The following is a 288,358-nucleotide window of genomic DNA, read 5'->3' as shown; positions in this document are numbered from 1 at the left end:
TCCCCTCCCCAACACACACCCCACAGTCTCTTTCTATAATAAAGTCTCCATTTCAGCAGCAATGAAAAAAGCACATACTCAAAATGCTAAGGTGGAAAGCAAAACAACAAAATGCTGGTTCATACTTAAGGCCCTGGGCTTTTGTGTTCCATATGGTTACTGAGCTTACAACATACCAAATACAGATTCTGAAAGATCTTTTTATCCCTCTGTTTTGTGATTTGTGCAGTCAAGCATGAGAAAGAATAAGTAACCAGAACAAAGACCTGACTGGCAAATAGATAGCAATTTGTAATCAGCGAAGAGAATACTTTCCCCAGGTTCCAAGATTACTTTTTTTCTTTTTTTAAACCCTGTATTGCAAGGCAGAGCAAACACAATTGTATAGCACCCAATTATAACCAAGTGAAACCACCATCAAATAAGACCCTGAATCTTGGTTAGACAAAGAAAGTCAATGTACTTAAAAAAAAAAAAAGTGGGGGGTAATCCCAAAAGAATCACTGGGATGTGAAAAGATTGGCAATTATTTTTTAAATACAGGTTTGTGGCTTAAACTTAATCCCATAAATGCCCTGAAGCCTTTAATGCTGCAAATTGTTTGGGGGATTCAGAGGAGTTAATCTCAAAGATAGTGTCATTTCAAAAATCATTAGATAGATCAATTTTTGTTACAGAGAAGCAAATAAAGAAAGAATAAAAACGAAAAAAAAAATTTCAGGCAACAGAAAGGATGATAGACCCAAAGTCATAAGATCTGGAATCTAATCTTAAGTCAACCTCCAAAGACCCTTTATGATCTAAGGCAAGCCAGTTCTCTGTTTTGTTTGTTTGTTTGTTTGTTTCCCATGAATAAAACAAACTGAAGGAGAATGTGCATGCAATCATTCCCTTCCAGCGCTGACATTCAATTTGTTTAAAAGGCCTTTGTATTTACTGGACATGTCTTAGCTTACAAAAACCTCCATAAATTTTGTATCATTTGATCCTCACAACCTTGTAAGATAAGACTTATTATCTCCATTTGCAAATGAGGAAATCAAAGCTCAGGGAGATTAACAAACTGCCCCCAAAACATCTTGCCAGTATGTTGCAAATTCAGATCTTCTCACATCAAAACCACAGTGTTTTTTCAACCACAGTACACTGACCCCCTGATACTATTTTGCCCTAATGTACATAGTATCTCTGAAAGTTTACATAATTATATGACTGGAAAATGACCTTTTCTACTAAAACATAAAGCAGTTTGACTATGAGCCACAACATTTTCATAATTTGGCCCTTTAGCCAAAGACCAACAGGAACATAGCACAGTGGCCCACGTAGGGTTGATGACTCACTGTGGTGAGAGAGAACACATGACAGGGAACTGCAGCATGTCTCAATAAGAAGATGACAGAAAATGCTTGTTACAGGATTTTGGCTTACAGAAGGTGATTTGGGGGAAGCTTTAAGAAAGCAGTGTTTTGGTCTAAATTGGATGCTGTCAGGAAGTAGAGGTAATAGGATGACTAGGCATCTTAATAAATCTTATCTATGGGGAAGCCAGTCAAAAGCAAAGGTAAAGCTGTAACTGGTGAAGAACCAGCGGTCACTCCTATCAGCCAGCACAGGGTAACGTGTAGTCACTTTTTTGTGACTTGCACAGTGTTCACCATTTCTCTATGTTCAGTCATGATTTTGGAGTGGTCTTTTTTTTTTTTTTTTCCATCTTGATCCATCAGAGTCACAGAGGGGCCGGTTTGATGTTGATGTTCTCTGGAAGTGTTTATGTTCGATACAAGCTAAGACTGCCAGGCCAGCTTGTAGCAACACCCGGGCCTAGCTCCTGAATGTCAGAGGCTGCTTTTCTTTTTCTCAAACCCAGTTAACCATTTCAGTGTTTTGCCCTCCAGCTGATGGATGAGGGGAAATTTTCAAAAGAAAAAAAGAAAGATGTTTATTCTTTTTCAGAAGATACTTCTTCATATGGCAGATAGTGTCTTACATAGTCAAAACATAACAGCCTGAGAGAAAATAATCATAATGTAATAATAGAAAAATAAAAATTTAAAATTCTCATATAAATCAAGAAGAAAAAGAAAATAACCTAATTGAAAAAGAGAGTCGATAAAAAGAGGCTATCCAGGGACGCCTGGGTAGCTCAGTTCGTTAAGCGGCTGCCTTCGGCTCAGGTCATGATCCCAGCATCCTGGGATCGAGTCCCACATCGGGCTCCTTGTTCTGTAGGGAGACTGCTTCTCCCTCTGCCACTCTGTCTGCCTGTGCTCGCTTGCGCGCTCTCTCTCTCTCGCTCTCTCTCTCTCTCTCTCTCTCTCTCTGACAAATAAATAAATAAAGTCTTTAAAAAAGAGGCTATCCATAAATTAATAACTACATATGCTTAAGAATGGGCATTCAATGTCACTATTCATAAAGTAAACATAAGTTAAAACAAAGGGACAATTTTCTTCCATAAAATTGACCAAAAAAAAAAAAAAGTGGGAACAGGAAGGACTCCTACACTGTTGGTTAGGAATGTACAAAGTAGAACTACTTTGTAGGATATTTTGGCAAATCCTATTTGGTAAATCCAAACCTTGAAAAGTATATTACATTTTTAGGAGTCTTTTCAACAGAAATGATAACACATATACAAAGACACATAGTTCAAAAATGTTCATTGTAACATGTGTGATAGTGAAATTTAGGTAAGAATCCATATGTATATCAGTAAAGGGATAGCTAAATTTAAAAAATGGTATATCCATACTATAGAGTTCTATGCAGATGATTAAAATAATTAGATGCATCTGTATGACATATTCCAAAAATCCACGGTCATAGAGCAAGAAGTCCAGTTTATAAAATAATAACTAATGTCTCATTTTTTCAAAGTTTTTATGTATGTATAATGTTTGTATATATGTATATGGCTATACATATAATATGTGCATGTACATATTTTTAAATAAATATAAAATTATCTGTAAGTGCACACACCAACTATAAAATATTTCCTCTGAGGACCATGAATGCACCTGAGTTTTGGGAGAATACAGGGTGGGGAGAATAGTGGAAATGCAAATTTTCTGTTTTGCTAATGTCTGTTTTGCTAGAAACATTTATAAGAAAATATAATTTTCATGATAAAAAGTTAAATAATAAAATAATCTCTTAGGAAACATATAGCTGAAATGGCATAACAGAGAATAGGATTATCCTCCTGGCAGAAACAAATAAAAACACTTGGACTATATATATGAAGTTGGTTTTCACATATTGGAGCTGAGGTACAGCAAGACACAAAACCAGTGAAGTGAAGCCCTATTATTATCCTATTTACAGCTTGGAAGGAGAGTTTAGGCTGCATCACAGGCAGGGAGAACTCAAGTGGAAGCTAGTGATCTCCCTGTTAAGAAGACAGAGCTGGGAGTCCAAGGAAAGAAATTCAGCTAGAGTTCTCAGGGCAGAATATAAGAGAGGAGAGACCTGCACAAAACTGTGTAGAGGTCCTCTCAACTCCTTAGCTGAGCACTCATCGGTACATAAATGTAATATAACTACCTGGGGCTGGAGAAAAAATCACATAGAAAAAAGAAGGAACAATTCTTGGAGCTCAACCAGAAGAGGAAACATTTCATATTCCCAAAAGACAGAATATAAAATGTTGTATTGGGGTGCCTGGGTAGCTCAGTTGTTAAGCATCTGCCTTTGACTCAGGTCATGATCCCAGGGTCCTGGGACTGAACCCCACGGAAAGCCTTCTTCTCCCTCTCCCATTGCCCCTGCTAGTGTTCCCTCTCTTTCTGTCTCTCTCTCTCTCTCTCTCTCTGTCAAATAAATAAATAAAATATCTTTTAAAAAAAAGAAAGAAAGAAAACCTTGTATTTCACATGGCATCAGGTAGGATTCTCAGAGGGCCTCTGTAGTGGACAAAAATAAGCCATGTATTAATAGCTAGTCCATTTCTATTTAAAGAAGATTAAAATCAAGCCTCAAAAAAATCAATCTGTTTCCAAATAAATTAAAAGCATTGCAGATTTAAGTTTGAGAATAATTTTAGAGGAAAAAAACTATTTTAGGGGAAAAATATACAAACAAAAAAATCCAACATTATCTGGCATCAAATAAAAAATTACCAAAAATGCAAGAAAGGAATAAAATAGAGCAATAATGAAAAGAAAATCCTTTCAACCGAAACAGACCAGAAAATGGCACATATGATCAAATAAGAAGATAAGAACATTAAAATAGCCATTATAACTACATTCTACTTGTTCAACAAGAGAAAAAATTGAACATGTTACACAGGCATATTAAAAAATACCCAAATTAAGTTTCAGACCTGTAAACTACAGGTCTGAAATGAAAAATATACTGAATGGTATATAGACACTGCAGAAGGAAAAATCCAATGTTATAGGTTGAATTGTGTTTCCCCCATAATCCATGAGTTGAAGTTCCAACTACTATTACCTTAGAATGTGATCTTATTTGGAAATAGGGTCATTACAGATATGATTTCCTAAGATGAAATCATGAGGGTGGGTCTTAACCCAATATGATTGGTATCTTTATAAAAAGGGGAAATTTGGGAGGGAAGATGCAAGATGGCGGAGAAGTAGTAGACTGAGATGATATCAGGTCACAGGCGTTCAGCTAGATGGTTATCAAGTGATTCTGAACACCTACAAACTCAATAGGAGATATATGAGAAGAAAAGTAGCAATTCTAGGAACAGAAAATCGACTACTTTCTGAAAGGTAGGATGTGCAGAGAAGTGAATCCAAAGTGACAGGAAGACAGACCACAGGGGAGGGGCCGACTCCCGGCAAGCAGTGGAGCAGCAGAGCACAAAATCAAAACTTTTAGAAGTCTGCTCCACTAAGGGAAATCGCTCCAGAGGCTAAGTGAGGGTGGAGCCCTTGCAGGGACGGTGTGGTCTCAGGACCTACATGATCACAAAAAGACTGGGGGTGCCTGAGTGTGGCAGAGCACCCAGGTATCAGAGCAGGGAACCCAGCTGCAAAAACAGAGCTGAGGAGTGAGCTCTCAGATTGGGGTTACCTTAAACCATGATCCAAGGCACAATTAGACCATTGCTTTTTGAGCAGGGACCCCACAAGTGACAGATCTGGAGAGACCCCTCCTTCCTCCTCTGGGAGGAATAGTGGGAGAGTGCATGGCAGGAATCTGCTGGGTTTCAAGACTCCAGATGGGGCTGCGCATCAGAGATAGCAATGCTCTATCACAGGCCGAGTGAGCATGGAGCACGGCCAGAGACCAGGGAGATGGGAGGGATTGGCTGCTTTTCTCTGAGGGCACACAGGAGTAGGGCCCTGAGCTCTCGGCTCCTCCAGGCCAGAGACTAGGAGGCCACCATCTTCATTCCTGTCCTCCAGGGCTCTAAGGAAAGCATTCAGGGAACAAAAGCTCCCAAGAGCAAACCCAAGCAGATTGCTTAGCCTGGCCCCTGGCAAGGGCAGTGCAATTCCACCTCAGGCAAAGACATTTGAGACTCACTGCAAAGGCCCCTCCCCCAGAAGATCAGCAAGAACATCCAGCCAAGACCAAGTTCACCCATCAATGAGAACTGTGGAACTCCAGAGCTAGGGGAAAGCAACAGATAGAATTCATGGTTTTTTCCCCATGATCCCTTAGTCTTGTAAAGTTAATTCTTAAAATTCTTTTCTTATTCTATTTTTTTAACTCTTCCTCTTTCCTCTTTTAACGTTTTTTAAGTAGTTTATCTTAATAATACCTTTAAAAAAACCTTTCTAAATCTTCACTGTTATAACCATATTCTATCCCTTCATTGTATATAACCTTAATTTTGGTATACATATAGGTTTTTCTTCTTTAAAATTTTGGGATACAATTTCTTCTAATAGATCAAAATATACCCTAAATCTAGCGCATGGCTTTGTTCTAGTCTCCAGTCTGATCACTCTCCTCTTATTGTTTTTCTTTTTCTAACCAACATATCAATTCCTTTTTTAGAATTTTTTTTAAATTTTCATCTTTACAATCATATTCCTCATTTTACCCTTATTTTTGTATATATGTAAGTTTTTCTTCCTTTAAAATTTTGGGAGGTAGTTTCTTCTAAGAGACCAGAACACACCCAAAATCAAGTGGGTGGCTCTGTTCTAGTCACCAGCCTAGTATATATATATATATATAATTTTTATTTCTTTCCCCGCCCTTTCTCCTTCCCCCGGTTTTGGGTCCTTCTGATTTGGTTAGCATACATTTTTCTGGGGTCTTTGCACCCTTTTAGTATTTTACTCTCTTGTTCATATATTCTTATCTGGATAAAATGACAAGGCAGAACACCTCACCACAAATAAATAATAAATAATAAATAAATAAATAAATAAATAAAAGAACAAGAGGCAGTACTGATGGCTAGGGACTTAATCAATATGGACATTGGTAACATGTCAGAACTAGAGTTCAGAATGATGATTCTCAAGGTGCTAGCTGGGCCCGAAAAGGGCATAGAAGATATTAGAGAAATCCTGTCTGGAGAAATAAAATAACTAAAATCTAACCAAGTTGAAATTAAAAACGCTATTAATGAGGAGCAATCCAAAATGGAGGTTCTTACTGCAAAGATAAATGAGGCAGAAGAGAGAATTAGTGATGTAGAAGATGAAAGGATGGAGAATAAAGAAGCTAAGCAAAAGAGAGACAAACAACTACTGGACCAGGAGGGGAGAATTCAAGAGATAAGTGATACCATAAGATGAAACGATATTAGAATAATTGGGATTCCAGAAGAAGAAGAAAGAGGGAGAGGGGCAGAAGGTATATTGGAGCAAACTATCGTAGAGAATTTCCCTAATATGGCAAATGGAACAAGCATCAAAATCCAGGAGGTAAAGAGAACCCCTCTCAAAATCAAAATAGGTCCACACCCCGTCATCTAATAGTTAAACTTACAAGTCCTAGTGACAAAGAGAAAATCCTGAAAGCCACTCGGGAAAAGAAGTCTATAACATACAATGGTAAAAATATTAGATTGGCAGCAAACTTATTCACAGAGACCTGGCAGACCAGAAAGGACTGGCATGATATATTTGGAGCACTAAATGAGAAACATATGCAGCCAAGAATACTATATCCAGCTAGGCTATCATTGAAAATAGAAGGAGAGATAAAAAGCCTCCAGGTCAAACAAAACTAAAAGAATTTTGCAAACACCATATCAGCCTTATAGGAAATGTTGAAAGGGGTCCTCTAAGCAAAGAGAGAGCCTGAAAGTAACAGACCAGAAAGGAACAGAGACAATATACAGTAACAGTCACCTTACAAGCAATACAATGGCACTAAATTCATATCTTTCAATAGTTACCCTGAAAGTAAATAGGCTAAATGCCCCAATCAGAAGACACAGTGTATCAGAATGGATCAAAAAAACAAGACCCATCAATATGTTGTCTACAAGAAATTCATTTTAGACCCGAAGACACCTCCAGATTCAAAGTGAAAGGGTGGGAAACAGCTTACTGTGCTAATGGACATCAAAAGAAAGCTGGGGTGGCAATCCTTAGATAAGATAAATTATATTTTAAACCAAAAACTATAATAAGAGATGAGGAAGGACACTATATCATACTCAAAGGGACTGTCCAACAAGAAGATCTAACAATTTTGAATATCTATACCCCTAACATGAGAGCAGCCAACTACATAAACCAATTAATATCAAGGTCAAAGAAACACATCAACAATAATACAATAATAGTAGGGGACTTTAACACTCCCTTCACTGAAATGGATAGATCATCCAAGCAAAAGATCAACAAGGAAATAAAGGCCTTCAGTGACACACTGGACCAGATGGACATCACAGATATATTCAGAACAGTTCATCCCAAAGCAACAGAATACACATTCTTCTCTAGTGCACATGGAACATTCTCCAGAATAGATCACATCCTGGGCCGCAAATCAGGTCTCAACCTGAATGTCCAGAATACCCAAACTATGGAAAGAACCTAGAAGTCCAACAGATGAATGGATAAAGAAGATGTGATACACACACACACACACACACACACACACACACACACACACACACAAAATGGAATACTATGCAGTGATCAAAAGAAAGGAAATCTTGCCATTTGCAATGACGTGGATAGACCCAGAGGGTATTATGCTGAGTGAAATCAGTCAACCAGAGAAAGATAATTATAATATGATCTCTCTGATATGAGGAATATGAGAGCCAGGGCAGGGGGTTTGAGGGGTAGGGAAGGAAAAAAATGAAACAAGATGGGATTAGGAGGGAGACAAACCATAAGAGACTCTTAATCTCACAAAACAAACCGTTGGTTGCTGGGGGGAGGGAGGGGAGGGAGAGGGTGGTTGGGTTATGGACATTGGGGAGGGTATGTGATATGGTGAGTGCTGTGAAATGTATAAGCCTGACAATCCACAGACCTGTACCCCTGGGGCAAATAATACATTATATGTTAATAAAAATTATCAATTTTAAAAAGGGGGAAATTTGGACATAGAAACTACATACAAGGAGAATACTATGTGAAGATGAAGGAGGTGATTAAAGTGATGTTTTCACGAGCCAAAGAATGCCACAGATTGCCAGAAAATCACCAGAATCTGGTTGAGAGGCATGGGAAAATTCCTTTCTTACAATTCTTAGAAGGATACAACTCTGCTAATGCCCTGATATTAAAATTATAGCCTCCAGAACAATAAATTTCTCTTAAGTCACTCAGTGTGTGGTAACTTTATTATGGCTACTGTCGCAAACTAAAACTACCCAGCAGCCTTAAAGACATTGGAATGATAACTATCCAAATTTATGCAAGGAAGAAACACTAACTAAAGAAAGTTAGAATACCTACATTCATATCATATATAGATTTTAGAGGCAAGAATATCACCAGGCAGAATAAGGGAAATTATAAACTTTCCAGTTTATAAACTTCCAATTTTCTAAGGCACAAATCACTAAAGGAACATGAAAATTCAAATATTTAGGCAACCAAAGTAATAGATCTTCAAAGTCCACAATGTAAGAAACAAATAAACCTGCAAGGAGAAATAGAAAAATTCATAATTGTCATTAGATATTTCAAAATCCTTCTTCCAATAATTGATAACAAAAACAGAAAATCAATAAAATACATAAATTGAAACAATATCAAACTACCACACTTATTTTACTTTCACAGAACACTTATCCCAAAACAGCATAACACAGTCTTTTCAAGTCCACACAAAACACTTACCAAGTCAGAACTATATACACTGTCATAAGATGAGTCTGAAGAAATGTTAAATGATTCAAATAATACAAGGCATGTTCTCTAATCACCATGGAATTAAATTAGGAATCAATATCAAAAAATGTCTAGGAAATTCCCAATTAACTGAATTCTAGATAACACATTTCTAAGGAGCATATGGGTCAAGAAAGTAATGAAAGGAAATTAGAAAGCATTTCAAACTGAATAGGAATGAAAACAAAATCTTATCAAAATTTGGGGAATGCAGCTTTAGCGATTTTTAGCGGTAAATATGTAGTACAAAAATTCCTATACTAAAAAAAGAAAAATGGTTTCAATGCAATGACCAAAGCTTCTACATTTAGAAACTAAGAAAAAGAGAAAATTAAATTCAAACTAAGCAGAATAAAAAAAAAAACCACTGAAACAGAAATAAATAAAATAGAAAGCAAAAATATTAAAAATCAGTTGAACAGAAGTTCTTTTAAGAGATCAATATAACTGATACACTTCTAGCCAAACCAATCTGGAGAAAAATACATACTAGGAACGAAGGAGATGGCATCACTAAAGGTTCCATAGATTTAATCAGATAATAATTGAATGTTATGAACAACTTTATGCCAATAAATTCAGCAACTTAAAAGAAGTTATAAATACCTTGAAAACACAAGCTACCCAAGCTCACACAAAAAAATAGATAATCTAAAAAGTACTATATTTATAAAAAGAAATGCAAGTTTTAGATAAAAACTTCACAGGAAGAAAATTCCTAACCCAGAAACTTCTAATGAGAATTCTAACAAATATCTAAAGAAGAAATGATACCAATTCAACACAAAGTCATTCACAAAATTAATAGGAGAGAATGCTTCCTCATTGTGTAAGTCCACCATAACCTTGATACAAAAGACTATTACAAGAATAGTTCAGACAAATGTCCTCCATGAACAAAGATTCAAAAAGTTATACACAACTGCTCTCCACACCTGGGATAGTTCATAGTTTTGGGGGTGCAGGGAGTGTTGGCAGAGTCAAGGGGGTCTGGGGCCCACCGCTGAGAGGATCACTGGGGGCATGCACTGCCTGTGCGAGGCTGTGGTTTTCAGTGGCACTTACAGAGGGGAAGACTGTATGTTCTGGACAATTCAGAGAGGAGCAGACTGTGGTTTCTCTCCTCTGGGGCAGAGGTCTGGGTGTGGACCTTTTCCTTTGTCTTGACCCGCCCAAAAGATGCAAAAAGTCACCAGAGAACAAAAGCCCAAAAAAACTGGTCTCCACAGAGCCCAGTCCCTTCATAGGGGCAAGGCAACTCTGCCCAAGCAGGATGGAATGAATAACAATGCATCAGGCCCCTTCCCGAGAAGACAAACAGGAAGAGCAAGAGGACAATAATCCGAGGGCCCCCGTAAAACTGTAAAAACCCAGCACTGGAGGAAAACAGTATATTAAGCTCCTGGTGTTGCCTCATGGCCTGTGTGTTTCTTAGATACAACTTTTCTCTCCTTTTAAAATTCTTTCTTGCATTTCTTCTGGTTTTTTTTTAACCTACTTATCATTTCAACTAGATGTTTAATAAAACATATTCCATAGTAACTTTTTAACTTAACTTTTTCACATATATACTTTTTTCTTTTTATATATATATGGATATAAGCTTCAATGTAGTCCTTTTTCCCCTATTCAATACTGCCTTTATATATATACCAGATTTATGTATATATATATACATATATACATATATGTATATACATATATGTATATATGTATATATATATACACACACACACACACACACATACACATATATTACCTTTATATATACCAGATTTAGTTTCTCTGTATCTCTGGGAAGTAGTGTTCTCTAACAAAGGAACAAAATACAGCCAGGAAGAACTAAAATACCCTACCTTGCCCACATCGAGGGATTATAGCCACCCTCCCTTCACCCTCCCATTTTATTATTTTTTTGTGGGAATTTTTGTTTGTTTCTTTGTTTTTGTTTTTGTACTTTATAAATCTTATTCTTGGGTTTCATTTTGACTGGGTGTTTTGTTTTGTTTTGTTTTGTTGATGGTGGCTTCTGATTGCTCCAAACTTTCCCAGGGTGCACCTAGCCTGGATTATGGCTTATATTTTCAGCTGTACATCCCCTCAATCACAACTAAACAGAATGACTAGGAGAAGGAACTGCCAACAAAGAAAAGACCCAGAGACAATGGCCTCTCCATCAGACCTAATTGATTTAAGCAAGATGTCCGAAATAGACTTCAAGGTAATAGTTATGAAGACAACAGCTAGGCTGGAGAAAACTACTAATGGTAACATAGATTCTCTAAGGGCAGAAATGAGAGCTGCTGCTCTGGCAGAACTTAAAAATGCTATCAACGACATCCAATCTAATCTAAACACTCTAACAGCTAGGGTAAATGAGGCAGAAGAACAAATTAGTGATCTAGAAGACAAAATGATAGAAAAGAAGGAAGAGGAGGAGGCCTGGAACAAACAGCTTAAAATCCATGAAAACAGAATTATAGAAACAAATGTTGTCATGAAAGATTCCAATGTCAGAATTGTTGGGATGCGTGAGGGGGTGGAAAGAGAAAGCAGACTAGAAGATATATTTGAGCAAATCATAGTTGAAAACTTCCCTAATCTAGGGAATGAAACAAGTATTCATGTCTTAGAGGGAGAGAGAACACCCCTAAGATCAAGGAGAACAGACCAACCCCCAGGCAGCATGTAAGAGTGAAACTTGGGAGTCTTAAAACCAGAGAAAACATCTTAAGAACAGCTAGGACAAAGAGATTCCTTATGTACAGAGGGAGGAACATATGTCAGAGGAATACTGTCAGACCTGCCCACAGAAACCTGGCAAGCCAGAAAAGGATGGCAAGACATATTCAGGGTACCAAATGAGAAGAACTTGCAGCCAAGAATACTTTATCTAGCAAGGCTGTCATTTAGAATGGATGGAGAGAGAAAGAGCCTCCAAGACTGGCAAAAACTGAAAGAATATGTGACCACCAAGCCAGCCCTCCAAGAAATATTAAGGGGGGGGTTTCTATAAAAGGTGAAAGACGTTAAGAGTGATATAGAACAGAAATACACAGAGACAATCTATAGAAACAAGGACTTCATGGGCAACATGATGACAATAAAATCATATTTCTCAATAATCACTCATAACAAAAATGGCCTAAATGCTCCCATAAGACAGCACAGGGTTGCAGATTAGATAAAAAGACAGGACCCATCCATATGCTTTCTATAACTCATTTTGAACCTAAAGATGCATCCAAACTGAAAGTGAAGGGATGGAAAACCATCTTTCATGCCAATGGGCCTCAAAAGAAAGCTGGGGTAGCAAATCTCATATCATACAAATTAGATTTTAAGCTAAAGACTGTAGTCAGAGACACAGAAGAACAGAACATCATTCTTAAAGGGTCTATCCATCAAGAAGATCTAACAATTGTAAATATTTATGTCCCTAACATGGGAGCAGCCAACTACATAAGCCAAATATTAATCAAAATAAAGAGACCTATTGATAAGAATATGTTAACTGTAGGGGATCTTAACATGCTACTCTCAGCAATAGACAGGTCATCTAAGCAGAAAATCAACAAAGAAACAAGAGCTTTGAATGACACACTGGACCAGATGGACCTCATAGGTACATACAGAACATTCCACCCTAAGACAACAGAGTACTCCTTCTTGTGCGCACATGAAACTTTCTTCAGAATATACTGGGTCACAAATCAGGTCTCAATTGATATCAAAAGATTGAGATTATTCCCTGAATATTCTCAGATCACAATGTTTTGCAACTGGAACTCAATCACAAGAAAAAGTTTGGAAGAAATTCAAAAACTTGGAAGCTAAAGACATGTTCGGGTCAACCAAGAAATCAAAGAATTTAAACAATTCATAGAAACCAATGAGAATGAAGACACATCAGTCCAAAACCTATGTGGTACTGCAAGGGTGGTCCTAAGGGGGAAATACATAGCCATTTAAGCCTCACTAAAAAAAATCACACACACACACACACAAATCAGAAAAATCCTGAATACAAAAAATATCTTTACACATTAAAGATCCGGAGGATCAACAAAAAATTAAGCCTAACCCACACACGAGAAGGGAAATAATTAAATTAGAGCAGAGATCAATGAGCTAGAAATTAGAAATGCAGTAGTACACATCAATGAAAATAGAAGTTTGTTCTTTGAAAGAATTAATAAGATCAACAAACTACTAGCCAGACTTAGCAAAAGAAAAGAGAAAGGGCCCAAATTAATAAAATTATGAATGAAAGGGGAGAAATCATGACTAACACCAAGGAAATAGAATAAATTATCAGAAATTCTTATCAACAGCAATATGTCAATAAATAATAAGGAACCTGGAAGAAATGGATGCATTCCTGGAAATCTGTAAACTACCAAGACTGAAACAGAAAGAAATTGACAACCTGAATAGGCCAATACCAGTAATGAGATTGAAGCAGTGATCAAAAACCTTCCCAGGGCCTGATGGATTCCCTGGGGAATTCAACCAAACATTAAAGAAGAAATAATACCTGTTCTCCTGAGGCTGTTTCAAAAAATAGAAACAGAAGGAAAACTTCCAGACTCATTCTATGAGGCCAGAATTACCTTGATGCCCAACCAGGCAAAGACCCCACCAAATGGAGAATTTCATACTAATATCCCTGATGAATATATACACTTTCAATGCCATCCTGATCAAAATACCAATGGCATTTTTCAAAGTCCTGGAACAAACAATCCTAAAATTTGTATGGAACCAGAAAAGACCCCAAATAGCCAAGGAAATGGTGAAAAAGAAAAACAAAGCTGGGGGCATTATGTTGCCTGCCTTCAAGCTATATTACAAAGCTGTGATCACCAAGACAGCATGATACTGGCACAAAACAGACACATAGACCAATGGAACAGAATAGAGAGCCCAGATATGGACTTTGAACTCTATGGTGAACTAATCTTCAACAAAGCAGGAAAAAATATCCAATGGAAAAAAAGTCTTGTCAAAAAATGGTGCTGGGAAAATTGGACAACCATGTACAGAAGAATGAAACTCAACCATTCTCTTCACCACACATAAAGATAAATTCAAAATGGATAAAATACCTCAATATGAGACAAGAATCCATCAAAATCCTAGAGAAGGACATAAGCAGTAACTTCTTTGACACTGACCACAGAAAATTCTTCTAAGACATGTCTCTAAAGGCAAGGGAAACAAAAACAAAAATGAACTACTGGGACTTCAACAAAATAAAAAGTTTCTTCACAGCAAAGCAAACAGTCAAAAGTAAAAGGCAACCTGTGGAATGGGAGAAGATATTTGCAAATGACATAACAGATAAAGGGTTGATGATATCAAAGAACTCTAACTTCCCAAACTCAACACCCAAGAAAAAAACAATCCATCAAGAAATGGGCAGAAGACATGAACAGATACTTTTCCAGAGAAGACATACAAATAGCTAACAGACACATCATCATTGCTCATCAGGGAAATTCAAATCAAAACCACACTGAGATACCACCTTACACCAGTTAGAATGGTAAAAATTGACAAGGCAAGAAACAGCAAATGTTGGAGAAGTTGTGGAGAAAGGGGAACCCTCTTACATTGTTGGTGGTAATGCAAGCTGGTATAGCCACTTTGGAAGACAGTGTGGAGGTTCCTCAAAAAGTTAAAAATAGAGCTACTCTATGACCTGGTATTTACACTACTGGGTATTTACCCCAAAGATACAGATATAGTGCAAAGAAGGGCCATATGCACCCCAATGTTCATTTCAGCAATGTCCACAATCACCAAACTGTGGAAAGAGACAAGATTCCCTTCAACAGATGAATGGATAAAGAAGACGTGGTCCATATATACAATGGAATATTACTTAGCCTTTGGAAAGGATGAATACCCAACTTAGGCATCAGCATGGATGGGACTGGACGAGATTATGCTGAGTGAAATAAGTCAAACAGAGAAAGTCAATTATCATATGGTTTCACTTATATGTGGAACATAAGGAATAGCATGAAGGACACTAGGAGAAGGAAGGGAAAAATGAAGGGGGGAAATTGGAGGGGAAGGCCAACCATGAGAGACTATGGACTCTGAGAAACAAACTGAGAGCCTCAGAAGGGAGTGGGGTAAGGGGATGGATTAGCCCAGTAATGGGTATTAAGAAGGAAATGTACTGCATGGAGCACAATAAGCAACAATGAATCATGGAACACTACATCAAAAACTAACGATATACTGTATGGTGACTAATGTAACATAATAAAATATAATAAATAAAAATATTGTGATACTGGCATAATTATAGAAATACAGATCAGTGAAACAGAATTGTAAGTATAGAAAGTACAAAATTGCAAGTACAATTTTATATTATTTGTGGTCAATTGATTTTCAGCTGAGAGAATTCAATGGAGAAAAAATTGTTTGTTTTTTAATAAATAGCACTGGGAGAACTAGATATCCACATGCTAAGGAATAAAGATGGACCCCCTACCTCATACCACAGATAAATTAACTCAAGTTGGACCACAGACCTAAATGTCAGAGCTTAAAGCTATACGATTCCTTTTTTTTTTTCAAGATTTTATTTATTTATTTGACAGAGAAAGTGAGAGAGGGAACACAAGCAGGAGGAGGGACAGAGAGAGAGGGAGAAGCAGGTTCCCCACTGAACAAGGAGCCCAATGTGGGGCTCAATCCCAGGACCCTGGGTTCATGACCTGCATTCAAGGCAGATGAATGCTTAATGACTGAGCCACCCAGGCACCCCAAAGCTATATAATTCTTAGAAGAAAATGTATAAGTAAGTCTTTGTGAATTTGAGTTAGGAAAAGCCTTCTTACATGTGACATCAAAGACACAAGCAACAAAAGAGAAAATAGATCTACTGAGCTTCATCAGAACCTTACATATGAAACCTAAAGCATAAATGACAAAAGAAAAAATATATTAGTTAAATTTTATCAAAGTTTTAAAAATTTGTGCTTTGATGGATACCATTAAGAAAGTAAAAATATAAATCATTGAATGGAAGAAATATTTGTAAATAATACATCTAATAAAGATTCAGAGTCAGGGGGCGCCTGGGTGGCTCAGTGGTTTAAGCCTCTGTCTTCAGCTCGGGTCATGATCTCAGGGTCCTGGGATCGAGCCCCACATCGGGCTCTCTGCTCAGCAGGGAGCCTGCTTCTCCCCTCTCTCTGCTTGCTGCTCTGCCTACTTCTGATTTCTTGCTCTGTCAAATAAATAAATAAAATCTTTAAAAAAAAAAGACTCAGAGTCAGACTATAAAAAGAATTATTACAACAATAAAAAACAAATAACCCAATTAAAAATCGACAGAGAATCTGTAAAGTCATTTCTCTAAAAAAGATATATAAATAGTTAATATGCACACAAAAAGTTGCTCAACATCATTAGTCATTAGGAAAATGCAAATCAAAAGCACAATGAAATACCACTTCACATCCACTATGATGGCTATTTTTTTAAAAGCAGACAATAACAAGTTTAATGAGGATATGGGGAATTTGGAACCCTCAAACATTGTTTATGAGAATTTTTGCCAGTCTTCAAAATATTTAACATAGAGCTACTATATGACCTAGCAATTTTAGTTCAAATATATACCTCACAGTATTTATAACATATATCCACATAAGAACGTGGACAGGAATGTCCATTGTATCATTATTCACAAGATCCAAGAAGTGAAAACAATCTAATGTCCTGAGCCAATGAACAGATAAACAAAGCAGGGTAAATCTATATAATGGAATATTATTCCTCCATAAAAAGGAATGAATTACTGATGCTACAACTGGATGAACCTTGAAAGCATTCTGCTAAGCCAAAAAGTCCAAACACAAAAGCCCACACATTGTATGAATCAATTTATAAAATGGAATAGGCCAGTCTGTACAGATAAAAAGTAGATTGGTGATTGCCAGGGGCTGGGGAAAGAAGCAATGGGGAGTGACTTCTGATAAGGTTGTTTTTTAAGATGATAAAAATGTTCTGGAATGAGATTGTGGTTATGGTTACATAACTTTGTGAATATACTAAAAATACTTTAGTGTACACTTCACAGTGTGAGCTTCATGGTATGTTAATCATACCTGAATAAAGCTGTTATTTTAAAAATAGCCAACAACAGATGTTTAAAAAATGTGGTATATCCATATAATAGAATACTACTCATTAATTAAAAGGGATGCTATTAATAAACACAAAAACATTAGTGAATCTCAAAATAATCACCCAAACTGAAAAACTCAGACAGAAACAAATACATATTGTGTCCTTGCATTTATGTAAATTTCTGGAAAATAGAAACTATTCTATAGTGCTACAGTGACAGCCAACCTGTGGTTGCTTGGGGACAGCATGAGGGCAGGAAAGAGTGAAGAAAGGAATGACAAAGGAATCACCTCACAAGGAATCTTTTGAAGGTAACAAATGTGCTCACTTTATTGATTGTGGTGATGTTTTCATTGCTATACACATTTTTTCAAAATGTCTTAAATCATACACTTAAAATATGCATATGTCAAGTATATATGTCAAGTATGTATTCCAAGTATACTTTAAAAAGCTGTAAAAAGGATACCAGATATAAACTAGATATGAATCTGTATCTTGTGCTGAGTAGATAATAATCTATACAATGTCACTATTTCAAAACTCTTCAGTGGCTTTCCTTTATCTTTAGAATCAAATCTGAATTTCTTACGTGTCCTATACTGCACACACATTATCCCAGAACTTGGTAGCTCTCCGACATCCTCTGCTACTCTCTCCAGTTTACCCTGCTCCAGAAACACCAGTCTTTGGCTGTTCCTTTGACATTTCAAGGTCTTTTATACTATTGCACTTGTTATTTCTTCCACCTAGGACACATACTCCCAGGTATTTACTTACGTCATTCCTTATGTCACTCAAATATCTCCTCCTTGTAGAGGTATTCTCTACACCAATTCCTTCTTCCAACTCTCTACTTCCTTTATCTTAATCAAAGAACTACCTAAAATTATATATTTGTTTATGATTGGTAAGCTCTATCAGGACAGAGACGTTTGGTTGGTTTTATTCACCTCTGAATTACTCAGTGCCTGGAAGGGTACTGCACAAATGGGAATCTCTCAATAAACACCTGTTGAAATGACACTATGAATAAATGTTGGTTGACTTAATATGTCAAAAATGTAAAGAAATAAAATATTAGGTTTTAAGGCAAGAAAATTTTCATATTAGAACTTCATACAAGAAATGCAGAGTGAGTTTGAGAGATATTGTGGCCAACAAGAGAGGGGAAACTTGAAAGTTTGAAACTCAGATTGGTAAAATCCAAAGATTCTGAAGATTAGAAGTGTGTCTTTTGCGCCAGTATTTTATGGCTTTAAGGGTATGTGAATATTTCCCTTAGGAAATAAGGAGTGGAAAAGTGATATAATAATTAGATATATCCCATACATATAATTATTGTATGTAATTACTGGTATATCTTAATTTATTCTTTGGTATACCTAGCTTCCACCCATTCCCCATTGATTTACTTCTGAGTTCCCAGTACACTAGATAGTTGAATAGTTCTGATCTGTTTGTTTAAATATGAGTTTCTTCATTTAATGTAATATACTATATGCATTCTTGCTGAATTTATGTTCAATTTAACAATAATTTCTTTGTCTACCTCTTTATAAAGTAATCAATATTTTGAGAAAAACATAATTAAGATATTTGTGTCAACTACTGAAATTAACTATTCTAAGTATTGCTAACTGGGTCACATCATCCTCTCCAAAAAGGGCTTGAAATCACAGGCACAATTAAGCACAATTTTTTTCATTTCTGCAATGCTGTGTATTGTTGGCATTCACTGGATTCTCTTACAAAGAAATTATTGAGAGAAATTAGAATTATTAATTGCGTTAAAATATGTATACTTTTAGACAGATACTTGTACCCAGAGACTACATGGAAAGAAACAAAAAACAAAAACACTTAAAACCAGTAAATTTTCAAAAAAATAAAAACAGTAGGTCTTCTGAAGCATAGTAAAACATATTCTAAGCATAAATAAAAAATAAACTCCTCCCCAAGAATCCTAGGAAGGTAGTATTTTAAAAATTCTTGTAAATAAATTATATCTTCACTAATATCTTCATTTATACCAGTAGGCTATAACAAAGTCCCCTTTCAAGTCTACATTGCATTAAAGAAATGAAACAATTCAGCCTGTGTTTTTTAATCCCTGTGATATATTTACAAATAGGTTTGAAGATGCTTCCCAGATGTTTCTCATGTGATTTTTTTTTTTCAGACTCAGAAAGCAAATGAGAGTTTTCACAGAAAACTTGGTGTTTCTTTTTAATAAGTTGGTAGCTGATTGTGATTGTGCAGGTGTGTGAATAAATTTCAAGAGGCTCCCAGCATTCCTTGAGGCTAGTCCTTCAGGGGATATATTGTAATGTACAAGAACAGGGCTGGGCCTCTGACTCCCTTTGCAATACCAAAAACTGAAAGTACCTGATCTGCCCATAGCCAGCCACACAAGGCCTTAAACTTAAAAAAAAAAAAAAGATTCTAAAATGATCCAACTGTGATTGCTATTTTTGTCAGAACCAAAGCAATTCTCAGAAAGTTTTGTCCTCTAAATTCTAATAGGCGATGTTTCTCATAGACAAAGCCCTAGAATTTTGTTTCATTTTATGAAGCTTGAGTAGAGATTCACAAAGCATCCACACAAAGCTGTTTCAATATTTTGGAAGAATGTGAGTTATATTATAAAAGATATATTAAATTCAAGATAGTTTTTGAGGAGTGAAGGGTCTTACCTCACTTGATTCCAGTTACCTCATTTTATAGATTTTACATACAAGAGGAGGGAAATGACATCTGGAGATTCATCTGCCAAATAGTGAGGAAACAACAGTAGAAACCAGGTCTCCTGTGCACAATCCCAGTACTACACATCAATGCCCTGATCTTTCCACTATATTCCTCCATCTACTTTTGAATTCAAAGTAGAAAAAAATAATACCAAAGTGTCTTAAGGTTTGGGTGCTATTGTAAATGGAATTGAATCTCTAATTTCCCTTTCTACAGTTTCATTGTTAGTAACTGATTTCTGTGCATTGATTTTATATCCTGTCACATTACTGAATTGCTGTATGAGTTCTAGTAATTTGGGGGTGGAGTCTTTTGGGTTTTCCACATACAGTTTCATGTCATCTGCAAAGAGAGAGAGTTTGACTTCTTTTTTGCCAGTCTGAATGCCTTTTATTTCTTTTGTTGTCTGACTGCTGTTGCTAGGACGTCTAGTACTATGTTGAACAACAGTGGTGAGAATGGACATCCCTGCCATGTTCTTGATCTTAAGGGAAAGGCTCTCAGCTTTTCCCCATTGAGAAAGGGTTTTTCAGAGATGGATTTTATGAAGTTGAGGGGAAAAAACAAAGTAGAAAAAAAGAGCTGATATGTATCCTAAATATTTTCTTGATTTTTTAATTAATTATTCAATTTAAGCCTAGAAAGAGTATAAGAATGGGCATTTTATTTTATAGCTAATAACACAAAAACATATATATTTTTTCTTAAGTAGAAAGGCAGAAACCGGATTGACAAGTCTGGTGCACAGTATCATTTTCAAGCATATCCCTGATGAAAAAAATATTGAAAGGAACATAAACAACACTGACTGTTACATGAAGCATATGACAAGTTGGTAAATGCTTTTGATCCTTCTGGCAGGAAAGAAAAATGGAGTAGATGACCTCTATAAAATTGTAGAAATATACCCACTCCCCTCCACCCTGGGAATCTGCTTTCTGCATTCAAACAGAAAAGGAAAGCAAAATAAAGTAAGCAACTCATCCATGTATAGCTAAGCTGAAAATATGTAGTATATGGTGCTGTCGTTGCAAGTGTCAAGTGTGAAGTCAGTCACCACAAGAAGAGAGCCAGCTAACTGAATCGGGGAGAAAAATGGAATGAGGGAGATGTCTTGAATAGCACGGTGGGCTATGAATTATAATAAACTAAGTGAGTTTATGTGCAGGTTTACAGAGACAAACATAAGGTCCTGGACTGGGGAACTGGGCTCTAAAACTCAACTCTGTAAGATGGAAAGCAGTGCCTTATCATTAGTCCATTCAATTAAGACTTGATTTTAGTTGATAGTTAATATCAATCAATTGGAAATTTAAAAAAATCTAACATGGTCTTAGGTGCATACACTGAAATATGATAGCAATAATTGGAGAAATTCTAGTTCCACTATGTTCAGTGCAGTCTTAGGTAAATTACTGAACTTGCATGGGCCTCAGTTTCCTCATTAGTCAAATGAAGGGGAAAAGCCCAACACCTGGTATTGTTGTAAGGATTAAATGAATTGATAGATGTAAAATGCTTGGCACAGTACTTGACACTCAATAAAGGTCAATTTCCATTATTGTAAGCATCATTATTCATAATTATCATTATTACTTAGTAAATTCTAAGGTATTAAATCCAGCGACACATGTTTAGTGTGTTCCAATAAAGCTTTATATCTAGAAATGAAAATTTGAATGTCATGTAAATTTTACTTGTCATGAATACATTTTGTTTTCAACCACTTAAAAATGTATAAAAACATTCTTAACTTGTGTGCCATATAGAAACAGGTCTAAATTTGGTCTGCAGGACTTAACATGCCTCTCCCTGAGTTAAGAGAAAAATGTTTGGTTTTCAGAACTTTCTAGATTTTGGAGTTGTGAATGAGAAATTGTGGACCTGAAGCCCCCCCCATTTTAGGGTCATCCTCAGGATGGAAATTGCTGCCTTTAACTAAATGCCAAGTAAATACTACTGCTGGTGTAAAACATTACTATGTGGGGAATGGTGGCCTGTTGTTATTTTGGTGGCTGTTTCCTGGCACGTGTCTGGGGCTAAGCCTTGAGTCCTGCCCTCGAAAGGAGCAGCAGCCACTCTCCTTGACCTAATGAATCCAGAAATGTGCCTGTCTCTTTCCCTGTTCTCAACCTCCTAAGCCTGAGGCTCCCACCCACAAGACAAAAAGTTTTCATGTTGGAAGAGAATGCTTAGTCCAGTGACATATTTTTTATTCACAGGTGACATGGATAAACTAAGAATTGTTCAACAGAAAATAGCCAAGAAGGTGAGGGGTGGGGGTAAACCCTTAAAAACACATCAAACGAGGATCATATGGGAACTATATTTAACATGGAGAAAAGATGACTTGAAGTACTATAGAAACTGTCACCATATATCAGAAAGGCTGTCATGGGGAATAGGAGGCAGAATTGTTCTCTGAATCTAAGACAGTGGATAGAAATTACAGGGAGACAATATCTGGTTTAGTACAAGAAAGACTGTTCCAATTAACAGAACCATACACTAATGGAATGGGCTACCCCAAGGGGCACATTTCAGCGTTAGTTAAATGCTTGTTTAGCTAGGATTTTGAAGACAGAGTTTTCACATCATGTGGTTGGGTAGGACTGAAAGACAGCTAAAATTCCATTTTTTCCTGACATGAGGTTCTGTAATTCCATGTCAGTTCTCCAAGTACACTTCGGTAGACAAGCCAGTCCAATGATATCTAACCCAAAAAGGAAGAAGGTTCTCATTATCACACCACTATTAGCACTCTACAGTTTAACACTGAGATCATGTCCATCCAGATTAACTGCATAGCCAAATACTTGGACCCGCAGAATGTGCCAATCTGTGAGAAAATCACAAATATATATTAAAAAGAACCTGCTCAATATCCCCCCAAATCACAGAAAAATGCATATAAAATAATAATTCAGTTGTTAACTTTTTAAAATTGTAATGATATTAAGGGCTGGCAGGGGATGTGGTAAAATAGGAGCCCTCATGCACTGCTGAAAAGCTATAAATTGGAATTCTTGGTATTTCAGAACACTCACACAAAGCAAATATAGACAGGGTTGTCCACTGTAGCTTTGTCTGTCATAATGAAAAACTATGAACTATCCATCTATATGTTAGGGATAAATAAAATATGGTAGACTGATAGCATAGACAAATTGAAAATAAAGTAGATCTATATGCACTGACTTGGTAAATCTATGAGACTCAGTCAAATGATAAAAGTAAGTTACACAACAATGCATACAACATGAGAAAATTTAAGTTAAAAATATACATAAGGACACAAAGCAAACCAAATTGTACTACAGAAACATCCATATTTTTGTTACATGCATAGAAAAATTCCTAAAGGATAAAAACTAAATTGATGGGAAAGGAAGAGGAATTAGCTCAGTGATCAAAGGTACTTTAGTTTAATATGCAATGTTTGGAATGTTGACAATGGGAATTTTTCATGGTTTCTTTATTTAATTAAAAATAAATACATAGGGGCGCCTGGGTGGCTCAGTGGGTTAAAGCCTCTGCCTTTGGCTCCGGTCATGATCCCAGGATCCTGGGATCGAGCCCTACATCGGGCTCTCTGCTGAGCAGGGAGCCTGCTTCCTCCTCTCTCTCTGCTTGCCTCTCTGCCTACTTGTGATCTGTATCTGTCTATATATATATATATATATATATATATATATATATATAGAGAGAGAGAGAGAGAGAGAGAGGAAAGTAAGCAAAAACTAGGGCTGGTGAGGAACTAGACATCATTGATCCAGCTACATCATTTTAAAAATGAAGAAAACAGAGGCTTAGAATAGCTAAGCAATTTGATAAAGTCCTACAGGTATTTAAAGATAGAGCCAGAATTACAGAACATTTGTGTAATAAGAAAACAAAGGCTTTGAGTCAAGAAGCCTAGATCTGGGTCCTAACTCTACACACATAGATATATGACCTTGGGGAGTACACTCAGTTTCCTCTTCTGTACACTGGGGGTTGTTTATTCAGAATTCATTCAGTTGCAAGGAACAGAAGCCCAACTGTCTCAGATAAAGGAAATATGTCATATTAAATATAGAAGAATGGAACAGACCTCAGGCAGGACTGCATTCAGGTATGCAAAGCATGTCTTCAAGACTTCTCTCCTTCCTCCAATGTTACTAATTACGTGTTTGTTTATTCTCCCCCACTGTAGAACCACATGGTTCTTGTGGAATGGTCACTCAGGATACTTTGCATCCTTCTAGATACTGGAGATGGGTTTTTACCCAAGAAAAAGAATTGCTGTAACAAAAAAATGGTAGGAAATTTTTGATAGGTATAAATAACAGCAAAATTAAGTGTTCTTAGCCACCTCATACTATTGATGGGAGAAGCCAATAAGAAAACTTAAGAGATGGTATTGCACACACCATATGATGTTATGCAAACAAGAAGGGTTATTAAATCATGTGTCTAAACTCCTAGCAGTCTGTAATTTCCACTCTTCCATGTCGTATCTTCATTTTAAAATTTTGGTAAGTGATCATTATTGATTTCCCACAATGGTCCTCTTCTTCCCCAATGTCTGTGTCTCATGTACAGTACTTTGTCAGTGTTCCATAATGGCCACTGTATTTCTATTAAAATAGTCAGAAAACATTCAGTATAAAGTGTTCCTATTTCAAAGCTTTGGAAGTGGAGGAGGGAAGGCTATGTAAATTTAGTAGCTATGAGCAACAACGCTGAGAGAAGTTGCTAGACTGCGATTTTATTTCTAAAATAACAATGCAGAGAGCACTCTTAAAGCTGTATCTTCTCCTGTCTTTGCTGCTCCTGCGATTAGAGAGGCCACGTCCTTTATAACTTCACAACAGTAGCATTATAGCCTTACACTGTCTGGAGGAAATGTCTGAATAAACATCAGCATATGCAATAGACACAAATGTCTTGCAACTTCTCTGGAAAGAAAGCCCATGAAGACCTAAAAGTTTTGCTTTCCCTTTCCCCCGTGTGAACTACACAGTAGTGAAGTTTTCAAGCATTCATCTAGATTTTTTAAATCATCTCTTTCTTATTGATATTCCTCAGATCTTTACATTTTTAAGGGAACATAAAGAGCCCTAAACTAATGCCCCTCTATAAACATGACAACTCTTGAAAGTCTCAAATCTATCATGTTCTTCAGGCACGTTCTAGCATTGTAAAATGTCAGTCCCCGTCACTATTAGGACAGCATGTTGAAAATATAACAACAGGGGTGCCAGTGTGGCTCATTTGGTTGAGTGTCAGACTCTTGATTTCAGTTGAGGTCATGATCTCAAGGTCCTGAGATCTGGCACCCACCCCCTGCCCCGAAAACATGGGGTCCATGCTTAGTGGGGAGTCAGCTTGAGGTTCTCTCTCCTTCTCCCTGTGCCCCCCACCATGCTCTGTCTCTCTGTCTCTCTCTCAAGTAAATAAATAAATCTATAAAAAATATATAACAACAAATAAATAGTTCAAAAGAAAGAAACCAGAATGAAAGAAGGTCCAAAGCTAACATGTTAACTTTATTTTTTTAAAGATTTTATTTATTTGACAGAGAGAGATAGATCACAAGTAGGCAGAGTTGCAGGCAGAGAGAGGGGAAGGAGGCTTCCCGCCGAGCAGAGAGCCTGATGCAGGGCTCGATCCTAAGACCCTGAGATCATGACCTGAGCTAAAGGCAGAGGCTTAACCCACTGAGCCACCCAGGGGCCCCTAACATGTTAACTTTAATTTCTCAGCCTCATTTCCCATTTCTTCCCCTCCCAAGTTAAAAATAACTTTCTAGTACTTATCTGGTTGGTCAAAACTGGCTATAACAGGAATGAGAAAAATTTGCAGTCTTGTACCCTACAAAGCTCATTTATCCCCATAGTAAGATTCAGTGAACTAGTGAGGCAGAGGTTACTGCTTCTACTTTGAGATAAGGAAATTGAGGCTCGTACAGATGAAGTCACAGGGATAGTAAATACGAGGGCCAGAACTTGGATCCCACTTTAGTAATTTCTGCATGACACCACCACACCATTGAACAAACATGAGTATCCATTGTGCACAAAACATGGAGAAGAAAATGGTATAAGTATATGAAAATTGCCATATATTCCTCAGCACCTCAGGGGACACAGTTTAAATAGCAGAAAGTTCTGAAAATGAGCAATAAAGGAAACCTTATTTACCACACTATGTCCAGTACATATTAGGTGCTCAATAAATATTTATGAAGTGTATGAATAAACTAATGAATGAAAGATCGCATGAAGCTCAAGGTGACAAATACAAAATATTACAGTCTCAAGTACCTAAGTGCTTGGGACACTGTTATTCTTCAAAGTCTTCCTTAAAACGGACTGTGCAGTATGAAACTTAAGAAGTTTAGACCTGGTGTCTCACAGAATGCCACTTAAGATCTTTTAGACCTTGGGGAAGTTAGTGCAGCTCTTGAACATTAATTAATTCCTCCATCTGAAACATATGTTATGCTGTCAGAAACTAATAATAGGCTCAAAGTGTTATCATGATGATAAAATGAAAGAAGACATATAAAATGACTAGCATATAGTAAAAATACAATATAGGGTATATTTTATTTTTATTATCATATCTTCCAATATTCCCTTTCTTGAAACATCCTTAGATAAGTAAACAGTTGAGGTGACCGAATGATCAGAATACCGTGCCTTCTCAATTCCAGAGCAAAATAAACAAAAATCCATGACCAAAAACCCAACACAGATTTGCACTTGGATCTAACAAACCAGTTCTACTGGTGTAGGAGGGGGGACACCTGACTGGCATCAGCCACCATTCCTGAAGGAGACAGAATCATCATAACAAAATGTTTTATGTCAAAGGAGTCAAACACTTCTTGGAGGAAAAGTTTGACAGAAACTGGGGATATTTAGCTTGGAGATGAGAAGACTGCTATGTGGGAGTGGAGAGACATTGGGGTAGACAGAACAGACATGTGAGCTCTTCTCAAGTGCTTATTAAGGGGAAAGGGACCTAAAATTGTTCATGATTACCCCCAAGGAGGGCAGATCTAAGTGATGGCTTCATGGAGGAAAAGTTAGATTCATAAAATACGATAAGACTGAATTTTAAGCAGACATATTAGAGAAAGTAAAGGCTGGAAGGGAGGACAAAGTGGCCCACAAAGACAACATAAAAAAATGTTAGATGTCCTTTGAATAGTGTTGTGTTATTAGAAGGCAGGTGCACTAGGCTGAAATGAGAGCTGGGAGCCAGCCTGGGTCAGATTTTGGTGTAACACAGGCAGTAATAGGAACGTGGGACTTCCACAAACTAATTTATGCAACCAAAGTTAGGTGCTGCTTGAATGAAGAAAAGTTATAAAAACACAATAAATAGAAGTCAACATCTATACTCTGTCTTGTCTTAATTTGGGGAGTGAGGCTAAGGTGGGCAGGAGGTGTGGTAAGGCCTCTGATAGCAGCTTGAATAAGAAATAGCTTAATGATAATTATGATGCCAAACAGCACTTCGCAGGTTTCTGCATATTCACATATATCTTCTCATTCAGCCTACAGCAAAATGGTTACATTGTAAATATTATTTAACATTAAATGTAATTGCTTCACAAATCTGTTTTTATTAAGCAATCCATAACAACAATTCAGTTATTCTCTTTCACTGCTCCATTAATCCTTCACTTCCTCACCCGGAGAGCAGAGAGGTAAAAGTTTTTTCTACACATTGCCAAACCTTATCTGAGCATCTCTGTCCTTGAGAATAGGTGCATCATGAAAGCACCTGTAGAAAATTAACAGCTTTAGAAAACTGCAGGGGAAATAAAATCTGAGGGAGAGATAAGATAGTCTCCTAATACTGAGGAACATGTAATAAGCCAAATCAATAATCCTCATTAATCAATGAGAAAGGACAGATGCCAGTTGAAAGGCAGCAGGAAAAGTTGTTTTTAAAATGGCTTTCGGCGGAGGAGGAGTCAAGATGGCGGAGAAGTAGCAGGCTGAGACTACATCAGCTAGCCGGAGATCAGCTAGATAGCTTATCTAAAGATTGCAAACACCTGAAAATCCATCGGCAGGTCGAAGAGAAGAAGAACAGCAATTCTGGAAACAGAAAAACAACCACTTTCTGAAAGGTAGGACCGGCGGAGACGTGAATCCAAAGCGACGGGAAGACAGACCCCGGGGGGAGGGGCCGGCTCCCGGCAAGCGGTGGAGCAACGGCGCACAAAATCAGGACTTTTAAGTCTGTTCCGCTGAGGGACATCGCTCCAGAGGCTAAACCAGGAAGAAGCCCACGCGGGGTCAGTGTGGCCTCAGGTCCCACAGGGTCACAGAAGGATCGGGGGTGTCTGAGTGTCGCAGAGCTTGTGGGTATTGGAACCGGAAAGCCGGCTGCAGAGACAGAGCCGACAGTAAGCTCACAGCTCGGGGTTACCTTGAACAGGTCGCAGGCTCGGTGAGCTCGGAGCGCGGCCGGAGGTCAGGCAGACGGAGTAACTGGGCGCTGTTCTCTGAGGGCGCACTGAGGAGTGGGGCCCCGGGCTCTCGGCTCCTCCGGCCGGAGACCAGGAGGCCGCCATTTGTATTCCGGTCCTCCGGAACTCTACGGAAAGCGCTCAGGGAACAAAAGCTCCTGAAAGCAAACCCGAGCGGATTACTCAGCCCGGCCCCTGGTAAGGGCGATGCAATTCCGCCTGGGGCAAAGACACTTGAGAATCACTACAACAGGCCCCTCCCCCAGAAGATCAACAAGAAATCCAGCCGAGACCAAGTTCACCTACCAAGGAGTGCTGTTTCAATACCAAGGAGAGCAGCAGAATTCCAGAGGAGGAGAAAGCAAAGCATGGAACTCATGGCTTTTTCCCTGTGATTTTTTTAGTCTTGCAGTTAATTTAATTTTTTTCTTTTTCATTTTTTGTTTTTTTTCTCGCCTTCTGGTTAAATTTTTTTTTAACTTTTACCTTTTTCTTTTTTAACGTATTTAAATAGTTTATCTAATATATATATATTTTCTTTTTTATGTTTTTCTTATTTGTTTTCTTTTCTTTTAATTCTTTTCTTTTTTTTTCTTTCTTCCTTTTTGAACCTCTTTTTATCCCCTTTCTCCCCCCTCATGATTTGGGATCTCTTCTAATTTGGTTAAAGCATATTTTCCTGGGGTTGTTGCCACCCTTTTAGTATTTTACTTGCTCCTTCATATACTCTTAACTGGACAAAATGACAAGACGGAAAAATTCAACACAAAAAAAAGAACAAGAGGCAGTACCGAAGGCTAGGGACCTAATCAATACAGACATTGGTAATATGTCAGATCTAGAGTTCAGAATGACAATTCTCAAGGTTCTAGCCGGGCTCGAAAAAGGCATGGAAGATATTAGAGAAAACCTCTCGAGAGATATAAAAGCCCTTTCTGGAGAAATAAAAGAACTCAAATCTAACCAAGTTGAAATCAAAAAAGCTATTAATGAGGTGCAATCAAAAATGGAGGCTCTCACTGCTAGGATAAATGAGGCAGAAGAAAGAATTAGTGATATAGAAGACCAAATGACAGAGAATAAAGAAGCTGAGCAAAAGAGGGACAAACAGCTACTGGACCACGAGGGGAGAATTCGAGAGATAAGTGACACCGTAAGACAAAACAACATTAGAATAATTGGGATTCCAGAAGAAGAAGAAAGAGAGAGGGGAGCAGAAGGTATACTGGAGAGAATTATTGGGGAGAATTTCCCCAATATGGCAAAGGGAACGAGCATCAAAACTCAGGAGGTTCAGAGAACGCCCCTCAAAATCAATAAGAATAGGCCCACACCCCATCAACTAATAGTAAAATTTACAAGTCTCAGTGACAAAGAGAAAATCCAGAAAGCAGCCCGGGAAAAGAAGTCTATAACATACAATGGTAAAAATATTAGATTGGCAGCTGACTTATCCACAGAGATCTGGCAGGCCAGAAAGAGCTGGCATGATATTTTCGAGCACTAAACGAGAAAAACATGCAGCCAAGAATACTATATCCAGCTAGGCTATCATTGAAAGTAGAAGGAGAGATTAAAAGCTTCCAGGACAAACAAAAACTGAAAGAATTTGCAAAGGACAAACAAAAACTGAAAGAATTTGCAAAGACCAAACCAGCTCTACAGGAAATATTGAAAGGGGTCCTCTAAGCAAAGAGAGAGCCTACAAGTGGTAGATCAGAAAGGAACAGAGACCATATACAGTAACAGTCACCTTACAGGCAATACAATGGCACGAAATTCATATCTCTCAGTAGTTACCCTGAATGTTAATGGGCTAAATGCCCCTGTCAAAAGACACAGGGTATCAGAATGGATAAAAAAACAAAACCGATCTATATGTTGCCTCCAAGAAACTCATTTTAAGCCCGAAGACACCTCCAGATTTAAAGTGAGGGGGTGGAAAAGAATTTACCATGCTAATGGACATCAGAAGAAAGCAGGAGTGGCAATCCTTATATCAGATCAATTAGATTTTAAGCCAAAGACTATAATAAGAGATGAGGAAGGACACTATATCATACTCAAAGGGTCTGTCCAACAAGAAGATCTAACAATTTTAAATATCTATGCCCCCAACGTGGGAGCAGCCAACTATATAAACCAATTAATAACAAAATCAAAGAAACACATCAACAATAATACAATAATAGTAGGGGACTTTAACACTCCCCTCACTGAAATGAACAGATCATCCAAGCAAAAGATCAGCAAGGAAATAAAGGCCTTAAACAACACACTGGACCAGATGGACATCACAGATATATTCAGAACATTTCATCCCAAAGCAACAGAATACACATTCTTCTCTAGTGCACATGGAACATTCTCCAGAATAGATCACATCCTCGGTCCTAAATCAGGACTCAACCGGTATCAAAAGATTGGGATCATTCCCTGCATATTTTCAGACCACAATGCTCTAAAGCTAGAACTCAACCACAAAAGGAAGTTTGGAAAGAACCCAAATACATGGAGACTAAACAGCATCCTTCTAAAGAATGAATGGGTCAACCGGGAAATTAAAGAAGAATTGAAAAAAATCATGGAAACAAATGATAATGAAAATACAACGGTTCAAAATCTGTGGGACACAACAAAGGCAGTCCTGAGAGGAAAATATATAGTGGTACAAGCCTTTCTCAAGAAACAAGAAAGGTCTCAGGTACACAACCTAACCCTACACCTAAAGGAGCTGGAGAAAGAACAAGAAAGAAACCCTAAGCCCAGCAGGAGAAGAGAAATCATAAAGATCAGAGCAGAAATCAATGAAATAGAAACCAAAAAAACAATAGAACAAATCAACGAAACTAGGAGCTGGTTCTTTGAAAGAATTAATAAAATTGATAAACCCCTGGCCCGACTTATCAAAAAGAAAAGAGAAAGGACCCAAATAAATAAAATCATGAATGAAAGAGGAGAGATCACAACTAACACCAAAGAAATACAAACTATTATAAGAACATACTATGAGCAACTCTACGCCAATAAATTTGACAATCTGGAAGAAATGGATGCATTCCTAGAAACATATAAACTACCACAACTGAACCAGGAAGAAATAGAAAGCCTGAACAGACCCATAACCAGTAAGGAGATTGAAACAGTCATTAAAAATCTCCAAACAAACAAAAGCCCAGGGCCAGACGGCTTCCCGGGGGAATTCTACCAAACATTTAAAGAAGAACTAATTCCTATTCTCCTGAAACTGTTCCAAAAAATAGAAATGGAAGGAAAACTTCCAAACTCATTTTATGAGGCCAGCATCACCTTGATCCCAAAACCAGACAAGGATCCCATCAAAAAAGAGAGCTACAGACCGATATCCTTGATGAACACAGATGCAAAAATACTCAACAAAATACTAGCCAATAGGATTCAACAGTACATTAAAAGGATTATTCACCACGACCAAGTGGGATTTATTCCAGGGCTGCAAGGTTGGTTCAACATCCGCAAATCGGTCAATGTGATACAATACATCAATAAAAGAAAGAACAAGAACCATATGATACTCTCAATAGATGCTGAAAAAGCATTTGACAAAGTACAGCATCCCTTCCTGATCAAAACTCTTCAACGTGTAGGGATAGAGGGCACATACCTCAATATCATCAAAGCCATCTATGAAAAACCCACCGCAAATATCATTCTCAATGGAGAAAAACTGAAAGCTTTTCCGCTAAGGTCAGGAACACGGCAGGGATGTCCATTATCACCACTGCTATTCAACATAGTACTAGAGGTCCTAGCCTCAGCAATCAGACAACAAAAGGGAATTAAAGGCATCCAAATCGGCAAAGAAGAAGTCAAATTATCACTCTTTGCAGATGATATGATACTATATGTGGAAAACCCAAAAGACTCCACTCCAAAACTGCTAGAACTTGTACAGGAATTCAGTAAAGTGTCAGGATATAAAATCAATGCACAGAAATCATTTGCATTTCTCTACACCAACAGCAAGACAGAAGAAAGAGAAATTAAGGAGTCCATCCCATTTACAATTGCACCCAAAACCATAAGATACCTAGGAATAAACCTAACCAAAGAGGCACATAATCTATACTCAGAAAACTATAAAGTACTCATGAAAGAAATTGAGGAAGACACAAAGAAATGGAAAAATGTTCCATGCTCCTGGATTGGAAGAATAAATATTGTGAAAATGTCTATGCTACCTAAAGCAATCTACACATTTAATGCAATTCCTATCAAAGTACCATCCATCTTTTTCAAAGAAATGGAACAAATAATGCTAAAATTTATATGGAACCAGAAAAGACCTCGAATAGCCAAAGGGATATTGAAAAAGAAAGCCAACGTTGGTGGCATCACAATTCCGGACTTCAAGCTCTATTACAAAGCTGTCATCATCAAGACAGCATGGTACTGGCACAAAAACAGACACATAGATCAATGGAACAGAATAGAGAGCCCAGAAATAGACCCTCAACTCTACAGTCAACTAATCTTCGACAAAGCAGGAAAGAATGTCCAATGGAAAAAAGACATCCTCTTCAATAAATGGTGCTGGGAAAACTGGACAGCCACATGCAGAAAAATGAAATTGGACCATTTCCTTACACCACACACAAAAATAGACTCAAAATGAATGAAGGACCTCAATGTGCGAAAGGAATCCATCAAAATCCTTGAGGAGAACACAGGCAGCAACCTCTTCGACTTCAGCCGCAGGAACACCTTCCTAGGAACAACGCCAAAGGCAAGGGAAGCAAGGGCAAAATGAACTATTGGGATTTCATCAAGATCAAAATCTTTTGCACAGCAAAGGAAACAGTTAACAAAATCAAAAGACAACTGACAGAATGGGAGAAGATATTTGCAAATGACATATCAGATAAAGGACTAGTGTCCAGAATCTATAAAGAACTTAGCAAACTCAACACCCAAAGAACAAATAATCCAATCAAGAAATGGGCAGAGGACATGAACAGACATTTCTGCAAAGAAGACATCCAGATGGCCAACAGACACATGAAAAAGTGCTCCATATCACTCGGCATCAGGGAAATATAAATCAAAAGCACAATGAGATATCACCTCACACCAGTCAGAATGGCTAAAATAAACAAGTCAGGAAATGACAGATGCTGGCGAGGATGCGGAGAAAGGGGAACCCTCCTACACTGTTGGTGGGAATGCAAGCTGGTGCAGCCACTCTGGAAAACAGCATGGAGGTTCCTCAAAAAGTTGAAAATAGAACTGCCCTATGACCCAGCAATTGCACTATTGGGTATTTACCCTAAGGATACAAACGTAGTGATCCAAAGGGGCACATGCACCCGAATGTTTATAGCAGCAATGTCCACAATAGCCAAACTATGGAAAGAACCTAGATATCCATCAACAGATGAATGGATAAAGAAGAGGTGGTATATATACACAATGGAATACTATGCAGCCATCAAAAGAAATGAAATCTTGCCATTTGCGACAACATGGATGGAACTAGAGCGTATCATGCTTAGCAAAATAAGTCAAACAGAGAAAGACAACTATCATATGATCTCCCTGATTTGAGGAAGTGGTGATGCAACATGGGGGCTTAAGTGGGTAGGAGAAGAATAAATGAAACAAGATGGGATTGGGAGGGAGACAAACCATAAGTGACTCTTAATCTCACAAAACAAACTGAGGGCTGCTGGGGGGAGGGGGGGTTGGGAGAAGTGGGTGGGATTATGGACTTTGGGGAGGGTATGTGCTTTGGTGAGTGCTGTGAAGTGTGTAAACCTGGTGATTCACAGACCTGTACCCCTGGGGATAAAAATATATGTTTATAAAAAAAAATTAAAAAAAATAAAATAAAATGGCTTTCAAATTTACTTCACTTCATAAAGATGTTCATGAAATTAAGAGAAACAGGGGCTATATATGACACCCAATGAGAAGAACAAATTTTTTTTTAAAGCATTTTTGTGGTAAGAAAAATCTCAGATTTCTCATGCTCTAGAGATTTCTTTCTCAAAGTCATTCTCTTGGCCTATAAAGAATTTATTTTGGTAATAGTAAATTTTCATTTGAAATGCAAATCAGATACCTATTAGTCCTCAAGATTCCAACTTGGAATCTTGCACCAGACATCATTATACCAAATGTATAGATCAGTCATTACTGTATTCTTTATAGGCAAATATCAAATAGAATATGAAAACCTGGGGCGCCTGGGTGGCTCAGTGGGTTAAAGCCTCTGCCTTCAGCTCAGGTCATGATCCCAGGGTCCTGGGATCGAGCCCCACATTGGGCTCTCTGCTTGACGGGGAGCCTGCTTCCCCCTCTCTCTCTGCCTGCATGCCTCTCTGCCTACTTGTGATCTTTCTCTCTGTCAAACAAACAAATAAAATATTTTTTAAAAATATGAAAACTCCCTGATGTCAGTGAAACATCTTGAGATTATGACCAGAAATATCTGCAAGTCCACTCTGTGGCTTTATTTGTCTCAGCACATATTTGTTGAAGTCAAAGGAGATACTAAGGGAGTGGCCTCTGCTTAGTACCAAATACAACACAGAGATGAATAATTCATGTGTCCATCCCTTGAGGAGTACTATGAAGTGAAATGGGCACATACTGAGAACCGGTATACCACGGTGAGTTTCATAATGAGGGTACAACATATTCATATCTGTCAAATGCTACATGAGGGCAAAGTCAAACTATAAACCAATAATTACAAAGTTCATGAAAATGTCAGCAAGAAATAGTGTGCTAATAAATATAGAATGTCAAATTAGCAAAGAAAAAACATATGCAGGGGTTGAAGTAAAGCATGGATGCTTCTAAATTTTAGCACTGACATCGAACTTAATTTGGGAAATGAAATGACTGACTTTCTTAATAATGACATCAACCATAGAGTTGTTAGTTTTAGAAAATGCAAAAAGACAAATGTCACACAATTACTGGGATAGCTGTTACGCACATTTCCAAAATATAAAATAGAATTATCTTTGCTTTCAGTCATGGATCATTTGTCTAATGAGGATCATCATGAAAGTTGGGTCGCTGTCACATCATATGCACTAGCAAGAGAACCAAAAGAATACTAGGACAGTCTAAGGACAGAGTTTCTGAAACAGAAACCTAAGGTAGATATAGTAACTGACAATTACCCAGAAAATACATCTTGTCATTTAAGCCTTATTTGATTTTTTTGGATATCACTTTAATACCCTCAGTAACTGTTACACCCATTTCACTTGAACCATGAGAGTCTGGAGTCTTAAGTTCCAATCCAGGCTCAGACATCTAATAGCTATGTGAACTCTGGAAAAGGAACTTTATTTCTCAGAGCCTCATTTGCCTTATATTTAATTATTTTATGTATATTTTGTAGTTCCTTTGTTCCTTTATTCCTCTCTTGCTGCCTTAGTTTGTGAATTGAATGGTTTTCAGACTGGTATGCTTAGATTCACTTCTGGTTATCTTTCGTAAACCTATTGCTGGTTTTTGCTTTGTGGTTACCATGTGGCTTACCTAAAAGTTCTTCTTACAATTTACAGTTGACCCACGAACAACACGGTTTAAACTTATTTAATCTTCACAACTCTGTTGATATTATAGATACATTTGTAAATGAAGAGATTAAAGTTCACAGAAGTAAAGGGACTTGGAAAAAAATCATAGTGCTATCAAGTAGTGGGGCCAGGACTTGAAAAGACAGCTGTCTAAATATAATACCCAAGCTCCTAAATTCTACACTAGTGTTTCTCAAAGTGTTATACAAGAAATGACCATGAATATCAGAATCTATGGTGAGGAATGAGAATGGGGTCGCAAGAAAAATTTTTTTTTTTTAGGAAAAGAAAGCCTAGAAGAAAATCCACATTACCCTAGGTGAAATGATGAGTTTCTAGACACAAACCAAAAGCATAATCCATGAAAGAAAAAAATCGATAAGTTGGATTTTATTAAAATTTAAACCTTATGCTTGTAAACAATACCATTAAAGCCATAGAAAGATAAGTCATAGGCTGAAAAAAAATATTTACAAAACAGCTACCTGATAATATATATAGGATAAGGGACTTCTGTCCAAAATACATAATGAACTATTAAACCTTAATAATAAGAAATGAGCTAATTAAAAATGGACTAAATATCACAATACATCACCAAAGAAAATAAGCACATGAAAATTCTCAACATCATTTTGCATTAGGGAAATGCAAATTACGATGAGATACTACTATACATCCACTAGGATGTATAAAACCTAAACACAATACCAACAGCTGATGAGGAACATTTATTCATCGGTATAAATGCAAAATGGTACTTGGAAGACAGTTTGGAAGTATCTTACAAAGCTAAACATAGTTTTACCATATGATCTAGCAATTGTGCTCCCAAGTATTTTACTCAGTTGATTTGAAAACCTATATTCATTTTTTTTTGTTTTTTTGTTATTTGTTTTTTGTTTTTTTAATTTTTTATTTTTTATAAACATACATTTTTATCCCCAGGGGTACAGGTCTGTGAATCACCAGGTTTACACACTTCACAGCACTCACCAAAGCACATACCCTCCCCAATGTCCATAACCCCACCCCCCTTCTCCCAACCCCCCTCCCCCCAGCAGCCCTCAGTTTGTTTTGTGAGATTAAGAGTCACTTATGGTTTGTCTCCCTCCCCATCCCATCTTGTTTCATTTCTTCTTCTCCTACCCACTTAAGAAAAAAAAGAAAACCTATGTTCACAGAAAAACCTGAATGTAAATGTTCATGGTAGCTGTATTCAGTCACTCAAAACTAGAAGCAACCAAAATGCCCCTGAATGGGTGAATAGAGTTTTAAAAACTACGGTATTTTTATGCAGTGAAATGTCATTCTGTAATAAAAAGAAATGAGCTACCAGGCCATGAAAAGACATGGAGAAACCTTGAAAGCATACTAGTAGGTGAAAAAAGTCAGTAGGAATGACTACATGCTGTATGATTCAAATTATATGCCATTCTGAAAAAAAAAACAAAACTATAGGGACAATAAAAAAGATCAGTAGCCAGAGGTTTGCAGGGCATGGGACCGGGGGAAGAAGGTATAATGGCTGAAGCATAGAGGATTTTTTTTTAAAGATTTTATTTTATTCATTTGACAGAGTCAGACACAGCAAGAGAGGGAACACAAGCAAGGGAATTGGAAGAAGGAGATGCAGGCCTCCCACCAAGCAGAGAGCCCAATGCGGGACTCAATCCCAGGACCCTGGGATCATGACCTGAGCTGAAGGCAGACACTTAATGAATGAGCCACCCAGGCGCTCCAAAGCACAGAGGATTTTTTAGGTGGTGAAAGTATTCTGTATGATACTGTATTTGTGGATTCAGGACACTATACATTTATCAAAAACCTATATAATTTCACAACACGAAGAGTATATCTTAATGTATGCATATTTTAGAAGTCATTTATGAAGTTTTAAATCCCAGAATGGAATATAGGGTGTGACAACTTCCGATTTTTTTTTAATTTTATTTATTTATTTGCCAGAGAGCGCACAGCAGGGGAAGAGGCAGGCAGAAGGAGAAGCAGACTCCTGACTGAGCAGGGAGCCTGACATGGGACTCAATCCCTAGGACCCCGGGATCATGACCTGAGCCAAAGGCAAATGCTTAACCAAATGAGCCACCCAAGCATCTCCCCATTCTTTAAGTGTGGGCTGTATGTAGTGACTTCCTACCAAGGAGGTCAGGATGGAAAAGTGGAAAGAGGGATAACTTTACAGTGGAGAAAAAGATGAACGCTACCTCTGCCATGTGATCAAGATGAATGTAAATCATGATAATTCATGTTGATAGTGTATACCCTCGATAGGAAGTGATGACAATGGTGATTAACCTCTGTAGTCTTCTTCTCCCAAACCCAGAGCTCCAGTCCAATCATGAGAAAAAAATCAGAAGAATTCTATTACACAGGTTTCCTAAAATGTATTTGACTAGTACTCCTCAAAACTGTCAAGGTCACAAAAAACATGAGAAGTCTGACAAATTGTTATGGGCAGGAAGAGGCTAAGGAAATATAACAACTAAATGTAATGTAGTACCCTGGATGGGCCCCTGGAACAGAAAAAAGCAAGGTAAAAACAAAGGAAATCTGAATAAAGTATGGCATTTAGTTAATAATAATGTATCAATATCAGCTCATTTACTGTGAAAAATGTACCATACTAATGTCCAATGTTAATAACAGAGGAAATGAAACTGGGTGTATTTTATAAAGAACTCTTGTGTTTTTTCTTCACAGGTTTTCTGTAAATCAAAATGATTCTAAAATTAAACATTATTTTTAAAAAAATATCCCCAAGGTCTAACCCAGACAGCTGAAACAGTTTTCGGAGTGTGAACTGGAAATCTGCATGCTAACAATTGCTCCTAGAAGAGTCTTATGGATATTGAAATTTGAAAACCACCACACACAATTCATGTGTACCTCCCAGGGATGATGGCCAACAAATGTAAATGCAAACTTCCACATTTTTTGTGAAGAAATGATACACATTAGAAGAAAGGGAGAGAACTGGCTGGGGCTTTCACTTGCCAAGAAGTCAGTCAGAAAGCTGAGGCAAAACTGTGCCTGGATGTGTTGTGTCCAGAGAGTAAACGTTCACTACACTATATTCCATATGCACTAGAGCAAAATCGGCCTACTACATCTCGCTCTTCTGGTGCGACATCTTTAGGATGGGGCTATCAAAGCGTAAACCAGAAGTTCTTAATCTGGAATCTTCACATATACTTCAAGAGGATCATCAAAAAACCTGAAAATTTCTGCAAATTTAATGGTTATGTCCATACATTCACTTTATTTAGGGAGAAAGTCCTTACATTTCCTTGCTCTCCAAAGGATTCTCTATTTCCATGAGAGTTAACAACCACTGGTCTACTGCACGTCCTGCATAGTGCAATCAAGACAGCGGCTATTGAGAAATCTTTCTTTGATCAGCAATAGGAGGCATGCTCCAGTGTTCCACCTTTGTGGAAATTCTAGGTAATATCCAGGACCATCAAGTCCACACTAGATATTCCTCTGCCATTATAGACAGTTAATATGTTTATAACAGAAATTTAAAAATATATCATTCAGGAAAACTCATCTGTCAAAAAATTTTCACTTTTTAAAAAAAATGCAATACATTATTTGATTATGAAAAAAACATTCATTTAGTATTTCATTGAATTTGCTAGGTCCTTATAGACATAATTATTCCTAATTTCCCAGAAAGTTAATATAAATAATTATGGGGTTCTGGGATTTGTTTTGCACTTTCAGAGCTAGACGGATACCACAGATGCTGGTGGGAATGTAAATTGGCAAACCCTTTAAAAAGCAACTTGAGGGACGCCTGGGTGGCTCAGTTGGTTGGACGACTGCCTTCGGCTCAGGTCATGATCCCGGAGTCCTGGGATCGAGTCCCGCATCAGGCTCCCAGCTCCACGGGGAGTCTGCTTCTCTCTCTGACCTTCTCCTCACTCATGTTCTCTCTCACTGTCTCTCTCTCAAATAAATAAATAAAATCTTAAAAAAAAAAAAAAGCAACTTGACAGTCGGCATCAAGAGCCTGAAAACAAACAGATTTCTCTGCTGGGAATCTATCATATGGGCTCGATATGTTTATCACAACATTATTGGCTACTATTAAAAAAACAGAAAAGAAAAGTAATTTCAATTCATTTAATTGGAAAGTATTTACAAAAACTGACAAATCCACTTGATGAAAACATATGCAGTCATTAAAATGTTTATGAAGCATTTAAAAGCATTAGGATTAAAAAGGCAGATCTAGGGTGCCTGAGTGGTTCAGATGGTTGGGCATCTGCATTTGGCTCAGCTCATGATCGCAGGGTCCTGCGATCAAGCCCCACATTGCATCGGGCTCTCTTCTCAGCAGGGAGTCTGCTTCAACCTCTTTCTCCCCTGCTTGTGCTCTCTCACTCTCTCTGTCAAATAAATAATTTTCTTTTAAAAGGCAGATCTGAAGATAGACATAATACATCATTATGACTAGGTAAAAGATACCTAAAAAATACTAAAAGGGTATATACCAAGAATATTTATAAGAGTTGTCATTTTAGTTTTGTGTACATTCCAAAATGTTCTAGAGTCAGCATGTTATCATCACTGAAGTTAAATACAATGTGTGTCTGATTTGCTGCCTTCCTCCAGCAGTAACACCACAATAATGGAAAGCCCAAGAGCTTACCAGAAGATATCACTGAGAAGGTATTTTACTGGTATTGCTGATTGCATAAAACTTAATAGACAAACCACCACTGAGCCCCTTTAGTATCATGGGGAAAATGTGGAGAAAAATGTGGTCTTGACCGTTCTGCTGAATTTTATTCTTAGTGTTCCCCAATCTCAACTGGTTTAGCATTTTGTCAAACAGACTAACAGTAAGAAGATAAAGTGCCCAGACAGATTCAGTTTATTACCTACACAGAGAGCAAAAGCAGGAGCAACATGGTGTCAGCTTCATGCATCACTTGACTTACAGAATGACAGCAAATCAAAGTGGCCAGATGGAAGACCACATGAGCAGTAGGTTGCTCAGTTGCTGGGGAGCCCATCTAGACTTCAGCTAAGTGGTCTGATAGAATGCAGCTGTACTCTGAGAAGAGTGACTGGAACCTTCTGTGCCTCACCAAAACCAGGGAGGCAGATGAGAAACTGCCTCCTACTAGCCTCTCACAAGATAAGGGGTCAAATGAGAAATGCCTCGTGACATCTCTTCAGAAGGCTGCCAGTTTTGCCATGTTTCTGCCTTAGTTCCAGGGCATTCCACCAAGACTTAGGCCAGTCTGTGTTTGAGCCTCGCCTATACGGCCCATGTGGAGGCACGCAAGGTTGTCAGAGGACCAATGTGGGTCTACCCTACACAGTTGTCCTATCCTCTTCCACTCTTAAAAGTATCCTGGTTTGGTGGTGAATCATGAGAGGCTATGGACTCTGAAAAACAATCTGAGGGTTTTGAAGTGGCGGGGGGTGGGAGGTTGGGGTACCAGGTGGTGGGTATTAGAGAGGGCACGGATTGCATGGAGCACTGGGTGTGGTGCAAAAACAATGAATACTGTTATATTGAAAATAAATAAATTTAATTAAAAAAATAAATAAATAAAACTGGACTTAAAAAAGTATCCTGGTTTGGACATTAAGTTATATGGTCACCCTACATACCTAAAGATGACAATCACCCACACTTTCCATGACATACAAAACATTACCCATATAGTCAAACTTATTTATAGGTTTAGAGTTAGAACAAATGGAAGCATAAACACCCACCTCCAATTTATTCGATGTGCTTTTAGAACTTAACAATAATGATTCTGAGGATTACGTACAACAGCTGGACAAGATTAAGCAGAGCAAAAAAAAGGGGGTGACTCACATAGTAATATGCATTATAAAGCCACAATAATTAAACAGTTTAATACTGATAAAGGATTAGGTAGATGAAAAATTGGAAGAGAAGGAAGAAATCAAGAAAGAAAGCTATGTTTCCATGTTTCCATCCAAGAGGACATCATGAAACTGGCATGACAAACAGGTGGCAGAATGGCTTCCTTAAATAAGTGGTATTGAAACAAATGGCTAAGTATTTGAAAAGAAGGAGATTAGGTTTTCTGTCTCACACCAAATATCAAATACATTTTAAGACGATCAGAGAGATAAATGTAAAAAGTCAAATGACAGAAGAACTAGAAAAGATAGACTGGGTAAATACTGATCTATACGAGACAAAGACAACATAATAGAGGGGAAAAAACTACAAGGCTCAGCGCTGCAAATATGAAAAACACTATGTCAGCATAATAATAGTGCCCAATCCATAGCATTATTATTCCCATTTGTCAAATGAGAGAACTGAGAAAGTTTAAATTACCATAATCATAGTACCATGGCACTAGTTTGAGGTATAACAATGTCTCTTAGTAGATAGTGCGCGCTGATTTCCCCATGAGCAGAGGTCCTACCTTCTCCAGGAATACCCAAGTATCTAAATGCATGCTTCTCTGTGAACTTAATTAATAACCATAGGTGACTGAGGTATTAACTAAAATTCCAGGAAGATTTGATGCATCCAAATGTAGCCCAAAGAGAATCTATAGGAAAAAGAAGCAATAAGCATGTGTAGACTGTTACTGGCTCAAAGATATGTTATGACCTAAACTCAAAGCAAGGGAATTATTTCTAGTCTTGATCTTACATCGCTCATCTCACTGCTACTACTGCCATAACTAATTACAAGGAGAAAGTTTGGCAACAACGCAGTTAACTAGACAATCTGGGAGGAAAATTTACCTTTGTGAAATTTAAGTGTACTATCTGATATTGCTCCTTTGTGAAATTTAAGTGTATTATTTGATATTACTCTTTTGTAAAGACGAGTAAGTGAATCTCAAAGCAAAACACGATGGCTTTGAAGAAGTTGCCAGACTATCTCAAGATGATATTCACAAACCACTTACTTCTAAGCAGTGAAACGTGAGCAACATAGGGATGAAGACGTAGAATATTATTATGTTGCCTAACAAGAAAACCAGGTATGCAAGTGCTGATTGCCTCTTTATCATAAAGTACAGTGTCAAAATACTTTTTAAAACTCTTAGGGGTCCAGGTCCTTCTCATTGAAACGTCTCTGCCTTTAAGACACTTAGAAATATGAAGCCGACATGCCATAAAGGCCTTTAAAGAGCAGCTGATACAACCTCTTTATTTTACAGACAGAAGACTAAGGTCAAGGTCATCCTTTCCACTGAGGAAAAGATGAACACAACATTACAACACTGGCAAAACAAAATGTGAACAGGAAATTCCTCCAAAAAGAAACAATAAGAGAAAATAAACACATAAAAAGATATATAATGTCACTAGTAACCAAGAAATCAAAGTTAAAATAACAGACAATATTTAACGTTTACTATGCATGTTTTATCTGCTAGGTACTAATTGTTTATTTAATCCTCACGCTGACATATGAAATAGGTACTATTTTTATCCACATTTATACATGATCCTTGAGCCTTGTTTACATGGCCTGTGGGGAGACATGCAGGGTCACCAGCGCACCAGCAAGGAGCTGCTCGCTCACACACTTGTCCTGCCTCCTTTCATTCTCCAAAATATTCTGATTTGGATCCTCTCCATCCTCCTGTTTTCAACCTCTAAATGAATGAGTGACCTATGGCTTTAAATATCTTCATGTTTCAAGTTAAGCCATCCTCAAAGAGAACTTTCCTAACCACCCAATATAAGAGTATATCATCTTATTATTGTTTATCAAAGCACCCTATCTATTCCTTCATAGCATTAACAACATTCTATAATTATCTGTTTAATTTTTTATTATCTGCTCCCTGTTTCTTATTGAAGGGTGAGCTCTTTCACAGGACCGAAAATATCTCAGCTGTCTATCACAGCGCATATCACACACAGTATGACAAACAGTAGCAGCTTAAAATAACTTTCTCAGGCATTTTCAATGCCTCCATACTATTTATTGTATCATAGGTGGACTGTAGGAATTTGCACTTAAAAAAAAAACAAGCATCCCAGTGATTCTGATGCAGATACCTTGCAAATCACCCTTTGAGAAACACAGACAAAAGATATTGAATTTTCAAAATAAATATTTCTTTATTCATTCAAAATGTATCAAGGGGCTACAATATGTCAGACATTATGCTAGGTACTGAGCCAAAAAATCTTTCAATAATTCCAAATGAAGGTTGGAAAAGGAAATAAGCCTCACTAATACAAAGGAGGAAAATACCCTAAATCATATAAAGCAGATAAGACAATGGGATAAAGTAAGCAGCCCAGAAGGACATGGAGAAGTTTGGTTAAGACTTTGGTTTTACTGATAACGTAATGTCTAGCCGAACTGCGAGAAATGAGCTTTCGTATTTATGTTTCATAGCACATTTCATGAACTTTCCTAAGTAATGTTTATGCTTTGGGAAGTTTCTTTGGACACTGAGCAATTGTAATACCATGTGTCCTTCAAAATACATGCTTTCAGACTTTATAGGATGCAGAAAAATCATGTTGATGTAAAGCAAGCAACTTGTAAAAACTCTTATGTCATGGAGTGATATTTGGATGTTTTATGCTTTAGTGTGCCCCCTCTTACTTCCTCACATAGGTAGTGCTAAGAGGCTTTTTTTAGGTAAAGAAAACTCAAACTATAAAATTTATATCCAAATTGAAGTCATTGAAACAAATGGATTTTTAATATAAAAACTTGGAAGGCATCACAGTCAGAAAAAGGCAATTACAGGACTTGACTTCTATCCATGGTTCCCAACATCTTCTTCCTTTGAATTCTAAAAAATCTCAAGAGTTTTTTATTTTTCATGATTCACTCTTCCATGATGGAATTTTGAGCTATGAATATAATTTGATCATTCACTCAACAAATTCTCATGGGACCCAAATACATGCCAGGTCCTGTCTTAGGAGGTAGGCAGACAATGGCAAACAAAACAGACAAAAATTATGCCCTCGTGGAGCTTCTATTTGAGTATGTGTGATATAGTAAGTAAAGCATAATTTTTGTCAGATGATGATAAGTGCTGTGTGGAAAAGCAAGGGATATAAGAAGCGATTGCTGGTGGTGCCATTCAAATTTTAAACAGCATGGTGGGGGAAGACCTGAGAAGGTGACTTCTGAGTGGAGTCCTGAAAGAAGTCAGGGAGAGAGAAACACAGCTGTCTGGGTAGAGTCCATTCTAGATGCAGTGAAGCAAGTGGAAATGCATCCTGGTGGAGGCCATGTCTGGCATGCTCAAGGAAAAGCAAGGAGGCCAGTGTTGGATAAGTCAAGGGGAGAGTCATAGGAGGCGTTAAGGAGGTAAGCAGGAGTAAGATCATGAGGACCTTATGGAAGGATTTTGGCCTAGTGGAAAGAGGAACTGCTAGCAGATTTTGAGAAGAGAAGTAATATAATCCTTCAGAAATATAACTGTGGCTACAATGTTAAAACAGTCAAATGCAGAAGTGGAGAGTTAAATTAGAAAGATACAGCTAAAATCCAATCTCAAAACTGTATATTGGACCAGAGCCATAATAATGGGAGTGTTGAATAATGAATACAGAGAGGGTCCAAGGATGGATCTCTGGAGCCATCCAGAGTTTGCTAGAGCTTTATTGTCTCACAGTTTTTGGAGGCAAGTAGTCCAAGATCAAGGAGCTTGCAGGTTTGGTTTCTTCTAAAGCCTCGCTCCTTGGCTTGCCGCCTCTTACTGTGTGTCTTTCTTCTGTGCCCATGTGCAGCTGGGTCTCTCTGTGTGTCTTAATTTGCCTTTCTTATAAAGACACCAGTCCTACTGGATTAGAGCCCACCTCGGTGACCTCATTTTAACTTAAATACCTCTGTAAAGACCCTATCTCCAAATAAGGTTACACTTTGAAGTACTAAGGTTTAGGACTTCTACATATGAATTTGGGAAGGACACAATTCAGTCTACAACTGTAACCTTATAAAACTCAATTGTGCATGGGATGGTAAGATTGAAAGCCTTGAAGAACAAACTGAAGAAGAACCAAAGACAATGACTCTACACTACTCTTTCTCAAGGGCTCTCACTGTAAAAGGGAGGGAGAAAAGGGACAGGGGCACCTGGGCAGCTCACTCAGTTAAATGTCTATCTCCAGCTCAGGTCATGATCCGGGAGTCCTCGGATCCAGGCCTGCATCAGGCCCCCTGCTCAGTGGGGAGTCTGCTTCTTCCTCTCTCTCTGCCTGCTGGTCCCCCCACTGCTGTGTGCTCTCTCTCTTAAAAATAAATAAATAAAGTCTTTTTTAAAAAAAAGAAAGAAAAGAAAAAAGAAAAGGGGCAGCAGCCAGAGGGGAAAATGCAACGAAGAGAGCTATTTTTTTTTTGTTGTTTTATTAGGATGAGAGAAAGATTGGTAGGTTATGTTCATAGAAAGATCCAGGGAAAAATTAATGGTACAGGAAAGGGAGAAGAGAATTGCAGGAGAACTATCCTACAGCTGGTGAGCAGGAATGGGATTAAGTGCAATGATTTTAGCTGTTCATACCAAGATTTCATCTCTGGTAGCAGAAAAGAAGGCTGAATACATGGGCGTAGAAGTTGGTTGGTAGGAAGATGTGGTGATAGCTTGAGAAAAATTTCTTCTGCTTATTTCTGTTTTCACAGTTGAACAGGAAGCAAGTGGAGGGGGTGAATATTTGAGTTCTGAAAAGGGAGAATGCATGAAATAGTCATTGAGAGTGCTAATGGAATTGGCAAAGATAGCATAATTGCCAGGCAGCGTTAAGGACCCTCTTGAGGCTGGTGATCTTGAATTTAAAGTAAGACCACTTAGCAATCACAGTTTGATTTAACTGGGCTGGGGACTTTGTCAAATGAGTGTGATTAATAAGAGAAGGGCAAGGGAGTTTAACATAGTAATGAACAATGGGCTCTGAGCCCAATGTGGAAGGAAGTAAGGATATGTTTGTGGGGGGGGGGATGATTGGAAAAAAATTAGTAGAGTCATTATTTTGAAGGCCTGAGTGAGGTAAAATAATTGTAATCAGGTACCAGAGGGAGTGAACTGGTAGTCAAGTGGGATGCTTAACACTGAGGTTATGGAGGCGTTGCAGTTATTAATAATGACAAGATAATTTATGCCCATGGGAAAAGTGGCAAACTTGGTGATGAAAATAAAACTAAAAAAAAAAAAGTCATAGAGCTGAGAATCCAGGGTTTTCAAAGGAACCTATACATGGGTATTGAAGTCACCAAGAATTGAAACAGGAACAGTATTGATAAGGGTGACAGTGCACGAGGTCAAACATCTTCAATGACTGAAGAGCAAACTAGAAGTCAGTAGATGACTGTAATCAGGAGGGGTATATTAGTCAGGGTTCTCCAGGGAAACAGAATCAATAAGATTTAAAGAGATTTATTATAAGGAATTGGCTTGCACAATTATGAAGGCTGTCAAGTACCAAGATCTACAGGCAGCAAACTGGAGATCCAGGGGAGATCATGATGCAGTGCTAGTCCAAGTCCAAAGGCCTGAGCACCCAGAGAGCTGAAGGTGTAATCCCGGGGTCAAAGGCCAGCAAGAGCCAGTCAGTTTAAGTCCAAAGGCAGAAAAAAACAAAAACATAAACAACAACAACAAGAAAAACAATGTCCTAGCTCAAAGACAGTTAGGCAGAAGGAAATCTGTCCTATTTAAGGGAGGTCAGCCTTTCTGTTCTATTCAGGCCTTCAGCTGATTGGTGAGACATACCCACATTAGGAAAAGCAATCTGCTTTGCGCAGGCTATCAATTTTAATGTTAACTCATCTAAAAACACCTTTACAGACACAGCCAGAATAATGTTTGACCAAATATCTGGGCACCCTTTGGTCCAGTCAAGTTGACACATAAAATTAACCATCAAAAGGAGTAACAGGAGATCTATAATCTCATGACATAAGATTCCACGCTGTGAGGAGGAAGAAGAGAGATTAGTAGGTCATCAGCAAGGAGGAACAAAGAAAATACCTATCCTGACTCCAGGATCAACAACAGTTGGGTTGTGTTAGAGAAAAAAAAATCAACCATTTAAAAAAGCCACCATGACAGCCATTAGGGTAGAGCCAGATTTCAGTTAAAATAAGGAGGTTAAGGAACTATTCACAGACATTATTGAGGATAGGATTTTACTGAACATTAACCCTGATTTCCAGAGGGCATAGGAGCTGAGAAGTGGGGTAAAAGTGAAGATGTACAAGGCAAATATGGCGATCAGGAGACCTGGGATACCTGTGGGACTGACACACAAAGATAAAAGGGCAAGATGAAATTAGTCCTCACAGCTTCACAACAAAGCAGTGGTGGGGGAACCCTGTTCACAGCTGGCCAAAGAGGAAGGGTGGTGGTTTAGTCTGAGAGCAGGCCTGTTCAGCTTTATTCTGTTCTTCATGTTTTCCCCCCAGTATGGTGATTTCTTCACTTAATGCTTAATTTTTTGCTGTGGACTTTTATGAAACTATCCAGCAACTGATGAACTTTCATGAAGGGCCTATGCTTTATGCGATAAACTGCCATGCTGCCTAGAATGTAAGTCCCTTGAAGACAGGGCCTCCACAGTGAACAGTCGCTCTGAAACTAGTTTATTCTATAGCATCTTTCAATTTTTCTCTCAGTGATTTCATGCTGGCTGATTCAAGTCCATAGGTCTAATCCTGCCACACCACTTCAGCATTTCCTGGTCTATTCAATTTATCTGACCTATCCATCTCCTCAGGCCTTTGAGAGAGCTCCAACAATCCCATCTCCTCCAGGAAAGCAAAACTGGGAGAAAGGGGTCAAAGACCCTGGTGCAACTTAGTCTAACCATGGAAATCCATTACTCACTGCAGTAAGCCAAATAGTACCCCACCCATACCCACCCCCCACCAAAAAGCATGCTTACATTCTAATTCCTGGAAACTGTGAAGGTTGCTTTACTTAGAAAATGGATATTTGCAGATGTAGTAATCAAGTTACGGATCCTTAGAGGAGGAAACCATTTTGGCTTATCCTGCTGATCCCTAATTCCAATGACGTGTTCTTGTTAAGAGTAAGGCTGAGGGAAATTTGACAGAGGGAGGAGGAGGAGGCAATGTGATTACAGAGGCAGAGATCAGCATGATAGAACCACAAGCCATCAGAAACTGGAAAAGGAAAACAAAACAAAACAAAACCATCTCTCCCCTAGAGCCTCTAGAGGTGGCCTTGCAGCCCTGCATACACCTTGATTTCAGACTTTTGGATTCAGAAACTGAAAGAGAACAAAATTATGCTGCTTTAAGTTACTAAGTTTGTAGTAATTTGTTAACAGTAGCCACTGATCCTTCAAATGCCAGCCCTCCCGTATATACTCACTACTCTATTACATGATATATTCATTGGATACAGCTGATTATTCATACAGACTCATGGTGTGGTGGTGCCTTTGGGATCATGAAGACTTGACTTTGAATCCTGGCTTGGGTACTCACTAGTCATAAAATCTGGGCAAGTCCTTATAACTCACTGAGCCTCAATTTCCTGTTAAAGAAGAATAATCCTATTTCTGAAAGATTGCAATAAAAGAGATAATGATACATTGTGCTTGGCAGAGTCTGACATACTGTACGCATTCAGAGATGTTATCAGGCTCAGTACTCCATGGGGCCACATCAGGGATGCCTAACAATAAAACGTCCAAAGGACTGATAACCATATCTACTTGAGCAAGTCCACCCAAGACACAACACACACCTCATTTCTTGCAAACTGTCACCATGTACACTTCCCTTCATCACTATTTCTTAACAAAAGCAAGAACCCAGGGATTCTAAATTCTAATCTCAGTTCTGAGGTAGGTTTATGACTATAATCCTAGGTACTTCCGACAGTCTTTTCCTCAGTTGTGGTGTCTACAAAATGACTTACTATGTCTCCCGAGATACACAAAAATCTATAAACAAATAAAATACCATAAACATTTTCATCCTTGATATGAACTGTCGTCATTGGACCATTAACTACAGTGACATTGGACCTCTATTCAAATAGAGAATAAGAGAATAAATTATCCCAGGGATTTGAAAGCTACTTTAGCAGGAGTTGAAGCACTGTATCAGCAAAACTAAAGCCATACATTGTCTGTTTTCCTGACATCTCTGCATGAGAATCCCTCCCATACTGGAGATGTATGGCCAGAAACCAAAATGCATTTCAGAATATTGTTCTGTTTTTTAAGTGCATCTCCAGGTATTTTTTTTTCTAAGATTTTATTTATTTATTTGTCAGAGAGAGAAAGCGAGCACAGGCAGACAGAGTGGCAGGCAGAGTCAGAGGGAGAAGCAGGCTCCCTGCAGAGCAAGGAGCCTGATGCGGGACTCGATCCCAGGACGCTGGGATCATGACCTGAGCTGAAGGCAGCTGCTCAACCAACTGAGCCACGCAGGCGTCCCTCCAGGTATTTTTAAAGTATTGAACAGAGAGATAATTGACAATGGCCTACCATTCAATTATTTCAATGAGTTTACTTATATTCTATAGGCATTTTTCAAATTCTATCTAGCAATGCCTTGATATAAGATGATATCAAGACATTACCCACTTAGATGACTACCAGGAAGAGCACAAAATTTTCCAGTACTGTGTTAGCTTCAGGACTACATGTCCACAAAACTGTATCTCTCAAAGGCAGGGCTCTGTTATTGGTATTATTAGAGAAAGGGCAAAGTAAAGCTTAGTAAATACATACCCTCTTCCCTCTTCTGTCTCTAACTCCTAAAAATGTGTTGACTGCCATGCAACTGATCAAAACATTTCCCTCAGGTCTTCTGGAACAATCCAATTTAACTGCTAAAGGAATATGAGGAAAGGGCAAGATTGAATCTGATGTGTGTATATATGTGCTCATGGAAAACAGGCTGAGACCTGGGAAGGCTTCATTGAGGAAGTGAACATTTGAACCAGACCACCAATAGCCATACAGCAAAACACCACGCAAATACTAGATATCAAATAAATATTTCCATTATAATTTCCAATTGAAAATTTAGAAATTACTATCAATGATGCTTATACTTTCCACGGGCACTTCCAACAAAAGAAATGTTAAAAATAACCAAAAAGTATTAAATATGCAATGCTTAACAGCCAAGAACATAAATAAAATATTCTCTCAAATTCTATTGTTCCATTCATATTCATGAGGGTAGCTACCATCCCAGAGGCAATTAAAACAAGTTCACTGCAGAGTGCAATGTTGTATCCGGAATTCCTTTTACTGTACCTTTACAAATTTTAGACCTAAAGGTGTATAGGCTGAGTGTACTTACAAAAACTGCTTTAACCATTCCATGGTTGACTGATCAGTCAAGGGAAGAGGGAAATATAGAAAAAAGAAAAGGACATGGAAATAAGGTATGAGAGAAGAAAAGTAACTTCAAAACAGTTAACTGCTGTATGCATATAGATACATATTCTTGTATTGACATTTTTAAAAACCCATGATCTTTCTTTCTCCAAGAGTGTCCTTTTATTCTTTTATTAATTTCTTTTCAGCATAACAGAATAACATAACATAACATATGAATTGATGAATTGATGAATTGATGAATTCATAACATAACAGAATTCATTGTTTTTGCACCACACTCAGTGCTCCATGCCATCCGTGCCCTTTCTTATACCCACCACCTGGTTCCCCAACCTCCCAGCCCCCGCCCCTTCAAGACCCTCAGATTGTTTTTCAGAGTCCAGTCTCTCATGGTTCACCTCCCCTTCCAATTTCCCTCAATTCCCTTCTCCTCTCCATCTCCCTATGTCCTCCATGTTATTTGTTTAAGCTAAAACTTAAATCTGTGCTTTTCCCAATGTCCCTAGGGTGGTAACATGAATCCAGTGTTCTCGATGATGATGACTTTTTCCCCCAGCAGAAGCTGTGTACATCATTGATAAAATTCAGAAAGAATTCCACTCCCAGCTGTCCTTGCTTTCAACTTTTCATTTGTAAATTAAATAAGGAAATGGTAATGGTACATAAAGTACTGAAACATTTTATGAAAAGAGCTCCATGCCGTCCTGCTTTTGCAGAAAGGCTTACTTTTTTCTTAGGGCATGCTCATGCCAGTCTCCTTCCTTTTGTATTTGCTAAGGTAATGATGCTTGAATTTTCTGATTTCCGCAGATCTGTCTTATGTAACAACTTCCTTCACAGTTCTTATTTAAAATAATTCATTCATTCATTTAAATGACAAATATTTACTAGTGCCTACTAGGTGACCTAGATACCAGGGATATAATGGAGAAAGGACATGCAAGGACCCTGACCTCACAGAGCCTGCATTCTAATGGGGGATTAAAAAATTACACAAATAATTATGTAACAAATATTTCAAGGTAAAAGTATAGCACACCGAGAGGTAATAACAGGGTAAATTGCTGTGATTTGAGAAAGGGGGTTACCACTGGCCAGCTAAGGTCACTCTGAAAAAATTATATTGAAGTAATATCAGAAGAATGTTGGAGTTAGCTAGGTAAAGAGAGGTAGGAAAAATTGTCCCAGGCAGAGAAACAACATGTGGATGTCCTTGTGGAAGGAAAAACTGTGGCAGTTCTGAAATTGTAAAAAGCCAGTCAAGTTGGAGCTCTGAATGAAGAATAGAAAGGGAACGATGAATTCAGAGAGGAGAAGTAGGAGGAGAAGGGGCACCTTGTGCACAGCCATGACAAAAAGTTTACATCTGATAAAGTAGTCCAGGTACTACTAGAATTAGATGAAATAAAGACAATCATGTTAACCAACTTGCTAGAACACTTTGTACAAAATTAGTCTGAAGATAAATGTACATCTGAAAGGTCTCCCAAAGATAGGTCCGTGATCAAAGGAACAAGACTGATACAAAGTGAAAGTCAAGCAAAGCTTTATTTCGAGCCAAGCATCCAGAATCAACCCGACCGTTCGGGACCACCTCTTACAGAGAGGGTGACCCCTCCCAGCCTCACAGACTAACTTTTATAGAGCAAAGGCCATGTGGTTGAGCCTGGCCACACACAGATGGCCAATGAGATTGCAACACACAGAGAAAGCTGCACAGTCATGCTAGGTCACACACGGGCAGCCAATTGAATTATAATTCACCCCATAGTAGCTATTTGAACTAGCCTATCACCTTGGTCAGAATTGGCACCCAAAAGGCGGGGCCCACACTCCTTGGTGGCTAGGGAGACAGTATGTGTGCCCCACTGATTGGATATTTCCACCTGGCCCGACTCATTCTTGCATTCCCTGACCTGACCCGCCCTTGTATTTGGTCTCTGTTATCAGGGACTGGTTGACCATATTTTACTGGTTTCCTGGACTTGCTTTTAAGTAATTTCCCCTGGGTGGGGCAGAGACAGTTTAAGTTTTACTGCATAAACAACAAAATCACTGTTTAACTGGATGGAATCGCTCTGGCTAAATAGGCCCTTACGCACCAAAATGCAAATGCTTCACAATCTATACATTCAATGCAATCCCTATCAAAATACCACCAGCATTTTTCACAGAGCTGGAAAAAACAATTCTAAACTTTGTATGGAACTGGAAAAGACCCCGAAGAGCCAAAGTAATATTGAAAAAGAAAACCAAAGTTGGCGGCACCACAATTCCAGACTTCAAGCTCTATTACAAACCAATAATCATCAAGACAGTATGGCGTTGGCACAAAAACAGACACATAGGGTGCTGGGTGGCTCAGTGGGTTAAGCTTCTGTCTTCAGCTCAGGTCATGATCCCAGGGTCCTGGGATGGAGTCCCACATCGGGCTCTCTGCTAAGCAGGGAGCCTGCTTCCCCCTCTCTCTGCCTGCCTCTCTGCCTGCTTGCGATCTCTGTCTGTCAAATAAATAAATAAAATCTTAAAAAAAAAAAAGAAAAACAGAGATATAGATCCATGGAACAGAATGGAGAACCCAGAAATAGACCCTCAACTCTATGGTGAACTAACCTTTGTCAAAGCAGGAAAGATTATCCAGTGGAAACAAGCTTATCATTCACCTGTTCTTCCAGTCTGTCTTCTGGCATAGGCGCCTGCTCTTGGCTTCTCAGGAGTCCCTGCCTGGGTGGAGTTGCCCCCCTCTTGTTAGGGGAATGGGCTTAACTTGAGCTGCTTGGCTGCGGGGCTTTTCTTCCCTGGTGTCTTTCCGCTTCTCTTTAGCGGGTCAGAGCGAACATGGCCGTGCCAGAGCCTCTGGCCCAGAGCCAAAATGTTGCAGACCACCCCTATCAACAGATGCTCCAGGTCAACCATCTCCCCCTCTGCCTGTACCAAACTCCACAGACTCACAATCTTCCGCAGGAGGGGCCTGTGGCCAGGAGTCTCAAGTGTCTTTGCCGGAGGCAGAATTGCACCACCCTTGCTAGGGGCCAGGCTAAGTAATCTGCTTGGGTTTGTTCTCAGAGCTTTTGTTCCCTGAGAGCTTTCCGTAGAGTTCCGGAGGACGGGAATGAAGATGGCGGCCGCCCAGTCTCCTGCCGGGAAGAGCCGAGAGCCCGGGGTCCCACTCCTCAGTGTGCCCTCGGGGAAAAGCGGTCAGTCCCTCCCGTCTCCCTGGTCTTCAGCCGTGCTCTGTGCTCACCCGGCCTGTGAGCATTGCTATTTCTGGCGCATGGCTCCATTTGGAGTCTCCAAACGCAGCAGATTCCTACAGCGCACTCTCAAGCTGCTCCTCCCAGGGTGGGGCGGGGAGGGGGGGAGGGGAGTCTCCCTGGATCTGCTGCTTGTTGGGGGCCCCCTAGAGAGCAGTGGCCTGACTGTGCTGCAGATCATGGTTTGTGGCAAACCCGAGCTGAGAGCCCACTCCTGGGCTCACTCTTTGTGGCCAACTTCACTGTCCTGAAACCTGGGAGCTCTGCCACAGTGAGACACCCCCGATCTTCCTATGACCCCGAGGATTCTGAGCCCACACTGTCCCTGCGATAGTTCTCCCCCACCCCCTCCTAGCTGCCTGAGCACCATCCCTCATGAGAACAGACTTCTAAAAATTCCAATTTTGTGCTCCACTGCTTTATCACTTGCAGGTAACCAGCTGACAGAGGCTCCCTATCCCCTCCCCCATGGTCTATCTTCCCATATGCCTCCTTGGATTCACTTCTCCTTCGCAATTTTGGGATATAGTGTCTTCTAACACACAGACGGAAAAATCAGACCAGAATAGGCAAATCACACTGCTTTGTCCACCGTGAGAGATTATAATCTCTCTCCCCACCCCTCCTCCTTTTTTTTCTTTCTTTTTTTTTCTTCTTTCTTTTTTATTGTTTTGGATCATCTTGGCTTTGGTGGTATATCTGTGGTAGCTTTTGACCACTTCAGATTTTTTCTAGGTACATTTTGCTTAGGTCATGGTTGATATTTTGGACTCTCTCTATTCCCTCAACCATCCCTCAATAGAATGACTAGGAGGAGGAACTCCCAACAAAGAAAGAATAAGAGACCATGTCCTCTGCCATAGAGCTAATGGATATGGATATAAGCAAGATGTCAGAGACAAACTTCAGGGTTGCAATCATGAGTCAGTAGCTGGCTTGAGAAAAGCATTAGTGGCAATATAGAATCTCTAAGGGCAGGAATGAGACCTGATAATCAGGCCAAACTTAAAAATGCTATGAATGAGATGCAGTCTAAACTGGATACTCTAAAGCCAGGGTAAATGAGGCAGAAGAAGGAATTAGTGATCTAGAAGATAAGCTGATAGAAAGGAAGGAAGCTGAGGAAGACAGGGATAGGCAGCTAGTAGCCCATGAGAATAGACTTAGAGAGACAAATGACACCATGAAATGTTCCAATGTCAGAATTATTGGGATCCCCAAGGGTGTGGATAGAGAGAGAGGACTAGAAAGTATATATAAGAAAATCATAGCTGTGAACTTCCCCAATCTGGGGAAGGAAACAAGCATTCATATCTAAGAGGCAGAAAGGACCCCTCCCAAAATAAATAAAAATAGATCAACACCCTGACATATAATAATGAAGTTTGCAAATTTTAGAGCCAAGGATGCTATTCTGAGACCAACTAGGGAGAAGAGATTCCTTACATATGGAGGTAATAACATCAGAATAATATCAGACCTATCCAGAGAGACCTGGAAAGCCAGAAAGAACTGGCAAGACATATTCAGGGTACTCAATGAGAAGAATGTGAGGCCCAGAATACTTTATCCAGCAAGGCTGTCATTCAGAATGGAAAGAGATCATGAGTTTCCAGGACAGGCAGAAAGTGAAAGAATATGTGACCACCATGCCAGGCTTGCAAGAAATATTATGGGGGATTCTATAAAAGAAGGAAGACCCCAGAAGTAATATAGACCAGAAATTATCAGAGACAATCTATAGAAACAGTGACTTTATAGTCAATACAATGGCACTAAATTCATACCTTTGAATGGTTATTCTCAGTGTAAATGGACTAAATGCTCCCACCAAGAGATGCAGGGTTTCCAATTGGATAAAAAAGCAGGACCCATCCATATGCTGTCTACAAGACCCCCATTTTGAACCTAAAGTCAAGATTAAAAGTGAGAGGATGGAGAACCACTTAGCATGTCAACCGGACCTCCAAAGAAAGCTGGAGTAGCAATCCTCATACCAAACAAATAAGATTTTAAACCAAAGACTGTGGTAAGAGATGTAGAGGGACCCTATATCATACTTAAAGGGTCTATCCAACAATAATATCTAACAATTACAAACATTTATGCTCCTAACTTGGGAGCAGCCAATTTTATAAACAAATTAATATCAAATTAAAGAATACATTGACAATAGTACAATAATAATAGGAGACTTAACACCCACCACACAGCAATGGGCAGATCAACTAAGCAGAAGATCAATAAGGAAACAAGTGCTTTGAAGGACACATTGGACCAGATGGACTTTGCAGATATATATAGAACATTCCACCCTAGAACAACAGAATGCTCATTCTTCTCAAGTGCACATGGAACTTTCTCCAAAATAGATCACATACTGGATCATAAATCAGTTCTCAACAGATACCAAAAGACCGAGATTATTCCCTGCATATTTTCAGATCTCCATGCTTTGAAACTGAAACTCAACCACAAGGAAAAATTTGGAAGAAATGCAAACACTTGGAGGTTAAAAAGCATCCTGCTAAAGAATGAATAAGAAATTGAAGAGGAAGTTAAACAATTCATGCAAACCAATGAAATGAAAACATGGGTTCAGGACCTATGGGACACTGCAAAGACAGAAATTAGAGGGAAGTACATAGCCATCTGTGCCAACGTGTTTTGGACATACTGGGATGGACATACTGGGGTGGGCGGATTCCCAAATGTACAAGCTAACCTTACACCTAAAGGATCTAGAAAAAGAATAGCAAATAAAGCCTAAACCAAGCAGGAGAACAGAAATAATAAAGATTAGAGCAGAAATCAATGAAATAGAAACTAGAAGAACATTATAACAGATCAATGAAATTAGAAGCTGTTTCTTTGAAAGAATTTAATAAGATTTAATAAGATCGATAAACCTCTGCCCAGAATTATCCAAAAGAAAAGAGAAAGGACCCAAATTAATAAAATCATGAGTGAAAGTGGAACAATCATGACCAATACCAAGGAAATAGAGACAATTATTAGAACTTATTACCAGCAGCTATATGTCAACAAACTAGGCAAACTGGAAGAAATGGATGCATTCCTAGACACTTATGAACTACCAAGACTGAAGCAGGAAGAAATAGACAACTTGAACAGACCAAGAGCCAGCAAGGAAATTGAAACAATAATCAAAAACCTCCCCAAAAACAAGAGTCCAGGGCCAGATGAAATTGAAACCAAAAGAACTGTAGAACAAATCAACGAAACTAGGAGCCAGTTCTTTGAAAGAATTAATAAGATTGATAAACCCCTGGCCAGACTTCTCAAAAAGAAAAGAGAAGGGACCAAATTAATAAAATCATGAATGAAAGAGGAGAGACCACAATCAACACCAAAGAAATACAAGCAATTATAAAAACATATTATGAGCAACTATACGTCAGCAAATTTGACAATCTGGAAGAAATGAATGCATTCCTAGAGATATATAAACTACCAAATCTGAACCAGAAAGAAATAGAAAACCTGAACAGACCTGTAACCAGTAAGGAGATTGAAACAGTCATCAAAAATCTCCCAACAGGGGCGCCTGGGTGGCTCAGTGGGTTAAAGCCTTTGCCTTCGGCTCAGGTCATGATCCCAGGGTCCTGGGATCGAGCCCCACATCGGGCTCTCTGCTCAGCGGGGAGTCTGCTTCCCACTCTCTCTGTCTCTGCCTGCCTCTCTGCCTACTTGTGATCTCTGTCAAATAAAAAAAAAAAAAATTAAAAAAAAAATCTCCCAACAAACAAGAACCCAGGGCCAGACAGCTTCCCAGGGGGAATTCTACCAAATATTTAAAGAAGAATTAATACCTATTCTCCTGAAACTATTCCAAAAAATAGAAACAGAAGGAAAACTTCCAGACTCTTTCTATGAGGCCACCATTACCCTGATCCCTAAACCAGACAAAGACCCCATCAAAAAGGAGAATTACAGACCAATATCCCTGATGAACATGGATGTCAAAATACTCAAGAAGGTCCTAGCCAATAGGATCCAGGAGTACATTAAAAGGGTTATTCACCACAACCAACTGGGGGTTATTTCTGGGATGCAAAGGTGGTTCAACATTCACAAATTAATCAATGTGATAGGTCACATTAACAAAAGAAGAGACAAAAAATCATATGATCTTTTCAACTGATGCAGAAAAAGTATTTGACAAAGCATACCATCCTTTCCTGGTTAAAACTCTGCAAAATATAGGGAATAGACGGATCATACTTCAACATCATAAAAGCCATCTATCAAAAGCCCACAGCAAATATCATTCCCAAGGCGGAAAAACTGAGAGCTTTTCCCTTAAGGTCAGGAACACAGCAGGGATGCCCACTTTCACCACTTTTGTTCAACATAGTACTAGAATTCCTAGCCTCAGCAATCAGAAAACAAAAAGAAATAAAAGACATCCAAATTGGCAAAGAAGAAGTCAAACCTCGCAGATGACATGATACGTTATGTGGAAAACCCAGAAGACTCCACTGATAAATTGCGAGAACTCAAACAGCAATTCAGCAAAATGGCAGGATACAAATTCAATACACAGAAATCAGCTGCATTTCTATACACTAATAATGTGACGGAAGAAAGAGAAATTAGGGAATCGATTCCATTTACAATACCACCAAAAAACACAAAATACCAGGAATAAACCTAAACAAAGAGGTAAAGGATTTATACTCTAGAAACTATAGGATACTTATGAAAGAAACTGAGGAAGACACAAAGAGATGGAAAAACATTCCATGCTCATGGACTGGAAGAATAAACATTGTGAAAATGTCTATCCTGCCTAAAGCAATCTACACTTTCAACACCATCTTTATTAAAATATAATACATTGGCATTTTTCATGGAGTTGGAACAAAAAAAATCCTAAAATTTGTATGGAACTAGAAAAAACCCTGAATCACCAAGGGATTGTTGAAAGAAAAAAAAAGCAAAAATGGGAGTATCACATTGTCTGACTTCAAGCTATATTACAAAGCTGTGATCATCAAGATAGCACATTACTGGCACAAAAATAGACACATAGATCAATAGAACAGGACAGAAAGCCCAGAAATGGACCCTCAACTCTATGGTCAACTAATCTTTGACAAATCAGGAATGAATATCCAATGGAAAAAAGACAGTCTCTTCAATAAATGGTGTTGGGAAAATTAACAGCCACATGCAGAAGAATGAAACTGGACCATTCTCTTACACCATACACAAAGATAAACTCAAAATTGTTGATAGACCTAAAGGTGAGACAGGAATCCATCAAAATCCTAGAAAAGAACATAGGCAATAACCTCTTTGACACTGGCCACAACAACTTCTTTTGAGACGGGTCTCTAAAGGCAGGGGAAACAAAAGCAAAAATGAACTTTTGGGACTTCATCAAGATAAAAAGCTATCGTACAGCAAAGGAAACAGCCAACAAAAGGCCTGGTATCCAGGATCTATAAAGAACTTCTCAAACTCAACACCCCAAAAACAAGTAATCCAGTCAAAAAATAGGCAGAAGTCATGAACAAACACTTCTCCAAAGAAGACGTACAAATGGCCAACAGATACATGAAAAATGTTCAACATCACTAGCCATTAGCGAAAAACAAATCAAAACCACACTGAGATACCACCTCACACCAGTTAGGATGGCAAAAATTAACAACACAGGAAACAAGTGTTTGTGAGGATGTGGAGAATGGGTAACCCTCCTATACTATTGGTGGGAATGCAAACTGGTGCAGCCACTCTGGAAAACAGTACAGAGTTTCCTCAAGAAGTTAAAAATAGAGCTATCCTGTGACCCAGCAACTGTACCACTAGGTATTTACCCCAAAGATAGAGATGTTGTGAAAAGAAGGCACACATGCACCCCAATGTTCATAGCAGCAATGTCCACAATAGCCAAATTGTGGAAGGAGATGAGATGCCCTTCAACAGAGAGAATGGATAAAGAAGATGTGGCCCATATATAGAATGGATTATTACTCAACCATCAAAAAGGATGAATACTCACCATTTGCACTGACATGGATGGAACTGGAGGGAATTATGCTAAGTGAAATAAGTCAAGCAGAGAAAGATAATTATCATATGGTTTCACTCATATATGGAACATAAGGAATAGTGCTGAGGACCACAGGGAAAGGGAGGGAAGACTGAATGGGAAGAAATCAGAAAGGGAGACAAACCACAGGAAAACTCTGGACTCTGGGAACCAAACAGAGGGTTACAGAAGGGAGGGAGGGAGGGGGCTGTGATAAATGGGTGATGGGTATTTAGGAGAGCACACGTTGTGATGAGCACTGGGAATTACATGCAACTAATGAATCATTGAACACTACACCAAAAACTAGTGATGATGTACGATTTGCTAGCTAATTGAGTATAATAAAAAATAAATAAAATGAGATTTAAAAAAGAAACAAAACTAATAAATATAGGAAAAAGGAAGGGAAAATAAAAGAAAAAGAAAACAGAGAGGGAGACAAACCATAAGAGACTCTTAACTACAAGAAATAAACTGAGGGTTGCTGGAGCAGAGGTGGGTGGTGGGATGGGGTAATTGGGTGATGGGTGTTAGGAGGGCACTTGATGTAATGAACACTGGGTGTCATATGCAACTGATGATTCACTAAATTCTAACCCTGGAACTAAAAATACACTATATGTTAACTAAATTGAATTTAAATTAAAAAAAATGAAAATGCTTTGTATCAGCAAAATGTATATATTTTTGTATTGTTATACTATTGAGTTTATTGATTACATATTTTCTTCTATTATTTCACACTTTTCCAATTACTAGTTACTTTAGTACAGGTAGTCAACTTTAAGGTACAAGAGATTCTGTATTATGCTTGTTTCTGTAATTTCAATATATTATAGTAAGTATCTGCAATCACATTAAGTCTGTTCTTATAGATAATTGGAATTTTTGTTTGTTTTTATTTTTAATAGGCCTGTCCTCAAAATGGCTGGCAACATAGAGCCAATCTAATCTCTTCATTAAGCAGACAAGTAAACTTAGAATATAGTATGAAATGAAAGCATGTTCCCCAAATAATAGCAACTCTGTATGACAAAAGCCTATTTGGATTTTATGAATTCACGGTTTAAGGTCATCTTATCCCATGATGTCCTTAAAGGGGTGTGTGTGTGTGTGTGTGTGTGTGTGTGTGTGTCTGTATGAGAGAGAGAGAGAGAGAGATAATATCCAAATAGTCATACATATATTACTGCCTTCTATCACCAAGGATACTACTTGTAATGAGAACTGGTAGTGTCATAGTCCAACAAAAATAGATTCAAAACCAAGGATGTTTTTCATTACTAAACAAACAGGTAAGCTGTTGTGGGTTAAAATGTTTGGCCAACTACTGGCATAAAGACGGTGAACTACATTTAATGGAAGCACTACAGAATGAACAGAGTATGGTTTAGGTTCTTTCATTGCTGCTCATTGTGTGGCTTGCACAGGCTACTTAATCCTCATGAGCCTCAGTTTTCTTATCCATAAAACAAGTATAAAATACTCATAAAATTGAAGTGCATATCACACAATACAATATAAAATTACTTATTAAACATGATATTAACTATTATCAAAAATCTACTGTGGGGGCGCCTGGGTGGCTCAGTGGGTTAAGCCACTGCCTTCGGCTCAGGTCATGATCTCGGGGTCCTGGGATCGAGTCCCGCATCGGGCTCTCTGCTCAGCAGGGAGCCTGCTTCCCTCTCTCTCTCTCTGCCTGCCTATCCTACTACTTGTGATTTCTCTCTGTCAAATAAATAAATAAAATCTTAAAAAAAAAAAAATCTACTGTGATTAACCATTATTAAACTTCTATTTTTTTTTAAGATTTCATTTATTTATTTATTTATTTGACAGACAGAGATCACAAGTAGGCAGAGATGCAGGCAGAGAGAGAGGAAGGGAAGCAGGCTCCCTGCCGAGCAGAGAGCCAGATGCGGAGCTCGATCCCAGGACCCTGGGATCATGACCTGAGCCGAAGGCAGAGGCTTTAAATCACTGAGCCACCCAGGCGCCCCAACCATTATTAAACTTCTAATAAACTGTTAATTAAACAAAGTATTTTCAAATGTCACCTTTTTTCCCACTGGAGAATTTTGATGTACTAATCTTGCAATGACTATTTTGTTCATATAGATTTAAATTGAACCTGGTATGACAATCTCACTGCTACTTAAATCATTCCAGAGCATAGTAAAAAGGAAAACTTCCATTTTGTTGATGAATGAAGCATAATGTTGATACATCAACCTGATAAAAACACAAACACAACAACTACAGACCAATCTCATGAATACTGATAGAAAACTTGGAATTTTATGTAAGAGCAGATTCCAATTACACATTAAAAAAAAAAGATATTATGACCAAATGAGATTCATTCCAGAAATGCAAGGAAGGTTTAAAATGAGGATCTTCCTTACCCACCATTTTAATAAATCCAAGGGAAAAAACTATAAGATTTTCTCCATAGATTCTAAAACAGTCTATACAAAATATAACACTGTGAGGTAACATGATTCTCTCTCTCTCTCACACACACACACACACACACACACACACACACACAAAACAAACACACACATACACAATACGCAAATATATATGTGTTTATAAATACAAACGTGGGGAAACATTATGGGCACTGTCACTAAGGAGTAGAACAAGGAAAGAATTCCCTTCACCTCAACTACAATTTCATGACAAGAGGAAACAATTGTAGGTATGAGAACTGGAAAAGAAGTTTTATGTATAATATAATAATAGTATATATGGAAAAACAAAAATAAAAACAAAAACTAATTTGAAGTTTTTTGGCATGACATAAAATTAGCACAGAAAAACAATAGCATTCACACACACACAGAGAGAGAATTCAGTTAGAAGCTACTTAGGAAATACAATATTCAAAACCTATATAAGAAAATATTAAAACACTGGGGTGCCTGGGTGGCTCAGTCAGTTAAGCATCTGCCTTTGGCTCAGTTCATAATCCCAGGGTCCTAACATTGAGTCCCACATCAGGCTCTCTTCTTAGCAGGGAGCCTTCTTCTCCCTCTGCCTGGTGCTCCCCCGCTTGTGCTCTTTCTTCCTCTGTCAAATAAATAAAACCCTTAAATAAAGAAAATGTTAAAATATTCCTGAAAGACCTGAAAATAAATCTGAACAATTGAAAAGGCAGCTCTTGTACTTGGATAGGATAACTCAACTTTGTAGATGTCTTACCAGTATGCTAATTTAATACTATCTTACCAAATATAATAAGTTATTTTTTATAAAGTTAGACATGAGGATTCTGAAATTCACATGGAAAAATTAACATGTAAGAGCCCTGAGAAAAAAGAGCAATAAAAGGAAGACTAGTGCTTCCAGATATTAAAACATGCTCTAAAGTTTCTATAATGAAGATTCTGTGATAATGGCAGAGAAACAGGCCTACAGACTAATTTTAATGAATAGGAAGTCCACAGATAGACAAAATGATCCATATGGAGATTTAGTACATGATGACTATATCACATAACTGATGAATGTTTTAACAAATGGCATGGGACCCCTACATAGCTATTTGGAAAAAAGTTAAGTTGGATACTTCATACACTAGAATAAACACCAAAAAGAACAGAAATGTAAGTGTTCAAAAACTGAAACCACAGCAATATTAAAAGAAACACTGGGGGGAATTCATTTACAACCTGGATGTGGGACAAGTCTTTTAACTGTAACTCAAAATCTAGAAGAAATAGAAGAAAATAATTGTGACTTTATTTATGTAAGAATGCAAAACCAGCACTGCAGAAAGTAGATACCATAAAAAAGAAAAAAGACAAATGAAAAACTGGAAGAAAATGCATGCAACTTATATCATAAGCAAAGCGCTATTTCCCAAGTATATAAAGAGCTTTTAAATGATGAGAAAAACAAGATCAGAAAAATGGTCAAAAGACATGAACAGACGATTCATAGAAAAAGAAATGAAAATAGCCCTCATAATAGGAAAAATACTACATTCACAATAAGAGAAGTGCAAACTAAAACTCAACTGAGATGAATTTTTTTTTAAACCTACCAGATAATTCAAAATAGCCCTTATCCTGGTAATGCTGCAAGATAACAGGCAGTCTCATCCATTTCTGATGGGTATGTAAAATGGCAAAACCACTGTGGGAGGGAACTTAGAAATATCTGACAAACTGCATACTTTTTTAAAAAAATAATTTATTTATTTATTGACAGAGATCACAAGTAGGCAGAGAAGCAGGTAGAGAGAGAGAGAGAACAGAGAGGAGGAAGCAGGCTCCCTGCCAAGCAGAAAGCCCGATGCGGGACTCGATTCCAGGACCCTGAGATCATGACCTGAGCTGAAGGCAGAGGCTTAACCCAGGTGCCCCTGCACTTACTTTTTGATCCACCAATCCTTCTCCTAGGAACTTACTGTAAAGGTATAGCTCCATAGATATAAAAATAAAATAGGCACATTGTCATTAACGGTGAAACTTATTTTTGTCATAATAAAATATTTTCCATACATAACACCATACATAAAAGAATTATGAATAACTACAGCAAATACAAAAAGTTAATTATGCTACTGCATAAAAATGAGGATGGTATCTATGAACTGATTGAGCTACTTCTGAATTTACAATTAAGTGAAAACACTAAGTGCAAAGGAATGCGAGTATAAACTTCCCAACTCATTCTATGAGGCCAATATTATCCTCATGACAAAGACATCACAAAAAAATTATAGGACTTTATTCTGTCTGAATACAGACAAAAACTGTCAATAAGATACTAGCAAACCAAATCAAAAAACATATAAAAAGGATTATATTACATGACTAAGTGTGATTTATTCCAGGGAGGCAAGATTGATTCAACGTATAAGTATCAGTCCAGGTAATATCCCATATTAGCAGAATAAAAAATAAAACCACATGATCATCTCAATACATACAGAAAGAGCATTTAATGAAATCCAACATCCTTTCATGATAAAAACATTTAGCAAACAAGGAGTAGAAGGGGATTTCCTCATTTTGATAAAGACATCTATGAAAACCCACAAGCTAGCCTTAGACTTAATGGTGAAAGACAGAAAACTATCCCTTTAAGATCAAGAGCAAGACAAGGATATATGTTCATGCCACCTCTCTTCAACATGGTACTAGAGGTTATAGCCCGATAAATTAGGCAAGAAAAAGAAATAAAAGGCATTCACACTGAAAAAGAAGTACAACTGCCTCTATTTGCAGATGATGTAATCTTGTATAGAGAATCCTACACAATCTGCAAAATAAACTATAAGCACTAATAAACAAGTTCAGCAAAGTTGCAGGATACAAGACCACTAAACAAAAATCAGGTGTATTTTTATGCACTTGAAACAATCTGAAAATGAAATTTTAAAAATTCAATTTTGATTAATAGCAAAAAGAATAAGAAAATAAAGAATAAATTTAACAAAATAAGTGGAAGACATGCCAACAAAAACAGCGATACATCACTGAATTAAAGAAGACCTAAATAAGCGGAAAGATAATGTTCATTAATTGAAATACTTATTATTGCTAAGATGGCAATACTCCCCGAATAGATCTAGATTCAATAGAATCCCTATTAAATTCTAGTTGCCTTTTTTTGAAATTGACAATATGAGCCTAAGATTCATATTAAAATGCAAGGGATCCAGAATAGCCAAAAAAAAAAAAAATCTTGGAAGAAGAAAAAATTTGGAGGACTCATGCTCCACAATTTAAAAACTTACCACAAAACTACTGTAATGAAGACAGCTTGATACTGGCATAGGATAGACATACGGCTCAATGAAATAGAATGGAGATTCCAGAAATAAACCTATACATTTATGGTCAATTGATTTTCAGTAAGGGTGACAAGAAAATTCAATGGGGAAATAGTAGTCTTTTCAACAAATAGTGCTGGGACAACTGGGTATCCACATGTAAAAGAATGGACTTATGCCATTACTTCATACCATCTATAAAATTTAACTCAAAATGAGTCAAAGACCAAAATAAAAGAGATAAAACTTAAAACTTTGAGAATTTTGAAAACATAGATGTAAAACATAACTATGAAAACATAGGTGTTTCATGACCCTGGGTTGGAAATAAATGGTTTCTTAAATATGACACCAAAGCAGAAAGAACCAAAGAGAAAACAGATGGTTGGACTTCATCAAAATTAAATACTTCTGTGTACCACATATCACAATCAGAATGTTATACCACATTATGCCAAGAAGGATGGCTACAGTCAAAAACATGAACAACAGTAGATATTGCTGAGAATGTGGAGAAATTGTAAAACCCATATAGTTCTGGTGGGATTATAAAATGGTAAAGCCACTTTGGAAAACAATCTGTCAGTTCCTTAAAATGCTAAACACAGAATTCCATGTGACCTAGCAATCCCAGTCCTAGATATAAACCCAAGAGAATTGAAAACAGGTGTTCAAACAAAAACTTGTACATGAAAATTATAACCAACAGTATTTATAATAGCTGAAATGCACGATAACCCAAATGTCCATTAATTGACAAATGGATGAACAAAATTTGGTACATTCATGAAGTGGAATATTATTCAACCATAAAAAGGAATGAAGTACCGATATACGCTACAACCAGTTTGAACCCTGCAGATACACTAAGTGTAAGAAGTCAATCACAAAAGGGCATGTATTGTATCATTTCATTTGTATGAAGTGTCCACAATAGGCAATCAATCCATTGAGACAGAAATTAGTGGTTTCCAGGGATAGGGGGAGGGGAGGGAGATGGGGCAAATGGGGAACAACTGCTAATGGGTACAGAATATCTTTCTGAGATGATGAAAATGTTCTGGAATTAGACGGCGGTGATGGTTGCACAACTTTGTGAATATTCTAGAAAGACTGAATCAACCACATAAGAGGGTGAATTTTATGGTATATTAATTATAACTCAATAAAAAGTTAATTTTTAAAAAGAGTAATCTAGACATAAATGTTACATTAAGGAATTCCAAAATTTCCTGAATGTGGGGATCACTGAAGGAATTTGAATACAAATGTAAATTAGATTTAGGTATCAAAAGACACTAAGGGCGCCTGGGTGCCTCAGTGGGTTAAAGCCTGTGTCTTCAGCTCAGGTTATGATCCCAGGGTCCTAGGATCAAGCCCTGCATCTGGCCCTCTGCTCAGCAGGGAGCCTGCTTCTCCCTTTCTCTCTCTGCCTGCCTCTCTGCCTACTTGTGATCTCTGTCTGTCAAATAAATAAATAAAATCTTAAAAAAAAAAAAAACCCACTAACAGCCATGAGAAGAACAGGTTAGAAAGAAGAGAGCCAGGAAGAAGAAGGATCATCTGGGAGTCCATTCAAATAAACCTGGCAGGCAATGAGCATCTGGACTATGGCAACAGTAGCTGAAAAGAGACAGCCTGAAGAGGTCTGAGGGGAATGTACCGGTATCCAAACGTACTGACCTGAGTAGCACTAAAGTAAATGTCTGAGTATAGCTTGTTTCCACTGATAAAGCAGTTTTATTATCAACTGTTCGGTAGAATTAAAGTAACATAACAGAAATTATAAAATCAATTTTCTGTATTTTCTAATAAGTTGTGAATCGGTTTATGGTTCCTACAATATGAATTGTTTCCACAAGAGCACTATTTTATAATAGTGCCAACAATTGTTTTTCATTTTCACCATAACTCTTCCAGAATAAGTGCTAATTCTATTTGTTTTCAACTACTAGTACTCATTATAATAAAGATGAGCAACAAAGAATAAAATAGCAAAATGATTCCTTTCATGCTACTCCTTTCTCTAAGGTGAACACTTTAAAATTTGGCATTTATCATTCTGTTCTTTTCACCTTTTGTACGTGTATGTATACACACACATAGACAGACATTCATACACATATAGGTTTTAAAATATTTACATATTTTACAATATATAATATACATTCATACACATATAGGTTTTAAAATGTTTGTATATTTTACAATATACAATAACTGCGCCTGGGTGGTAGAGTCAGTTAAGCATCCAACTTTTGGTTTCGGCTCAGGTAGTGATCTCAGGGTCGTGAGATTGAACCCCACGTTGTGCTCAGCGTGGAGTCGGCTTGGGTTTCTCTCTCTCCTTCTCCCTCTACCCCTCCCCACCAAAATAAATAAATCAATACTAAAATATTTGTAAATGGCATCATCCTGTACATATATCTCTGAATTACTTTTATCCTTAACAATTCCTATCAGAAATTCCCCTCATAAATATAAAGAAAATATTAGTTTTACCCCAGCATTGTAGCTCATAGAGGGATGTAATTTATCCTAATTTATCTATCTCCTTTGATAAACATTTTGGCATTGTTGTTGTTGCTGTTAAAAAATAAAAGAGTAATCCCAGCATCTTTTTCCAAAGTTCATACTTGTTCCTGCAAGTGCCAGTGTTTGTACAGAATGGGGATGTTATCACAGAAGTTCAGAGTTGGAGGGGACAGGGCCTGTTGCTCATGCTGAGAGCTATTTTGTTAAATGAGAGAAGGACCTGCGAAGTTACCCCTTAATGAAAATACTTCAGGTTACAAAGAAGCAAAGATCAATGAGAGATAAGCAACCTGAACAAGGCATTACTTCCAAAGGCAACATGAAATTATAAAAAGAGCACTGGATCTGGGGTGGGAATTTCTGGCCCCAATTCTGACACTTTCTACCATGAAAAAGTCCCTGAGCATCTCTATCCCAAACTGTAAAATGTAAATAAAAATCCTCTGCTGAGTTGGTGTGAGTCGTTGTAGCAAAGAAGAAAATGAATACCAAAGCGACTTTTAAAGTGTCAAGTGCTGTTCACATGTTAATTAATCTTTACTATCTACTCCTATGAATTGCCTTCTGATATTACTGTTTATTTTAATGTTAGATAGCTTTTCTCCTGATATTCCACACGCCCCAATATCATTATCTCTCTACCAGAACATGCAAGTCTGCCATACCGGTCAATCTCACATTTCTATTTTACTAATCTCTATTGAAGAAAAGAATGAAGTTAGCATTTACTGATTACCAGATAAGATGCTATGCAGTTTTGTGTTTCTTGTTTTGTTTTGTTTTGCTTTGCTTTGTTCTGAGAGAGAGAGAGAGAGAGAGAGAGAGCACAGGTGGGGAGGAGAGGGAGAAGCAGGCTTCTCACTGAGCAGGGAGCCAGATGCGATCCCAGGACCCTGAGACCACTACCTGAGACCACTACCTGAGCCAAAGGTAGATGCTTAACAACTGAGCCACCCAGGTGCCCCCTAAGCAGTTTTTTCTTATATTAGTCCTGAGCTGTAATTATTCCCATGTTACAGGTACAGAAGTTGAGAGTCAAGTAAACTGTCTGGGGTTGGCTAGGTAAATCTGTGGCAAAGTCACAATAGGGATCAAAGATCTTTCTGATCACCAGCACATTCTCACTGAACTCAAACTTTAAGAACAAGCTATTCTCAGCTCACAACAAACTGATCTTTCCATATACATTTGTCTATCTCTTCAAAGGTCCATTTTCTAATACTAATTTCAACCTTCCCAACTTTCCTTCCAACGAATAACAGATTTCTTTTTCCTGCATACATATTGATCAGATGCCTACACAAGCAGCTCTTCTACTGTACAGATGCCGAAAACCCTTGTATTTGTCTTCCTGATACACATGGGAAGAAACAGTTGTTCCAAAACTTGATAGTAAAATTGATTTTTGAAACACACACATGCACGCGTGCGTGCACACACACACACACACACACACACACACAGCTGTAGTGAGGAAGTATTCTAAGTCATTATATATATTAATTACCTTCCAGGTTATTCCTGATGCTATTGAAGTGACCCGTGACATGTTAAAACAAAGGGGTAGGGGATCAGATTTGTCTCATCTCTGGAAAGTGGGAAGTAGTCAAGGTACAAGCCACCAATGTTGACTTATCTATGCCAGAGGAAATTATTTTGGGACTGGACTGAAAAAGACAAAGAAGGCTGACTATCCCTGCTGAGGAAGAGTAGCCTTACTAGGAAGTAGACAAGATCCTGAAAGGATTCTTGGAATACTGCCACAGGGGAGAAAATGGCAAATAATGCTCCACAGAAAAATACTGCCAGGAAACAGAAATGACTTAATGGATCACTGACATCGTACCACAATATATCACCATCAACTTTAAAAATTAAAAGGAATCATAGCTACACAACAAGAGAATAAATCAGAGATATAAGTTTCAGAAATATGCAGAAGTCAACAGAAGCTAAAACAGGAGCTGGCAGCACTGGGCAAAGAAGTGGAAGAAAAACCAAACTATCGCAGAAATGAAGCCAGGTTGGAAGCAACACAAGTAACAACTGGTACTCCTGACACCACTGTAAAGCACATAGAAAATGGGATTGATAAAAGTAAGCAGAATAAAAGAAAAATGAAGAAAACACTTTAAAAGCCCGAGAACAGGGGCACCTGGTTGGCTCAATGGGTTAAGTGTCTGCCTTCAGTTTAGGTCATGATCTCAAGGTCGTGAGATTGAGCCCCAAATCGGGGTCTTTGCTCAGTGGGAAGTCTGCCCCTCACTCTTCCTCTCTTTCCCTCTGCACTTCTCCCCCCCACTTGTTCTCTCTCTCCAATAAAAAAATAAAATATTTTAAAAAATGAAAAGCCTGAGAACATTTAAAATATCGAGAGTAGGTAAAAGGGAGAGTCAACATAAATATCAGTATATATTATATGCATTTGAAGAAATAATTCAGACAGCTTTGCATAAATGAATCAGGCCTTGAACCTACCTATTAAATGGTCATACCAGGTTCCACAAAATATGACAAACAATAAATAACACTCAGATATACTCTATTCAAATGTAAAGAAAAAATATCTGGGAATTCAAGAAAAATATCAAATCGATTATGAGTGAAAAATATTAAGATGACCTCAGATTTCTACAAAATAACAGTCAATGCTAAAAGTTAGTAGAGCAATGAAAGAAGAGAAAGTGTGTCCCACCAACTCTACCCATAACAAAACCATTCACCTTCAAAAACTCAGAGCACATAGTTCCAGGAGGTTCTTTTTTTTTTTTTTTTAAAGAAACAACTAAAAAAGGAAAAGAAAAAAAAACCTTGGCTAACCAAAAGAGACTGTGAAAATTGAACAAGATAATTATTTCATTTATTAGATATATTAACGTTACAAGAAGAGGGGATGATGGTCACATAAAAATATGTAAGTGTTACAAACAGGAACAACATAGAAATGATGTAACTTACAAAGTTGATAGGGAAATAGAATTAGTGCATATGTTGAGTTCCTCATCTTTCATGGCTGAGAGTCAAAACAGATCATTCGTATCTGAAAAATAGTAGAGGTATATACACTATTTAAAGGTATAAACACTAAGAAAAAAGTAAAGCACATAAACTGGGAAGCACAGGAATGAGAGGAGAGAATGGAAAAAAATGGAAATATATTAAACATTTTCACAACAGAATGAAATATGAAGAACGTAAATGACAAACTGGACATAAATATTTACAACATAAATCACAGATCCCTAACAAATAAGGAGCATCTAAAAAAAATTGAGAAACATCAACAACTCAAGAGGAAATTGGGCAAGGATATGAAAAAATAAAGCAAATCCTGAATATAAAAATTCCATAGGACAAATGACCCAGTTTTCTCAACAAATAAATTATAGGAAAAAAAAGAGTAGAGGGGAACTGTTACCAATAAAGGAAGGGTAAGAGATATATAAACCAAGTGCAATGTGTTGACATTTTCTGAAAACTAATTCAAGCAAATAATCAAAAAGACATTTTTATTTATAATTTAAAAGATATTTGAATATGGATTGAGTATTAAATATCAAGGAACCATTGTCAATTTCAGTACATGTGATGATGATGTTATGGATTGTCTCTGCCCTCCCTCTGCCCCTCCCTGCCCCGGTGGACAAAAATAAAATAAAATATTCCATAAAAATTTTAAGAAAGAAAAGGGATAGAGGTAGCAAAAATGTTGGTAGGTTTTGAATCTGGAGATGGGTTTAAGGTGTGCTCAGTATACTATTCTACTTGTGTATATGTTAAAATTTTAACATACATTACAATGAATATTTTTTTCTTCAAATGAACATTTCTAAAAGTCCTGTATGGCAATGCAATTATCCGTGTCTACAGAACAGACAAATAAAATATATCACAATTATTTCGGGTAACATTGAAATATAATTCCCTTTGCTTTCCTTTACTGGTATTATTTGTTTTAAAACTAAAGATAAAATGAGGCACATACAAAAAATAAATAAAATGAGGCACATAAACAGTCATGTGACAGTTTTTTATCTTGAGCTGACTGGTTGACTCTGAATTGGCTGTTCAATTAAACTAACTGTATAAAGACTTTGGCTAAAATATAAAAGACCTATTATTGCAATTTTGCTAATGAAATAATTTATTCTTTAGGGAGGGGAGGAATTATGTAAATGTTATGAATAGTATCATAAGAAAAAAATTTGTTACAGATCACACCTCAGACACCAGCCCAAGGGGAGAAAGGGAGACACACAAATGCTGCTCTGTCTCACTATTCCGAAGTCCCCTTGCAGTACCTCACCAGCGCCGCCCCCCTCCTCATCCAGAGGAGGGCTTCTGCTCCATGAACAAATCTGACTATGATATTCATAATTACTCCAAGCAAGTCTTCCATTCCAGGGTAATTACGTCATTAAAAAAAGTGTCTCCAGACAACAGAACATTTAAAGATGAAAACAACAACAACAACAAAAAACTTAAGAGGAATTTCAGACAGGAGGGGGAAAATATCCAAGGGCCATGATCAGATTCTCATTAAGGGAAGTTAGTGGCTACCAGTACTGTCAAAGGACACCAACCAGTTCATTGTATCTACCTTTAGACCTAAGTGGTCCTAAGACTGCAAGCAATATACTTGAACTATCCTTTAAACACAACTTTAACAAAATTCATATTTTAATGCAAATAATAAATATGCTCCATACAATTTCCTCAACCTAATCACCCATCAAGGAAAACATTCTCGGGACCTTGAATTGATGCCCATTTATTAGCTTTAATTGCTTTAAGAACCTAGAAATTTTCTTAGAATTCCTCTGCTAAAAAGCAAATGTTCCACAGTTTCAAAAAGACATCTCTCTCTATTCTGCTTACTGCCAAACTGCTGAGGTTTTCACCATTGTAACAGCAGAAAATAAGCAAACACAGCATACATAATTGTACCTCTAACTTCATATACCATCCTGCAAAACACAGCAACACAGAAGGGATATCAGTGTTTACCTATTCAAATGGTTAAGGAACTCCAAAATACAATGGTAGATTTAACATGATTAATTGATTGTGACCTTTAATATTATTTTCATTTCTTGATAGCATGCAGTGACCATTTCAAGGCCAGTATGACCAATATGAGAATTCAGGAGTCTGAAGTTCGTTTTTGCTATTTCAGCATTTCTACCTTAACAGTTTGCATCCAAGTCCTGCTTTTATCTTTAGACATGCTTATTTACTTCTTCATTCTCTTTTGCTCTGCCTTATGCCACCACCATGAATTTATTTCATCCTGAGTGGTAGAGTCCTTGCCAAACACAGTGCTTTTTTGCAGAATCTGCCCCCGAAGTAGCCAGATTCCCACACTGTCCTCTACAGCTCCCAGTATAGCCACATCACCCCTGCCCCACCATACACATCCACACACTCAGAGCAAACTCATGCACACGCACACACGCACACACACCTGCACGTGTGCACCCAGGGTCTGTGAGTTTCAGATCTCAGAAACTCCTTGGCCAAGCTTTTGTGGATGTTCCTTAGATGCTATCTTAGCACGGCAGCTTCACTGTACAGAAGTCGCTGCCTTCCCCACAGAGCATGTGCTCACTTGGTTTGGTGAGGAATAAATCCCATCTACTCATCTTCAACTTCTCCCCACCCCCAGAAAGTTCACACCCCGATCGAATCACAGTCCAGATTCTCTTTCTAGACCTTACTTGTAGCTAGATACCAACCTAGTTCTGGCTCAAGGCACCATAAAAGCTACAAACCGGAATCACTGTGAGGGCAACCACCTTTCATTCACCACTCTTATACCTGGACCACCTCTCAGTATACCTGGACCACTGATCATGGAATGACTGATTTTTGGTCTTCCTGGACCCTTTACCTAGCTTTCAGCTCTTGCCTACCACTTTCCCACATCTACCCCATTTGGGCCTCAACCTCCTTTGCTAAACCATATCCACCCATTGTTTCCCTCCAGGAACAACTTTCTTAGGCCAGAGAAATCACTCCTGCCCTACACTTTCCCCTGTTGACCAAGTAAACTTTCTTACCTGACTTTATGTCAGATCCCAGTGAGTAAATGATGTCTCAGCGTGCTTTCATTTCCACTCTCCCTGGGCCTGCTCTGTTCCCGCTCACCCCTGACATTTTCCTACTAAAGCCAAACTCACAGCAAGACACCTGCTTTCCAAGATAGACTTCCAATCCCAAGTCTGGAGTAACAGCCCATATTTACTGGAAGTTCACCATGTAGTAGGGACAACTGTAAAGACCTCATGGGCATGATTTCAACGAATCCATGCCTGTGAGGTGACCAGGATGATGACCAGGATCTCATTAAATCCACACTGTGAGGTTTACTATTAAAAATAAAAGAATAACCAGCCTCAAAAGGTCTTATGTAATAGGGAAGTTTATTACCTAAATTAGAGATCTTAAGGTAGGGCTGACTCCAGTTACGGTATAATGAATACATTTGGGCATATATAGATGGTAACTGTGAACCCCTCAAATCCTCCTAAGTGTTCCTGGTTGGCAGAGGTAGCTCCCACTAACCCCACAACCAAACTTCCCTGATTTAACATTTCAAAGAGTTCTTCTCAGCACTCACCTATTCCCTCAATGCCTCTGAGCCCTCCGGGTCTATAAAGAGGTCTCAGCATAGCCCCCAACAGGACAAGGTCTAGTTTAGGAGATAGCCAGGCATCTTGCCAATTTCCACAGGCAGGAATATGGGATATATGTATGGCTGGGGATTCTAAGAGTGTTCACCTGGCATCACGAAATGTTAAGATCACTATTTACTATGGGTACACTCACCCAGGACCCAGGATTTAATGTCAGCTCAGGCACCTGAAAGGTGCTACATTGTTAAGTCTTAACTCAATAGCAGTCCTCAGATGGTAAGAATTAAAGGACAGAATTTCCTTGACTGTGCTGAGGAAGTAATCCAAAGGCTCAGGAAAATGGTAATATTTTATGTGTCTTGTGCTTGTTGTCCCAGTCTAATTATTAATAGTGTCCCCTTTCACTGTCTAGTGTCCCACTTTGGGATGGTGTACAACCTGCTCAACCACCCCTTACCCATGCCACTCTGGACGCCCCAGAGGACACTCGATCCTCTTGCCAGGGCTTCAAGAAATGCCTTGGTGAGGAGAGTACCAGAATCTCTATCAAATCCTGTGATAGCTGTCCTCTGTCGCCTAGAGATGACAGTGGCAAATACTGGGATTGAACTAGGTTCCCTGATCTCAGGGGAAAAAATGAGAGTCAGAGAGAGTGGTAGAGGCCAATGATAGCACTTAACCATTAAAAGACACTCCTTTCTTCTTCTTCTTTTTTTTTTTTTTGTAGTGCTTGATATTTATTGAAAAGAACGTAAATGCTTTTTCCAGGTGGTACTGAGGAGCTGGGCTGAGTGCCTGTTTTTGTTTGTTTTTAGTATGTTTGTCCAAATACACACATCTGTTGGGACTGCTGTAGTTTTGAAAGTAAAAGGACAGCTGTGCAAAACTGGTGCAGAGGAGAAAAGAAATGTCAACAATTTGGCTGCCAGGCACACTAGGCCCCTGCAGCAATTTGGTGGGGAAGGAGAGGACTCTGGGAGTAGGTAGGGAACTAACCAGGTTGAAAGACTGGCCCCTTGGGGGTTGGTGAGCTGTCCAAATTAATGTCCGAGGAGGAGATGCAGCCAACTCAGGCATCTTCTAGGTTGGTCCTTATTTTCAAAGGCTGCGGTCTGTCGCTGGCATGTGGTGGATGGTGGTGAAGTGGCGGCGTAGGTCTCTGGGCAGACGGAGGCCTTGCAGTCGGCAGGGCAGAGCTGCGCGTAGTCTGACCAGTTTGTAACAGGGGCCTTCCCTATAGCAGGGGCTCAGGACACAGTCCAAATTAGCAGGGGAGGGTGCCGGGGCTGGCCAGAACGGGTGGCGGCGCGCTTCAGAGCGAGGCCCCAGCAGCAGGTAACTGGAGCACTACTCCTGGAACAAAGGCAAGCACTACAGGGGATGATAGAGAACCGGAGGGTAAGGGTAGGGAAGGGGATCCGGGGACGAAAGGGAGCTCGGCGGCTCCGAGCGGGCCGGGCAGGGGAGGGGGGGAGAGAATGGCTGCGTGCAGGGCCCTCCCCGTCCCGGGCCCGAGGGTCTCCCGGCCTAGTAATCATCTTCTTCGTCGTCGTCGTCGTCGTCATCTTCTTCGTCGTCATCCCAGCCAAAACACTGTTTCATCTCATCCAGGAAGGCCCGGTAATCACCTAGGATGGGGCTATCCATCTCAATGTAGGGCACCACCCACTCCTCGGCTTCCCCGGTAAGCAGGCTGATTAGGAATGCCACCTTCATGGCGTCGTTGCAGAATCGGTTCTCGTTGACCAGCATGTAAGACGCCGTCTGCACGATAAACTCAGGGAGCCGGGAGCTCTCGCCGCTAAACGTTTCGGGGAAGGGCACCGGGCAGCTCGGCGGACGTACCTGGCGCAGCAGCGTGGCCCTCTCGCACACCAGCAGCCGCAGCTGTTCCATGAGCTGGCTGTTCTCGATGCTCAGCGCGCGGTGCCGCATCAGGAGCGCGTGCAGGAGCAGCACCAGCTCGTCCACCATGGCTAACGACTTGGAAGTGCTGGGTTCGGCTCGGTTCGGCAAAGGTGCGCTCGGAGGCCTCGCAGGAAGTGCGTGTCCGCGGAGGCTCACGGTGGCCAAGGGCGGAGGGCGGTGCGCGTAGGGGTCCGGCGGCTGCGCAAGCTCCGCCCGCACAGCCACTTGGGCGGCCGGCGCGCCGGCGCGGCCCGGGTCGGGGGGCGTGGCCAGGAGGGCGTGGCCGGGGGGGCGACAGGCGCCGCGTGGGGGCGTGGCCGGCGGGGGCGCCCGGGGCGCAGAGACTCGGTCGGGGGCGGGGGGGGGGGGAAGGGGTGGGCGGGGGGGGGGGGGAAGGGGTGGGCGGGGGGGGGGGAAGGGGGGGAAGGGGTGGGCGGGGTCTCGGCCTGGCGGGCTGGTGGTGCTCACGGCCGGAGCGTGTAAAGGCAGGGGACCCCGGTGGACCCCCGGATGTGGGCCCGGCTCAGCCAGGAACGAGTGAGTGCTAAAGCCCTTGTCTCAGGGCCAGCCTGCTCAAGTTTAAAGGATTAATCACCTTTCGACTTGCACAATTCAGTGTTCTTTGGTGGGTCCGTGGCTACTAGATTCCACTTGAGTGTTTTGGTTTTTTTTTTTAAACTTTTTCTTGCTTGTTTAAATTTCACTCACCCAGAGAACTAGTAGCTCTGCTGGCTGCGCCGCGGGAGTCACAACCTTTTAGAGTTATGAAAGAGCCTTAGGGCTCCTCTTACAAAACTATTTCAAAGGGGATTTTTTCTTTAGTTGGGAAATAATACTGTGTGCCTGCCTCCTTTTTAAAAAATTATTTTTCTAAACAGTGAAGTATAAAAGGTTCTGCAAAACCAACATTGGAGAACCATTTGCAGTTTCTTGCCTATCTTTAGCTCTTTAGTTCATGTCCTAGTATTAGTGTCCCTTGGCCAGCATTCATACATTATTCGTTGCTTAACAATGAAGATTTGTGTTTTTTTAAATAGTTTCGGTTTTCTGCTTTGAAATTTATTTTTCAAATAGTTGCTGGCAGCTAAGTTGGGTCCAGGACCTTAGAGCTGCCATTATGTTGGCTCTGCTTTTAAAATACACCCGCAGTTCAGTCACTTGTCACTTCTACCACCACCCTGCCCCAGCCTTTCTTCCTCACCCAGACTGCTGCAAACCGCTTAGCTTTCACTCTTCTCTTCCTACAGTATGCACAGGAGTTTTGCTTTCCTGCGCTGCTCTTCAGTTCTCCGTGCCAGTAGTGGTTTGGTCTGGAATCAGTTGACCCTCCTGACCTACCCTCAGAAGGTCAACGGGAGCCTGATGCTGCATCACAATGCCTATGTCATTCACCTCACTGCATCCCATCGCTAAGCGTTTTTATCATGTCACATCATCACAAGAAGGGTGAGTGCAGTACTATAAGATATTTTAGGAGATATTTCGAAACTTGCAAAGCGTTATAAACATTCTATTTTATTATATTAGTTGTTAATGTCTTACTGTGCCGAATTTATTTACATTTTATCATAGGTATATATACATATAGGAAAAAATATAGTCTATATAGGATTCAGTACTATCCTCAGTTTCAAGCTTCTACTGGGGATCTTGGAACGGATCCCACGTGTATATGGCCAGGAGGAAGGGGTAGGCAGTGTCTTGGGGCAGTGGCTCATGTTTCTCGGTGCCCACAGAGTAGGCACAGGAATCCTTTAGAACAAAAGTGAGAACTTTTTACTGCCCTGTTCAAAATCTTCCCAACAGTTTTCCCCTCTCACTTGAAATAAAAAGCAACGTCTTGGTCATGCCTCATCTCGTGTGCCTATTCCCATGATTACATTATCCTTCTTGCTTATTCTCACCACACATCTGGCCTCAGGATCTTTGCATTTTCTGTCTTTTCTGCCTTATGAGGCTCTCTCCCCAGTTAGCTGCCCCGACTCCTTCTCCCACTGTTTTCAGAAAAGACTTTCCTGACCACCTCGTCTATCAGAGGTGGTCTACTGTCTATCAGTAATCTCTAACCCCTTATTCTTCATTTCCCTACATAGCATTTATCATACTAACAGCCCTCATATCCTATAGCACTTTGTTCATCAGTCAAAATGGTGAATGTAATTCCACTTTAGAATGTAAGTCTCTGTGAACAAAGACTTTGCTTTGGTAGCTGCTCTATCCTGCATGCCTGGAAAAGTGTCTGGGCCAGAGTAGAAGATCCAGAAATGTTTGGTGGGTGAAAGAATCTCAGGATACAGATGTTGAGATGTTGACATAAAAAATGGAAGTGGTGGCTGCACAAAGCGTTTAAAATACTCTTCATACTGTCCAAAATTATCTATTTCTGATCATGAAATAGTGAAATGATGACTGACATAGTAAAAATGGCAAAATAATTTTGAAACACCCTAATTAGTATTTTTACAATAGAATTGAGTGGGCATCCTTGGAAGTGAGAGGCTGAGGGGAGAGGAAACAGGCCAAGGCCCAAGTGGGAAGAGATCCCTCTACTGAGAGTCTGTAGGAGGGACTATGAACCTTGGACTCTCCTGTGACGTGAACTCCCACACTAGATGAGAAGCCCCTGGGGGCCAAGCAGAGACCTTCTCTCAGTTCATCTTCAGCATCTCAAAGTATTTACTGGGCACCCCATAAGTGTTCAGTGGATTGAATGAAGGGACAGGAAATCTCAGAGGCAGATTTCTGGCCATTCTGCCCATTCACAGCACCGGATGGATGGTGGAACCGCTGGGCAGTAGTGAACGTCCAGCTCCACTTTCCATGTGCAGACCCTAATACAAGAAGAGATGCTCAGGGTTCTAGTCCCAGTAGCAAACGTTCTGTGGCAGGCACCAGATCTGGTGATTGAAATGAGCTGCCTACGTGGCCCTTGAACAAGGACCATACACAAGGACAGGCACCCTAGAAGCCTGAGACCCAAGAGAGCAATACATTGGTGGCACAGTACCACAGTCTCAGCTTCTCTGACTGTTGCACAAGCCCTTCCATGGAACAATTGTTATACACTGGACTTCTGTGAATGAGGCAGGTCTGCTGGGGATCCAGAGCTAATTAGGCTCCTGCTGCCCTAGTCCTCTTCCTTATAACTCTGTGACAGAGGGAGTCTGGAAGGGAAACAAGAGGCAACCACAGGTATCACCTCTGAGGGGGCTCTGAGTTCTTAGAAAACAAGAAATACCCTGGCCAGAACTGATCACAGAGCTGAGCAGTAACTTTGGGAAATTCTTCCCAACTTGGAGGGAGGGAGGAGATACAGGCAAGGGGGAAGCAGCTGGGAAGAGGTGAGTAGTATCAGTAGCTAAAAATGTATAGACTCCTAATGTTCATGTTAACCAGCTTCCTGCTACCCCAGATGCTTTCCCACCAATGCTAAGGCCTGCTAGCCCTTCCTTCTCCGTTCACCTTGCTTTGGGCTGCACGTCACTGTCCTTCCTCTCTCCTCTCAAGTGACCCTGGAATGTTCCTTTTCAACTGTGTGAAGATGCTGGGGGCAGAGGCAGAGTACACTGTGTTATCTTATCTCAGGCTCAGGAACTTAATCGGGACAGCTGTAGCTCAGAATGTTCTGTAGTGTTTCAGACCCCAGTATTTAGCAGAACCATTGGCCCAAGGCCAAGGGAGTAATCTCCAGTGCTTATCTCTTAAGCCTTAAAGCCCAGGCCTTAAACCCCACCCCCATATAAACTAGCAGCCAGACTTGTAACATTGCCTCCAAACAAGCATGAAAGTGTCCCTTGCTTCTTCAGCTCTAGAGAGGTGTGCACCGATTGGGTAAACCAACCGGGCACTTGAATATTCAGCAAGGTGCAGAAAGCCGCTTTGGAGGGGATATTTGTGAGTCATATGGGTGCCACTAAGATCCAGGCTTCTGCCCATAAACCTCTCCCCCTCCTTAATCAGGCACCCCTTGGACTGCTTTTTAGAGTAACCGCATCAAGAGGGCCGTGGAGACCTCTTGGCCTAGAGAGAGGAATGAAAAGGTATAGCTTCACCCTCTCCAGCTTACCAAATGTCCTAAAACATTTTTACATGTTTATTTAAGTACTAAATTAGTATATTCTTATGGTTAACAAATTCATACTGGTGTGTTAAAAAGGAAACATTCCTGGTATCTCTCCTTCTCCCTACAAAATCCCACTTGAAAATCCAAAATTCAGTTTGTCTCCTTCCAGATAGATACATGGGGTTCACAGAATCCAAAGACACATTTTTCTACTAGCAGATATGTTGAACGAGTAATGTTGAGAGATCAAGATATATGTCAGAAAGAAGGGCCATCTGTACCCCAATGTTTATAGCAGCAATGGCCACGGTCGCCAAACTGTGGAAAGAACCAAGATGCCCTTCAACGGATGAATGGATAAGGAAGATGTGGTCCATATACACTATGGAGTATTATGTCTCCATCAGAAAGGATGAATACCCAACTTTTGTAGCAACATGGACGGGACTGGAAGAGATTATGCTGAGTGAAATAAGTCAAGCAGAGAGAGTCAATTATCGTATGGTTTCACTTATTTGTGGAGCATAACAAATAGCATGGTGGACATGGGGAGTTAGGAGAAGGGAGTTGGGGGAAATTGGAAGGGGAGGTGAACCATGAGAGACTATGGACTCTGAAAAACAATCTGAGGGGTTTTAAGTGGTGGGGGGGTGGGAGGTTGGGGGAACCAGGTGGTGGGTATTAGAGAGGGCACGGATTGCATGGAGCACTGGGTGTGGTGCAAAAACAATACTGTTATGCTGAAAATAAATAAAAAATAAATTTGAAAAAGAGATATATGTCAGGAGACACAGATAGAACACACAGATCTCTCTTCTTCATGATTGTATAATACTCCACCTGAATTTCTCAGGTACACACTCCTGTCTCAAAACTAGAGAGACCCAACTTTGTTCAGATTCTCAGATGATGCAGGAGAAGGATAGTGCCAAATACACCCACCGTCCCAAAGATACAGAACTAGAAAATCAGATTTCTATAACTGAGTGATTTCTATAAATTAATGTCTTATTACTGAATAATTTGTATTATTCATGTATGTTTCCATTGTGCTATAATCTAGACTTTATTTCCTTTAGTATATTGTGCTAGATTTTTATTCCCATTTTTTTTCCTCTATCCTAATTACATTAATATAATTAGTCACCTCGAACATACAAGAACTTATACACTTGGTTTGTTTCTGGCATTTTCATATAGTTTAGAAAGTCTCGGGACGCCTGGGTGGCTCAGTTGGTTAAGCAGCTGCCTTCGGCTCAGGTCATGATCCCAGGGTCCTGGGATCGAGTCCCACATCGGGCTCCTTGCTCGGCAGGGAGCCTGCTTCTCCCTCTGCCTCTGCCTGCCTCTCTGTCTGCCTGTGCTCGCTCGCGCTCTCTCCCTCTGTCTCTGAAAAATAAATAAAATCTTTAAAAAAAAAAAAAATTTAAAAAGAAAAAAAAAAAAGAAAGTCTCTGGCATCATGATGAATCTAAGGAGACTGCATGTGACATGCACGTCACGTGAGCTGTCATATCCAAGTGGACACATGCATATTGGTGCTCTCTACTACCAGCGATGCTATTTGTAATGAGAACAGGCAGGGTCACAGTGTGGCAAAAATAAAATAAAAACTGGCTATGTGTTCTCTAAGGGATATATATGCTATGTAAAAGAGGGAAGCACATTTCAGGGCAGCATCAGGGAAAGAAAAGAACTTTTGAAATTTCGGTTCAAATCATCATGGTCTTGTTTACTATGTGGCTTGAGCAACTCGCTTAATTCTTCTGAGCCTCAGTCTCCTTTTTAATGAACATGGAGAGTAATAGGATCTAAATCACAAGACTGCGGTGAAGATCAAATGATACAACATAAAAGTATTTGGCAAACCACAAACTGCTATACACAGATTGCATATTATTTTTCAGTGGAGAATTGTGATTTATTAGTCTTGCAGTGACTATATTACCTGCATTTTAAATTTAATGTGTAGTTAGTTCACCTCTCTTATTTTATCCTAGTATCTATAAATTTAATGATAAAACTTAAATTAAAAAATGTTTACTCTTCAATAAGAAGTAGTCAGAAGAATAAAATAAGGTTTCATGTTGGTCTTGCTTTCTCTCAGTTCAAAATATGCTACTGTCCTAATGATAAGACACGATTTTTAGGGAAGAAATTGTCCATTGCAACATCCTGAGGGCTACCTTGTAACATTTTCTGTTTTCTCTCTCAATTGGGGGAGCATTCCTGCTATATCTGGGATTGGATGTTTCATGCTTTCCCAGAGTAAAGAGGCAATTGTACTTCCAGAAAACTCCCTTCATCAATGTGCCACCATCGTGATCCTCCTGGGAGAGGCCAACAGTCCTAGGGTTATCTGAGAGAAGGAAACAGTACTTCTCTCAGCCCTAGGAGCATCTCTGGTTGGCCCTCAGCTGAGTTCCAGCACCTTCTCCTGTTAGGTTCCCTAAGCTTTCCTGCTAGCCTCCTTCAGCACCTTTGGCTTCTCCTGTCCACTCAGTGCCTAGTTCTCTCAATATGGGAAATGGACTCTTTGAGTAAAAACCCTCCCTAGGTAAGAGGAGGTATGTATCTTTCTCAAATCTCAGACTGGTTCCAATAAGTACCCCTGTGTTTGTGCAAAATGGGGATGGAATCACAGAAGTTCAGAGTTGGAGGGGACAGTGCCAGTTGCTCGTTCTAAGGGCTATTTTGTTGTTAAATGAGAGACAGACCTACAGAGTAGCCTGCTAATGAAAACCAATCATAGATGAGGAAATGAAGTTCCAGAGGAGATGAGTAACTTGCATAAGGCGAACATAACGTGAGTAGGAGGGGTAAGGCAGAATGAGAAGGAGAGAGAGAATCTTAAGAAGACTTCATGCCCAGTGTGGAGCCCAATGCAGGGCTCCGTTTCATGACCCTGAGATCATGATCTGAGCCAAAATCAAGAGTTGGATGCTTAACCGATTGAGCCACCCAGGCACCCCCATAAGACATGAACTTTAAAGGCAGCATGGACATTGGGGTACATATGGCCCTTGTTTTCATTACCTCTGTATCTTTGGGGTAAATACCCAGTAGCAATTCCAGGGTCATAGAGTAGCTCTAGTTTTAATTTTTTGAGGAATCTCCACACTGTTTTTCCAAAGTGGCTGTACCAGCTTTCATTCCCACCAATAGTGTAAGAGGGTAAAACAAAAATAAAATAAAAGGCAACATGGAATTGTAAAAAGAAAGTTGGACCACGGGTGAGAATAGCTGGTTCAGGTTTTATATCTGACATGTTCTTCCTTTTTTTTTAAGGTTTTATTTATTTATTTGAGAGAGAGACAGTGAGAGAGAGCATGAGAGGGGAGAAGATCAGAGAGAGAAGCAGACTCCCCATGGAGCAGGGAGCCTGATACGGGACTTGATCCCAGGACTCTGGGATCATGACCTGAGCTGAAGGCAGTCACTTAACCAACTGAGCCACCCAGGTGCCCTGACATGTTCTTTCTTAGATAAGCCATTGAGTGTCTCTGAAACCCAATTTCCTTATTTGTAAAAAGTGAAGAAAAATGCCCTCTCACAAAGTTGGTGTGAGTCTCAAGTGAGAAAAAGAATATGAAAGTAAATTTTAAAGTGTAAAATATTTTTACACATTAATTCTTTTTAAATTAAATTTTATTTAAATTCAAATGATTAATATATAGTATATTATTACTTTCAGAGGTGGAGTTCAGTGGTTCATAAGTTGTATATAATACCCAGTGCTTATTACCTCATGTGTCCTCCTTAATGCCCATCACCCAGTTACCCCATCCCCTCACCATTCTGCCCTCCAGCCATGCTCAGTTTGTTTCCTAGAGTTAAGAGTCTCTTATGGTTTGTCTTCCCCTCTGATTTTATCTTATTTTTCCCTCCCTTCCCTTGTGATCCTGTTTTGTTTATTAAATTCCATATATGAGTGAAATCATATCATGGTCTTTGTCTGACTGACTTATTTCAATCAGCATAATACCTTCTAGTTCCATCCACCTCATTGCAAATGGTAAGGTTTCATTCTTTTTGATGGCTGAGTAATATTCCTGTATGTTTGTGTGTGCGTGCGTGCACACGTGCGCCACATCTTTATTCATTCATCTGTTGATGGACCTTTGAGCTCTTTCCATAGTTTGGCTATTGTGGACATTGCTGCTATAAACCTTGGGGTGCAGGTGTCACTTGGAATCACTATGTTTGTATCCTTCAGGTAAATACTTAGTAGTGCAATTGCTGGGTCATAGAGTAGCTCTATTTTTAACTTTTTGAGGAACCTCCATACTCTTTCCAGAGGGGCTGTACCAGCTTGCATTCCCACCAACATTTATTGTTTCCTGAGTTGTTAATTTTAGCCATTCTGACTGGTGTGAGTTGGTATCTCACTGTGGTTTTGATTTATATTTCCCCAAAGCTGAGTCATGTTGAGCATTTTTTCATGTGTCTGTTAGTCCTTTGTATGTCTTCTTTGGAGAAATGTCTATTCATGTCTCCTGCCCGTTTCTTGACCATTTGTTGTTTGGGTGTTGAATTGGGTAAGTTCTTTACAGATCTTGGTGACACATTAATTCTTAATTTCCATTCCTTTAAAACTTGTTTTGAAATAATTTCAAATGTGTAAAAGACTTGTAGGGTTTTTGTGAATTCCTACATATGCTTCCCTCAGGTGAACCAGTTATTAACATTTTACCCCATTTGGTTTATCTTTTTGTCATAGTGTGTGTGTGTGTGTGTGTGTGTGTGTGTGTGTGTGTGAGAGAGAGAGAGAGAGAGAGAGAGAGATCTTTTTTCCTAAACCATTTGAGACTTGCAAACATAAAGACTCATTTCCACTTACTATTACAGCATGCATTTTCTATAAACAAGTACACTGTCCTATGAAACCATAGCCTAACTATCAAAATCAAGATTAACACTGACATGATGCTACTTTTAAATGTACTGGCCCCATTAAGATTTTCTCTAGCTATTACCAACAGGAAATTTTTAGGTTGAATATCCAATCCTGGATTTTGTGCTTCATTTAGTTGCTATGTCTTTTCAGTTTTCTTAAGTCTGGAATAGTTTTTCAGTCTTTCTTTGGCATGACCTTGGTAGTTTTGAAAAGTGCAGGCTTTTTAGTAACTTTACAAAGTGTCCCTCAATTGCTAGTATTTCTCCATTATTAGATTTATTTTATGCATTTTTGGCAGGAATACCACAGAATTGTCACTGTTTTTCTCAGTGCATCATATCAGAAAGCACATGATGTCCCTTTGTTCCATTTCTGGTGGTAGTAATTTTATCAGTTGGTTAAAAGAGTTTTCTGCCAGGTTTCCCCCTCCAAAGTTAAGATAATTACTTTGTGATTATTAAGAAATATTTAATATTAGTTCATATTCTACCCTAAAAGAGAGCTTTTTCATCTTTTATTAATCTTTATTTTTATCAGTATGAGCCCTTGAATTCTTATTTTATACAGCAGATTATAATCCATTACTGTCTTTATTCATGCTGTTGTTCAAATTTCCCACATTTGAAGTGGGAACCCTTTTAAGCTGGCTTCTTTGTCCTTTTAAAACATGCTTACTTTATTCTTTAAGCACTTTCTTTCTGAGACAATAAGATATTTCTGGCTCATCTTGTACTTTTCCTGCTCCACCTCTGTAATCAGCCATTTCTCAAGGAACCCTCATTACTTTTAGTGTAGAATGTTTTTCAGGAATAAAGATATTAGGGTTAGGAATGCAGATTGTTATTATAGATTTTTCACTTCTAGAACAACTATAAAGCCATATGGAAAGGAAAGATGAGCTTCAAATGTTACCTCATTTCATATATAACCATTAACTTGAGATAGACAAGTAAAAGCTAAAACTATGAATGAAGCTTCTATCCATAAAATAAAAACTTATAAAGTAGATTCATAAAGATGAAAAATATATTGTTCATAAGAGATACTAAGCAAATCAATAATGCATTAGAACTTAAGAGAGTTTCAATTTAAAATTGACTGCTCTGTTCATCAGTTGTATGTGAACATCATGGTAACCACAAACCAAAATCCTGTAACGGATACATAAAATGCAAGGAAAAATGAACCTAAACATAACACTAAGGAAAATCATCAAATCAAAAGGAAAGAGAGCAAGAGAAGAAAGAAACAGGGAAGAACTACAAAAATAGCCAGAAAATAATGAACAAAATGACATCTTTTCTGACTACAACAGGATGGAACTAGAAATCAGTGACAAGAAAAAAAAACTGGAAAAAACATAAACATGTGGAAACTAAACAACATACTACTGAACTACCAGTGGGTCAATGAAGCAATCAAAGAGGAGACCATAAAATACCTTGAGACAAATGAAAATGGAAGCACAATGTTCCAAAATCAACTGGACACAGCAAAAGCAGGTTTAAGAAGGAAGTTTATAGTGATACAAGCCTACTTCAAGAAACAAGAAAAATCTCACATAAACAATCTAATTTTATACCTAAAGGAACTAGATAGAGAGCAAACAAAACCTAAAGTTAGTAGAAGGAAAGAATAAAGTTTAGAACAGAAACTTTGTTCTAAGTGAAATGGAGACTTAAAATATAGAAAAAGAAATAATGAATCTGAGAGCTGGTTCTTTGAAAAGATAAACAAAATTGATAGAACTCTAGCCCACTCATCAGTAAAAAGGAGAGAGAGAACAAGTAAATAAAATGAGAAGTGAAAGAGGAGAAATTGGGGCACCTGGGTGGCTCAGTGGGTTAAAGCCTCTGCCTTCAGCTTGGGTCATGATCCCAGGGTCCTGGAATAAAGCACCACATCAGGCTCTCTGCTCAGCGGGGAGCATGCATCCTCCTCCTCTCTCTCTCTGCCTGCCTCTGCCTATTTGTGATCTCTCTCTGTCAAATGAATAAATAAAATCTTAAAAAAAAAAAAGAAAGAGGAGAAATTACAAATGATACCACAGGAATACAAAAGATTGTAAGAAACTACTATGAACAGTTATGTGCCAACAGATTAGACAATCTAGAAGAAATGGATAAATTCCTAGAAACATAATCTACCACAACTGAAACTGGAAGAAAGAGAAAACTCGAATAGACCAATTACCAGCAAATAAATTGAATTAATACTCTGAAACCTTCCAACAAACAAAAGCCCAGGACTTCACGGGTGAATTTTACCAAACATTTAAAGAAGAGTTAATACCTATCCTTTTCAAACTATCCCAAAAACTGAAGAGGAAGAAATTCTTCCAAATTCATTCTATGATGCCCACATTACCTTGATACCAAAACCAAATGGGGACACTACAAAAATTACAGGCCAATTTCCATGAAGAATATGGGCACAGAAATCCTTAACAGAGTATTAACAAACTAAATTCAGCAATACATGAAAATGATCATGCACCACAATTAAATTGGTTTTATTTCAGGGATGCAAGGGTGGTTCAATATTCACAATCAGTGTGATACCCCACGTTAACAAGATGAGGGATAAAAATAATATGATCATCTCAATAGATGCAGAAAAAGCATTTGACAATATTCAACATCCATTTGTGATAAAAATTCTTAACAAAGTGAGTACAGAGGGAGCATAGTTCAACATAGTTAAGGCTGTATATGACAAAAATCACAGCTAACATCATACCCAATGGTGAAATGCTGAAAGATTTTTTTCTAAGATCAAGAACAAGACAAGGATGCCCACTCCCCACTTTTATTTAACATAGTGCTGGAAACCCTAATGATAGCAATAAGACAAGAATAAGAAATAAATGGCATCCAAATTGGTAAGGAAGAACTAAAACTGTCACTATTTGCAGATGACATAAAAAACTGAAGACTCCACAAAAAAACTATTAGAACTAATAAATGAATTCAGTAAAGCTGCAGGATACAAACGTCTATATAAAAAAGCGAAAAGTTCACAAAAACTATTAGAACTAATAAATGAATTTAGTAAAGTTGCAGGATACAAAATTAATTCAGAAATGTGTTGCATTTCTACCTGCAAATATCAAACAATCAGAAAGTAAAATTAAGAAAATAATCCCACTTTCGATTACATCAAAAAATAAAATACCCAGGAATAGATTTAACCAAGGAGTTACAAGACCTGTATTCTGAAAACTATAAGATAGTAATGAAAGAAATTGAAGATGACACAAACAAATGGGAAGATTTACCACATTCATGGTTTGGAAGAATTAATATTGTTAAAATAGCTATACCACCCAAAATAAATCTACAGATTCAATGTAGTCCCTATGAAAATACCAATGTTATTTTTCACAGAATGTGAACAAATAATCCTAAAATTTGTGTGGAACCACAGAAGACTCTAAATAATCAAAGTAACCTTGAAAAAGAATAAAGCTGGAAGTGTCACACTTCCATTTCAAACTATGCTACAAATCTATGGTAATCAAAACAGTTTTGGTACTGGCACAAAAATAGACACATAAATTAATGGGACAAAATGGAGAGCCCAGAAATCAACCCATGCTAATATGGTCAATTAATCAACAAGAAAGGAGGCAAAAATATGCAATGGGGAAAATGCAGTCTTTTCAATAAATTGTGTTGGGAAAACAGGACAGTTACTTGCAAAAGAATGGTACTGGACCACTGTCTTGCACCATGTAAAAAATAAACTCAAAATGGATTAAAGACCTAAATTTCAACCTGAAATCATAAAATTCCTAGAAGAAGCATGGACCGTAAACTCTTGGACATTGGTCTTAGAATATATATATATATATTTGGATCTCTCTCCTCAGGCAAAGGCAACAAAAGCAGAAGAAACAAATAAGCTACTTCAAACTAAAAAGCTTTTGTGCAGCAAAGGAAACCATCAACAAAATAAAGGCTACCTATTGAATGGGAGAAGAGATTTACAAGTGATATATCTGGTTAATACACAAAATATATAAAGAACTCACACAACTCAACACCAAAAGAAATCCAGTTAAAAAATGGGCAAAGGCCCTACATAGACATTTTTTCAAAGAAGATTTACAGATGGCCAACAGACACATGAAAAGATGCTCAACGTCATCAGGGAAATGCAAATCAAAATCACAGCGAGATAGGAAAATATCAATTAACACAAATTAGTAAAAAAAAACAAAAACAAAACTGTCATGAGATATTGTATTACACCTGTCAGAATTACCAAGAGGAAAAGAAATAAGTGTTGGTGTGGATGTGGAGAAAGGGAACCTTTGTGTACTTCTAGTGGAAATGTAAATTAGTGCAGTGGAATATAGTATGGAGGTTCCTCAAAAATTAGAAATAGAAATACCTTACAATCCAGCAGTTTCACTTCTGGATATTTATCCAAAGAAAATGAAAACACTAATTCAAAAAATATATATCTATCCCTTTGTTCACTGAAGCATTATTTGTAATATCCAATATATGAAAGCATCCTACGTGTTCATAAATAGATGATTAAATAAAAAGGTAATATCACACATTCGCATACACACACAGTGGAATATTTCTACTCAGCCATTAAAAAAAATAATGAAATCTTGTCATTTGCAACAACATGGATGAACCTGAAGAAGAATATGCTAAGTGAGATAAGTCAGACGGAGAAAGACAAGCACCATATCAGTTAACCTGTATGTGGAATGTGAAAAACAAAAGAAACAAAACAAAAGAGAAATAGATTCATAAATATAGAGAAAAAAACTGATGGTTGCCAGAAAGGAGGAGGATAAAGAGATGGGCAAAGTAGGTGAAAGGAATTAAGAGATGCAAACTTCCATTTATAAAATAATTAATTCATGAGGATGTAAAGTACAGCATTGTGAATATAGCCAATAATATCATAGTAACTTTGTATGCTGACAGATGGTAACTAATTATGGTGATTATTTCATAATCTGTGTACGTGTTGAGTCACTGTATTGTATACTTGAAACTAACAAAATATTGCATGTCAACTAAACTTCAATAAAAGTATATTTTACAAGGCATGCTTTTATTTAAGCCAATATAAATAAATTTCAAGTTATCAGACAAAATGAATAGACAAGTCACTGAATGCATATATACACACATATACACACCAAGGATTGATATATATAATATGTAAATATATTTTAGAATATATAAATAGGACATATGTATCAGGAATATGTAAGTAAGTAATTCCTAAAAATGAAGAATAAAAGGAAAAACAACACTTAGGAGATAATTTGGCAGTTTCTTATAAAACTAAACATATTCTTAGTTAATAATAATGTGTCACTATTGGCTCATCAGTTGTAACAAATACTAAAGCGAGATGTTAATAATAGGAACTTGTGAGGTGATGGTTGAGGGAAAATATGAAACTATACTTCCACTAAACTTTCTGTAAACCTCAAGCTGCTCAAAAAATAGTTTATTTACTAAAAACAAAAGGCAAACAACTTATTTTTTTAAATGGGCAAAAGTCTTGAATAAACTATTTTGCAAAAGAAGACATAGGAATGGCTAATAGGTATATGAAAAGGTACTTACTATCATTAGTGTAAGGGCAGTAAAGTAAGATACTATTTTATACTCATTAGAATGACTTTAAAAAAAAAACCCTGATAATTCTGAATGATTTTGAGAATGTGAAATGATTGCAATTCTTAATACACTGCTGGTTAGAATGTAAAATGGTACAGACACTCTTGAGAACTGTACTGTTTGGTAATTCCTTATACAATTAAATGTGTATCTGTTCCTAAAATAAAAATGTATGTTCACAAAAGATTTCTACTAGAATGCTCATAAAGCATTGGAAACAACCCAAATGTCTATCAACAGAAGAATGGATAAAACAAATTGTGGCACATCCCTATATTAAATACCATTCAGCAAAGGACTGACACACACAGCACAAGGATGAATCCCCAAAGCATTATGTTGAGTGAAAAAAGCTAGCTATACTTCTGTGGTTCAGTTTGTAGCTATACTTCTGTTGTTCAATTTAAGTAGAATTCAAAAACAGACACAACTGCTCTGTGGTGATAGAAATCAGAACAAAGGTTGTGTGGGGCTTGATGTGCAGGGGAGATTGCAAAGAGACACAAGGGAAATTTTGAGAGTGATTAAAGGGTTCCAATATTTTAACTGGTTAGTTGTTACATGGTTCTATACAATTGTTACAGCTCATCCAACTGAACCCTTGAGATCTTTTCCTGCTAATTTATATAATTATACCTGAATTAAGGAGAAAAAACACTGGAGTGTTCAAAGATCTTAAAAGAAAAGGTGACTTAAGAATTCTAAGCATAACAAATCTGACATTCACATATAAAGACACAGAATGTTTTTAGCACTTGGAAAAAAACTAATGGAACATATTTCCCATGAGTCATTTTTCAAGATACTACTAAAATTAAAAATTTAGCTATATTTCTGTAAGTGTCTATTCAGGTAAACAGAGGACCCTCTCTTTTCATACTCTTTGTATATGCTCAAATTTGTTACTGAAATGAAAAAATTCAATTACTGAATATGACCTTATCTGGAGATAGGGAATTTAGGGAGGAAATTAAGTTAAGATGAACCATGAGAGACTGTGGACGCTGAGAAACAAACTGAGGGTTTTGGAGGGAACGGGGTGTGGGAGGTTGGGTGAGCCTGGTGGTAGGTATTATGGAGGGCATGTATTGCATGGAGCACTGGGTGTGGTGCATAAGCAATGAGTTCTGGAACACTGAAAAGAAATTTAAAATAAGTAAATAAATATGAGCTTATTAGGGTGGGACTTAATCCAATATGACTGGAAAATTTGGTTGCAGACACATACAGAGGGAAGATGATGTGAAGACATGGAGAAGATGGCCATCTGCGAGCCATGGAGAAAGGTCTGAACAGATCATTTTCTCATGGCTCTCAGAAGGAACCAGCCCTGCTAACACCTTGATCATGGACTTCTAGCCTCCAGAACTATGAGAAAATAAATTTCTGTTATTTAAGCTACAAATCTGTGCTACTTTGTTATGGTAGCCCCCCCCCAAAAAAAACTAATGGACTGTGATTTAGTTAATTAATACCACCGCTCAAAAAAATGGTGCAAATGTCAGTTACCACAGCATCAATTGAATAATTGCATAAAGTATACATTTTGCTGCTATCTCTTCAGTCCACATATGACTATGTAAATAATAAGTACGCATCACGATGAATGACCAGTCATATTACTTCTTATACAGTCTGTCAGCAACTGGTCACTACAGGCTTGACACTCAGTTCAGACTCAGACAGCAAAGCCTGCTAATTGTGTTACATACTTTCCTCCCATTGATGAAACTGTGTGACATTTTACAAAAACGGATAAGAAGAGATGGAATTGACCAACAAATGAAAGTATATCAAGGAAACAAACAAATAACCCCAAGCATGAAATGTGAAAGTGGTTGTAATGAGAAAGATAAAAATGTTACGAAGAAGCAACATGGGCAAAACCCTTCGCATTAAAGGAGTTCTTAAAGAAATTTCACAGTATTGAAAATGCAAAGGATAAAATGTTGGGAGCCAATCCTTACTTAGAAAGGTGTATGATAATTTTCCAAGGTATAGAAAAGATGATTTGTTTCATCAGTTATATTACTCATATGCTGGGAGGTTATTGTGATTTTTCAAGAATCTTGAGGAATCTCCCAGTATCTTTCTCTGTCTGCCACTACAAAGTAGATGTCTCTCAAGAGCATACTGGGAAGCTCCCTGTAAATCTCACATCTGCCTGTGCATCTGGCTGCAACTGCTGGTACAGTATAATGGACTGATCTGTTCCACCTTCTAAATCTTGTGCAAGTGTTTCTCATAGGCAACGTTAATGCAGAACCATTTAGGAAGAAGAATTCTGGGAAACTTCTCTCTGGTTTCTCTTCTGTGATATGAAGAAAACCTTAAAATGGTGTGATGGTTATAATAGGCAGAATAATGGACACCCAAAGATGTCCCAGTTCCTGGAAGCTGTGAATATGTTACCTTTCACAGGAAATAGACCTTTGCAGTTGAAATTAGTGTTACCTTAAAATAGGGAGATTATCCTGGATTATCTATGAGAGCCCGGTATAAATATATGAGCTCTTATTAAAACTGGAGGAAAGAGGCCGAAGAGCATTTGGAGAGATATAGGAGAGAATCAACGTGAGAGGGACTCCAAACCACCAACTGCTGGCTTTGAAGATGGAGAAAGGGAACCAGGAGCCAAGGCATGTAGACAGCTCTGCAATCTGTTAGCCAATAAGAAAACAAGAACCTCAGCCCTACAATTCCAACAACTTGGAGGTACAAGGAGACAATTAGCAGAGCATTCAGCAAGGATTGCAGCTCTGCTGACTTGCTGATTTTTACCTATTGAGAAACATGTCAGACTACAGAACTATAGGATAATAAGTTTGTGTCGTTCAAGCCACTGAGTCCATGGTTATTTTTTAGAGCAGCAGTAGAAAACTCACAGTGGTCATGCTGCATTCTTGAGGGTATGAGTGGAAAATCTGGCAAAGACTGGTAGTAAGTATTGAATCCATTGAAATGTAGGGCTAAAAGTAAAATAAATGTGGAGACTATAATTAACGATAAAGAAATACAAATTCCACAAACTCTGATGATGTAGAAAAGAGCTAATTAAGGAAGAGAAGGAAGGATGGGCTGGAGTAAAATGGCATGTGTTCTTTACAGTAGCAGGTTCATCTTTCATAACTGAGGTCAAATCATAGTATTCTAATTTGATAAAGTAATTCATATATCCAGATACTTTAAAGGATAATGATAAATACTTGGATAAATAAGAGAACTGAAATTTGAGTAATAGAAAGGTAGAAAAGACACAGACCTGTACCCCTGGGGATAAAAATATATGTTTATAAAAAATAAAAAATTAATTAAAATAAATAAATAAATAAATAAATAAATAAATATTAGCAAAGTGAAAATAAAAAAGAAAGATGGAAAAAGTGAAAATATACTAATATTCATTATCAGCAATGAATACTACCAGAAATAGCAGAGGATTGAGTGTGTTCTTTATAATTAAAGGAAAACTACTGAATTAAAAATGTAACCCTTTGAAAGTATGAGAAGAAATACACACAAAAAAATCAAAAATATATTCAAGGCAGTAAAAACAGAAAGCATAGCTTATGATTTGACAAAAACCAAGTTCATCTATGCTTGTCATTTCAATAAGTAAAATCAACTAAATTCACATATTAAAATATAAAAGCTTTTTGGGGGTGCCTGGGTAGCTCAGTTGGTTAAGCGTCTATCTTCAGCTCGGGTCACGATTCCAGGGCCCTGGGATTGTGTCCTGCATTGCCTTGGACTTCTTGCTCAGCAGGAAGCCTGCTTCTCCTTCTCCCTCTGTGGTTCCCCCTTGCTCGTGCTCTCTCTCTCTTGCTCTCTCTCAAATAAATAAATAAAATCTTTTAAAAAATGAAAACTTTCCAATAAGACCATATGGGAAAATCCAATGTATATAAAGTGACTCAGAAACATTGATATGAAATGAAGGACTATGCAAACACAAGCAGAAATAAGGAAGAGTTCATAGTTTTAAAATCAGGCATGTTGAATTTGGGGCAACAAACATTAAAATAGAGAAATCATAGGATGCTTTGTAGTGATAAAGGGTGAAATTCTTAAGAACGACCCAACAATTATGAAAATCTTTGTGCCCAAATCATGCAGCATTAGTTTTCATAAAACAAAAAATAACAGGAAATAAAATGAGGAAGATAAAAATGTAAGAGTAGTACAGGTTTTAATTCATCTCTGTCAGACCGTTATAGATCCAAGTGGACAAAACAATAAAATCAAACACATAGAAGACCTTGGTATTATAATAAGTGAAGTATATCTAATTGATAAATATTGAACCAGACATATTAGTGGCAGGAAAAGAACTGACCTTCAGGTTCACAGAGTCTCAATTTGCTGCTTTGTTGCCTTTAAAACTGTGATCTCCCCTAAGACAGTAACATGCAAAAGAATGAAGTTGGACTCCTATCTCAGACTATATACAGATAGCTCAAAATGAAACAAAAACCTTAATATAAGGGCTAAAACTATAAAACTATTAAGAGAAAACCCAAGTACAAATCTTTATGACCTTGTATTTGGCAACAGTTTCTTAGAAGTAACACCAAACACACAAGTGACAAAAGGAAAAAATTGGATTTCATAACAATGAGGATTTCATAAAAATTTAAAATTTTGTATCTCAAAGGACACTATCAATAAAAAGAACAGACGGCCCACAGAGTGGGATAAATTATTTGCAAGTCATATATCAGATAAATGATTAATATACAGAATATCTAAAGAAATTATACAACTCAACACAGAAAGAAAAAGATCTCAAAAAGTGGACTTGAGGCCTGTCTGGCTGGCTCAGCAGGTGGAGCATGTGAGTTCTGATCTCAGGGTCATGAGTTCAAGCCTCACATTGGGTGCAGAGCATACTTTAAAAAAATAATTTAAAAAAATGGACTTGAATAGACCTTTCTCCAGAGAAGGTATACAATTAGCCAACAGGCACATGAAGAGATGGTCAACATCATTAATCTTAGGGAAATGCAAATCAAAATCACAACGAGATACCATGTCACACCAACGGGGATGGCTATAATAATAATAACAATAATAAAAAAACACTAAGTGTTGCTGAGGATGTGGAGAAACAGGAATCCTCATTTATGGCTGTGAAAGCAGCTACGCTGCTTTAGAAGAGTCTGGCATTTCTTCAAATGGTTAACCATAAAGTTACCACTTGATCCAGCAACTCTATTCCTAGGTATATACCTCTGAGAAATTAAAACATATGCCCACACCAAAATATATACACTATTGTTCATAGAATAATTATTTGTAATAACCAGAAATGGAATTAACTCAAATGTCCACCAACTGATTAGATAAATAAAATGAGATATATCCGTATGAGGGAATAATATTCTCAATAAAAAGGAATGTAGTACTAATACATACAACATGGATGAACCTTGAAGATGTTAAATGAAAGAAGCCACTCCAAAAAGACCACGTATTATATGATTCCATTTATATTAAATGTCCAAAATAGGCAAATTCATAGATATAGAACGTAAATTAGTGGTTGCTTTGTGCTGGGGGCATGGCAAGGATGGATGTGACTGCTAGAGGATATGGGGTTTCTTTTTGAATGGAAATGTTTTAAAATTGATTCTGTCAGTAGTTTCACAACCTTGTGAATATAATAGAAGCCATTATATTGTACAGTTTTAAAGGCTGAATTTTATAGTATGTAAATCATCTCTCTCTCCCTCCTCTCACATATATATGCATATATATGTATATATACTCATATATATATACACTCATATATACTCATATACATCATATATATATATTCAGAGTATGTGTACTATAAATATATATATACTCATAGTTATATAGTTATACATATATACATATATATGTGTATATATATATATACACACACACACACACATACTTATAGTTACGTAGTTACGCTCAGTTTAGTGTAGGATTCTACAGAGTGGCAGTCCATGCACATTGTCACAGATCTCCTTCCTGATCTTACTGGCATAGGTATTAGACTCAGGCTTGTAGCCCCTTCAGCACCTGCTGGACCTTCAGCTTCAGCTTCTCTGACTTCTGAACCAGGTGTGTGTTCAGCTTCCTGGTGAAACACATTGGCTCCTCTTGCATTTTATCTGCGTCATCAAAGAGGTGGCAGGAGACTGACGTGGCTTTGAGCTTATGCTTGCAGATTCTGGTTTCTCCTTTCTTCCCTCCATTTTACATGCGTCTTTCCTTCCTAACTCCCTGCCCTTCTGTCTTCAGGGCAAACACAAGACTCAGAAACTACAGATGTATAGATAGATTCCACATCACCAGTCCCCACGTTAGCACACAACTAGTTAATTCCTATAATGAGTGCTTTATTCTGTATCACTTGTACAGGTTCTGATGCAGTTGCCATATAGGTCTGGTTCATAGCGTCAGTGTCACTGACATCGCTCTGGCTGAATGATATGATTGAGGGCTTCCTGTACCCACATTGCTAAACTAGGTGACGGTTGCCTCAGACAGCTTTTCTCTTAGGCTGGTACTCTCTCAAAGCAACAGATTATACCCTAGCTGTTCCCTTAAATCTCATTTTGCCTCTCTCAATCTCCTCCACAAGAGAGCAATATGAAAGTACTTATTATTTTATTGATTTAGATGTGCATTAGCAGATCATTTTTTGTATTCCAACTATTCTCTGCTCTGTCTTTATAAGATCTCTCCATCTATGTATTTTTTCATTTGAAACGAGAATTTTTTAGGTCAATTGCTTTTCATTAAAAGACTATGTCCTGAGCCAGAGTGGAGGTGGGGGAAATATTAGTGTCTGCATGTATAGATTTTCACACCAGTGAAAACCTGGCAATTTCTGCTAGTTTTGGACAGATTTATTTGGGCAGCCTGGCAGTGACTCTTAGAAATGATCAACACAAGCCTTCGATATAGCAGAAAGTAGGGATAACATTCTGGGGTTTAAGCTAATCTCTTGTGAGATATGGTTTCTCCTTTCATTTAAGAATTACTAGTTTTCTTGGCCTCCAAGACAATAGAAAATCATAGTTTAGAGGAAGAAATGATCAAAATAAAGCCAAAAGCACTCAGTTTCTCTGTATTGAAAAGTCCAGTCTTGCTATTATAATAAGAATGACCAATAAACCCTTGAGTTAATTGGCCCCATTTGTGAGCAAAATAAAACAGAATGGCAGTGTGGAGAATTTATCACTAATTGTTCCTATAACAAATTAAACTAGATATGCACATTATTTCAGTGAACAACTGCCTTAAGTGATTCTTCAGAGGAGCAGTTCATTATAAACAAAGAGATAAAATATGAAAGTAGCAGAAACTGATAATGATTTTGCAAAATAACAGCTCTTATCAGACTTTCAGAAGAAACCACTGCAGACAATGATAAATCATCACTTTTCAACAGCAGTTCCCTAGGCTTTCAGAAAAAATAGGATGGATACACCCAAGGTAAAATTAAGTTTGCATTGCCGTTAACTTTTAATTAATCAATTCTGCTACCTGCATCTGAAAACATAATAGCACTGTATGGACAAAACTTGTGTGTTACTTTTGTTGTGATGAGACCTATTATCACATCAGAGCAGCTCAGTGCCAAAAGGAGCTTTGTGACTTAACCAGAACTGAGGACAAAGGCATTTAAGTAAACACTGTGTTTCACTAGGGTTCTAATGAAGGAGTGCTCTCAGGCATTCAGATGATTTGGAAATGCATTGGCTCATCATCTCATATAGAAGTCTATAGTTCTTTTTTTTTTAATTTCTTTTCAGCATAACAGAATTCATTGCCTATAGTTCTTTCTATTGAAATATATTTGACATATAACTGCCTAAATTCAAGGTGTACAACATGTTGAGTTGACACATTTATATATTGTAATATGACTGCCATTGGAGTGATAGTTAACACCTCTCTCACATCACATAATTATCATTTCTTTTTGGTGATGGAAATAATTAAGATCTAGTCTATTAACAAGTCTGATGATTATAATACAATATTGTTGTCTATAATCACTGTGCTTTTGTTAGATAGGTAGCATTTATTTGTCTACTAGTTGCATGTTTATATCTTTAAACAACATGTCTCCTATTTCCCTACCCTGAGTCCCATGTATAATTGATGTCATACAACACAATGCCCATCAATGGATAAATGGATAAAGGAAATGTGGCATATATGTACAATGGAATATTATTTATTTATCCATAAGGGAAAAGGAAACCTTCCATTTTTGATGATGTGGATGGACCTTGAGGACATTATGTTAAGTTTGAAAAGTCAGAGAAAGACAGATACTAGAAACCTATAGTTATAGATCTGGCAGGACATTGGAGGTCACAAAGTCCAGTGCCTAGAGTTTGTAGATTTGTTCCATTAATAAAGATAGAGGGCAAAAATTACTAACATAGTAAGGAGTTGTAGGCACTCGTGAGGAGATAACCACAGGACCAAGTGAAGGTGACTGGAGGATAGTTTTGAGTCTCAGTACCTTCTGACCTTGCTGCTATGTACCAGGAAAAATATAGGGTTACCTTATGCATTTGGGGCTAAGCCATCAACATTATGATCACTCTACTTCCAATATACTCAAGATCTGTGGGAAAGGACTTTCAGAATGAAAAGGAGACTTTTCTGAGCAAAGTACATGTGGACTTTCTCACCAAATCTTTACCTGTTCAGATCAGAAAACTGCACTTGAGATAAGACTTTTTCTGATTCTTCCTTCCTTCTTTTTTTTTCCATTTTTCTAATTTTAGTAAAATTGTTTTTTTTTTAAAAATCCCACTTTGTCATACCTTTGTTAAAAAGAGCAAAAAAAAAAAGACTATTTTTAAAATTTTTTTTTAAAAAAGCTGTTGTTGTTTATTCTTTGGCCTGAAAGAAAGTGGGTATAGCTTTCTCTTGACATGAGATATAATGAGTAGGAAGAGAGAAATGCCAAGGCAGAAGGCACAAACTCAGGGTGAAAGAAGAGAGGCCAACCAGCCCAACCTCTCATGAGGACTTTGTGAAATTGCTTTAGGAGTACCTCTTGGCTCCAACTGTGAAGAGTTTATAAAAGGTGGCAGCGGGGGTGCCTGGGCAGTTCAATCAGTTGGGTTTCTGGCTCTTGATTTCGGCTCAGGTTCTGATTACAGGGTCATGGGATTGAACCCTGCATCAAGCTCTGTGCTCAGCAGTTCCCCCTCTGTTCCTCCCTCAGTTCTCTCTCTCTCTCTCAAATATATAAATGTTTTTTTTAAAAAGGTGGCAACAGTAGAGTAATGGTAAGAATACTAGGGATGAAATGGGCAGGTTTAAGTTAAAGCTCTGGTGCTGCCATCTGATTTTAGGTAAGCCCCTTGACCTATATACTACAGCTTCCCATTTGGAAAAATGTAGGTAATATTGCCAAAACTGAAAAATTATTATGTATATTAAATAAGATAATGTATATTAAAATAGCTCACAGATAATAAGCATTCAATGGATGTTTATTATTGTCACTATTTGAGTGTGGGCTGCATAGAGTATTTCTTCTGAACACATTATATTAGTTTCTTGGGCAGGTTGTTCTTTTTTAAAAAAAAAAAAAAGATTTGTTTATTTATTTCAGAAAGAGAGAGAGCACGCATGGGCGGGGGGGGGGTGCAATGGAGAGGGAGAGAGAATCCTCAAGCAGACTCCCTGCTCAACACAAAGCCTGACTTGGGGCTCAATTCCAGAACCCCAAGATCATGATCTGAGCGGAAATCTGATGCTTAACCAATTAAGCCACCCAGGTGCCCTGGAGAGATTCCTCTTAACACAGAAATGTTTGGGGTTTTTGGAGTCTCATATATGTTTTTAAATATCAGTTTTGGACATTGGCCTTCCATCTGATTTTTGTCATAGTGGAGGCCATCTTCCATTAGCTTTCGTAACTCTGTGTTCATTATAATTTGTGGCTATTGTAGAAGTATTCACAATGTAACTGACATGCCTATTACCCACCAGAAATATAATCTGAACTACCCAGTTGAGCTGGAACTAAATCAACTTTTCTAAAAATGAATCATAATCCTTACTAATATACTTTGACTGCTGTTCATTATGCTTGTAATTGTGGCTGATACATTTATTGAAATATTTCCATCTAATTGGACACTCTCTGAACCAGTTAGCATATGATAGATACTCCTTCCCTATCTACTCTAATACTGAGCAAGAGTGAGGAACTAAATGCCAAGAAAGTTCTAGGTTTAATTCTCATGGTCCTTTGTATAAACCACAAAAGAAATTCTCTCTAAAGAAGAAAGAGGATATTTTCTATCACTTTTGTAAATTAATATTTTGTTTTTAATTTAGAGCCCCTTTAGGTTTACAGAAAAATTGAGCATAAAGTACTTCTCCCTCATTTTTCTATGTTGTGAAAACCTGATGTTGAACCATTTCAGGTGAGAAGTTTATTGTCTGCTCCTTTCACTCCTGAAGAATTCAATTTCAGTCCTTCTTCAAAATGAAATGGCATTCAGTAATCACATATTTCTTCCTATTATGGGCTCATCAGAAGTGTAACTTTCTACTACTGATAACCAGTTCCGAAGAAGAAAAAGAATGAAAAATATAGTTTTTGCAGTTCTGAATAAGAAAACTATCTAAAGAAACAAGATGGGATCTGGAGGGAGACAAACCATAAGAGACTCTTAATCTCACAGAGCAAACTGAGGGTTGCGGGGGTGGGGGGGGGTGGGGGGTGGGGAGAGGGTGGTTGGGTTATGGACATCGGGGAGGGTATGTGCTATGGTGAGTGCTGTGAAGTGTGTAAACCTGGCGATTCACAGACCTGTACCCCTGGGGCTAATAATACATTATATGTTAATAAAAAATTAAAAATGTTTTTTTAAAAAAGAAAACTATCCAAAAGAGGTTTCTGTGAAATCTTCCTGTGCCAATAAAAATGCCAACTTCAGTTTGAGGGACATAACTGACCCTGTGAGCTGAAAAATCACTTTGCCTAACTCCCACTTTCCTCTGCTACAAAATAAAGAAGTAAGACCAGGCTCTGTGGTTCTCAGCCTTTGCAGTGGCATCTTGTAGCCTTTTAAAATGTTCCTCAGTCTCGCTGTGGTTGGGCATCAAAAACAGTTTGTATAATATAGGATCGTCTCTTCCTTAAAGGTTTGCCAGAATTTGACTGGGATGTGTGCATACGGGTTTGTGTGTGTGTGTGTGTGTGTGTGTTGGTGGAGTTTTCACAGGTAGATTTTAATCTACTGATTCAGTTTCTTTAGTGGTTTTAGATTTATTCAGGTTTTCAATGCATTGTGAAACACTTTTGAGAGGTCCTGTTTTTCTAAGAAATCATCTATTTCATGCATGTTTACATGTTTATTGGCATAAAGTTATTAATAGTATTCCCTTATGCTTTTTGAATCTTCTGCTCTATTTTCAGTAATGTTCATATTTTAACTCTTAATATTGTTTGGCCCTTTTGTCTTTCTTTTTGAGCCATATTTCCAGAGTTTTATCTGGTATATTTCCTTTTTATTAAAAAAAAATACAACTTTTCGTTGTTCCTGTTTCTGTTTAATTTTTCCTTTATTTCTGTTTTTATATTTATTTTCTTCTTTCTTATTTTCTTTAGTTTTATTTTGCTGTTTTTATAATTTCTTCTGTTGTAAATTTTGCTTACTAATTTGAAATCCTTTCTCTTTTCTGATATATGCATATGAGTCTACGAATTTCCCTTTTACCGCTGCTTTGTCTATATCTCACAACTTTTGATATGAACTGCTTTCATTGTCATTCAGTTTGTTGCATGAGTTTTTCGAAATGTAGTTTAATATTTCTAAATATATTTGGAGTTGGTTATCTTTTAATTATTTGCTTCTGTTATTTCATCTCATAGTAAACAAAACAAATACTGTCTGTTCTATATGATATTGGTTGGCATTTACTAACATTTTCTTTCTGGCCTAAAACATGGTTAATATTTTTTCTTGACAGAATTCATTTATTTATTTATTTTTATATAAGTTCCCATCTTTTATTGAGGTTTAATTGACAAACAAAATTATATATATTTAAGGTATGCAACTTGATATTTTGATATACATTGTGAAATCATCAACACACTGAAGCTAATTAACATGCCCATTTCCTCACATAGTTATCAGTTCCCCCTTTTTTTCTTTCTTTCTTGCTTTTTTCTTTTTTTAACATGAATGAACTTGGAGAACATTATGCTAAGTAAAATAATACAATGTGGATGGAACTAGAGGGTATTATGCTGAGTGAAATAAGTCAATCAGAAAAAGACAATTATCCTATGATCTCACTGATAGGAGGAATTGGAGAAACAAGACTGAAGATCATAGGGAAAGGGAGGGAAAAATGAAACAAGATGAAATCAGAGAGGGAGACAAACCATAAGAAACTCTTAATCTCAGGCAACAAACTGAGGGTTGCTGGAGGGGAGGGGGTGGGAGGGATGGGGTAGCTGGGGGATGGACCTTGGGGAGGGGATGTGCTATGGTGAGCACTGTGAATTGTGTAAGACTGATGATTCACAGACTTGTACCCCTGAAACAAATAATACATTATATGTTAATAAAAATAAAATAAAATAAAATAATCCAATACTATATGATCTCACTTGTATATGGAATCTAAAAATAGCAAAACTCATAAAAGCAGAGAGTAGTAGAGCGCTGGTTATGAGGAGCTGGTGTGGGATGGAGAATGGGGAAATGTTGCTCAAGGAGTACAAAGTTTCAGTGATATAAGATGAAAAAGTTCTAGAGATTTAATGTACAGCAATGTGAATATAGTTAACAATGTTTTATTGAATACTTGAAATCTAAGAGGGTAGATATTGTGTTATTAACAATAAAACTGTTTTTTTAAAGATTTTATTTATTTATTTGACAGAGAGAGATCACAAGTAGGCAGAGAGGCAGGCAGAGAGAGAGGAGGAAGCAGGCTCCCTGCTGGGCAGAGAGCCCGATGTGGGGCTCCATCCCACAACCCTGGGATCATGATCTGAGCTGAAGGCAGAGGCATTAACCCACTGAGCCACCCAGGTGCCCCAATAAAACTATTTTTTAAATAAATAGTCCATTTGTACTCTGAAAAAAGTTTATTCTCTAGTTGTGTGAGATTCTAAATATGTCCATTACGTAAACTTTACTAATTTTGCTGTACAAAGTGTTATAACCTTCATACTTCTACTGCCTGCTTCATTAGTTTCTGAGAGATAAATATTAAAATGTCACTATGGTCATGGATTTGTGATTTTTCTCTTTGTAGTTCTGATATTTTTGGTGTAATGTGTTTTGATGCTATGCATTATATGATTGTAAATCCCCAATAATATATCTTTAAGCATTATGTTATCCCTAATAATGCTTCTTTCACCTTAAAATTGATTTCATCTGATACTAATATTTCCATGGCATGAGAATGCTGATGTATTTTCTTCTATTCCTTTATCTTTAGCTTATCTAGGTCTTTGCATTTTAGGCATATCTCCTATAAACAACATATGGCTAAATATTTCCACATGCCATATAAGAACCTTGATTTTAAGTAACAATTATCGGCATTTATGTTTATTGTAATAACAGATATATTTGGACTTACTTCTATCATTTTTTTGCTTTTCTTCTTTTTTATACTCTTTCTTTGCTTTAGTTTACCTCTCTCTTCTCCTGCATTTTTTTACAAATCCACTCTTCTTTATTTACCTTTTCCCCTTCTACTAGTACAGTTGACCCTTGAACAACACAGGGTTAGAGGTGCTGATCCCCTGTGCATTCAAGAATCTGTGTAACTTTTCATTCCCCAAAAACTTAACTACTGATAGCCTGCTGTTGACTGAAAGCCTTACCAATAACACAATTGGTTAACACATACCTTGCGTGTTATATGTATTATATTTGTGTTCATAAAATAAGGTAAGCTAGACAAAATGATATGTTATTAAGAAAAGCATAAAGTAGAGAAAATATATTTACAGAACTGTATTGTAAAGAAATCCATATATAAGTGAACCCGTGCAGTTCAAACTCTTGTTAAGGGACAACTGTATGTAAAGAAAACTTATTTCTGTTATTTTAGTTGTTAACCTTAACATTTTATGGAAATGATTTAAACTGTAAGTTTTAGCAGTATCTCTGCCCTCCTTTTGGATAATTCAAAAACCTTAGAACATTCATTTTTTTAAAATTTTTTATTTTTTATAAACATATATTTTTATCCCCAGGGGTACAGGTCTGTGAATCACCAGGTTTACACACTTCACAGCACTCACCAAAGCACATACCCTCCCCAATGTCCATAATCCCACCCCCTTCTCCCAAACCCCCTCCCCCCAGCAACCCTCAGTTTGTTTTGTGAGATTAAGAGTCACTTATGGTTTGTCTCCCTCCCAATCCCATCTTGTTTCATTGATTCTTCTCCTACCCACTTAAGCCCCCATGTTACAGAGATCATTTTCTTTCATTCTTAGATGGATGATATTTTAATTCCATTGGGCTTTATACCCTCTCTGAAATTAGCCATAATTATTATTATATATAGTCCATGCTTATATTACCCACTTATTTATCACTTTCTTTTTCACTATTGCTCCTTACATCTCACTCTTTCTGAGTTCAATTTCTATAAAATGAAGTAGTTCTATTAATAGTTATTTTAGCAAGTATCTATGACTTTATTTTTTTCTTTATTTCTTTGAAATAAAGATTATTTCTTTGAAAGTATGTTCATTTTTACATTACAGATTAGCTAGTTATAGAATGCTAGGCTGACAGTTACTTTCTTCCTGCTGTTACCTACAGAAATGATTTCATTCTCTTCTGGCTTCTGTTACTGAATGTGAGAAGTTTATGCCTATCTAATAATCTGCCATTGCTTTGTAGATAATCCTCCTTCCTCTGATTGCTCTTAAAATGTTTCCCTGTTGCTGGTCTATAGTCTCACGATGATATATCTACAAGTAGTCTCAGTTTTATTTGTCTTCTTGTGATTCATTATACTTCGAGAGTCTGAAGATTTATATTCATAAATGCTAGAAAAATATTTGAATATCACCTCATCCCTGTTCTATTTCCTCTTTCCAGAACTTCTATGAGATATATATATTGAAATGTCTCATTCTATCTTCCATGTCTCTTGATATCTCTTCCACATTTTCTATTTCTTTATCTCTCTGAAATGAACTCTAGATAATCTTTAAATGTCTGTATTTTAGTTCATGAGTTCTAAATGGATTATAGACAGTTATGCCCTATATATTGTGAGTTGAAGTTCAAAGACCATATTATTTATTTCTGGAAGTGCCTTTTAGTTATTTTCCAGATATCCACATTCCTTTTCTTTTTCATATCATCTTGTTATTTCTTATGGTTTTTATTCTAACCAGATCTTTAATTATGTATTTTATAGTCTCTCAGATTATTTTAAAATCTATCAGTGGGATGCCTGGGTGGCTCAGTCAGTTAAGCATCTGCCTTTGGCTCAGGTCATGATCCCAGGGTCCTGGGATCAAATCCCACATCGGGCTCTCTGTTCAGTGGAGAGCCTCCTTCTCCCTCTGCCTGCTGTTCCCCTGCTTGTGCTCTCAATCTGTATCTCTCTATCCCTCTCTCTCTCTGAGAAATAGATAAATAAATAAATAAAATCTTTTAAAAATAGTAAGCTTCTATTTTGCTGTTTCTGCTGATTCTCACTCATGATGAATTATTTCCTCCTGCGTTCTTAAATTTTGGAGTGTAAGTTATTTTCTGTTGAGCTTTGTATGAAGAAATTGTGGGTCACCAGGCTAGAGGCATATCCCTTTAGGATGATTTTATGTTTGCTAATGTCCAGAGATAGTTGAGCTCACCCCCTATCTTATGCTAATTTCTTGGCTTGGAGTTTCTTGCATCACACAGGCAGGCAGAGTTTAGAGCTCTTAATTCAAGTCCACATGTGGTATAGATCTAGGGTTTTGAAGTAGTAAGAGAGATATTTTAATAATTTTCTACCCAAGTATATAGAGACAAAAATTCTTCGTCATCATATCCCTATGCTGTTGGGAACCTTGATTTGTCTTTTTGTTTTTTCTCATAATCACTTAGCTGAAAACGCAGCTCTTCAATGGTTCTAGCTTTAAACCAGATTCTTACTTCAAATTATTTGTCCTGCTTGAGCTCAAGGCCTCATCTCCTGTCCTCAGGTGGATGTAAAAAGCCCCAGCCCTCAGATTATTGATACTCATAACCCCATATCATTTCTATCCTTATAATAGTTAAGATATTAATTCATGTACCTCATGCTCTCGTTTTCATTTCTGATGCCAGAAACTATGATCTCATGTATGTACATGAAAGAAGTTTTGTTATATCCAACTCAGCATTATTAGGTGCTCATTAAAGGAGTGTTTTCGACTTTATTTGTCATTTTGCCACAATCAGGAAACTGTTTTGGGCTTCTGTCTTTTACAGTAGACTGAGAGCTTTTCCAGGTTACAACTAGAGTCAAAACTTCGTGGAATGTGTGGCAGGGCATTCCAGGCAATGATAACAGAATATTCAAAAGCATAGAATTAAAAAGTCTATGCTGTTTTCCAGGAATAGTCCAGTGTAGTTTATCTTTTGGTTATGTGAGGCTAGGTAGAGGATGCTATGGGAGGTGCCAAAGCTGGTGGTCACTTCATTTCATGATGAAGAATTTGGATTTGTCCAATAGTAAAATTGAAGCCATTAAAGAGATTTAAACAGTGGATGTCGTAATCAGATTTATGTTACAGGTGGATCACTCCAATTTCTCAGGCTGGATTGAGTGTAAGAGACAGTAGATATGAGGAGACCACAGTTCAGTTTATTTTCAGTAGCACAGTTTGACCTTTAGATTTCTGGGAAGCAGAGAAGATACTTTATAGAAGTGTATTTTGCACACATATACCACAACTTCCCCAAAACATGAAGTAAAACTTGGCATGTTTACATACTCAATAAGTCATTAATTACTAGTTGATTTGACAAAGCAGTCTACTATTCCATAGCCTCACCCCAGCTATGATATGAAGCCCTTCTGAATCATATTAATCTTCCCAATGGCATGAAAAGAAACTAAAGTTTAAAATAAGTAAAGTTTAAAAACTAAAGTTTAAAATCCCTGAGAAAACACAAGTCAGAAAAGTGGCTGTATGCCTCTCTGTGGGCACAGTGCTCACTCTATTCTGGAGATGTTCAGACATTAGTTCCTTCTATCAGTGAGTTAGCAAGGATGTGAGAGTTCATCCTCCTATCAAGTTACTCTAAGATGTAAAATAAAATCCCTCCTTATATAAAAACATATTGTCTTCTCTAAGTGACTCAGGATGAATGATATGCGAATATATCTAAATCTAAAGATATAGATCTATAAAAATAGAAATATAGAGATTTAGATATATCTTCTGTAAGAGAGAAGCTGGTTGTCAAGATCGGTCTGTTTTCTGAATCTCCCATCTGTCCTCTAGTGAATACCTTTCAGCACATACTCAGGCTTACCTTTCTCAATCAATTCCCTAGGTTGTCTGATGGCACAGAGATCTCGTGGTGTCTAGACCTGTTTTAGTCTCTTCAAACAGCTACTGAAGACAGGTAGAGTCCACACTAGTCAGCTCAGAAGGAAAAAAGGTACATAAAAATATCCCCAGGTGGGCACAACATGACATTTTCTTTCAAATACTCTCTACTTGTGGTCTGCCACACATTTCAAGAGTATTTTTCTGCCTTATTTGGATAAGGTTTTTCTGAGTAAATGAGCCATTTTGAAACACAATGAATAGGAAAAGAGATTGGTAAAGTCTTGAGAATTAGTAAGCAAGCTACACTCCTAACACTATCCATATAATGTTTACTCAGCTATGAGTAGTGAGACATTTTTTAATTTTTAATTTTGCTGAGAAGATACCTTTTCTATTTCTCATTCTATTTATCTCATTTTAAGAGAGAAAATTTTTAATTTTATCTGATTTTTAAGGTTCATGAGCAATTCCTTATTTTCTGATTTACAATGATGGCCTATTGCTTTCAGATATGAATACTGTGTCAGGAACAGGAAAGTTTCCTTGTGAATACTCCATCAACAGTGATGCACAGGTCTAGGAAGGAAGACTGTGGAGTCACACAGCAAGTTGTGATGGTCGGGAGCAACATCAGGCACCTGAGGATCAACTTTGTGTGGCAGTCTGTGTCTTCAGTGGGTGCAGTCATTGCCTACTGCTGGCACAGGGGTCTTGTTGGCCTCTGCTGAAGAAGTTTTCTTTTGGAAGTGCCATCCACTGAGCCTATGCATGCCCCATCCTTTGTGTATTGCCCTCTTAACATTCACCATGCTCCAGAGACAGTATAACATGATGGCTTGGGGCAAGAGCTCTGGATCCGGGCAGTCAGGCTAGGTTCAAATCTTGGCTTAGGCAATTATTACTTTACGACCTTCAGCAGTTTGTTTAATATCTGTGCCTTGCTCTTTTCCTCTGTAAATCAGAGGGCAATAATACCTTTTAGAGTTATTTGCTAGGATTAGTCACTTAATACATAGTCAGTGCTTAGAAAAGTACACCAACACTAAAACACTGGTTATTATTGCCAGGCACGGGCCTAAGCACTGAGGATACGCCCATCAGGGGCCCTGTTCTCAAGAACCACAAAATCCACCTGGAGAAAAAGATACCTAAACTGGTATAACAAGAGTATGGCGAGTGCTTTGAGGTGGAAGTTCAGCGGGTTATAGAAACTCCTGTTAGGAGGACCTAACAAATTCTCAGGTGAGTCACTGACAGCTTAAGTGGCATCGAAGCGAAGATCTCTGCAGGCTTATTAGAGTTAAAAGACTGCATATGGGATTGTGTGCGCTCACTGGCTTCAGGGGGGAGTTCAGGCAGACAGAACCTCAAATATATCAAAATCTGAAGGAGATATGAGAAAGTTCGACTGGGGTAAGACATAAACTGTGAGCGAGTTTGGGTGGGGACACGGAGGGATAAGGGCCAGAAATGAAAATGGTGGTGAAAACCAGATAATGCAAAGCTTTGTAAACCTTGTAAGACATGCAAACTCTGATTAGCCATTAAGAGGATGGATTGTGCCCTGGGAGCAATGGGGAATCCCTGAAAGATTCTTTTTATTTATCTATTTATTTATTTATTTGTTTATTTATTTATTTATTTATTTTCAGCGTAACAGTATTCATTGCTTTTGCACCACACCCAGTGCTCCATGCAATCCGTGCTCTCTCTAATACTTACCACCTGTTTCCCCCAACCTCCCCCCGCCACCACTTCAAACGCCTCAGATTGTTTTTCAGAGCCCATAATCTCTCATGGTTCACCTCCCCTTCCAATTTCCCTCAACTCTCTTCTCTCTAACTCCCCTTGTCCTCCGTGATATTTGTTATGCTCCACAAATAAGTGAAACCAAATGATATTTAACTCTCTCTGCTTGACTTATTTCACTCAGCCTGGGTGGCTCAGTGGGTTAAAGCCTCTGCCTTCAGCTCAGGTCGTGATCCCAGGGTCCTGCGATCAGCACTGGGCTCTCTGCTCAGCATGGAACCTGCTTCCTCCTCTCTCTCTGCCTGCCTCTCTACCTACGTGTGATCTCTGTCAAATAAATAAATAGATAATCTTAAAAAAAATAAAAATAAAATCCCTGAAAGATTCTAAGCAAGGAAATTGTGTAGTTCTTTTTGAGTAATAGGAATACTGTTTTGGCTGAAGTGGCAGGACTCATTCATTTATTCAGTAATTTTTTAAATTTAAATTTTAGTGAATACACAGTGCAATATTGATTTCTGGAGTAGAATTCAGCGATTCATCACTTGCATAAAACACCCAGTACTCACCGCAAGTGCCCTCTTTAATACTCAGTCACCCATCTGGCCTCTCTCCTACACACCTCCCTCCATCAACCTTCAGTTTGTTCTCTATTGTTAAGAGTCTCTTATGGTTTGCCTCCCTCTCTTTTTTTCCCTTCCCATATGTTCATGTTTTGTTTCTTAAATGCCACATATTAGTGAAGTCATCTGATATTTGTCGTTTTCTGACTGAATTATTTCACTTAGCGTAATACACTCTGAACTCTGGCTCCATCTACTTTGTTGCAAATGGCAAGATTTCATTCTTTTGCTGGCTGAATAATATTCCGTGTGTGTGTGTGTGTGTGTGTGTGTGTACCATGAGAAGTAAGACTTCTGGGGGGTGGCTTGAAATTTTAAATGGGCCTCATTTGAGAAAGTGATATTTGAGCAAAGTCTTGATAGTGAAGAGGACGTGAACCATGTGTCTATAGGGAAAGAGTCATTCTAGGCAGAGGAGTTAAGCAATGAAAAGGGCTTGAGACAGAAGTGTGCCTTGCATAGTAGTATGAAAGCTAAGGATATTAGAAAGCAGTCAGTAAACTAAGAGGGGTCAGAGGAGATGAGGGAGAAATACAATGATGTGATATGGGACCTTGGTAGGCCATTGGCTTTGATGATGTAAGGAACCCTGAAGGGTTTTGAATATAGGAGTGATTCAGTCTTACATTTCAACAGAAATGTTCTATTTGCTTAAGAATAAATGGTATGATGACATGTAGAGAAACCAGCTAGGATATTACTGCAGTAATTCAGGTGAGCAGTTAAGGAGGCTTTGAACTCAGTGGGACCAGTCTTAGGCCGCCCTAAAATGTGTAGTGCTCAGGGAGAGTTTAAATGAAAGCCCACATGTGTTAAATATGACATAGTCTGTCTTTTTATCTTACAAATATACCTTCAAATATGAATTTTTTAATCATAAATATATGATTTGTAAGTAACCAAAAGCTTGAAAATGATTTTTTAATCATAAATATATGCTTTTTAAGTAACCAAAAGCTGGAAAATGTCAAGTATGATCAAATTTATATATTAGGTGTGTATCTGGGAGTACTGTTGGTGGACTAACAGTGTATGTGTTACTAATAGCATAAAACATACATTTCATGGTTTATTATATATCTATTCTGTAAAATTTTTCTTGTCTTTATTTCAGCAAAATCATTATAATCAAGATTTATAATTATAATCAAGATTTTAAAATCATTATAATCCAGATTTTAACATAATATTTGTTCTGTTCATGACAATGGCAGATATCCCTTTTTGAGTCACTACATTATTAACATATTATTAATAACTTCAATTTGGGGAGACTTTATCTGTGAGGCAGTAGCAACTGCAATTGCAAATGTAATTGTTAAAGCAATACTTAGAGTCACAAATGAACCATAGATTTTACTTACCACATTCAAATACTATAATTGAGTGCATTTGGCAAATTTTCATTATGGCAGAAAATATTACAATATATTTAAATGTCATCATTTAATTCTCTAGGATATATACAAATTTCACAAACACTTAAGGCAATATATGGATATGTATAGTAATTTTAAAAATTGGTTTCATGCTTCCCACAAGTTAGTGGCAATTTAAAGAAATTTACTTTTTAAATTTAAGCAAGTATGAATTGTGTAATATGAAAAAATATTCCTCAGATGCCATGTCCAATTGTGAATACTGAACTCATTTATAACTCCCTCTGGAACCATGAACTAGGACACAAAAGAAAGCAAAAAAATGGACACTTAGCACTGCTGGGAAACCATATTTTCTTACTCAAGAGTCTATTGCACTTATGCTATATGAAAGGGAGGATTTGCTGAGTTAATTTGTTCTTTTCATTATTTAGGAACTTCTGCCTCTCAGATCCTCCCCACACTGTACTTCAATTTCGGCAGGCACACAAACTGTGCTTCTTCAGAGCATTTATATGTAGTTACTTGTTTTTTCAAGAATACAGAACAAGTAACTAAGTGTTTCTCTGGTGCCTGAATGATATTAATCAAGAAAACAGATATTTAGGGCTACAGATTATATTTTGCCAGGGCTGAGTGTTTGTTCTCACATAAAAATGTCCATGTGTTCCTTAATAAATTTCTTTTGTGTGATTGGGATAAGTAGGGCACTCTGAGGAAGTAAATCAAGAGAAAAACCACCTCTTCTCTACGTCTGAAGGTGGCACTGGTGGGAAGGTTCAAAAGGAGGCAGATTCTAGATATATTTTACGGTATAGCCAAAGAATCTGCCATTAACTGGGATGGGCAGGACTGTGCTAGAGCAGGATTTAGTATGGGAAGAACAGGAGCTCTCATTTTGAATCCTAAATTTTCAATATCTAGTAGATATTTGTTAGACATCCAAGTGAAAATGTCAAGTGGACAGCTGTATATACAAGTCTGGAGTTTAGGGGAGACCTCTGGGCTAGAGATACAGAGTTGGGAGTCATTAGCATATAGATGATAAAGGCATGAGGTTGGATGAAACCACCAAGAAAGGAAATGTATTTTAGAGAAGAACTATGAGTAAGGATCCCTTGGTCCTCCTACTTTAAAGGTTGGGAAGAAAAGAAGACAACAAAGGAGACTCAGAAAGGAATGCCTGTGAGACAAAAAGAACAAAATGTATCATGGAAGCCAGATATTTCAGCCAGAAACTATTTAAGGAGCCCTGTTCAAATGCTGCTGGTGGATGAGAAGTGAGACTTGACCATTGTCTTTAACAGCGTGGTCGTCATTGGTGACCATGAGAAAAGCAGTTTGGTATGAAGTGGTAATAGTGAAAGCCTGGTTTGAAGATGAGAGAATGGAAGGAAAGGAATTGGATACAGTAAGGACAGGAAACTCAAGGACTTTTGCTGCAAAGGATAAAGAGAGAATGTGGTGGTAGCTGGATAGCAAAGTGCGGCCGAGATTATTCTTTAAAGACACGAGGCATAACAACATGTTTATGTGCTAATGGAATGGCCTCGTACAGTGGAGACAAATGATCCTGTAGGAGAGAACTGTTGGAGCAATTCAGTGTCTAGAGTAAGTGAGCTAAAGCGTAGATCAGAAAGAATGGCTTGTGACAGAAACGTGCATAATTAATCAATGGTGGCAGCTGGGAAGGTTAAGTATATGAGGACAGCTTTTGGTAGGTGAATGCCATCAGATGATGGGACAAGTATGTGGAAATTTGCTTCTGATCTCTGCAGATTCCTCAGTGATAGAGTAAGCAAGTTCATCAGCTGATGATAAAGGTGTGGTAGGCAGTTGTAGGGGTTTACAGAGAGAGGACATAGTAAAAGCATGACTGTTGGAGAGTGAGGGAGTGCATGGATTACATTAAATATCCACATGTACTTACTGGGAATGAATTTCAAGTCATTCCAGTAAGCATGGCTGTGTGATTTTATCCATCCACTTTCATTTGCATAGCTACTGGTGCACAAGAGGAGGAGAGTTGGTTTTAACCAGGTCATTATTCTTCTAAGAGAGTACAACCAAGCAAGAGAGTAGCAAGGGAGTTGAGTGTCACTGCAAAGGAAGGGTTTTAATGTTGGACTCTGGATTTTAATCTGGCCAAGGAGATGAGAGAAAACATGAGGACTGAAGGACAGTAGCAGTGCTGGAAGAACCACTTATGTCAACATGAGTTGAAGAATCATTTGTCTTGATGAAAGAGAAGGAATCAGATGGGAGGTAGTGGACAGAGAGTGTTGATTAAAATGGAGATTATGGAAGAGCTGACCATTAGTTATGATAAAATCAAAGTTATGACCATGGGAACAAGTATCCGAGATTAAAAACAAAATCATTAGAGGGGAAAGCTTCAAGGAATTGAAACATTGGAATGTTGAAGTTAAGTATCACTTATAGCTATTATGAAATTGTTAAGAATTAAGACAGGTATCATTTTAGAGAAAATGTCAATGAGCCAGGAAATAACATCTTTGGGAAACGATTGGGGAATGGCCCAGGAGCCAGTAGAAATCACAACAATGGGGAGCGCTTTTGTGGCTCAGGTGAGCGTCAAACTCTTGATTTCTGCTCAGGTCATGATCTGAGGGTCCTGAGATCAAGCCCTGTGTGGGGCTATCTACTCCGAAGGGAGTTTGCCTGAGATTCTCTCTCTTTCCCTGTCCCTCTGCCTCTCCCCCTATTCACGTGCACCCTCTCTCTCTCTCTCTCTCTCTCTCTCAAATAAGTAAATAAAATCTTTAAAAAATGTCACAACAGTGGGGCAGAGTGAGTAATTTAGCCTGGTGACAGGAGAGTCAAAACTGTTAGTGTTGGGGCACCTTAATGACTGGGTGGCTCAGTTGTTAAGCGTCTACCTTTGGCTCAGGTCATGATCCCAGGGTCCTCTGATAGAGCCCCACATTGGGCTCCCTGCTCAGCAGGAAGCCTGCTTCTCCCTCTCTCACTCCCCCTGCTTGTGTTCCATCTCTCGCTGTGACTCTCTTTCTCTCTCTCTCACTCAAATAAATAAAATCTTCAAAAAAAAAAAAAACTGTTAGTGTTTAGGGAGGAGTAAGGGAGAATGTTCTGGATATAGTAATGAGGATTCGAAGTAGACCTCTCTCTGACCTCCAGATACAGTGTAAAAGGAGACGGTGGGAGAAAAATGAAGCACAGTGTAAGAAGACAGAAGAAGCAGCAATGTGCTCAAGGAAGATAGAGGTTTTAGTTAGAGAAAGGGGGAAAGGGAAATTTCCAAAAGGAGACTAACGCTATGGTGGGTTTTGCTGATGATGGAGTGGGGAGTTTCAGAGGACACAGAAGAAGGTGCTCCAGATCGGGGAAAGGTTGGGGAAATGGACAGGATGGAGGTGATGGTGTGGAATTATATGGAATTCAGACTGTGGGAGATGAACCCTGAGAATATAGGGCTTCTTGTGTGTGACTGGCATATCAGGAATAAAGTGAGCTAGTTCATGTGGTCTCAGGACAGGCGGTGGTGGTGAAGCTATGAGTGTTAGAGAGTGTGGAATGATGAGTGTTGGAGAGTGAGAAGATGGATTACTGTAAATGTCTGGGACTAACTTTACTCAGGAAATGCAAGAGTATGAATTGGATTAGTATGGTTTGATTTAGCCTACTATGTGTGTATGTGCATATTATATATATATATATATATATATATATATATATATATACACTTTTAAGATTTTCAAGAAGTTCTGCTGTAAAACAGATACCAATTCTTCCTGCCATTGGTTTAGTGACTATCTTTGATTTGTATGTATGTGTTTCTGTGTGTATGTACGACCATCTGATGCCATTAAACCAATCGTTTTTATTAATGCTAATTAATTAATGAATTAATTACTGGTATATTTACAGAGCAACTTCCTTGGACCAGAGTGCCAGCCACAGGGACTGAGAGTGGAATATTGCCCTTATTTAAATAGCTCACAGAACATCCCAAGTAGAATGAGTAGAACAATGATTATAGTTATATATAATTAATATTCCTAAATGTGGTATAAAAATAGACTAATGTATTGTCCATCAGACAGATGATTGCTTTTTTTTAAAAGATTTTATTTATTTATTTGACAGACAGAGATGACAAGCAGGCAGAGAGGCAGGCAGAGAGAGAGGGGGAAGCAGACTCCCCGCTTAGCAGAGAGCCCAGTGCGGGACTTGATCCCAGGATCCTGGGATCCTGATCTGAGCCGAAGACAGAGGCTTTAACCCATTGAGCCACCCAGGCACCCCAGATGATTGCTTTTTAAAATTTTCTTTCGATGACTTCATTTATTTTAATTTGTTGATCCATAAAGATAAAAATTACATCTAAATACCAGCTGTCACAAGGCTCTTTTCAGCTTACTGTCCCAAGGAATCTTGGGCTTGAGTGGCAGTGTTTCAATATTGTTCCTGCTTCATATCAGCAGAGTGCTTTGTGGGGAAAAGACTGGAATGGGAACAAGGAAACCTGGCCTAGCTTTGTGGCCATATATCAGATCTCAGTTTTCTCCCATATGAAATGAGTGCATTGCCACTAAGGTATAAGAGTGGGCTTAGACATTAATTCACAAGGCATTTACTGAGTACTTATTATGTATAAGGATTTCTAGTAGAAAGTAGGATCAAGAAAGGTAATTTTCAGCTCATACTCCTGCCTAATTATTTCACAAATGCAAAGTGTGCTTTTCATAAGGAAATAGAATTTCCTCATGAAAAATCTTAGAATAAGAAAAAAAACCCCACCCCCCCCCTTTGTTTTGGCAAGCAGGGCAAGAGAACTCATTCTTGCTGATTATCATTTAAAACCCCAACAAAAGCTTTACTGAAGGACTAGGTATTAGTTTCCAGTTAGCTGATAATTAAGGTGCTAACTGAAAATTAGGGGATTGGTTGATAATGGGTCAATTTTTTAATACTCTGAGCACAATTACATTGCTGAAGGGTGGAAAGTGAACAGAAAGACATGCTGCTTTCTTGCATTTCCTGTTCCAGCATTTCATCGCTTAGCACTGGAGAAAGTATTACTTTCCAGGGTTGAGGGGTAGTATCCAACTAGACACTGGCCCTTTTTCTCTTGGTTTCATGCTTCAGGTGCCCTGTTGTCTTCCCCTTAAAGGGAATTGAAAAGAGAGAAAAAAATAACATAAAATGAAAGAAAAGATGCTAAACTGTCCTACAAGAAACATAACTTTACAGAAAACAAAAACAGCAACAGCAAAATCACCCCGACAATTTGTACGTCTCCATAGCTTTAATTCAGATACATAAAACATCACATCACCTAACACCACTGTTGCTCAGGCTATTTAATCAAGAGGGTGACAGGGACACCTGTGAAAATGCCATTGCAGGGCAGGAAGGTATTCTTGAAACCAGCTGAACAGCAAAACTGCTTTTATGCTGCTTTATCTTAGAGTAAACCCAACAGTTTTATGGTGCTTATGCCATCACTGACACAATGTAATTTTTGAAGGTGGAGGAAGACCTGTAAGAGAAAGGAGCAGTGATTATCTTTGAACATTGATTGGAAAGAGCTGCTGTTTCAGAGCTCAAATCATGCTCATCTGAGAAAAGCCATAGTCTCTAGGTAGAGGGCCAACTAATACCCCAGAGGGAAAGGAATTTTTATGTGCACTGAGGCTCAAAGACCAATCTTTACATTCAATATTTGTTTACTTCTAAAGTTTCAGCCCTTTAGGGACAGGATTTTTGGAGCCTTTAGTCTTACCCAGTCTTCTGGGTGGAAAAGAAGGCCATCATTCACAGTAGCTTTGTCAGCTTTGGCCAGTTTGCCTCCTAGAGTCAGCAAGTATAGGTTGGTGGGGAGGTGGGATCTGAACTGGAAGTATACTTCTGGGAAAACTTCTAAATTCTTCAGGAAGAAGACAGTGTCAATATTAACAACATACTGGGTAAGGCAGCCTCCAGGACTGACAAGAACGTTTATTCATGGATTTATCCATATATTCAACAAATAGTACAAAGTACCTATTTTTGACAGGCTCTACTCAATCAATACAAAAGATAAGTAGGTGAATATTAAACCATCTCTACCATGTAGGGGCTGTCTAGTGTGGAAGATTAGTAAGTAGATAATTGCAGTATAGTTCAAACAGGGTTTTGATAGGGTAATTGCAGCTTGCTATGGAAATAGCAAGAGTTGACTAACAAAGTCTTAGCTGCTATGTGATGGCATATAGGGAAGGTTTTGCAATATTTAAGCAAATTTTACTTAAGTGACTCCTTCTTGTCTTTGTATTGGAAGAAATCAATATTTAACTAATCCATTTAGTAAGTATTTATTAGCATTCACTATGTTTTAGGTACCATTCTGGATGTTGAAATAATGAATAAGGAAGAAAAAAATTCATACAGTTGAACAGAGTCAGGCAATAAACAATATAAATAAGTAAAACAAATAGTGTGTTAGAAAGTTCAAAGTGTTATAAAGTGCAACAAGGAAGGGAAATAAGGAATGTCTGATGGCCAGAGTGTCAGATGAGGGGAAGGTTGCAAAATTACATGGTTTTACTCTGAGTGAGATATGAATGAAAAATTATGTTCCAGCAGAGTGACGAGATCTGATTTCTGCTTCAGCCAGATGACTCTGGTTGATGTATCAAGAACAGACTTAGGGGGCCAAGTTGGAAAAAAAGGAAGCTATTAGAATAATCAAGACAAGAGAAGATGATGGCCTTGATCAGGTTTATAGCAACAGGAATTGTGAGAAATGGATAGATTCTGTATATATCTTGAAGATATTACCTAGGAGCATTTGTAAAGGGTGGAGGGTTTGGGATGTGAAAAGTAAAAAAAAAATCAAAGATGGCTCTAAGAATTTTGGACTGAACAACTAGAAGGATGGAATCACCATGAACTAAAATGGAAAAGAATGAGGAAACAGAAGGTTTATGGGGGGAAGATTAGGGGAGGTCAGGAGTTCAGATGTGGACTTAAAAAAGGTTGAGATGCTTATTAACCAAGTAGAGATATTGATTAGGCAATTGGATAGATGAGTCTGGAGCTGAGAGGAGAGCTTAGAGGAGAGAAATAAATTTGGAAATCATCAACTTATAGATGTTGTGTAAAGGCCTGAGGCTGCACGAGATCACCTAGCTGGAGTGAGTGTAGACAGAGAAAAGGTTCAAAGATTGAATGAACCCTATGGCACTGCAACATGAAGAGTTTGGGGAGATGAGGGTGAACTAACAAGGAACACTGAGAAGTACTAGCCAGGGGGTCAGTAGGAAAATTAGGAGTGTGCTGTCAGCAACTAAACAAATGTAGTGTTTCAAGAAAGAGAGAATCATCAACTATTTCAAATACTGCTGAAGATTAAGTAAGTTGAGGAAGGTGGATTGAACCCTGGATTTATCAATGCAGGGATGTTCCCTGGCCTCCACAAAAGTAATTGTGATAGAACGGTAGGGTCAAAAGCCTGATCAAAGTGTGTTCAAGAAAGAATGGAAAGTGAAGAATTGGAGACCTTACATAGACAACTCTTGGAAACCACTTCTAGCATCCTCTGTTTGATAGGTAAAAGCATCCCCAAGTAACCCTCTATTCTTTTCCTGTATTTTTAAGGACATGGAGTCTGAATTGGGAACTTTCTTTTGCAGGAGATAGGGAGTCAAGGAGAAACAATCTGGGGTGGAATTCAGGAGGAGGTTCTCAAATTCAAAGAAGGCAATCATGTTATTGGAATCTTTCAGTTTGCAAGGAACAGAAATGTGTTCTGGTTGACTGAGTTCAAAAATACTAATTGGAAAAATACACAGAGAAATGAAGGACAGGAGTTTCAATAGCAGCCCTTGGAGAGCTGGAATATTACTCAAGATACAACAAGCAAGGACCCAGTCTTATTCCTATCCTCTTACCAACAGATGGTTATTGCTCCCTATTTTAACAACTCTACCATATTCTTTTTTTTTTAAAGATTTTTTTTTTAATTTTTATTTATTTGACAGAGAGAGATCACAAGTAGGCAGAGAGGCAGGCAGAGAGAGAGAGAGAGAGAGGAGGAAGCAGGCTCCCTGCTGAGCAGAGAGCCCGATGCGGGACTCGATCCCAGGACCCTGAGATCATGACCTGAGCCGAAGGCAGTGGCTTAACCCACTGAGCCACCCAGGCGCCCAACTCTACCATATTCTTGACTTAGATTTTTTCCACTTTCTCTGCTTCCATCTGCTGTGCTTAGGCTACTACTCCTGGACATTTCTCTTATCTCATGGCTTCTGAATAATTGTGAACTCTATTGCCTCATTCTTCCAATTCCTGTTTTGTCTCATCCAGTTTCTGCCCAATGACCAGCCACTGACTTTCCCCCCAATTACAGTTCCCCAGTAGAGGGGCACTTGGTGGTTGACTTGATTGAGTTTCCAGCTCTTGGTTTCTGCTCAGGTCACGATCTCATGGGTTGTGAGATCAAGCCCTGAGTCGAGCTGCGCACTCAGCAGAGAGTCTGCTTGAGATTCTCTCTGTCTGTCCCTGCCCACACCCTTTCTAAGAGAAAGTAACCTAAGAGAGTAACCATTCTAATGGACAAAGTTCTTATTTTTTCCCCCAGAGTTCTTGTTCTGTATATGACTGGTCCTGATCTCTGGTTGGTTGTGGTCAGAGTGTTGGACTCATGTCGTTCCTGTTCATTAAGAAAGAATCATGGGAGTTGTGTCATAGTCATTGGTAGGCATTTAGAGCTTCACAAACTTCTCTTGAATACAGTTGACTGAAGGCAAAATAAGTTGGAAAAAGTTATAAATACATGGAAAATATGCTCTAAATGACTTTGAATTCAATTGGGTAGCACTTTTTTGAAATAAAAAAACTATTATACGTAATTGAAGTATCTATATAAACAAGCATGAATGCAGAGGTGGATCGAATTCCTATATAGAAATACTTTATATTATAAAGATAATTCCTTCCAATTAAGCCATCAATTCAATTCAATTCAACTGCAACCAAAACCCAGTGAAAATTTCTTTTGAAACTTGACAAGCTGATTCTAAAATTCTTATGGAAGAGAAAATATATTGTGGGAATCTTGCCCTATAAATACAAAAATCTACTATAAGGCTACAACAATAAAGAGAACATGATCCTGGCACTAAATAGAATAGACAAATAGATCAATTAAACAGAGGGAGATTCCAGAAACAAAAAAACAATGTATGCATTATAAATCAATATGTGATAAAGGTTTCATTTTCTGTCATCATTAAGTATATAATGATGACACAACAAGCTAGGGGAAAAGGAATGAAACAAAGTTAAACTGTACTTCATGCCATACATCAACAAAAGATCCACATAAATTAAAAATATAAACATAAAAATTGAAACTGAAAAATAGAAGAAAACAAAGGAAGCTATTTGTATAATTTTGGAGTAGAGAAGGCCTTCCTTCCTAAACATTAAATCAAACATATGTATTGATACATAAAGGAAAAGTTCTTATATTTGACAACATAAAAATTAAAACTTGGGCAAAAAGTACCATAATAAAGTAACAACAACAGCAAAAAATACAGATGGGAGAAAATATTTGCTGTATATATGAAAACCCAAAGGTTAAAAAACAATATACAATGATACATTAGGAACCCGACAGAAAAATGAGCAGATATTATGTCCCATCCCTTCTCTTTTTGAAGTTCAGAAAAGGGTATGGTGTCCATAAATAGAAGCTCTGTATACAGGTACATGTTCTTCTATTGACTACGGCAAGCAAATCACATAACTTAATCTGAGGTACCAATCATACCTAATTCATGGGGAAGGGGGTACTTAATTTAAAGACGCAAATCACCAATGATGCCATTTCAATTATCAATGCAAGGCTAGTTGTTACCATGGGACTATACCATGACCTTCAAATGACATCTATTCACTCTGTGCATACAGAGTATGAAGATCTCAGGAAAGATTTTAACTTCTCTTCTTAGCTGCCTTAGACCCTTCAAAATAGTGAGTAATTTCTGTGGGTAATTGTATTACCCAAATCCTTACCTTCCAGCACTTAAAGCCTCTATCAATTCACCCTGGATGCCTTGCTTACAAATGTTCCTAAGGTGTAGAGTACAGCTCCCAATTGGATCATAAATTTTTTGAAGGCAAGTACCACATCCTTGGCTTCTTTTGTATTTCCTCCTAGTATTTAGTGGTATTTACTAGAGTTCTCTTTACACACACAATGAATGGTTTTTGACTACATATATCCACATCTAATTCCAGACACAACTACAAAAGGAACTTTTGATTGTAATGGAGAGTGAAGTTAACAAATAAATTCCTTGTAAGAAATGAGTTTCCCTCTAATTTAAGGCTATAAGTGCAGAATCCAAGGAGACTTTGGCTTAATTGATTTTTCATTATAACCATTAAACCTGTATTTTTCTGGATGGATTATTTTTATTACTAATTCTTACTCTGCAGAAAACTAAAGTGTAAGTTACCCTTTGACATGTATGACAACAAAAGTAAAATATTAGCCCCCATATGTCTTAACTGTTATGGGCTTGATTGTTCTTTTCCAGCTGCGCAGTAAGGATATTAGGGATGACATCACTGTGTATATACAGTATATTTCAAATCCCCATTTAGAATGCAGTGACAGTCCTAGTGCCATAAAAGCATTATACTACTAAATAATTAACTAAGAAATTATGAAAAACATAATGGAGAATAAAAGACAACTGCAAAAGCATCTATCACAACAAAATAATTGTCTTTTATAGTTTATTCTGTTTATTTTTCTGTGACTGAAGAACGAAATATCAATTATGGGCAGATGGCCATTAGCATAATCCATAATGCCAGAAGACAAAACAATACTTTGTATCTATCACCTTTGATTAGTAGCATAATGTTTTATTAGACTCTGTATAAATAACACTGAATAACAAAACATGGGCCTTGACAAAGCAACAGTTTGTTTTCAGTGGTAGCATCTTTGTTAGAAAATACAGAAAGGAAGAAAATACCATCTAAAACCTCAACCATGGTTCAAAATGTAGGGTGTTCCTGAATTGCTCAAACCAAGAACATACGCTCAGAATATAGCAGTCCACTTAAAAAATTAACACTTTCATAAAAATCTTCTTTAACAGGATGAAAAAAATTGGGGCTTTCTAACATAAACCTAATGGCTTAAGGAATATATCCATGTTCTAAGGGTTTGAAGGAAAGTTTATGCTTTCAAACATGGCAGGTTTGGAATTCTTGTCTTGGATTTTATCTAATATGCCTTAGACAGCTTCTACTCTATGTGGTTTCCTTAAGCTCCATTGCCCTCCACTCTATTCACACCAGGAGGGAAAGAAACCAAAGGCCACAGACAACAAAGCCTTCAGAGCCTCCATCCTTAAAATTTAAGATGCTACTGTGGCTTACATTGGCTGACTCACAGCTAATAGCAAATTCAGGTGAACATCTTTTCTAAATAAAATTTCAGTAGGAAGAATGGGCAAAGGCTATAAAACATGAGAGTGCGGTGATATCTCATTGTGGTTTTGATTTGTATTTCCCTGATGCCGAGTGATACGGAGCACTTTTTCATGTGTCTGTTGGCCGTCTGGATGTCTTCTTTGCAGAAATGTCTGTTCATGTCCTCTGCCCATTTCTTGATTGGATTATTTGTTCTTTGGGTGTTGAGTTTGCTAAGTTCTTTATAGATTCTGGACACTAGTCCTTTATGTGCTTTGGTGAGTGCTGTGAAGTGTGTAAACCTGGTGATTCACAGACCTGTACCCCTGGGGATAAAAATATATGTTTATAAAAAATTAAAAATTAAAAAAAAAACCATGAGAGTGCAAGTTCTTTAATTCTACTTGTGTACAGAAGTTACAACCATTTTATGACCTTTATGAAACACAGGAAAGCAACAGCAAACCTGCAACCCCAACCCACTGAGCCACCCAGGCACCCCTCATTTTCATTTTTGTTGTTTGAATTTATTTATTGACTCTTTTGATATACTAGAAATTTTAATATTTATATGATTAAAGTGATCAAGTTTTTGTTCATTCAGGATTGTTTTTTTTATCTTGCTAGGAAATCCTTCTGATGTGAATTTACAAATTATTAACTTCTTACAACATGGAATTTTTTTTCCTATTTCAATTTTAATCATTCCAAGATAATTTAAATTAAAAAAAGAAAATATCAATTTATTTTCTTCCAAACATATTCCAATGGGCCCAATTAGATTAATCAAATAATCCTTCATTCCCTCATACCTCTGATTACTCCCATATAAATATATTTCATCCCTGTATATGTGTGGATCTGTTCTTTGACTCTGTTTTTTTTTTTTTTTAACATTTTATTTATTTGACAGAGAAAGAGAGAGCCAGAGAGGGAACACAAGCAAGGGGAGAGTGAGAGGGAGAAGCAGGCTCCCCATTGAGCAGGAAGCCTGATGACCTGGGGCTTGATTCCAAAACCCTGGGATCATCATCTAAGCCAAAGGCAGACAATGACTGAGCCATCCAGGTACCCCTCCTTGACTCTTTTTGTTCTACTCATCCATTTGTATATTCTTTTATCAATAGCATAGTCCTTTGATCATAGCAGCTTTATGATATACTTTGTTATCTGATAGGTCTAATCCTTCCACAGTTTCTTCTTAAAAAAATCTAGGCACATTTTGGATTTCTGCTAAGAATTCTAAATTTATTCTTTATAATTGCAAAAAAAAATCCACTTGGATTTTGATTGAAAATAAATTAATACACTAACTCCATTGCCCAGCCTTCTTATTATCAACAATTACTAGACAAATAAATCTTACCTCTCTAACCTTAAAGACTGCTATTCAGATGGAAAAGTCATTTTGACTGCAAATCAAAATCTGTAATTCATAACATCTGATTCTCTGATTTGGTGCTCATAAATTTTCTGTCTCTGTAGCCTCCTACATGTCATTATTGGTGAGTGGTCACATGGATATCTTGTGCTTCAGTGTCAATTGCTCTGAAGGACACTTGCCTTATTCCTGGAGGTGATCTCCAGAGGCTCCAAAATTATTTTCATGTAAGCCACATGGCTTACATTTTATCTCATATTTAACATGCTCAATGGCATTTTGAAACAGAAACTTAATTTAGATTTAGGAATATATTATACACCTTTAAGGCTTTCTCTTCCTTTCTAAGGATCATGGGATGTCTATTTATTATGTACTTTTATGTGGTTTCAATATGTTCTTATAATTTTTCATTATAACATTTCATCCTTGGTATTTCATAGATTTTAAGGCAATTGTGAATAGAATTTCTTATTTTTTCCATTTCAATTTCTAATTGTATATTGTCAGTATAAAACAAAGTTCACCTTACTTCTAGCCAACTTCCTAAATTTTATTATCCTGATTGTTGATTTACTTGGTGATTTTGAGTTTTCTAGGTACACAATCATAATATTTGCAAATAATATTGATTTTGTCTCATGTTCTAAAATGTATACTACATACCTAAGTTTGTTGTCTTATTGCATTAACTAATACTCCAAATAATAATTACAGATAGAGGAAAATATTTTTTATACTAATGCTCAATAGTTATACTGAATACTATATGGGGGAAAATCTAAATACTTAATGATAAGGGAGATGCACCTCATGCACTCATTTTAAAAAGATGCAAATTATTTCTGGAATATGATCTAGTTTTAAAACATACACACATACTCACATATAATATAAAATAAAAAAAGAATCTTGGGCGAATATATGTCAACATAGAAACTGTATTATCATGGGAAGATAGAATTTTCCCTTTTAAATAATATTTTTAAAACAAAATAAAAAAATATTTAGGTGTTTTACAATTTCCATGTTGAGCACATATAGTTCTCATGATCAGAATAAATCCATAAAGGTTATTAAGACCAAGATAGAGATTTTTAGGAGAAGTATTATCAGATAATGAGAATGGGCTCCTTACTTGGTCTGCAAGGTCTAGACATTAAGTTCCAAAATATTAACTTCAGAGAGTTTTTAATATAATGGCAGTTGCTCAACATCCTGTCTTTATATTTCTATGACTCTAGTTGCTGTCTTCAAAGATTTATGGAATGCTGGCACTGCAACTCTCCTTTAGTGCAAACTGGCTCTGCCAATGCCATCTGCAAAATGAATTTGCTAAAAAATGTATTTGCAAAATGGCTACCTTGTTGGACCTAGGTAGAGGAAAGAAAGAATTTCTGCTGAGCGCTGCCTCAAAGACCCTCTTCCATTACTTAAGCAGTCCCTTCTCCCCAGAGATCTTCTTCTGCTTTCTCTACCAGCAATCATGCCCTTAGCTGACACAATTCTAGTTAAAACTGGTCTGCTTCCTCCTCTCTCTCTGCCTGCCTCTCTGCCTACTTGCAATCTCTGTCTGTCAAGTAAATAAATAAAATCTTTAAAATAAATGAAACATTTTAAAATATAATAGATATATAATATATAGTTATATTATTCATATCTCTAATGCACAAAAATTTAGCAAATCAATAATTAATAATCTTTTATACAAGATACAGTTAATACAGTATAAAATGGACAGAGTGTGAATACATATTTACAGAATTAAAAAATAATTAGTAAACATGAAAATATGCACAACCTCAGTTTTCAAGGAAGTAAAAATTGAGATATCAAAAGCATATGATTTTTTTGAAAATTAGAAAAATAAGGTTTTATGATACCTACTGCTAGTGCAGGTACAGGAAAAGGGCAATATCTCACAGATGCTGGCAGGAGTATAAGTTCGCTCTAGCATTTTGGAAAGCAATTTGACAGTACCTATGAACATTTTAATAGTGCATACCTTTTGATCTAGCCACTTCAGTTGTAGGAATCTACCTCAGTGGTATAAATGGTTATGTATGTACATGAGTGCTCATTATAACACCCCTGAGATTCCTAGACATTGCAGAGGCTCTTACTTGTCCATAATCACTGGAAATAATTTGTCTTTCTGATCCAAGATAATTGACCTTTGAAGTTTTACCCCAAAAGCAGGCATCCAAATAATGCTATCAGGCTGGCACAACCCACCCTTAACTGACTAAGGCAGTCAATTCTTTTGTAAAATGTATTAAAGCACATTGAACTTCATAGAAATACTTTCTTAAAATCCCAGAAGTAGACATAGGCATTAGGGGTAGACAAAAAAATTGTTCAGTCTGTACCATCGTTAGATCTTTTATCCAGCTTCATCCCTTTAATTCTCTCCCTGTGTATAAATCTTTAGATGTGGAGTCAAAATTTATGATACCACGTGATAGAGTGTGATTCCAGTCTTTCACCAATTTTCTTACTTCCCAGTTGACAAAGATATAAGATGAACTGAACAGTTAAAGGAGTTTGGTCTAGTAATGCATTTAGTAAGTTAGTTTGGGTAGCTATATTGTAGTATCACCAGCACAAATTAGACCCTCAATAAATTTTGATTGAAAGAATGAACAAATAACTTTCAGTGAGGGGAAAAAAATGTGAAACATGGGAGGGGAAAGATAGAAACCATTTACCTAGGTATCTGTGGTATCTTAACTTGTGTTTTTCTCCAAATATTTGTGATGCAAACCTTGTATCAGGTACCATTCATTTATTTGATGAATATTTCTTGAACACTTACTATAAGCCAGGCACTGTTCCAGAAACTGAGGACATAATGATGAATAGTATAGATGATGCTTTCACCATATGAGAAATCCTAGCCTTATACATATATTACCCACATAAAGATTTTTCCAGCATGTTTCAGAACACACACACACACACACACACACACACACCTCCCAATAGGAATATCCTTGAAACTGCAAATTGTTCTAGATTTCATCCACTCAACCAAAACATATCTACTGAGTATCTGCTAGTATGAGTCAGGCACTGTTCTTGGCATTGGGGAAACATCGGTAAATGAAAAAGACAAAGCCTTCATCCTCAAGGGGATTGTGTTTTGAAAAAACAAACAAGATAATTTCAGATAAATGACACAAATAAAGAGGGCTATATGGTAAAAGCAATTAAGGAGAAGAGCTAAAAGCTAGTGTGATCTGTGAGGTGACTTCTGAGCTGAGACCTGAATGACCAGAAGGAGCCAACCATGGGAAAATATAGAGAAAGAGCTAGAGCTACATCTTTCTAGATGAAGGGAAGAGCTTCTGCCAGAATGAATGAACCTGAGGTGTTCTAGAAGCAGAGAGGCACAAAATGATCAATGGAGAGAGTGGTAAAAGATGATCTCAAAGAGATGTCAGAAGGCCAACACATGCTGGATCTTGTAGGCTAGGGTAAGGAGCATTACTTTTCATATATGGTGGAGAATCATTGGAAGGTATTGAAAGGTAGGAGAATGATGGAATAAGATTTACATTTTTTGAGGATTGCTCTGGCTGCTCTTTAGAAAACTGGATATAGGGAAGTAAGAGTGCAATCAGTATTGCATTACCCAGATGACAGATGGTGGTAGTCTGGACCAGAGCAGGCACAGAAAAGATAGTACAGTGTGGTTAACTTCTGGAGATGCTTTTTTTCAGTTAAGGGATTTTTTTTCTTTTATTTCTTCTCAGTGCTCCAGAATTCATTTTTATGCACCACACCCAATGCTCCATGCAATACATGCCCTCCTTAATACCCACCACGTGGCTCCCCCAACCTCCCACCCCCTGCCCCTTCAAAACCCTCAGGTTGTTTCTCAGAGTCCAGTCTCTCATGGTTTGTCTCCCCCTCCAATTTCCCCCAACTTCTGGAGATATTTTGAAGGTAGAGTGTGTTGGGGGCCCCAAGATCATCTTCAACTGTTGACTCATTACAAGGAGTCACAAGATTCAACAACAATTCAGAGAGACAAGATGGCGGGGAAGTAGGAGGAGGCGCCTTTTCAACCTGTACCCTAAAGTGAGCTGATTACCTACCAAAGAACTTTGATCACCCATGAAATCAGCCTGATATCAGAATTATACACATCTGGATCTCTACGGGGGCAGAGACACCAGTGGGCAGGTAAAGCGGAGTGGGAACGTCGGACTGATATTAGAAGATAAACAAAAGGGGGAGGGAGCCACCAGAGGTGACCGATTGGAAAGTGATACCCCTAAAATGAGAGTGCCCTGCATCTGGGGACCAGCATTAACTTAGAGACTGGTTGAAAGCACTCAAAAAGAGCAAAGGATCACGGCGGGGGGGATTATGGGAATCAGGGCAGCTAGGGACAGGGACTTAAGTCCCCGGACCCAGGACAGCCTCCCATGGTGCTAAGCCAGAGAGAGTGCGGCGGAGAAACCAGGTCTTGGTCCCTGAGCTGCCAGTGCGCCCGAGATTGTGTGGGGTCCGGCTCCTGTGAGGGGCTGGGAGCCTCGCCAGACAGCAGAACACCAAGCCTTGCTACAGAGCCTGAGACACGCACGCCCCTCACCATCCCCCGAGAGAGGTGCGCGCAAGCCCAGCGCTCTTAGACCCAGAAAGACCAGGCACTCCCAGCCCGGGCCAGTAGGAAAATCTCAGTGTGTGATCACTGCTTGGAACCTCTCTAGCAGTCTGGAGCTGCCCAGACAGCCGCTGCTGCTGTGGTTTGGGGTACAAGCAGAAGATCCTGCGTCCCCAGGGACCGCGACTTGGAACCTGCTCTGCCAGCGGCCAAGGGGGAATTTATATGGGCTCTGCAGCACCCACAGGAGAGCAAACTGAGGCTTCTCTCTGAGAGGGAGGTCAGGGTGCAGTTTGCTTTCCTCTAAACCTACAAAAGCCATCAAAAGTGGTCAAGGCGAGAGGAAAAAAAAAAAAGTGAGCAAACATAAAAACCTCCAGAGAACAAAAGCCTGAAAAAAACGGTTTCCTTCAGAGCCTACCTCCTTGAGGGGGGTAGGAGGACTTAACTCAGGGAACATTATTGACTGAAAACCCACGGGGCAGACCCCTCCCCCAGAAAACCAACCAGGAAAGAAAAAAAAAAACTACAAGAGAACAACCATCACTACTTCATAGGACAACTTTTATTTTTAATTTGTTCCCACTATTCTGGCTCATTTTAAAAAATATAGATAGATAATTTTTTAACCTATTTACCATCACAGTGAGATGTCCAGTACATCAAATTCCATAATAACCTTCTAACCTGAACTTTTTGATACATACACCTGTGTTTTTCTTTTGCATTTCTATTTGTTAAATTTTTTTATTTTAATTTTAGTTTAGTTTAGTCTAGTTTATTCCTTTATTTTTATTTTCTAATATTCATAGAGAGTTAAACTTCAAAGTAATCCCCTTTCCCCAATCAATACTACCTCTATAGGTAAACCAATTTTTAATCCCCCTTTATCTTAGGAGTGCTGAGTCCTTTAACAAAGATATCAAGATACATCCAGGAAGAATCAAAACAACCTTCCTCACCACACTGAGAATTTATAATCACTCTCCCATCTTTTTCTTCCACCAGTGTTTCTGTGTTTTTGTGTTTGTCCTGATAGTATATAAATCTTACACTTGGGGTTCTTTTTGATGAGGTTCTTCCTTTATTTGCTTATATATATATATATATTTTTTTTCTCTTGTCATATACTTTTGTCAGTGTTTTTGTTTGTATACTTCATAAATCTTACCTTGGGGCCCATTTGGGTTGAACCTTCTCTTTTATCTTCCCTTTCATTCCTGTCTCTCTCTCTCTCTCTCTCTCTCTTTCTTTTTCATTTCTTTTTTCTCTCATTTTGGGTGGGGCATCCTGAATGCTCAGAAGCGTTCCAGGATACACCTTGACTGCACCATGATCGATACATCCAGCTCCATCTGTTCAGTCATCTCTCACCAAAATGACTAGAAGGAGGAATGCCCAACAGAAGAAAAGTACAGAGGATGGACCTTCTGCAACAGAGCTAATGGCTATCAACATAGACAATATGTTGGAAAGAGAATTCAGGCTAACAATTATCCAGGCAATAGCTAGGTTGCAGAAAACCATGGATGACCAAATAGAATTGATTAGGGCCGGACTGAAAGTGACCAGAGATGACGTTCACAAGGTTAGGGCAGAGCTGAAAGCTACCAGGGCTGAGGTTCACAATGCTCTCAATGAGTTCCAATCTAATCTAAACTCTCTCAAAGCTAGGGTAACTGAGACAGAAGATAGAATTAGTCACCTGGAGGACAAACAGATAGAGAGAAAGGATCAGGAGGAAGCCTGGAACAAACAGCTTAGAAGCCAGCTTAGTTTCTGATTAAAAACAGAATCAGGGAAATAAATGATGCTATGGACATTCCAACATCAGAATTATTGGAATGCCTGAAGGGGAGGTGAAAGAAAGAACTCTAGAAGACATAGTGGAACAAGTTCTTCATGAAAATTTTCCCAATCTCGTGAATGGAACCAGCATCCATGTACTAGAGGCTGAATGGTCTCCACCCAAGATCATAGATTCCACAAAAATACCAAGGCACCTGATAGTCAAATTGAGGAATCATAATTGTACATATAATCTCTTGAAAGCCACTAGGACAGAGAGGCTCCTTACTTACAGAGGAAAGCCCATCAGAATAACATCAGACCTGTCCACAGAGACCTGGCAAGCCAGAAAGGGCTGGCACTAAATGAGAAGAACATGCAGCCAAGAATACTTTATCCAGCAAGACTGTCATTCAAAATGGATGGAGAGATAAAGAGTTTCCAAGACCAGCAAGGCTTAAAACTATGCAACCACCAAGCCGACACTGCAGGAAATATTAAGGGGGGCTCTATAAAAGAGGAAAAATCCTAAAAATAGCATTGAACAGAAATATAGAGACAATCTGCAGAAAAAAAGACTTCAAAGGTAGCACGATGTTAATAAAAACGTATCTATCAATAGTCACTTTCACTTTGAATGGCCTAAATGTGCCCATAAAACAACACACGGTTCCAGACTGGATAAAATGACAGGACCCATCCATATGTTGTCTACAAGAGACCCATTTGGAACCTAAAGATACACCCAGATTGAAAGTGAAGGGATGGAGAAGCATCTTTTATGCCAAAGGGCCTCGAAAGAAGGCTGGGGTAGCAGTTCTCATATCAGACAAATTGGATTTTAAACTAAAGACTGTAGTCAGAGATACAGAAGGACACTACATAATTCTTAAAGGGACCATCCACCAAAATGATCTAACAATTGTAAATATCTATGCCCCCAATATGGGAGCAGCCAATTACATAAGAAAACTGTTAATCAAGATAAAGAGTCATATTGATATGAATACATTAATAGTAGGAGATCTTAACACACCTCTCTCAGAAATAGATCACCGAAGCAGAAAATCAATAAAGAAACGAGAGCATTGAATGACACATCAGACCAGATGGACCTCATAGATATATACAGAACATTCCACCCTAAAACAACAGAATACTCATTCTTCTCAAGTGCACATGGCACCTTCTCAAGAATAGACCATATACTGGGTCACAAATCAGGACTCAACCGATACCAAAAGACTGAGATTATTACCTGCACATTCTCAGATCACAATGCTTTGGAACTGGAGCTCAATCACAAGGAAAAGTTCGGAAAGAACTCAAACACCTGGAAGCTAAAGACCATCTTGCTTAAGAATGCTTGGATCAACCAGGAGATCAAAGAAGAACTGAAACAATTCATGGAAACCAATGAGAATGAAGACACCTTGGTCCAAAACCTATGGGATACAGCAAAGGCAGTCCTAAGGGGGAAATACATAGCCATCCAAGCCTCCCTCAAAAAAAATTGAAAAATCCAGAATATACCACCTGTCTCTACACCTTAAAGAACTGGAGAATCAACAACAAATCAAACCAACTCCACACATAAGAAAAGAAATAATCAAGATTAGAGCTGAGATCAATGTGGTAGAAACCAGAGATATAGTAGAACATATCAATGAAACTAGAAGCTGGTTTTTTGAAAGAATCAATAAGATCGATAAACCATTGGCCACACTAATCCAAAAGAAAAGAGAGAAAGCCCAAATTCATAAAATTATGAGTGAAAAGGGAGAGATCAAAACTAACACAAGGAAGTAGAAACAATCATCAGAAGTTATTATCAACAGTTATATGCCAATAAGCTAAGCAACCTAGATGAAATGGATGCATTCCTGGAAAACTATAAACTCCCAAAATGGAACCAGGAAGAAATTGACAACCTGAATAGACTGATATCTAGTAATGAGATTGAAACAGTGATCAAAAACTTCCCAAATAACAAGAGCCCAGGACCTGACAGATTGCCTGGGGAATTCTACCAAACATTCAAAGAAGAAATAACACCTATTCTCCTGAAGCTGTTTCAAAAAATTGAAGCAGAAGGAAAACTTTCAGACTCTTTCTATGAAGCCAGCATTACCCTGATCCCCAAACCAGGCAAAGACCCTACCAAAAAGGAGAATTTCAGACCAATATCACTGATGAATATGGATGCTAAGATTCTCAACAAGATCCTAGCAAACAGATTCCAACAGCACATTAAAAAGATTATCCACCATGACCAGGTGGGATTCATCCCTGGGCTACAAGGATGGTTCAACATTCACAAATCAATCAATGTGATAGAACAAATTAATATGAGAAGAGAGAAGAGCCACATGGTCCTCTCAATTGATGCAGAAAAAGCATTTGACAAAATCCAGCATCCATTCCTGATTAAAACGCTTCAAAGTATAGGGATAGGGGGAACTTTCTGAACTTAATAAAATCTATCTATGAAAGACCCACAGCAAATATCATCCTCAATGGGAAAAAGCTTGCAGCCTTCCCGTTGAGATCAGGGAACACGACAAGGAGGCCCACTCTCACCACTCTTGTTCAACATAGTATTAGAAGTCCTAGCAACAGCAATCAGACAACAAAGAGAAATAAACGGTACCCAAATTGGCAATGAAGAAGTCAAACTCTCTCTCTTCACAGATGACATGATTCTTTATATGGATGAACCAAAAGACTCCACCCCCAAACTACTAGAACTCATACAGCAATTCAATAATGTGGCAGGATACAAAGTCAATGTACAGAAATCAGTGGCCTTCTTATACACTAACAATGAAAATACAGAAAGGGAAATTAGAGAATTGATTCCATTTACTATAGCACCAAGAACCATAAGATACCTGGGAATAAACCTAACCAAAGAGTTAAAGGATCTGTGCTCAAGGAACTACAGATCACTCATGAAGAAATTGAAGAATACACAAAAAGATGGAAGACCATTCCATGCTCTTGGATCAGAAGAATAAACATTGTTAAAATGTCTATACTGCCTAGAGCAATCTATACTTTTAATGCCATTCCGATCAAAATTCCACCGGTATTTTTCAAAGAGCTGGAGCAAATAATCCAAAAATTTGTATGGAATCAGAAGAGACCCCGAATCACTAAGGAAATCTTGAAAACCAAAAATAAAATGGGGGGCATCACATTACCTGATTTCAAGCTTTACTGCAAAGCTCTGATCACCAAGACAGCATGGTACTGGCATAAAAACAGACACATAGACCAGTGGGACAGAGTAGAGAGCCCAGATATGGACCCTCAACTCTATGATCAAATAATCTTCGACAAAACAGGAAAAAATATACAGTGGAAAAAGGACAGTCTCTTCAAAAATGGTGCTGGGAAAACTGGACAGCTATATGTAGAAGAATGAAACTCGACCATTCTCTTACACCATACACAGAGATAAACTCAAAATGGATAAAAGACCTCAACATGAGACAAGAATCCATCAGAATCCTAGAGGAGAACATAGGCAGTAACCTCTTTGATATCAGCCACAGCAACTTCTTTCAAGATATGTCTCCCAAGGCAAAGGAAACAATAGCCAAAATGAACTTTTGGGACTTCATTGAGATCAAAAGCTTCTGTACAGCAAAGGAAACAGTCAACAAAACAAAGAGGCATGGGGCACCTGGGTGGCTCAGTGGGTTAAAGCCTCTGCCTTCGGCTCAGGTCATGATCCCAGGGTCCTGGGATCGAGCCCCGCATCTGGCTCTCTGTTCAGCGGGGAGCCTGCTTCCCGTCCTCTCTCTCTGCCTGCCTCTCTGCCTACTTGTGATCTCTGTCAAATAAATAAAAAAAAATCTTAAAAACAAAGAGGCAACCCATGGAATGGGAGAAGATATTTGCAAATGACAGTACAGACAAAAGGTTGATATCCAGGATCTATAAAGAACTCCTCAAACTCAACACACACAAAACAGACAATCATATCAAAAAATGGGCAGAAGATATGAACAGACACTTCTCCAATGAAGACATACAAATGGCTATCAGACACATGAAAAAAATGTTCATCATCACTAGCCATCAGGGAGATTCAAATTAAAACCACATTGAGATACCACCTCACAGCAGTTAGAATGGCCAAAATTAGCAAGACAGGAAACAACATGTGTTGGAGGGGATGTGGAGAAAGGGGAGCCCTCTTCCACTGTTGGTGGGAATGCAGGTTGGTGCAGCCACTTTGGAGAACAGTGTGGAGATTCCTCAAGAAATTAAAAATAGAACTTCCCTATGACCCTGCAATTGCACTTCTGGGTATTTACCCCAAAGATACAGATGTAGTGAAAAGAAGGGCCATCTGTACCCCAATGTTTATAGCAGCAATGGCCACGGTCGCCAAACTGTGGGAAGAACCAAGACGCCTTTCAACGGACGAATGGATAAGGAAGATGTGGTCCATATACACTATGGAGTATGATGCCTCCATCAGAAAGGACGAATACCCAACTTTTGTAGCAACATGGATGGGACTGGAAGAGATTATGCTGAGTGAAATAAGTCAAGCAGAGAGAGTCAATTATATGGTTTCACTTATTTGTGGAGCATAACAAATAACATGGAAGACATAGGGAGATGGAGAGGAGAAGAGAGTTGGGGTAAATTGGAAGGGGAGGTGAACCACGAAGGACTATGGACTCTGAAAAACAATCTGAGGGGTTTGAAGGGGCGGGGGTGGGAGGTTGGCGGAACCAGGTGGTGGGTATTAGAGAGGGCATGGATTGCATGGAGCACTGGGTGTGGTGCAAAATCAATGAATACTGTTACACTGAAAATAAAAAAAAAATTTTAAATAATATGTTACATAGGGGCACCTGAGTGGCTCCGTGGGTTAAAGCCTCTGCCTTTGGCTCAGGTCATAATCTCAGGGTCCTGGGATTGAGCTCCGCATTGGGATCTCTACTCACCAGGGAGTCTGCTTCCTCTCCTTTCTCTTTGCCTGCCTCTCTGCCTACGTGTGATCTCCGTCTGTCAAATAAATAAATAAAATCTAAATAATAATAATAATAATAATATGTTAAAAAAAAGATTCAACAACAATTCAATGTGAACGGGAAGGTTCATTACAACAAAGGTACAAAGCAAAAGCAACAGGAAAAGATATTAATTGCTCAAAATCCAAAGAGGCTAACCATAGGCTTTGAAGTCCCTCCCCATGTGGGGCCACACATGCTTTCTATCTAGCAGCAAATGTTGGAGACAGGTTTGCAATGTATCAGTCTAGGGAAGCCCATTTTAGTCTTTTGGTCTGAGGCTATTATTAAGATCAGGTAACATAGGCACGTCATGTTTCTTGATGATTCTCAAGCCACCATACCTACCTACCCATCCATCTGTCTTGGTCCTAAAAAGTCACCATACCACACAGCAAATGGGCAGCAGAATATCATGAAGATTTAAGGTCTTAAAAGCATATTGGGTTATTATGGACATTGGGGAAGGTTTGTGCTATAGTGAGTGCTGTGAAGTGTGTAAACCTGGCGATTCACAGACCTGTACCCCTGGGGCTAAAAATACATTATATGTTTATAAAAAATTAAAAAAAAAGTTTTTTAAATGCATATTGGGTTGGAACTGAAACAAATGAAACAATGAAAAGGGAAAATTTAATAGCCTTTTCGCATTTGAACAGATTTACAGTTTACAAAGCTTGTGTTTTCATGTACAAATTTCCCTGATTAGCGTAGCCGAGTTTAAAATGGGGTGGGGGGCGCCTGGGTGGCTCAGTGGGTTGAAGCCTCTGCCTTCGGCTCAGGTCACGATCCCAGGGTCCTGGGATCGAGCCCCACATCGGGCTCTCTGCTCAGCAGGGAGCCTGCTTCCTCCTCTCTCTCTGCCTGCCTCTCTGCCTACTTGTGATCTCTGTCTGTCAAATAAATAAATAAAATCTTAAAAAAAATCAAATAAATAAAATAAAATAGGGGTGGATTCATCATTTCCATGGTCCTTGTACTATAAGCCTCTGAAAATTGCCAACTAAGCCTGGGCTTCTTATCCTGATCTAGAAGCCTTGCACTGAGCATGGCTTCTTCCACTGAGTATGCCCATCTTTGGTGGGACCCCCTGCCATTTCCCCCAGAAACAACTGGTGAGATCAATTTGCCAGGGCCTTCAAGGTGCCAAAGCTTCAGAGTTTTGTGGGAAAATGGGGAAGATAACTTCTTTATCCTTTTCTACTATAATGAGAGAAATCCCAGAGCAATACTGTGCAGGTCCTAATATATTACAGGCTCTTTAATGAAATACGTATGTTAGTTTTTGCTCCAAGTTCTCTTCTTTCTCTGGAAACAGACATAAATCTGTTGGCAGGAGTGGATGTGGATGTCCTTTCCCATGGCATCTTGCTTTTCCTTTGGGACAGGCCTTCTGTTAGGGAACAAATAGTCTCTAATCTGCACACCATGAATTTTAGAAATGCGAGTTCCCATTGTCAGGGGTGTGGCGCATTTGTGTAGTGCTGCCTATGACTAGGTAAATCTAGCTAATTCTGGGTAGCAGTACTAGGCGTATGTTGCTATACACATAAACTATGTTCTCCAAACCTAGAAGGTTTTAGGAATAAAGATGATATTGTTGCTCTTCTCTCTGACTCTACAAACTCAAGTAGAAAAGAGCCATTTCATTTCTTGGGCCCACCAAATTCCATGGTTTATGGGAACTAAGCTGTCTGTCCAGGGACAGACTTTCCTTAGAACTACTGTTTTTCTCAGGTGACTGTATTCTTTTCATTGGGCTAACTAGGTGCTTATAATTTCTTAGGGCAATTAAAGTATAATGATATTTTCAGTGTTGTGTTGAGCTCCTTATTTCTTGCTTCCTCTTTGCCTCCAATAATATTTTATTGAATGTATGTTCTCTTCAACGCACTGTCCTGACCTCTAGCAGTGCAACAGCGAACAAGAGCAACAAAGCACCTGCTCTCATGAAGCTTACAGTCTGGCAGTCCAAAAGACATTAGTGAAATAATCACTCAAGTCTTATACTGTATAACATCAACAATATAAGTGCTGAAAGTACCCTGTGCTCTGATACAGTCTGAGGGACCAAGGAAGGCTTCCCCCCAGAAGTGTTACTTTAGCTGAGATCTGAAGGATGAGTTGGAGCTCACAAGGGATGGGGTAAGAGCAACAGAGTATCTTAGGGGAGGGTAAAAGAACAAGCAAAGGTCCTATTGTCTCAGGGAGGTAGTGTGTTACTATGTGTCAAAATTTGTACATATCTGTTATTTCAATTCTCTCAATAATCACTCCTACCAAGTAGCTAAGAATCCTATTCTATAGATGAGGAAGATTGAAGCACATAGGGTTACTAGCAGCATGACCTTGGACAAGCAATAGGGCTAGCATTTATTTATTTGTTTGTTTGTTTATTTATTTATTTTTAAAGATTTTATTTATTTATTTGACAAAGATCACAAGTAGGCAGAGAAGCAGGCAGACAGTGGGGGGAAGCAGGTTCCCCACCAAGCAGAGAGCCCTATGCAGGGCTCGATCCCAGGACCCTGGGACCATGACCTGAGCTGAAGGCAGAGGCTTTAACCCACCGAGCCACCCAGGCACCCCTAGGGCTAGCATTTAAAGCCAGGACTGAATGCCTTCAAGGCAGTTGTTCTCAACTGGAGCCCTTAGAGTCACATTTGGCAATATCTGGAAACAATTTTAATTGGAGACCATTTTAATTGTTGCATCTTGAGGGGTGTTAAACTACTGGGCTCAGGCCAGAGACACCGCTAGACCCTACAATGCACACTAAACAGTCTAGCCCCAAATTTCAGTAGTTTCAGGGTTGAGAAGCCCTGGCACTATTGAATTTTTTTTTTATTTCTTTACAGCATAACAGAATTTATTGTTTATGCACCACACCCAGTGCTCCATGCAATGCGTGCCCTCCCTAATACCCACCACCTGGTTCCCCCAACCTCCCACCCCCCCCCGCCCCTTCAAAAGCCTCAGATTGTTTTTCAGAGTCCATAGTCTCTCATGATTTTGGTCAAGCCCAAACTCAAGCCTTCCACACATCCGCTTTTCTCCCTGGAGGCTTCTCAGTCCTTTGTCCAAATGGGCTTCTGGTCAGTCAGCTCCAGTTAGCCATATGTGCCATGGTGAGTATGGACTGGACTGAAGCAGGGACCTCTGCAACTCAGCAACCCCCCCACCCAGTGATGCACACCAGCTTTTTATTATCGATCCCATCTCCCAGATGATGGAACAGAACTGAAATGACATGCCTCGAGTCACAGAAACCAGTGAGAGAGCAAGTGAGTCCAGCTCTTTAAAAATTGTATCAGATACCATTTTCCCTTCATAAGACAGCCCTTCAAAGGACAAATTCTTCCTCTCAGCTTCCTCAGGTAAAACTGGCAAAGGCTGGAGATGCGGCTCCGGTTTCTGGTTTGTCGGAGTGCTATCAAGAGTTTGTCAAGTTGAGTGCCTGCGTTCTTTTTTTTAGGAGCTTGAAAATCAGCCCCATGTTATTCAGCTTGAATTCTTCTCTTGCGAGGCTCAGAGCACACCAGACACACAATCTGCTGTTTGTGTAGAGAATGTGTCAGGAGAGAAAAGAAGAGCACCCACATGCGAGCATCTGCTCGAAAAATCCATCTCACCATTAACCATACAATTGAGTGAAAGAAACATCTGTGCCTGCTATTGCAGATGTAATCATAAAACCCAAATGTAGCAATGGAACAAACTGGAAGAGGGGAAGAGGACAAGAAACAGGAGAGGCACGTAGCTTCAGTGTCAGAAGGGAATAGGTCTAGGTCTGGGCTTCTGCACCGAATACTCCTGCCTTCATGTTCCAAACACGACACTGTCTGTAGGAAACAGCAAGATCGTAAGCAGGGAAATTATGCAAGACAGCTCCAAGAAAGCGATAAACAAGGCAGAGGAATCCCAGACACTGTAAATCAACAGCAAAAAAATACACCTAACTCTGTGTTAGTGGCATTTCAATGTTAAGGCTAATGACTTGGAGTCATGCAGCCAGAGAATGTAAAAAATGGCAAAGCCGAAGGGCCCTCAGAGATCAACTAGTTCAATCCCCAGTCTTACTCATGAGGACGCTGAGGCCCAGAGAGGGATGTGACTGCCCAAGGTCATGCAGTTATTTAGGCGCAGATGATTCTGGGTAGTTCTGGGGAAACATTTTTTTTTTCTTTCCAGACTGTCAAGGGAAGGAACACTTCACAAAACTTTACAAATACCTGAAAACATCAGCTTGAAAGTGTTAACTGCGTTACAACAATATAAATTTATACCTTGATTCTGGGAGCCAAAGCTAATGCTGATTACCCATCTTTACCCAAAGTACTGAGGTATAATTCTGCCACTCAGAGTAGAAGAGAGACACCTACTAGATCTCAGCAAGTGACACGGCACATCTGCTTTGCAAACATATCTCAAATGTAAATGTGCCTCTGCATCTGCTGGGCTTCCTGTTTTAAAGTAGTGCACAGTGTTAATCTAAAGGCACAGAGAAAGGGCAACCAACCAGGCCCAGGGCAACCAACCAGGCCCATGACACCCCATGAAGAATCTGCAGCCAGGAAGTCAGAATAGCTATAGCTTCCAGTTCCGCCTTGAAGTAGCTATATGGCTACGAAGCAAATACAGACCACTGGACTTGAGCCCTCCAAAACCTTTTCTCTTCAGGGAAGAAAAGATAAGAAGGAGCAAAAGAAACAGAGGAAATAGAGCAATGTATGGAAGAGATGGTGGGAAGAAGCAGGGTTATGGAGCCTAGAAAATGCCCCTCTTAAATTTGGCTTTGCTTGCATCATTCACTTGATGGCCATTCGTGGCCATTTTCTTTTGTGAAATATCTCTTCAAGTCTTTCGCCCATTTTTAAAAAAAAACTTATTTATTTATTTATTACACAGAGATCACAAGTAGGCAGAGAGGCAGTCAGAAAGGGGGGGGGGGAAGCAGGCTTCCCGCTGAGCAGAGAGCCCGATGCAGGGCTCGATCCCAGGACCCTGAGATTGTGACCTGAGCTGAAGGCAGAGGCTTAACCCACTGATCCACCCAGGCACCCCAAGTCTTTCACCCATTTTTATAGGTTGGTTGTTTTCTTAATAATGAATTAGAAGAGGTATTTATATATTCTGGATACAAGTACTTTGTCTGATATAAGTGCTATGAATATTTTCTCCTATTCCGAGGTTTGTCTTTTCATTTGTGTTCTATCTGTGTTCTATTTGTGTTCTATCTGTGAACTTTTGCCTACCCCAAAGTACAAAGATTGTCTCCTGGTTTTTTCTAGATATTTTAGAGTTTGGAGTTTTACATTTACGTCCATTTAGAATTCATTTACATTTGTTACCTATCTTGAGTTGTTTTACATGTGACATAAGGTAAAAGTTGGTGTTCACTTTTTTTTTTCTGTATTGATATCCAGTTAATCCAGCACTGTTTGGTGAAAAGACTATTTCCCCTCCACTAAATTGCTTTGACACCTTTGATCAATTGACCAACTATGTATGACATCTTCCATTTTTTAACAGATCTATCCTTCAAGGACACAATCAAGGAGGATATAAATCTATGTGTACATTTGCACCAATTATGTCTTAGTGGGGCTCAACTCATGAGGTCTGTCTAGGACTTCACAGTTCTTCCCACAGGTGAAGGAGGGTGGCAATCAAAAAAATTGACAGGTGGCCAATCAGAAAAGTATTTAGAACAGACACATACAATCAGGACAGTCCCTTTCTGCATTTCATATGCATCACATCATTGATTCTTCAGAACAACCCCGTGAAAAAATAATCAATACGATCCCCATGATTTAAGGTGAAGCTCTGAGAGGTTATCTTATCTAAGGTCACATAGAGCTGGAGGAGCTAGAGTCTAAGCCTAGACTCTGATGCCAGATTTGTGCTTTCATTACTCTTTCTGTTGCCCCATTACTTTTGCCTCCATAATGCTCGGTGATGGTTCTCACCTGCAGCAGGCTTGTACCATTTCCTTCCATCCCAGATATTGAGGGCTAGATAATAAAATGGTTACTCTTTGTTAAATATCAAAGGGTTCAGTCTTTTTACATTTATTAACTCAACCATCCCAACTGCCCTAAATGGGTTATATACTATTGTCATCTTCATTTTAATGATGTGGAAACTCAGCCTCCATAAGTTTATATAACTTCCCTAGATCACAGAGCTATTAAATAGCAGAGCCAGGATCTCAAGCCAGATTTACCTCCCTCCTCCCCAGACTCTTGCTCTTAACCACTACAATACACTGCCTTCTAGACTTCAGGTAGATTGTCCCTGCATGGTTGCACAGGATGAGATAAGGACACTGGTCAATTACTAATGTACTGTCACAGCCCACAACTCACTGGGGGGAGAAAGGTAATCATCCTTTCCCTGTCAGCACACAGTGACTACTGTGTTTTCCCAATTCTGTCCTGTATGCCCTTGCATAATTTATCACTCAAAGCCATGAGCGGGAGGGGTGAGCAGTTAGGAAGCTCCCACAACAGACTTAGAATTTCCATGGAGCTATCTACTCTCAGAAGATCTAAGGTCCATATTATAAAGCTCTATTCTGCTTTGAACTTCAAGAAGAACAACATAGGCAAAACAATTCATTTTTTTTAAATTAATTTTTTATTTTTTATAAACATATATTTTTATCCCCAGGGGTACAGGTCTGTGAATCACCAGGTTTACACACTTCACAGCACTCACCAAAGCACATACCCTCCCCAATGTCCATAATCCCACCCCCTTCTCCCAACCCCCCTCCCCCCAGCAACCCTCAGTTTGTTTTGTGAGATTAAGAGTCACTTATGGTTTGTCTCCCTCCCAATCCCATCTTGTTTCATTTATTCTTCTCCTACTCACTTAAGCCCCCATGTTGCATCATTTTGAGAAGCTGGTGTGACCTAAGCTAACAAAAAAGAAGTTATTCAGGCTTTTCCAAATAATTTTTTTTTAATATTTAGTCTTTATGGTCTTTAAAAGCTTTTTCACCAGTGCACTCGTACTTGGTGTTTCACAATGTAGCAAGACAAGCAGAACAATCCTACTATCCCCATTTTATTGGTAAAGAAACCGAGAATCCCATGGAGATAAGGAACTTGTCCAAGTTCACACAGCTAGCATGTAATGGAGCTAAGACTGAACCCTGAACCCTATGTCCTCTGTTAATCTGTTACTTATTTCCAAATTAAAAGCCACTGATGTAATAATCATTGTTTCTTAATATTATGTCTCAGCATGTTCAGAAGGAGTGTATAGCATCACCAAGTTCTCAAGTATTTTCTTTAATAATTCTTTCCCCAAATTGTGAGCATCCTAGTATCACTCCCTGGACCACTAGGATAGAGACATATGCTCCCATGACCTTTCAAGTGATGTCACTTTAACAAGCTTTTAAAACGGAGTGGACCAAATAAAAAGATTCCTGGGAGGTAGAACATGTTACCTTGAAGAGTAATCAATTATGCGAATGGTTTCCCTGCCTGTTATACCATGGATTATGCTTTCATTTTTCATATTAATGTTCTTTATGTTTTTCAATTAGTCACGGCAAATTTCCTGTCCTTCGCCTTGGCAAGGGCATCTCAGTGGTCCTCAGTGGAGTATTTTCCAAGTTCTGTCTGGTGAATCCTTGATCAAATTCTTCTTGAGGTGCTAATGTGTAATTTTTTGAATGAATGAATGTGTTCCATTTGACACCATCTTGTTCATGTAGGAAATTGCCTATTGAATAAGGATTTGGAAAAATTTGCCTTTCTTTTCTGCAATGGTGCATTGCAAAAAATTATTTTTGCTTAAACATAAAAAAAGAGTTAGAATATTAAAGAAAATTACAATTCATCTGATACTTCTTAGTCATTCTAACAGAGAGGGCTTGTAACATGGAGCATACAAAATAGCAGATACTCCAAATTCCTTGTCGACCTCCATTTCCCCCTGCCAGGTCCTGGCAAAGTGCCTGCCCCTCCTCTGCACTCTATTCCACTGCCCCCCCATATTTCCCATACCATAATACCTAACTATATGCATTTTAATAGCCTGTTTAATAGTTCCTGCTGCGCTCCCCTGAGTATGTGAGACCTTCTAGGACAGGAGTAATGTCTTAATCATGACTGAATCTCTATCTTTTAGCACAGTGCACAGCACAGAAGTAAGTGCTTAGCAAGTAGTGGGCAAACTGAGCCATTTGCCTTTGGAAAACACAGGTACATGCTTGTAAGCTACAGCCTTAGCTCACAAATTAGGTTTTGCTCAGTCTATAATTTAACCGTTCTATTGTATTTCCACAATCCTCTCTGGGTGGGAAAACCAAATAACTTCTCTGCCCTTGAGGATCTTACCATCTAACAAAGCTCTGCCAGGTACTACCTTTCTAAAGGCCATGGGGTAGCCTCCCTTCAAAGTACTTTGTCAGGAGCTGCCATTTTCCTTTTCTTTTGATGTGTGGAATGTTCCTTAATATTAGCAAACTCCTTTAAACACTGCTAGGATGGTGCCTCAGAGGTCAAATACTTTGCTTTCACAGGCTGACCAGTCTGTTCTTTGGAAGGACATCAAAATATGGTGGTTGGGGGGGGGAGCTCTTTCTCAGACCGGTTTTCTTACATTTTATAGTATTTTTGGCTGGGGGGTGCACTATAGAAACTCCAACCCAAGGCCTATCCACAATTATATCTTTGGTCTTCACCAGAGGATAATTTAAATTTCTTTACACTCCAGTTCCTTTCCTAGTATCATTTTATGATTTGGGGGAGGGTAGGAGGAGAGAGCCTCTGTGGACTCCAAGTCTCCCTAAAGAACCCGTATCCTTACTGCTGAAGGCCTTCATTCTTATTAATAATTCTTGCAGTCACCAGAGTAGAGAGTTCTAAGAGAAAATGCCATTATTTGTTCAAACTTTAGGTTAATTAAGCCAAACAAATGATATAAAAGTAGATCTAAAAATACCTCTAATTTTTATGCATTATGCAAATAAATGAATACAAATCATATCCACTGAGTGAGTGCTTACTTGACTTGAGATACAACTAAACTGCAAAAGACCTGAAAAAGCACCTATGAGGTCTCTCCTTCCAGAGAAGTCTTGAAGTGATACTTGTTGCTAGTGGAATAACATGTGGAAACCATCAGAGGAATAATAGAGTTGAAGCATTGTAAAAAGCTTGAGAGAATGTCTGTTTTCCTCAGATTAACTTTTTAAATTAACATATAATGTATTATTTGTTTCAGGGGTACAGGTCTGTGATTTATCATTCTTACACAATTCACAGCGCTCACCGTAGCACACACCCTCCCCAATGTCCATCACCCCGCCACCCCCTCCCTCCCACCCCCTTCCCCTCCAGGAACCTTCAGTTTTTTTCCTGAGATCAAGAGTCTCTTATGGTTTGTCTCCCTCTCTGGTTTCATCCTGTCTCATTTTTCCCTCCCTTCCCCTGTGATCTTCTGTCTTGTTTCTCAAATTCCTCATATCAGTGAGATCATATGATAATTGTCTTCCTCTGATTGACTTATTTTGCTTAGCATAATACCCTAGTTCCATCCACATCATTGCAAGTGGCCAGATTTCATTTTTGTTGGCTGCATAATATTCGTGTGTGTGTGTGTGTGTGTGTGTGTGTGTGTGTGTGTGTATACACACAGTCTTCTTGATCCATTCATCTGTTGATGGACATCTAGGTTCTTTCCATAGTTTGGCTACTGTGGACATTGCGGCTATAAACATTGGGGTGCACATGCCCCTTCGGATCACTGCATTTGTATCTTTAGGGTAAATATCCAGTAGTGCAGTTATAGGATCATAGGGTAGCTCTATTTTTAACTTCTTGAGGAACCTCCATATGGTTTTCCAGAGTGGCTGCACCAGCTTGCCTTCCCACCAACAGTGTAGGAGGGTTCTCCTTTCTCCACATCCTCACTAACACCTGTCATTTCCTGACTTGTTAATCTTAGCTATTTTGACTGGTGTGAAGTGGTATCTCATTGAGGTTTTGATTTGTATTTCCCTGATGCTGTTTCTTCAGCTTTAGTACAATGTACAATCAGTATAGTTTGGTACGATATAGGATTATCTGCCCTTCTCCAGAGTGCTCCAGGAAGCAAAAATGCCAATAACCCTCAGTTACCCATTCTTGCAACCTAATATACCAACAAGAAAAGTTCCTTCCTATGGCTAACGAACACTTTTCCTGATTTGATATAATATCAGTTCCTTTCATTGTGATGTTTTGCTGCAAAGAGTATAATAGATCCCTGTTCCTTTGTGGAAATTTTTCATGCCCTTTAAAACCACAAATAAGGTGACTCTGATCCTCATAATTTTGACTAGACAAAAATCTATTTAGTTCATCCCATTCTCATTCCCTTTAATTTTACTTCTTTAATACTATTTAAAGATCTAAAGGACAACAGCTCCAGAATCTACTTTCTCTGTTCCTGGTTCCCAGAACTACTGGAAACTGATACAAACTAGATTCTCCACCCACAAAGTCATTATACCATGTCTACAACTGTACATAAATAATTAACTTGCTTGAAAAAAGAAAACATATACACATAGAATACTGGAGAGAGGCAGATTCTGTGTGTGTGTGTGTGTGTGTGTGTGTGTGTGTGTGTTTTCTAAAGATTTTATTTATTTATTTGACAGACAGAGATCACAAGTAGGCAGAGAGGCAGGCAGGGAGAGAGGAGGAAGCAGGCTCCCCAGTGAGCAGAGAGCCCGATGCGGGACTCAATCCCAGGACCCTGGGATCATGACCTGAGCCGAAGGCAGGGGCTTTAACCCATTGAGCCACCCAGGTGCCCCTGAAGTGGACAATTTTGAAAATGAACAAGAAATTAAGGGAAGTTAATTTAGAGATATAAATTTGATGGCCAAAAAACAGGATTTTTCAGATTCCTAGAGAAAGGCCCACCAGACTATCAATTGAAGTGCCCACCAGACAGAAAGTTCAACAGTATTACACAGATGTCATAGAGAAGAAAAGAGGGAAGTCAGGTTTATGTTTTGTGTGATGTTGGGTAAGTCTCTTAATCTCTGTTATTCCATAGTAAACACTTCTTGGAATGGTGTTCCAGTTGACAATTCTCCTTCCTCTGAGAATGGCCTCAATATGTAGGGATGATAGGCCACCAGTGCTCGTATTAATACTTTGAGATCCTGATCCCTTTGCCATGGTTGTTGCTCCATGGGTAGGCACAGGATCCAAATCAAGTAAATAAGATTCTTTCTTTCAGGATTATAAATATTTAACAGAAAGGCACAGTGTATTGTTTGCAGTTTGGTGTCCAGTCCTTATTTCATTCTGCCTAGCCCATTTGCAGTAAGTTCTTTGCATGTCTTTAACTTGACATTAATTTCCTTCAGGGCAAGATCTTTCTCATATATCCCTCTACAAGGTAACAGAGAAATTATTTTATATTGATGTAAATATTCATTAGTTTGATTATGGTGGTGAATTCATGAGTATATACCTATATCAAAAATCATCAATTTTTGTACTTTGTGTACTTTAAACAAGTACAGAATGTTATATACCAATTAAACCTCAATAAACCTGTAAAAAAATGTTATGGAATCCCATTGGAAGGAACAATTAATACTGACTGATGTAAATATGGGAGAGATTTGTTTTAGATAACAATGTTTTATGGTTTTCTAGCCAGCTATGAGGACTTTGTGTCCCTCGGAGTGTCCTCTTCTAAAGGAAACTTCTCTTTCCATAGTCCCTGCTAATGAAAGTGTCATTAGGCTGCTTCTTCAGTAAGGGATGCTACTTACTGTATCATCAGTGGACCACCTGACCTAAGGATGGCTAATCCCATTAGGTCATTAGGTAGAACAAACTCTTTCCAGCCAGAAATTGATTGGATAATAAGATAATCTTGTTACATAATCTTGCAAAAGAAAATGTTGGGAATGAAGAGAAAGAAGTCAAGATGCCAGGAGAGAGAGAGAGAGCACACTGCATTAACGATGACACCTTGGGGGTGCCTAGGTGGCTCAGTGAGTTAAGCCTCTGCCTTCAGCTCAGTTCATGATCTCAGGGTCCTGGGATCAAGCCCCACATCCGGCTCTCTGCTCAGCAGGAACCCTCCTTCCCCCTTTCTCTCTCTGCCTGCCTCTCTGCCTACTTGTGATCTTTGACAAATAAATAAAATCTTTAAAAAAACAAAAAACAATGACATCTTGGTGGCCCAAACAGAGCATCACACCAGTTACTATGGCAGCTTACAATAACTCTATGATTTAGGGTAACCTGAGTGAGACTATAACTTCCTTTTTTTAAAATTTTAATTTAATTCTATTTTGTTCAGTGTTCCAAAACTCAATGTTTATGCACCACACCCAGTGCTCCATGCAATAGGTGCCCTCCTTAATATCCACCACCAGGCTCACCCAACCCTCCACCCCTCTCCTCTCCAAAACCCTGTTTGTTTCTAATGAGTCCACAGTCTCTCATGGTTCATCTCCCCCTCAAATTTCCCCCAATTCACTTCTCCTCTCCATCTCCCAATGTCCTCTGTGTTATTCTTTAGGCTCCGCAAGTAAGTGAAACTTTATGCTAATTGACTGTCTCTGCTTGACTTATTTCACTCAGCATAATCTCCTCCAGTCCCGTCTATGTTGATACAAAAGTTGAGTATTCATCCTTTCTGATGTAGGCATAATACTCCATTGTGTACATGAACCATATCTTCTTTATCCATTCGTCCGTTGAAGGGCATCTTAGTTCTTTCCACAGTTTGGTGACTGAGGCCATTGCTGCTATGAACATTGGGGTACAGATGGCCCTTCTTTTCACTACATCTGTACCTTTGGGGTAAATACCCAGTAGTGCAATTGCAGAGTCATAGGATAGCTCTATTTTTAATTTCTTAAGGAATCTCCAAACTGTTTTCCAAAGTGGCTGCACCAACTTTGTAAGAGTGTAAAGGGTCCCCCTTTCTCCACATCCTCTCCAACACTTGTTGTTTCCTGTCTTGTTAATTTTGACCATTCTAACTGGTGTAAGGTGGTATCTCAATGTGATTTTTATTTGAATCTCCCTGATGGCTAGTGATGATGAACATTTTTTCATGTGCCTCTTAGCCATTTGTATGTCTTCTTTGGAAAAGTGTGTGTTCATGTCTTCTGCCCATTTTTATTTATTTATCTATTTGACAGAGAGAGATCACAAGTAGGCTGAGAGGCAGGCAGAGAGAGAGGAAAGGGAAGCAGGCTCCCTGCTGGGCAGAGAACTTGATGTGGGGCTCGATCCCAGGACCCTGGGATCATGACCTGAGTCAAAGGCAGAGGCCCTAACCCTCTGAGCCACCCAGGTGCCCTCTGCCCATTTTTTGATGTGATTATCTGTTTTGTGTGTGTTGAGTTTGAGGAGTTCTTTATAGATCTTGGATATCAGCCCTTTGTCTGTACTGTCATTTGCAAATATCTTCTCCTGTTCTGTGTGTTGCCTCTTTGTTCTGTTGACTATTTCCTTTGCTGTGAAGAAGCTTTTGATCTTGATGAAGTCCCAAAAGTTCATTTTTGCTTTTGTTTCCTTTGCCTTTGCAGGCATATCTTGAAAGAAGTTGCTGTGGCCAGTGTCGAAGAAGTTACTGCCTATTTTCCCCTCTAGGAGTTCGATAGATTCCTGCCTCATGTTGAGGTATTTCATCCATTTTGAGTTTTTCTTGTGTATGGTGTAAGAGAATGGTTGAGTTTCATTCTTCTACACGTAGCTATCCAATTTTCCAACACCATGTATTGAAGAGACTTTTTTCCACTGTGTATTTTTTCCTGCTTTGTCGAAGTTTATTTGACCATAGAGTTCAGTGTCCATATCTGGGCTCTCTACTCTGTTCCACTGGTCTATGTGAGACTATAACTTTCTAATTAAAATACTTGAATTATCCCAGCTTAGCATTACATTGGCAAGATGTCCACCTGGGTCAGGAGCAGCACAGGACCTGATTAAACTTCTCCCTCTTGCCATTCCCACTTCTTGCCAAATAAGAACAATTTTTTACCAGTATCAAAGGTACTGGTAACTTACAGCATTAAAGAAATCTGCCCCAATTGATGCTGCACATCATTAGTTCCAAGCAAGTTGTTTTAAATCACTTTCAGAGTAGATGTTCCAAATTTCCCTGTTTGGGTATGAAACAGTTTTATTCCTTTTTTTTTGCCAGGGGGATGGTGGTAGACAATACTGGATATTCTCTGTTTGCCCCTTAGGATCCACTTTCTGTCTTTCTCTGCCCTTCTTTAAGCCTTGGTAGATTGACATCATTGAGTGGCTCATCCAGGCTCCCTTGTTATTTGGCTTCCATTTGGGTTTAGCCCATGGGAAGCTGTAGTAGAATATTGGAGAGAGGGAGGAGGAAGAGTTGGCAGGGGTGCTGTTGGGCAGGGCCTGTGTTTTTCTACCTAAGGCTACAGCTTCTATATGGCTCCTCTTTTATAGCTCTCACTATATTCCAGTAATAGTTGCCTTCCACATCCCTTTAGGCTTAGGGATGATAATGGCTTCCAAGGCTCCCACCATTGCTAAACTCTATGATGCTTCACAATTACTTATTTGTTACCTTGCCTTTAAATAGTTCTTTTATTAAACTCTTTTCAAATACTATTTTTGAATATGTCATCTATTTCTAGTGGGATCCTGACACAGGGGACTGATGAAATTTAACTGTGTAAGTGTGGAGCACCAATGAAGCTTTTCTTTTCTATAAACCTTCTAAGTGACAGTAAGGGCCAACATACACTTCCTATTCTAGACACAAAGAATCTGTTTGTCATTGTATCTTTTACCCCTAACACAGAACATGGCATAGAGTAGGTGTTCATCAAAAGTGTACCAAAAGATAATTGTTAATGAATCAATGAATTTAAATCAATGTGAATTCTGCAATTAATGCTTGGATAAAGGTTTTCTGATATTTTACATGAACTATTCTAATTTGTGACAGAAAACAAACAGTGAGCAACCTTGGTAGTAATTTAAGGAATGCAAATTAAAACTGCAATGCTATAACATTCTGCACCTATTAAATAAACACATTTAAATTATACCACCAGATTCTGGTATTGTAGCAAAACTGTATATTCAAATACTGCAGGTAGTCATATAAATTGGCAGAGCCCATTTGAAAATCAATATGGCAATATGTCTCAAGATCCATAGAAGTGACCCAGTAATCCTAAGGTTATAATTGAGAAGCAAAAAGCCATATGCACAAAGATGGTCAATGAAGCAACACCTGTAACATCGGCAAAATGCCCAACGTGCATTCCAGTGCATTAACCTAATGGAGCCCTCTGCTCCCCCCAAAAACGTGTTTCCTGTAGAGCTGGCAACAAAAGAGAAAAGAGTTCCACATATAAAAACAAAGAGGAAATTTGGACACATAAACACATATAGAGAGAAGACAATGTGAAGACACAGGGAGAAGGTGACCATTTACAAGCCATGGAGAGAGATGTGGAATGGATCCTTCCCTCATGTCTTTTAGAAGGAACCAACCCCGCCAATACCATGATCTTGGAGAACTATTAGAAAATAAATCTGTTGTTTAAGTCACCCATTCTATGGTATTTTGTTATGGCAGCCCTAACAAACTAATATGAAAGCAAAATTCAAAACTGTGAGTGCACTATAACTATTAAAATATAGATAAACGTCAATGGACAAATACAAAAAGTGAATGTGCAAATCCAAAATGTCCTAATTAGTTATGGTAGTGGGATATGTGTGATTCCTTTATCTTGTCAAATACTGAAATAGCTACATTTGTCCAGTTAAAAAAAATTGCCATAGGGAGGGAAAAATGTATGCTAGAAGTTTATTTTAGCAGCATTTATGAAACGCAGACTTAATGGCAGTAGACTATGTACCTATGATTGAAGGTATCCTATTTTCTCCCTCTCGTTCTCTTTCACACAATTTCAGTAGCTTTGCATGCTGTACTTGTGTAGTCACTTGTAAGTGATGATCTGTTGAATGACTAAAACATGGGAAATTAACTTGGGCATTGTACCTAATAACTTTTTTTTCTCCTGAGGAATACAACTTTATTCCTTTCTCCTGAGGAGTTGGCTGGAAACACTTGAAAACTTCATGCTGTTGAACCACGGTGCTACAGCTAGACCTCTGTTCCTGCTTAGCAACAATTTTGCCCGTCTCTAGAGAATCTTGGCTGGCTCTCTGCTTCTTCGGGCCCCTCCTTTCAACACCTGGGGTCATCTGCTGGTGTACCTATAGAGTCAGCCTTTGCAAACCAAATCTGACCTTGGGCAGGGGAATGTAAACAAGACCTGGACATTTTGGCAAGGTGCCTTACCGTGAGTGCACCCTTAAGCTTGTGTCACACCCGTCTCTCATAATTGGGTGTTGTCTTATTTGTGCTTGAACCTCTATATTAATAATGTATCAAGTACTTCGGCCCTCTCAGAGGCCCCTGTCTTATTCTTTCAAGTACTCAGAGTTCAGTTTCTGAGCCTCAATCTACAGTTTATAATCCTGCTACCTGCAGGAATTTCTATCCCCTTTGGTCTCCCTAATCCTGGAATTGCCCCTAGCTCCAATAACTACCACCAAATCCACATGAGGACTATGTGCATGTGAAAAAAACTTCTCTATTCTTAAAATGCACGTTCATGAGTTCCATGTTCTCTTCTCTGGGAGTGGAGCCCATGAATCTGCATTTTATAGGTTTTCCAGGTTATTCTGAAAAACACTCAAGTTCAAGAACAATTGTGGTTCACAGCAGCTGGAAAGATCTTCCCAAAATTCAAATCTGACACCCTCTCTGCTTTCAAACCTTCCATTTATCATTACTTCTATATTTAAGTCCAAAATGCATAAGATAGTTTTGCAAGGTCTTCCAGGACCTGACTGCTGTCTGCTTGTCCACCCTCATGTCGTTCTGCTCCCTGTTGCTCCAGTGATACTCAGCTGCTTCAAGGTTTCTGTACCTACCACAGTGCTGTAAGCATCCATGCCTCTGCTGAGGCCCTGTCTTCTTGGTGAATATCCGTTCTTCAAAACCCTACTTGTGTACCCTGTACCAATACTGTAAAGCCTTTACAAACAACACACACACACACACACACACACACACACACACACACACACAGAGTTAATTGCTCTTTCTCCATTCTTACTGTGTATGTCATTCTGTTGTGGCATTTAGCCCAGAAAAAGTGCATTTCTCTTATTTATTTTTATAACTCTTCTATTCATCTCCTATCACTACTCTATGCTCCACTAGGCTGTGAGTTCTTAGAGGGCAAGGACACTGTCTTAATAATTTCCATACTCAGAGTGCCTTACACATAACGGGTGTCATAAGTATTGACTAGAATTCATTTGCACTCTTTTAAAGCATCCAGATTCCAGATCAGGGAAACTCTTTCTGTTACGATAGTCAATTTTATGTGTCAATTTAACTAGCCATGGGATGCCTGGATTAAACGTTATTTCTGGGTGTGTCTGTGAAGGTGTCTATGGATGATATTAGAATTTGAATCAGTGGACTCGGTAGATTGCCCTCCCGAGTGGGGGTGGGAATCATCCAGTCCTATCTATTCAAGACCTGAATAGAACAAAAGGTAAAGGAAGGAGGAATTCAACCCTTTTTCTTTCTGCCTGGTTGCTTGAGCTGGGACATGGATTTTCTCCTGCCTTCGGTGTTCCTTGTTCCCAGGCCTCTAGGCTCAGACTGGCATCTACAGCATTGACATCTCTGGTTCTCAGACCTTTGGCCTTGGACTGAATTACACCACTGTGTCTCCAGATTACAGATGGCAGAGTGTGAGACTTCTTAGCCTTCATGATTGCATGAGCCAATTCCCTGTAGTAAATCTCTCCAGATTATCTTTCAGGAGAGATATATATCATCCTATTGTTTTTGTTTCTCTGGGGAACCCTGACTAATAAACTCATGATGTACTGATCCAGGAACAATTTCTGACTTTGGTTTATTTTTCAAGTCCCACTTTTGGTAACAGCGTATCTCTTTGCACCTCTATTAATGTGATTATCATGCTCTGCTAAACATCACAGTTAACTGAGGACCTATAGTTTTACTCAGCATTATGTGTTCAATGACTGCCTCCTAGTAGTTGCTCACTAGTTAGCCATTGAATTAATAACTGACCACAGACATGATGTTCTTTTGCAAAGGTTATGAAATCTCATTTAATTAGAAACCTAGAAATGGTTTCCTTTACTCAGCAAAGACTGTAAATGGTATATGATATTGATTCTATTCTTTTTAGATTGAACTATGACATTGATTTTAAAGTGTTTTGCTTCCTCTTCTCAATTCTTGATTAGATGGCTCAGCATAATCCATCATTTTAGTATTTGATCATTCTGAAAATTAATTAGTTAGTTCCAAGTCTTCATAGCAAACAGGTTACCATTCAGGAAGCACAAATAACTCTGATTCAAAAAGTGATGTCTTTAGATGTTATCTTGTGCTCTTGAAAAGACTGAGATAAAATATTAAATTTCATTTAACTTGTCTCACACTGAAAAGTACTTTGGGATAGAAGTACTTTGGAAAGGAAGAGGGTGAGAAGGAAGATAATTAGCATTCCTTGATTTCCTACTGTTTTTACTGCAACACAACAATATAGGTGTTACTGTCCCTTTGAATGTTAAGGACAATGCAGCTATGATTCCAGTTCCTATTTCAGAAATGCAAAAAAGGAAGTTACAGAATATGAAGTATTCTGTATGAAGGAAGTTACAGAATATGAAGTTACAGAATTTGATAGTATTTCTATCACTCAACTCAAGCAGAAGAGGAAGGATTCAAATCCAAGTCTGACAGCCACTAAGACCATATATGCATTTTCCAGTAAACTAACTGCATCATCTATCTTAGAGTTGTTAAGCCTTTCCCAGTAGCAAGATAAACAATGAAAATAAACTGTTAGATAAAACCTTTGCCACAGAGAGATTAATACCTGATCTTTTTTATGTGTTTCCAACTTTCAGTCTGTGCTGTTCATTCAACAAATAGGTATTGAGAGGTTCTCCTTGTGTAAGCCACTGTGATGGTAGCTGGGGGTACAGCAAGTTCAGAGACTAGCATAGTCTCTGCATTCAAGGCATATACATTTGAGAGGGAGACTTTGAAAAATAATTACAAAGCAAATCATTCATCACTATTTTCAATAAATGCTACAAAGGAGAAGAACAGGATGCTGTGGATCATAGAAATGGGCCTGACCTACTCTGGATGTCAGAGAAAGTTTCTCTGAATGTATCTTTTAGAAGTAAGATTTGGTGGGTGGCAAAGAGTTGACCTGGCAAGGAGTTGACCAGGCAAAGGATGGACAGAGAGTTATGGACAGTGGGAACAGCGTGTGAAGATCTTTTGAAGCAAGGAAGAACATAGAGTTTTAGAAGAACTGAAAGAAGATAAAAAGACAGAGAAGAGTAGGCACAGAACAAAGATTTTCATCCTCAGCCTTTGCAGTGCTAAGCTTCTCCAAGTCAGCACTGGGTGCAGGAAACTAAGGTGAAGAATATGCCCACACTCAGTTGCAAGAAAGACAGGGACAAGTGGTGAGATGAGCAGTAAAGTGGGTACATGCCACAGTTCATTTAGCCTGGAAGACAACCCAACATGGCAAAGAATTTCAGGCCCTTCACTCCTGAGTCATCAACACCGTCCTGTGTTGCCAGTGAACATAAAGGCTCTGCTCTTGTATCTGAGATGAGAGCTGCCCAACTTCCTTCTCATGATGCCAATTTTTTAAACTACTCCATGTATCTACCACCTGAACTAACCCTAGAGGGTTATCCCGCCTTGCTTTGAGCAAAGTAAACTGTTCTTCAGAAGTTTTCTATTCCTATTTCTTTTCATGACTATTTTCTATAGAAGTCATGAATGATAGCTGCAATCTCTTGGGGCAACATTTAGTGTAAAAAAGACATAATTCAGTGAAGAATTGTATTGTTTTCTGAGTCTCAGTGCCCTAGACAAGAAGGAAGACAATAACGGGCTGGTTTATGAGGATTATAGTATAAGTTGAAGTTGATCAAATCCTCAGGAAAGTCATCTAGAAAGAATGTGTTTGAGTAAATTAAAGTTGTAAGTCAAGGCCCAATAGTAGAACAGAATGTGGAGCATTTCAGGCCAACCAGTTCCCAATTTTTATTCTTGAAAAGTAATGTAAAATGATCATTATAAATGAAGAAACATGACATGAGTAATCATTTTTCTTAAAATTCAAGAGGAAAATTAATTCAAATATTGCTCTACTTGAAGTGCACAATTAGCAAAGCTTTGGAATGGCCCCAAGTGACAGCTTCAATCTTAGCTCTTCAAATAAAAGCCAACATATTTTTAGACAGAAGAACTGACTAAGATATAAGTGGCTTGCAGTTAAAGTAATTGCATATCTGGTGTGGTAAGTGAATTATAGAAGTGACAAATGCTGTACTTAAATAATTTCAGGCAAACAACATCTCCCTTCTGCACAGAACAAATTCAAAAGAGCAGAAGTCAGTAAAAACATCTGCCTCATTTATTCTGTTCTTGCCTACATGGCTGAGGCCCAGTTCCCAGTTTGAGCTGGAGTTACCCAAGCACACACTACGGGCAAAAATGCCCTCCAACCACCATCCTGAAATCAGTGGATATGTCAAGACTGATTTCTAGCAGCAGTCAGTTTACTGTCCTTAAATGTAAAAAAAATGGTGAAAGTATCTCTAAGTGTACAACATTTAACCTTGACAAAAACTTTTCTTCCTGCTTCAATGGAAAAGGACTCCACTGTCCAGGAAATGTGAAGAACACCACTCTGCCTGGAATGCTTGTCATTGCCAGCTCTCCATGTGGGCATCCTTTCTGTCCTTCAAGGCCCAATCAAATTCTACTTCTGCCTTCAACCCTTGTCACAGTGAATTTCCCCTTCCCTTGCTTTCTATAATCCTGGGTTATATATGCTGGTGCTTGTCATTCTGCATTCTTTTAGCTATGCAAGAATCCATCTCTCTTCCTAAATAATTTGCTAAGTCATAAGGTCCTAGAAGACAGGTACCATGATCCCAATTCCGCCACCAATGTCTGAAAGAGTTTTCAGCACACAGTGTTGTTTAATAAGGGCTTTTTAAATTAGATACCAGAATTTAAAATCTTGCTTAAGCCAATCATTCTGAGAATTATGAGGTAATACTTTGAAAACAGGTTGCATCAACATGTGTAGTGAAGAAACTATTTCTAAACTATTCAGCTGCCCCCTTAGTCAGAAACTACTCAGCCATGATCCAAGTATGCCACAGTGAAAACCAAGGGGTTCAAATCCCTGAGTCTCTGTTAATCATCTTCTTCTAGAAGGTTCCTAGCTTCTGTGTTTGACAAATTCATGTTTGGATTGGTTTGGAGATTGTTATGCCACCCATGAGGTAAACAGAACGTCTATGTTAAGAGAAGACAAACTATAATTTCTGGAGATTTGGGAGGAGGAGTCAGGAGGAGCAAATAACAAAAATTACAAAAGAAAAATTCAATTCTGGTATCTGTCTCTTTTCAAGTTCACAAATATTTATTTCCTTTGAGAGTACCAGCATAAAGAATACTATCTTGCTAATTAAGGGTATAATTAGCTAATTAAGAATATAAACTTGTTTGATATGTATTTTTTGATTATCACAGTCATTGCATTGTTTCTATTAAAATATGCAACCTGATTATTGATTAAATGCTCATTTATGCATTCAGCTAAGCTAATAAGTTATGTAGCTTCATCATCAACTTCTGCAGCTGGATCTCTGAAATATGAAATTGGAAAAGCATTGTATAAATGCTTTTTGTTAATAAAATATGCAGAAAAAGTAGCAAAGTGTACACCCTGAGTATTAAACTTGTAGACTCAATCAGCATACAAGTGTGATTATGTAAGTGCAGGGCAGAGTGATGAAGAAGTGTGCCATATGAGCCATGCGTTGTGCAGCATAATTCTCAAATTACACCCCTTTGTTACTAAGCTTATCTGGAACACTACAAAACTGGATCAAAAAACAAGAACAGATACCTGTCCATATGACATTTATGGCTCTTCCAGAAAAGAAAGTTTTTTTAATCTCCTTACTTTCGTCCTGAGATTTCACTTGGCAAAATACTGACACTTAGTGAAATTGACAAAGTTGTATCTAAATGTATGCACAATTTGGCTAGACTTAAGCATCACTCAAAAAATTCTTAACACCTTTATAAAACTCTTGTCTTTTTGATCAAGGGAGGTAGAAGTTTTCACCTCTCCACGTACATAAGGAATTTTTTGAAGGTTATTCAGTCAACTGGAGGTTTATGTCTAACCAACTATTCTTAAGTACATAATGGATTTTTTTTTCTTGATGTTAAATGATACGGTGGGACCAAAGTACCTTAACACATATATAGGTCTTATTTACTCATGGAATGAACTTGGGGAAAAAGGAAGCAGACTTCTTTTCCTCTCCCATCAAAGATATTACCTTGCCATCACCAATCTCTCTTCTGCCTTCTACTGATGTGCCCTTAAGATACACAAACAGTTGGATGGGAAAATAAACATTACCATAGTCTGGAGAAATTTAGGAGTACAAGTAAAATCCAAGTATCTAGCACTCTCTTTAGTCTGGACTATCATATTACAACATTCATAACCTAGGATTCACATAATCCTTTTATTTATCTATGTACTTTCCAGTTTCATTGAGATATAGTTGACATTTTGCATTGTGTAAGTTTGAGCTGGGCAGTGAGTTGATTTGATACATTAATATATAACAAAATGATTACCACCATAGCATTAGTTAAAACCTCCATCCCATCACATAATTGTATTTCTTTTTTGCGGTGAGAACATTTAAAGTCTACTGTCTTGGCTTTCAAATATATAACTTTCAAGTATATAATACAGTATTATTAGCTATAATTACCATGCTGTGCATTAGAACCCCAGAACTCATTAATCTTATATCTGGAAGTTTATACCCTTTGAACAGTATCTCCCCATTTCCCATACTCCCCAGGCCCTGGTAATCACCACTCTACTCTCTGTTTCTCTGATTTGGCTTCTCTAGATTTCACATGTAAGTGATATCATACAGTATTTGTCTTTCTGTCTGACTTGTTCACTTAGCAGAATGCCTCAAAGGTTCATCCAGGTTATCACAAATGGTAATATTTCTTCTTTTTTATGGCTGAATAATATTTCATTATATATTTCATCATCTTTATCCATTCATCTGCTCGTGGACACTTAGGTTATTTTTATATCTTGGCTATTGTGTGTAATGGTACTGTAATGAACATGGGGGCATAGGCATCTTTTTGAGATCCTGTTTTCCTTTGTTCTTCTTTCTCTGGATTGCTTTTGGTCTTCAGGGCTTTTTTCCTGGCTCCATACAAATTCTAGTATTTTTTTCTATTTCTGTGAAAAATGCTCTTGGAATTTTGAGAATTCATTGACTCTGCAAATGGTTTTAGGTAATATGGGCATTTTAACAATATTCTTCTGACACATGAACATAGGATCTTTTTACCTTTACCTTTGTTTATGTCTTGTTCACTTATTTCATCAAAGTCTTGTAGTTTTAGTGTACAGATATTTTGCCTCCTTGGTTAAGTTTGTTCCTAAGTATTTTATTGTTTTTAATGCTATTGCGAATGGAATTGTTTTCTTTAGTTTTAGATGTTCTGTTAGTTTACATAAACACAAATAATTTTGTGTATATTGATTTTGTATCCTACAACTATACTGAATTTTTCATTTGTTCAAACAGTTTTTGGTAGAGTATTCAGAATTTTGTATCTATAAGATCATATCATTTAAAAAAAGAAAATCTCCTTCTTCCTTTCCTGTTTAGACATTTTTTATTTCTTTGTTTTGCTTGATTGCTCTGGCTGGGACTTCCAGTACTGTGTTTAATGGCTGGGACTTCCAGTACTGTGTTTAATAGGTGTGGTGAGAGAGGATAGTCTTGTCTTGTTTCTGATCTTAGAGGAAAAGCTGTCAACCTTTTACCATTGAGCACAAGGTTGGCTGTGGGTTTCTCATATATGGCTTTTATTATGTTGAAGTATGTTCCTTCCATACTCCATTTGTTGAGCATTTTTATCATGAAATGATATTGTATTTTGACAAGTGCTTTTTCCACGTATATTAAGATAATCAAATGCTTTTTATCCTTCATTATATTAATGTCGTATATTCCACTTACTGATTTGCATATTTTTTGTTTATTTCTTTTTATTATTTTTTTAGCCATTGCTGCTGTAAACATTGGGGTACAGATGGCCCTTCTTTTCACTACATCTGTATCTTTGGTGTAAATACCCAGAAGTGCAATGGCAGGGTCATAGGGAAGTTCTATTTTTAATTTCTTGAGGAATCTCCACACTGCTCTCCAAAGTGGCTGCACCAGCTTGCATTCCCACCAACAGTGTAAGAGGGCTCCCCTTTCTCCACATCCCCTCCAACACATGTTGTTTCCTGTCTTGCTAACTTTGGCCATTCTAACTGGTGTGAGGTAGTATCTCAATGTGGTTTTAATTTGAATCTCCCTGATGGCTACTGATGATGAACATTTTTTCATGTGTTTGATAACCATTTGTATGTCTTAATTGCAGAATTGTCTGTTCATATCTTCTGCCCCACTTTTTGATATATTGTTTTGTGCGTGCTGAGTTTGAGGAGTTCTTTATAGATCCTGGATATCAACCTTTTGTCTGTACTGTCATTTGCAAATATCTTCTCCCATTCCGTGGGTTGCCTCTTTGTTTTCTTGACTGTTTCCTTTGCTGTGCAGAAGCTTTTGATCTCAATGAAGTCCCAAAAGTTCATTTTGGCTATTGTTTCCTTTGCCTTGGGAGACATGTCTTGAAAGAAGTTGCTGTGGCTGATATCGAAGAGGTTACTGCCTATGTTCTCCTCTAGGATTCTGATGGATTCTTGTCTCATGTTGAGGTCTTTTATCCATTTTGAGTTTATCTCTGTGTATGGTGTAAGAGAATGGTCGAGTTTCATTCTTCTACATATAGCTTTCCAGTTTTCCCAGCACCATATTATTGAAGAGACTGTCCTTTTTCCACTGTATATTTTTTTCTGTTTTGTCAAAGATAATTTGACCATAGAGTTGAGGGTCCATATCTGGGCTCTCTACTCTGTTCCACTGGTCTATGTGTCTGTTTTTATGCCAGTACCATGCTGTCTTGGTGATCAGAGCTTTGCAGTAAAGCTTGAAATCAGGTAACGTGATGCCCCCAGTTTTATTTTTGTTTTTCAACATTTCCTTGGGGATTCAGGGTCTCTTCTGATTCCATACAAATTTTTGAAAAATACCGGTGGAATTTTGATCGGAATGGCATTAAAAGTATAGATTGCTCTAGGCAGTATAGACATTTTAACAATGTTTATTCTTCTGATCCAAGAGCATGGAATGGTCTTCCATCTTTTTGTGTCTTCTTCCATTTCTTTCACGAGTGCTCTGTAGTTCCTCGAGCATAGATCCTTTACCTCTTTGGTTAGGTTTATTTCCAGGCATCTTATGGTTCTTGGTGCTATAGTAAATGGAATCAATTCTCTAATTTCCCTTTCTGTATTTTCATTGTTAGTGTATAAGAAGGCCACTGATTTCTGTACATTGACTTTGTATCCGGCCACATTACTGAATTGCTGTATGAGTTCTAGTAGTTTGGGGGTGGAGTCTTTTGGTTCATCCATATAAAGAATCATGTCATCTGCGAAGAGAGAGAGTTTGACTTCTTCATTGCCAATTTGGGTACCTTTTAATTCTCTTTGTTGTCTGATTGCTGTTGCTAGGACTTCCAATACTATGTTGAACAAGAGTGGGGAGAGTGGGCCTCCTTGTCGTGTTCCTGATCTCAACGGGAAGGCTGCAAGCTTTTTCCCATTGAGGATGATATTTGCTGTGGGTCTTTCATAGATAGATTTTATTAAGTTCAGGAATATTCCCTCTATCCCTATACTTTGAAGCGTTTTAATCAGGAATGGATGCTGGATTTTGTCAAATGCTTTTTCTGCGTCAACTGAGAGGACCATGTGGCTCTTCTCTCTTCTCATATTAATTTGTTCTATCACATTGATTGATTTGTGAATGTTGAACCATCCTTGTAGCCCAGGGATGAATCCCACCTGGTCATGGTGGATAATCTTTTTAATGTGCTGTTGGAATCTGTTTGCTAGGATCTTGTTGAGAATCTTAGCATCCATATTCATCAGTGATATTGGTCTGAAATTCTCCTTTTTGGTAGGGTCTTTGCCTGGTTTGGGGATCAGGGTAATGCTGGCTTCATAGAAAGAGTCTGAAAGTTTTCCTTCTGCTTCAATTTTTTGAAACAGCTTCAGGAGAATAGGTGTTATTTCTTTGAATGTTTGGTAGAATTCCCCAGGCAATCTGTCAGGTCCTGGGCTCTTGTTATTTGGGAAGTTTTTGATCACTGTTTCAATCTCATTACTAGATATCAGTCTATTCATGTTGTCAATTTCTTCCTGGTTCCATTTTGGGAGTTTATAGTTTTCCAGGAATGCATCCATTTCATCTAGGTTGCTTAGCTTGTTGGCATATAACTGTTGATAATAACTTCTGATGGCATATAACTGTTTCTACTTCCTTGTGTTAGTTTTGATCTCTCCCTTTTCACTCATAATTTTATGAATTTGGGCTTTCTCTCTTTTCTTTTGGATTAGTGTGGCCAATGGTTTATCGATCTTATTGATTCTTTCAAAAAACCAGCTTCTAGTTTCATTGATATGTTCTACTATATCTCTGGTTTCTACCTCATCGATCTCAGCTCTAATCTAGATTATTTCTTTTCTTATGTGTGGAGTTGGTTTGATTTGTTGTTGATTCTCCATTTCTTTAAGGTGTAGAGACAGGTGGTATATTCTGGATTTTTCAATTTTTTTTGAGGGAGGCTTGGATGGCTATGTATTTCCCCCTTAGGACTGCCTTTGCTGTATCCCATAGGTTTTGGACCGAGGTGTTTTCTCATTCTCCTTCTCATTCCTTTCTCATTCTCTTTCTCATTCTCATTCTCATTCGTTTCCATGAATTGCTTCAGTTCTTCTTTGATCTCCTGGTTGATCCAAGCATTCTTAAGCAAGGTGGTCTTTAGTTTCCAGGTGTTTGAGTTCTTTCCAAACTTTTTGTTGTAATTGAGCTCTAGTTTCAAAGCACTGTGATCTGAGAATATGCAGGGAATAATCTCAGTCTTTTGGTATCGGTTGAGTCCTGATTTGTGACCCAGTATATGGTCTATTCTTGAGAAGGTGCCATGTGCACTTGAGAAGAATGAGTATTCTGTTGTTTTAGGGTGGAATGTTCTGTATATATCTATGAGGTCCATCTGGTCCAATGTGTCATCAATGCTCTTGTTTCTTTATTGATTTTCTGCTTCGGTGATCTGTCTATTTCTGAGAGACGTGTGTTAAGATCTCCTACTATTAATGTATTCATATCAATATGACTCTTTATCTTGATTAACAGTTTTCTTATGTAATTGGCTGCTCCCATATTGGGGGCATAGATATTTACAATTGTTAGATCATCTTGGTAGATGGTCCCTTTAAGAATTATGTAGTGTCCTTCTGTATCTCAGACTACAGTCTTTAGTTTAAAATCTACTTTATCTGATATGAGAATCACTACCCCGGCCTTCTTTTGAGGCCCATTGGCATAAAAGATGCTTCCCCATCCCTTCGTTTTCAGTCTGAGTGTATCTTTAGGTTCCAAATGGGTCTCTTGTAGACAACATATGGATGGGTCCTGTCATTTTATCCAGTCTGGAACCGTGTGTTGTTTTATGGGTACATTTAGGCCATTCACATTGAGAGTGATTATTGATAGATACGTTTTTATTGACATCGTGTTACCTTTGAAGTCTTTCTTTCTGTAGATTGTCTCTATATTTCTGTTCAATGATATTTTTAGGATTTTTTCTCTTTTATAGAACCCCCCTTAATATTTCCTGCAGTGTCGGCTTGGTGGTTGCATAGTCTTTTAAGCCTTGCCAGTCTTGGAAACTCTTTATCTCTCCATCCATTTTGAATGACAGTCTTGCTGGATCAAGTATTCTTGGCTGCATGTTCTTCTCATTTAGTGCCCTGAATATATCTTGCCAGCCCTTTATGGCTTGCCAGGTCTCTGTGGACAGGTCTGATGTTATTCTGGTGGGCTTTCCTCTGTATGTAAGGAGCTTCTTTGTCCTAGTTGCTTTCAAGACGGTCTGCCTACAATTATAATTCTTCATTCTTACTATTAGGTGTTTCGAGGACTTTTGAGAATCTATAATCTTGGGGGGAAACCGTTCTGCCTCTAGTACATAACGCTGCTTCCATTTGTGAAATAGGGAAAATTTTCATGGACAACTTTTTCCACTATATCTTCTAGACTTCTTTCTTTCTCCTCCCCTTCAGGGATTCCAATAATTCTGACATTCGAACGTTTCATGTCATCATTTATTTCTCAGATTCTGTTTTCATGGCTTTTAAGCTGTTTGTTCCAGGCTTCTTCCTGATCCTTTCTCTCACGTTTATCTTCCAAATCACTAATTCTATCTTCTGTCTCGGTTACCCTAGCTTTTAGAGAATTTAGATTCGATTGGAACTCATTGAGAGCATGATTTGCATATGTTGACCCATCCTTGTACCCCATTAGTCCCATTTCATCATTGTGTATAATCCTTTTTTAAAAAAGATTTATTTATTTATTTATTTATTTATTTGAGAGAGAAAGAGAACACAAGCAGGAGGAGGGGCAGAGCAGGAGGGAGAGGGAGAAGCAAGTTCCCTGTTGAGCAGGGCGCCCAATGCGAGACTCTATCTCAGGACCCTGGGATCATGACCTGTGTCAAAGGCAGAGGTTTAACCCACTGAGGACCCAGGTGCCCCATGGTGTATAATCCTTTCGATGTGCTATTGGATGCATTTGCTAATATTCTGTTGAGAAGTTTTGCATTTATGTTCATTGGGAATATTGGTCTGTAGTTCTTATCATAGTATTCGTATCTGGTTTTGGTATCAGGATAATGCTGGCCTCATAAAATAAGTTTGAGAGTGAGTCCTTCTCTTCAGTTTTTTTGGAAGAGTTTGAGATTGATAGGCATTAATTCCTTTATGATTTTTGGGAGAATTCACCAGTGAAACCATTTGGACTTGGGCTTTTCTGTTTTGGGAGGTTTTTGATTACTGATTCAATCACCTTACTCGTTATTAGTCTGCTAAGATTTTCTATTTCTTCATGATTCAGTCTTGGTGAGTTGTATGTTTCTAGGAATTTATCTATTTCTTCTAGGCTATTCAGTTTGTGGCATATAATTGTTCACAGGTATTTCTTAAAATCCTTTATAATTCTGTGGTATCAATTACAACATCTCCTCTTTCATTTCTGATTTAATTTATTTGAGTCTTCTCTCTTTTTCTGAGTTAGTATAGCTAACGGTTTATCAATTTAGTTTATCTTTTCAAAGCACAAGCTCTTAGTTTTATTGATGTTTACTGTTGCTTTTGTGGTCTCTCACTTATTTCTGCTCTTATCTTTTTATTTCTTTCTGTCTGCTAACTTTGGTCTTAGTTTGTTCATTTTTCTAGTTTTTTGAGGGGTAAAATTTGGTTGTTTATTTGAGATCTTTCTTTTTAAAAATTTTTTATTAACATATAATGTATTATTAGCCACAGGGGTACAGGTCTGTGAATTGCCAGGTTTACACACTTCACAACACTCACCATAGCACATACCCTCCCCAATGTCCATAACCCCACCACCCTTTCCCTAACCCCCTACCCCTGGCAACCCTCAGTTTATTTGAGATCTTTCATAATGTAGGCATTTAGCACTATAAGCTCCCATCGTAGAACTGCCTAGGCAGCATCCGATAGGTTTTGCTTCCATTTTCATTTGTTTCATGATATTTTGTTTTCCTTTTGATTTCTTCTTCTGTCCTTTGATTTTTCAGGAGTATGTTGTTGAATTTCCACATGTTGTGAATTTCCCAGCTTTCCTCCTATTACTAATTTGTAGTTTCATACCACTGTGATTAGAAAAGATATTTGGTATGTTTTTAGTTTTCTCAAATTTGTTAAGATTTGTTTTGTGACCTTTTCTATGTTCTGTCTTAGAGACTATTCCATGGGTGCTAAAAAGAATGTGTATTCTGCTGCTGTTGAGTGGAATGTTCCATGAATGTCTGTAGTATCATTTGGTCTAAAGTGAGATTCACATTCAGTGTTTCTTTGTTGATTTTCTGTCCGGATGACCGATCCATTTTTGAAAGTAGGGTATTGTTAACTATATTGTTACTAGTTATTACAATTTTGCTGTCTCTCTATTTAGATCTGTTAACATTTTTATTGTATAGTTAGGCACTCTGATGTTGGGTGCATATATATTTACAATTATTATTTACTCTTGAGGGATTAAGCTAGGTCTTATCCTCCAAACTGATAATAATTCTTGTGTATAGATATGGTATTGTTCCCTAGCTAAAATGAATTTCAAATGAAGAGAGGAAAAGCTCTACTAATCATTTGTTGTGTGATAATATAGTTTATATGTGATGATTTGCTTATTACCATCTATAAGAATCTGTACCTACTATGGCAATGTTGTTATAACATCATGATGTGGAACCCCAGTGAATTTTGTTTTGGAATCTTTTATATTAGTCTTTGTCTATGCTATGTTATACTTCAATTTTTTAGTTATTGTTTTGTCTGTTTTTTCCCCATTGGATTGAGTACATGTATTTCTACTAGTATGTGAATAGCAGCATTCTGCAAACAGTCTTGTACATGGATTAACTGAAAGATATAAGTATAGATTTGCTGTTCTGTTCCCTACTCCCCTGCTTGGATAGCCTGACCCAGTGTGATGATAGGCATGACGATCAATGCAAAGAGCAAGCTGTCTAACACTGTTGTAAACTTCAGGGGTGCCTGGGTGATTCAGTCAGTTAAGTGTCTGCCCTCAGCTTAGGTCATGATTCTGGGGTTCTGGGATCAAGCCCCATGGTGGGCTCCCTACTTAGCTGGGAGCCTGCCTCTCCCTCTCCTTCTGCTGTTTCCTCTGCTTGTGCTCTCTCTTGCACATTCACTCTCTCTCTCACAAATAAATAAATAAAATCTTTAAAAATAAAAAAATAAACTGCTGTAAACTTCCTACAATGTATCAGGAGAGTGTCTCTTGTCTCAGTTCAAGTTCCTAATTTCTCAAGTCTCTTCCTAAGCACTGATGACAGAGTAGACCAGTAACACAATGTGTATATATAACTTTTATCTAACACTAATTGCACCAAAATTAGAGAGTGAAGCAACAGTGTTGTAAGTAAGTAGAATTATAGGCTTAAGTTAACTTTTATATTTAAGTCTCCCTTCTTCATAACACCATTTTTTTTTTTTTTTTTTGCATCATGTTTGTCTCTAAAACTTCTTTCCCAAACTTTGCTCAAGGAGGATCTAGCTAAGGGATGATGTCACTCCAGCCCCACTTATTATTTACTTTATTTACTTGTAGTTTTCCTATTGTAATGCTATTAACATAAAGAAGGAGACCTAGTGCTAAAGTAGCTGAAAATGGACTAGGAGCAGTAGAGCTTTGACTAAGACGTTGCACTTTATCTGTTAAGATTCTTACTCTGCTCTTGACCATTAACATTCTCATCATTAGTAGAACTCAAGGCATTATTTAGCTCTGTTTTTTACTCTATATGTTTGTCTCTTTCCCTCAAAGGTCTCTCTTGCCACAAGTTCTGGCTGACCTAAATAGCTTGCTTTAACTTTATTAATTCAGGTCTTTCCATTTCCATGAATCAAACCAAATGCTTTTCTTTTCTTTCAGTCAATACTTTTCTTCTCTGACCTATAATTTCCACTTAATATTAAGTACATGTACTGAATGGAAAAGCCCTGAATTAATAAACCCTGCACATTTTAGTATTTAATAAGTACAGTTGCAAAATAACAAGACCAAAAAATCAAAGGCAAGATAAAGGAGCCAACAATGATAAAATAGAGAGTAGTAAATTGGTTAACAGAGTTGGGCAACAGTAATTAATAAATCAAAAAATGAATTTTAATTCAAAATTCCAGTAATTTAGCTAAATCTCTGACATGTTTAATCCATTCAGCATTAGTGATAAAATAGTTGAGGGGCAGGTTATAACCACTATACAACATTTTAAAAAACACTACTCATATATAATGTTTAAAGGTATAAAATTCTCAAGGAAGTAGGTAATTATTTTTAAAAACAAAAATTAACACTGGCCCAAGAAGTAAAAAAAATCTTCAGTAGACATGGAGAAAATGGAAAAAAGTTGTCCAAAGAATTATCTCTCTATGGATAAATGAATTTAAAACGATGTTTCACACACACACACACACACACACACACACGCACACACAAAATACTACTCAGCCATAAAAAAGAATAAAATCTTCCCATCCACAACATGGATGGACCTTGAGGGAATTGTGCTAAATGAAATAATTCAGAGACAAAAAGACAAATAAGGTTTGATTTTACATACATATGGAATCTAAAAAACAAAACAAATGAACAAACAAAAGAAAACTCATGGATACAGAAAGCAGAATGGTATTTGCTAGTGAGGAGGGTGGTTGAGGGGTACACAAAATTGGTGAAGGATCTCAAGAGGCACAGGCTTCCAGTTATAAAATAAGTAAATCAGGGGGATGTAATGTACTGTGCAGTGACTATAGTCAATAAAAAAAAAAACCTCCAACAAACCAGGGATTTCTCTTTTTGAAACTTTAATTTCTTGCACTTAAAATAAAATTTGAAAATTCTTTCCTATTGTAAAAACTTTAAAAAAAAGAACGAAAGAACTACCTCAATAAAAGCCCCAGATTCCAATTATTTTGCAGATAATTTGTTTCAGATCTTTAATAAATGTGCAATTTCTATGCTATTACATTCTTTCAGAGCATGTGAACACATGTATATTTTCTTTTCAAATTTGAATAGTTTATGTAGCATAATAAATTCTTGGCTTTGGAGTCAGGCATATCTGGATTCAGTTCCTCATTTTGCCCATTACCAAAATTGTGTGTATTTGAACAAGTCAGTTAACTGCTCCCAGCCTTATTTTCTTCATTCCTAAATAGGGATTACACCTCTCTCTGTCTCTGACTCCCTCTCTCACACACACATACATTCCCACCTCCCAATGTTACTGTACAAATTAAATATGTAAAACATTGTACATTTTGCCTAGATCTGGCAACAATATAAAAGCAAAGCAATTATTATTAACAATTCCATTTGTTAAGCTAATAAAACCTGATAGCGAAACCTGACAATGATGGGGAAAAAAACTACCTATAGATTGTACTTAAATTCAGATGCAGAATCTCTGGTTATAATAGAAAGTTATATCCAGCAGTAGATTAAAAAAAAAAAAACCTTCCAAGTAGATTTCATTTAAAGAATGGCTCTATATTAGGAAATCTCTTAGTATATTTTATGCCATTAGAAGGTCAAAGGGTAAGGGTGCCTGGATGGCTCAATCAGTTAAACATCTGCCTTTGGCTGAGGTCATGATCTCAGGGTCCTGGAATTGAACCCCACAATGGACTCCCTACTCAGCTGGGAGCCTGCTTCCCCTTCCCCCTTTGCTGTTTCCTCTGCTTATGTTCTCTGGCTTACTCACGTGCTCGCTTACTCTCTCTCTCTGTCAAATAAATAAATAATCTCTTTCCAAAAAATAGGTCAAAGGGTAAAAGCCACATTATCATATCAATAGAGACCAATATGATAAAAATCCAAACACCATCTGATAAAAATCTAACATTCTTTTTCTGATAAGAAGCCTGTTCATAAATAGTAAAGAAAGATACTCTTACTATGTTTTTCTTATAAATACCTAGATCATTCATCTAGCTTCATATTAAATGATCAAATGATTGAGAGATTAATATTAAAGCTATGATGAGAAAAGATCATCTTTATCCCTATTATTGTTTAATACTAGTCTAGAAGTTAGAAGAAGAACCCAACCAACACCATGGTCTCGGTTCCTAGATTCCAGTAGCCTTCACATTTACTTTACTGTTTAGACCTTATCATCATCTGGAGTTGGTCCATTGCTGACATCCTATAATTCAAATACGCAATTCTCTAGCCATTATTTTCTACCACTCTTACTCTAATTCCATTGTTCCTATTCTACTTGTTTCTTAACTTCCTTTCAGTCCCGTGTTCATTATCCTCTTCCACTTCCTCCAATCCTTTTATCTCTTTGCTGATTAAAGTTCATTCAGTATCTAACTTAGTTAGACCCTGCTGTGTATCACTGAAGCTATCTTGCTAGCATCCTCCACTGCTTTTTTGTGCTCATCCAGCATACCTGCAACCCAAACCAATTGAACCACCTACCCTCTTTGCCCCCTACATACATAAGCTCTGCACTTTACAGTTAGGTACCATCACAAATCCATGGTGTCCAACCTTACCTGGACCACCAACCCTGCTTGCAAGCATGTCTGCATGTTCCTGATTAGATTTCTCATTCTCATTGCCTACCTTTCTTCCTCTACAAATGATATTATGTCCTATTTCACTGATTCATTAGAAGTGATCAGTAATCAAACATGAAAAATCCTAAACCTGAAATTCCTTCCCTTGCAAGATAAATGTCTACATCTGGAATCTTCTGTGTCTTAATTGTATCATTAATAATAACTAATGATTACTAAGTGTTTATTGTGTGCCAGGCATTGTGCTAAGTGCTTAATATATATTATTTCACATAATCCTTCAACAACCCTACAGGTTAGGAACTATTATCAGGTCCACATTACAGGTGAGGAAAAGAATCCCAGAATGATCAGGTAAATTGTCCAAGATCACAGAGTTAAGAAGTAGTGTAGTCAATGATGAAAGGATAAACAAGATGTGATTACATATACACAGTGGACTATTAGTCATCAAAAAGAAAGAAATCTTGCCACTTGCAGCTATATGGATGGATCTAGAATGTATTATGCTATGTGAAATAAGTCAGTCAGAGAAAGACAAATGCCATATTATTTCACTCATGTGGAATTTAAGAAAACAGATAAACGTATGGGAGGGGAGGGAAAGGAGTGAGGGAAACAAGCCATAAGAGACTCTCAATGATAGAAAACAAACCGAGGGTTGATGGAGGAAGGTAGGTGAGGGATAGACTAGAAGGGTGATGGGGATTAAAGAGGGCACTTGTGGTGAGCACTGGGTGTTGTATGTAAGTGATGAATCATTGAATTTTACTCCAGAAACCAGTATTGCACTATATGTTCACTAAAATTTAAAGGAAATTTTGAAGAGAAAGAAGTAGTAGAGTCAGGAATTAAACCTAAGTCTTATGTACTTCCATGCCTTTGCTTTTCAAGAACCACTTTACCATTTACCAATTATGAACTTTCCTCTTTGTCTTTAACATTTTCTCTATATTGGCACCTTACCTTTATAAATACACTCAGTCCTCTCCTATCTAAAAATGCTATCCTATACTGATATATTTCACTCTACTCACTGTATCCACATCCTTGCTTCCTTTTGCTCCAAACCCAATTTTTATCTGCTCAGATCCGCACTGTTCAATAGAATTATGTGAGCCATGTGTGAGCCACACATCTTTATAATCTCTAGTAGCCATATTAAAAAAGTAAGAAGAAATAAATAAATTTATGGTTAAAAATATACTTTAAGACAGTATATCCAAAATATTATCACTTGAATATGTAATAAATATAGACTTACTAGAGAGATATTTTGTATTCGTTTCTTATGCTAAGTCTTCAAAATTCAATGTGTGTTTACACTTGCAGATGACTCATTTCACAGTTGCCACATTTTAAGTGTTCAGTAGCCACCTGTGGCTAGTTGCTATTGTACTGGGCAGTACAGACTGAGTATACTCCACAGTAACTGGGTCTGAGGTGGTCAGCACGAATGATTACTTACATGCTAAATCTAAGAAGCATTTTTAATACCTTACTTGACTCTCTGTTATAGAACAATTGAGACAGTTAACTACTTCCTTCTTAAATATTCTTCCTTTATCTTCTTCTTCTTTTATTTTATTTTTTTTGTATTTTCCTCCTACCTGTCTAGTACTTCTTAATATCTTTTCTTCTTTTCTCTCTTCTCAAACCTTAGGTTTCAGTCTTCCCTGGGGCTCTGTCCTCATGCAAAGGTCTACCACTGGTGGCCTCTGGGCTGATACTTGCTGGGTACTCCTCAAGGTACTACTACTACCTTTATGCTTTAGAGCTTTGCTGTTCCCAAGACAGAGAGCATCAGCATGACCTGGAAAATGATTAGAAATCCACAATTTCAGGCCCTACATCAGACCCATTCACTCAGAATCTACTTTTTGATAAGCTCCACAGGTAATTCACATGCACATTAAATTTTTTGCTTTATTATTTTTTTTAAATTTAAATTCAAGTTGGTCAACATATAGTATATTAGTTTCTGAGGTAGAATTTAGTGATCCATCAGTTTTGTATAACCCCCAGTGCTCATTCCATCCCCCGCCGTCCTTAATGCCCATACCCCAGTTGCCCCATCTTCCCACCCACTTCCCCTCTAGCAACCTTTAAGTTGGTCCCTAGAGTTAAGAGTCTTTTATGGTTTGCCTCTCTCTCTCTGTTTTTACTTTATGTTTCCTTCACTTCCCCTATATTCTTCAGCTTTTTTTTTTTAAGATTTTATTTAATTACTTAGCAGAGAGAGACAGTGAGAGAGGGAATACAAACAGGAGGGATGAGGGAGGGAGAAGCAGACTTCCCACTGAGCAGGGAGCCCGATGCGGGACTCAATCCCAGAACCCTGGGAACATGATCCGAGCCAAAGGCAGAAACTTAATGACTGAGCCACCCAGGTGCCCCTTCAGTTTTTTTCTTAAATTCCACATATGAGTGAAATAATGAGGTATTTGTCTTTCTCGACTGACTTATTTCACTTAGCGTAATACACTGTAGTTCCATCCACATCTTAGCAAATGGCAAGATTTCATTCTTTTTAATATTCTTTAGTAATATTCCTCTCTCTCTCTCTCTCTCTCTCTGTGTGTGTGTGTGTGTGTGTGTGTGTGTATACCACATCTTCTTTATCCATTCTTCTGTCAGTGGATATCTGGGTTCTTTCCATAGTTTGGCTATTGTGGACATTGCTGCTATAAACATTGGGGTGCATGTGCCCCTTCAAATCACTATGTTTGTAATGTTTGTATCCTTTGGATAAATACCTAGTAGTGCAATTGCTTGGTCATAGGATAGCTGTATTTTAACTTCTTGAGGAACCTCCATACTGTTTTCCAGAGTGGCTGCACCAGTTTGAATTCCCACCAACAGTGTAAGAAGGTTCCCCTTTCTCTACATCCACGCCAACATCTGTTGTTTCCTGACTTATTGATTTTAGCCATTCTGACAGGTGTGAGGTAGTATCTCCTTGTGGTTTTGATTTGCATTTCCTTGATGCCTTGTGATGTGGAGCATTTTTTCATGTGTTTGTTAACATGCGCATTAAAATTTAAGATGCATAGATCTCTATAACTATTCCCCTCTGATGCACTTCTGTATTATGTTTTCCTGGAAATTATATTTTCACTCTCTAAAATTCAGCTCAGGTTTTACTTCTGTGAGGTTTTTTCTAAGAACCCACTATATTCCCCCTAATGAGGAGCCAAGTACCCCCACGTCTCTTTGCTCCCATACATTATATCTCTATTAGTGTATCTATTTTATTGGAGTTATTTTTCAACTTTTTTTTCCAGTATGTAAGATTACTAATTTATTTTATTTTTATTATGTTGTGTTAGTTACTATACAGTACAACATTAGTTTTTGAGGTAGAGTTCTACTTGAGTGTTTTTCCCAGTAGATGATGATTTCCTTGAGGAGAAGCAGCTTAAGCATTTTGTTTAGCCCTCCTGGGATCATTCATCTTCATGCCTTAATTTCAAGTTTCTGGTACATATCAGAGGCTCAAAAATGCTTGTTAAATGAAAGAGGAGTGACACATGGGCAAATAACTTGCCCTTTCTGGACTTCAGGTTTTTTTCACCTGTAAAATGAATTCATTAAAAAAAATATTTCCCTTAATAATAACAAGTTGTGAGTATTAAATCAGAACAAATATTAGCTTTATGTTTCCTAAGTAAGGAGAACCACCTCAAAAGTCAGTAAATACACAAGTCAAGTCAATCCAAGTAAAGATCTCAAAATACTTTCATCTAAGTTGGGTTTTATAGATATGATCATATTTCAAACCCTTTCTGTGATACCTGGTTATTAGGCCAAAATGCAAACTCCACTGAAATTCTAGAGTTCCTTACTTCCAACCCCCTCCCACAATATCCTGAATTTCTTGACTGGAAATAAATATATTTTGACTTACTAAATTCTTTCATCTTAAAAGTATCTGGTGAGAAAGAACATAATCATGACCAGCAATTTTAGACTGAATTCCTTTCACTAGTTGCTCTGCTAATTCCTTCCCCTGCTTAAAAAAGCCATCTTTAGCCCTAACATTTTCAAAAATTTTAGAAAGAACCATGTCATATTTTCATCATCAGCTCCCTCTGGAACCTTGAGAAAATGAGTAGTGAAGATTTTCCTCTGATTTTCTAGCACCTCTGTACTGCAGAGTTCTCAGTTATCTCTTAGAAGTCTGTTTTGCACATTAATGGTTTGCTTCTTAACCCCCCTGGATTTAGAAGTTGGCATCATTTTCCAGCAGTTGTGACTTTATTCATCCATATTTTGCAGTGGAGTAGTTTCCATTTCATTGGTCTGTTCATTTTCCCTTGATGAGTTTGTATTATATGTCTTCCCAGCTTTATCTGCTATGAAAGCAGAAGGGAGGAAACTATCAAACTGGGCAAATGTCCTGATCTCTAGAGGGGTCATGCATGATGGACACTAGCATTACCAAAGCCAGCTTGACTCTCTCCTTGTTCAAGGTCAATGTGATTAATACAATGTTCTTCATTCTGAAGAAAAGACCATGGAGTGCAATGAAAAGGCTCCTCTTAATAAAATTTTTAATTGTTCTTATTTGACTACAGCAGCAAACATGCTTCTTCAACACTGCAAACAGGTGGGCTGGTGATCTGGGGGAAGAATGAGCAAATAAAAAAAATACAAAATAAATTTAGAAAATAAGTCATGTGATATAACACTTGACTTACAGTTTAGACATCAGTTGTCTACTCAGAGTGAAAGAGGTAAAAGCCTGTTTTAGTTCTTTATTAAAATAATCTAAGAGTTTGTTAATTTTTAAAGCATACACTGTGCACTTATTTCAGTAAGAAGTAAAGAAATAAAATGTAAAATTCAAATCTTCATCCACAAGTTCTGAGTTCCTAGGACCATTGTGTATGTCTTTTCCTCTTTTTTAGTTAGACAGTTTTCAGCTCTGCAAATTCTCTAGCTCTGTGAATATGGCCCGTTACTCTACTCTCTGAACCTGAGTGTGCTCTTACGTAATGTAGGAAAAAAAAAAGCCAACATTTTGGCTTTTGTGGGGCTAAAATGGATGTTATATTGTCTAACCCATGGAGCTATACAAGTTTTATTAGTAATTACAGGTCCTCATAGAGGAGGTAGCAGTTGAATTAAAAAGTGGTGAATGGGCCAAATCGGCAGAATGAAGGGAAGAATATTCAGGAACATTCATATAATGCCTACTATGTTCCAGGCAACACACCAGGCACATTTCCATGTTAGGTTTTCAAAAACTATGAGTGAAAGCATGGAGGTAGAATTTTACCAATTGTCACTGAATGAAGGAGATCAGAGAACCATAACTAGAAATGTAGGTGGATCCAGATAGCTGTGGCTGTGGTCACAAATACCAAGCTCAGGACTTCTATTTTTTACCTATTAAGCAACAAAGCCATATCACTGCCATTTGTCTCAGTTCAGGAGCCTCACTTGATGAAGGTGAATTGTCAGTGGATGGGGAGGGTGGGAGAAATACTGGTACATATAAGATGCTCTTGAATTAGTCCAGGATTGAAGTATTTTGGCAACTCCACCCCCCAAAAAAAGGGAACCCTGAACATAAGATGGAGTTACTTTAATTAGAAATAAAACCTGGAATTTTTTTTCACACAGACTTCTTTTTAAAAGCCATGTGGAAATGTTATCATGTGAAGTTTGCTTAGACTAGCAAACAGTTAGGCCTGGTTACAGATTTGCCATCTATTCCAGGAGGATTCAGGATACACATCTACCCTAGCATTTCTGTATTGCTCCTCATCTCCTATTGTCTGGACCCCTGCCTTTGTCACATTGGTAACAAGAAAAGGGCAGTTCCTAGGAGGAATAATCTTTGCACAGCGTTTAGGGAAGGGAGTGAAGAGTCCATATCTGCATGGGCAAGTTTTATTGATTTTTTAACCATCCCACCTAATGCTATTATTTATGGCTTGAGAGTTGTCACCTTTTCAAATAGGCCACATTTCACAAGCTCATTTGGGAGCCCATAACGTCTTTTTACAGGCCTCAGATGAGCAACAGGACAGAGAGTCACACTGCAGCAGCGAAGTTGGTCCAACGTGACCGAAAGTTCCTCAGACAGTCCAGTAGCACAGGCACAGCCCTCTCATCAGAGAGATGGTCGGCCATCATGTAGCTGCCTCCTCACACCACATCCAAAAATGTACCCAGCAGATGGCTGGAACATGTGCGACTGAATATGCAGAAGGTCTCAGAGCCTGCCAACTCCACGGCCCAGCAGTTGCTTCCTCCATGCTCACTTGAAAGGGAGAGTCCAAGAAATAAATCCAACATTTCATTAGTGTAGACAAAGATTTTCCCGATGCTTCTCTTTATTGGTTTTGTATCCTATACCCTCAACCGGATGTGGACATTTTGGCACCAGGAGTGGAGAAACATTCACTTACAAAGCTAAGTGCTATTTGCAGCCCAGATGCTCAGGACTTCTGAACTACTTTGCCTTGACCCCAGGAATGTGTAATGGATGATTTGCTTTTTTACCTTAGGAAGGCTTTATACACTCTTTGCTAAGATCCCTCATGAGTGACACTTGGTCTTTGTTTTAATGGAACATCAGTGGAAAGTCTTTGTGTGGTGAATGTCAGCAGTTATATTTTAGTACCTTGAAACTGGGAAATTGCTTTACCAAACTTCTTCAACCTGCCACTGAAGGCAAGAGTAGGTAGTTGGTCGGGGATGGGGGCGGCTAATTGGGAAAACTACCCTAATTGTCCCTGAGCATAGCCAATGCAGGTTTTTACTTTGAAGGTCTAAGGTCACTCATTTAAATCCTAGCCCCAAAGGTGTTGGCTTTTCAGGCCATAAAAACAGTTAGAAAACCAAATTTGACACAACCTGCAATATTCTCCACATAAGAATACAAAAGTAGCATTGTGCTTTTTTCTTCTCTTAAGAGAAAAAGGAAGAGCTCTATAAATGCTAAAAGAAAGTGATAAAATAGATGAGCAAAGGAAAACATAGTACATATTCTAGGCATACAGTTTTTCCAAATTCAGCACCAAGGTGACTATATTTGGCCCTTTTCTTTTCTGCATCAGCCCCTCATGATAACAATTTAAAACTAGGCTTTACATACTAGTATACCTGGACATGACCCTCAAAGATAAATATGGACTAGCTTTCCTAGAATGTTACACTAACTTGAAAGTTTGGTGTGGAAAAGCACTTTATGTCAAAATGAAAGTAGATATATTAGGAGTTAGAATTTTTTTTCCCAAAGGTATTATTTTTTTTAATTTTTTAATTTTTATAAACATATATTTTTATCCCCAGGGGTACAGGTCTGTGAGTCACCAGGTTTAAACACTTCACAGCAAGGAGTTAGAATTTTTTAATGATTTTTTTTTTTTGATAAGGAGAAGTCTTCAAAAAGTTTGGGGCTTATAGCTGCTGCATCAGATTGTACAGAAGTCCAAAAGGGCTGTGCATTCCCATTCCTCTGCCATTAGCAACTTTTGCTTGGAAGACTTTCCAAATTACTGCAATTAATATAATTCCCCAGTCTCTGGGTATATTTCTTGGGTCTTTACACTGTACAATTTTGGTGACATCTTGGTGGCTCAGTCATTAAGCCTCTGACTTCAGTTCAGGTCATGATCCCAGGGTCCTGGATCGAGCCCCACATCGGGCTCCCTGCTCGGAAGGAAGCCTGCTTCTCCCTCTCCCACTTCCTCTGCTTGTGTTCCCTCTCTCGCTATCTCTCTTTCTGTCAAATAAATAAAAATCTTTTAAAAAAATAGAAAAAAATAAACCATACAATTTTTTTCTGGTCCAGTGACTACCTTTGTTAAAAAAAAAAAATTCTCCAAAATGGGATTCAAACTGGGGAATTTGAGGGCTAGAAATGAAATCCTCTGTAAGTAGGTAGGGTAGTTATTTACTCATTATTCTAATTATATAGATGAGAAAACTGAAGCTTGGAGAAATAAAGTGGCTTGCCTAAGAGCACAGCTCTAGTAAGCAAAAGAACTGTGACAAAAACAGGTTCTTTCGGGGAAAGTTGTGCCCCACAGCATGCTACTCCACAGGGAATGGCACACACCGCATATGCTGTCACAAGCCAAGGCCACAACCAGTTAAGAACCCTTGCAAAGATGTTATTTTTATTCTCAAATGATATGTCATGATGCTGCTTCTGACAAAAGACTGACAAGAAGGTCACAGAGATTGTCTCTGAGAGAAAAATCTCCTCAAAGTTTCACCCTGTTCTTGGTGAGTCAGTAGAAAGATGGGATCACAGAGAAAATCCCTTAGCCCATTAGTTCAAGTTTGACCTACACTCAAAGCTTTCCCTCTGGTTTCTCACTAAAAAGATAAACAAGTCTCCAGAATAACCATAACTGATACTATAACTGCATTAATGATAATAATAATACTTGCCTTTATGTTTTTTTATCTTCTTTTAAAAATCTTTTTATTTGAGTATAGTTGGCACACAATGTTGTACTACTTTCAGGTGTGCAACATAGTGATTCAACTTCTCCATACATTATGCTGTGCTCACAAGTGTAGCTGCCATCTGTCACCATACAACATTATTAAAGTATCATTGACTCTATTCCCCACACTGTGCCTTTTATTCTCATAACTTATGATCTTAATATATAATGGTTTTATGCTAAGTACTAACTAAGCCTGGGAAATTCAGGAAGAGGTTCCTGGAGGAGGTGAAATTATATGTACATCTTAGAGTAAATAAAAGGAATTTGACATAGAAATGGGGAAAGAACATTCTAGATGGATGAGATAGCATATGCAAAGGCTGCTGTACTGGGAGAAGTTCAGTGTTGGAAAGGTTGAAAAGATAAGCTGGAGTCAGTTTGTGAAAGGTCCTGATTTTGGACTTCATCCTGAATAGAGAGTGATGGACTGTTTTTATACATGGTGGTACCATGTTCAGTTTTCCTAGTTCAGAACTGCATCCCATGGGTAAGACGGAAAGTGAAATGGAAGAGTATGTGAGTTTAGGGACAAGGGAGCAACTGGAGGCAGGGAATGAAGTTGAAGGTTACTACAAGGAAAATACGACAAGAAAAATATGCATAATAATATGAGTAATGATTATACCAATTACTTAGCATTTATTGAACTCTAGCTATAGGCCCCATGCTGTGCTAGGGAAATAGCAGTAAACAAAGCAGATCAGAAATCTCCAGGGTTCCTGATGACTGAGATTTTTTAAAGCTTTTTGGGTGAGTTCTTTTCCACAGCTAAGTTTGAGAATCACTGGACTAGAACAATCACTGCTAAATCTAATCTGTAGCATATATTAATTCATTTCACAAATATTTATGGAACACCTATTAGCAGAAAGTAGGAACAAAATAGGGGGAAAAAAAAGAAAGTTCCTACTTCTTGGAAGTCACTTCCTGGAAAGAAGAGAATGGCTCAGTGCACAGGACAGGGTGTGGGAAGTGCTCTAGATCTGGTGCCCAGTGATGGCTTCTGAAAGGAGGTAACAACTGATCTAAGAAGAGAACTGAAAAGCGATATGTCATGATCAGAAGGTGGTCACATATATTAGTTTGTGAACATGTCTTCATAAGTTGGTAATATGTTTTATACGCATGCTTCTTTATTTGCAAATGGACGTTTCTCTTTTTTTTAATTTATTTTTTATTTTCAGCATAACAGTATTCATCATTTTTCACCACACCCAGTGCTCCATGCAATCCGTGCCCTCTATAATACCCACCACCTGGTTCCCCGACCTCCCACCCCCGGCCCCTTCAAAACCCTCAGATTGTTTTTCAGAGTCCATAGTCTCTCATGATTCACCTCCCCTTCCAATTTTCCCCAACTCCCTTCTCCTCTCTAACTCCCCATGTCCTCCATGTTATTTGTTATGCTCCACAAATAAGTGAAACCATATGATAATTGACTCTCTCTGCTTGACTTATGTCACTCAGCACAATCTCTTGCAGTCCGGTCCATGTTGCTACAAAAGTTGGGTATTCGTCCTTTCTGATGGAGGCATCATACTCCATAGTGTATATGGACCACATCTTCCTTATCCATTCGTCCATTGAAGGGCATCTTGGTTCATTCCATAGTTTGGCGACCGTGGCCATAGCTGCTATAATCATTGGGATACAGATGGCCCTTCTTTTCACGACATCTGTATCTTTGAGGTGAATACCCAGTAGTGCAATGGCAGGGTCATAGTGAAGCTCTATTTTAAATTTCTTGAGGAATCTCCACACTGTTCTCCAAAGAGGCTGCACCAACTTGCATTCCCACCAACAGTGGAAGAGGGTTCCCCTTTCTCCACATCCCCTCCAACACATGTTGTTTCCTGCCTTGCTAATTTTGGCCATTCTAACTGGTGTAAGGTGATATCTCAATGTAGTTTTAATTTGAATCTCCCTGACGGCTAGTGATGATGAACATTTTTTCATGTGTCTGATAGCCATTTGTATGTCTTTATTGGAGAAGTGTCTGTCCATATCTTCTGCCCATTTTTTGCTATGATTGTCTGTTTTGTGTGTGTTGAGTTTGAAGAGTTCATTATAGATCCTGGATATCAACCTTCATACTGGAGCACACACACAAATACACACATATACAAATGCATGTGTGTGCGCGCGCACACACACACACACATGCACGTCTCACATTCATACATTTAAGGTAGCCAAACTAATTTCTATGGAAGTGCTACTTTGACAAACATTTAAGAATTAAAGCTAAATTTTCTAAAAAAAAAAAAAAAAAAAGAAGAAGAAGAAGAAGAAGTCTTTCTACAAATTGTCTGGAAGACTAATGCCATCTTTTACTGTTAACATACAGTTTAATATTATTTTCAGGTGTAAAATATAGTGATACAACACTTTCATACACAATACCTGGTGCTCTTCATAGCAAGTACATTCCTTTTTAAATTTTTAAAAAATGTTTTATTTAAATTCAATTTAGTTAACATAAAGTGTATTATTAATATAGACTTTATAGAAAGGACTACTGCTCATAAACTTCAGGAGATATATAGCCATGTTATAAAGTTTTAGGGTTATTATAGAAAAGTCGGATAATCATAATTGTTACTAGAGGTGAAAAACTTAAAATTATTTGTCATGATAAAAAGTGCAATAATCTTTCCATTTAAGTCATATCTGTTACGTTAGAAGAGAAACCAAAGTGAAGGTCTGTGATTAACACCGAACCTACAATTTAGACACAATCGTTATGGTCTTAACAAGCTTTTGTGAAATGTACCAGTAAACCATTTAAAATACATATATTCTATTATAAAAGGAGTTCCCATTTTTATTTTTTTATTTTTTTATTTTTTGGGGTTGTCACTTTTAAATCAATGATACTTTATTAATTACTGCAAAAAATAGCTTTTAAAGATGAGGCATAGGGGCTCCTGGGTGGCTCAGTGGGTTAAGGCCTCTGCCTTCGGCTCAGGTCATGATCTCAGGGTCCTGGGATCGAGCCCCGCATCAGGCTCTTTGCTCCTCAGAGAGTCTGCTTCCTCCTCTCTCTCTGCCTGCCTCTCTGCCTACTTGTAGTCTCTGTCTGTCAAATAAATAAATAAAATCTAAAAAAAAAAGATGAGGCATAACACAAATGGATTTTATATTTATTTTCAAAGGAAATTGCATATAAACAAACTGATACCTTCTAAAGTTTAATGTTATTACAGTAAAATAAGATCAGTAATCATGTGAGTCCCTAATAATAATATTAGTAATGCTGATTATGACAATGAAAGATAAAATTTATGGAGTGCCTATGAATTATATAAGATATTACACTAAATATTTCATATGCATGATCACATATATTCTTCACTCTATCCTTTCATGGTGGTTACTATTACTTGTCCATATTTTGCACAGGAGGAAGTTGAGGTTGAATATTTCACACAAGATTATACAGCTACCAAGTGGGATTTAAATCCATGTGGTCCAATTCCACCACCTACGTGCTTAATTCGCAGGATGCAATTGTTTTCCAAAATGATGCCCTTGTTTTCCTCTAAATGTTCTCTTGAAACCAAAAAATGTCTATTCCAGGTAAAACAGATTAAGTTGGATACATTGCTTCTGACTAGAGAATAAAGGAAGACAGGGAGGAAGTAAAATGTGGGGTTTATAGAATAGAAAGGACACCCACATAGGAGTGTGAGGGGGAAAGAAATGTCAGTAAAAGGGAACAACCAGAAATAAAACATGGAAATGACAGTTCAGAACAAATTTAAGAAATGTATTAATCATTCTGCAGTTACTGATAGCAAGAATGTACTACACATCAGGCACTGTTCTATATCAAGAGGACACAGTTTATAAACACTTCTTCAAAGACCTAACCTCTTGGAGCTTCATAAATCCTAATTAGAGGAGACATTCAACACAACAAACAAAACATCTGGTAACCATAAATAACATGGAGAGAATTAAAGTATTAAGAGAGAGATGGAGGGAGTGCTAGTTAGATTAGGTAGGTACAGAAAGTGTTTCTGAAGGCACCGATCTAAATAAAGTAAAAGTCTTCCTTCTTTTGCACCCAATGAACCACTACTTTATGTACTTGATTCTGGGGAGGATTAAGCACACACTAGATGAAATGGGTTGATACCCTTGGCAGTTCACTGAACTAGGTTCATGATGTTCTGGGGGTGGTGCTGGTCAAGCCCAGGCAGTACCTTAAAGGAGGTTCTGTCCAAGTCAGCCAAGGGTGTAATAGCACAACCTTTCTACATGCCCAGTGTTAAAAGACTAGATTTCCTCCCTGCCCCATGAGTCACATTCTGTACTCAATTAATTTCTGTCTCTACTGGACTCTAATTTTCAATTTGTTCTTACAATGATATTTTTGCCTTGCCCATTCCACTCTTATACCCCTTTTGCTCTCTCTTTGGCTTATGATCTAGGCTTTCCTCATGATAATACTGTTCTCTCTACCATCATTCAATAACATACTGTAGGTTGTCATTTTTCAGGCTTGATCCATCCCCAAGTGCTCACTTGCTTCCTTGCTCATTCTTTCCTCTCTCTCTCTCATATCCTACTCCATGGAAATAGCTTTCCATCTGCCTTGTCTGAGCCTTGCTGGAAAGTCTGATGATAATTGTGACAATTTAGCTATTAACATTTATTTCCTAAGCACCTACCATATGCCAGTCCCCTCAATAGCCCCATGAGATGGATTACTATTATTCCATTTGTATAGTAGAGGAAATAAGGCTCAGACTTGCTGAACCTGCTCTAAAATCACAGAACTTGTAATTGACAGAACTTGGCTCAGGAGCCAAATAGGTCTGAATCCAAAGCCTATGTTATTAACCACTGTTATATCAGAGCTTCTCAAACTATAATGTGCCACTTATTCACGTGGGATTCTTATTAAAATGCAGATTCTGATTCAGTAGGTCTGAGGTGGGACTTTAGAATTTTTATTTCTGACAAACTCCTAGGAGATGCCAATGCTGTTGGTTCCATGAACCTGACTTCATGCAGGAAAGAACTATAGGGTTTGGAGAATTTCAAAGAAATAGGTGCGTTAGGAATCCCTTCCACCTGCCGTTTACAAAAGAGATGCTATATATCCACCCCCCCCCCAACACACACATCTGAGCATTCTTCATGATAGGTAAGGGATGAGGTTGCTGGCTCTTCCAGGCAATACCAAATGCCCCCACTTTCCTCATTTCCAATCATTATTATAAGTGCTTTACATACACTGACTCACTTCATATCTACAGTATTCCTATGCAGAAAGTCATACACTAGTAAAAGCAAAAGAACTGGAATTTATACCTAAAGAATTGAGTTCTAAGGCTTATACATAATGAATACGCTGTCCTTAAGTATGGAGAATAGTCTAAGGGCATTTAGTGGTTATGAGAGTGGGCTCTGGCACTGGGTTTGAGTCTGGATTAATTACTTCTTAGCTATGTTACCTTGGTCATGTTCTTTAACCTTTCTGTGCTTATTTTTCCTTTCTACCACTTCCAGTTCCCAGTTTGGCATGTAAGGAACTTAGGAAATGCTACCATGTTTTAAAAATTAGTGTAAAGCTGAACGAACTTAAAAATCAACAACTCTCCTTAGATCCATAAGAGGAATGAGATCACAGGATACATGGTTTTCCCAGGAACTGGAGAGACAGCCAGGGAGATGCATAGAATTAAACTTATAGGAGCAGAAATCTCCATAGGAACAAGTGCCAGGGTGGGAAAACCTAAAAACTGTAGGTGATGAATTGCTAGAGGCTCTGGATGAACAACTCTGAGAGTTAAAACTCCACAGACCCTGTTACGGGGGGGGGTCCCCACACATTTGTGAGTTTTACCTCCAGGAACTCTGCCAGGTCCTCACAGTGAATATCAAAATCCCTTAGTGCTTTCTGCAAGGAGAAGGAAAAAGGAACTATTTTAAAATACACCAGAGCATTCTCTTTCATAACAGAGTCTGCCCTAAGGAGAAACTATTTTACTAGAAGTTAACCTGCTGGGGTTTTATCAGAGCTCAATCTTCCCAGGGTTGGGTGGAGGGAAATACCCAACTCCAGCATCCTCCAGCCATCCTGTCCTGCCTCATGATGTTCACAGTCCAGAGGCAAATACTCACGAAAGACTGAAACCTAATCACAGGAATATAGAATGGTTTCCCTCCTTCATACCTTACCAAAACATTACTAAAGGCCTATCTATAGAAATCCCTTTTACCCAGTACATTACATCTACCTATCAAGAATAAACTAGAAGACATACTAAAAAACTGAAAAGCAAAAGACAGAGGAAACATCAGAACAGATTCAGATATGCCAGGCATGGTACAATTATCAGACCAGGTATTTGAAGCAACTATGATTAATATGTTAAAGCCATAATGGATAAAGTAGACAGTGGGCAAGAACAGATGAGCAATGTAAACAGAGAGGCAGACATTCTTCTTTTTAAGTTTTCATTTAAATTTCACTTAGTTAACATACAGTGTAAGATTAATTTTAGGTATACAATTTAGTGATTCAACACTTCCATACATTACTCTGGCGCTCATCACAACAAATGCATTCCTTCATCCCCGCCCCCTATTTCCCCCATCCTCCCACCCACCTCCCCTCTGATAGCCATCAGTTTGTTCTCTAGAGTTAAGACTGTGTTCCTTGGTGTGCCTCTCTCTTTTTCCCTATGCTCATTTGTTTTGTTTCTTAAATTCTACATATAAGTCAAATCATATGGTACTTGTCTTTCTCTGACTGATATATTTTCCTTAGCATAATACTCTCTAGCTCCATCCATGTTATTGCAAATGGCAAGATTTCATTCTTTTTATGGCTGAGTAATCTCTCTCTCTCTCTCTCTCTCTATATATATATATATATATATATATATATATATATATATTCCACATCTTCTTTATCCATTCGTTAGTTGATGGACACTTGGGCTGTTTCCATAGTTTGGCTATTGTAGATAATGCTGCTATAAACATTGGGGTGCATGTATCCCTTTGAATTAGTATTTTTTTATTCTTTAGGTAAATACCTAATAGTGCCATTGCTGTGTTGTAAGGTAGTTCAGTTTTTAACTCTTTGAGGAACCTCCATACTGTTTTCCATAGTGGCTACACCAGTTTGCATTCCCACCTCACATCTTTGCCAATACCTGTTGTTTCTCGTGTTGTTGGTTTTAGCCATTCTGACAGGTATGAGGTAATAACTAATTATAATTTTAATTTGTGTTTCCCTAGTGATGAGTGATGTTGAACATCTTTTCATGTGTCTTCTGGATGTCTTCTGATATGAATGGACAATTTTTTCTTATGTTAGTCACAATACAGTACATCATTAGTTTTTTTTAATTGGGTTTTTAAATTTTTTTGGTTTTAATTGTTTTTTTCATTTTTAGGGTATTGGGTTTTCTAAGTTCTTTATGTATTTTGGGTACTAACCCTTATAAGAAATGTCATTTCCAGATATCTTCCCCCATTCCATAGGTTGCCTTTTAGTTTTGTTGATTGTTTCTGTTGCTGTGCAGAAGCTTTTTATTTTGATGAGGTATCAATAGTTTATTTTTGCTTTTGTTTCCCTTGCCTTGGGAGACCTCTAGAAAGAAGTTGCTATAGCCAATGTCAAAGAGGTTGCTGCCTGTGTTCTCCTCTAGGATTTGATGGGGTTCCTCTTTCACATTTAGGTCTTTTATCCATTTTGAATTTATTTTTGTCTATGGTGTAAGAAAGTGGTCCAGTTTCATTCTTTTGCATCTAGCTGTCCAGTTTTCCCAACACCATTTGTTGAAGAGACTATCTCTTTGGATACTCTTTTGGATATCTTTTGGATACTCCATTGGGTACTCTTTCCTGCTTTGTTGAAGATTAATTGCTCATACAGTTGTGGGTTCATTTCTGGGTTTTCTATTCTGTTCTATTGATCTATATGTGTCTATTTTTGTGCCAGTATCATACTCTTTGGATTACTAACTCTTTGTAATATAACTTGAAGTCTGAAATTGTGATGTTTCCAGCTTTGCTTTTCTTTTTCAAAGTCACTTTGGCTATTTAGGGTCTTTTGTAGTTCCATACAAATTTTAGGATTGTTCCAGTTCTGTAAAAAATGCTGTTGGTATTTTGATAGGGATTACATTATTTTGATAGGGATTGCTTTGGGTAGTATAGACATTTTAACAATATTTGTTCTTCTGGTCCATGAGCGTAGAATGTCTTTCCATTACTTTGTGTCATCTTCAATTTCTTTCATCAGTGTTTCATAGTTTTCAGAGTACAGGTCATTTATATCTTTGGTTAGGTTTATTCTTAGGCATCTTATGGGTTTTAGTGTAATTGTAAATGGGATTGATTCCTTAATTTCCCTTTCCTCTGCTTCATTATTGATATATAGAAATGCAACTGATTTCTGTACATTGATTCTTTATCCTGTGACTACTGAATTTGTGTAGAGATATGGAAATTCTAAGAAAGAACAAAAAGAAGTGCTAAAGATAAAAAAATACTAACAGGAATGAAGTATGCCTTTGGTAGGATTACTAGGAGAGTGGATACAGCTGAGGAAAGAATCTCTGAGCTTGAGGATATCTTGTAGAAACCTCAAAACTTGAAGCAAACAGAACAAAGACTGAAAAAAAATCAAGGGAACATCCAAGGACTGTGGGGCAACTGTAAGAGGTGTGACATATGCATAACAGTAATTCCAGGAGAAGAAAGAGAGAAAGAAAAAGAAGAAATATGTGAAACAATAATGACTAAGAATTTTTCCACATTAATGTCAAACACCAAACAACAGATCTAGGAAGCTGAGAGATTGCCAAGCAGGATACACAGCAAAAAAACTACACCTAGGGATATCATATTCAAATTGCAGAAAATCAAAGGTAAGAAAAAGTATCTGAAAGAATCTAGAGGAAGAGAACAGATTACCTATAGAGGAGTAATGGTAAGAGTCACATCTGACTTCTCAGAAATCATGTAAGCAAGAAATAAGTGGAGTGAATATTGTTGAGAATGTGGAGAAAAAAAAGAACATCTTTGCACTGTTGATAGGAATGTAAATTGGTGGAGCCACTGTGGAAAACAGTATGAAGGTTTCACAAAAAATTAAAAACAGGGACCACAGCAACAAAAAATTAAAAATTAAAAATAGAAATAACATATGATCTAATAATTCAAGCATTGGGTATTTACCCCAATAAAATGAAAACACTAATTTGGAAACATATATGTACCTCTGTGCTTATTGCAACATTATTTTCGATAGCTAAGATATGGAAGCAGCCCAAGTGTCCATCCATAGATGAATGGATAAAGAAGACATGGCGTGTGTGTGTGTGTGTGTGTGTGTGTGTGTACACATACACACAATGGAATATTACTCAGCCATATAAAAGAACAAGATCTTCCATGTGTGACAACATGGGTAGACCTAGAGGGTATTATACTAAGTGAAATAAATCAGACAGAAGAAGACAAATACCATTTGATTTTACTTATATGTGAAATCTTAAAAAAAAGAAGCAGAAATAGACTTTTAAATACAGAGAACAAACTTGCGATTGCCACAGGGGAGGTGAGTGGGGGGATAGGCAAAATGGGTGAAAAGGACAGGGTAGTACAGAATTCCAGTTATGGAATGTGTAAGTCACAAGGATGGAAGGTACAGCGTAGGGAATGTAGTCAGTGGTACTGTAGTAACACTGTATGGTGAGAGATGGTAGCTACACTTGTGGTGAGCATAGTATACCCTACAGAGTTGTTGAATCATTATGTTGTACACCTGAATCTAATGTAACATTGTGTCAGCTACATTTTAATTTTTTTAAAAAGAAATTTCTTGAGAGGAGAAAAGAGCATCTATTATATGAATAATATAATAAAAACTACCATTTATTGGGCACTTGAATTTGTGACTAAGGAAAGAGAGACTGGAGTGAAATATTTAAAGTTTTGAGAGGAAAAAAAGCCAACCTAATTCTGTACCTTGTGAAATTATTCTTCCAAAGTGCAGAGAAATAGACTTTCTCAGAAAAATAAAAATTGAAGGAATTTGTTGCCAGCAGTCCTGCCTTGCAAGAAATGTTGAAAGAAGTTTTTCAGAGAGAAGGAAACTCAGATTTCCATAAAGAAAGGAAGATCATCAGAGAATGAATAAGTGAAGATACAATTAAATCTTCTCTTTTTCATAATCTAACAGATTACAGTTTGTTCAAAATAATAATGCCAACAATGTATTTGATTTTATCTATATAGATATGCTTATATATGCTTATATTTACATAAATTAATTATAATAATAATATAAGGAACAGGAGGTAGGAACTGGAATTATTTTGTTATTTTAAGGTACTCATAATACACATGAAATTGTATGGTGTTATTCAAATTGGACTTAGATTAGTTATAAATGTATATTTCAAACTCAAGGCAACCACTAAAATTTTTTTAAGGATATATAATTGATATGCTCTAAGAAAGGAGAGAAAATGGAATCATACAAAATGCTTGATTAAAACCACAAAAAGCAGGGGTGCCTGGGTAGCTCAGTGAGTTAAGCTTCTGCCCTTGCCTCAGGTCAAGATCTCAGGGTCCTGGGATCAAGCCCCACATCGGGCTCTCTGCTCAGCGGGGAGCCTGAGTGCCGCCCCCCACTGTCTGCCTCTCTGCCTACTTGTGATATCTTCGTCAAATAAATAAAATCTTTAAAAGAAAACACAAAAAGCAGACAAAGTATGGCATACAAAAATAGGAACAAGAGCAACAAATAGAAAACAATAACAGATATGGTACATATTAAACCAACTACATCAATAAGCACTTTATTTTTTTATTATGTTATGCTAGTCACCATACAGTACATCATTAGTTTTTTTTTAATTAATTTTTTATTTTTTATAAACATATATATTTATCCCCAGGGGTACAGGTCTGTGAATCACCAGGTTTACACACTTCACAGCACTCACCAAAGCACATACCCTCCCCAATGTCCATAATCCCACCCCCTTCTCCCAAACCCCCTCTCCCCAGCAACCCTCAGTTTGTTTTGTGAGATTAAAAGTCACTTATGGTTTGTCTCCCTCCAAATCCCATCTTGTTTCATTTATTCTTCTCCTACCCACTTAAGCCCCCATGTTGCATCACCACTTCCTCATATCAGGGAGAACCTAGATGTCCATCAACAGATGAATGGATCAAGAAGATGTGGTATATATACACACAATGGAATACTATGCAGCCATCAAAAGAAATGAAATCTTGCCATTTGCGTCAACATGGATGGAACTAGAGCGTATCATGCTTAGCGAAATAAGTCAAGCAGAGAAAGACAACCATCATTAGTTTTTGATATAATGTTCAGTGATTCATTATTTGTGTATAATACCCAGTGCTCATTACAAAATGTGCCCCCCCTTAATACGCATCACGTTAAACATTAGTGGGTTAAATATACCAATTAGAAGAGATTATCAAAGTGTCAGAGTAGATTAAAAAAAAAAACTCAAGTGGTGCCTGGGTGGCTCAGTCAGTTTAGCATCCGCCTTCAGCTCAGGTCATGATCCCGGGGTCCTGGGATGGAGCCCTGCATCGGGCTCCCTGCTCAGTGGGGAGTCTGTTTCTCCCTCTCCTCCCTGCTCATGCTCTCTCTATCTTTCTCTCTCTCTCTCAGATAAATAAATAAAATCTTGAAAAAAATCCAGGAACTCAACTAAATGTTTTATATATACTAACTTTAAATATAAGGACACATATAGATTAAAGGTAAAGAGATAAAGAGAAACCATGCTAACACTAGTGGAGAAAAAAGGAATAGCTATATTGATTTCAAGAAGAGCAAAATTCAGAGCAAGGAAAGTTATCAGATGAAGAGCAGCATTACATAATGATAAGGGGATCGATTCTTCAATTCTTCAGTGGGCATGCACCTAACAACAGGGCATGATGATACATGAGACAAAAACAGTTGGAGACATTTTTTCTTTCTGTAAAATAGGGCTAATACTAGTATCTATTCAATAAGGCAGCTATAAGGAATGAATTAACACATACAAAGCCCTTAGAATAGTGTCTGATGCATTTTATGAACATGAAAATCTTAGGTGTTATTATGGCTATTATTATTATTAATCTATCCAGAACCACTATAATTTTCTGTGTTTGACACATAGATTACTATACTAATCTGTCACTTTTGCTTTTCTTCTAGAAACCTGGAAAAGAGGAAGGTGAATAGAGGAGTATAGACTTTTTTTTTTTAATCATAGAGAGAAGCCATGTATTCTTCCACTCTTATCCTCAACATGACCCCTACTGAGTGCTGCAGGGAAAAAGAAAATAAAAGTAAAATTTAAAAATACTGTGGTGTAGTTAGGAAAGTGGCACGTGAATTCATAAAAAAAATCAGAAACAGTAAAGATACTGTTTTGAACAAAAAATTTTAAGAGAAGAGGGGAACAACATTTATTTATAATAAAGGCAAGTAGGTGGTATTTTGGGGGTTCCTCTTAAAAGAAGTTTTCATTGCTTAAAAACTTCTGAAAAGTTCAGGTCTAGAGGAACTCAGCTTTGTTGTTGTTGTACTCTAATTCCTGTGTACAAGGGTTCACTAGGTGTAGATGCCAGTGCCCTTTTGATAAGAAAAGAAGGAAGGAGATAACCTTTACTGAGTAGGTACTATGGAAAAGTTGCCTAAATAAGTTTCTAAAAATCCCTCCAATGGGGTGCCTGGGTGACTCAGTCGGTTGAACATGTGTCTTTGGCTCAGGTCAGGGTCCTGGGATTGAGCCCCACATTGGGCTCCCTGCTCAGCAGAGAGCCTGCTTCTCCCTCTCCCTCTTCCTCTGACATTCCCCCTGCTTGTGTTCTTTCTTTCTTTCTCTCTCTCTGTCAAATATATAAATAAATAAAATCTTTTAAAAAATCCGTTGAACAAACCAGCAAGGTAGATTTTGTTCATTTGATATATGAGGAAACTGAAGTGCAAAGAGATTTAAGTAAATTACTGAAGTTCACATAGTGAGTCAGAAGCTTATCTAGAATTCAAACCCACATCTGTCTGATTCCAAAGACTCTGATGCTCCCATACTGTCTTCGTTTTTTTATTTTTTATGTTTTTAAAGATTTTATTTATTTATTTGACAGAGAGAGACATAGTGAGAGAGGGAACACAAGCAGAGGGAGTGGGAGAGGGAGAAGCAGGCTTCCCACTGATCAGGGAGCCTGATGTGGGGCTCAATCCCAGGACCCTGGGATCATGACCTGAACTGAAGGCAGACGCTTAACGACTAGCCACCCAGGTGCCTCTGTCTTTATTTTTTTTTAATGTGCCTAAGAGAGGAATTTGGACCTCCCCTAGAAAGCCAGTGTGTGATATAAAATTATACTTCTTCATACACGACTAGCCTTAGAATAAAAAGTTTTAGTTCCTGATGCCTGGAAATTTCCATACTGGTCCAAGGTCATCTTCATTCATAACTCTTCAGGTATATGATGTTGACTCTCCTGAGACCAAGTTTGTCAGGCCTGCAGACTGGTATAGCAAAAATAAACTGGAGTTAGAATCAGACAGCCCTGAGTTCCAAAATTAGTTTCATAATTTGATTGTCTATAACACTGGGCAAGTTTCTTAGGTTCTCTGAGCTTTGCTGCCCACCCCCCCCCCACTTAATTCTATTTTTCAATCTGTCTTCTTCCTGATATTATTTGGGATACATAAGAGGCATCTGACTTCTTATTCCTGGTCCATCCCTTGTGTGTGTTAAATATTGCCACCCATCATAATTATTTGTAACGGTCCTCATCCAAACTGTGGCTTAAAGTTATCATTTATTCTCAGGAATCTGTAGATCAGCTGAGTGTCTCTGCTTCAGTGGTATAGCAGCTGAGGAAGTTCTGCTTGATAGGTTTCCTTCTGGGGCCCAGGTTGAAGGTGAACAGCTATCCTGAAGACTTTCCTTTCATGATCATCGCAGAGGCAGAGGAGGGCAAGCAGAAGCATGTGAGAGTCTTCTTAAGTTATAGGGTCAGAACAGGCATACTGTTATTTTTACCCTATTCTCTTGGCCTAACTAAATCAAAAAGCCAAGCCCCAAATCAAGGGGCAGCAATGTATCAATAATAAAAGTGTGAATACAGAGCAGTGAAGAATTGGGGTTGATGAGTCAATCTTTCACCCTCTTTGAAACTATTTAAAACTTTCTTCATATTTCTCAGGCCCGTTACTCTACTTTGACAGGAATAAACTCTCTCAATTTCCTCATTTCCCACTTACAAGTCTTCTGTATGCAAACTTACCAGCCATTTTCTCTTTTCTTCCATTCTCAGAATAAGATAATGTCATTCAACCTTTGACATTTCTTTGAATTTCTTTCCCCTCTCCTGCCTCTGGGAATCATCAATTATCTTTCCTTTTCCCCACGTAATCAGCTTAGACTTTTCTGTTTCTCCTTCTTTTAAAATGCCAGTTTTCCCACTCTGAAACAAAAAGCAAAAACAAAAAGCTTATTGACCGAATATTTTCCCTTTACTCCCCTTCTCATACAAGCTTCTAGAAAGTGTTAATTTCACTTTTTCATAGCATTCACTCCTTAGCATACTGAAATCTAGCTTCTGCTCCCATCACTTTACTGATAATGTTCTCTCGAATATCACTATAGATTATTTCCTGAAACAATCTTCCTCTGGCTTACATATAATGACTTTCTTCCTGTTCTCTTATATCACTGTATGCTTTTTCTCAATTTCTTTTTCTTTTTTTTTAAGATTTTTTTCCTTTCTTTCTTTTAAAGATTTTATTTATTTGACAGAGAGAGATCACAAGTAGGCAGAGAGGCAGGCAGAGAGAGAGGAAGGGAAGCAGGCCCCCTGCTGAGCAGAGAGCCCGATGTGGGGCTCAATCCCAGGACCCTGAGATCATGACCTGAGCTGAAGGCAGTGGCTTAACCCACTGAGCCACCCAGGCGCCCCCTTTTTTTTTTTAAAGATTTTTAAAATTTTATTTGACTGAAAGAGGGAAAGCACAAGCAAGGGGAGTGGCAGTTTGAAGGAGAGGGAGAAGCAGTCTCCTTGCCAGGCAGGGAGCCCAGTGAGGGGCTGATCCCAGGACCCTAGGATCATGACCTGAGCTGAAGGCAGCTACTTAACCAACTGAGCAACTCAGGCTCTCTTTTTCTCAATTTCTATCACTGAATCTTCTTCCTTGCCTGTTTTTAAAATGTTATTTCCTAAGTGTCCATCAAAGGATGAAAGGATAAAGAAGAGGCAGTATATATATAATGGAATATTACTCAGCCATCAAAAAGAATGAAATCTTGCCATTTGGAATGATGTGAATGGAACTAGAGGGTATTATGTTAAAGTGAAATAAGCCAGACAGACAAAGACAAATATTATATTATTTCATTTGTATGTGGAATCTAAAAAATAAATGAACAACCTACATCAACAACAATAACAACAAAGAGAAAAAATAGACTCATAAAAATAGAAAACAAACTGATGGTTGCCAAAGGAGAGGAAGATGGAAGGATGGGCTAAATGGGTGAAGGGGGATTAAGAGGTATAAACCTCCAATTAAAATATGAGTCACAGAGATGAAAAGTACAGCATAGGGAATATAGTCAATAATGTTGAAATATACTTTCTGTGGTGAGTATTTTGTAGTATATACAATTGTTGAAGGAAAGATAAAATAAAATATTGTTTCCTAGAGACTGGACCATAGTCCTCATCTTATTCATTATCTTTTCAGAAAATTATCTAATCTAGTCACCAGGTTTTATCTATCCTTATCTTAATTTAGAAGCATGTTTCTAAATTCCAGATATCTCCAATTGAATATAATATAGGTAACTGAAACCAATTCCAACCATTCTGAATTCACTACTTTCTACATAACACACATTGACTCTTATAGTTCACAGAGTGTTAAAGTTGCCAGTTTTTCTCACTCAGTCTTCCAAATAAAACCTGGCACTCATCCTTGCTTTCTCCTTTTTCATCTCTCCATATCCAGCCCACCACCTAATTAGATCAGATTAAAATCAAGCCTTCACTACCCCTGACATAGTTTAGATACTTGTCATTTTTGAGGGGTTTCTATGGTTGTTTGTTGTTGTATTGTTTTGGACAGGGACTATTTCAGTAGCTTCCTAATTGGTCTCTCTCCATTTGGCCTCCAAATGTTGCCTAGGGGTAACATTTTTATAAAGTGCCTACTATAATATTTGATACATATTAAGTATTCAGTGTGAGTTAGATCTTTCTCTCTCATCCTCAGAGCAAACTAGGCCTGACCCAAAATGGAACTCACCCTGTGACTTGATAACTTGTTGACTCTTCTTTTGAGAAAAGATTCATTTGGAAATGAAAATTAGATTTGTTTCTGGTGTCTCTGTTCTCCCATTTACTTTTTGGACCTTGTCTCCTTTGCTTGGATTTCAGAGTACTTGTTTCCACTTGTCTTTATCTAGCACTGTTGTTGAGTAGTATATGATGAACACCATCAGGATGATTAAGCTTAGGGAGAGTAGACCTTAAAATTTCCACTACCAAAAAAAAATAGTGTGTGAGGTGATGGATGTGTTAGTTGACCTTATTGTGGTAATCATTTTGTAATATATGCATATAAAAATCATCACATTATACACCTTAAACTTATGCAGTGTTATATGTCAATTATATCTCAATAAAGCTGGAAAAATCAGTGCTGTGTATAGCAAAGTAATTAGTTATTAGTTTTAATTGATAGGGAATTTTCTTCATGGAAAGGTACATTAAACATGGCTTCTTTCAGAAGGAGTAGTGTTTTGAGAGGTTCCCTTAAACTAAAGGAGAAATTCTCTAATATGAGAGTGTGGGGACTCAGTAGTTGGTTAATGGAGTTGTTTGTGTATGATGTTGGGGGTACCCTGAAATCATAGCTCTCCATAACCTGCTCCAATTCTCAGGCTGGCTCTGCACCTTGTTAAAAATTACTGCTGTCAGCAATGTCCACAGTAATGAAACTATGGAAAGAGCCTAGATGTCCATCAACAGATGAATGGATAGAGAAGATGTGGTGTATATATATACAATGGAATAGTATGCAGCCATCAAAAAACTGAAATCTTGCCATTTGCAACAATGTGGATGGACCTAGAGGGTATTATGTTAAGCTAAATAAGTCAATCAGAGAAAGACAATCATCATATGCTCTCACCGATATGAGGAATTTGAGAGGCAGGCTATTGGGGGTTGTGGGGGTAGTGATGACAAGATGGGACTGGGAAGGGAGACAAACCATAAGATACTCTCTTTTTTTTTTTTAAAGATTTTATTTATTTATTTGACAGAGAGAGATCACAAGTAGGCAGAGAGGCAGGCAGAGAGAGAGAGAGAAGAGGAAGCAGGCTCCCTGCTGAGCAGAGAGCCTGATGTGGGGCTCGATCCCAGGACCCCGAGATCATGACCTGAGCCGAAGGCAGAGCCTTAACCTCTGAGCCACCCAGGCACCCCCCATAAGACACTCTTAATCTCAGGAAACAAACTGAGGGTTGCTGGAGGGGAGGCAGGTAGGAGGGATGGGGTGGCTGGGGGATGGACATTGGGGAGGGGATGTGCTGTGCTGTGTGCTGTGAATTGTTAAAGACTGATCACTCACAGACCTGTACCGCTGAAACAAATAATACATTATATGTTAATATAAAGCCCAGCAGGGACAAAAAAATAAAAATAAAAAGTTATTACTATAAACAGTGATTATTTAAGTCTTCTTTCCTATTTGAAAAACAAGGTAGATTGCCAAGGTAGCTCAAGTTCCTTCTGCCATCAGGTTCAGATGGAGTTCAGTTTCCTCCAGTGGCTCCCAAATTGTTATTTTTATTAGTCAATTAATACCCATATCACTGTTGATGGATTACAATAAAATATCATTGACTGAATGATTTTTGAAACAAATTGGAATGTGAAGGTGAATTTGATTGTAAACCCAAACTATTTTTGAATTAATTTGTAAAATAATAGTGTGTAGTACAGCAACATCAATTCTGAATATATAATCATGAAATTCAAAGACCTTGAACAAAGGTAATGTTGGAAAAATTAGGTTACATGAAGAAATAATAATGATTAGTGGATAAAATTTGTATGTTGCTAATTTTGGCTACTGATTTAAAATTTGAAGTGGCAGCAAATAACATTGTTATCTTCATTTTGTTTTCTCAAATAAAAGAATAATTGAAAAGCCAGATTGATTTATGAAGTATGCTGAAATCATTGCTAACAGGATGCTTATATTTTTTTCTTAAAAATCAAAAGAAAACATCTCCCCTATCATGAAACATATTTTAAAGTGAATTTGTACTGTGGTTTGTTCCGTCTGCTTTTTTCCATAAAGTTTTTGGGAAAGCCTCTTCTCTTGTTTTATCTTTGGTCTCTTCTTTTTAGCAGAGGTGGAAAAGAGAATCTTCGCTTGCTTTTTTGTTTGTTTCAAGTTTTTGTTTTTTTTTTAAAATTCCAGTTTGTTAACATACAGTGTAATACTAGTTTCAGGTGTCCAAGATAGTGTTTCAGCACATCCATATATCATTGGTACTCATCATGACACATGCCCTCCTTATTCCCTATTACCCATTTAACCCAAACCCCACCAACATCCCCTCCAACAACCCTCAGTTTGTTCTCTATAGTTAAGAGTCTATTTTATGGTTAACTTCTGCCCCCACCCCCATGTTCATCTGTTTTGTTTCTTAAATTCCACATATGAGTGAAATCATATGGTACTTATCTTTCTCTTATTGACTTATTTTGCTTACCATTATACCCTCTAGTTCCATCCACATCATTGCAAATGGCAAGATGTCATCTTTTTGATGGCTGCATAGTATTCCATTGCATATATCTACCACATCTTCTTTATCCATTCTTCTGTTGATGGACATCTAGGCTCTTTCAATAATTTGGCTATTGTTGATGCTGCTGCTATAAATATCGGGGTGCATGTGTCCCTTTAAATCAGTATTTTTGTATCCTTTGGGCAAATACCTAATAGAGCAATTGCTGGATTATAGTATAGTTGAACAAAGACACAAAGCAGCCCTTTGAGAATTCATTTCAAGTCAGTCTTTACACAAGTAAACCAGTTTTATTACCTCAAAATGATAACTTTTCAGCCAGAGGCAGAATTAAAATTAGGTAACCAAGTTTGATCACCCACTTCAAATATATTTTAATGTAAATTTCTATCTCTATTTCTCTTCTGGGATTCCAACAAAAACATATCAAAAACCTTGATTTTGTCCTTAACTTAGATGTCTCTGTTCATTTTTCAGCATTTTTTCTTCTCTGTGATTTAGTTTGTATAGTTTCTATCGCTATGCCTTCTATTTTACTGATCTTCATGTAGTTCCAGAACATTTTCATCACCTCAAAATAAAACCCTATGCTTATTTAGCAGTCACTTCTCATTCCCTCTCAATGGGTTTTTGAGTATTGATTATGGACTCTGCAATTCTGCTCTAAATTCTGGCTCTAATTTTTTTGTGAATGAATTTTAAATTTTAAAGTATTGTCTGCATATGATCATGTCATGTATAAACAGAGCTAGTTTGCTTCCTTTCTCTGGCTAGAATTATCTATATTATCATATTATATTATCTATACAGTAATGAGTAGCAGTGGTGAAACTGAGCATCCTTGTATTATACCGCTTAGAGAGAACACTTTCAGTCTTTCACTCTGGAGTCTGATAGTATATGTAAGTTCTCCACAGTGCCTTTATCATGGTGAGAAAGTTCCCTTTTATTCCTACTTTGCTGAGTATTTGTGTTACGAAGGAATGCTCAATTTGGTCAAATGCTTTCTTTGCATCAGTTGAGGTGACCATGCATTTGTTTTCATTTATTCAATTGACATGGCTTATTAAATTGAATGATTTTTATATTTTGAAATATGAAATACATCACTTTAATTTTCACAATAAACCCTGGTTTGACATGTTATATAATGCTTTTGATATTCTGCTGGATTAGGTTTGCTATTGAGGAAATTTGTATCTATATTCATAAGGGATATTGGCCTCTAGTGGTTTTTGTTTGTTTTTACTACAATGTGTTTGTCTGGCATTAGTATGGGGGTAATTATGGCTTCACAGAATATGGGAGACTGAAGCCTAAGAGCAAGAACCCATGAAAGGCTTGAGACCTAAAACACAAGGTCCAAGACCTGAGATAAAAACCTTAGCTTGAAGATCTAACATCCAAAGATGGAAGGTCCCAGACACACATAAAGACCCAGGACTCCAGCCACTCTAGATGGACAGAAGACCCAAGAGCGAAAGATATCTCAAGGCTAAATTAGGTGGGAAGCTGGAAGCCTATGACCCAGAATCCAGGAAGGTTTTAGAAGCCCTAAGACCAAAGGAACTCCCACGTCGAGACTGCTGAATTTCAGCTTTTTTCTATTGCTATCCTCCCTACTCTTGGACATTTTCATTTCTCCTTTTCCTGTTCTCATGTGTCCATTTAAGCCCACTTCTTTTTTTTTTTTTTAAGCCCACTTCTTTTGAAATGCCCTTTTTGATGTTGTTATTACCTTAAAGAAACCTATTTTTAGACTGGCAATATTATGCCTCGGCTGATCTTAAGCCAATTTTGATCACAGTTCTGAGCCATTTATTCAGTGTTTGTTTTTTAATTTCCATTTCTTTTTTTTTTAATTAATTTTTTATTTTTTATAAACATATATTTTTATCCCCAGGGGTACAGGTCTGTGAATCACCAGGTTTACACACTTCTTTCCACTTGAGAGAGACATATATGTAACCTTGATTTCAGACCTCCCTTTTCCTTAGAAACTCTAGGCTGATGAGAAAAGGAAAGAATCAGGCTGCTGAGGGGGGAAAAATGTAATAGGCTATTTAGAGAAAGTGTGAAGAGATGCCCCAGGCCAATGACAAGAATTAGACAAGAAATACCCAGATGTGCCAGTCTATTGAGAAGCACCATCCAGCAACACCTTACTTCTTTGAGCTTAGTTTCTGGCATCCTTAGACTATCACTACTGATAAGAATAAGAGAACAATGCCATCATCGTCTGATTTTTATGGCATAGTGAAATTGTGAACACATCCATTTTTAAAGGAAATGGCTTTGTCTCTATCCTTCTACCTAAAATGGAATCTTGTGCCAAATGTTATGATAAATGGAAAGATACACTTTGACTTCGGAACTCATGTGAAATGCAAAATCTTTGAGCTGTGAGTGTTTGGAAGATTGAAAAATCTTGCTCAGCTTGGGTGACCACCAAAGCAATCTAAAGCCATCTACATGTCACAACTACATGGGGAACGTGTTGCCTAATGTCAAATAAAATGTACTGTTTTGAAAGAAAAAAAGGATGAGTTAGGAAGTACTCACTTCTACCTTCTGGAAGAGTTTGAGAAATATTGGTGTTCATGCTTGAAAATTTTGTAGAATACTCGTTCATAAAGCCATCTGGCCCTGGCCTTTTCTTGTGTGCTGGTTGCTGATTTAATCTCTATATATCATACATCTATTCAAATTTTCTTTTTATTCTTGAGTTGATTTTGGTAAGTCGTCTGTTTTTAGGATTTTGATTCTTCCCTCTTTTTCTCTTTGTATTGGTAATGATTTGTCAATTTTGTTAATCTTTTCCATGAACAAACTTTTTGCATAATTGATTTTCTCCATTTCATTTCTATTCTCTATCCCATTGATCTCTGTTCCAATCTTTATTATTTTCTTCCTTCTGCAATTTTTGGGTTTAGTTTGCTCTTCTTTCTAGTCTCTTCAGGAGTAAAGTTAGGTTGAATATATGCATTTATAGCTAAAAGTTTTCCTTTGAATACCTCTTTCTTTGCCTCCCATAAATGTTGGTATATTGTATTTTCATTTTCATTTGTCTCAAAATATTTTCTAGTTTCCCTTGTGATTTCTTCCTTGACCTATTGGTTATTTAAGAATGTGTTTTCTAATCTCTATATATTCCTGAATTTTTCAGTTTTCCATCTGCTATTAAGAGGATAGTTTGCATGATTTCAATCTTTTAAATTTATTTGGACTTTATAATCTAGAATAGTCTATACTTGAGAAATATTCCATTCTCATTGGGTGGAATGTTCTGCATATTTTTCTTAAGTATTACTGGTTTATTGTATTGTTCAAGTCCTCTATTCTCTTATTGATCTCCTTTTAGTTGTTCTATCTACTCTTGAAAATAGAGTATTGAAGCCTCTGCATATTACTGTACAACTTTCTGTTTATCTCTTCAATTCTGCCATTCTTGCCTCATATATTTTGGGGCTTTGTTGTCATATATGTATATATTTGTAACTGCTATGTCTTCTTGATGGATTGACCCTTTTATCAATATGTAATGTCCTTCTTCTGTCTCTTGCAACAGTTTTGACTTGAATTTCATTTTGTTTGATACTAGTATAGCTATCCCATCTTTCTTTTGTTTACTATATGCATGCAATATAAATTTATTTATTTTATTATCATCCTATTTGTGTCTTTCAGTCTAAATTGAATCTCTTTTAGTCAGCATATATGTAGATCTTTTTGCATTCATTCTGCCAATATCTATTCTTTAATTGGAAAATGAATCATATCTACATTTAAAGTAATTACTAGTAAGGAAAGACATATTTCTACCACTTTGCTTTTTGTTTTCTATATCTCTCATATATTTTTATTCCTCGATTCCTCCATTGCAGCCTTTCTTTTGTGTTTAATTGATTTTCATAGTGTATTGTTTTTATTATCTTCCCAAGTATATTAAAAGATGCTCAGTTTCACCAATTATCAAGGAGATGCAAATCATCACTTCACACCTATTAGAATGAGCATTATTAAAACATCAAATGATGGTAAGTGTTGGCAATGATGTGGAGAAAAGAGAACCCTTGCACATTGTTGGTGGGAATGTAAATTGGTACAGCCATTATAGAAAACAATATGGACGTTCCTCAAAAAATTTAAAATAGAACTACCATTTGATCCAGCAACCCACTTCTCAGTATATATCCAAAGGAAATAAAAATCATTGTCTCAAAGAGATATCTGTGCTCCCCTGCTTATTGTAGTTATTCCCAGTAGCCAAGACCTGGAAATAACTTAAATTTCTGTAGACAGATTAATGGATAAAGAAAATGTGGTATAGATATAAACATGATATTATTTAGTCATAAAAAAATAAATCCTGTCATTTGCAAAGACACAGATGAATCTGGAGAGCATTATACGAGGTGAAATAAGCCAGGCACAGAAAAACAAATATTGTGTGACGTCACTTCTGTGTGTGATGTCAATAGCTAGCTAGCTAGCTAGATAGATAGATAGATAGATAAAATAAGGCTGATTTCATAGTAACAGAGAATAGTTATTGGAAGTTGGGGGTTGGTGGAAAAGGGAAGATAAGAAAAAATGTAGAATCATGGCTTCTAGGGACCAGGAGGAGAAAGTCATAGTTACTGTTTAAGAGGATCAGAGTTTCAGTTTTGCAAAATGAAAATAGTTCTGGAGATGGATGGTGGTGATGATTGCATGACAATATTGTTGCACTTAATGTCACTGAACTATACACTTAAAAATGGTTAAGATAGTAAATTTTATAATACATATATTTTAACACAATAAAAGGTCTTATAAAGAAATTTTTTCCATTTCATCCAGTTTGTCAAATTTATTACCTTAAATTATTCCTAGTATTTCCTATTATCTCTTTAATTTTGTAGAATTTGTAGTGATGGCCACTCTTTTGTTCTTGATATTGGTAATTAGTGTTTTCTTTCTTTGTCTTTTTCAGTCCAACAACAGGCCTGTTGATTTTATTGATATTTTCAAAAAAACAGATTTTGTTTTCATCGATTTTTTTGTGTTTTCAATTACCATTTAGTGATTTTGCTTTTTTCCTATGATTTCCTTCTATCATTTTACTTTGGCTTTAATTTCCTCTTCCTAATTAAAAAAAAAATTTATGTGGGAACTCAAATCCCTGATATTAGTTCTTTCTTATTTTCCAATATAATTATTGGAAACTATAATTTTCCCTCTAAGCACTACCCTTACATTACCCCACAAAGGTTAATATAATATATTTTTATTATTACTACCTCAAAATGGTCTCTAAATTCTCTTGGGACATTTTCTTTGTCTCTTGTATTATTTAGAACTCCATTGTTTATTTTCCAAATATTTGCTATTTTCCTAGTCATGATATTATTATTGATTTCTAATATAATTTATTTGTGCTAAGAGAACAGATTCAGTATTCAGTCTTTTTAGAGTTATTTGGACTTGTTTTATAAGAACAGATTCTGGTTAACATAACATGTGCCCTTGAAAAGAAGGTGTTATTCTGCCATTGCTGGGCACAGTGCTTTGTGAATATAAATGAAGTGAATGTCATTGATAGTGTTGTACAGAACTTTTATGTCATTACTTTTTGCTATTTGTTTAGTTGTTCTATCAAATTCCACAAGATGAATGTGTTGAAAACTCCAGCCATGAATGCAGATTTGTCTATTTTCTACTAATTTCTGTCCATTTCCCCTTCACAGTTTTGGAAACTTTGTTAATAGATGCACAGTCATCTATTATAGTTATATCTTCCTAGTAAATTGACATATTATTATGAAACATTTCTCTTTATTTCTAGTACTACATTTTATCTTGAAATCTATTTTATCTGATATTAGTGTAGCTATTCCCTAATCCTAATCCTTATTCTTTTCATAGTGTATCTTTTCCAATCCATTTACTTTCATTCTATATTTGTCCTTACATGGAAAATGTGTCTCTTTTAGAAAGTGTGTGAATGTGCCTTTAAAAAAAAAATCTGTTCTCTCAGTTTTCCTTTCAGATTTTATTTATTTATTTATTTGACAGACAGAGATCACAAGTAGACAGAGAGGCAGGCAGAGAGGAGGAAGCAGGCTCCCTGCTGAGCAGAGAACCTAACGTGGGTCTCGATCCCAGGATGCCGGGACCATGACCTGAGCTGAAGGCCAGAGGCTTTAACCCACTGAGCCACCCAGGTGCCCCCCTCAGTTTTCCTTTTAATGGGGTATTTAGTCTATGAATATTTACTGTAACTGTTGATATTGGTGAATGTTATAGGCTAAATTTTGTCCGCTTAAAATTCATATATTGAATTCCTAACACCGCATACCTTAGAATGTGACTGTATTTGGAGATAGGGTCTTCTTAGAGATAACTAAGTTAAAATGAGATCATTAGGATGGGTTCTAATCTGAGATGACCAGTATCCTTATAAGAAGGGGAATTTAGGGGGCACCTAGGTGGTCAGTCAGTTGAGCATCAGACTGTTGATTTCGGCTTAGGTCATGATCTCATGGGTTTTGAGATCAAGCCCTGCATGGGACTCTGTGCCCAACAGGGAGTCTGCTTGAAGATTCTCTCCCTCTATTCCTTCCCCTGCTTACACTCATTCTCTCTCAAATAAAGAAATAAATCTTTAAAAAGAAAAAAAAAAGAAGGGGAAATTAGGATACAGACATGTACAGAGGGAAGACCATGTTAAGATACAGAAAGGAGATGCCATTTGCAAGTAAAGAAAAGAAACCTTAGAAGAAACAACCCTGCTGATATCTTGATCACAGACTTCTAGTCTCCAGAACAGTGCTAAAATACATTTCTGGTGTTTTAGCTACTGAGTCTGTGCTACTTTGTTATGGCAGCCATAGCAAACTAATACAGTGAGTTTGAATCTGCATGTTTACTCTTTTTTTTGGTGTTCTTTTGGTATTCTTGTCTTTCAGTTACTCCCTTCCTGCCTTTTAATCAGATTAACTATACTTTCAGGATTGTGTTTTACTATTCTTATTGGATTGTTAGCTAGACTTCTTTGCATGTCTTTAGTTTATTCTAGAAATTTCAGTATACATCCTTCACTTTTCACAGTTCATTTTCAGTTAATATTATATCACTTTATGTAAAATATAAAAACATTCCAACAGTCTAGGGCCACATAAACGACTCCTTCCTTGATTTTAGAGTTATTATATGTATTAAATCCACTTACATTAAACACTGCAGAGTAATGTTCTATATTTTCCTTTTAATAGTTTTATATATCATAAAGAATTAAGAGGAAGAGAAAAGCCAAAATAATTGTCTTTTTAAAAAAAGATTTTATTTATTTGACACAGAGAGAGTGAAAGTGAGGGTATAAGCAGGGGAAGGGGCAGAGAGAGAAGGAGAAGCAGGCTCCCTGCTGAGCAGGGAGCCCAATGTGGGACTTGGTCCCAGGACCCCAGGATCATGACCTGAGCCAAAGGCAGTCACTTAGCTAACTGAGCCACCCAGGTGCCCCCAAATGATAGTCTTTTACATGTACTTTGACATTTACCATTAAAGATATTCTTTATTCTTTTTTTGAAATTGTCGCTTTCCATCTGGGATAATTTCCCTTCAGCCTGGATAATTTTTAACTGGTATTTCTTCCCATAGATCTGCTGGTGATGAATTCTTTTTGTTTTCTTTTCTTGGAAAATCCCTTTATTTTTGCTTTCATTCTTGGAGGATATTTTTGCTGAATACAGAATTTTATACAGACATTTTTTTTTTCCTTTCAGTATTTTAAAGATGTTCCATCTGTTCTAGCCTTCATTGTTTCTGATCAGAAGTCAGTTTTTAATCAGATCATTGTCCCCTTATATACAATTCATCATTTTTCTTTTACTATTTTAAAGCTTTGTTGTTTGTAATTAGTTTTCAGCAGAAAGGCTATTATGTGTTTTGGCGTGGGCTTCTTCATGTTTATTCTGCTTTGTTTTCCTGAAGCATCCTGTATATGTAAAATTTTGCTTGTCAGCCTTTATTTATTTTTTCTTTAAGATTATTTACTTGAGAGAGAGAGAGAACACACATGGAGGGCACACAGAGAGAGGGAGAGAGCCAAGCAGACTCTGTGCTCAGTGTGGAGCCCCCTGTGGGGCTCCATATAGGACTCCACACGGGGCTCAGTCTCACAACCCTGAGATCGCGACCTGAGCCGAAACCAAGAGTCAAATGCTTAACCAACTGTGCCACCCAGGCACGCCAGCCTTTATTTCTTCAAGTAATTTTTTGTGTCTTATTTTCTCTCATTTGTTCTGGATTGTCAGTTACACATATCCTGGGAAGTTCAGTATTATCCATTAGTTAACTGAGGTTCTCCTTGTTTGTTTTTAAATTTTTCTTTTTCTTTATCCACATTGAATAATTTACCTTTTTTGATGGTTAAAACCACATATATTTTCTTTTGCATATATTTGGAATTTTTAATTGTAACATATTACATATAAAACCCATCATAAAAAATGAATAAAGAAGAGAAATATTTTACTAGAGTATTCTAAGCATTCTATTATTATACAATTAATTGTCATTCAGAGCATTTCTTTTTTTTTTTAAGATTTTTTATTTATTTACTTGAGAGAGAGACAGTGAGAGAGAGCACATGAGCGAGGAGAAGGTCAGAAAGAGAAGCAGACACCCCATGGAGCTGGGAGCCCGATGCGGGACTCGATCCCGGGACTCCAGGATCATGACCTGAGCCGAAGGCAGTCGTCCAACCAACTGAGCCACCCAGGCGTCCCATTCAGAGCATTTCTTAACATTTTTCTTTTTTCCAGTTTTTTCAATTTTTTTAATTGAAGTATAATTAACAGAGTATTATATTAGTTTCAGGTATACAATATAATGATTCAAGAATTATGTGCATTCTTCAGTTCTCATCATAATAAGTGGACTCTTAATCACCTTTGCTCTGTTTCACCCATCCTCCACCCACCTCCCCCTGGCAACCACCAGTTTCTTCTCTGTATTTAGGACTCTGGTTTTTTTGCATGTCTCTTTTTAAATTTTTTTGTTCATTGGTTTCTTCAGTTTCACATATGAGTGAAATATGATATTTGTCTTTCTGTGACTTATTTCACTTAACATTATACCTTCTAGCTCCAGCCATATTGCAAATGGCAAGATCTCATTCTCTTTTATGGCTGAATAATATTCCATTATATGTATATACCACATCTTTTTAATCCATTCATCTATGGTGGGTACTAAGGTTGTTTCCATATGTTGGGTATTGTAAATAATGCTGCAGTAAACATAGGGGTGCATATATCTTTTTGAATTAGTGTTTTTGTATTCTTTGGGTAAATACCCAGTAGTGGAATAACTAGATCATATAATAATTCTATTTTTAATTTTTTGAGGAATCTCCATACTGTTTTCCACCATGACCACATTGAATAATTTCTGTTGATTTATTTTACAGTTCACATATACCTTTCTGTCATCTCCATTTAGCTGTCAGATCCATCAAGTGAATTTTTTTAATTTCAGATTCTCTGGCCAGAAAGACTGATTTTTCTACGAATGCCTCCACCACTGTATGGATCAAACATGCATCTGTACTTAAATCTCAGGATAAAATCCACAAAAGGAGGAACTTCATAGAACTACTCACCTCCTCTTTTCTGAGAATATACTCCTTACCAGAATCTGTCTGCTTCTGTTGACATTCCTGCACCTTCATGCAGTTGCTTTCTATCGGGCATTGAGATTTTGTAATTCTTTTCTGCAGGAGACTTTGGGAGTGTCTGAGTCTGTCATCAGAGAAACTGGAAATCCTCCAAATGTTTTTTATTTGACTGAAGTGTGGTGTTTGAGTGAGTAGTGCTGATAACCTGGGAATATGCAGTTGAAGTTTTGTTGTGAAAATTCTTTGAATATCAGCTTGAGGAGTTTGTGCTTAATTTCAGAGTTAACAAGGAGCAATCAGAGCATGGGAAGCTAGAGTTATGTTCTTTAAAAATATCTATCTTAGGGGGCACCTGAGTAGTTCAGTCAGTTAAGTGTCCAACTCTTCATTTCTGCTCAGGTCAGGATCTCAGGGTTTTGAGATGGAGCCCCACATTGGGCTCTACACTGAGCGTGGAGCCTGCTTAGGATTCTCTCTTTCCCTCTCCCTCTGTCCCTCCTCTCCCCTTGTTCTCTTTCTCTCTCTCTTTTGCTCTAAAAAAAAAATACCTATCTTAGCAAGCTTGGGCTGATAAAATATCATTGACTGGGTGGCTTATAAACAGCAGAAATGTATTTCCCACAGTTCTGGAGGCTGGAAGCTCAAGACCAGGTCATCAGCATGGTCAGGTTCTATAGAGAGCTGCTTACTTCTCCTTGTATCCCTACATGGGGATATCAGAGTGAGCTAGCTTTCTAGCCTCTTCTTACAAGGCCTCTAATCCCATTCAATTCCACCCCCATGACATAATTCCCTTGCAAAGCCCCCACCCAAATACCATCACACTAGGAGGGTTTCAACATATGAATTTGGATGGGGGGGGTTGTGGACAGAAATATTCTGGCTATAGCAATACCTGTATGTTGAACTTAATTAAAATAGTACACGAAAAAATCATTTGTGAGAACAGATATGTTTAGAAAAATTTCTGTATGGATGTGTATCTTTTCCTAAAGTCTGTGAAGAGATTTCAAAGAGAGACACAGAGGAATTACAAAGCACACTTTCCTTCCTCCTAGGGTAAGCAACTCTAAGCAGGAGCAACAGGTAGCAGCACATTGAAATTCAGTAACTGACTTCCAATTTCACAGACCATAATTCTGAACTGACAGGAAGCAACAGGGCTCAAACTAAGGCCCTTTAGTGGAGATGGACCAGTAATTATGTGGGGTGCTACATGTTCTACTTTTGTTTGCTAAATAATAGGATACTCTAGGGTGCTTTCATAATTACATCATAGTCACTCACTCAATGCACTCTGCTAGCTACCAAACTTGAACATTTTGAGTTGTTTCTAGCCAGGTGAATGAAAATGATGGAAGAAAATAATTACCCTAAATTGTCTGAAACCCTTAGGAAAAATTAGTTTTATTAACCTGATGCCTGAGTCATCACAGGTACTGTTTTTGAAAAATGCCCTGCAGTTTGGTTTTATAAAAGAGCCTTCTTTTTGTTGTTTATTAATTTTCAGCAGGGTAACCAATGTTGGATAGCACAGGGACACTGAAGAAAGAGGTTTGGGAGAAAGAATAATTTTATGATTAGCCTTTTATTCTACCTAATCATCTCTTCCATTAGTAAAACTCCCAAGGATAACAATGGCACACAAGCGTTTGAAGTGGCAGTGAGAGCTTAAATCAGCTAGAATAGTAGTTTGTCTGCTGCATTTAAGATTTAACAGAGGCAGCAGTGCATCGAGGTTAGTGTGAAGGTGAACAAGAAAAAAATGATAGGATACAATTGAAAAATAGATTTCTTTGTGGTCACCACCCTGGAATGGGAACAATTACTACCTTGCAAAGAGACTTTTACTTTATCACTTCTGCTCACCTTAGGGGACAATGAAGGTGGGTTAACATGGTCTCCAGGGCCTTGCGAAAGCATTTATAGTCATGAGATTGCATTTACTTTTATATAAGTTAGACCTTAATTTATCCTGGATTCGGTTATCCTTCACTATAGCTGGGATCATCTAAAATGTCTCTCTTGCCCTTGTCTTCCTCTTGAACGCTATCACAGTCTTCTATTGGATTTGTACCCCTGTCTGCCTCTTAAAAATAGCTTTACAATTGCTTGCAAACGTGGTACATCATGTATTTTATAAGAGACAAATGTTAGTTTGAATGCTGATGCAGTATTTATAAATGGTCTCTAATTGTTCTTCTAACAATGAATTGTGTTAAGAGAGACCATACATAAAACAGAGTACTGACGTTTTGAACCCTAAGTGTGAAGTGTGAATGATGATGCTGATAACAACAGTGCTATGATAAACTGAGTGATCAAACATATACTTCATTGTGCAAGCTGGGACATTTTGGGGAGTGAACTGGGGTTATTGATAATTATATGAAGAAATAGGCATAAATTAGGACTAATCACAAGTTGCAGTCAAGCCTATTTATAAACCAAAATAAATGATGATAGGAAGCCAATTAAAACTATTGTGTGTATTTATTAGTTCCAGAATAATGGAACAGAGCCCAGGGAAAGAATTCCCTGATGTGAGACAATAAACCATTTTAAAATAATGTTTTTATTTATTACTTGTATGTGTATTAATTGTATAGACTTTTAAAATCAAGAAAAGAGTAAAAAGAGAAAAATAATTTACCACCATGGATAATGTAGTATATACAATTTTTGTGTAGTTTTCCAAAATTTTTTTCTTGTGAATATATATAATGTTATGTAAGTAATACAATTAGTGTTATATTTTGATATAATTATCTTTTTATTGTTTATTATTTCATCAACATTTTCCCATTCCCCATTCCATTGTTTCCCCACATGATTTTTATTGAATTGATACTAATTAATTTATTAAATTAATATTTATTAAAGTCTATATCATACATTATATGTTTGAACCATATTTTATTTAATGAGACATTATTGTTAGACATTTGGGTTCTCTTACTGCTTAGCTGTTATGAATAAGGCTCACATAAATATCTCTATATGTAAATCTTCGGTTTTCTTTCTGATAATTTTCTTAAAACATACCCTAGAATTGAAAATCCTAGATCTGATGATATGTGTATTTGTAAGACTTTCAACATACTTTGTCAAATTGAACTCCATAAAGCATATATCATTTTTTTGTACAGTTCCTAAGATAGCCATCTTGCCCCACACTTTTTAGCATTTAAATATTATCCTTTAGAAAATCTTCATCAGTTTGAAGGGCAAAAGTATATATTCTGTTTACTGGTGTGGACATGTCTCTTCAATTTGTGCTAGTATCACACTGTTTAAATATTGTCTATTAAAGTAAATTTTAATATCTAGTTGAATTCCCCAACTGTTGTTACTTTACTTTGAAAATTATATGTAAATCTTGGCCATTTGTTATGCCAAATCAACTTCAAAACGTCCATTTCCTTAAACTAGAAAATTAATTTGAAAAGGATAAGACAGATTTGTATTATCGAGTCTTGCCATTCAGAAGCATGGTCTAATTTTTCAAGATGTCTCTTATTTTCCTTAGAAAGGTTTTATAGTTCACCTCATATACACCCTGCACATTTTTTTTTCATTTTTAGGTACTTTACAGTTTTATTAAGATTGTGAATCAAATATATTTTTTGTTAATTTTCAAACTCACTTGTACTGACATTATATATATATATATATATATGAGAGAAGGAGGAGCCATGTTTCCTTGTCATCTATGAAAGTTGCCAAATTGCTTCCCCAAAATTTCTTAAGATCCTATACTAGATAATTTTCAGTAGCATGAAAATTATAAAAGCATATTCTTTTGAGTCTTTATTATTAAATTTCCTTTTTGTTGTTCTTCAAAGTTCTTCATGGGCCTCAATTTTTTCCTTTACTTATCTTCAAGTAAGAAGTGATCCCTCCAGAATTAGTGTTTACCAAAGACAGGCCAGAAGCTGCTTCCTCTTTGCTATCAGACAATTTTAGCTGTCTTACTAGAAAGTGTGAGGGGGAAACATGTATACACCCCTAACTGGGTTTCTTCATCCAGATGCACTGACCTTATAGTTATTATGAATTACATTGAATTCTTAAGAATTGTTTATTTTTAATTTTCCTTCTTTCTATGCCTTCCTTAGTATTTTAGTAAGAATTTGGCAGAGAGACTTTCAGGAGATTTATAATCATAATGTTTCAAACAAAAAGTGAGAAAGGGGCTGTTAAATGTTTCTCCTCAAATTCTCCTGTATTTTATACCCTCAAATAAATGGAACTTTATCCTCTCCTCCAGAGAGCTCTGAGAAAAAAATGGATACATTAAAATTTATGCTTTAGATAAATTTTTAAGAAGAATTAAAAATACATAAAAGAAATATTAAATGAGACCATCTCATTCTGATTTACTTTCTATAAGCATGTGAAATTTACTTGTGTGGCTTTTTTATTTGAAATTATTATAAATGTCCAATTTGCTCTAGTGAACAGGTTTCATTGAGATCTTTATTGAAAATTCCACCTAAAAGGCAGATACGCTAATTAAGACTCTTCGGTTTGTAGATGATGGAAACTCAAATTAACTTAGGCTTATAAAGGTAATGTATTGGGGGAAAGTAGAGTTGGTTTGTTTTTTTTTTTTTAACAAAGCTAATGAAATTTTATATGTAATAAACCATAGTAGTGATTGTGTTTTGAGTCTTTCAGTCAGTTCTCAAGGTGTAATGCAGAGCTGATCCCTAGAAAATCAAATATTTTTTTCTCTTAAAATCCGTATGACTATGGAACTTCACATGTAATTTTCTCAAGTACATATTACCGAATGTTTTTTTAAAGAGATTGTTATTATCTTATTTAATTTCAAGTTATTTTCTTAACATATGTAGACCATTACAATCCAATCACCCTCTAGTTTTAGAAATCTTGAAGAGTTATTTTCCTTTTCCTGTCTTTGTTTTTTCAGATATTTTACAAATCACAAACATGAACTGTGATTTTAAACAATATCCTCAGTCAGACAGATTTTCAAAAGGAGAAATAATCCTGAAATATATGGAACCAGTGGGAAATGTAGCATCATATTCTCTAAAAAAAATTCACACATTCCATTTATAAATTCACTGGATGACTTGCAGTGACATTCTGTTTCTTGCACACCATTATACCAAGAACAAAACACCAGATGATGACACAGCTGTCTCAGCTGGCAGCTACAGTTTGTAACTTTTGATTATTTCAATTCAATTCAATTTTGCCCATTCTTCTTACTGGATAGGTGGAGGATATACTAGACACATATAGAAATTGGAGCTATGTCTGCTTTTGTTGAAGAATACATTAAGAAAACTTCAGATTTCAGAGGATTTGGTAGAAAAAAACAATATGTAAGATCAGAAATATAGCTATGATTACGTGTGGTGGATTGCAAACAGCACTGGGCATTAGTCCCAGCTTTATTCTTGATGTGTGACCTTGCATAAGTTGCTTCTACTCTCTGTGCCTTAGTTTTCTCGTCTATAAAGTAATTTTGGGAACAGATGATCTTTTGTAACAGCTGATGTTTTGGTGAAATGCTTTATTTTAGTGTGCAAAGACACAGGTAGTTTAGAAACAATTGGATATTATCCCTGGCTAATTGTGCAGTTACATATGAGAGAAGCTTCAGAAAACTGAGTGACTTTTTCATTTTCATTTTTTCATATTCTGAGGGAAGATTTGGCTCATAACCCACAAAGACATTATGAAAATGACCCTATTCATTTTGTCTATGCCAAGCACTTTTAAATAATGATTACTTTCTACTGTTTCATTATGTAGCTGGAAGAAGTACTTTCAATTGCATGTTAACTCTTTCTTCTCATGTAATAATTTTCTCTGTAACACTCCTGAACTATATTATGTGTACTTATGGAATAATAAAATTTTCACATATCACTTTTCTCACATAACTATTTTAAATATGCTTCGTTCAGTGGAAACTCTTCCACAAAGATTTTTTTAATGAGCCCAATGCAATCCTTATTTTTAAGTCTTCAATAACCATTTTGTGGGATGTATCTAGTTCATTCTCATTACCCAGGGTTTCAAAAGAAAGAGCACCATAATGGGGTAACTCCTGTGGTGTGAGGCACTAGGCAATGAGGGACAAAAGATAAATCTCTTCCTAATAGACACAGAAAATGGAATACTTTCTATCCTGTGTGACTCCAGAAGGTGTGCTACATTTTTGAAGGTTAAGAGCAAAATCAGTTCTGCAATCCAGTGATAGTTCAATTCATATTTCTTAGGCCGGATTTGATTTGTTTCCAAGTTACACCAATAAGATGGTTATTTTAAAAAGTGTGTTCCATCACTCACAGTCCCTCTATGTTAACACTCTCAGCTCTTTATTATTTGAGCTGATTTTTGTCCTTTAGCAGCTGGCCCCCAGTATCCACATACCTTAAGACATCCTTAAGCCTCAATTATTCCTACTTGTATCCCATGTTGTAGTTTACAAAGCACTTTCACATCTATCTCCTCAAATCTTTATAGTGACCCTTTGAGAAAGGCTGAACCAGGATTATCAACCCTTTTCAATCACATCCACTTTTATAAAGTTAATTCTGGAAGGTATTTTGCTTTTATAGACAGGTGAGTTTTTAAAATAATCTGTTAATTTCCTATTCCATTAACTGCAAAATAAATGCACATTTAGTCAATGTGTATGTCCAGTACTAATACCTGAAATTCAGCATGTCTCTCCACCCCTTCCATCGCCTGCTGACCATCTACCTGATGTAGCCCAAAGGTCATCATCCTCCCTTTTAGGTTTACTTCATTTGTCACTATTTTTCCCTAATATTTCAATCTAGAAACCACTTTTGTTAACTTGCCCATCTGAGTCAAATCAGTTACCTGGTTTTGTTGCAGCATTATCACCAACAACTACTGTACATTTCTCCCCTTCTCCTCCACAGCTACTGCCATAATTCTGTTGCAACAGCCTTATAATTCGATACCCAGTCTCTAGACTAGCTATTCTTCATTTTTCATGCTGCCAAAAATATGCTTTTCTTAAAACGTGGCTTAGAACCTGTTACTACATCTCTCATCAACTATCCTCAGTGATGAGCAGTACAGATTAATGCTTTGAAGTACAGTGGATTTAAATTTAAATTCCTCCTCAGTGATTTAAATCTGGGTGTGCCTGAATTCAAAGCATGATTATAATGTGCTGACTTTCTGACCGTTAGGGTGGGCAGGGAACATAAAATTGGGCATTCAAGTGATGCGCTGAGACCTTAGATTAAGGGACATTAGCTCTTCTGGTTTGAGTCTGGTGGTGCTTGCAAACCTCTGTGAATCCCACAGTCTTACTTAGGCTGTGGCTGGGAGCTCCTGATAGTGAAAGTTGGAACTCCTGCTCTATCTACAGTCCTCGTCTTGATCTCTCTTGCCCTGCCCTGCCCACTTCCTTAGGCCAAGCATGACCCATATTGCCCCAAATTCTTCTAGTTAGCCTCGTAGAGAGGATGACATGCAAATGAGATTGCTCAGTGTTCATTATGTTTGTTTTTCACCATCATTGTTGAACTTCATGAGAAATTATCAGCATTGCTTGCCTAGAAATTGTATGGCATGGTGGACAAATATGGCTTTGGGTTCACACAAACATAGGTTGTGTGATCTCAACATAGGTTGAGTTCTAGGTCTTCCACTGATTAGCTGTCTAATTTGGGAGCAGGTCATTTGACATCTCTAAGCTTCAATTTCCTTTTCCTTACATAAAGTAGGTATATATCAGCATCTACTAACTGGGAGAATATGCAATAATAAAAATACTGTAGCAAATTAAAGAACACTTTTAAGTACATTTACATTTTACTGTCTAGCAGTGCTTATATCTATGAGGTATATTGTTTGTTCCATTTTCAGTTAATACTTGGTATGCACCTGAATTTGTGGTTCCATTGCTGTAATTCTAGGTTCACTTGAGCTCCACAGACCACTTGTTGCTGTGACAGGTACTGCTAATTGGCTTCCAATATCTAGTCTCATATTCTAATATGATCAAATAACCTTAAAAGCTGCCTGAGTGATGATCTCATTCATTGGCCTCTCATGCAACTATGAGTGGCCTTGTCACCAAGTTATGACCAATGAGATGTAAGCATAAGTGAAATGTGAAACATTTGGAAATGCTGATAAAGAAAAAGCATGACCTGCTCATTTATCCTTTCCCTGCTGGCTGGAATACAGAAATGGTGTCTGAAGCTGGAGTAGCCATTCTAGGTCATGAATTGGACAACTGTGTTGAGAAAGGTAGAGCAATGATACTGTGACCAGAACCACTAGTTGTTGTGGAGCGCCCATACTAGCCTGATCCACCACGCTGGACCCTTATGTGAAAGAAGCCAATTGTTATTTTATATTTTTCCATTAATACAGCTGAATAATAGTCTAATCAATGCATTCGGAAACCACTGAAATAATACATATAAAGAGCTGCTCAGTGTTAGTGACTTCTTGTAATTGTTTAGGTCACTTCCTCCGTTTCTTGAGCTAACTTCCCTTGGGTTTGTCCTATCACCATGTAATACTGCCAGGTTAGGGACTCGTGGACCTCTGCAAGATCAAAAAAAATTTCCCTTCCCTTAGGCAGCACATCCCATGCTATATTAGTTATTTTGACCTTCATGAACAGTTATGCATAGCAGTTCTCTGAGATGCCATCTGAATTCTCTGAAGCTATAATATGCAGTACTTTTTATAAGAGGCACTTTTGATTATTACCTTCACTGAAAGTAATAGGCAGGCAGATTTGTGGTGCTGTCTGTTTCCATGTGTATTCAAGATTGCATTGCTACTTTATAATGTTCCTCGTTATTCGCAAGCTGATTAGATAGAGTGTTGAAACCAAATGGAAAATGACACAATTTATTACCTTTACAGAGTGTATTATGAAAATATTATAAACAATAAAAAATTCTTTGGAATTAATAGAACATAAAGCACTCTTTTTTTCCTGTGAAATTATAGATGGAATTGGATCATATCTGGGTGGTAATGAAACATCCTGTTAGCTTTCAATTATGGTCCTGAACAGCAACGCTCTGTACCCCAGTCTCTCTCACTCCCCCCACCACCACCCTAGCCACCACCCAACCCCAACCCAGCCTGGCTGCACTTCCTCTCCCTCTCCTTCTCTAATAGATGGTACAATCAGGGCTTTAAATGAGAAAATAATCCAATTGACTGAACATTAAATGCATTACATAATAATTGTATTCTCATATATTAATATGCACCACAAATGTACTAGGCTATTTAGAAAGCCAAAATCATATTTGAACCAGAAAATTTAATCGTTGTAGGAACAGGCATATTGGTTAGGCCACAAACAATAAAATATCACCACATTCACTTGTAAAGTTCCCTCAATTTTATAATGTTAGTTTGAGATATTTAATGCTGTTAACTGCTGCAATGAGATACTGAGAAGTTTTGTTCTTTCTTTACTTGAAATGAGGATATGTGTCTACAACCAAATACTTAAAAGAGCTCTGTGCTTAATGTTCTGCTCCTAACTGCAACAGTGCATCACTGTGGCACCTCCATTAGCTTCAGTATTCTAGAGACTACTGTGGCTGGCAATTGGAGAGCTTTGGGAAGATAAACTCTATGACAGCCATCTTTTCGTTCATATATGGAGCACATCTGTTGGCGTCTTAAATGCTATAAATAATGCTATAAATAAATAAGGGACTCAGGCCACGTGCAGAATTAAGACAATCTGAATTATCTCTTTTTTTTTCCCCTCTCCCCAAATACAAGACTTGAGTGAAAACTGAAGCAGGGTTCTTCCTTCCCGAAGCCAGTTGTGCTTTCAGTTTGCAGACTCGGAAGAACAATTCTCAAAGCATAGGTTTACTTTCAGAGAAAGAGAAAGAACTTTTGAAAAGACATGATATTTTGCCGTCACTATAGGCAAATGCATGAATGACTTTATAGGCCATGCCAACAGAAACATAGATACTTTAGGGGCCACATGAACCCAGTTGCTAATTAGGATGCTGGCTGTGAACTACTGGTATAGGTTTCAGAGCTTGTACTGACCAGTCATATCAAAGAGCTTTAAGAGAAGGCCATTAGCATGCATATTATAAAAATATATTTAAGTGTATTATTTACAAGGCTACAGCTTATTTAAAACACACACACACACACACACACACACACACACCTTTAAATGGCAGCACTCTTATAACCAGAAATACTCCATGGCAATATGTTTCAGTGACACATGTATGTTACTCTATTTAGATTTTTGGGATGCAGAAAACTGCTGTTCTACAACAGTTCCTAAGTAAGCTGTATTTATTATAAAAAGAAAAGAAATCTTAGCCTTCCTTCCACAGTCATAGTCACTTGATTGTTATGTTTGGAGCTGAATCTGTAGGTGTACCAATACATTTGTGGGAAAGAAAAAGTGATTATGTGTTTCATTAAATTATAAAGTACTTTGTTCTCTTATCTCAGACTTGCTAATGCTCTAGTCATTCCCCCCCACCCTTTTTCTTTTTTGTCAGGAGTCCTGATTTATCTGGGATATAGATTTTTGTCTAGTTAAAGGTCAGGTGCCGAACAATTGATTTGATTGCCAAGCCATTGGGTCATTAAGTTGCCTGAAATAACCTTGTTGCAAATGTTCATTAGAGATCCAATCTGGGACTCTGTACTCAGGGCTTGCATTAGCAACTGAGGAAAATACTCAGTTGAATTTTACTTTTGGAATTGCAAAAAAAAAAAAAAAAAGTGGAGGTGTGTATGTCACAGAAGTAAAAGATTTATGTATGAAAAGCCTTGTGATTTGAGCTTATACAAACGTTCCCCTTCCTTTCCAAGCATTTCTATGGCCTAAAATTCTACTATTAGAGATTTTTTTCTCTTGCATTCAAAACTGCGGCACCCCTGGGGAGTGAGATGACAAGGATCTGGAATACAAAGCATTGTTGCACTCATGGGCAGTGCTGACTTGTGAGCAGTGTAGGAATACTGAGCGCCTGAAGGAAGATACTGAGAACATGGACAAGGAGGCCAAAGGCCAAGTTATTCCGTCTTCAAAAATTTTGCTAAGGAACAGATTTTTCTGATCCTCTACTATAGAATCCAAAGAAACTAAAAGCTCATAAAAGGAGGAACGCTGGACTTGGAGTCCAGGGTCCTAGTCCCAGCTGCGTTCACCCACTATGTGCCCAAGGACAAGTCCGTCAACTCCTATGAGAAAACTCTGCTTCCGCAGGTAACTTATGGTAATTTGAGTTGATGTTGTCAAAGCTCCAGCATTCTCTATTTTCTGTTTTAGATGGCTAGATGTTGGAAAGGGTGTTGTCTTTCTATATACATCGTAGTGGAAAGGATATCTAGCGTCAACTTTATAACTAAGCTTCAAAGAATTCCAGTTTCCTCCTTCCAGCTTAATTTCATTATAAGACTTCTTCTTCTTCTTCTTCTTCTTCTTCTTCTTCTTTTTTTTCTATTCTATTGTATCCTTTTCTAATTGCTCAACATATCAGTTCATTATAGATGTATACATTTTGGCTTTTACATTTTTTCAGCAAAATCCTGAATTTAATCATTCCTGATGGCTGTCATATAGTGATGATTTGAAAGAGCAACCTTTTGTAGTCCTTAATGTATTTCTGATGTAGCAGTTTTTGCCAGCTCCCTAAGTCCCATAAACTACTTATGGGGGTTTTATAGCCCCTGAGAGTGAGTATCCTCATGTTAGACAGTTTACATGCCTACATTATAGCATTTTGGTGACTTAGTCATTTCCCTGTGAGTCAGCAGGTTGCTATGTGCTCCTGCTGTTCCAGCTTCCATGCCTAGAGAATGTTTTATATAAACGATAGATACAGATATAGAAATAAAGATAAATGTACAGATAGAGATGGATAGATAGATAAGATAGATGATAGATATAGAGTCAATTTTCATATGGTTTAACTTACTTGTGGAGCATAAGGAATAACACGGAGGACACTGAGAGGAGAGGAGAAGGGAGTTGGGGGAAATCAGAGGGGGAGACGAAGCACGAGAGACTGTGGACTCTGAGAAACAAACTGAGGGTTTTTTTGGGGGGGAATGGGTAAGCCTGGTGGTGGGTATTGCGGAGGGCACGTATTGCATGGAGCACTGGGTGTGGTGCATAAACAATGAATCTTGGAACACTGAAAAAATAAAATTAAATTAAAAAAATATTAGATAGATACTAAGATGACTCATATATGAAGAAACTTGAGAAACAGTGGTCTCAATTTAGATTGATTTAATACCACTTCACATTTTCTGAGTATTTACTGTGTTCATTACCCTGTTAGTCTGAGATAAAATATTGCTTTTGACTTCAGGGAGATCCCAGTCTAGAAGCTATTATAGTCTTTCATCTTATCATTCTTATGGAGATTGTTTTTAAAGGGAAAACTATTGGGTTTGAAAACTTTCCCAATAAATCTATATTCCCCTGGATATATATCATGACTTTACATTTATGCTCAACTGTTGTGGGGGAAAAAGGAGTTGATACCACTCTCTGGAATCTTAGATGATTATCATTGGTCAAGCAGTTTCATGTAGAACCACTTCTCCAAGGACCCAACTTCTTCCTTTCAATAATGATCATGGACTAATAGTACAGCTAAAACTTAAAATGGACAAAGGCCTTAGGGCTCCTGGGTGGCTCGGTATGTTAAGTATCTGACTCTTGGTTTTGGCTCCAGTCATGATCTCAGGGTTGTGAGATCGAGCTCCGCACTGAGCTCCATTCTTAGTGCAGAGACGGCTTGAGATTCTCTCCCTTCCTCTCTCTCTCTGCCCTGCTCGCTCTCCCTCATTCTCTCACTCTAAATAAATAAATAAAAACAAAAATAAAAAGTGGACGAAGGCCTCACACCTTCAACTTTTCAGGTATCTTCACAGTTTCATTTATTTTATTGGTATGCTTGATGTAACTTGAATCAAATCTGGGGCATTTTGCTTCTAGTCTGTGTTAACTACAACCATGTACTGCTTCATTTATGTCATCCTCAAGTGTAAGTTTTGTCTATAGAATTTATGAAAACATTTACAAGAGAGGGATCTAGGGTTAGATTATTACTATTTACCTACTGTAAACTAGCTGCAACTGGCATTACTTATTATTCTTAAATAGGGCCTCTAAAAATGTTTTTAAAACTCCAGTTTATTATTGATAATGTACCATTTGGACAACTGTTTTTATGAAATATTTCACACATGTAAAAAATAGATACTGTATATATAAGATATAAAGAATAAAAAGATAAGGACTGCCCATGTACTCATCATCCATCTTGAAGGAAACCACGATCCCAAATTATATATATATTTTTATTAAGTTCAGTTTGCCAGCATATAGTACATCATTAGTTTTTGATGTAGTGTTCAACAAATCATTAGTTGTGTATAACACCCGGTACTCATCACAACACGTGCCCTCCTCAATACCCATCACCTGGTCACCCTATTCCCCCACCCCCTCCCTTCTGTAACCCTCAGTTTGGTTCTCATGGTCCAGAGTCTCTCATGGTTTGCCTCCCTCTCTGATTTCTTCCCATTCAGTTTTCCCTCCCTTCCCCTGTGGTCCTCTGTTCTATTCCTTATGTTTCACATATATATGAGTGAAACCATATTATATTTTTAATAAAAATTGTATATATTAAAGTATACAGCATGATGTTTTGATATACATATATATAGTGAAATGATTGCGATAGTCAAGCTAATTAACATACCCATTTCCTCACTCTCTATATATGTTTTGTTAAGCATTATGCAATTTTATTTTGTGGGATCTTGAAGTCTGATACATATTTGTTTGACTTTACCTTTTTTCATTCAATATTATATTTAGCAGTAGACTTTGCATGAGTGAAAAAATGAGCCTTCTTGTTTTAAACCACTGAGATTTTTGCAGTTGTGTATTAGCACAGCATAACCTAGCATGTACTGACTGATAAATATTGTCACTTCCATTTTCTTAAGGACACAAAAGGAAGAGAGCATAGGTGAAGGAAAATGAATTTAAGGCTTCAATTGCCTAAATAATTGTCTTTATACTTGTTAATTATAGTGATGTAACTCAACCAATTTTATCCTTGGTTTTCATATAAATACATGCTGTCAGATTTACAATTGAAACTTCTTTGACTAATGGAAGGGTATACCTGTAGCAACTCATGATAAAGAGACATTCTAAAACTGAACTGAGACTGGATTAGACCACTGAAGAAAAATAGCTTTTAATACCATCAACCTGCAGTCTTTTAAGGCATTTGGGTGGGATGGCTTCTCTGTAGTGCAGGTACCATCTAATATTCTTTCTGTTTCAGTTGGCCACCCTGAATTACTGATCTAAACTATCTTGGAAATTCTGTCATAATGGTAAGTCTTTTGGCTTCACAAGCCATTTCTTTTATTATATGAAAACTCTAGAGAAATCTGACAGCCACTTCATTTTGTCTCTGATACTAAAGTTGAACACACTGAAGCCATCTGATGGCATCTGGTCTATGAAAAGCAAAAATAAACCCAAACAAAAAACTAATTTCATTTAAAATATTTTTAAATAAATTGGGAGGATTTCCAAGAACTTTGGCTCCAATAGTAATAGTGAAAGGGGTATTCCAAACTTCTTGGAAATGATTTTAACTTGAAAGTGTTTTTTTTTTTTTTTTTTAAGCACATACCACAAAAGAAAACATATTTTAAAAAATTAGTAGATTACTGGTTACCAGGAGTTAAGGAAGGCATACAGTTGGATAGAAATCAATGTGGCTATAAAAAGACAATGTAAGGGGCTCCTGGGTGGCTCAGTGGGTTAAAGCCTCTGCCTTCGGCTCAGGTCTTGGTCCCAGGTTCCTGGGATCGAGCCCCACATTGGGCTCTCTGCTTTCGCAGGGAGCCTGTTTCCTCCTCTCTCTGCCTGCCTCTCTGCCTACTTGTGATCTCTGTCAAATAAATAAATAAATATTTTTTTTAAATAAGACAATGTAAGAGGTCTTTGTGGTAATATAAATGTTTTGTTATATGACTATATCAATGTCAATATCCTTGTGATATCATACTATATTTTGTAAGATTTTATAATTGGGGAAACTGGGTAAGAAGCATATAGGATCTTTCTGTATTATTTCTTAAAATTGCATGTGCATCTACAATTATCATGAAATAAAAAGCTTAATTAAAAAAAGGACAACTGAGGGCACCTGGGTGGCTTAGTCAGTTAAGTGTCCAACTCTTAATTTCAACTCAGGTCTTGATCTCGGGGTCATGAGTTCAAGCCCTTCACTGGGCCCCATGCTGGGCATGGAGCCTATTTAAAAAAAAAAAAGACAAGCAACAGAAAGGGAGAATGCATTTGCAAAACAAGTATTTGATAAGGACTTGTATCCAGAATGCACAAAAATCTTTTACACCTTATAACAGATAAACATTTTGTCAAAAAATGGACAAAAGGTTTGAATAGACATTTCACCAAAGAAGATATATGAATGTCTAATAAACATATGAAAAGAAACCAAACATCACTAGTCATTAGAAGAATACAAATAAAAATCCCATTAAACACTCCTATATACCCACTAGGATGACTGTAATCAGTAACAAGTATTAGAGAAATTCAAATCCACACACATTCCTGGTAGGAATGTACAATTGCACAGCTACTTTAGAAAAAACATTTGGCAGTTTCTCAAAAAGTTAAACACAATATTACCAAATGAACCAGAAATTCCACTCCTAAGTGTATACACAATAAAACTGGAAACATATGTTCACACTCAAAAACACTTGTATATGAATTAAAACAGTAGAATTATTCATAATAATCAAAAGTTACAAACAACTCAAATGTTCACTCACTTGAGGATAAATAAACTACATGTGGTATATCCATTCAATGGAATATTATTCAGTGATAAAAAGAAATGAAGATATGCTATGACATCTCAAAAACATTTTGCTTAGTGAAAGAAGCTAGGCACAAGAGACCATGTATTTTATTATTCCATTTATGTGAGATATCCAAAATAAGCAAAGTTATAAAGATAGAAAGGTTAGTGGTTGCCCAGTGTGGTAGTGGTGGGTAACAGGGATTATTATTAAATGTACATGAAAGCTCTTATTGAGGTTATGAAATTGTTACAAAACTGATTCATGGTGATGGTTTTAGTAGTTTAACCAACTTAATAAATTTGACCCCCAAAAATTATTGAATTATACATGAAAAGAGAGAATTTTATGATATGCAAAATATGCCTCCATAAAATAATTTCAAAACAACCACAAAAAATCTGCATATTGATTATCTGTCACAGGTTACTGGTTAGTGTAGGTTTTGCTCTTAAGGATACCAGTTACATGGATATTTTCTTTCTTATGATTGTTCTGCCTATTGAAGTCTATGAGGAACTCAAATCAGATGCAGAATTTTTAGTGTAACTGATATCTTGAGAAGTGTTAGATAATGGACTATTGCTTACTCTTGTGTAAGTGATGAAAACAAGGTAAGAATATGTCTTTTTTTCCAATTCAACTCAATCACTATGTTGTTTTAATTCTGTCTCAAAATGATTAATATTCTTTCTCAGATGCATTTACCAGGTACAGTGCTTACATTGTTTAAACAGTCTTTTGCAGAAGATCTGTAGATTATAAGCAAAGAAATTACCTCTATATAGATAGTTCCAAAGTCCTTTTACAGATGTTTCTTAACTATTAGTATCATTGCCCACATCCATCAAAAAATGACCTTATTTTATGGAGTCCCTGGGTAGCTCCATCGGTTAAGCATCTGCCTTCAGCTCAGGTCATGATCCAGGGTCCTGGAATCGAGTCCCATATCAGGCTCCTGGCTCAGCAGGGAGCTTGCTTTTCCCTTTGCCTGCTGCTCCCACTGCTTGTGCTGTCTCTCTCTCTCTCTCTCTAACAAAAAAATAAATAAAATAAATTAAAAAAAAATAAAAATAAAACCTATTAAAGGATTTCATAGTGGGAAAAGTACATTATGCAGATACCTTTGAAACATTTGTCATTTATTGAAATATATACATTCCTGCAAAGTCTGCTATATACTGTGTATGTGTATGTGTACATACAGATTAGAAAGGAACAAATAAAATTGCCTCTATTCACAATCAAACTGATTGTGTAGAAAAATCCCAATAAATCTGGAAAGAAAAACTTGTGGAAAAAGTAAGTGAATTCAGCACAGTTATGTGGTATAAGAACAACATACAAATATATTTCCATATACTGGCAATGAACAATTAGAAGCTGAAATTTAAAACAAAATTAAATTTACAGTCACCCCAAAACATGAAATAATTAGGGAAAAATCTAACAATACATAAAAGATTGTTCTAAAAATTAATAAATTTGTGTGCTTGGGTGGCTCAGTCCTTGAGCATCTGCCTTCGGCTCAGGTCATGATCCCAGGGTCCTGATATTGAGCCCCACATCAGGCTCTCTACTCAGCAGGAAGCCTGCTTCCCCCTCTTCGACTCCCCCTGCTTGTATTTCCTCTCTTACTGTGTCTTTCTCTGTCAAATAAATAAAATCTTAAAAAATAATAAAAATAAATAAAATAAAAATTAATAGATTTTATTTATCAAAGTAATTTTAGATTTATAGAAAAAGTGAGTAGAAACCACAGATATCCCATGCTATCCACACAGGTTCCCCTATTATAAACATCTTGCATTATTATCCTAAATTTTTTTGATTGATGAACCAATATGGAAACATTTTATTAAAAAAATCCATAGTTTACATTACGGTTTATTCTTTGTATTGTTTGCTTTATGGGTTTTAGACAGATCCATAATGTCATATATTCACTGTCACAATATCATAACAAATAGTTACACTGCCCTAAAAAGTCCCCCATGCTCCAACTATCCATCCCTTCCTCCCTCAGCCTGAATCCCTAGTAACCACAGATCTTATTATTACCATCTCTGTAGTTTTGTCATTTCTAGAATGTCATATAGTTGGAATCATACAGTATGTAATCTTTACAGATTGGCTCCTCTCTTTTAGAAATAGGCATTCAAGTTTCCTCTATGTGTTTTCAAGGCTTTATAGCTGAAAGCGTGTGTCTGTTATAGGGGCAATTTGAACATCAAAATGGTGATGATTCAACCTAAAAAGAGACTGATAATTTCTAATAGAATTTAGTTACTAGGATTTTATTTCATTCTCTTGATTAATGGATGATCTACCAAAGGAAAGTAATAGGTCTTCTGCCTCTGCCATCTCAGAATCAAAAGAATCACTCCACTTGTCCTCTTCATGAACCCATATTCTTTCAATACTGTCTACCTCTGCCAGCTTCCTGACACATCTATTTGTCCATTTTTTGAACAATCCATTTGTGATTAATTTCCTTATCTCCTATCTAGAGCCAACTTTCCTTTATGTCACAGAAGCATGTATGAAGCTTTGAAAAAAAAGTTCATGATACAAGTGTTTTAGGCTGAATTATTGATAAGTCATGCAGAATTATTGTGTCTCACTATAATATGGAGCACTTGCATGAAATAGCAAAATAATCAAGTTCAGTTTTCATATTTCACATATTTGGTAACTTTATAGAGCTAATACACAAGACATAGCCCAGTCATCAGTTTATTTAGCTATATATTTCTTTCATATACAGAATGCTTCAGCTCTATTGAGTTAAAAGTGAATGCCATTTGCAAATATCTTCTCCCATTCCGTGGGTTGCCTCTTTGTTATGTTGACTGTTTCCTTTGCTGTGCAGAAGTTTTTGATCTTGATGAAGTCCCAAAAGTTCATTTTAGCTTTTGTTTCCTTTGCCTTTGGAGACATATCTTGAAAGAAGTTGCTGTGGCAGATATCGAAGAGGTTACTGCCTATGTTCTCCTCTAGGATTCTGATGGATTCCTGTTTTGACCATAGAGTTGAGGGTCCATATCTGGTCTCTCTACTCTGTTCCACTGGTCTATGTGTCTGTTTTTATGCCAATACCATGCTGTCTTGGTGATCACAGCTTTGTAGTACAGCTTGAAGTCAGGTAATGTGATGCCGCCAGTTTTATTGCAAATGACAGTACAGACAAAGGGTTGATATCCAGGATCTATAAAGAACTCCTCAAACTCAACACATACAAAATAGATAATCATATCAAAAAATGGGCAGAAGATATGAACAGACACTTCTCCAATGAAGACATACAAATGGCTATCAGACACATGAAAAAATGTTCATCATCACTAGCCATCAGGGAGATTCAAATTAAAACCACACTGAAATACCAGTTAGAATGACCAAAATTAGCAAGACAGGAAACAACATGTGTTGGAGAAGATGTGGAGAAAGGGGAACCCTCTTACACTGTTGGTGGGAATGCAAGTTGGTGCAGCCTCTTTGGAGAACAGTGTGGAGATTCCTCAAGAAATTAAAAATAGAACTTCCCTATGACCCTGCAATTTCACTACTGGGTATTTACCCCAAAGATACAGATGTAATGAAAAGAAGGGCCATCCGTACCCCCAATGTTTATAGCAGCAATGGCACAGTTGCCAAACTGTGGAAAGAACCAAGATGCCCTTCAACAGATGAATGGATAAGGAAGATGTGGTCCATATACACTATGGAGTATTATGCCTCCATCAAAAAGGAGGAATACCCAATTTTTGTAGCAACATGGGCAGGACTGGAAGAGATTATGCTGAGTAAAATAAGTCAAGCAGAAAGAGTCAATTATCATATGGTTTCACTTATTTGTGGAGCATAACAAATAACATGGAGGACATGGGGAGATGGAGAGGAGAAGGGAGTTGAGGGAAATAGGAAGGGGAGGTGAACCATGAGAGACTATGGACTCTGAAAAACAACCTGAGGGTCTTGAAGGGGCCGGGGAGGTGGGACGTTGGGGGAACAAGGTAGTGGGTATTAGGGAGGGCACGTATTGCATGGAGCACTGGGTGTGGTGCAAAAACAATGAATACTGTTATGCTGAAAAGAAATAAAAAAATACTTTATCCAAAAAAAAGTGAATGTCATTATTTTGAGTTCCATATAAATTTCTTTTTGATGTTTGCATCTTACCAATTTAACCAAAAAATTTTGTTTTGGGAATCATAAACCAATTCTATCAGCCCTATTCCATCTACTGTTTTAGAAATCTGCTTTACTTGTTCATTTTACTTTTAATCATAGGCTGTTTGCTTACCTTATACTTAACTACAATGGTTGAGAGCCTCTCATCTTGTTACAGCTTTCTCCTTTGAATAACTCATATTCTTAAATGTCAATTAGGATTTAACAAAACACTTTCAATTCACACTGCAGTTTTTAGCAAATGATTGTGTTTTCAATGTTCCTCATTTGGGATAAAAATATTTTGGGTGGTGTTTTTTTTCTTGATTTCTGTCTTGAAATACCAGAGTATATTGAAAATATTTGTTGTATTGTGAGTAGCTTGTGCCATTTCTCTACATAGTACTAGAAGTCAGTTTTTATTTGACATTTCTGTTAAATCCTTTTCATACCGCTTGGTAAAGATGTGGTTCCATTTCTTACATATCATGCACAAAGTACAATGTAACATATAAATCAATATGAAATATAATCCTTCTAATAGCTTATGGTCTAATTAAGTAGATAAAACAGCATGCTTGTGTATGTGTAAATACACATACATGGAATTAAGTAGAAAAACAAAGCATGATAACCAGTGACAAACATAGAACTTGAAGTTGGACTGAAGTTTGATATTTGGATCTGCCTCTTGCTGTGTGACTCTGAGCAAATTACTTATCCTTGTCAAGTTCAGTTGGTTCATCTTAAAAATAGGAATAATAATACGCAGTGATAATGTCAAGGTTATACTGAATAATGTATATGAAAGTATACAAGACTTCATACCCAAAACAATAAAGCTCTTTTGTTCTATTCAAATGTAGCACCAAGGCAATGACTACAGCCATTGCTTGGACCTCCAGTTCAGATAATCTTTTACAGTACTTGAAGGCACCCTGCTATTCGGGAAAGATATGGGCTTTGGAGTCAGACCTACTGAATTTGGAATCATGGCTTGAGCAATTCATGATTGTATGACTTAAAGTCATACAAGTGACTTAAACTTTCTAATTCTTATTTTCATCATTTTCAATGGGTATATTATTATCCACTCACTAAAGAGTTATAGTGAAGATTAAAATAATAATGTTATGATTTAAGTTATCACCTGATGCCTGATAGATAATGTAACATGTATTTACTGAAGCAGACTATCTTCTCAGCACTTTACAAGGACCACAGTAGGTTCAGCTGAGAAGTATGAAACCTATACTCAGAAAAATATTATGTAATGTTAATAAGTTTATTTGTATGTTAGAGTTATGTGCAATTATAGATTGGTCTATAGAAAATCAGAATAAGACAAAAGCATAACTAGGGTGCCCTAGTTATAAACAGAATTGTATCTGGGTATGAAACCCTGTATACTTTCATGTACATTGTTCAATATAATCTTCACAGTATCACTGTGCATTATTCCTCCTGTTTTAAACATGAGACAAAAGGGTAGTCTTTCTGCCTTACTCATTAGGGAAGAGAGGGTGTGGATTTAGTGGTACTTGTCCCTATTCAAATCTCATTGTTCCAGCATACTGGCAGCTTCTGTGGCAGTTGGACTGATAAGGGAAGAGAAAGTCACCTATGAAAAGAAGCCATTTAATGGTCCTTTTTGTCCACTCCCAAATCAAGGTTTTCCCTGTAATCTTTCTCAAGAATATTTTAAAGTCAATGGCCTTTTGTAATTCTGATTTATTACTTTGTCATTTTGAATTGAATTCCAGTAACTTGCTGTTTTTATGTATATCTTTACTTCTGCTGTTTACAAATTATAAATATTTCTAAATCTTCTTTCTTGCAAGAAAAAGGACAATATACCAACGACAAAGATTGTACTGCCTTTGTTACGTGAGCCCTTTGGCAGGTACTTGCTAGTGAAGGAGGAAGGCAGAGCCAAGCACTTTATTGGACTTAGTGTTAGAGTTGCCATGGTTTTAATTTGATTGCTATTTATTGAGCAGTCAAAATGTGTTAGGCAGGATAAAGAACACATCGAAACCATGATCTGGAAATTAAGGATTTTATACCCTAAAAAAGGAAGTCCATTAACTCAACTACAGAATGTATCCATTTCTGTAATCACTTGTGAAATCTTGATTGGGGAACTCATTTAGCTAGCCTTATACTTAGAGGGTATTTTTATATCTTTCCAGTTAAAAATTGTGTTGCTTCAAATAACACTTTAAGATACCGTAATGCGATAGTGCTCACATATATGAAGTTATTCCTCAATTGTAAGTTAATTAACAAATATCTCATCAAGTACAAGAAACCTGGCAGATCCAGAAGACCCTGAGTGAACTGACTCCTCAAAGAATAAAGCCATATTCACTTTGGGTAGGTTAGTTTTGGGAAAGCGATCATATAAGGAGAATGGACGCACTCCGAATAACAAAGCAGTTGCTCAGTGGGAAACTGAAGGAAGAGAGATAAATTTGAGGTTGGCAGGACAAACAGTTTAAAGTTATGCTGCAGCTTGGTCCATAGAAATGTGTCCATTTCTCACTCTACCAATCCCGAGGGAGCACCCCTAGTGTCCTAGGTCCCCTGCAAAGACCTGGGGATATAATGATGAAGACAGGCATTGTTATTGCCTTTGGAGATATTTGTAGTCTAGCTACACAGACGGGAAAATGCAAAAAATTTCTGTCCTTGTGATCATATTGTAATTGGAATAGACTGGTGGCAAATGAGTATGTGTGTGTGTGTGTGTGTGTGTGTGTGTGTGTATAGAGATGTCTACGTCTATCTCTATATCTACATAGATACATCCGTATCTGTATCTATGTCTATATCTACACTCAGATAGTGACAGATGCCATGGAGAACTACAAAGCATGGAAAAGTGGGAGGTCATGCTAGGTAGGAAAGGAAGGTATGGGGAAACATCACTAGTAAGGTGATATTTCAGTAGAGACCTAATGACATGAAGGAGTAAGCCTTGTAGATATGGGAATGGGGTAGGATAGCATACCAAAGGGAATAGGAAGCTCAAAGACCTATAGAACATAGATGATTAGTGTAGTATACAGATGTAGGAAAGAGTCAATGGGTCTAACTGGAGCATTCTGCAGCATGGTTAATATTTGTAGATGCCAACATTTCTGAATCAATTAGCTCCATCCACATTTTACCCTTACTCATTAATCCAGGATCTCAACTTCCTTAATCTGTGCCTTTCCTACCCTCCTCTGTCACGCCGGCACCTGGACATATGGTTTAGCCTCTCCTGGCTTGTGGCCTTGACTTTCTTCTGGTTCTTTTTGGAATGTCCTCCTTGATTGGTGTGTTCCCAGACGATGTTTGATTAATGACCCTTCATGGCCTCTAGCCCCTCTCTACCCACCCATAAGCCTTGCTAGAAAGATCCAGACAAGATTTGCCTCAAGTTTTTCATGAGACGCAAAGAAGATAATATATGAGTTAGCGCTTTATAAACTCTGAATTGTTTTATTCTTGTAATGAAATCTTTAGTTCTAAGGCCATGAGTTCCCTAAAAAAAAGATTGCACCAGCAATAATGTCATTTTACAATACCAAACAGAGTAAAAGCAGGGAACAGGGAAAAGAGCAGCTAAGCAGGAGGTCTGTCTCTGTCAAGGGTAAGATGAATCACCAGCAAGAAATAGAGTGGCCTTTGGAAGAGTCAGGGCAGCTGGGCTGGGTCCTCCCCATCAGTCTGGGAGAGAGTGCTACATAACTCATCGTCCTTTCTGTCCCTCTATTTCAAACAATTTGTAGATTCTTCTTTATTTTTCCTCATGCCAGCTGTTTTTCTTCATTTATCCCCATGCTAGATTTTTTCCCCTCCTTTTTATTCAGTATCTTTATGTTTCTCCCCTTGTATCACTTTCCTGTCTCCTCTGCCTTATTATTGTTTACTAGTTCTTGCTCCTTAACCCTGACTGGATTTCACAATGGTCCCCGGGAAGATTGCTCCAGAAGCCTGCAGTGTAGATGGTATCAAGAGTCAACATGATTGGGCACCTGGGTGGCTCAGTTGGTTAAGCAACTGCCTTCAGCTTAGATCGCGATCCTGGAGTCCGGGGATCGGGTCCCGCTTCAGGGTCCTTCATGGGGAGTTTGTTTCTCCCCCTGATCTTCTCCCCTCTCATGCTCTCTCTCACTGTCTCTCTCTCAAATAAATAAATAAAATCTTAAAAAAAAAATAGAGTCAGCATGACCATGTGGCCTGTTCTGAGAAGACTATGGCTATGGTGAAGGGATTCCTTGAGAGAAGGGAGCATGTTAACAATGGTGAACAGAGTGATGCATAAGGAGTGAGCTCTGGCAAGTCTCTAGCCTCAGGTGGGTCCCAGTTCCCCCAATATATACAATAGAGTTGCTGAACTAGATAAATCTGAAAGTTCTGATACTCTAGATCCTTAAAATGCTATGTCAGTGTGAAATACAGAAAGAATTGCTGTTGGGTTTTGGCAACAGAAAACGGGAGGATTGGAGCTGGTGATGGCGCCATTGGAATCATATAGCTCTCTTGTTTCCTAGCACATTGCAGCATGCGACAAGCCTCAGGGTCTATAATAAATGCCTGAAAATACAGACTGGAGACCCTGCTTCCCCAGAAAACTTTCCACTGTGCTCTGCTTATAGCATCTGCTAACTGAAAATAACTGAATATATTATGGGCTGACAAACTCTGAATAAATCCTCTTTGTTTCTAAAAGATGATATTGGCAGATTGCCTAGGATGTGATAAAAGGGGGTAAAGCAACATAAGAGGAAACCCCTAGAAAGAGTTCTTGCAGAAGGGAAATGATGAAGTCAATAAAGCTTTCAGGTTGCTAAGCTAAATGATCTAAGAGCACTATATAGTCCGCTAAGCCTAAGATTGGTCAGAATCAAACAACATTGATTCTACCTTCAACTTCACCAGAATAAAGGGACCTATGCTTCCAAAGCAAACATTTAGGCACCAGACTAAAAGTAAAATCTAGAAAATTTGGAATTGCTTTTGTGAAATTAGAAGAGTCCTCTTTCTGACTTAATTTCCCTAATACCTGCTTTGAGTAACTCATATTTGGAAAGTTATGAGGAATAAGCTATGTAGGAGTATATGCAGCAATGATAGGACTCACACTGAATTACAACAGGAAGTCTGAATACAGGGAATGTTTGAATTTGTGGAACTCATTACAAGTATCCTCCATACCCCTAAAGCCATTTTATTGGTGCAGCTAAATCAGAAATTTCAACATCTTTCCAAAACCAAACTCAAAACCTCCCTGCATCTGTATCCATGCCCCTTTACATTCCTTCTGTTACTGTGGAAGCAGCTCTTCAATTGCCTTCTGAGCCCAACCGCACAACTATGTTTTTGGTCTCATCCCCTTACCTTCTGGAGGCCATCCCTTCAACAATGGATGTTTCCTTCTCTCTCCTGTATCAAGCATTTCTCATTCCGTGCCATTCCCATCAGAAACAAAGACCAAAAAAATAAGGGAAGGGGATTGAGAGGTACAAACTTCCAATTGTAAAATAGGTAAGTCACAGGGATGAAAGGTACAGCACAGGTCATATAGTAAATAATATCGTTAATAATATATAGAATTGTTGAATCACTATGTTGTGCACCTGAAACTAAATAATATTGTATATCAGCTATACTTCAATTCGGAGTTAAAATAAAATTTTAATTCTCTAGTGTCTCTTACGTCAAAGGTAAGAATAAATATTTTTCTTGCCCTTCATCTCTTTCTAGCTACAGCCCCATACTTCATTTCCTTTTCTCAAAGAGCAATGCTTTTTGGAAGAGATATCTTTTCATTCTCAAATCCCTCAACTCCCTTTTAGAAGGCTCATTTCATTCTTCTCAAAACATTTTTACTTTCTCTTGGCTTCCAAGATGCCACATTCTCTTGTTTATTTCCTATATTACTGGGTACCCTGCCTCAGTCTCCTTTGATAGTCTGCTAGCTGCTTCTCTGCATTAGCTGAATCCTGGAGTACAGGTCTCCCCCGCTATCCAAAAGTAGAGCTTTCCTAGGAAACCTTTCATTAGCCAAAATGGCATCAAGTGATGAAGCAAGTACCATTAATTTATATGGAAAATTTTCTGAGTGTTCCCAGACCCAAAAAATAACCTCTTTTAAGCTTTTCTGATCCCTTAGGGCATAGCTTGCTAACAGATGCACAGAATAATTCAAGATAAAGCACAAATAGATGCTCACAGACAGAGTTGAACAATGGCACCAGGGTGCTGAGATGGCAGGTTTGTTCCCTAGTAAGGGGGCCTGGGTGGTGCCCACATCACAGCTCCAGGTTGTGTGCTGCCTCTGATAAAACAAACCCAGCACTCTTTTCGCCTGCCACCTCTTTTCGGAAAAGGGAAAATCCTCTTTGGATTTCTTTTAGTTAGCAAAAACCATTAGGAATGTAGGTCTTTCATCATCGTTAAGTGCCATACCCTGAACTTTCAAAAAGCAGGGAATGCCAGTATCTACAATCTTGCCACTGGTCCTCTACCCACCTACATTCTTCCCTGAGCAATTTGATCCATTCTGTGGCTCTACATAGGCCCCAAGTGCCAACCTCTCCCTTCAGCTTTGGACTTCATACAAGATGGCTGAATCATCATCTCGACTTAGATGGCTAATAGGCATCTGAAACCTAACATGGTGCAAAGAGAACCCTTGATCTATGCCTACTACATCAGCTTCTCCTTTAGTCTTTTCCTTCTCAGTACTGTTCCCTCAGCTCCCAAGTTAGACAAGTAGGAGTCATCCTTTACCTCTTCTATCTTCCTCACTCCCCACATCTAGTCCATCAGCAAGTCCACGAAATATACTCTGAATTCAATCACTTCTTACTGTGCTCTCTACCACAAACCTGGTTCGAACCCCTGTTCTCAGCTCTCTCCTGTGCTCCTGTAATGGCCTCTGGACTGATCCCCCTTCTTATTAGTTGATTTGCCACTCAGCAGGCAGAATGATCCTTTCAGAAGTTAGACCATTCATTCTCTTACTCAAAACCTTCCCATGGCTTTTCATTATCCCTAGAATAAAATTTGGACTCTTACCATGGCCCACAAGACTGTAGCATCTGGCATCTGTTGACCTCTTCTATCTTCTACTCCTCACCTTCCATCCTCTGGCTACAATGGTATTTTTTCCTCAAACACACCAAGCTTGTTGCCATCCTAGACTTGATCTTAGCCAAAAGACTGAGAAGCGATTGTTTGTTGCCTTCCCAGGACCCTTGCACTCCTTGTTTTCTTTTCTGTCTGTCATCTATTTTTATCACTCTTAGCTCCATCACATGTGAGGGTAGAGCTGTAATTGACACGTGATACTTAATGAGATCAAACCGCAGGCATTGCAGCTGCTGAACAAAAGATACACATAGTGAGACTTGGAGAAGAAAGCAGATCTACCAAATTGCAAATGCACTCTTAACTAATCCCCTACTAGTCCTTCTTTGAAGAGAAGCTTCTTGAATTACAGGTTACTCTTAGTTTTCTATCTTGTAATTACTTTAGAAAAGAATTATGTACTATAATTAAAAATATGGTAAAAATCATGTTTGTAAAAATAATTTCCCTGCATTATGGCACTCAGATTGGCTTTTATTCAACAGAAATGCTGTAATATAATCGATGTTTTGTTTGATCCTTGGTTTCTTAAATTAAAATGAAAAAATAATATCAGATAAGAAAATAAATAGGGAAGTTATGTATCCACAACTTTTGGAAATTTTTACTTTATAAAACTTTTTGCTGAATATTCTTGGCTTGAATATTCTTTTCCCCCTTCCTTCCTTCCCTTGCTCCCTCTTTTCTCCCTCTCTCCCCCATTTCTCCCTTCCTCTGTTCCTCTTTCCTTCTTTCTTTCTTTCTATCTTTCCTATCAGAATTGATTAAATCAAGTGCATTCATTTGGGATGGCTCTGTTAGGCAAGGAATGAGCCCATTTGTGTTAACTAAATTGGGACCACCACAATCAATACATTCAGTGACCTTTCTTAATTCTTTTACTCTGAACAATTGTCTCAATAGAATTATAGTGAGAACTTGAAATCTCAAGATCAATTGTTTTTAAAATATCCTTTAAGAAAGCTCCAACATAAGTTGATAGTGGGTTCTCTAGCATTATATTGCAATAACCCATCAGACATCTTAAAATGAGTTTATCCAGGGAAATTTGGGGAGTAATATTTAGGATCTGAAATAAAAGTTGATGCATAAGCCAACAGGTCATACATTATTGATTTTGTTTAGAAAAAAATCAAGAGTTGTAAAATCAGTTTATTCAATTACTCTAAAATTTCCCCCTCCTTTTTTTTTTTGACAGAAAGGAAATTTCCCAGGACACCTCTTGTCCTTTACAAATGCATTTCACATACTAAGGCAAACCATCTGTTACCCCGCTAATTTTGCCATGATGAAAATTACTATTATAATGAGACTAGCTTTTTTAAGCATATATGTTTATGTATATGAATACAAATGTTCACAGCAAGATAAACTTTTAGAACTTTTTTCTAGCTTTTGAGGTTGGTGTGGGTATCCTGAAACACAGAACTTTTTCTAGTAATTATCAGCAAAGTATAAGCTTGGTAGGTTTAGATCCTTGTAATAGCTGGTTTTCAGGCAGCATTATCACCAAAAACAAAACAAAACAAAAAAACAAACTGAACTTTACTGTGAACCCAAGGTTGGAATGGAAAGAACACAAAACCTCAGGAAGGTACATACATTTTCTTTCACCCAAACAACTCTTGTAACAAGAATTTATGGAGTGAGGCTAGTCTTGAGAGATCAAGGATAGAATGAAAAGAAGTCAAATAAAGTGTGAGTTTAAAGAAAAACTGAAACTATATACCATGCTGTACCAAATGCAAAAAAAAAAAAAGTGTAGTGGGAATAACATATTCTTACAAGTGCAGTTACTTCTTAACAATATTTTGTGAGATTAAGAGTCACTTATGGTTTGTGAAAACCGAATCTCTGTTTTCATTAAAATTTCCTTTGAGTTATCTGATCATTTGGTCAAAGAAAAGGTCTGAAACATATTTATTTTTGTAAATCACACAGGGAAAAACAAGAAACTAGGAGCACCAAAACTAAATGTATTTGGTTAAAATTTTAAAAACTTTTTACTATTACTTTTTCTTTCTTCTTGTTCTCCATCAGTGTCAGAGCCTACCCCTTACATATAAAAATACCATGACAATAACAATGTCTGATATGTTTCCCTTTGGTTCTATTTTCAGTTATATTATCAGCTACAGGACTGATCTACTTCAGTAGATCTCACTTCAGTGAGACAGGCTGAAATTGAATTCAAATCTAAGTTCAGATCCTATCTTTATAACACTGGACATCATACCTAATTTCTTTGAGTCCCCATTTTTTTCATCAGTGGAAAGGGGCAATAAGTCCTACCTCACAGAAGTATTGAGGGTTGAGTGAGAAAATGTGTGGGAGGTGCTTCGTTCATAGTGAGCAATTAGCAGATGGTCCCTCCCTCACATTTGTATGCTAAACAGTGAAATAGTCATAATCAATGTGTAGTTCTGTCTGGCACTTTGTACATGAGTCCTCTTATCAACACACAGCTTTTTATGCCCCCCAAACCACACCTTGCTGCAAATATTTACATAAAACTGACAATTAACTAATTTAATAATCACATCATTCCTGTTTCCTATTGCCTTATCTAACTGAGTTTTCTTAAATGTGTTTTTGATGTTTTTATTTTGATGTTGCCAAATGTACAAGCTAAATTCTATTTAGTCTTTTGAATATATTAGTTGTTTTCTTTTTTCTAAGTGATAGGATGCACAGGCCTGGAGGAGGTAATATACTATTATCAGAAGAAGTTTCTAAAAGGGAATACATATCTTTGGAATGCGCCACTTCTATACCAAAAGCAGTTCCTCCCCAGCAAGCCAGTTCTTTAGGGTGAGGTCCTAGCAGTGTGATCCTTTTGACTGTCATGTTAATAGGATGACTTCTAGATGAGACCACTTAGTGTCCCAACTCCTAGTCACTCTACTTCCAGCTTTTAGGAATAGCAAATAACATGAATTGGGTTTTTTTTTTAAGTATTTCTCTTTTTTCTTTTTAAATTATTGATCATATTTAAATCTAACAACTTTTAAGACTTTTCTTAGATGATACAGAGATCAACCATATAGTCATTTACTTATTTTTTTACACGTATTCAGTAAAATTTACTCTTCCTGGTATACAGTGCTGTGATTTTTGACAAATGCATAAAGTCATGTGAAAATCACCATTACTAAGTTACAGAGCAGTTCTGTCCTCCCAAAATATTCCCTGTGCTGCCCTTTTGGAATAAAACCCTCTATCCTAAACTCTGGTAATCACTGATCTGTTCTCCATCCATATAATTTCCTTTTTCTAGAATGTCATATAAATGGGATCATACAGTATGTAGCCTTTTGTATTTGGCTTATTTCACTTAGCACTCCTTTGGAGGTTTCATTCATGTTGTTCCATGTATCAGTAGTTCATGTCTTTTTATTGATGAATTGTATTCAATAGTATGGATGTACCACACATTCTTTCAGCAGTTAATGGGCTTTCAGGTTGTTTCCACTTTCTGGCTATTATGAATAATCCTGCCATAAATATTCATGCACAAGATTTTTTTTTCACAAGATTTTTTTTTGTAGACATATGTTTTTATTTAGGGCAAATACCTCAGAATAGGATTGCTGGGTTACATGGTAACTCTATGCTTAGCATTTGGAGAAATTACCAAATTCTTTCCCAAAATGGCTATATCATTTTGCATTTCCATCAAAACTGAGTGAGAGTCCTAGTTGCTCCACATCCTTGACAATACTTGAGTTATTTTACAGACACATACACATACATATGTATATATGTATATAATTATATATATGTGTGTATATATATATTCTGATTCATCTATTGACTTTATGATTGTATCTCTTCATGTTATTTTTTAAATATTATTTTATATTTTCAGTGTTCCAAGATTCATTATTTATGCACCACTCTCTTCATGTTATTTAACATTAGCTCAAGGGGTTTCAACATCCATATATAACCATTCACAGTCAAGTTAGAATTAACATTTTACCCCCTCGGGTGAAATGTAGAAGCCTTAGAGCCACATAGGTCTATTTACATAATCTTCTTTGTGTTATAGTTATCGTATGTATCACACCAGCATACATTGAAAATGCCACCAGATGACATATTTTTGCTTTCAACAGAGATGTATATTTTAAAGAACTTAGGAGAAAAATACTCTATTATTTTTATGCAGACGTTGGCTATTTCTTTTGTTCTTCCTTCATTCCTGAAGTTCTGTATTTCCTTCTTTGATCATTCCTTTAATCTGGACAACTTAATTGAACATTTCTTTTAGGGAAAGTCTGCTAGAAATGAATTCTCTTTTGTCTTCATCTAAGAATGTCCTTATTTTGCTTTCATTTTGAAAGGATATTTTCATTGGATATACAATTCTGATTTGACTATTTTCTTTTTTTTTTTTTCCCCTTATAGCACTTTAAAGAAGTTTAATGTCTTCTGACCATTGTGGTTTCAGATGAGGAACATCAGTCATTTGAATTGTTCTTATTCAAGTAATGTATCATTTTACCTGGCCAGTTTCAAGATTTTTAAAATATATCTTTGGTATCCAGCACTTTAGTTATGCTCGATCTGCTTTTGGTTTTCTTTGAATTTATTTTATTTTTATTTTCCTGAGTTTCTTGAATGTAAATTTATGTCTCCAAACAAATTTGGTAAGTTATTAGCTATTATTTATTCAAAATTTGGGGGTATCAATATGTTTCTTGGCAAATCAGTATCTTTTTGAGACTCGAATGACATGATTTCTACATCTTATGTTATTGTCCCACAGGTCCCTGAGGGTCTTTTCAGTTTGTCATTCCTTTTTTCTCTCTTCTTCAGATTGGATGATTCATAATGATCATTCTTCAAGCAATCTGAATCTTTCCTGTCATTTTAATTCTACTATTAAGCACATGCAATAAGGCTTTTTAAATTTCAGATATTTTATATTTCAGTTCTGAAATTTCCACTGGATTTCTTTTTTATAATTTCCTTCTCTTCTGAGGACTTGTACCTTTCCATTAATTTTAAGAGAGTTTGCCTTAGTCTTATGTAACATGTTTTTAATAATTGCTTTAAAACCTTTGATAATTCTAACATTTGTGCTTTTTCAGTGTTGCTATCTGTTGATTATAAATTTTTTTGAGAATTGGTCTGATTTTCCTAGTGCTTTATATGTTGAGTTATTTTGGATTATATCCTAAACTTGGTGAATATTATGTTGTAAGACTCTGGGACCTCTGTGAAATGTAGACTTTTGTTTATTTGCTTTAGGAGGCAATCAACATGGTTAGGCTCAAATCACAAGCTCTTCCTTACCTTCTGTGGGCAGTGGTTACAAGGTTAGTTCAGGTTTCAAAACCTTTGTGGTTTTGAAACCTATGTGGGTCTGCCTCATGTATGTGCCATTCAAGAGTTAGTGGTAGAGACTCATGTAGTCATTTATGTCGTAGTTCAATTCTCAAACTATGCCTCTTTGCTTCTGCTTTATGTGTGGGCTTCTCAGGGGCAAGTCTAAGACATGTATTACTTCATACACAGCATTAAGGGATCTCTTTCTCTAGTGCCTTCTCTTAAGTGTTTCTCCCCACACTTTATAGCACTCAAAGGCCCCCCTTTCTCTTTGCTTTGGTCAGAATGTTGTATTTCTCTTAGAGTTGTAGTCCCCCTCAGGCTCTCTTGCAGTTCCATATTACTTGGCCTTCCCTCAAGGCAAAAAAGTGAGAAGAAAAATTTTTCTCTCAGAATTTTTCCTATTCACTCTCACTGTATACCTCTGCAACATTTCCTACCCTTGGGTCAAAACCTATTATAAAGGAAGAAAATAAAACCAAGCACTTCACTATCATTTTAGTCATTCTTCAAGTTTTGACTTCTCCATCCAGTCTTCCTGGTAAATAATCAAAAGTTGAAATGCTTCTGGGAAACGGATAGAACTTCTGATGTTAGCTAAAATGGAGTAAGCTCACTACCTCCTGTCTCTCTCATTAATTGTAGCTAGAAATTCTGAAAAGAATACAAGAAGTAGGTGTCTGAGAATTCTGAAAAGTAAAGGTATTATTTATCTGGATCACTGAACTTATGGCTATACCTCTGTCCTTTATATACATAGCCTGTACTGGGTATTTTCCTGAGGATGGATAAGAGAGCATCATTCATATGTCAAAATCATTCCCATCTTAAGCAACTGCATATTTGTCATACAACTACTTTCTGTCTTTTCACAAAAAAAGAATTCTGCCCACAGGATGGTCTCTGCGACAGTGATTCATTGTAACTATCTTTCTTGGTCATTGGTACTTACCAGTCTGTGACAGTTACATGTTATCAATATAGCATCTGTTAGGTGCCATCTTAAGCAGCACAAGCACAACCTTTCCTTGAAAGGACATAAAATTTCTGAGATTATTCCACTACAGGTATGGGTTAGCACTAACCATCCTTCCTCCTACTGCTATTCTTACATTTTGTTTGGAGTTGGAAATAGATCTTCTGGCCGTACATCTATACATATGTATGTATGTGGCAATATATACAGCTATTAATTGACCTCGATAAAGTTTTCTGTCCAATAGTTTTCTGAAAATGTTTCTGACTAATATTTTTCACAGGGTTATGGTTTATTTATACTTTGTTTATACTTGATACTTATTTGGTTTGATTGAGGAAAGTAAGTAAGTACTATGTGGGACACTAAAGCAAAGCTATTCATTCAACAAATATCTCTTGAATTCTAAGTATGTATTAGAAAATGTTTTAGATAGGTACTGGGTATGGAACTCAGTACAAAACAATCAAGATTATTTTAGCAGAGCACACATTCTAGCAAGCAGAATAGATAGGAATTACATAAACAACCAAATATAAAGTCAAGTAAATCATCAACTAGTATTAAGTACTACATAGAGAATTTAAATTGGGTGATGTGAGAGTAAATGTAGATGATTACTTTAGAATGAGTAGTCAAGGGGCACCTGGGTGGCTCAATGTGTTAAGCCTGTGCCTTCAGCTCAGGCCACGATCCCAGGGTCCTGGGGTCAAGCACCTCATCGAGCTCCCTGCTTGGCGGGGAGCCTACCTCCCTCTCTCTCTGCCTGCCTCTCTGCCTACTTGTGATCTCTGTCAAATCAATAAATAAAATCTTAGAATGAGTGGTCAAGGAAGGCCTTTCTGAACAATGATAAGAAGGAGTCAGCCATGAAAAAATTCAAGAGTAAGAGCATAGCAGGCAGAGAGATAAAATAAATGCAAATAACCAAATATGAAATTGAACTTGATATGTATGAACTGAAAGAAGGATACTGTAGTTAGGTAATAGGTAAAGGGTTAGAGATGACATCAAAGAGAGAGGAACATGGGCTAGGTAACATAAGATTAGTTTGGGTTTCTCTTCAGATGTGATATAAAGTCTTGAGAGAGTTTGATCAGGAGGAATATTTGTTACTATTTCATATTAAAATCTTCTTTTTAGCTCTGTGAGGAAGCAGGGTGACTAGAAGCTGTTGTGGGATCTATCAGTGATATGGTGATTTAAACAAGGTGTGTAGCAAAGAAAGCAGTGAGAAATAGTTGAATTCGAAATGTTTTGGATATAGAGCTGGCTAGATTTTGTTGATGGGTTGGATGTGGAGAGTAAGAGAAATAAAGAAAATAAATTATGGGTTCTAGGTTTCTGGCCTAAGCAATTGGATGAATGCTAGTTTAATTAAAATGGGAAACACCACAGGAGGAGCAAATTAGGCTGAGAACATGGATTTAAAGGTATATTTTTGTCTTGTTAAGTTTGAGTTGCCAATTAGATACTTAAGTGGAGATGTTGAGAATGCAATTGGATATATGAGACTGGAGATGAGGAGAGATCTATATTAGAGACATAAGTAGTCATCAGGTACTTAAAGACATGAGATTAAATGATATCAACTGTGGATACTAAAAAGGCCTAAGGACTGAACCTGGGCACTCTGCCATTTAGAAGTGAGGTAGAAGAGGGACAACCAAGAAAGGACACTGAAAAGGAGTGGCCTGTGACATAGAAAATCAGGAAAGTGAGATATAGACAGTGAAAAGTAAAAATTTTATATACACACGTACACATACACATACACACCACACATACACCACACACACACATATTAAGAAGCACAGTGACTCAGTGCTTTATATCCTTAGACAAATTTCTTATTGCAAACAGTGCATCATATGAAGAAAGAGAAAACTCTTCTGTTTGGGTAGAGGAGTATTAACAGGAAAGCCCTAACAGTGGAGGAAGTATTTTGGTTGGCTCCTAAAAGATTGACAGAATTGTGATAGGAACATGAAATGGAATAATTTACCACACTAAGGAAACAGCATTCATAAAAGATCAACAGTAATGAGTTATCCAGTTTTGCTTACATTCATGCTTATTGTTTATCAGAGTCTGAGGAAAGTTCTTTTTGATCCTCAAATATGTCTACAAGGTATGTACCCTTTTCATTCCCGTTGCTTTAGATAAGGAACTAATGCTCATAGGAGTTAATTGACTTACCTTCTAACTAGTTAAACCACTAGGAAGTGGTTGGAGTCTTGATGTGAACCTTTGAGAAGATTCCAGAGTCTGTGCTTCAGACAGCATGCTAAGAAAAAGCACACAAGGAATGTACCTAAATAATGGAAGCTCCAAGTGAAGGCCCCATGCTGCCAAATAAAGTGTGGAGGCCTCAAAAAGCATAGGCTTAGTACTAAGGGTCATGGTTATATTTTCCAAAATCATATAGAAAATTCATAGAAATTCATCAAATCATAAAGTTGTAAGATCCTTAGAGACTATTCAGAATACTCCTTCCTTCATATTTGGAGAATGTATTAATTAGCATAAAGGCTAACAAAAAGAGTCCTTCAAACACATTGATGTAAATAACACAGAAGCTTTTCTTTCTCATGTAATAGGATGAAGAGCCTAGGTGGTGGAGCAGTTGTGTTGCACAAGGTCATTCAGAGACATAGAAACTTTCTACCTTATTATATTACCAACTGTTGTCTGCATGCTCAAAGTAGGTAGGGGAGGTGGCTAGAGGCATGGATGAAATAGCTGATGGGGATTAGAGTATACTGATCATGATAAGCACTAAGTAATGTATAGAATTGTTGAATTATTATATTTTACACCCAAAACTAATATAACACTGTTTGTTAGCTCTACTGGAATTAAAATAAAAATAAAAACAGAATTACAATATGATCCAGTAATTCCACTACTGGGTATTTATGCAAAGAAGAAAAAAAAGATATATGCACCCTTATGTTTATTGCAGCATTTTTTATAATAGCCAAACTATGGAAGTAGTCCAAGTGTCCACAGATAGATAAAAAAGGTTTGATACATACACACACATACACACACACACACACACACGAATATTACTCAGCCATATATGTATATATCACTAGATATATATATCATTAGATATATATATATCACTTTCTATGAAACAGTATATATATATATAAAATATAGTATATATTGTATATATCTAATATATATTTTATATAATCTAATTATGGCTGAGTACATAATATAATATATGTATATTACATATACATATATATTACATATTATTATATTATTGCATATAATATATGTATATTATATTATGTACTCAGCCATAAAAAAGAATGAAATTTTACCATTTGTAACATGGAGCTACAGAATATAAGGCTAAGTGAAATAAGTCAGAGAAACACAAATACTATAGGATTTCATTCATATGTGCAATGGAAAAAACAAAGCAAATGAACAAAAGAAAAAAATAGATTTCTGCCTATATTCTACTCTAGGATTTTGATGGTTTTCTGTCTTGCATTTAGGTCTTTCATTCATTTTGAATTTCTTTTCATGTATGGTGTAAGGAAGTGGTCCAGTTTCATTCTTCTGCATGTTGCTGTCCAGTTTTCCCAACTCCATTTGTTGAAGAGACTTTTTTCCATTGGATATTATTTCCTGCTTTGTTGAAGATTCACTGGCCATATAGTTGTAGGTCCATTTCTGAGTTCTCTTTTCTGTTCCATTGATTTATGTGCCTGTTTTTGTACCAATACCATACTGTCTTGATGATTACAGCTTTTTATATAACTTGAAGTCCAGAATTGTGATGCCTTCAGGTTTGCTGTTCTTTTTCAAGATTGTTTTGGCTATTTGGGGTCTTTTGTAGTTCCATATAAATGCACTTTCTTAACAGTTTATCTTTTAAGAGCAAATTTTTTTTAGTTTGGTGAAACTCAATTTGTGAATTTTCTGTAGGATTCATTCTTTGTATAACTCAAAATTTTTATATCCCAACATCTTCTAGAAGTTTCAGACCTTTAACTTCTATATTCAGGTATATGATACATTTTTATTTTTTATCTGTTACATTAAATTTTATATATACTATGAAGTAAGAGTTGAAGTTTATATTTTTTTCCACTTTCATATCAAGTTGTTTCAGCAACATTGGAAGAATGCAAATGCAAGCTATAGACAGAAAGAAAATTGACTAATAATCTCTGCAAAAGAATTTATGTCTGGAATGTATAAAGAACTCTTACAATAAAAAGAAAAACTAACAAAAATGTGCAAATGATGTGAACAGACACTTCACAAAGGCTGATATTTAAATGGCTGGTAAGTACATGAACATATGGTAAAATAATTAGTCATCAAGAAGGACAAAGTAAAACCATAAGATACCACTACACCTTCTAGAATGGATAGAATAAGAAATAAAGACTAATACCAAATGTTGGCTAGGATGTTCATCAATGGGAACACTCATATTTGCTAGTGGGAATGTAAATGTAACAACTATTTTTGAAAACAATTTAATAATCTCCTTTAAAGCTACACTTGAACTTACACTCTGAGCCAGCAAATTTACTCTTAGGTATATACCCAGTAAGAAATAAAAATTTAAGCTCTCACAAAGGGCTGGCACACAAACATTTATAGCAACTGTGTGCATTGGAGTCCCAAACAGAAAGCAATGCAAATATTAACCAGCTGGTGAATCGAGAAACAAATTGAAGTATATCCATACAATGGAAGATTAGCAGCACTAGGTAATTCTTTTCTCCCACGACTCACCATGGCACTTTTGTCAAAAATTGGTGGTTATCAGGGTTGGATGAGTAGGAGACCTTAGTCGTGTCTGGTCCCAGGAATTCAACTAGATAGCTATCAAATCATTCTGAACACATGCAAACTCCCAGCAATCTAGGAAAAGAATAGTTGTAACTCTGCAAATAGAAAACCAACCACTTTCTGCAAGAATGAGAAGACAGAAAAACTCACTTCAAAAAAGAGAACAAGAGGCAGAACTAACTGCCAAAAACCTAATCAGTATGGACATAAGTAAGATGTCAGAACTAGAGATCAGAATAATGATTATAAAGATACTAGCTAGGCTTGCAAAAAGCATAGAAGATACTAAAGAATCCCTTTCTGGAGAAATAAAAGAACTAAAATCTAATCAAGTTGAAATAAAAAAGGCTGTTAATGAGATGCAATAAAAAATGGAGGCTCTAACTCTGGATAAATGAGGCAGAAGAGAAAATTAGTGATATAGAAGAAAAAATGATGGAGAATAAAGAAGCTGAAAAAAAGAGAGATAAACAACTACTGGACCACGAGGGAGGAATTCAAGAGATAAGTGATACAATAAAGCAAAAACAATATTAGAGGGGCGTCTGGGTGGCTCAGTGGGTTAAGCGTCTGCTTTTGGCTCAGGTCATGATCCCAGGGTTCTGGGGTCAAGCTCCACATCGGACTCTCTGCTCAGTGGGGAGCCTCCTTCCCCTCTCTCTTCCTTTATTCCAACTTATGATCTCTCTCTGTAAAGTAAATAAATAAAATCTTAAAGAAAACAATATTAGAATAATTGGGATCCCAGAAAAGGAAAGAGAAATGGGGGGAAAAGGTATATTGGAGTAATTATAGGAGAGAACTTACCTGATCCTTGGAAGGAAACAGGCATCCAAGTTCAGGAGACACAGAGAACCAACTCTCAAAATCAATAAAAATAAGTCAATACCCCAACATATAATAGTGAAACTTGCAAATCTCAGAGACAAAAAGAAAATCCTGAGAGCAGCTCTGGACAAGAAGTCTATAACCTACAAAGGTGAACACTGGACAAGCAGCAGACCTATCCACAGAGACCTGGCAGGCCAGAAGGGACTGACATGATATATTCATGGTACTAAATGAGAAAAATTCACAGCCAAGAATACTTTATCAAGCAAGGATGTCATTCAAAATAGAATGAGAGATTAAAAGCTTCCAGGACAAACAGAAATGAAAACAATTTGTGATTACCAAACCAGCCCTATAAGAAGTATTAAAAGGGATCCTTCAAGAGAAGAGAGAACCCAGAAGTAGCATAAACCAGAGAGGAACAGAGACAATATAGGGAAACAGTGACTTTGCAGGTAATACAATGACACTAAATTCATATTTTTCAATAGTTACTCTGAATGTAAATTGACTAAATACTCCAATCAAAAGACACAGGGGGTCAGAATGGATAAAGAAGCAAGACCCATCGAGATGCTGTCTGCAAGAGACTCATTTTAGATCCAACGACACCTCCAGATTTAAAGTGAGGGGGTGGAAAACCATATAGCATCCTAATGAACATTTAAAAAAAAGCTGGGCTACCAATTCTTATATCAGACAAATTAAATTTTAAACCACAAACTGTAATAAGAGATGAGGAAGAACAATATGTCATAATTAAAGTGTCTATCCAACAAAAAGTTCTAACAATTGTAAATATTTATGCCCCTAACATGGGAGCAACCAATTATATAAACCAATTAATAACAAAATTAAAGAAACACATCAATTAAAAATACAATAATAGTAGGAGACTCTAACACCCCATTCACAATGGACAGATCATTTAAGCAGAAGATCAACAAGGGTTTTAAATGACACATTGGATCAGATGGGCTCCAGATATATTCAGAACATTATACACTAAAACAACAGAATACTATATTCAGAACATTCCAGAATAACACACATTCTTCTCTAGTGCACATGTAATAGTCTCCAGAATAGATCATATCCTGGGTCACAAAGCAGGTCTAAACCTGTACCAAAAGACTGGGATCATGTCTTGCATATTTTCAGACCACAATGCTCTGAAGATTAAAAGTTATAAAAGTTCAATCACAAGAGGAAAGTTGGAAATAATTCAAATACATGGAGGCTAAAGAGCACCCTACTAAAGAATGAATGGGTTGGGCGCCTGGGTGGCTCAGTGGGTTAAGCCGCTGCCTTCGGCTCAGGTCATGATCTCAGGGTCCTGGGATCGAGTCCTGCATCGGGCTCTCTGCTCAGCAGGGAGTCTGCTTCCTCCTCTCTCTCTCTCTGCCTGCCTCTCTGCCTACTTGTGATCTCTCTCTGTCAAATAAATAAATAAAATCTTTAAAAAAAAAAAAGAATGAATGGGTCAACCAGGAAATTAAAGAAGAATTGAAAAAAATCATGGAAACAACTGAAAATGAAAACACAACTATTCAAAACCTTTGGGATGCAGCAAAGGCCATCCTAAAAGAGAAGAGAGAAGTATCTAGCAATACAAGCCTTTTTCAAGACACAAGAAAGGTCTCAAATACACAACCTAAACCTGCACCTAAATGAGCTAGGAAAAGAACAGCAAATAAAGCCTAAAACCTGCAGGAGAAGAGAAATAATAAAGATCAGAGCAGAAATCAATGAAATAGAAACCAGAAGAACAGCAGAACAGATCAACAAAACTAGGAGCTGGTTCTTTGAAAGGATTAATAAGATTGATAACCACCTGGCCAGACTTATCAAAAAAAAAAGAGAAAGGACCCAAATTAATTAAATCATGAATGAAAGAGGAGAGGTCACAACCAACATCAAAGAAATGCAAACAGTTATAAGAATATATTATGAGCAGCTAAATATTAGGCAATCTGGAAGAAATTCATGCATTCCTAGAAACATACAAACTACCAAAACTGAACCAGGAAGAAAGAGAAAACCTGAACAGACCCATAACAGGCCAGGAAATTGAAGCGGTAATCAAAAATCTCCCAACAAACAAGAGTCCAGGGCCAGATGGCTTCCCAGGGGAATTCTACCAAACATTTAAAGAAGAATTATTACCTATTCTCTGGAAACTATTCCAAAAAATAGAAATGGAAGGACAACTTCCAAACTCCTTTTATGAGGCCAACATTACCTTGATCCCCAAACCAAAGATCCTACCAAAAAGGAGAATTACAGACCAATATCCCTGATAAACATGGATGCAATAATTCTCACCAAAATACTAGCCCCCAATAGGATCCAACAGTTCATTAAAAGGATTATTCACTGTGACCAAGTGGGATTTATTCCTGGGCTGCAAATTTGATTCAACATCCCCAAATCAATCAATGTGATACTCTACATAAATAAAAGAAAAAGCAAGAACCATATGATCCCTCTCAATAGATGCAGGAAAAAAGCATATGACAAAGTACAACATCCTTTCTTGATCAAAACTCTTCACAGTGTAGAGATAGGTACAATATCAGTATCATGAAAACCCTCTTTGAAAAACTTGTGACAAATATCATTCTCAATGGGGAAAAGCTGAGAGCTTTTCCCCTAAGGTCAGGAACATGGCAGGATGTCCACTGTCATTTCTGTTGTTCAACATAGTACTAGAAGTCCTAGCCCCAGCAATTAGAAAACAAAAAGAAATCAAAGACATCTGAATCAGCCAAGAGGAAGTCAGACTCTCACTCTTTGCAGATGACATGATATTCTGTGTGGAAAACCCAAAAGACTCCACCCCAAAGTTGCTAGAACTCATGCAGGAATTCAGCAAATTGGCAGGATATAAAATGAACACCCAGAAATCAGTTGCATTTCTATACACTGATACAGAAGAAAGAGAAATTAAGGAATCAATCCCATTTACAATTGCATCCAAAACCATGAGATACCTAGGAATAAACCTAACCAAAGAGGCAAAGAATCTGTACTCAGAAAACTATAATAAGCACTCATGAAAGAAACTGAGGAAGACACAAAGAAATGGAAAAATGTTCCATGCTCATGGATTGGAAGAACAAATATTGTTATAGTGTCTATGCTACCCAAAGCAATCTACACATTCAATGCAATCCCTATCAAAATACCATGAACTTTTTTCACAAAGCTGGTACAAATAACCCGAAAATTTGTATGGAACCAGAAAAGACCCCAAATATCCAAAGGAATGTGGAAAATCAAAACCAAAGCTGGTAACATCACAATTCTGGACTTCAAGCTCTATTACAAAGCTGTAATCAAGACAGTATGGTGCTGGCACAAAAAACAGACCCATAGATCAATGGAACAGACTAGAGAACCCAGAAATGGACCCTCCACTCTATGGTCAACTAATCTTTGACAAAGCAGGAATGATATCCAATGGAATAGACAGTCTGTTCAACAAATGGTATTGGAAAAATTGGACAGCAACATGCAGAAGAATGAAACTGTACCACTTTCTTACACCATACACAAAAATAAACTCAAAATGGATGAAAGACCTAAATGTGAGATAGGAATCCATCAAAATCCCTGAGGAGAACACAGGCAGCAACCTCTTTGACCTCAACTCCATTATCTTCTTGCTAGACAGGTCTACAATGCAAGAGAGGCAAAAAAAAAGAACTATTGGGACTTCAAGAAGATAAAAATCTTTTGTACAGCAAAGGAAACAGTCTACTAAACCAAAAGATAAATGACAGAATGGGAGAAGATATTTGCAAATGTCTTATCAGATAAAGGGGTAGTATCCAAAATGTATAAAAACTTATCAAACTCGGGGTGCCTGGGTGGCTCAGCAGGTTAAAGCCTCTGCCTTTGGCTCAGGTCATGATCCCAGGGTCCTGGGATCAAGCCCCACATCGGGCTCTCTGTTCAGCAGGGAGCCTGCTTCCTCCTCTCTCTCTGCCTGCCTCTCTGCCTACTTGTGATCTCTGTCTGTCAAATAAATAAATAAAATCTTTAAAAAAAAAAAAAACAACTTATCAAACTCAACACCCAAAGAACAAAGAATCCAATTAAGAAATGGGTAGAAGATATGAGCGGACATTTATCCAAAGAAGAAATACAAATGGCCACCAGACACATGAAAAAATGCTCAACATCACTTGGCATCAGGGAAGTACAAATCAAAACCACAATGAGATACTACCACATACCACTCAGAATGGCTATAATTAACCACTCAGGAAACAACAGATGTTGGTGAGGATGCAGAGAAAGGGAAACCCTTTTACACACTTTTGGGAATCCAAGCTGGTGCAGGCATTCTGGAAGACAGTTTGGAGGTTCCTCAAAAGGTTGAAGATAGAGATACTCTATGACCCAACAATTGCACTCTTGGGTTATTACCCCAAAGATACAAAATGTAGTGATCCGCAGTGGCACCTGCACTCCAAAGTTTATAGCAGCAATGTTCACAATTGTCAAACTATATAAAGAACCCAGATGTCCATCCACAGATGAATGAATAAAAAATATGTCTTATCTATATATAATGGAATACTACTCAGCCATGAAAAAATGAAATCTTATCATTTGCTGTGAGGTGGATGGAACTAGAGTGTGTTATGCTAAGTGAAATAAGTCAATCAGAGAAAGATAATTATCAAATGGTTTCACTCATATGTGGAATTTGAGAAACAAAACAGGATCATAGGGGAAGAGAGGATAAAATAAAACAAGAGGAAATCAGAGAGGGAGGCATACCATAAGAGACTCAATCTCAGGAAACAAACTGTGGGTTGCTGGAGGAGAGAAGGGTGAGGGGATGGGGTAACTGGGTGGTGGACATTAAGGAGAGTACATGATCTAATGAGCACTGAGTATTATATAATACTGATGAATTAGTGACCTCTACCTCTAAACCCAATAATACATTATATGTTAAATTGAATTTAAATGATAAATTCATAATAAAATTATCATACTATGTGTGGATTCATTTTTTGAGTCTCTATTCCTTTCAATTTATTTATGTCTTCCCAAAATACCACACTGTCTCTTGAAATCAAATATTGTAAGTCCTCACACTTTGCTTTTCTCTTTCATAAATTTTTGACTCTAAGTCCTTTGCATTTCCAACAAAAATTTTAAAATCAACTTATCAGTTTCTCTAAGATAAGACTTCTGCCATCTTGGAACTGCACTAAATCCATAGATGAGTCTGGGGAGAATGGACATCTTAACAATATTTGATCTTTTTTTTTAAGATTTTATTTATTTGACAGACAGAGATCTACAAGTAAGCAGAGAGGCAGGGAGAGAGAGAGGAGGAAGCAGGCTTCCCGCCGAGCAGAGAGCCCGAAGCGGGGCTCTATCCCAGAAGCCTGGGATCATGACCCAAACTGAAGGAAGAGGCTTTAACCCACTGAACCACCCAGGTGCCCCAACAATATTCAATCTTTTAATCTATGAGCATGACATCTCTCTCTATTTATTTAGGTCTATTTTATTTCTCTGAGGCATGTATTATATTTGCCAGTGCATGGTTCTTATATCCATGTTTGTAAGAGTTGTAAGAGTTCCTTGCCTATTTGAATGACTTTTTTTCTTACCTTATTTATTAGCTAGAATGGCCAGCAATTTTGGGATTAGAAATGGTGAGAGAAGATATACTCAATTTGTTTCCAGTCTTAAGGAGAATGTGTTCAATATTTCATTAATAAAATTAGGTGTTAGCTTTCCATAGATGATGATATATAAAAATTAACTCAAAATGGATGATAGATTCCACTAGTGGAAATGATTAATGGTGGCCTTTCTTTCTTTCTTCCTTTTTTTTTTGCATATATTCCATTTTTCCAGCACCATTTATTGAAAAGACTATCTCTTTCATTTTGTTCCATTGATCTTTATAATAATTCAGATTGTGGAGCACCTGGGTGGCTCACCTGGTTAAGCATCTACCTTTGGCTCAGGTCATGAGCCTGGCTTTCTGGGATAGAGCCCTGCATCAGGCTTCCTGTTAAGCAGGGCATCTTCCTCTCCCTCTGCGCCTCATACTGTTCTTGCTCACTCTCGCTCTCTCTCTCTCACTCTCTCTCTTCAAATAAATAAATAAAATCTTTAAAAAAAATTCAGATCTATATTTGCACAAATGCTTCTCTATACTGATGACCAGCCCCATAGTGTAAATGTACCAACTTCATTCTTTTTAAAAATTTTTAGCAACTGGCAGAGTGGGGGGTTTGTGGGGAATGGAAGGAAAAAATGAAACAAGATGGGATCTGGAGGGAGATCTACTGTAAGAGACTCTTAATCTCACAAAACAAACTGAGGGTTGCTGGGAGAGGGTGGTTGGGTTATGGACATTAGGGAGGGTATGTGCTATGGTGAGTGCTGTGAAGTGTGTAAACCTGGCAATTCACAGACCTGTACCCCTAGGGCAAATAACACATTACATGTTAATAAAAATAATTAATAAAAAATGGGTAGAAGACATGAACAGACGGTTTCTCAAGGAAGTCATACAGATGGCCAACAGAACCTATGAAAAGATGCTCAATATCACTCATCGAGGAAATACAAATCAAAACTGCAGTGAGATATCACCTTGCACCTGTCAGAATGGCTAAAATTAACAACACGGGACACAACAGGTGGCAAGGATGTGGAGAAAAAGGAACTTTCTTGTGTTGTTGGTGGGAATGCATACTGGAGCAGCCACTCTGAAGAACAGTATGGAGATTGCTCATAAAGTTAAAAATAGAGCTACCCTACAATCCAGCAATTGCATTTCTAGGTATTTACCCAAAGAATACAAAAATACTAATTCAAAGGGATACATGCACACCAACATTTATAGCAGTATTATCTACAATAGCTAAATTATGGAAAGAGATGAAATGTCCATCGACTGATGAACGGATAAAGAAAATGTGGTGTGTGTGTGTAATGGATATTACTCAGCTATAAAAAAGGACGAAATCCTGCTATTTGCAATGCAACAATGTGGATGGAACTAGAGTGTATTATGCTAAGGAAAAAAGAGAAAGATAAAAGGCATATGATTTTATTCACGTGTGGCATTTATGAAACTAAACAAATGAATGTGGGTAGGGGGAGAGAGAGAGGCAAACCATAAGACAGACTCTTAACTATAGAGAACAAACTGAGAGGAGGTGAGTGGGGGACATGAAATGGGTGATGGGGATTAAGGAGTACACTTGTCGTGACACACAAGGAGCGTTGTATTGAAGTGTTGAATCACTATATTGTACAACTGAAACTAATATTACATTGTATGTTAACTATACTTGAATATCAATGAAAAGTTGGAAAAAAAAGAAAAAAAAATTTTTAGCAACTGCGGGTTCTTTCATTTGTCATGTGAATTTCATAAATATCTTGTCAATTTCTTCAAAATGCCTTCTGGAACTTCAGCTGAGATTTATTGAGTCTACAGATCAATTAGGAAAGAATGGAAATCCTAACATTTAGTCTTCCTAACCATGAACCTGCTATACAGCTTCTTTTAGTTAGATTTTCTTTAATTTCTCTTAGCTGTGTTTTGTGGGGTTTAGTAAACAGGTTTTGAACATATATTGTTAAAATTATCCAAAAGTAGTTCATATTCTTGATGCCTTTCTAAGTAATATTTACACTTTAATTTCTAATTTTCTTTTGCTACTATATAGAAATACAATTTATTTATACATATGGACCTTGCATTTTCCAACTTTGCTATACTTGTTATTTGTTCAGGAAACATTTTTGTGATAGATTCCTTACAGTTTTCTACACATATGATCATGTTACCTATGAATGAAGACTATTTTATATCTTCTTACCAATCTGTATGCCATTTTTTTGCTTTAATGCACCATTTTAGGGGGAAACCATTCAATTGTTTTGAGTATGCTATTAGCTGTAAGATTCACTAGGTGTTCTTTATCAGATTATATTTCCTTTCCTTTCCATTTCTTTCCATTCCATTTCCAGTTTTCTGTGAGTTTTTGACATGGATGGTTGTTAACTTTTGTTAAATGCTTTTTTGCACCTGTTGAAATGATCATTTTTGCCTTATAAATTTAAATACAATTAATTAACGTGTAGTATATTATTAGTTTCAGAGGTAGGGTTTAGTGACTCATCAGTTGCATATAACACCCAGTGCTCATTACTTCAAGTGCCCTCCTTTATCTCCATCACCCAGTTACCCCATTCCTCCACCCACCTTCCCCTCCAGCAACCCTCTTTGTTTCCTAGAGTTGAGTCTCTTTTGGTTTTTCTCCCTCTCTGATTTCTTCTTATTTTACTTTTTCCTCCCTTCCCCTATGATCCTGTTTTCTTTCTTAAATTCCACATATGAGTGAGATCATATGATAACTGTCTTTCTCTGATTGACTATTTCACTTAGCAAAATACCCTCTAGCTCCATGCACATCATTGCAAATGGCAAGATCTCTTTTATGCTGGCTGAGTAATAGTACACTGTGTGTGTGTGCGCGCACCCGTGTGCGCGCACCACATCTTCTTTATCCATTCATCTGTTGATGGCATTTTTGCCTGTTAACATGGAAGATTTTATAAGTTAATCAAATACAAAACACCTTAACTTCTTTTTTTAAGATTTTATTTATTTATTTGACAAAGAGAGAGAGAGAGAGATCACAAGTAGGCAGATAGGCAGGCAGAGAGAGAGGGGGAAGCAGGCTCCCCGCTGAGCAGAGAGCCCGATGAGGGAATGGATCCCAGGACCCTGAGATCATGACCCGAGCTGAAGGCAGAGGCTTAACCCAATGAGCCACCCAGGCGCCCCAAAACACCTTAAATTCTTGAAAAAATTCCCACCTGATCATAATGTGAATTTTTTTAATATTGCGGGATTACCTTTGCTGAAATTTTGTTAAGGTTTTTGTGTCTGTGTTCATAAGAGATATTTGTCTTGTTTTCTTTGGCTGCAATATCTTTGTATGGTTTTCATAGTCAGGTAATGTTGTTCTCATAGAATTAGTTAGAGAGTGGCTCCTCCTTTTCTTATATTCTGTAAGAGCTTATGTTGAATTGGCTTGATTTCTTCCTTAAATGGTTGGTAGAATTCACCAGTGTAGCCATGTGAGCCTACAGCTTTCTTTGTGATCAGATTTAGTTCCAGATATTTGGGGATTTTCTGGATATCTTTTTCTTATTGATTGTTTTCTGCAGTCCTGTGTGGTCACAAAGCACGTGGTCTATGATATTATTCTTTAAAATATATTGAGTCTTGTTTACGGTCTATCTAGTTTAATGTAGCAATGTGCCTTTGAAGTAAATCCATGTTCTTTCTTGGTGGTGGGATGTTCTACATATGTCAATTAGGGCAATTTGGTTGATAGTCCAGTTTTCCATATCTTTACTGATTTTGTGTCTTTCTCTTCTGTCAATTAGTGAAATAAGAGTGGTGACATCTACAACTATTATTATGGATTTATCTATTTCTTTTTTAAGTTCTGTCAGTTTTTGCTTTATCTGTTTTAAGGCACATAAACATTTTGAATTTTATGTCATTCCAATAAATCGGTATCATCAAGAGCTATCTCTTTTTTTAAGTTTTTATTCAAATTCTAGCTAGTTAGCATACAGTGTAATGTTAGTTTCAGGTGCGTAATATAGTGATTCAGTTCTCCGATACAACACAGGTGCTTATTACAAGGACACTCTTTAATCCCCATCACCTTGTTCACCTATCCCCCACCCCCCTCCCTGCTCTGGCAACCATCCATTTGTTCTCTGTAGTTAAGAATCTGTTTCCTGGTTCACCTCTCTCTCTCTGTGTCTCTCTTTTTTTTCCCTTTGCTTATTTGTTTTATTCCTTAAATTCCACATATGAGTGAAATCATAGGGTATTTGTCTTTCTCTGACTTATTTCACTTATTTCACTTATTTCACTTACTCTTCACTACTCTCTAGCTCCATCCATTAAATATAAAGACATAAATATGCTAAAAATGAAAGAGTAGGAATATATGTATCATATAAAAACAAGTCATAAGAAAACTAAAATGCCTATATTAATAACAGAGAAATAGACTTCAAAATAATAAATGCTATTACAGATAAAAAGAGATAGTTCTTTGCTTTGCATAGTTCCTTATGATTTGTTTTTGGCATTATATATATATTTCTATTCTTTCAGTTTTAATTCACGTCCTCTGAGAATGAGATGCCAAGACAGGATTAGATGTGCAAAAAATGTATTAGGTGAAACACCTGTAAGGGAAAATTATAAGTCTGTGGTGCAAATCTGATTTTTGTACTCAGAAAGTAAAATAGGGGAAAAAACCTACAAGGACATTTTTAGTTTTTATTTTTTTGAATATTTATTTATTTATTTTAGAGAGACAAAGAGTGTGCAATCGGGAAGAGGGGCAGAGGGCGAAGGAGAGGGGAAGCAGACTCTCCACTGAGCAGGGAGCCTGATGCAGGGCTCGATCCCAGGACCTTGAGATCATGACCTGAGCTGAAACCAAGAGTAGGATGCTTAAACAACTGAGCCACCACCCAGGCACCCTTGCCCCCCTGCCACAATAACATTTTTTAAAATTACCACTTCAGTTATATTTACAATCTTCCCATTATCCCTAAATATTATATTTATTTAGTAATTTTCTTTATAACCTCCCCCCTTTCATGGATTTTTAAAGAAGATTTCATCTATCCATTTGAAAGAGAGACGGCATGAGCAGAGTGAGCTGCAGAGGGAGAGGGAGAAGCAGACTCCCCACTGAGCAGGGAGTCCAATGCAGGGCTTGATCCCAGGACCCCAGGTTCTGAGCCAAATGCAGACACTTAACTGACTGAACCATCCAGGTGCCCCTAATCTCCTCCCTTTAAAATGTATTTTAAAAAGAAACATACCAAGCATAGATAAAAGAGCTCATCCTAGTTGTTTCCCAAGCCAACTGTATCTATGACTACATTAAATGAGCGGAAAGCTAGGGCTCCTGAGAACACAGGAACAAGCAGCAAGCGCACTGTCCATGTTGGAAGAGGTGTGTGCCCACTCACCAGTCTACTCACCTGCACTTACTAGTCCCTCTGCTTACCTGTTTCTCCCTTCCTTCCTCCTTCCCTCTGCCAAACCCAGGGACTATGGATGCCCCTAGCCCAGGTCTAAACCCATCAGCTACCGTGGCACTGGCCAAGAACCTACTGCCCCTGGATTGTGCTGCCTGACCTGTTCAGGTAGAGAAGGCTTATGTGCATAATACTGAAATAATTTCACATATGACTTAGCATTTTTCCCCACTTGCATCATGTCTCTCAATTTTCCTTTTCATGAATGTTCTCCTGGCAAGTAGTACAAAACATCAGGCATGTAGGGAAGACCTTTTTATCATTGGATTCTAATCTCAATTGTCATCCCACCTAAACATATTATCTATGAGACCATCTTCACCTCATTATTTTATAAAATCATGTTTACCTTGTTTATATCTATGCTTGTCATCTTGGCATATACACATCTGAAGCCAAAAATCCCCTCAGGATTTTTGCCTTATGTCAATCTCTAATATCGCCCATCTTCATTTTTTTTTTAATGTTGCCTTGTGTTCCCTTTAGTAACAGGTTTATACGGTCATATTTTCAACTCTTTCATCATATTTAGTATAAGCAAATGTATTTATCCCTATGCTTTGAGATGCCTTCTAACTTGAACAAAGAACACAATTTATCTGGTAGCTCAAGCTACAGTTTAGAAATTCATACCCTATTTCTTCAAAAGACAAATATCATTGACTGTCCAGTAAGCTTGCCAGGTAATGTTCTGGACCCCGAGAATACAGTGGTAAATAGGATATGCGAAGTCCTTCATCTCACAAAGCTTACATTCTAGATGGAAGAGACCAACATATAAACAAACGAATGTCACAAAGTAATAAATGCCAGACAGAGAGTAAAACAGGGAGAGAATATTGTAGTCTGACAGGGCTGTTTTATTTCCAGTCAGGGAAGTTACCTCTGAGGAGGTGACATTGGAGCTGGACCTGAATAATAAGGAGCCAGTCACATCAAGTTCTGGGAGAAGAGCCTTCCACAGAGTGATCATCTAGTGCAAATGCCCTCAGGTGGGAATGGGCTTGAACTTGCTTGAGAGATGGGAAAAGGACAGTGAAGCGGGAACAGAGTGGGCAATGAGGAGAGCGCGAGAAGCTGAGTTGCCAGAGGTCGGCGGTCCACAGATCACAAGCGGGCCACAGCAGTCATTGGGGAGGACTGGGTATTTCCTGAGAAGGCACTGGAGAGTTTTAAGTAGGGGCTCCATGCGATCTGATTTCATTTTACAAAGGTCGGTTCCCTTGGAAACCCTTTACCAACCGCAGCGGCCTTTCCCTGCTCAGTTTTGTTCTCCAGCAGCAGGAGGAGGGACGGAAGAAAACACTTTGTGTTACTAAGTCTTTCCGTTGTCTAAGTCATAGGCCACCTCGATCTTTGCTGACTGTCATTGGACACCATGGGAATAAGCAGAAGAGAACATTGGGCGGAGTGTTGGGCAAAGCACTCTGTGCCCATCATCTATGGTATCTGCTCCAAAACGATAGCGCAGCTTCCCGCAAGAAGGCAGGTCTTTCTTGGTTCTGATCGAAAGAGGTGTGTTCTGAGGAATGCTAGGCAGATTTGCAGCATTAACAGCTGAGCACAGAGTTACCAAGATAGAGTGGGAAAGATCGTTTATTGAAGAAAAGAAAATTAAAATGTAGATCTAAATGTCACCTCCGATTTGTTTGGCCTCTGTGTCACCGACTGCTGTTGTTTTCTGCTGTTTCTCTTTGCTTCTGAAGTTCGTGTTTCTAAAATGGCGACCCGAGTTTCACACAACCTGTAATTTAGAAATGTTCTATGCTGTAAATTGTACTTTGCTCTCGGTAAAAGCATTTACGTGTCAAGTGGCAAAACAAGAATGTCATGAAAGAAGGTGATGTTCCCCATTAAAGAAAGAGGAATTGGGTAAAGACCTGCTAATGCATACCACAGAAAATAAAAGGGATGGTGGTATGGACATGCCGATCAACTTAGCCTTCTACGGTGACTTTCAAGCATTAGAGGAACATTCGGGAGGCTGTGTTGTCATAGTGGAATAATGCCAGAGGCTGCTGTTTTCGGAAGGTCAGAGTTCCACAGCTGCTCAATCAGCATGTTGAGAACTGGTCTTTAATCTTCGGCTTCTTTGTAGTTCTGCCATCGTGTCTGTTTTTGCTATTATGGAGACATGCCTGCAGCCAATACTGTTACTCGTTGTACGGTGACATTTTCCCTCTCTTCTTCATAACAACAGCAGCAATAATAGTAACAATAATACCAAGAGCTACTATTTGTAGGGTGCTAGGCACTTTGCATTATGATTTTACCTGATTTTCAAGACGCCTGGAAGTCAGGTGTTGAACCCAATTTCCAGATAAAGAAAATAAGGCTATTTCCATGGGAGCGAGGGTAGGGCTGTATTCAGGGAGAGGTCAGGAGATTGGAGACTTAAGAGAAGCGCTGCTGTCTCTTTCTCCGCACTGTAGAGCCAGCCAAGTGAGGACAGCTTGGCAGCTTCTGTGAGAGCTTTGCTAGTATTAAACAGAAAATTCAGTCCTCACTGTCATTTGAAGAAGGGACCTTTAAACTTCCTGGTCCTATTTAGCTTGCCATAGACTGTCTGTCTAATAAGAAATAGACTTGCAACTTTCAAATAGTCCGTATAGAAAAGCTGTGCTATGAACAGAAGATGTATAACACCTAATTACTGCCCAACAACTATAATTTGCATAGGGTAATATAGTATATTAAGTTCTTCTCCGTTGCCTTCCAACTAGATTAAATTCAGCTTGGAAGTTGCACTTCTGGTAAAAATTACAGCTTTTCTTTCAGGGAAAATGCTTGGTGCCCAAGCACTTATTAAAACTAGAATTCCTAAGAGGCAAATTTGAAAAGAAAGAAGTGCAGTTGTTGGCACTAATGGGAAGGAAGCTGTGCTTTCCTCCCCACATTCTTTTCATTTGAAAAGAGGACTGAGAGGCTGGGAAGGGTGCAAGTCTTTTTTTTATTTCTGTGACATTCGAAGATGGGAGAAACACCGCGACCGGCTCTCTGAACCAGTGGCGATTGCATGCTGTTCCAGATGCATGTGACGACGTCAAAAATACCCAGATCTTCCTCTTAAGAGAAGAGCACATTACTTTCAATTTAATCCTCACTATTTAATCTAAGGCAGCTTCACAAAAACAATTTGTCTCTATTCCGTGTGAGAAAAATGTGCGCACTAGCGGCGGGAGTTCTGATTATACTATTTATTTGAAAACCACCAGCCTTAGCACAGCCTCTGCTGTCAGTGGGATCAGTTTCCTCATTCTTGTCGACACAAAATAGCCCCCTTGATCTCACTAGATCACAGCTGTTTATTACAATGTGTGCATCTCGTGTGTCTCGCTGTTTGCATACTATTTTTTTTCCCAAGCAGCTCCTGAGTGTTACACTGAGGTTCCACGCTCTGCCTCTGGCGCGGGAGTGTTCAGCAACATCACGGCGTGGAAGAAACAGTATTCATTATGAGAGACTCCTCGGGATTCATTCATCTGATAGCCGTTACAGTCAGGACACACAGCTAATTTGACACTCCATCTCTAAAACATGTTAAGACTCTTTGATGCTGAAAATCGCGTTTGCAAAAGCGATTGTTGGGAGTCACCGCAATGCTCCCAGACGATGCAGCGTCCAGTTCTCAGAGGACAGTTGCAACGCCTTCAGGACAAACAGTTGCAACCCAGGCCTCCCTGCCCGCCACTTGTTCCTGCCTCAGAGGCGGGAAGTCCAGTCTCCAGGGCTCCTGGCTCCGGTCTTCTCCAGTCAGTGACTTCCTGGCTTTCTCTTCAGTCCCTGAGGTGCACAGATGGGCTGGTGGCCAAGAGGCGACCCAGAAACCAACCAGTAGATCATAAAGGCAGGTGTCTGCCGAGGAGCAGATGGTCAGCTTACCTGAAAGGGGAGCCCCGTGGTGTTACAGAGAGAACGTGTGCTTTGTTAACGGGCCAGGGTTCAAATCTCAGCTTTGCCACGGCGGAACTGGATTTTGCTGTTAGCTTCTCTGCCCCTCAGTGTCCTCATTTATTGAAACTGGATAATTACACATACCTTGTGGAGTTGTGTGAATTAAATGGTATAAGGTGTGAAAGCCCTTCACATGGTACCTGGACTATAACAGGCACTCAGGACACGTGAATGTATGCCCCTCACCCAAGAATTAGGAAGAATACGGTTTTCCCAGCTTATCGCCAACCAAACAACATGAGTTTCTAAACTTTCTTCTGGAGTAAAGCCTTTTATCTTCCCCAGATGGAGAGCTCACATGCAAACTCACACAATAAAAAAATCAAAGTGAGGAAGCACCTGGATGGCTCAGTGGGTTAAAGCCTCTGCTTTCGGCTCAGGTCATGTTCCCAGGGTCCTGGGATCGAGCCCCGCATCGGGCTCTCTGCTCAGTGGGGAGCCTGCTTCCTCCTCTCTCTCTGCCTGCTTCTCTGCCTACTTGTGATCTCTTCCTCTGTTAAATAAATGAATGACAATCTTAAAAAAAAAAAAAAAATCAAAGTGGGGCTCTGGAGCCCCCCCCCCCCGGTGGGTCTGTCACTCATTGTCCTCAGTGGGCCTCTCAGACATTTCCAGGTAGCTCAGTCTGAAACTCACTGAGGGTGGTGTATCCCTGTGAACGGAGTGTTTGTGTCTCCCCACCTCGCCCCGCAAAGTCAGAAGTCTAAGCCCTGATCCCTGAAGAGATGGTGTCTGGAGGTATTTGGCCTTGGGGCAGTCATCGGGTTTGGATGAAGGCATGGGAAGAGCGCGCGCAATGGGCTCGTGCCCGCGGAGGGGATGAACGCTTCGGAAGGGGATGCCCTGTGGGGCCACAGCAAGTCGGCAGTCCTCTGCGAGCTGGGACGGGGCTCTCCACTCTGGCCGCGGCGCCCCCCAGGCTCTGGTATTTGTCAGAGCGGCTTGACCCGACCACAGAATAAGGGCGGGTGCTACGTACAGCGCAAAGTGGCACAGAGATGCCAGTTACTTTTACTCCAGGTCAGTGTGAGTCTGGGGAAGGGTGGGGAAGAGTGGCGGGCTGGGGAGGGGTTCCAAGGGCAACTCTGCTGGGAACCGGCCCGCCACGCATGCGGGCGGCAGGGCTCACCGTGGGGCTGCACCGGGCGTGGCTCGTAGCCTGCTCCCACGCTCCACGCTGCGGGCACCGTCCTGCAGTTTTCCTCATTTGTGAACAAGGTGCCCCGCGTTTGCATTTGGGACTGGCCGCACACATTTGGTAGCTGGCCCCATCTGCGGCGGTGTAAGGGTTGTAGAAGTCTGACTACTTGTCCTTGCCTCGCCCTCTGATGGGGGTATGCCGCTGTAGGGCAGCTGCATCCTACCCCCAGTTCACTCCTTTTCTTCGCTCTTGGAACAGAGGGCCCGTTTTTGTTAGTCCTGACTTTCTTCTGCCATCTGTCCTACTGGTGCTCATTCTAGACCTATGCCTAAGCTTCACCAAAATCGTTGTATTGCTAAATATGAACAAAACGAGTAGTACTTGGGGGGGGGCATTAGAATAGACGCAGATTGTATTCATCAGTGTTCTCTGTGAAATCAGGTGAGTTTTCTCTAATCAAGGACACAGCACCATCAGGTGACGATGTGCTAGCTCTAAGACGGACTGTTCATGCTTCTGTTATAGCCATGAAACTGCAAAATGCCTCTTTTAGGTTTGAGGAGGTTATTATTATTTTTTTTTTTTTCTGTATCTTGATCTTTGGGAGTGATCGTGTAAGTATTCATCTGAGCCAGGTCATTTTGAAGATTGAACAGAGGTGCTATTATTATTATTAATTACACCATTTCCACAGTTGTAAACCTGGACTATCCTGGGCAGTCTAAGATTATGGCTACTCTATCAATGTCTTCAATGGTCATTTTTTTCTCTCGAGGTTTTCTCAGAGAGAAAATGATGTAGTTAGTTGAAAAATGTTCTTTTGAATCTGGACCTGATTATCAAGGCAAAAAGAGCAGCAGGCATTTAAGGAGAGGTAGATTGTGAACACAGCCTGAAACCGATATGCTTACAGCTTTTCGGGCAGTGGTCTGTGCGGGACACACGTTGATCCCCATGACCCCTCTTCTACAGTATAGGTCATATAGTGTGACGCTGGTTTCCTATAAGGCTGTCTCTTTCAACACTGTTAGCTACAGGAGTGGTGAGTGCTAAGATTTCCTGCACCTTCTGCACCCCGCCCCACCTGAGCGTCTGCCACCGTGTGCTGTGGGCTCTCTGCAAGCCTCGCCTAGGATCCTGCAGGCCTGGCGTCCGAAACTATGGCCTTTGTGATGCTTCTGAAACAAAACCACACTAAGTCTTAGTTGTAAACCCTTGAGTGGTGTCCCATCGTCGCTAGGGTGAAGCGGAAGCTTCTTACTTAGCCTGGCTGGTAAGGATGCTTCTGATCAGACAGGAATCCAGGCCCCGTGTAGATCTATCAGTGTGGACAGAGATGAGGGTGATGGAGTGCAGGTGAGAGGGACAAGGTGAGATTTTACCTGTGTTTTGGGGCCCACTTGGCCTCCTCCTCCTTTTGGCAGGGGGCTCTTTTTAGGCTCACTTGTGCTTCCTGCTACCAGTTGCAGTGTCCCTTGAGTTTTCTTTTGAAAACTTGTAAGAGCTGGGTATGTTCAGTGGCCACGGGCAGGTTTTGTCTCTGAATTTGCTTTCTGATTTTAAAACACCCCTAAGGCTTCACTGTGAGCAATGGACAGTCCCGTCTTCACAGTGCAAATCAGTGAGATCCAAGAAAGGATCACACACAACCTTATCACAAGCTTATAGATATTACTTTAAAAGGGTTTTCCTAAGCAGTAAAAAATATAGAATAAGTTGGATAATGTCACTAGACTTCCCATTTTATTCAGAGAAATAGCCAAAGGTTTGGTGGTAGCCCATAGTCCCTCCATGACCTGTTGGCTTGCTGTGTCTTTGACCTCATTCCTACTGTTTCCCCCTTTCTCTTCACGGGTAGGCTGGAAATGTCCTCCCCTAGGGGGAAGAATGGGGAGGGAATGTCCTCCACTAAAGATATCCATGTCAAATCCCCAGAAAGTACCTGTGAATGGTAACTTCTATGGTGAAAGATATGATTAAATTAAGGATCTTGAGAGAAAGAACTTATCCTAGGGTATCCCAATGGGCCCAGTATAATCACAGGGTTCCTTATAAGGGAGAGGCACAGAAGTCAGAAGTCACAAAGTACGCAGAAGTCACAAAAAGCAGAAGGTGATATAAAGAAGGAGGCAGAGGTCAGAGGGATGTGGCCACACGGCAAGGAATGCAATCCCAAGAACCTCTAGAGCCTCTGCAAGGAGCCTGGTACCACCAACCCCCTAATTTTGGACTTCTGGCCTCCAGAACTGCAAGAGAGCAAATATTTTAAGCCTAGTTTGTGGTACTTTGTTACAGTAGTCCTGCAAAATGTTTTCCCTTCCTTCCAGCACCACTGACTCCCATGCTGATCCTCATAGCGGCCGGGCGAACTCTGCATTAGGATTTCTGTGCTCACTGCTCTCTTGAACTAGGAAACTCTCCAGCCATATGGCTCCCTGCTGACAGGTAGCTCCGTGGCTTTCTCCTTTACTTCCTCCAGGTGTCTGCTCAGATGTTGCTTTTTCAGTAATGCCAGCCATGACCACACTATTTAAAATAGGCCCCTTGGCACTCCTTAACATTCTTTTCTTGCCTTATTTTTTTGTTTTTACTCTTCATAGTACTTATTCCCCATCTGACATAATATCTATTTTATATATTTAGTCTTTTATTGTTTGCATCTGGTTGTCCATATACCCAGTAGGAGATAAGCTCCACAGATCAGGGCTTTTTGCCTATGTTGTTTATTGTTGAATTTCCAGTGCAGAGATCAGGGCAAAGCCTAGTATATATAAGCATTCAGTCAATATTTGTTAAATAAAGACTCAGGTAACCTGGATGACGCAGTCGGTTAAGCATTTGCCTTTGGCTCAGGTCATGATCTCAGGGTTCTGTGATCAAGTCTTGTATTGGGCTCCCTGCTCAGTGGGGAGCCTGCTTCTCCCTCTGCCTGATGCTCCCCTTGCTTGTGTGCTCACTCTCTCTCAAACAAATAAATAAATAAATAAATAAAAATCTTTTAAAAAAATTATGAATCATCTAACATCAGAGACAGAAAGAGCAGTGGAGGAAGATTTTATAACTTACCAGTCATGCTTCTCGAACTGTTCTTACTGTTAACCATGCAACCTCCCTCCTCCCCCAACAAATTACTCAACTTCCTTTTTACAGATCTTGGAGTTTTAGGAGAGACTTTGAGACACATCTCATGACTGTAGCTATTTTTTAATCATATATTTACTTAACAAGTTTTTAAAAATCAAAGTATAGTTATCAAGTATTTTCTTCTGTAGCATGCTGAAATCCAAAGCACCGGGCTTCCTAATTAAGCAGACACTTTGCAGATATGACCCAAAAAACTTTTGAGTGTATTTATTTTGAAGAGACTCTACCTTTTTTTTTTTTTTCCTGTTTTGGCAGATGTCAGGAAGAAGCACAAAAAGAAATCTCCCAAGAGCCCCCTATGTGTTTCTGCCTTGCTGAGTACATGTGACACAGGTTAATTTCAAGGCTACAGTCCAGGTGGAGAAAGAGAAAAGATGCAAAGACACAGTATCTACACTGCAGCCAGCAAGTTGTGCATGCAAAGGTTAGCCAGAGGCAGATTTCCTGAGTTTGTTAGATAGAGAATCCAACAGACTCTTTTGTTTCCATCTGAAAGTAAAGCACAGTATTGTTTGACTTCCTTGGTTCCATTTTGTGGAGGAGATTTGTGCCAGAGTTACCGAAGGGAGTTGGAGGACATCCGAGAAAGGATTCCAAGATTGTAAACTATACTCCAGCCCAAGCCGGTATTGCTGCCCATACTAAGAATTTCTTGATGACGATCTGTCACGGTACTTAATGTTGCTATTATACAATGTCAAATGGAAGGGTCAGAGACAGACTGTTGATGACTTTGAACCTTGCTTTGTTGAAATAAAGCCTCTCTTAAACTGAAAACCTGAATCTACTTAAAAGTGAAAAGGGATGGGATAATATGCATCAGTCTTGTGTTGTGATGTTGTAAAAAAAGTCTACATAAATTTTTGCCTTAAGCATTAGAAGAATAATTAGAATATTTGGGGCCAATTACTATCAATATTTATGAGGAGCTCAGACTAACTGGGGAAAGAAAATGGTGGAAATAATTGTTTTAATTGTTGAACTATTACTCTTTTTTAAGTAAAACTGGTTAATTGAAAAAATGACATACATGCAGAAAAGAACGCATATCATAATTGTGCGACTTGATTTTTTTCCCACAGTTAAATTATCCCGTAACTCCCACTCAGATCAGAAACTGGAACAAGTACCGCTGATACCTCCTCCCAGTCACTACCCTCCTTTCCTCCCTAAAGGGATCTTCTTACTTTTTTTTTTCAACAACAAAACACTTACACTGCATATTTCATAACTACCATGGAAAGCTGCACAGGCATTGATGCCAGGTTTTCAGCTTACCCACCATCAACTTTTATCAGTCTTTCTATTTTGTTTTTCTTTAAAATTAAGGGCTAAGGTTAGGGAGCTGTAAAATTTGATCTGACAAAACTTGTTTCCCTCATCCCTGCTTAATTTATGTCCTCTCAAACACATGCTCTCGAAAAAAAACCAAAACCCATTCTCCTCTTTCTCAAATTAAAGATGGGCTATTAGCCAAGTAGCCAAGCACTAGCAAACAAAGCAAACCCCCCAAAACAATGCAACATCCAAAAAATAAAACCCACACACATTATAGTTTAGGGTTGACTTGACTTGTGTGCTTTAAAACAATATTTTCAAAAGGACAAAAATACCTGAACTGTGTCCTTTTCAAAAAAGAGCCAGTGAGATTAGATGTTTAGGACCCCTGAATTCAAAAGTTCTTGTCCATTTTCCTGTTAGTTACTTTAATTTTTTTTTTAAGTAATAAAGGGCCTTAAGAGCAGATGCAAGACACCACTGAAACAGCCCCTACCTGCCATGGGTTCATTTCAATGTCTGTCAGATCTCCCAAGAATGAGCCTGGGTACCACCTCTAAGGTGCCCCAGGGAGGCTCTGGGGGCTCTGGCAGAGGGACAGGCTCTGTGGGTGGCAGTTTATCATTGTGAGGACATATCCTATATGGCTTTATGAATGGAGGAATGTTCAGCAAATTCTAGCCCAATGTTAATCTCAAAAAACCCCCAATGCTTACATAGTTTTCTATGAGTATTTGCCACCGAGAGAGGACCTAAATACATATGCATGAGTGAAAGAAAAATGCAGAGGTGCCACATCCAGGCTATGAAAAGCAAGGTGTCCAATTGATTTAAAAAAAAAAAAAAAAAAAGGTTAAACTTTCAGAGGGTTTTACTTAAAAGGCCTTAGAGACGAGGCCTGACAGGCCCAAAATGATTAGGATAGCTTTGATTTTCCCTGTCTTAGCCACAGACTAGTTTCCACATGTTGTTTTTACGCCTAAGTACTTGAACACTGAAAAATAAAGTTCTGTGAAAGAGATTAAGTAACCACGCTCCGAAGATACTTGCAACTGAGCAAGTCTGATGGTTTGATTCATGCTGAAAAGAATCCTGGCATCTCCACAGGGAGAGGTGCTGATATACAGATGAAACTGAACATTCCTTCTCACTCCATTTCTGAAAGATGGATCTTTTTTGATTATCTTTGTCATTTAAGTAAAGCTCAAGTTGTATATAAAGAAATCTAAGCAAGGATCTTTGAGATATTCTTTCGGCATGACAGTCATTTAACGCAAGGCCACAATCACTCATGTATTTGCCACTAATACATTTTGTTCCTGTAGAAACACTTATCACCTTGGCATCTCTAACATCTGTGCCTGTTGTCATGACAATGCCAGCAAGAACTTTTCAGCGTGTGTGAGGGGAGGAGAAATTGTCAGTCAGATCATCGAATTTATCCAGAACAAGTACAACAGCATCTACTAACATTTCTGTTTTCTTCATCTTCTATATCCACAGCAAAACACTTCTGAGGATTTCTTGACTGGCAGAGACGATTTCTGTCTTGAATTTTTAGTTTTTATGTTTGCTCTGATCCCAAAGTAAAGCTTCCTCCAGTGAAGTTAGAACTGAGGTAATATCTCAGTAGAACTGAAATAATAACAAGCAGTATGCACTTTGTAAGTGTGTTTTTTTTTAATCACTTCTTAAACGTCTCATGCCCAACTTGAAATACGTCCCCTATAGCCACAGCCACACAATGTCGCTCTAGGACTTAAAACCACCATGATCACGGCCACCTCAAAGGTTTAAGTAAACTTAAAGTTAAACCATCCAGGAGTAAAATTTGTCCCTTTAAGGATCTAGCTGATTTGAATAACTTAGTGGTTTCTAATTCTACTTACTGTGAGGTATTTATCCAAGTAAAGTAAGAGGTCTTAACTATGGCATAAACTCTTCCTTGGGCTACAAGCAAATAATCTAAAGCAATCCTGTTGTCTATGGCTAGCTGGGTTAAGGAATCTAAAGAACTTTATTGGAGCCTGAGGTCTGACTATGGAGACAACTGTTCTGTTAACAGTTCTGGTCAAATCTCTTATTGTAACTTCTAAGTCAGCTGTGTCTGCTCCAAGTGATGAACCTATTATCCTTAAGTACTGTGATCTCCAGAATATACAACAGGAAGGTCGTAGTCTTGGCTGTAGCCATAGCTGTTGTCCTCATACCTGGAAGATCCCATCAGGGTAATCATGTATTTTAGATAAGACCCCTTTTTTTCTCAAGTGAGATTCAGGAGTAGTGGCTGTAGCTATTTTAAGAATAGTGAAAGGGAGGCGCCTGCGTGGCTCAGTCTGTTAAGCATCTGCCTTCTGCTCAGGTCATGATCCCAGAATCCTGGCATGGAGCTCCTTTTTGGGCTTCCTACCCAGCAGGGAACCCGCTTTTCCCTCTCCCTGTGTCCCCCTGCCCCCCGCCACTTGTACTCTCATGCTCTTGCTCTGTCTCAAATAAATACGTGAAACCCTAAAAAAAATAGTGAAAAAGGATATTAAATGATCCAGAAAACATGAACTGCCAAAGCCTCTGCAACTATCAAAACATTCATAAGCCCAAGATTGTTAATCATTTTCACAGACAAAAATATATCCCTTAGGTGAACAGAACAAACCAGACATGTTGAAAGTATTTATAGAGTCATTAACGGACAATAAAGAGGAGGGGAAATCAAGCAAAGGACCAGAAGTTTTATTAAGTGAGCAAGCTTGAGGAGGAGTGGCCAAGAGAACGGGGTTGGATAAGAAAGTCTTACCAAGTGCTGAATTCTTATCAGGAAAAGATGGGTCCATGCATTTGCATTGCAGATACAAGTAAGAGCCTAGAAATCCACCATCTTTGGCAACGCTTCCTGTGTCATGTAATATATCAAATAAGCCTAATTAGCTTAATTAATGCTTTGAAATGTTCCAAGAACCCTCTGAAAAAATATCCCAAAGTTTCTTCCAGGTCAAAAGACTTCGTTTATAATTTGATTTGGGAAAATTTGTCAAAAATATCAAAAAGTTTGGATGCTTGGCTGAATAGAATCACAGAAAATTATGAAATAGTACTTAATTATCTACTTAAAACCAAAGTGACAAAAAGATTTCAAGGGCAAATATAGAAGGTAACATAGCTACAAAACCCTTACCTTTTTTTTTTTTAAATAGAGGAGAGTCTGTTTTTCTAAGTCATCAAAGATGTAATAAAGACAAAACACAGACTCATTATTTACCATGCAGATTACATTAATGACAAAGAATGTTTATAATTTCTTATTCAGAACAGACTGGTAATCTAAGAAAATTTTGTTGTTTTAACAGAAAGCCAAACTCTAGTTTTCTATCAGTACACCGTTGGGTTCATTTTTAAAAATCTATAAATAAATCCACCCGATCTTAGCCAGCTCTGACCATGTAAAGTAAAATTCCTTTCCACAAATTTTGTACAACTTTTTATGCCCATTTACTTTATCCCTTGTTCTTTACCTTTCCAAAATAAGTCGTTTTACTTTAGGACAAAATTCCTTTCTTTTTCCCTCAACAAAATGCATTTCCATTCCTCATACCTTCTTTTACTGAAAACTCACTTTCCATTTCCTTGTATACTTTTCATACAGAGTCACTCTCTTTCATCCTTATTGTTTTTAGTGTTTTATTTTTGTGTGTATATTAATTAGAATTCTTAACACTTAGACTCTTTAATTCCTAGTGAAAACGAAGAAGTAAGCAATTGTGGACTAGCAAATTAATGAATACCTTTTTAGAAATATGTGCTTTCTCAGTGTGGCATAAAACAGGTTTTCTTTTTTTTTTTTTTTTTATTTTATTTTTTTTATTTCCAGCATAACAGTATTCATTATTTTTGCACCACACCCCGTGCTCCATGCAATCCGTGCCCTCTATAATACCCACCACCTGGTACCCCAACCTCCCACCCCCCGTCCCTTCAAAACCCTCAGATTGTTTTTCAGAGTCCATAGTCTCTCATGGTTCACCTCCCCTTCCAATTTCCCCCAACTCCCTTCTCCACTCTAAGTCCCCATGTCCTCCATGCTATTTGTTATAGCTCCACAAATAAGTGAAACCATATGATAATTGACTCTCTCTGCTTGACTTATTTCACTCAGCATAATCTCTTCCAGTCCCGTCCATGTTGCTACAAAAGTTGGGTATTCATCCTTTCTGATGGAGGCATAATACTCTATCCCCAGGGGTACAGGTCTGTGAATCACCAGGTTTACACACTTCACAGCACTCACCAAAGCACATACCCTCCCCAATGTCCATAATCCCACCTCCTTCTCCCAAACCCCCTCCCCCCAGCAACCCTCAGTTTGTTTTGTGAGATTAAAAGTCACTTATGGTTTGTCTCCCTCCCAATCCCATCTTGTTTCATTTATTCTTCTCCTACCCACTTAAGCCCCCATGTTGCATCACCACTTCCTCATATCAGGGAGATCATATGATAGTTGTCTTTCTCTGCTTGACTTATTTCGCTAAGCATGATACGCTCTAGTTCCATCCATGTTGTCGCAAATGGCAAGATTTCATTTCTTTTGATGGCTGCATAGTATTCCATTGTGTATATATACCACATATTCTTGATCCATTCATCTGTTGATGGACATCTAGGTTCTTTCCATAGTTTGGCTATTGTGGACATTGCTGCTATAAACATTCGGGTGCACGTGCCCCTTCGGATCACTACGTTTGTATCCTTAGGGTAAATACCCAATAGTGCAATTGCTGGGTCATAGGGCAGTTCTATTTTCAACTTTTTGAGGAACCTCCATGCTGTTTTCCAGAGTGGCTGCACCAGCTTGCATTCCCACCAACAGTGTAGGAGGGTTCCCCTTTCTCCGCATCCTCGCCAGCATCTGTCATTTCCTGACTTGTTTATTTTAGCCATTCTGACTGGTGTGAGGTGATATCTCATTGTGGTTTTGATTTGTATTTCCCTGATGCCGAGTGATATGGAGCACTTTTTCATGTGTCTGTTGGCCATCTGGATGTCTTCTTTGCAGAAATGTCTGTTCATGTCCTCTGCCCATTTCTTGATTGGATTATTTGTTCTTTGGGTGTTGAGTTTGCTAAGTTCTTTATAGATTCTGGACACTAGTCCTTTATCTGATATGTCATTTGCAAATATCTTCTCCCATTCTGTCAGTTGTCTTTTGATTTTGTTAACTGTTTCCTTTGCTGTGCAAAAGCTTTTGATCTTGATGAAATCCCAATAGTTCATTTTTGCCCTTGCTTCCCTTGCCTTTTGCGTTGTTCCTAGGAAGATGTTGCTGCGGTTGAGGTCAAAGAGGTTGCTGCCTGTGTTCTCCTCAAGGATTTTGATGGATTCCTTTCGCACATTGAGGTCCTTCATCCATTTTGAGTCTATTTTTGTGTGTGGTGTAAGGAAATGGTCCAATTTCATTTTTCTGCATGTGGCTGTCCAATTTTCCCAGCACCATTTATTGAAGAGGCTGTCTTTTTGCCATTGGACATTCTTTCCTGCTTTGTCGAAGATTAGTTGACCATAGAGTTGAGGGTCTATTTCTGGGCTCTCTATTCTGTTCCATTGATCTATGTGTCTGTTTTTGTGCCAGTACCATGCTGTCTTGATGACGACAGCTTTGTAATAGAGCTTGAAGTCCGGAATTGTGATGCCACCAACGTTTTCTAATAGACCCAAATATCCTTAGTTTCCCTGTGATTAAAAGCCACACGTGGATAAACCTTTGTTGAGTGGTTTATTTTGTAGTATTTCATCTTGTTCAAAAAATAGTGTTACTAATTGCTCTAAGGTCCTGTACAAATCTCCATCCCCTTCCATGTGGCTTCTGGATGGGAGGATGAGTGATCACAGGGATTAGTACGGGGGCAATTAATTTCTTTGTAAATAATCTTCAGTGGCAGGTTTGAATCCTTGGATTGCCTCGATGTTTAAAGGATATTGTTTGACATCTAGCAAAAGCTTTCTTTCATCAATCTGGGTTTTAACGGGTGGTGCAGAATGAATACCCCCAATATCAGAGGCATTATTTGACCAAAGAGTTTCAGGAATAGAATCAAAGAGGGGTTCTGGGTTAAAGTGTTCTAGGGGAAGAATGGGAATAGATATTAGGATGTCAAGACTTCCTTGAAGGTTTGGATTTAAAGGTTCAATGTTCAAAAATATTTCCCCCTTTTAGGAAAAGGTATCGTTTGCCCAATGGGCTTCAAGAAAATCTTTACCCAATAAATAAATAGGAGCTGAAGGGACAAGAAGAAACTGGTGGTGTCCCTGAATGGGTCCCAATTGGGATGAGATGGAGAGGAATTAAAAAATAGTTATGGGGTAATTAGAAACCCCAAACGTTTGTACAGTTTTAGTACTCCAACAAAGGGAATAGGAGAGGATTTAGCCAATTTTTCTAATTTTGATAGCCTCTCAGAAAAGTCTGAGTTGGCAACTAGGGCAGCAACCTTTTCAGTGTTTCTTTCTGAGTCCTCCAGGTGCCAATTAAAATAAGATTTCTCTCATTTTCCTTGCTTTTATAACCCTGTGCATACAAGTACATGAATTTGGGGATATCAAAAGAGCCCCATCTTGGCCAATGAAGTTTCAAATCATCCTGGGTAATGGGAGTCCAACAGGACAAAACAATTTACAGCAAGAAGGGCCATATTCCTTAAACATAAATCCTGCAGGAGTTCTAGCAGGGGGCTGATTATCAGAAGTCTCCTTAGAAGAATTATTTCTCATAACTGAATACTCATAAAGAACCTAAAACCCAAACATTTCACTCAGAATGAGTGAAGATGAACTCTTCCCTTCAGAAATGAATAAGGATAAAAACTGGCAACAAAGGGCACTCAAATAAAGGCCAACCCTCAACCAAGGCCTAACCCTCAACAAAGAACCAAGACAGCTAAAGAGGAAATGTCTCCTTTTAGGGTGCCTTTTTAAAACCAGCTTCATAAAACTCACCCATCGAAGTATATAGTTGAACATTTTCCAGTAAGTTTATAGAGTTCTGTAACAATACCAAAGTTCAGTTGTAGAGCTTTTATTTCCATAACTCCAAAGGGTCCCTTATGCTGATTTGCAGTTAATGCTGGCTTCAGGAAACCACTGATCTGATCTGGTCAAAGTGTTCTCCTAAACTTGGCCTTTTCTAGGATGCCAAGAAAATAGAAACATACGTTATGTTGGCTTTTGTTTTCTGGCTTTCTTAACTTATCATAGTGATTTTTAGAGTCCTCCTTATTTTTTAATGTATCCTTAGGCCTTCTTTTATTTTTAAGATTTTATTTATTTATTGGAGAGAGAGAGAGCGAGCAAGAGAGAGAGAACACAAGCAGGGGTAGTGGCAGGCAGAAGGAGAAACAAGATCCCCGCTGAACAGGGAACCCAATGCTGGGCTCGATCCCAGGAGGTAGGATCATGACCTGAGCCAAAGGCAGCCGCTTAACTCACTAAGCCACCCAGTGCCCCTTAAGTGCCTTCTTTTTTATATGCTGAATGATATTCCATTGTATGGATGTGCTGTAATCAATTAATCCAACCTCCAGTTGAGAGTATTTGGTTTGTTTCCAGTTCTTTGAAGCTATTACAAAATTGTACATTCAGGCTTCACGTGAATATAGGTTTTGTTTTTTTTTTTACTTGATGTATTTTACCTAATTTTACTTGGGTGAATACCTTAGAGTGGGCTCACTGAGTTATATAGTAAGTATATGCCTTACTTTTAAAAAAAAGTTAAGTTTTTTTTAAAGTGGCTGATAACATTTTATAGTTAACCAGCAGTGTATTGGAGTTCTCGTCTTTGCCAGCACTGGGTGGTCTCATATTTTTTTCTTATTTTTTAAGTTGTTCTTATAGGGGTATGGTGGTATCTCATTGTGGTTTTAATTTGCTAATTACTAATGATATTGAGTATATTTTCCTGTGCTTAATTACCATCCACATATTTTCTTTATTGAAGTGTTTACACCAATGTTTTGCCCATTTTTAAGAATTTTTGAGTTTATTTTCTCATATTGAGTTATGAGAGTTCTTTTTTTTTTAAAGATTTTATTTATTTATTTGACAGAGATCACAGGTAGACAGAGAGGCAGGCAGAGAGAGGGAAGCAGGCTCCCTGCTGAGCAGAGAGCCCAATGCGTGGCTTGATCCCAGGACCCTGGGATCATGACCTGAGCCGAAGGCAGAGGCTTAACCCACTGAGCCACCCAGGCGCCCTGAGTTATGAGAGTTCTTAATATTGTCTAGCTACAAAGCCTTTATCATATATGTGACTTGTAAATATTTTCTGTCTGCGGCCCATCTTTTCATTCTCTTAAGAGTGTCTTTCGAAGAGTAGAAATTTTAATTTTGATGAAGTCAAATTTATGACTTTTCTTTTTTTTTAATTTTTTATTTTTTATAAACATATATTTTTATCCCCAGGGGTACAGGTCTGTGAATCACCAGGTTTACACACTTCACAGCACTCACCAGGGCATGTACCCTCCCCAATGTCCATAACCCCACCCCCCTTCTCCCAACCCCCTCCCCCCAGCAACCTTCAGTTTGTTTTGTGAGATTAAGAGTCACTTATGGTTTATCTCCCTCCCAATCCCATCTTGTTTCATTGATTCTTCTCCTACCCACTTAAGCCCCCATGTTGCATCACCACTTCCTCATATCAGGGAGATCATATGATAGTTGTCTTTCTCTGCTTGACTTATTTCGCTAAGCATGATATGCTCTAGTTCCATCCATGTTGTCGCAAATGGGAAGATTTCATTTCTTTTGATGGCTGCATAGTATTCCATTGTGTATATATACCACATCTTCTTTATCCATTCATCTGTTGATGGACATCTAGGTTCTTTCCATAGTTTGGCTATTGTGGACATTGCTGCTATAAACATTCGGGTGCATGTGCCCCTTCGGATCACTACGTTTGTATCTTTAGGGTAAATACCCAGTAGTTCAATTGCTGGGTCATAGGGTAATTCTATTTTCAACATTTTGAGGAACCTCCATGCTGTTTTCCAGAGTGGCTGCACCAGCTTGCATTCCCACCAACAGTGGAGGAGGGTTCCCCTTTCTCCGCATCCTCGCCAGCATCTGTCATTTTCTGACTTGTTGATTTTAGCCATTCTGACTGGTGTGAGGTGATATCTCATTGTGGTTTTGATTTGTATTTCCCTGATGCTCAGTGATATGGAGCACTTTTTCATGTGTCTGTTGGCCATCTGGATGTCTTCTTTGCAGAAATGTCTGTTCATGTCCTCTGCCCATTTCTTGATTGGATTATTTGTTCTTTGGGTGTTGAGTTTGCTAAGTTCTTTATAGATTTTGGAAACTTGTCCTTTATCTGATATGTTGTTTGCAAATATCTTCTCCCATTCTGTCAGTTGTCTTTTGATTTTGTTAACTGTTTCCTTTGCTGTGCAAAAGCTTTTGATCTTGATGAAATCCCAATAGTTCATTTTTGCCCTTGCTTCCCTTGCCTTTGGTGATGTTCCTAGGAAGATGTTACTGTGGCTGAGGTCGAACAGGTTGCTGGCTGTGTTCTCCTCAAGGATTTTGATGGATTCCTTTCTCACATTGAGGTCCTTCATCCATTTTGAGTCTATTTTCTTGTGTGGTGTAAGGAAATGGTCCAGTATCATTCTTGTGCATGTGGCTGTCCAATTTTCCCAACACCATTTATTGAAGAGGCTGTCTTTTTTCCATTGGACATTCTTTCCTGCTTTGTCGAAGATTAGTTGACCATAGAGTTGAGGGTCTATTTCTGGGCTCTCTATTCTGTTCCATTGATCTATGTGTCTGTTTTTGATGATGCTGTCTTGATGATGTCTTGATGATGACAGTTTTGTAATAGAGCTTGAAGTCCGGAATTGTGATGCCACCAACGTTGGCTTTCTTTTTCAATATCCCTTTGGCTATTCGAGGTCTTTTCTGGTTCCATATAAATTTTAGAATTATTTGTTCCATTTCTTTGAAAAAGATGGATGGTACTTTGATAGGAATTGTGTTAAATGTGTAGATTGCTTTAGGTAGCATAGACATTTTCACAATATTTATTCTTCCAATCCAGGAGCATGGAACATTTTTCCATTTCTTTGTGTCTTCCTCAATTTCTTTCATGAGTACTTTATAGTTTTCTGACTATAGATTCTTAGCCTCTTTGGTTAGGTTTATTCCTAGGTATCTTATGTTTTGGGGTGCAGTTGTAAATGGGATGGACTCCTTAATTTCTCTTTCTTCTGTCTTGTTGTTGGTGAAGAGAAATGCAACTGATTTCTGTGCATTCATTTTATATCCTGACACTTTACTGAATTCCTGTACAAGTTCTAGCAGTTTTGGAGTGGAGTCTTGGGTTTTCCACATATAGTATCATATCATCTGAGAAGAGTGATAGTTTGACTTCTTCTTTGCTGATTTGGATGCTTTTAATTTCCTTTTGTTGTCTGATTGCTGAGGCTAGGACTTCTAGTACTATGTTGAATAGCAGTGGTGATAATGGACATCCCTGCCATGTTCCTGACCTCAGCAGAAAAGCTTTCAGTTTTTCTCCATTGAGAATGATATTTGCGGTGGGTTTTTCATAGATGGCTTTGATGATATTGAGGTATGTGCCCTCTATCCCTACACTTTGAAGAGTTTTGATCAGGAAGGGATGCTGTACTTTGTCAAATGCTTTTTCAGCATCTATTGAGAGTATCATATGGTTCTTGTTCTTTCTTTTATTGATGTGTTGTATCACATTGACTGATTTGCGGATGTTGAACCAACCTTGCAGCCCTGGAATAAATCCCACTTGGTCACAGTGAATAATCCTTTTAATGTACTGTTGAATCCTATTGGCTAGTATTCTGTTGAGAATTTTCGCATCTGTGTTCATCAAGGATATTGGTCTATAGCTCTCTTTTTTGATGGGATCCTTGTCTGGTTTTGGGATCAAGGTGATGCTGGCCTCATAAAATGAGTTTGGAAGTTTTCCTTCCATTTCTATTTTTTGGAACAGTTTCAGGAGAATAGGAATTAGTTCTTCTTTAAATGTTTGGTAGAATTCCCCCAGGAAGCCATCTGGCCCTGGGCTTTTGTTTGTTTGGAGATTTTTAATGACTGTTTCAATCTCCTTACTGGTTATGGGTCTGTTCAGGCTTTCTATTTCTTCCTGGTTCAGTTGTGGTAGTTTATATGTTTCTAGGAATGCATCCATTTCTTCCAGATTGTCAAATTTGTTGGCGTAGAGTTGCTCATACTATGTTCTTATAATAGTTTGTATTTCTTTGGTGTTAGTTGTGATCTCTCCTCTTTCATTCATGATTTTATTTATTTGGGTCCTTTCTCTTTTCTTTTTGATAAGTCTGGCCAGGGGTTTATCAATCTTATTAATTCCTTCAAAGAACCAGCTCCTAGTTTCGTTGATTTGTTCTATTGTTTTTTTGCTTTCTATTTCATTGATTTCTGCTCTGATCTTTATGATTTCTCTTCTCCTTCTGGGCTTAGGGTTCCTTTCTTGTTCTTTCTCCAGCTCCTTTAGGTGTAGGGTTATGTTGTGTACCTGAGACCTTTCTTGTTTCTTGAGAAAGGCTTGTACCACTATATATTTTCCTCTCAGGACTGCCTTTGTTGTGTCCCAGAGATTTTGAACCGTTGTATTTTCATTATCATTTGTTTCCATGATTTTTTTCAATTCTTCTTTAATTTCCCGGTTGACCCATTCATTCTTTAGAAGGATGCGGTTTAGTCTCCATGTATTTGTGTTCTTTCCAAACTTCCTCTTGTGGTGGAGTTCTAGCTTCAGAGCATTGTGGTCTGAAAATATGCAGGGAATGATCCCAATCGTTTGATACCGGTTGAGTCCTGATTTAGGACCGAGGATGTGATCTATTCTGGAGAATGTTCCATGTGCACTAGAGAAGAATTTGTATTCTGTTGCTTTGGGATGAAATGTTCTGAATATATCTGTGATGTCCATCTGATCCAGTGTCTCGTTTAAGGCCTTTATTTCCTTTTTGATCTTTTGCTTGGATGACCTGTCCATTTCAGTGAGGGGAGTGTTAAAGTCCCCTACTATTACTGTATTATTGTTTATGTGTTTCTTTGATTTTGTTATTAATTGGTTTATATAGTTGGCTGCTCCCACGTTGGGGGCATAGATATTTAAAATTGTTAGATCTTCTTGTTGGACAGACCCTTTGAGTATGATATAGTGTCCTTCCTCATCTTTTATTATAGTCTTCGGCTTAAAATCTAATTGATCTGATATAAGGATTGCCACTCCTGCTTTCTTCTGATGTCCATTAGCATGGTAAGTTCTTTTCCACGCCCTCACTTTAAATCTGGAGGTGTCTTCGGGCTTAAAATGAGTTTCTTGGAGGCAACATATAGATGGGTTTTGTTTTTTTATCCATTCTGATACCCTATGACTTTTGACTGGGGCATTTAGCCCATTAACATTCAGGGTAACTATTGAGAGATATGAATTTAGTGCCATTGTATTGCCTGTAAGGTGACTGTTACTGTATATTGTCTCTGTTCCTTACTGATCTACCACTTGTAGGCTTTCTCTTTGCTTAGAGGACCCCTTTCAATATTTCCTGTAGAGCTGGTTTGGTGTTTGCAAATTCTTTCAGTTTTTGTTTGTCCTGGAAGCTTTTTTTTTTTTTTTTTTTTTTTTTGTGTCCTGGAAGCTTTTAATCTCTCCTTCTATTTTCAATGATAGCCTAGCTGGATATAGTATTCTTGGCTGCATGTTTTTCTCATTTAGTGCTTTGAAAATATCATGCCAGCTCTTTCTGGCCTGCCAGGTCTCTGTGGATAAGTCAGGGGCCAATCTAATATTTTTACCATTGTATGTTACAGACTTCTTTTCCTGGGCTGCTTTCAGGATTTTCTCTTTGTCACTAAGACTTGAAAATTTTACTATTAGGTGACGGGGTGTGGGCCGATTCTTATTGATTTTGAGGGGCATTCTCAGAACCTCCTGTATTTTGATGCTCTTTCCCTTTGCCATATTGGGGAAATTCTCCCCAATAATTCTCTCCAGTATACCTTCTGCTCCCCTCTCTCTTTCTTCTTCTCCTGGAATCCCAATTATTCTAATGTTGTTTCGTCTTATGGTGTCACTTATCTCTCGAATTCTCCCCTCGTGGTCCAGTAGCTGTTTGTCCCTCTTTTGCTCAGCTTCTTTATTCTCTGTCATTTGGTCTTCTATATCACTAATCCTTTCTTCTGCCTCATTTATCCTAGCAGTGAGAGCCTCCATTTTTGATTGCACCTCACTAATAGCTTTTTTTTATTTCAACTTAGTTAGATTTTAGTTCTTTTATTTCTCCAGAAAGGGCTTTTAAATCTCCCGAGAGGGTTTCTCTAATATCTTCCATGCCTTTTTCGAGCCCGGCTAGAACCTTGAGAATTGTCATTCTGAACTCTAGTTCTGACATATTACCAATATCTGTATTGATTAGGTCCCTAGCCTTCGGTACTGCCTCTTGTTCTTTTTTTTTGTGGTGAATTTTTCCACCTTGTCATTATGTCCAGATAAGAGTATATGAAGGAGCAAGTAAAATACTAAAAGGGTGGCAAAAACCCCAGGAAAATATGCTTTAACCAAATCAGAAGAGATCCCAAGTCGTGAGGGGAGAGAAAGGGGATAAAAAGAGGTTCAAAAAGGAAGAAAGAAAAAGAAAAAAAGAAAAGAAAAGAATTTTTAAAAAAGAAAACAAATAAAGAAAAATATAAAAAAGAAAAAATATATATATTAGATAAACTAGTTAAAAAACATTAAAAAAGAAAAGGGTAAAAGTTAAAAAAAATTTTAGCAGAAGAAGAGAAAAAAAAATGAAAAAGAAAAAAATTAAATTAACTGCAAGACTAGAAAAATCACAGGGAGAAAGCCATGAGTTCCGTGCTTTGCTTTCTCCTCCTCTGGAATTCTGCTGCTCTCCTTGGTATTGAAACCGCACTCCTTGGTAGGTGAACTTGGTCTTGGCTGGATTTCTTGTTGATCTTCTGGGGGAGGGGCCTGGTGTAGTGATTCTCAAGTGTCTTTGCCCCAGGTGGAATTGCACCGCCCTTACCAGGGGCCGGGCTGAGTAATCCGCTCGGGTTTGCTTTCAGGAGCTTTTGTTCCCTGAGCGCTTTCCGTAGAGTTCCGGAGGACGGGAATACAAATGGCGGCCTCCTGGTCTCCAGCCCGGAGGAGCCGAGAGCCTGGGGCCCCACTCCTTAGTGCGCCCTCAGAGAACAGCGCCCAGTTACTCCCGTCTGCCTGACCTCCGGCCGCGCTCTGAGCTCACCGAGCCTGTGGCTGGTTCAAGGTAACACCGAGCTGTGAGCTTACTGTCGGCTCTGTCTCTGTAGCCGGCTTTCCCATTCCAATAACCGCAAGCTCTGTGACACTCAGACACCCCCGATCCTTTTGTGACCCTGCGGGACCTGAGGCCATGCTGACCCCGCATGGGCTTCGCCCCGGTTTAGCCTCTGGAGCGATGTCCCTCAGCGGAACAGACTTTTTAAAGTCCCGATTTTGTGCGCCGTTGCTCTGCCGCTTTCCGGGAGCTGGCCCCTTCCCCCGGGGTCTATCTTCCCGTCGCTTTGGATTCACTTCTCCGCCAGTCCTACCTTTCAGAAAGTGGTTGTTTTTCTGTTTCCAGAATTGCTGTTCTTCTTCTCTTCGATCTACCGATGGATTTACAGGTGTTTGCAATCTTTAGATAAGCTATCTAGCTGATCTCCTGCTAGCTGCAGTCATCTCACCCTGCTACTTCTCTGCCATCTTGACTCCTCCTATGACTTTTCTTTTTAGGTATTGTGTTTTGGTGTGGCATATAAGAAATCTTTGCTTAACCAAGGGTCACAAAATATTCTTCTGTGTTTTCTTCTAAAAGGTTTATTGTTTTAGCTTTCTATTTAGAACTATGAGCACATTTGAATTAGTTTTATACATGGTGCACAGGTTCATTTTCTTCCATATGTATAACCAGTTGTTCCAGCACCACTTGCTAAAAAGCCAGTCCTTTCTCTATTGCATTGCCTTGAAACCTTTTCAAGCAATAGTTGAATATATTTGTGTGTATCTATTTATGGACTTTCTGCTCTGCTGCATTGTTCTATATATCTATCTCTATCTCTACATATTTGTTTCATTTTTAGAATACTACCATGTTTTGATATAAGTAGCTTTATCCTAAGTTTGGAAATCATATCACTGGAGCCCTCCAAATTTGTTATTCAAGATTGTTTTTTTCTATTCAAGTTCCTCTGTTTACCTAAATAAATTTTAGAATGGGCTTGTCAACTTCTATTTTTAAAAATCTCACCAGGATTTTGATTGGAATTGCATTTTTTTCCTTTATTTTTTTATATGTTAGTCAGCATACAGTACACCATTAGTTTTTGATGCAGTGTTCCAGGATTCATTGTTTACATACAAAACCCAGTGCTCCATGCAATACGTGCCCTCCTTATTACCTGCCACCAGGAATTGCATTTAATCTATAGATAATTCAGGGGAGATTTCAAATTCTAACAATTAGTCTTCCAGTCCATGGACATATTTCAGTAATGTAGATTTCTAGTTTTTCATGTACTGATCCTGCACAGGTTTTGTAAATTTATGCTATGAATTCAATGTTTTCAATACTACTGTACGTTGTATTATTCCTTTTTAAATTCAATTTCCAACTATCCATTGCTAATATATAAACAAAATATTTTATATAATTGATTGATAAACATCTTGCCACCTTGCTAAACTCAGTCATCAGTTCTAACAACATTTTGAATATTCTTTGAGATCTTCTGCATAAACCTATCATCTGCGAACACCTTTCTAATCCAAATTTACCTTTCCAAAATGCTTTTCAGCCCTTTCTCTTGATTTATTGTGCTGGCTAGGTACGATGTTGAATATGGGTGGTGTATGGTGATGTTTATGGATGGTGACAACAGACATCCTTTCCTTCTTCCTGATCTTAGGGGGGGAGTAGTCAGTCTTTCACTATTAAGTAGGTTAATTGCAGGTATTGTTTTAAGGTATTTTTATTTATACCTTTAAAAAGGTATTCTTTATCAGGTTAAATAATCAGTTCTGTCATTTTTTGTTTCATGCATTTTGAAACTCTATTATTAAATGCATACACATTTAAGGTTGTTATGTCATGTTAGAAAGTGACCGACCCCTTTATCATTAATGAGAAAGTAAACTATCTAAACCTGGAATTATATTCTTTTAAATCTTTTGTGGGGAATCTTTCTTGTACTTATTTGCATTACTTGCATACAAAACATGTAATTCTAGCTCTAATCTCTCCTTCTTATGACTTATATCAGATTAGTCTTTTAATATAAATTCTATAAATTCTACAATTTATACCAGACCCCACTTTGATCAAGTCATTTATGAGTTTTTAAAACAGCCAACAAACTTTGACTCCAGCATTACCTATTGAAGCAACATGTAACACCCTCTTCTTTGTGACTCTAAATACCTTAACCTTTCGCTACTCACTTATTCTCTATTTATGGCAAATGCACAACTTTTGTCCAGAACATGAATCACTTATCTCATAATTTAGTATCCATTTGGAGCAAAATTAATTAACTAAATGCCATGATTTTTTTATTTAAAAAAGTGCTTCCTATTCTTGAGAAGATTATAAACCAATATAAACAAAAATATGGAATTAAGCATAGACTAGAAGTTAGAACAAGGCTGCATCATGAACAGAATTGGATAGGGCAGAGAGGCAGGTAAGAGAGCACTCTGTAAATAGTGCAATAGCCTCAGTGGAAAATGGCTCAGGGATATGACTTTTTCAGAATCTGAAGTTATTCTGTGATTTGTCAGTTCCAGGATATTAAGTATCAAGAGGAAACAAAAATCAGAAGCCATTTGGTCGCCTGTAATTCCAGGAACCACAACATCAAAGAACACTTTGATTGCCTTTGGAGGAGGTTGATCCTAAATATCTGTTCATGGCAGAAAAACCTGGATGTCAGTTGACTACAGTTTTAGGGGTTTAAAATGGCATTTCTACTTAACATTCTAGTTCATAGACAAATTTGGCTTAGATTCCAGTCTGTATTAAAGTAAGACTGAATATTAATTGTCTTAAATTATGTATTTGGAGAATAATTTATTCGTATGAAATCGAGACCCAAATATGAAATTCAGCACAATAATTACGAATAAGAACCAAAGAACCTCGTGCTTCAGGCATTTAGCATCTGATATAATTTTGCATACTTATAAGGTGCACTGGAATGACCCTGAAAACATAGGGAGTGGTTGCATTATATCACTCTGTAATTAGAAAGAACAGGTTTATAAAAGTATTACTAAAATAATTTGAAGAAGGAAACTGATTTTTTAAATTCCTGTGTATTTTGGATGTTTTTAATCTTTTATCTTAACCTTTTCAACAATGATTTGCTTGACTTCATAACCCATGAGATTACTTACCTGTCAAATGGGCTATTTTATAAATTATATTATAATTAAATTATGGTCTCTAGAGCCCAGTGTCAAACCAAAGGAAGAAGTACAAGGTTTCTTTTAATTTCTAGCAGATGTGATTTTTTTTCCTCTTTCAAGTTTTTATTTAAATTCCAGTTAGTTAGGGGCACCTGGGTGGCTCAGTTGGCTAAGTGTCTAACTCTTGATTTTCACTATGGTCTCAATCTCAGGGTCATGAGTTCCAGCCCCACACTGGGCTCCACGCTGGGTATAGAACCTACTTTAAAAAATTCCAGTTAGTTAACATACAGTATGTTAGTTTCAGGTGTACAATTTAGTGATTCAACTCTTCCATACAACACTGGGTGCTCATCATCCATTTTTTAACTGGATTATTTGGTTTTGGGGTGTTGATTGTCATAAGTTCTTATAGATTTTGAATACTAGCACCTTATCCAATATATCATTTGCAAATATCTCCTCCCATTCCATAGGTTGCCCTTTAGTTTTGTTGGTCGTTTCCTTTGCTGTGCAAAAGCTTTTTATCCTAATGAAGTCCCAATAGTTTAATCATGCTTTTGTTCCTCTTGCCTCAGGAAACATATCTAGAAAGAAGTTTCTGCAGTGTCAAAGAGGTTACTGTCTGTGTTCTCCTCTGGGGTTTGATGGTTTCCTGTCTCACATATAGATCTTTTATCCATCATGAATTTATTTTTGTGTGTGGAATAAGAAAGTGGTCCACTTTCATTCCTTTGCATGGTGCTGTTCAGTTTTCTCAACACCATTTGTTGAAGAGACTATCTTTTCCCCACTGGATATTCTTTCCTACTTTGTCAAAGATTAGTTGACCATACAGTTGTGGGTTCTGGCCAAAGTGATTTTTTAAACCACTGGAGAGGTAGTCTATCTATTAATAACAAAAGGGTGCGTGTGCCCACGTGCACATGCACATGTGGTTTGGTGTTGATTTTGTGTTTGGGTAACAAAAGAGAACTGGAAACTCTATGGTTATTTGTTAAATATTTAAGAGAACCAGCAACTAGTAGATCCTTTGTTGTTAGTAGCCTTTGTTGTATACTTTGATTCTTTCCAAATAGAAGTTGTTTTCCCTTCTTGGAAGCCTTTTTTTAATTAATAAACTATTTTTTAAAGAAGTTTTAGATTGACAGCAAAATCAAGCAGAAAGTACAGTTTCCATTTACCCCTTGTTTCTCCCCTTAAACACAACTTTCCTCACTGTGGATATCCCACACAATAGTGATACATTTGGTATAACTGACGAACCTATATTGATACATCATTATCACTCAAAGTCCACAATTTGCAATAGAGTTCATTTTTGGTTTTGTACAGTCTTTGAGTTTTGATAAATGTATAATGACTTGTATCCACTGTTGTAGTATCATACAGAATAGTTTCACTACCCTAAAAATTTTCTATGCCCTGCCTATGCATCTCTCCTACCTTCCCCCAACCCCTGGCAACAACTGATCATTATACTGTCTCCATTGTTTCGCCTTTTCCACAA

General features: G+C 37.9%; 1 protein-coding gene and 1 long non-coding RNA gene across 3 annotated transcripts; one reads left to right on the top strand and one right to left on the bottom strand.

Annotated features, from left to right (window-relative positions):
- Positions 1–76,604: 76,604 nt before the first annotated feature.
- Positions 76,605–78,027, bottom strand: LDOC1 (LDOC1 regulator of NFKB signaling). Its single transcript, XM_032330723.1, has one exon. The coding sequence runs from the start codon at positions 77,856–77,858 to the stop codon at positions 77,412–77,414; it is 447 nt and encodes a 148-aa protein (XP_032186614.1). The 5' UTR covers positions 77,859–78,027; the 3' UTR covers positions 76,605–77,411.
- A 207-nt stretch (positions 78,028–78,234) lies between these two features.
- Positions 78,235–209,550, top strand: LOC116583332. Of its 2 annotated transcripts, none has more exons than XR_004282686.1 (3): positions 78,235–78,329; positions 79,040–79,238; positions 209,355–209,550. It is a non-coding gene; the product is annotated as an uncharacterized LOC116583332 (long non-coding RNA). The 2 variants fall into 2 exon arrangements; XR_004282685.1 differs by having other exon boundaries at positions 78,235–78,417.
- The last annotated feature ends 78,808 nt before the right edge of the window (positions 209,551–288,358 follow it).

Source organism: Mustela erminea, chromosome X (genome assembly GCF_009829155.1).
Source record: "Mustela erminea isolate mMusErm1 chromosome X, mMusErm1.Pri, whole genome shotgun sequence".
Classification (NCBI taxonomy): Eukaryota; Metazoa; Chordata; class Mammalia; order Carnivora; family Mustelidae; genus Mustela; species Mustela erminea.
Note: the sequence above shows the minus strand (reverse complement) of the source record. Positions and strands in the feature narration are given on the sequence as shown.

Coding starts and splice junctions, on each gene's coding strand:
- LDOC1 (XM_032330723.1), bottom strand. CDS start 77,858: ATGGTGGACGAGCTGGTGCTGCTCCTGCACGCGCTCCTGATGCGGCAC.